The following is a 288,358-nucleotide window of genomic DNA, read 5'->3' on the forward strand; positions in this document are numbered from 1 at the left end:
TCAGTTATCGCCCTAGCCATGAGCTGGCAGGACATGGGGCAGACCCAGTGCAGGTGTCCCTTGGCAGACAGCAACTCAACTCTCAGCTGTTGGCAGGTGGCCTTGACAGCTTCTCAAAGGCAACCACTCTACCCAGAACATGAAGAACAAGACTCATTTTTTTCTGGGGTGAAGCATGTTGGTTCATTTGTTCGGTTCATTGATTCTACCAGTTAATTTCTAAAGAAAACCTGGCTGTGGCCAGTTCTGCCCCTTCCCCTACATCCACCCGGGTGCCCAGTGTCCCCAAGGGCCCTGAGCCCTAACCCCCGTTAGGAGTTCAGGGGCCAGAATCTCTGTACCCCTGTTAGAGAGGACCGTGAAGGCTGAGCCACGCTCGCACTCCCCAAGAACCAGCAGTGAGAAAGTGCACTCACCTCCCAAGGCTTCGTGCTGAAACCTGAAAGGTGCCTGGTGGGAGAGTCTGTGCTGTCGGGTGACCTGGGCAAGGTGCCATGAGGGCCAGGGACTGAGCCCTGCCCCCTCCTTTGGCTTTGGTGACGTGATCCTGAGGAGTCTGCTTCTGCCTGGGGCTGGCTGTGCCTGCTTCGCATACCACCTTCACTCGGGACTTTCCTGCTGTGACTTCCTTCTTTCCGATTTCTTCGCCAACTTTAAAATTCTGTGTTGAGAGCAGTTAACTAAGTTACCTCAAATCCTATTCAGCCCAGGAGGCTTCCTGGAGGTCAGGAAAGCTCAGTTACAGACCACCCCACACCTGAGCTCGTTTCAAGGCAAGTAACTGGCACTGAGCCCTGCCCCTCTGCAGAGCTGGTTCTGCCCTGATGCTTTTAAAACTGAGGTATAACTCACACATAATAACATGCACAGGCTTTAAGTGTGTGCTCCGATGACTTAACGAAAAATGTCTACACGTGCAAAACCACCACCCCAAACAAGATAGGGACAGATTTCTATTTTAAAAGAATTTCCTTCTGTTTGTGAATTTCATGCTCAGTGTAGAACACTGGGACTGCGCGGAGAAGTCCAGGGCAGGGTGTGGTAGGGCCCTGCGTAGAACATCGACTGGCCAGCGACCCCTCTTCATGTGGCTTCTTGAGGCAGGGCCATAAATGCTCATGAACAAAGGGGCCGACTAACTTCTTTATCCACATACAAGCACTGGTAGCATTTTGGTGTATTTTTGTTCTGTTTTTTTTTTTTTTTTTTGAGACACAGTGTCACTTTGTTGCCCTGGCTAGAGTGAGTGCCATGGCGTCAGCCTAACTCACAGCAACCTCAAACTCCCGGGCTTAAGCGATCCTACTGCCTCAGCCTCCTGAGTAGCTGGGACTACAGGCATGCACCACCATGCCCGGCTAATTTTTTCCATATATATTTTAGTTGGCCAGATAATTTGTTTCTATTTTTAGTAGAGACAGGGTCTTGCTCTTGCTCAGGCTGGTCTCGAACTCCTGACCTCAAGCAATCCACCCGCCTCGGCCTTGCAGAGTGCTAGGATTACAGGCGTGAGCCACCGCGCCCGGCCTCTTCTGTTTTTTTCTATGTACATACATAAATTTTTTTCTACGTATATTTTTACATATATGAAATTAGATCATTTACAGTTTAGTATTTTTAAACTTACTGTAATATGAGCATTTCCCCATATTGTAAAACATTTCTGTAAGTATTATTTTTAGCAAGTATTTGGTGTTTGTTTTGTGATAGTTGACTCAACTAGTGTTGATAATATAGATATATAGATAATAAAAAGACTTAATGTTAGTAGCTGGACGTGGTGACGCGTGTCTGTAGTCCCAGCTACTCCAGAGGCTGAGGTAGGAGGATCACTTGAGCCCAGGAGTTATAGGCTGTAGTACACTATAATCATGCCTGTGAATGGCCACTGCACTCCAGACTGGGCAACACAGCAAGATCCTGTCTCAAAAAAACCCAAAAAAGATTCTCGTGTGCTCTCTTGCCTTGCCACTGTCCGCAATGGGGTGGCGCAGCAAGAAGGCCCTCATCAGGTGTGGGCCCCTCAACCTTGGACTTCCCAGCTTCCAGAACTGTAAGAAATAAATTTCTGGCTGAGCGCGGTGGCTCACGCCTGTAATCCTAGCACTCTGGGAGGCCAAGGTGGGAGGATTGTTTGAGCTCAGGAGTTTGAGACCAGCCTGAGCAAGAGCGAGACCCTGTCTCTACTAAAAAAAAAAAAATAATAGAAAGAAATTAGCTGGACAACTAAAAATATATATAGAAAAAATTAGCCGGGCATGGTGGCACATGCCTGTAGTCCCAGCTACTCGGGAGGCTGAGGCAGGAGGATTGCTTGAGCCCAGGAGTTTGAGGTTGCTGTGAGCTAGGCTGATGCCACGGCACTCTAGCCCGGGCAACAGAGTGAGACTCTGGCTCAAAAAAAAAAAAAAAAAAAAATATATATATATATATATAAAAAGAAAGAAAAGAAAAAGGTTAATATCAGAGACAACTGAATTTTTAAAATGTAAATTTTATTTTTGGAATAAATAATACATTTACATGGCTCAAAATTCAAAAGACACAAAAAGGCATAAACTACAGGTAACCACTGTGACCAGCTTCTTGTGACAAGTAGAGAACTTGTTTCTTTCTATCCCTCCTGGAATTACGAAAAATTTCAAACCTACCAAGAGTACGTGAATACCCTTCAACATTTGCATTATTTCCCTTTTCTCTTTTTTTATATATGTGATTTCCTACAAAACCATCTTACCATGACATGCCCAAGAAGCTCTGCAGCGACACAGTAAGATCCTGCACGGCACCGCGGCACCTGCTGTCCCAGCTTTGTGACAGCTGCGTACTGTTTCAACATCACTGCTCCAAATGCCAGGTTGACTTCAGTGTTTCCTGAAGATAAACAGGGCTGTGCTGTATGCTCTCCCCTGACGCAGGATGTGTTCTTGAGGACAGCTTTGCAGGAGTGGGGCTTGTGGACGGACTGGTGCTCTCAGCAGCGCTGTGCCGACTGGCTCCCCACCTGTCCCTCTGCCCCCGGGCCGGGCCCGTGGTCTTTCTGCCGTTAGGAAGTGTGCTTGCGTCTCTGTTGCCCATATTCGACTCTCAAGTGTTCTCTTACTGGTTTGTACAAGTTTTTAAGGTAAACATTCAACATCAATTCACATTAGCTGCAATTTTGCTTTTTGATTTTATGTGGGGTTTTCCATTTACAGTATTTTTACATTTTGAAGAAGTCAAATCTATACCCTATTTTCCTCTGTGGCTCTTCCCATCGCTGTTGAGTTTAGAAAACCTCTGCCATACAGAAATCAGGTACAGTTCCCCCGCTATTTTTAAGATTCCTTAATCCATTTAATGCTGTCTGGCCCACATTAGTTGTGAAATCACTCTCCCTCCCATGCGTGTGACACCTCCTTGTTACCATAACTCCCTGTAGACCCTGCTGGGCTGCCTGGTGCCCCTGGCCCTTCAATGGTCTTGGCCCACATCATACTCAATACACTGGCCCTGCTGGGGCTCCTAGGGGCCATCACTCTTAGCAGTTCTCACCTGTTTCTTTTCCCCAGACCGGCAGGGGACAATGAGGTGGCATCAAACAGCACAGGTTTCGGTTCCACAGAACTGGGTTCCAATCCCAGTGCTTCCTGTGTGACTTTGAGCAAGTTGCTTAACCCCTCTGGTCTCTTTGAGGCTAACAGTATTTACCTGGCAGGGCTCCTTCGAGCAGGAGGTGAAGCCATGAAGAAGGGTGCCTCTGGCACCGCCCAGGGCCATTCTTGGGCACTAATGTTATCTTGTGAATTATTCCCTGCCTCCCCCAACAAAAGAAATTCCAGTGGGGATTTTGACTGAAATTGAGTTAAACCTGCAAATTCCTTTGGAAAAGAATGTCTTTGTACAACATATTTAGTCTTCCATCCAGGAATGTGAAACGTTATCTTCCTTTATTCAAGTTTTCTTTATGTCTTCTGTAAAGCTTCACCATTTTTTTTTTTTTTGAGACAGAGTCTCACTCTGTCACCCAGGCTAGAGTGCAGTGGCATCATCACATCTCACTGCAACCTCCAATTCCTGGGCTCAAGCAATCCTCCTGCCTCAGCCTCCCGAGTAGCTGGGACTACAGGCATGCCCCACCATGCCCGGCTAATTTTTCTATTTTTAGTAGAGACGAGGTCTCGCTCTTGCTCAGGCTGGTCTCGAACTCCTGAGTTCCAGTTATCCTCTCACCTCGGCCTCCTGGAGTGCTGGGATTACAGCCGTGAGCCACTACGCCCAGCCGAGCCTCACCATTCTTGACATAGTCTGACATTTCTTGTTAAGGTCATTTCCTGGTGTGCTGTGTGTCCTGCTGCTGTTCTGGATGTGATCTTTTTTGCGTGCTAGTTTGCAGTAGGGCACTTCTTACGTTTGTTGGCTGGAGACACAGAATCAGGAGCCTGGACCCCTCCAAAGCCTGCGCACAGCTGTGAGGAGACAGCCCCAGCCTCAGCTCAGGTGTCCCCCACAGGGGTTACTGAGGGGTGTAGCCAGCTCTGCGGTGGCCGTTCCCCTGTAACAGCCACCTGAGCAAACTGGTGCAATCTCGGCAGTAACCCGCGAGGAGCTCAGGTGTGCCGATGCACTCTCTTGGCAGATTCTCCCCAGCACAGCCCTTGTGTCTGCTGAGGGCACCTTCTCATGGCTCAAGCATCAGACTTGAGGGGGTTTGACAAAAGTCTAGTTTATTGCACTGTTTCAAAGCACAACGAAAAATTAAAACCAGAAAGTCGTACAAAGCACTGAAGCTATAAGTAGTGTGAGAGTATCGACAAGCTGTGGGTATAATTGCACTGGGGTCCCACGGGTGTAGGAGAGCGTTGCCATTCGTGAGGAGCCGGGCAAGGCACGACAGACACAGGAGAGAGCAGCCCAGCCTGGGCAGCCTCTGCTGTCACCAAACTTTTAAAAAAGAGCTCTACAAAAGTGAAGTGTGAAGTAAGATCTGGGATTTCAGCATCTTGTCCTCATTTAGACTTGGAAAACCTCCATCTTCACGGCTGGCTGGGTCCTGTCAGAGAACATATTTTATTGCTCTCCACCTGTGGCCGGGGGGGGGGTCCCTGACATTCTCGCTTAGTAAAACACAGGCATCAAGTAACTGGGCCTGGGCCAGGGGCAGGCTAAGAAAAGCAGCCAGCCTGGAGCCCCGCCGGGAAGCTGAGTCAGGAGGGAAGAGCAGGGGCTTGGGCGGCCTTGTCCCCAAGCTCAGATGCTGGTGGGCAGAGCGGGTGCTGCCCGGGACCCCAAGGACTGAGGCTGATGGGCCACCGCCACCGTCCACAGCAGGCCCTGGGTTCACCCTGCTGGGAGTGTCACCCCAAACGTCCGCTGAAGGTCCAGGCTGCCCCCTGGAGCCAGCTGGCAGGTCCCGTGACCACCCTGCAAGGGACAGGCTGGGCACACCCACCTCTCTGAAGCTGCAGGCAAGGACGGTACAGGCTCGGGATAAACCACAGGAAGGGGGAAAAGGCCTTCCACTGTTTTCAGAAAATACATTTCTCTTCTAAATTTGTAAGATTTGATTTCAAATGAGGTATCTTATGCAGGTTTGTAATACAACAAACAAAAAAGGCAATAATTAGTAGATTCATCCTCTGAGGATGTGTCTGGTTTTCTGATATCTGCCAGCAGCGTTAAATGTCATTCCTAAGACATTTCTACGGTAGCTACCGTGGGTAAGGTCCCCCACGTCTGCCCAGCACCCTGCTGTGCCGTCTCCGCCACAGACGTGCACTTCCGAGTTCCATTTGCATCCACTGGCCTTTATTGTTTTGGCTGAAGCGCGTTCTCCAGGAGGTGAGCAGCCTGCCCTATGCGTGAGTGGCGAGGGTGTGGCAAGTGTGTGCCTGCGTGTGTGTGTGTGTTCTCCATCCTGGCACAGCCAGTGCCCACCTCCCAAACCTGGCTCTGGTGTCCCATCTGCAGTGTCTGGTGTGGGTTGTGCCCTGGAACCTGCATCTTGGGGGGACCCCATGATGGAGACGAAGCCATCACTGAGCACACCCCGGGCTGGAGGGTGCTGACTTTCACTCCATTTACCCTGGGGCTATGAATGTGGAAACAGTCCCTGGACCAATCCCTTAGGTGTGTCCCCTGCTCCTGGCTCTGGCTCATTCTGCCCATGGGAGGCTTCCGGAGTCATCTCCTGCCAAGGGAACCTGGAGTTGTTGGCGAGAACAGGACTGTGGCACACGGTAACAGCAGTGCATGCAACCGGGCGGCGGCCACTGTCCCCCACCCCCCCGCAGACAACCTTGGCGAGAGTTCAAACGTGCTGCTGCTGCAGCAACAGCTCTAGTCGTTGGCGGAGGCTGTGCCTTTTGGAAGGAGACAGAAACAAACATGGATGAAAGCAAGTACTCGGTGTCCAACCTGGCCAGAGGTGTCTGGACAAGGGCCAGTGTGGCATGTCCACCAGGGAGTGACTCAGAAACTCACAGGTCCACTACTGGAGCCTGGCTCCCTCCTGCCCCCGGGGCTCCTTCAGATGACCTCCCATTCGTCCTCCAGGTCCTCGGGGTGGGGGGTGGTGGCCTGACTGCTCTTCTGGGCGACATGCGAGTGGCTAAACGTCTTTGTCAGCCGCTGGAGGAGGTAGCCGGGGGGGCCCACTGCCCACAGCTCATCTGATGCGGTCACTGCAGGGACAACAGCCAATCACACACCTGTCAGTCAGGTAGTCTGGGGGGAAGGGCACAGATGGGGTCAGGAGGCTAAGTCTGGGTCTGGGCTTGGCCACAGTCTCACTGTGGGGCCCTGGGCAAGCCACTCCCCCAGTCTGTGCTCCATTCCCTCAGCTTCAAACGCGGTGTCACAGTACCCTGTCCTTGTCCCAGGAGACTCCGGCAGAGCCCGGTGTCTGGGTCCCTTCCCTCAAGGGGAACCCGGGATGCGCTCCTGCAGGGAGGGCGCTGGCCTCCGTGCTCACTTTGGGAACAGCCTCTTCGAGAGGCCCTGAGGACCCCCGGGGAACACCACAGCCTCTAGCCCACCGAGCCCGGCACCTGCCTGTGAAACACGACACGTTTCCAGGAATTTTCTTCCAGTAGTCTCCAGCGGGGTTTTTGTCTGTGATGCCATACCGTCGGGCGAGATCACCGTTTGGACAGCGGGCCCACACGGTTCTGGTGCTCAGCGCCAGCTGGCAGGCCTGCAGCCCTGCGGGCAGACGGGGCACCCTCCTCAGCTCCCACCGCGGACAGGCTGGACCACCCCTTCCCAAGAGCCCACTCTCTCTGACACTGCACTCATCCACAGAGCGTCCCTGTGGTGACACAGTGCCCTGCCCTGGGCTGGGCTTAGAGCAGGCGCGTGGGAAAGGATGCCTGGTCGGCAGGTCCAGCAAAGCCGCCAAGACCAAAGGTCTGGGCAGTGTGAAAACCGTTGTCCCACAAAAGCACAAAGTTGGATGGCTGGCGTTCACCCAACCAGGTGAAAATCAGGTATTTCTCAATGTGTACAGACATTTCTAAGTCAGCCACCAAGTGCTAAGCCCACCAACGTCTGGATATTAGATGTCTGCCATCTGTCTCAGTAGAAACCAAACCCCCAGTCACAGAAGCTGTGGCTGCTGGGAGAAGCAGGTGCTGTGCAGCAGTGGGGTTGGGAAGTAGGGACAGAGCGCAGTGGCGCCCAGGGGTGGTGGCCACTGCTGGTGGACGTCTGTCTGCTGGTTCCTACCTGGCACGTGCTCCCAGTCGGTCCCCACAGGCATTTCCTCGGTGATCCCAGCCCGAACGTGCACGTTGCACCGGCTGTCGAGCGCCCACAGCATCTGGTCATTGGGGCTGGAATGGATGCTGACCAGGGTGACCCCAGCGGGCTGGAAGCAGGAAGGGACTTTGCTCAGGGAAGGAGGGGCTGGGTGATGTGACCAAGGACAGGAGGCTTGGGGAACCGAGGTGAGCCGTGGGCACGTGGGCCGGGAGGGGCGGCTGGGAAGGAGAAGTCGATGTGGCCCTGTCCTCGGCTGCACAGGGAAGAAAGAGCTCGTCGCATCGTCTTCAGAATGCCGCGGAAACCAGGCTGAGAGCGGCCCACCGGACAACCAGCCCAAACTCCAGCCAGAGACATGGAAAGGCCAAGCAGGGGCGGGAACCTGCAGCCCTCTGATCTCAAGATTGTTTTTCTTGAGGCACCAAAGGAGGCAAGAAAAGCTTCATCCTTCTCTGCTGCACCCCGTTATATAAAAGGATTTGTGCTATAAAATTCAGATTCAGTCAAAGGGCCAGATGTCCAGATGAAAGGAGAATGAAGACATGCAGGGCGGGGGGTGGGCACAGTGCCGGCCAGCCTAGCCTGGTCCTCGGCAGTCTGTCCACACTCAGCGTCTCCTGGTCTCCTGTCTGTTTGTCACAGGACGGGAGTAAGTCCCTTCTGTTTGCTGTCTACTGACCAGCTCCAGTGTCTCAGGGCTGTCCAGCCCTCACCAGAGGTGGCCTCCGTGCCAGAGAGGGCAAAGCTGTCTGGAGGGTCTGGGCCTCCGGTCACTGGCGGTGATGGTGAGTGACCTGAGCCCTGAGGGTCAGCCTGTCCCCCACTTCCTGATGCTGCCTGCTTTTCTGGACCTCACAGTTGTCCCTGATGCCTCTGTGGTCTGGGGTCCTGCCCTCCTGTCAGCCTTGCCTGGCCCAAGTGGGACACCCAGTGGACCCCGGTCAGCTCCCTCTTGGGGCCGCCATGAATACGGTCACCCTGTGCACCTTCTGCCACACCATCCACACAAGGCTCCGGTCACAATGCTGGTGTCACACACCTGCCGCTCTCAGGGCCCTGGGGCTGAGGGGGTCCCTGTCCCTGCTGGGCTGCCTGCACTCCTCGCCCAGCGACGCCCTGGGCAGGGGCTTCCTACCTGAGGCCAGATGAGCAAACATGAAGTGCCCTCTCGGGGGGCACCAAGTCCCTGCTCCTCAGTGCCAGGCCCAGTGAGTCCACTCAGTCAGGACACGGGGGATGAACAGAGACAGAGCAGCGAGGAGGGCGGCATGTCTCCGCCCGTTATTGGCCCTGGGAACCCCCAAGCTGGCTCTGCCGTGTCTGCCTCTCGGCCCTCTAAGGAACGTCCGGTCCTCCCAAGGCCACTGCTGGGCTCAGCGGGCCAAACTGACACACTTCCAGGGTCACGTCCAAACACCAACCCCTAGAAGCACCATCGAGTTCAAAGGGAGCAGCACCTACATCCATTCTACCTGGAGGATGGGGAGGCCGGGGCAGCCACCAGGGCCACAGGCGGCAGAGCAGCCCAGGAGGGCGGGGCAGGCCAGGTGAGGACCACCCAGAGAGCACCCGGCCTGCCCCCAACTCCTGGCTCTGGGGGGAGGGGGTGTTGCTGTACTAGAACCAGATGTGCTGGTGCATTTTCATTTGCTGCGTTCCCCTCTGAGCAGCAGATACCTGCTTAGCTTTGTTTAATTTACACTTGGTGGTCATGGAACCCCACTTCTACATACTACATCCATTTCCTTTCCATGGACTTGGGGTTCAGTGGCACAGATCCCGGGAAGGGCTGCCCTAGGCCAGGCCCCCCATTCTACGGAGGATGAAGGGCTGGTGGAGGGGCCCTGTGATTGCTGTACACAGCAGGGGCCAAGCAGAAAGGACAGGGATGCCAGCCCCCCAGCATGGTGGTGTGAGGGGCTGCCCTAGTCCCCCCACATCCCCTGAGCATTGACCATGTGCTCAGCACCATGCTGAACAAGAGGCACCATCTCTTATGTGAAAAGAGAACAAACCACTGAGTCCTCGGGCTGTGGTGTCCACCTGCGAGACACAGTCGGAACCTACAGCCTCTCTGAACGGAGACGCATCGAAAACCTTCAAGGAAGTAAACACTAAGAGCATCCTCTGCTTTCACACGACCGCTGTGGTAGATCATAGATGCTGTGGATTTTTGGGCCCCACTGAGGACGAGGCCCATGGCCTGTTTTCTGGAGTCTGAACTGTGACTTCTTAGGCCAACGGAGCACAGCAATGCAGTGGCAGGGCCTGCTGTCCCTCTCAGAGCCCAGGCAGGCTGAGGAACTCCCTCCGTCCCTCCCCACTTAGCGAGGCAGCGTGGAGGGAGCGGGAGGAGAGGCATGCCCAGGGTCTGTGCCGAATAAAAGCACAGAGGGACTCTGCCCGCTGTCCCGACCCTGGGTCATGAGGTAGAGCAGTAACAAACTGCTGTCTGACACCACTAGCTTTCGGAGTAGTGTGTTACAGACAGCAGGAACTGGAAAGACAGAGAAGGTGGATGTGATTGGGGGGGGACAGGCAAGATGGCAGTGGAGTCACCACAGGGCACAGCGTTGAGACAGAAGCTGGGAAGGTCGTGAGCAGGCGGAGGACGGCCACCCCATGGCCAGGCCCAGGCCCCTGTGTCCCTTCTCTCTTCTCTCAACATCACTTCGGAAATGTCTCTGAAAAGTGAAACTTCCCAGCCTCCCGTGGCCCTCCCTCCAGCCTCTGCCCATGCCGCGAGCCTCCACCCCTCATCAGCCTTAGCCAGGGCCTGTTGGACCCCACCCCTTGCTGCTAGAAGCCTCTAGAATAGAATACAGTGGGAATTCCTGGCCGGGCTCATCCTCACCTGAGGCCCCGCCTCCTGGGCCAGTCATTCGTGCTGGCACACGCCCTGCGTGCCGTGCTCACCTGGCAAGTTCTCACCTGCCTCATGAGCCCACTCAAGTGGCCTGCCCAGTCCTGGGGGGGAGCCTGTGTCGCAGGGGGCTTCCTGCAGGCGGAAGCCACGTCTCTGCTCGCTTGCGGGCTCAGGGTGCTGAGGAAGCACCTGGAGATGAGCCACGGCCACCTGCTTCCCTCTGAAGCATCCCCGAGTCCCCAGCTCCTCACTTGCTCTTGTCCAATAAAAAGAAAAACCTTTTAAGGAAAACATACATTGAAAAGGTACACACATCCTAAGTGTGCAGCCTGACAGGTCTCCAAATTCTAGCGCACCTGTGTAACCAGCACTCGGTCAAGCAGCAAAGGGGCCACAGCCCGAGACCCTGGCCGTGTCCCCGGCCCCTGGCCACACTCCTGACACCAGAGCCTGGCCTGTCCGGGTCTGACCTGTCCACGGACAGAGGCTTCACTCTGCAAGAACATGGGCACCCCCTCAGGGCCTCCTCGGGATGTCTGGCTGCAGACAGGCTGGGACGGCCTCAGGAAGAGGGAGGGGCCCAGGCCAGGTCTCAGAGGACAGGAGCGTGGGAATGGCCTGAAGAAAAGCACAGAGGGACTCCACTTAATGCTCACGATAAGAGGAAAAGCAAGGCATTCCTGTGGACACGTCTTACCAAGCATATCATCCTGTGGCATGCCTTACCCAGCATTTCTCGGACTGGGTTCCTGGGAACACCCAGCCATCCTCCCCACAGGTGGGGCTCACGCAGCCCAAACTCTCACATCAGCTGTCTCCTGGACACCTGTTTGGAGCCATGAAATCATCTGTTCAACAAGCGCTGAGCACCTTCAGTGGGCCCTGTGCTACGTGTCAGGGAAACCTCAGCTGCAAACGAAACACTTATCTCTGCCCTCGCAGGGCTGGGAGGGTGGCGCTTGGCCCAGACAAACCAATGTCATATCGTGTACCAGGGAGAGAAGGGCTGGAGGAACACCCTGACCCTGGCCTTGAGTAGAGGAGAGACTGGCCCTGCTGACACCACGGGAAGAACTTGCCAGGCAGGCCCAGCCCGTGCACAGGCCAAGCTGGCACAGGGGTGCAGCAAGGCGGGGTGAGGCCAGAGGGGCCTCGGGGCCTGAGGGTGGGCCGCAGGCTGAGGGAGGAAGTGTGATTCCACTCTGAGTGAGGTGGGAAGCCAGCAGAAGGCTTTGGAAAGAGGAGAGACATGAACTAGTGTGTGTGGTTACAGGACCCCCGTGGGGACAGTGAGGCCAGGCTGCGGGGAGGGTGGGTGCAAACTGCAGGGAGGGGTGGAGGTCCTAAGAGGGGCCCAGTGGACCCTGGCAGGGGGACGCTCCGAGTGAGTGGGACCCTTTCAGAGCAGGCACCAAGCCACCGTGGGGCGCGTAGCACTCTGGCTGCTAAAAGAACCAGAGAAAGTGAAGACTGGGATGTGCCTCGGCTGAAATACACTGATGTTCTCTTCAAGAGACATAGAACAAACGCTTGAAAAGTTGGCAAACTGGGGGCTGCCTTGCTGGCTGCCTCTGGGCTGGGTGGGTGGTCACAGAGAGGCCAGTCCTAGCCCGCCTGGCAGCCCTGCCCGCCCGGGCCGGGGGTGCACACGGAGCGTCCTTAGGTGATGCCTGTGAGGGCTTCGGGACCGGGCCTGGCCGGACCCCTGCGAGGGATGGTTTTCTATTAGGTCAGAAGCAATGAAAACCCCTGCACCTCAAAGCAAATGGCTTCTTCGTCTTCTTCAGGAGGACAGGCATTTCTTACAGGTCTCAGAGGAGTTCCCAGTGGGAAAGGGCCCAGGACCTTGGGAGCAGGGAATTCTGTCCCGTGTGTTTACTTAAAATAGCCCACAACAGGTTCTGCCTGTGGCCAACAGGTGGCCATGCCGTGCTGTTCCTGTCGCCATGACATGATTCATTAGCAGCCTCAACGTATCTCTGCTGTATTTAACACACTCAGATTTTTTTGGTAACTGTCACCTTTGGGTTTGCTTTTTTGTTCTGACTACTGTTTATTTTTCCAGATGCACCAATGTAAGTGCCTCCACCAAAACAGTCAGTGTACATTCTTGGGCCTTTCTCTGAAGGCACAGAGAACTTCCTCCTGGGCCTGGTGCCCTCTGGTTACCAGCTGTGTGCAAGAGCCGTTCCCCGTCTTCCAGTCTGGACCAGAAAGGCTGGGGCCAAAAAACCCTCATTTAACCAGACGAAACCCAGACACAGGCAGGGGCTTTCAGACAGAGCAGGCATCACTCAAGCCACATGCAGTATGATTCCATCTACACGAAATGTCCAGAAGAGGAAAATCCACCAGGAGAGAAAGCAGACGAGTGGTGGCCAGGGGCCGGGAGGGGAGAATGAGAAGTGGAGGGTTTCTTCTAGGGACAATGAAAATCCGGAAGTAGATGGTGAAGATGGTTGTACAACATTGTAAATGTGTAATATTAAGTGTCACTAAAAATCATCATCTTTGTTGTAGTTTCCTCTAGGTTTTTAGTGGGATTTTATCATTTTGTTTTACAAAATTGAAACCGCACCACAGACACCATTTCAGAGTACACTCTGAGCACAATGACAACAGACACCCCTCACTGGGGGCATCCGGGGACTCGGGCAGGGCTCTGGGTGCTGCACACACATCGCTTCATCCTGGCGGCAGCCGGGAGATCACCCCCCTCTTCCCACAAGGAGGCCAAGCACGGGAAGGTGCAGTACAGGGTTTGCTAAGTGGCAAAGGCCGACTCCAAAGCCACTAAATCCGCTCGAATAGCTCTCTTATCAATATTCTCCAAACAAGATTTTAAATGGCCTTTCAGAGTACATTCTCAATTATTTATAATATCTGTAATTGTAATAATTTGCAAAGTGGACTCTTCACCACGAGGGCGGGTGCCACCCCTGCTCTTCACCACATGCATTTTGCTGCATGACTATGACAGAATCACGTTTCCCTATTATAAATACTACTACACTGAATAGCTTTGGGGACATTTCTGATTATCTCCCAAGACTGATTCTTAGTAGGTTATTCAGAGTTACGAACTACTTATTCCACAATAAGTTCATTACAGGACAGTAAGAAAATGGAGGTCAACTAAAAGAAAAAAAAAAAAAAAACAGCCATAACAGCACCACCCAATATAACTCCTTTAACATTTGCTGTAAATATACAGACCTTTTCAGTATGCATATAGTATTTTTTACACCAAACTAGAATCATATCCAACATGCTGTTTGTAACTGAGGCTTCTACTTAACATACTGTGAACGTCTCTCCATGGGAATAAAACCCCCCCATGAAGTAATGCGTAAGAGTTGTGGAGTATTTCACTGAATCAAAGTGTCATAATTTAATCCACCCCCTTTACAGTAAACCCCTGGTAACAGACCCTTCAGGACAAGCAGACTTCCTAGACACTGATCATGTAGTTAGTAACATTTTTCTTTCTCTTATTTAAAAAGTGGGACTCTAGGTGGACCCCTTTTACGGCCTCCACCCATCTGCACCTAGATGCTCAAAATAAACAGCATTTTGCTACATAAAAAATTAAAATTTAATAAAAAAAGAAAAAGAAAATAGTGGGACTCTCAAATGGCACTTCCGTCTACTGCTCCAGCACACGAAGCTCTGTGCCCCTGGTCCCAGAAGACATGTAGTCCCACTGCGGCAAGGAGGACATGTTGTGTCGGGGAAACTCCTTTGAGAAATGTGTCCAGAAATGAGGCTGACTTGCTATTTGGTGGTTTTCATCCGGAAATGGAGACAGATTTAACCCATGGTGTCCCAAATGAGGGAAGAGAGATCTGATTTAAGCATCCCCATGGCCCAGCATGTTTATTTCAGGAGGGACTAGGAGGTGTCGAAACACCCCAAAACTCTTAGAAGCAGGTGCTCAATTGTACCCACAGAGTTTGGTTTTGCGCTGTGGGTGCCCCTCCCCCCGGCTGTGTCTTGTGGTGTGAGTGGGATCCCAGCTGGGTGGGAACACAGACATCTGAAGCAATCCCACCTTCACCAGAAGGGTGGATGGAGGAAGAGGAGCATCAAGCCCTGCTCAGCACTGTCTGTGATCAGGAGTAAAGAGAATCAAACTCCTTTACATGGTTTCTGTCTTGATGATTCAATGAAAGGCCTAGCTTAGGTGGTGGTGGGGTCTTCTCCAACACGAGTACTTCTCTAATAAAAGCTTCCTGTTTTCAGGTGTGAACTTTTCTAAGTATCTTGATGTGTAAAGTTCCATTATGCTACATCCCTGCCTGCAGCTCCATGAGGACTGTCGTATGGCACTCTCATGAGCAGTATCTACCATCCTTTTTGTTGTTGTTGAGAGAGAGTCTTGCTCTGTCACCCAGGCTGGAGTGCAGTTGCATCATCATAGCTCACTACAACCTCAAGCTCCTGGGCTCAAGTGATTCTCCTGTCTCAGCCTCCTGAGTAGCTGGGACTATAGGCATGTGCCACCACACCTGGCTAATTTATTTTTTATTTTGTAGAGACTATATTGCTTAGGCTGGTCTTGAATTCCTGTCCTGAAGCAATTCCCCTGCCTTGGCCTCCCAAAGTGCTGGATTACAGGGCATGAACCACTGTGCCTGGTCACATCTTCTTAATGTTTTCCTTTTTCTTCTTCATATAGCTAAAAATACCTAAAAAGCAGCTGAATTTAAAATAATTTTTAAAATGTTAGTTTGGCTATTTGCCAATTATATTAGTCTTGGTTTTCCAAGTTTCTTTTTCAGGCCAAGTCTATAATTCAGGCAGAGTCAGTGATCCCTGGAGAACCAAGGGTGCCAGTCCACATGGGACGAGATGGCTAGAAGCCGGGCCCTCCTACCACGTGAGGCAGGAGCACAGGGGTTAGGACAGCATGGGCTCTGTTCCCGAGAGTGTCTGCGGCGCCAGGCAGGATCGCCTGGAAGAAGAGGTAGGCCAGACTGGGGCGCGGGCAGCTGGGCTCTCACCTCCTTTATTTAAGTAAACAGGCCCATAGCACCTGAACCTCCACATCATCAACTGGGCTAGCTTCGGAGGTGCTTCTAAGATGGACAGAAACTCTCTAGCTGAAACAGCAAACGTTAAACTCTTAAGATGCTAAAGACAACTATAAATATTTTCAACAGATCCTTCCAAATGTTAATAAGTCTGAAGACTCAGTCATTTGTTTTAAATAAATTGTTAAAATGTCACCCCAAAACTACTACAGAAAGGAGGTTTTATCAAAGGAGAGCACAAGAAACAAAAATAAATGAGAAGCTTTTGCTAATTTTAGAAGATTTCTGTTGCTTCACTTCATGTGCCCTTAGCATTCATTCCCTGCTTCCATTTCTGTTTCAACTACAAATGCATCCAATATGCAGACAAGGAAGCTGAAGTTGAAGAATAAACGAAGTAGAAAGATGTCCATTGTAATCAAAATATATAAATCCCACTTACTTTCTAATACTTGGATTCAACTAAATCTTCCTGACTTTCCAAATTAATGAATTCTCATCTCTTTGCTCTTTTTTCTTGGACCCTCTGCAATTTAAAGATTTTCATAGGCCGGGCGTGGTGGCTCACGCCTGTAATCCTAGCACTCTGGGAGGCCGAGGCGGGTGGATCGCTCGAGGTCAGGAGTTCGAGACCAGCCTGACCAAGAGTGAGACCCCATCTCTACTAAAAAAAAATAGAAAGAAATTATCTGGCCAACTAAAATATATATGGAAAAAATTAGCCGGGCATGGTGGCGCATGCTTGTAGTCCCAGCTACTCGGGAGGCTGAGGCAGTAGCATCGCTTAACCCCAGGAGTTTGAGGTTGCTGTGAGCTAGGCTGACGCCGCGGCACTCACTCTAGCCCGGGCAACAGAGCGAGACTTTGTCTCAAAAAAAAGATTTTCATAGACTTCATCCTAAAATACCATGTGTAAGATCACCAACCCCTGACACGTCGCCACAGCACAGTGCTCCACTTGGCTCTGGCAGTTATTGTCCTGGCCCAGGCCTTGGGCCTGAGAGCCACAGAGGGGGCCAAGTTGGGATATCACACGCCTAGGTCTGTATCCCAGCTCCCTGACCTGCTAGCTGTGAGGCCTCAGGCAACTTTCTTATCCTCTGAGCTAGGGTTTTCTCATCTGTCAGATGGGGACAGGAATAGCCACTTTCTGGGTTATTATGAGGATTAGAGGGAAAGATGTGCTTAAGGCATTCAGCCTGGCACACAGTGAATGTCCCACAGCAGAGCCTGTCATCACTTTTTTTTTTTTTTTTTAATAAATAGAGACGAGGTCTTGCTCTTGCTCAGGCTGGTCTTGAACTCCTGGCCTCAAGCAATCCTCCTGCCTTGGCATCCCAGAGTGTCAGGATTACAGGTGTGAACCACTGTGTCTGGCCCTGTCATCACTTCTGATCTCAGCAAACTATATAGTCCCAAAAGCCTGGGGAGAAGCGTGTCCTCCTCAGACCACGGGGGGCCCAGAGGGGCAGTGCCTGGCAGTTGGCAGGCTTGGATCCCCGCCTGGGCTCGGTCCAACGCTAGCATGATGCTGGACAAGCTGCTCAACTGTTCTGAGTAAGGCAGGGAGAACTCTCCCTGACCTTTCCACTTCTCGAGGTAAAAGAAGGGTTAAGGAAAGGGCAGTGCTGGGAAAAGCACAGTGCAAAGGGCTGTGCACATGTAAAGCTTGATTTTTTTCCCCCACAGGAACCAATTTGAAAAGTATTTTGTATCTACAGAATCCATGGCAAAGTGAATTTCTTCTGTAGCATGCTAAAAGCTAACTGAATGAGGAAATGTGCCTCTATTCAGCAGAACTACCGGAAATAGTTAATGTTTAACAGCCCATTGAGCAATCACCACTTTATTCAGAGCACAGCTTTGAGGTCCTTTCATGTGAATTTGTTCTATTTTAGCCATTTTTCTGGGCAAAGCTGTTGATCACCACAGTCAACAGAGCACTCTTAGTAAAGCTTTCTTCCTCCATTCTAGCTTTGCTTCCTAGAGGTTATTCTAGAATCCATATGGAGATAGAGACAGGAATTGGGGTTTCACGCAGAGCTCACTGTAACCCCACTGCCAGGTGCCCGTGTGGCCCCGTGGTTGTAGGGGTGCAGCAGCAGAGGCACCGCCAGCCCTGGCCACTGGCTGCCAGCCCCACTCTCCCGCATCCTGGCCTATGGCTCGCTGGGGAAGGATGAGGCAAGGCACGTGCACTCAACCCCTCGACAACACTCTTCGCCACAGCGCTCCTGCAAACCGTGCTCTTCACTCAGCGTCCCCTTATTGACCCCGGCCCGGCCCGGCTCCCCGTGGGGACCCTACAAACTTTACAGCCCAGTATCACTGCAAGTCTTCTGTAGGCACATGATAATTGTGACAAACACTGCTTGGAGCTATCAGGGGCCTATCACTATCGAGCAAAGCACTGTTCAGGAGAATGTGTGGAAGAAATAATAGAGATTAGAGTGGAAATGAACCAGAGAAAAGAAAAACAATAGAGGAAAATCAACAAAACCAAAAGGAGGTGTTTTGAAAAGATCAATAAAATTAACAAACATTTAGTTACACTGGTTAAGTCAAAAGAGAGCTTTGGGAGGTCGAGGCAAGAGGATTGCTTGAGGCCAGGAGTTTGAGACCAGCCTGAGCAACATAGCAAGATCTGGTCTCTGTAGGAAAAAAAAAAAAGAGAGAGAGAAAATTCAAATTATTAAAATTAGAAATGAAAGAGGGGACATTACCACCAACCCTATGGGAATAAAAAGGACTATAAGAGAATACTATCAACAACTGGATGTCGGCCGGGCGCAGTGGCTCACGCCTGTAATCCTAGCACTCTGGGAAGCCGAGGCGGGTGGATCACTTGAGGTCAGGAGTTCAAGACCAGCCTGAGCAAGAGCGAGACCTCATCTCTACTAAAAATAGAAATAAATTATCTGACCAACTGAAAGTATATATAGAAAAAAATTAGCCGGGCATGGTGGCGCATGCCTGTAGTCCCAGCTACTCGGGAGGCTGAGGCAGTAAGATCACTCAAGCCCAGGAGTTTGAGGTTGCTGTGAGCTAGGCTGACGCCATGGCACTCATTCTAGCCTGGGCAACAAAGCGAGACACTGTCTCAAAAAAAAAAAAAAAAAAAAAACAATTGGATGTCAAGAAATTAGACGCTAAGATACATAAAATGAACAAATTCCTAGAAAGATATAAGCTACAAAAATTGAATCAAGAAGAAATAGAAAATTTTCAACAGACCTATAATAAGTAAGGAGATTGACCTGGTAGTCAAAAAACTTCCCACATCAGAAAAATGTGAGTTGTATGTAAAAAAAAGAAGAAACAGAAACTTTCCACAAAGAAAAGCCTAGGCCTACATGGCTACATGAGTTTACGGCTGATGAATTCTAACAAATGCTTAGAAAGTAATCAGTATCAATCCTTCACAGACTCTTCCCAGTGCATTCTATGAGGCAGCATTACCCTGACACCAAAACCAGACAAAGACAGGACAAGAAAAGAAAAGCAAAGACCAATGTGTCTCATGAGTACAGACATAAAAATCCTCAACAAAATACTAGCAACCAAATCCAGCAACATTTACAAAGGATTACACACCATGACCAAGTAGGATTTATCCCAGGAATAAAAATGTGGTTCAACATATAAGACTCCATAAATATACGAACTTAAACAAGATCTAAATAAATGGAAAGACACCCCATGTTCACAGACTGGAAGAGTTAATACCGGTAAGATGGCAATACTTCCCAAATTGATCTACTGATTTAACACAATTCGTACTAAAATTCCAGTTGGCATTTTTGCAGAAATTTGTCCTAAAAGTCACATGGGTATAGGAGGGAATCCAGACAGCCAAAACAATCTTGATAAAGAAAAAGTTGAGGACTTGTGCTTCCTGCTTTCAAAATTTATGACAAAGTTAAGTCATCAGGACAGTGTGGTATAAGGATAGATACACACCACTACACGACATGTACACGTAATGGAATCCAATTTGTAGCCCCTAAATCTATTAAAATAAAAAAAAGGAAAGAAAAAAAAGGAAACAAGTAAAAAGGATATACAGATCATTGGAATAGAACCAAGAGTCCAGTAATAAACTCTTATATTTATTATCAATTGATTTTGACAAGGGTGTGAAGATAATTTAATGCGGGAAAGAATAGTCTTTTCAATAAATGGTGCTTGTCAAACTGGATATCCACATGTAAACTGCATTTGGGCACCTACCTCATATCATCTACAAAAATTTACTCAAAATGGATGAAGCACTTAAACGTAAGAGTCAAAACTATAAAACCTCTCAAAGAAAATACAGGTATAAGGCTGGGTGCGGTGGCTCACGCCTGTAATCCTAGCACTCTGGGAGGCCGAGGCAAGAGGATCGTTCGTGGTCAGGAGTTTGAGACCAGCCTGAGCAAAAGCGAGACCCCGTCTCTACTAAAAATAGAAAGAAATTAGCTGGACAGCTAAAAATATGTATAGAAAAAAATTAGCCGGGCATGGTGGCACATGCCTGTAGTGCCAGCTACTCAGGAGGCTGAGGCAGGAGGATTGCTTGAGCCCAGGAGTCTGAGGTTGCTGTGAGCTTGATGCCACGGCACTCCAGCCCGAGCAACAGAGTGAGACTGTCTCAAAAAAACAAAAAAACCACAAGTGTAAATCTTCATGATCTAGGATTAGGCAACAGTTCTTAGGTATGACACCAAAAGCACAAGCAACCAAAGAAAAAATAGATAAGTTGGATTTCATCAAAATCAAAACTTTTTTTTTTTTTTTTTTTTCAGACAGTGTCTTGCTCTGTTGCCCAGGCTAGAGTGCCGTGGCGTCAGCCTAGCTCACAGCAACCTCAGACTCCTGGGCTCAAGAAATCCTTCTGCCTCAGCCTCCAAAGTAGCTGGGACTACAGGCATGTGCCACCATGCCCGACTAATTTTTTCTATATATTTTTAGTTGTCCAGTTAATTTCTTTCTATTTTTAGTAGACATGGGGTCTTACTCTTTTTTTTTTTTTTTTTTTTTTGAGACAGAGTCTCACTCTGTTGCCCAGGCTAGAGTGAATGCTGTGGCGTCAGCCTAGCTCACAGCAACCTCAAACTCCTGGGCTTAAGCGATCCTACTGCCTCAGCCTCCCGAGTAACTGGGACTACAGGCATGTGCCACCATGCCCAGCTAATTTTTTCTATATATATTTTTAGTTGGCCAGATAATTTCTTTCTATTTTTAGTAGAGACGGGGTCTCACTCTTGCTCAGGCTGGTCTTGAACTCCTGACCTTGAGAGATCCTCCTGCCTCAGCCTCCCAGAGTGCTAGGATTACAGGTGTGAGCTACCACGCCCAGCCAAAATCAAAACTTTTTGTGCATCAAAGGACATCCCAGGCCAGGCACAATGGCTCACACCTGTAATCCCAGCACTCTAGGAGGCCAAGGCGGGAGGATTGCTTGAGCTCAGGAGCTTGAGACCAGCCTGGGCAACATAGTAAGACCATACCTCTATAGAAAATTAAAAAATTAACCAGTGTGGTAGCGTATGCCTGTAGCCCTAGCTACTCAAAAGGCTGAGGCAGAAGAATTGCTTGACCCCAGGAGTTGGAAGTTACATTGTGCTATGATTGTGCCACTGCACTGCAGCCTGACATCACAGAGAAAGTGAAAAGGCAATGCACAGAATGGGAGAAAAATTAGCTGGGCGTGGTGGCCTACGCCTGCAGTCCCAGCTCAGCAGGAGAATCACTTGAAACCAGGAGTGTGATGTTGCAGTGAGCTATCATGAATACCACTGCACTCTATCCCAGGCAACAGAGCCAGACCTTGTTAAAAAAAAAGTTAAATATATAATCAACATATGACCCTGCAATTCCACTTAAAGGTATATATCCAATAGAACTGAAGCCATACATCCTCACAAAGACTTGTACACAAATACTCACAGCAGTATTATTGACAGTAGCCAACAAGCAGAAACAATTCAGATTTCCATCAACTGACACACGGATAAACAAAATGTGTTCTATCCATATAACAGCATGTTGTTCACTGTATGTTGTAAAAGGGTAAATTTTATGGTATGTGGATTATAACTCTTCAAACAAATAATATAAAGCTGTTAGAAGAAAAAAAGGAACATGTTAACAACCATGTACCAAAGGAGTCCACCTGGCTGCAGGCAACAAGAGAGTTTAAAGAACAATAATGAAACTAACTATAAGTCAACTTGCTTTTCATTATCGCTGGACACCAGGTGTGCTGAACAGTGTCAGTAATAAATATTCCCCCTGCAGGTGGACTGCTCCCACCATGCCACTGTTAGCGTGCCTCTGTGTGCAGAGGAAAAATGGGGCATGTGTCACAATTCATTATATATAACCGCATGTTTGCACAGTGCTTTATAGTTCACAAATGCTGTCACAGACATTACTGTCCCCATAGCCCTACGAAGGGAGAAAAGCTACCCCACAAGGACACGAAACCTCCCTGTGGCCCTGACACTAACACATGTCCACCACAGAACTCGGGACCAGACTCCTGATCTCAGCACACCGCCCGTGTCTAACAGGCAGCACTCGTGTCCTTGTAACCAGCCTTGCACCTTGTCCTTTACCCCAGCTACCTCATCTCTGTGGGCCCCCAATGCCCAGAATGCAGACGCTCACGAACAAAGGCATCTACCCAAACTCTTGATTTCTTTCCTGCCTCTACTTAAGGGCTCTCTGTTCAGGGACTAACCACTCCCCCTGCACCTGCCTCTGCATATGGTAACTTCATGTCTTTTCCAACAAAGTCACAAGATGGGGACCGGCAGGGGTCTGAGCAAGTAACACCCTAAATCATAGCCCCTAATTAGAAATTTTAACAGAAATATACTTAGCACAGGAACCAAGCCTACTAGATCTTTCAGGGTAACTAAATAGCCCACTAAACTCAGACTTCTGCTTGTGATTTAGGTGGTGGAACAGCCAAGAGAACAAAAACACCCCACGTTAGAATACACTGTCAACTGAAATACGGCAGGAGTTGGTAAGTGGACAGGAAACAGAATTTCTTCAACAAACCAGGAAAGGCACTCTGAAAATGCTGATGATAGAGTATCTCCATGACTAGATTGTAAGTGACTTTTACTTTCTTCTTTATCCTTTTGAATATTGACTTTTCAAAAAAAATATTAATTGTGGAAAAAGACAAAAGCCAAGTATTTTTATTTCGAAACGGAAAAAACTTAAGTGTTGGCTCAGATAATATTTAATAATCTGTTCAACTCTCAATTTCACAAGCATCAAATTCCAAGCTAAAGATGCCAGAGACGGAGAGTGTGTCGACCCTGGGGGCGCCCCTCCCCTCCATCTGCTGGGTGGTCTCTAGAGGCAGTTGTAATCCCCTTCCCCAGTAACAGCATCCCAACAGCTTCTGTCTCACTGAGGAGCAAGTTCCTGCCACTTAATGTATGCTTACCTGGACAGGTGGCTCAATCATTATCCAGGCAGGAAGCATCAGACTGGGATTTAGAGGCTGGGTTCCTACACGGAAGTAAACTCCACCCCTGGAATCACAGGCCCAGATGTGCTGATTTCCACATGCCAAGCTCGTCAGTCTTACGGCTCCTGTAGACAAATAAAGGAAAAGTACACATGCTGCGATTACCTTTGTATGATGACTCATCTTTCATTTAATCTATGAACTTTGATTTTATATTTCAAAGAAAGAGATGAGGCTGCACTATCCGTTGAACTCTGATGCCGAGTCATCTCTCTGTTCCAGTCCAGCCACGTCAGGTGTGTGGACCTGGCTGGGCTTGGGAACATCGTAACTCAGGAGAGTTATGAAGGCCTGTGGCTGCCCTGCTACCTGCCAGGCACCACATGGTGCCCCTTCTAGGCTATAAGCAAAGTAGTCCTGGTGCTGCCAGCACAGTGCCCTGAACCACCAAGCTCTGGGAGTAATATCTCAATGTGGGTCCCACCATCAGCTTCATCAGACATGTGAATATTGCCAGCAAATTCTCGATTTGGGAAGAGGGAACTCATATTTACAGATAATCTTGATCTGAATTAGAATTAAGATTATCTAAGTCCCCCAGAGAATCTTCATTTTTAATTTTTATATTTCTCTTTGTTAATTAAACTGATTGTAAGAGGAAAGGAAATGGGAAGTGCCTTTTAACAAAAGAAATTCCATTTGATAATAGTCTATTTGGCAAAAAGAGCAACAGCCAATAGTTACTGGACAGCTGCTGGAAGACAGGCTCTCAGCCAAGTCTTTTGTGTCCTCATTTCAAACCACAACAGTGACACGTGTTTATCACCATCCCAGTTCACACATGAGGCCACTGGGACTCGGCCATGAAGAGATTTGCTCAACATCAAATGGCTAGAAGGTGGCTAAGCCAGGACGCAAAGGGTGGATCAGCTACCTTCGACTTCTAAGACACTATACGCAGCACAAAGCACAGATCTGCAGTGCTCAAGTCCAGGTTTGAACGTCTTTATCACCCCAGAAAGTTCCCTCAAGTCCCTTCCAGTCAATGCCCTCTACCCTGAGGCAACCACCAGCCGGATTTCTGTCAGCACAGGTGACAGAATCACAAGTATGCTGTTGTGCCTGGCTTCCTTCACGCAGCACCGTGTGATGAGACTCACCTGTGGCGTCATTCCTTCCTTCTGCTGAGTGTATGCACTGCATGTGGACGCCACACTTAGTCTATCCGTTCACCTGCTCATGGACATTTGGGCCATTTCTACTTTTTGCTATTAGGAGTAAAGCTGCTACAACCATTCTTGTGGAAGGCTTTGTGAACTTGTGTTATTTTTCTTCAGTAAACACCTGGGAGTGGAACTGCTGGGCTATAGGGCAGACATCTGTCTTGCTTTTAAAGAAACTGCCCGTGTCTCCCACGGCTGTACTGTGCTCCACCCCACGGCAGCACCTGGCTGCCACACCTTCCCCAGCACTCAGCACGGGTACCTTCCCCACAACCAGGAGGTGTGATGCAGTATCGTGTCGTGGTTTTAACTGGCATTTCCTTGCTAAGGAATGATGCTGAAAATCTTTTCTTGTGCTTATGGGGCATTTGTACACATCTTTCGTGAAGTGCCAGTTCAAGTCTTTTGCCCATTTTAAAATGAATTGTCTTCTGACTGCTGAGCATCCTTCTGATTGCTGTTCTTTGCATCCTCTGGATAAAAGTCTTTTGTCAGATGCACGTATTCTGAATCCAGTCTGTGGCTTGCTTTTTCATTTATTGAACAGTGTTTTTTGATGAGAAGTTTCTAATTTGGATGGGTCATTTTGATTTTCAAAATGGTATGCAGTTACATTAGCCGATGGTGCTGCCTGAGGAAGGGGCATGGGCTAAGACACCCTCGCAAGGCTGGGTGGGTGCTCGTGCACATAATCCAGAGGTGCTGCCTTCACACCGGTGACACTGGCGTCAGATGACAGCCCATGTGAGGGCACCAGAGCATGCAGGCACGATTCTGCTGTGTGGAAATCTCACCATGTGCCTTCAGTGATGACACGAACTTAAAACTACCAATGTACCACTATATAAAAAACCATCATTATTCCTTTGCACATTTCCTAAACATGATGATTTCTTTTATACTAAAATTAATTGTACTCGAAAGGTGGCCTTACTAATAACCTATCTAACAGAAAGTAAGGAAAATAAACTCACAGCACAACTACCCTTTGTTTAACTAAAACACCTGTGGCCTAACTCATTATCTCTAAGAGTTCTTTCTCAGCCTTTAAGAGCCCTAAGAGGACAGACAGCAGGGTGTGAACTTCCCACTCTAGCTCTCTGCCTCAGTTCCTGCCAAAAAACCAGATTTCAAGGACTCAGATAACCCAGTCTCACAGAGAAAAGAAAAAAATAAAGAACTCCCTGACATGTTGCCACCACTTCTGTTACCAGTCTGCTGAAGCACAGGGAAAAAAACATTTTTACCCTTTAAAAACAGCAAGCAACTTTCCCTCTGCTGTCCGGCACTTTCATTCCTTCCTCTGTGTGCCGTAGCCACTCTTTCCTTCTCTCTCTCTCTGGGAAATAAACAAACTTTTACTTCTGTATATCCTAATCACTGTGTGAGACTTCTTTCTCCAACCCGCTGTCAGCACCTACTAAGTTTCCACCCTACCAATATTTTTTTCCTTCCTTGATCTTGTACAGAATGTCTTACCGGGGAGTTTAAACAGAACTCCCTAGAGGGAGTATATATATTCAGGGCAACTTGAAACATATGCTTCTAGAAAATAAATCTTAAAAAAAACAAAAGAACTCTCTGGAATTCTAATATTATGTATGAAAAGATCTTTACCAATCAAAATAAATTACCTTCAGCAGTAAACTCCAACAGTAGCTGAGAAAGAAATGCTAATTAAAAAATTACATTAGAGTCTTCAGTCTGCCCTAAGAGGAACTCCAGGCAGCGGTGATCATGCTAATAGAGTCACATGGTGACAAAAACACACTGGGCCAGCATCTCAGAGTTAGCAGTAAATAACAACACTGCCAACAGAACAGGCAGCTCATATTGCAAGGTGAACATCCTTTAGAAACACAAAAGGCTGCTAGGACATATACTTCACTTAGAAACCTGCTTATTCAGAATTGAAGAGGCAGGCCAAAGATGAAACAGTTTAATTGAGGGCAGTCTTTTACCCCACAGAGAGTCTCAATCAGGCTGCCAGAAAGCGTAAGGTCCCTGAGTCTGTAACACAGAGGAGACGGTCAGGACATGGTGTCAGAGATGGCTGCCCTTCCTGAACACTCCCTGGCTCCCTCACATTCCCTCGGAGTTTGACGGGGCCCCATGACCAGTTCTGGTGATGGGCTGTGAGCACAAGTGATCTGCTGCTTCCAAACTGAAGTATCAAAGAGCCAGCACAGGGCCTTCTCAGCTCTTTCCCTGTTGCAGGGAGCAAGACAGTGGAGCCAGAGAGCAAAGCAGGAAGATCAGGAAGTTGCTACCTGGAGGACCAGCACCCAGAGGACCCACACGGCAGAGTTGACTTCATGGGAGCAGGGAACCACTGCTTGCTGTGTAAAGTCGCTGGTGTCAGGGGCTTGTTACTAAAGCATAACCCAGCCTAACACAGACACACTGAAATTTTCCTGCCTGATCTTTTTCTTTTCTTCCCATTAAAAAGAGTTATTAGGCTGGGCACAGTGGCTTACACCTATAATCCTAGCACTCTGGGAGGCCGAGGCGGGAGGATTGCTTGAGCTAAGGAGTCTGAGACCAGCCTGAGCAAGAGCAAGACCCCATTTTTACTAAAAATAGAAAAAATTAGCCAGGCGCAGTGGCATACACCTGTAGTCCTAGCTACTTGGGAGGTTGAGAGGCTGAGGTAGGATTGCTTGAGCCTGGGAATTTGAGGTTGCAGTGAGCTATGATGAGGCCTCTGCACTCTAGCCAGAGTGACACAGAGAGACTCTGTCTCAAAAAAAGAAAAAAAAAATTTTTGAGGAAAAGCCCCCCCTCCAAAAGTTTTTAGTTTATTCAACAAAGCAGACATTTTTCCTTTATGATGACCTTTTTTTTTTTTTTTTTTTTTTTTTGCTTTAAGCTAGAGTGCTGTGGTTTGAAGTCTAGCTCACAGCCACCTCAAATTCCTGGGCTCAAGTGATCCTCCTGCATCAGTCTCCTGAGTAGCTGGGACTACAGGTATGTGCCACCACACCTCGCTAATTTTTCTATTTTTTTATAGAGACGGGGTCTCGCTCTTGCTCTGGCTGGTCTCAAACTCCTGAGCTCAAGCAGTCCTCCTGCCTTGGACTCCCAGAGTGCTAGGATTACAGGCATGAGCCACCATGCCTGGCACGGATTACTTTTTAAATGTATATTTTAGAACAAAAATGGTATTTATGTTTTACTATTTATAAAACACTTTTCTGCATAAATTACTGCATAATATAATCCTATTTGTTACCTAAAGGAATAAACTGACACTGTATGTTTCCTTATTAAATACTGTGACCTGATGAATTAAATTAAAAATTGCATTAGTTTGCTAAATATTCCAGTACCTGACATAATGCATATTTATGTGTACTAGGAAATGTTATGAGCATCTTAAATATCTGCTAAGTGATGAAAATTTTCCTCCAAAAAGTAGGATTGTATAATAATAAATCACTGTAAAATTTCATATTCAGTCTCTACAATTAGGTTCAATAACCAGCTATTTAATTTAAGAATTCTTTTAATGTAATCTTAAAAGAGCAACTGACTTGGTAATTTGTATAGGGGCAGAAAGAGGAGAGATGTTGCATCTTAAAAAAAATTAAAGGCAAAAATCATGTTCATCACTGGATACTTCACTAAAGACATCCTTTTTTGTTTTTTTCTGAGACAGAGTCTCACTCTCTTGCCCGGGTTAGAGTGCCGTGGCATCAGCCTAGCTCACAGCAACCTCAAACTCCTGGGCTCAAGTGATCCTCCTGCCTCAGCCTCCTGAGTAGCTGGGACTACAGGCATGCGTCACCACGCCCGGCTAGTTTTTTCTATATATATTTTTAGTTGTCCAGCTAATTTCTTTCTATTTTTGGTGGAGATGGGGTCTTGTTCTTCCTCAGTCTGGTCTTGAACTCCTGAGTTCAAACAATCTTCCCGCCTTGGCCTCCCACAGTGCTTGGATTATAGGAAGACATCCTTGAAATTAAAATTTCTGCTTGCAGTTTAGAGAAGATTGATGACATTCCAGATTTTTCAGTGACCTGGTGCTGCCCAAGGTCAGCACTGACCCCGAGGGAGCACGGATCACGCTGCCAGCAAGGGCTGCTCATTGCTAGTTACATCACCAGGAAGATGGGCTTTTTGGTTTTTATGTTTTCGATGTCAAAACACTTGTAAAGAAAAGACCAGGGCTGAAGAGAAGAACAGGTGTAAATGCACCTCCGAACAGCTTTTATAAACCCAATGTCTTCTGCCTAATGCCCTGGGCAGGCTGATGGCAACTGGGAGCAAGAGTCAAGACACCTCCTGAGGGGATGGGAGTCATGGCACCCACCAGGCGGTGTGCGATGGCAACTTGCACCTGCATGTTAGGCAGTTTTATCTTTGATTATAAGTAACGGGGCCAAATACAGGATTGAAACTCATATCCCAGGATTATTTACAAATGGAGTTGCAAATAATACTGACTTTCCCTGACACATAAAAATCCTATTGGGCACCAACTATGGCCAAGCATTTGGTCCCGGTCTTCAAAGCCCCTACACCCTCCCTGTGTAAACATCTAATGAAAATAACACGAGTCAAACTGAAATGACTGTTGTAGCAGGCAGAAGCAGAGTGTTCCAGGAACACAGTGGAAAAGTGTCATGATGGGGACACTGACTGAAGATCAGAGGAAAACCCAGGGAAGGAAGTTCTAGACCACAGGAGGAGAAGCAAACAGCAGGCACGACTGGGAAGAGCACTGGCTAGGGGGGGCTGCAGCCCCTTGCCGCATGAGGCCTGGGAACGGCAGGCTGGGCCAGGTTGCAAGGCCCTGGGCACCACGCCAAAGACTGGAGCTTTATTCCAGCGGCAATGTGGAGCCACTTAACACTGAGGACAATACCACGTGAGCTGTGATTGAGGAAGACAGCTCTGGCAACAGTGGTGGGAGGTGGACACACCTGGTGCCAGGAAGCAGCTACCACAGAAGAGCAGGTTCGTGAGGAGGGAACTCCACCCTGGCAGTGGTGGGAAGGAAGGAGAGGGCTAGATAGCAAGGAGACCCTGTCAGGTAGGGAAGACACACTGCTGACCGGACTGGCGAGCGGAGGCAGAAACTGCAGACTCTGCACTTTCCTGCAGAATTCAGAGGGAGCGGAGGGTGAAGTAAGGAAAAAGAGCACATCTGGGGAAGGATAAGTATGATACTGAACAAAATCCTCAAATGCAGAATCACAGTCTTGAACAGGCTGTGCTTCCATTCATTGCTATGAGTGCCCTCATTGCTGGTTTCTGAAACAGCAATGAGGCACCCCAAGTAATCCCAGTAAGCCATCCAGGCAGCATTAATGGTGGCCAGATGACTCCACTCAATGCCTACTCCATGCACGCCGCCTGATGACAGCCTGCCATGCACAGTCACACGCAGGGTCCTGGGCAGACAGCACACACTTGAACTCAAAATCTGTATTCCCTAATTTAAATATATAATTATATAAAAAAAAAAGTCTTCTGAACCACCTGCATGTCCCCCAGGCTACACAGACCACACCTGGATAATAGAACACTGGTGTCCCTGGCCTGCCGTCAGCCACCCAAGCGCTGACACAGTGCAGGCCAGCTCCCCTGCCCCGACACAAAGCCCACCCACTTTGGGCTTGCCGCGTTCTCTCAGGAGCCTCAGAAAATGGGGAGAGGAGTCTTAATCCATCATTTCAGTATCAACCAGATAACCCAGATAAATAAAGAAAATCCAAAGCTCAGACGAAGAAAAGCAGTGCTTTAACAAGTGATGACAGAGTCGGCCTCCCTGTGGCACAAACTGGGGCAACCCAAGCAAGTGGGTTTATGCAGCTAATGACGGCTTGAGAGTGCCCCCAACAGGCTGTGTCACAGCTTTCAGAATGCTGCACTGCCTGGAGATTGACACTCAGACAAGATGCTTACCTGCCTCATCTTGGGGGCATATGATTGGGGATTTCTGTTCCCATTGGAAAGGTGAGGTTAAAGGTAACAGGCAGCTTGCTCAAGGTCTCAGAGCCGTGTCTCCAGGCACAGCCGGCACTGCTCCGTCCTGCCTCTGCCACGAGTGCCTGTGCCTCTGCCTGCGACCATCGGGGTATGCACTGCCTGTGTGATCCATTTCAGGCTTGGCTGGATTTGATTTACTAACAATTTTGTAGGCAGGAGGGGTGGGGCTCAGTGAAAATCTGCTCATCCATGGCAACCAGGACTCCCGGGCCTCTCCTCTGCTCATGTACCCATGCCCTCAGTAAGCATCTACTGATCGCTGAGGGCCAAAGTGCACCTGGGACTTAGGATGGCTCTGTTCCTGCTTCCTCTCACTCCTAAACTAAGACTCAATTGCACTGAAGCCAGCTTCTCCCCTAGAAAGAATGGCTACCTCCCCGGTGAAGCCAAAATGCACACCTCAGAGACCTGTGCCACTCTAGCCAGCCAGCCCACGCTGGGAGAACGGGATTGAGGCAGCTGGGAGACATGAGCTGTGCTGGAGACAGGAGGCCCAGGCAGAACTGGCTCCAGCAGTGTGGAACGCGGCACGACGCCCATTGACTTTGTACCCCACTGCTGTGCAATGCTCTCCTCAGAGGGGCTGGGGCCAGGGAAATAGCTCTGCTTCTCACCCAAGTCATGCAAATGAGCACAGCCTCTCACAGTGCTCAAGATTCAGGAGTGGGGAGCCCATACCATGCCCTGGCCATTTCACTCCCAGAAGGAACTAGCTGCGTCTCCCAGCTGGTCTGAGGGGGCGCTGCTGAGAAAGGCTCAGGACCAGTAGGGGTCCCTGAACTCTTAATAAAGGAGGCTTCCCAGGGCAGGCAGCAGGGTAACCCAGCACCAGTATTCAGACCACTCCCAGCCTCAGCCCCATCTGGTCAGTCACTGTCAGTAACAGGGTGGGGAGGGCAAATGTTCTCAGAAAGGTAGAAGGTGACAAGTAGGCCCAAAGCATAATCAAAATTGCCCTAGAAAATCCCTAGCTTTGGAACAGAGCTTGCTTTTTTTGTTGTTGTTGAAGAGAAGTGGGTCTCACTGTTGCCCAGCTAGAGTGCAATGATATGATCGTAGCTCACTGTAGCCTCAAACTCCTGGGCTCAGCCTCCTGAGTAGCTGGGACTACAGCTCCACGCCACCATGCCTGGCTAGTTTTTAAAGTTTTTTGTAGAGATGGGGTCTTGCTATATTGCCCAGGCTGGTCTCAAACTCCTAGGCTCAAGCTATCCTCCTGCCTCAGCCTCCCAAAGTGCTGGGATTACAGGAGTGAACCATTGTGCTCAGAGTCTGCTACTTTACTTGGGAACCAACTTGCTTTTTCAGTTGAGCTAGATTAATTTCGGAGGCCTCGTCAGACCACAGATTGCGACGTCTACCCAGCACTGTGTGAGCCCTGGGGCTGAGGGTGCTGTGTGCTGCCGGCCTGGCTCAGGCTCATCCGGGGCAGTGCCCACTCTAGGGAGTGGAGAGAGGCCCCTGTCCGCAGGGAGCGCACAGACACTGTGATGCAGCCAGGGGCTGGGGAGGACAGAGACAACCGGCCCTCCTTCTCTTCTTGCTTGCTTTCTTCTCTTTTTTTTCTGATGAGTACACATGGTTGAGTTCTCAAACATTAAATGTTTGTACAATTCAAGTCCACCACATAACCAACAAAATGCTGGTTGTCAGTTTGAAAAATGGGAAATCTTGCAGCAGGAAAGCATTTCTGAGTCAGTACTAATGAAAGTTCAAGGCTCACCTGACCCCTGGGAATCATCTGCACAGCCTCCACCTCTAGACAAACCATACCTAAGCTGCTGGTTGATCAAGAATTTATTCAGAGAATAATCTAATGTTGTGGGCTTATTTTATTATTTCTTGGAATAGGAATAAATTATTTACAAATAGCAACATACTTCTTAGCCTACTTAACTCTTGAGGGGAGATTTGGAGAAAAGCAGCAGTTGGATGCATATTAGCTCCCCTGGGCGGAAGAGAGCTGCCACCCGCACTCACTCTGCTGAGGAGACAGACAAACGTGGCACTGATCCTGGCATAGGGCACATCCATTTTTTCAGATTTAAAGGTCACAAAGCTTTGTCCCACATTCAGACTGACGGAGGCAGCTGTGTCAACAGCATTATTTCAAGCAGTTCTTGGTGGCAACTTTATGTGGGTATATGCTCCCCCTCCTCAGGTTCTGAACACCCTGCAAACCGTAAGGGGATAAGGAAGGGAGGCTGCTGACCAAACCAAGGGGCCCACTGAACCTGGAAGAGTGGCCAAGTGATCTCCTGAAATCCAGCAACCTACACACATCATCCAAGAACTCACAAGCTGAACCCAGGCCTGGGCAGTTTTGTCAGACGCCTGGCCCTGATGTGGTCTGGGGCACTCAGGACACTGGCAGCATACTCACATGGCGGCCATACCTAGTTGGGAGAGGTCCAGCCGGGTCCAGTGCATGCCCGTGGGGCAGCTCTTGGAGAGCGTCCTGATGAACACCTGGCCGAGGCTGTCCAGGGCCCACAGTGCGTCCTGGCAGGCGGCGTAGGCCCTCATCTCCGTGTCGGGAGGCAGCTGCACCGTGGAGGGGCGGGACTGCGCGCTCTGGGCGCTGACGCTGCACAGGTCCTTGCTGCTCTGGCACAGCCACAAGGAGCTTCCTGTGGAAAAGTTCACGTCTGTCATCGATGTGCTCTGTCCATGCCGAGCCACCCGCCCTAAACGCGTAAGGCAGCCTTTGCCTCCTGAAGACACCCAACACCTGGCCACAGACACCAGCCCACTCACTCACCCAGACCCACACCGCAGGGGCATTCTATGCACTTCCAGTCAGAAGGCAGAGGGGAACACCATGACCAGCCGGTTAACAAGAAACACGCCTGAAATATTTTAAAGAAATGGAAAGAAAGCAGGGCTTATAAGATTTTATAAAGGGTACAATGTTGGCCTACTGGCTCTGACCTCCCATTTATAATGGACCAGGAAGTCTTTAACTTGAACAAAGGCACCAGAGCATTTTTAATAGAGAATGTTAAATTTCACTAAGAGGAAAGGACTATTGAATCAGTCCTGTGGAGGGAGCAAGTCCCCAGAAGGACGGCACCAAGGAGCTTTCCTTGTTCTGGTGACAGGCTGAGGGGGTGGATCGGCTGCCGAAGGCTTAGGAGACTGGAAACCCTTCTCTTCCCATCCTTGCCTCAAAATTACAGCCTTTCATTCCCTCTATTTTTATACAGTTCTTTAGTTTGAACAGATTCTAGTTAAGATACAAATAATCCTTGGGGAAATTAAAACCTTATCATATTGTCTAAAGTATTATCTACAACCTGTGGCCAGATATGTACTGGAATTCACACTTTTTTCTTGATTTTGAACACCTAAGGTAATGGGTATGCCACAGATTTATATAACAGCCACGGAGGAACCAGACAGCTCCACCCAATGAAGTGCAGTAATATTCCCGCAGCAGCATGTACACACAGTCACAATCAACAGGACAAAGAAAGACCGCAGGCCGCGCGCAGCGGCTCATGCCTATAATCCTAGCACTCTGGGAGGCCAAGGCGGGAGGATCGCTTGAGGTCAGGAGTTTGAGACCAGCCTGAGCAAGAGCAAGACCCCGTCTCTACTAAAAAGAGAAAAAATTAGCTGGGCATGGTGGCGCATGCCTGCAGTCCCAGCTACTCTGTGGGAGGCTGAGGCAGGAGGATCACTTAGCCCAGGAGTTTGAGGTTGCTGTGAGCTAGGCTGATGCCACAGTACTGTAGCCTGGGCGACAGAGTAAGACTGTCTCAAATAAAAAAAAAAAAGAAGGAAGAAAGAGAGACTGTAAGTAACCTCACATCAGATCAAGTCAAGTTTTGCTGCCAAATTAATTTATGTCAAACCCAGGAAATAACTTACTATTTTCAGAAATGGTTAGATTTCAGAATTGTGATCAGAACAATCTAGAGAGTAAGAATTTATTGTACTGACCAAGCCATCCACATCCTAGTGGGACTAATGGCTTGAACTCGCCAAACTGCTTTCTCTTAACCAGAGACTTCATGGTGTGTTCCCATTTAATCCTCAGTGCAATCCTGGGAGGAGGTGCAGCTACTTCCCAGAGAGGTCACCTGACTGCCTGGCTCCCAGCTAACTGGGTGGCAGCACTGCCTCTCCTGGCTCCAAACCCCATGCTCCGTGAGGGCTGTGAGTTCTGCCCAGAGTGCGAGTCTGTGGGAGTATCCCCTGCAGGGAAGGTCTGCCTAATGGGGGAACAAACGGGGGACTCACAGCCAGACAGCCAAAGACTGTGAATAAGATGGAAAGACAGAAGGAGGTGACAGACAAATTCACAAGGGGAATCGGAAGGTACCCAAAGAAGCTGTGGCCCCTGCAATGCACCACACAGCAGGAAGTCCCCTGCTACCAGCCCCAGTGGCCACGCTGTACAATCCCTCCTTCAGAAGGACACCCTCAGCTTCACCAGGCCAGATCCCTCTCCGGGGATCTCCTGGCCAGGCCTTTCCAGCTTTGGGGCCTTTGGCTCAGCCAGTAAGGGCTTCTGGCTGGTGACACCACCATGTCTTTAGTCTCAGAGATCCAAGCAGCTGCACCTCCATCGCCAGCTAGACCACGGTCAGACTGGGGTTTGAACTTTTTCAACCGCCAACCCATGCACTCGATTTCTCAACCACGCTAGGACCAACCAACCTTCCTTTGTGGGAGCAGCAGAAGCCAAGACGAAGGCCCATTTTGTAGCAGAAGCTGTCCCACGGGGAACGACATTATTCCAGTAAGTGCCTGAAAAGAAGAAATAGGAAGGGTGTGTTGAAGAAAGAAAAAGACAAAAACACTTCAGAGCTTTAGTTCCAGACTATAGCTGGCCTTCAAGCCCTCTTGCTCCTAATTCTAGAGAGTCCTTCGATTAAGCAGCATGAGCCCACACAGCCCGCCATTCCTTCCTCCTCTTGCCCTGGGTTAGGAGAGTTTGGAGAGAATTCACAAAGCAGGGGTTTACTCCCAGAAAGGAACCCCCAGAACATGTAGATTCACACCTACATTCAAAGACCTGGCCAAAGCCTTGTATTTTTAACACTGGCAATAATTTTCCCTCAGGGAAATGGACTATTCTCTCTCATTAGGCTCTTTATATTTGGATGAATTTTTCCATTTAAAATGTGAAATTATTAACACAAAAATGAGCTCCATTTGCTTTTCTTATATCATAATAGGTTTCCAGGGGAAACATACTACCTGGACAACGGGATCCAAGTTTTAGGAATGATAGATTAACAAAAAAGGGAAAAACTAATCACAGAGCATAAGAGCACTTCCATTATAGACACTTCACACCATGAACACTAAATTATCCTTTCAAGTTATCTTAAAGCTTGTCTTTAAATGTTGGGTTTAAAGTGAAGCTGCCTATTAAGACAGTGTGAAAATTAAAGCAATTCACCCACCTAGGAGACTTCCTTTAGCGACATGGAATTCATTCTTGCCCGAGGAGATCCAGACGCCGCTGTTATTGACTCCTAGAAGGCTCGGCTGGCACTGAAGCTGCTGAGACCAAAATGCCATGCGCAGTTTATCCGCTACCTTTTCTACAGGTGCTTGAGCCGCTGTGGCCACTGAGTGTGTGGCGTGGATTATTGTCTGGAATAAGCTGCACTGGTCGAACACCACATAGTCTGTGATGCTCACCTGGAGGGAGGAGATGCACAAAAACCCTGCTGTCAGTGCAGTCACAAGTGCCTACTCTCTGCCTTCGAGGGAGGGTTCTGGTTCACCTCCATACTTCTGAATTTCTAGTAACAAGATGACCAAATACCCAAACACAAATGTGCACAGGTGCGTTTACAAAAAGACCAAAAGAAGTGTAGTAGGATACCACCAAATTGCAAACTATAACTCCTTCTGAGGGCTGTATTTAAAGCAATGGAAGAAAACGTTAACATTTTACTTTATACACTTTTATATTTATACTTATATTGACCTGTTACAAAAGCATGTGTTATTTTATTTTATTTTTTTGAGACAGAGTCTCACTTTGTTGCCCGGGCTAGAGTGAGTGCCGTGGTATCAGCCTAGCTCACAGCAACCTCAAACTCCTGGGCTTAAGTGATCCTACTGCCTCAGCCTCCTGAGTAGCTGGGACTACAGGCATGCACCACCATGCCCGGCTAATTTTTTTTTTCTATATATATTTTTAGTTGTCCAGATAATTTATTTCTATTTTTAGTAGAGACCGGGTCTCACTCAGGCTGGTCTCGAACTCCTGACCTCAAGCGATCCACCCGCCTCAGCCTCCCAGAGGGCTAGGATTACAGGCGTGAGCCACGACGCCCGGCCAGCATGTGTTATTTTTGATTAAATATCACCCCCTTATGGCCCTTCAAAGAAGCCTTTTATTCTAATCAGAATACAAATAATTTTGCTTTTAAATTCAGGCATTTCCAATGGACAACAGTGTATAATACTTAGAATCATAATATGGGTTTAAAAAGGTATGGTAAGTAGGGTGATGAACTAATTTATGATCTGAACTGGGACTACTAATTATTATGCCAGACCAACAGCAAAAAACAGGACCATCCTGGGCATCTAGAATCTAACCCTAGCTCAGATGCATCAACTGCCTTTATAACATTACTGAAAAGCATCTGCACAAACACCTCCAGAGACATTACTCCAGACAACCACCTCCCCCTGAGGTAAACTTCTCCCTTGTTCGGCAGTTCTGATGGTAAGAAAGTTCTTATAAGATGAGTCAAAAATCTGATTCTGCATGACTTTCACTCACATTTCTGCACTATTGGATTTGATCGTAGAGAACATCACTAGCATAAATGCTGTATTCCCAGGTCACAAACGATGAAATGTTGAGTGAAAGTGACATCCCTTATCATAGGGAACCTAATTTATAATAAGTAAAAACAAACAAAAAGGAAAGTATTGTACAAGTCAGTACTTTATCACATGTACAAATGCTGCCCTGACCACTGCTGTCTGTGGAAGGATTCACAGTGACTGAGAGCCACTGCCCTAACTGAAGTTCATGCCAATGGCTTTAACCTCATCAGGCCCCCAGACCTCACTGCAGATCCTGGAGCCCTTTATGCACTCTCATGGGGGTCCCAGCCAGGCTGAGTGCTGGGGAAACGAACTCCGGGGACTCGGGCACACTGCAGGGCCTCTGGAGACTTGCAGCAGGCCACATGCGACAGCCAGCTCAGGAGCTCCGCACTTCCTGGGGCATGTGCCACCTACAGCATGCAGCTCACCGGGAGTGAGCTGTGACTCCACCAAGGCCAGTCACAAAGTCTGTGACAGACTCAGTCTGAGCATCCAAGATGTGCAGATAAGCAGGACAAAAATTAAGAGAAAGAAAGAAAAGAAAGGTTTTGCAGTCAAACATAACACTGGCTTTAGCACTACAAATAAATCAATCTTCCTGTATTTAAAATAAATCTGCTTCCAAGTATCTGAAAGATAGTTCTGTCAAATTTCTCCAAAGGTAATGTTCTGAATATTATGATAAAATGATACCTAGTTTTCTTCATGATACTTAAAAACAGAATTTAGTATACATATATACACATAGGTGTATGTGTCTAGGTGTATATATATACATATGGTTGTAAGTACACAAGGTATTTTAAAATCATTTATATAACTTTATCAAATGTTACCTAGTATATCGAATTAGAGACATATGTATATAATATACATATTCATAAAAAAGCAAATACAACTTATTTTTCCACATTCTTATCTGAAAGACCTAAGAATAGCCAATGCAAGACAAACTTTCAACAAGGCAAGTCCAAGGTGACAATAAAATCTGAACCAACAAAGAGATAATACTCGAGACATCGCATATTTCACAACTGTTGACTGTCAGTGCAACCTCACCTGCCACAGTGGGAGATCGTGGGGGCTACGCTAACACTAATGGAACCACAGAGGGGAAAGTAGAGACATCACGGAAAATCCACTCTAGGCCACTCTGGCAGGGATCAAATTACATGAAGTTAGCTTGATTATACCCTCCTCTTATTTCTCAAAGCATTTCCTTTTCTGGGAGCATGTGGGAAAATTCTCCTTTCTTTGCTGAAATAACATTTACTTAGAGGCCTTTCAAACACGCAGAGACAGCTGAATTTTAATTGTGGGTTGGGTTTTCAAACCTATTGTGTAGTTTCTTTTCTTAGCACATTTGTTCAGAATTAAACATCATTATTACCTACATCTTCAAATGGATGTCACTAGATTTATTTAGCTTATAATGATAAATTTCTAAACAAGAGCAAGATAAATAAATAAAGTCAGTATTACTTAAGCAAAGAGAGCTTTGCAAATTATTTCCTATGATAAAAAGTCTTTATGTTTCTATTGTACCCAAACACAGGAAAGTCTAATCCATCAAACGGTAAAAGTGAATATTATTGATTTAATTCAATCTGTTTAAGGAAAAGAGAAGGGTGTGAAAAGGGGGAGCTGACCCCCACCCCCAAGTCAGGGAGACCACTGGTATGTGGCCCCGGAGCTGAACACCTACTTGCCACCAATGGTCGTCATCTCCTTGAGGCTTCTTGGAAACAACGCCAGTTCTAAACCACAGGTTTCCGTGGATGTCCAGGGCCCAGAGAGTCTGCTGATCCCCAAGAGTTATGCAGACGGGCTCTAACGCTTGCCTTTCACTGAAAACAAGGAAGAGAACATGGGAGTCAGCACCCACACGCAGCGTGCCTGGCATGTCTAAGACTGGCGGCACTGAGCGTCTCTTGGGGGCTGTGGTGTGGGAGAAGAAATGTAACTTGATTCATAAGGAGCAGATCATCATCAAGTGCCCAGAAAGGAAGTTTGAGTGTGAGTTAAATTACTGTGCAATATAAATTGTCTAAATGTGTGGTAGCTTCCGAAAGACACAGTGATGACCCAGAATGGTAGGGAACTCTCTCACGAGAAAACAACCTAAGAAAAAAGTGAGAAGGCACAAAAGGAATCCAAGGCCTATGAGTGCCATCTCTCTACTTCCTCCTTCACCAAGAGAGCAACTGCAAACTCCCCCAACATGCCACGCTGGGTTGTGCAGACGCTGCCCTCTCAGCTGGGTATGTCCTTCCCCTCCTTCCATCTGGGCAAGTCCTCGTCAGCCTCGAGGCTCTGCCGAGGGTGCATTCTGCATGCTGCCCTCCCGACCTCTGCAGCGGAGTCCACATCTCCCTCGGTGCTGTGTGCTCCACACTCTCGTTTAGGACCATCTATACTACCTGGTGCCTCTCTGTGCATGTGGCTCCCTGTAGACTAGGGAATAATGAGGGCAGGACTGAGTCCCATCTTGGCACACCCAGCCCCCAGTATCATGCTAGCTCCAATAGGTATTCACTAAAAGTCTACTGGGTTGCTGAATTCAAACCAAGAATATCCTAATCTAGTTTTTCTAAGGATTACTAATACTTCCACATTAGTAAAATCATTTGATGGCAGTTCTGTAACTAAAATATTGAATGGTAAAAAGTAGCCTAATATATTACAGTTTAGAGATCAATTTCAATTGACTAGGATGAAAATAAAGAAAAATATTTGGACCTAAGCCACCACAGACTCTAAACAGAAACTATCTGACAGTGGGCAGTTCTGAATAGAGCCTGTCAGGAGAGACTCATGACTCTGTGATGCTCTGGGTCACGTGGAGGGCAACATTTTTTGAAACTGAGCTCTGACCCAAAACCCAGGCTGGCGGTGAGAGGCAGACAAAGCGTCTCCGAGATCAGGCTGCTGGAATCGGCTATGAATTCAAGAGAACACTAGTACCATGGAAACTTCAGGGGACTGGCTTTGCCCAGGACCGGGCTCACACTGTGCCTTACGGAGAGCCAAGCTGACAAGAGCAATGACAGGAACAAATAAGATACTGTGGAAGTCCCTGCCCCCTGGCGGGTACCTGACGATGTCACACTTCCACTGCTCCCCTTCTGGACAGAAGCTGCTCACGCCCTCCCGGTACAGCAGGGCCCTCTGCTCCGTGAGCGCCCACACCACGTTGTTTCGGGCTGTGATCTGGGACAGCGGGTAGGGACAGTCAACCTTTACGGCCCTGGCGCAGGGGCGATCCACGCTGAGACCTGCCAGGAAGGTGGGAAGAAGCCCCCCAAAGACACACAATCAGGACTTTGCACCTCATTTTGACTCTGTTGTTGTCTGTTGTTGGCTTGTTTTTCTTTTTTGGTATTTTATGTTCTTTCATAATAAGTGTTTTTTCTTCTTAAAGTTTAGTCAACATAACATGGTTAAATGTTGCCTAAATATAACATCCATCGGAAGTAGTTCTGTACGCTCTGAAAGCTGAAGGCATAGCAATTCAGAATTCTCTGCTATCCCAGAGTAGCTTAAGAAGTACTGAGAGAGGACGATGAAAGCCAAGAGCAGGAGAGCAGCTGCAGGCCAGAGCAGCGCAGCCCCCAGAGCCACCCTCTGCCCTTGGCGGTGCCCCTCATAACCTCAGAGAGCAGAGGGTCTCAGCCACTGCTGGACCTGAGGATCCGAGGCCTCCGGCCATCCCTGTAGAGAGAGCTCTCAGGGAGAGCAGCCCTCCCGTCTGCTCTGACCTGGGGCAGGCTTCCGCTGCTAAAATGATAACCCTGAACCTCCCAGATGATGTCTGAGGTCCATCACACTGCAAGACTGTGGCAGGGCCAGAGCTCAGGGTCCCCAACTCTCCGTCCAAGGTTCTTCCCCTTGCCTCTTTGCGGCCTGTCAGTAAAGTGTGTCTAAACGAGCTCGAAGACCACTCCTCAGGGAGCTGGCAGAGCAGTTGTCACCAAAAACCCCGTATTCCTTAGCCCGTAATTAGGTCTCAGTACTCAAATTTGCTCCCTGACTAATGACAAAAGCACCCTATGGTATCACAGCCTTTGGGTTCTATTTCATCGCACTAAACTAGGTGGGGCTCACCTGCAGGATTTAAATATAAATTCCTGGGCCAAGCCCCAGAGACTCTAATCCAGTAGGTCTGGGTGGGGCTGGGCTCATCTGAAACCGCTGCCCTGGTGATTCCTCTGACACCACTGGTTAAGAGGTCACCCACTCCTCACCCTGAGGCCAGAAGCACCCTTTCCCCACCATGACCAAAACCCAAATGTCCTGGAGGCTAGATGTGCACGTGCCTCACCACAGCCATTTTCACTTAAAGGAAGACACAGGAGCTAGCATGGAGAGGCCTGGGCTAGCACATGGCCCCTTAGGGCTCAAGGTTCTCACATATTTGGGAGAGAGCCAGATGTACAAGGGCTTTCAATCTCATCAACAGAATCATTCTCAGCTGACAGTTCATAACAGAGATGAAAACATTCTCTCAGAATCAGCAACATGAAATGGTTAGAAGATTGATCTTTGCATAAATCCAACATGGCCTCTTGACAATCAAAAAGAACTCTTGCCCCACAATCCTGTCCCTGCACTAACAAATTACTTTGCTTGTGGAAAACCACTTTCCATTTTGCTGACAGTACATAAACACTGATTGTAAAAGTAAACTCATCACAGTTTACTTTTAATAAACAAGTCCCACTGTGCCACTTTCAGCAGCTAAAGGCTTCCCTAAGGGCAGTTTCCTAGGATAAGCTGAACTGCTATTTAGAGAAAATTATTTCTTCTTGTTTTTTCCTGACCCACATGTAAATAAGTGTGTAAGAACTAGGCTTTGACCTGGTTGAAAAAAATGTGGCCACTTAAGCTTAAAGAAGGAAATAATTCTAATGTCACTTCTCTGTATTCTTTCCTCTTAAGATTGATGTTACAGGGTAAGTGATATGCCATGGTTAGCCATAGGAGAATAAAATCCTGTTTCTGTAGCCCACTGAATAATCCAATTAATTCTTGCCCCACATTTGTCCCAGGTTAAATTTGTGTCAGTAGCAGGAAACTGCTAACACATTCCAAACGGCAAATACTCTCTTTCCAGAAGTGTTTTAATTTAAATTGATTGTTTGCCTCTTAGTTGTTGTGACTGCTGTAAGTATGTTACTGTGAAAGCAGGGTGCAGCAGAGGCAGGGATACCAGGGCTGGCGGCCGCGAGCGCAGCCTCTCACCTGTCTGCAGGTACAGGTCCCCGCTCGTCCTGATGATCCAGGCCGTGTCGTCACTCAGGGCCACAAACACCGCCTGGGGCAGGGCCTCATACCAGTGCCGCTTCCCCTTGATGGTGACCTTTCCACATGCAAAAGCTCGGTTAGATTTCTGTTCGATCTTCCAGAGAAGGGCTCCTGTGGAAATAAAAATTCTCTTCACTGTCCAATAAATATTAGAATCATCTACAGGAAAAGCTTCACTCTGTGCACTGTGGGAACAGAGATTTCTAAGACACAACCTGTTGCTGAAACCCCAACTGATCTGACGCCTAGGCCACCACCTTTGGGTATCACATCACTGAATGTCTCCAAGCCTCACTTTCCCCATCTGTGAAGTGGGGCCCATCTCTACCTTACAGGCTGTTCCACAGACTGGAGCTGAGAACACACCAGCGACACAGCACGCGGAGCTGGCACTACGGGCACTCTCACTCGGGAAGAAGAGCAATGATGATGTCATCAGGTGTGGTGGGATAAGCACCCAAATGAACGTTCTGAGGTACAACTAGTGCCCTAAGGGAGGCTGGAAAAGTCCTCTGGGGACTCAAAGGGAGGGAGCATTTCTGGACAGCTAAATGGAAAAGATGCATGAAAAGGACACATTTGAGCTGGGTGGGCCTGTTTCCACTCAGAAAGGAGCATGGGGAAGGAGTAAAGGAAGACAGGAAGGCACTGTAGACAGACGCTGTGGCCAGGCTGCCAAGGGCAAGGGCGAGGAACCACCAGGGAAGCCCCAGAGTGCAGCTGGGCTGGACTAGAGTGTCTGCCGGCATCTATGCATGCGGCACCCAGGCACGAGGGCTCTGACACCCAACAAAGACATGGGCCCTGGGCCCTGAAGGACGTCTCAGCTGAGCACATTAACCTCATGGAGATGGAGAGTTCCAAGTAGCCCAACAAGGGACAGATTGGTTTGGAAATACAAAGTAATTAATACAATCAGGAAAGAACCAACGTTTCTAAATGGCTAGGGAGAGGAACCCGAAGGCACATGACAGAAACGGGAAAAGAATTAAAACACAAAATTGTATAACATCAGCTAAATGAGATTGTTATTTTAGCCAATCTCTAAGGAAAAATATTTTTCAAACAAGCACTGAGAAAAAGCAAGTTAAAACAATTCTGAACAAACTAATATTTTCAATAATGACAAAGACCAGGGAGAGTTAGGGGAAATTCATCCCGAAACACAGTAAAGTTATAGAGGACAGGTCCAAGGCACAGACTTGGCTTTGTGTGACTTCTACTCCAAGCTCCTTATAATAAGCCAGGTTACCTCAAGGCAAAAAACAAAGAAAAACAACAAAAAACAAAAACTCCACCAGAATGGGTACAAAAGTGGCCAACATTAAGAAAAAATAAATGAGCAAATGATTCCATGCAGATAAGGGAGGACTTTCAGCCTAGTAGAATCTCATTCAGGAAATGTCGGCTCCAATTGACTAAAAATGGCATGAAAGAATGAGTGGACTTTCTTTTTACAGTCAGGGAGTAGATTATTCACTCAAAGCAGATAGCTCATTAAAAACGAATTTCTAGAAAGGAAACCAGATAATTGGAATATATCCAACATATCCATGGGCACATCTTCATTAGTTTATTACTATAAAGCAACCCTGAGAAACAGAAACACTTTTTATTTTTATAAGGAGTTAGTATACTAATAGCCCTAAAAAAATCCCTCAAAATTCAAACTTTTTGTATAGCTTAGAAAAGTATGTGCATGGGTTACCACTGCAATTAACAAAGAAAACAAAAACTCAAACTGAATACTCATTTACACCATGAATTGATGTCAAATGAAGCAATTCATGTTCTTTGGAGAAAATCCCCTCAAACCTCCGGCAAGAGCCAAGTCTTCTGAATGCACAGCATGGAAACCTAACCAGGGTGCAGGGAAGTCACGTGCTAAGATGTCTGCACCTAGAGCTGGGAATCAAGGAGCCGGGAGGCCAACCTGAAGGTGAGACTGCCACCTGCTGGACGGCATCTTCAAACTTCTGCCAGCGCAGCCCAGCGCATGGCAGTGCACTGCAGAACAGGCCGCCTTTGTAGTCCAGGCACCAAATATACTTCTCGGAGATTGCCAAGCTGAGTATGCCATAGCCGGGACCCGAGTAGCCCATCCAGCTTTCTGCAAACTAACAAGGACAGAGCCTGGTGAGTTCTATGGCAGTGGACAAGCCAGATTCATTGTCAACAAGAGAAGTGACCAGAGTATCATGAAATGATACAGCTGAAAGAATCTTTTTGGAAGCCATGCTGAACCCGCCTCTGCTATCTTTGGACACCCCTCTTGTAGAAACATTCTGAAATGGGAGCTGCTGTCCCCTTGGTAAAGACCCCACGCCATCCCTGGATAACACTGTCCTATTACAACATCCTTCCTAAAGTATTACTTGGAGCACTGTATCACATTACACAGGATCTGGTTTTATTCTATGGGTATACCTTACACAAAGAGGTGTGCTCTTCAATATCTGCATGCAAATCAATTCTCTGTAGTCTGATCATTATCGACTCACTGGGGAAGCAGCACTACCACAATCTTTTTTCACCATATTTTTCGAGCACTGTTACAGTCAGCTGCATGGCACGGAGTGTGGGAAAGGCTGCTGGAGGTTTGGCTGAGACACTGTCTGAATTTTGTAGACTAAGGTTTTGTTGCTAGGATTCTTTTAAAAATCAAAGCTAAATAAAGTCTTTGTACTTTAAAAATTTTCTAAAAATGCAAAGGAAATCAATGTATTTGCACAAATACCCATATAGAAGTTAACCGCTTCAAAGAGAAGGGTGTCCAACCCTTCTCAATCCAGCCCTGCTCACCATGGCAAGCCTTATTCCCTCACCCTCAAAAAAAATCCCACAAAATTTCTTGGCTTTCTAGCTCTCTGGAGGGGGTGAGGAGAGGAAGAAGTATTTTTTTTCCTTGGTGGGGGGAACTCCTCAAAGGGCCAGGATTCCTTCCCCCTTAAGTAAGGGCTTCTCTGAATTTCTGGCCTAGAATCCCAATACCCCACCTCACAGTCTGCCCAACTGACGCCTGTCATCAGCTTAACTTTGCTCAGCACCCTCGCCTGAGTCCCACTTAGCTGCGAGATCTGAACGTGTATCTGGCCCTCCTGAGAGACTCCACGGCTCACAGAGACAGGACCTACAACTGGCTGCCATGTGCAGGGTGGTATCCCCAGCACAAACACAGAGCCTGACAGTTGAGTGCACTCAAGAACCACTGGGTTGAAAAGATGCATGCAGGATGACTGAATAAAAAGCCCAACCTCCTGGCATTTTGTCTCAAAACAAGCAAGCAGTATGCTTCACTACTGAGGCACAACAGCACAGAGTACGAGAGGGGGTCTGGGGCCCGCTCTGCCCCTCACTTGCTAAGTGACCTTGCACAAGCCATTGAAATGTTCTGAGCCTCAATTTCCTCTCTGTAAAATGGGGACAACATTCGATTTGTTTCATAGTTTTGTTGTTGTTTTTAGAGAAGTAAATGAGTTGAACTTTTAAAGTGCTTAGCGAGGCACCTGCACATGGTGAGAGCTGACCGAGTTTCATACACCGTCAGTACTGAGAGAACCCAGCGGGACACTGGGGAGAGAGATCTGGTAGTGAGTGCAGTCATAATCCACATCTCATGTCGACGACTAGTAGGAAATGTCAAAATACATAGTTTTGAAGCCAAATACATCTAATAATAACTACTTGCTAAGGAAAGTAAGCACTTTAAAAAATATTTGTCTTTAATATAAAATGCCCAGGAACAGTCAATAATTATCTCCTAGTGATATGGACTGGGGGGACCCAGCGAAGACTAGATACCCCAAATGTGGCTCCTGCATAGCTTTCAGAGGAGCTGCGAGGCTGTAGTTCGGGGGTGGAAGAGACAGCAGTTCTGGAAACAGCCCCGTTCTTGCTGACAGTTCCTTGGAGGTGTCCATCTGAGGAGAAAGCTAGGCGTCTCTGCCTTCAAACTGCTCAGTGATTTCTCCACTCCACCAGTGGACAGTCCCCTGCCACTGATTTTCTGACATGGCCCCAGGCCAATTCAGCCCTTGCCTAAGATGACTAGTACTAAGTACCTACACTGGCCGGAACTTGTGGGGTCAGCACAAACAGTAAGATGCTCCTTTTGTTGGTAAAGTGGGTAGTGGACTCCGTCTCCACAAAAAATTTTTTAAAAAATTAGCTGGGTGTGGTGGTGCACACCTATAGTCCTAGCTACTTGGGAGGCTGAAGTGGAGGATTGCTCAAGCCCAGGAATTCAAGGCTGCAGTGAGCTATGATTGCACCATTGCACTCCAGCCTGGGCAACAGAATGAGACCCTGACTCTAAAAATAAAAACCAAACACACAAAAAATTATATTTGGCCTATAGCTTTTGCAGTGAGAATATAATTTCTTTCCATGAAAAGGAAAATAATCAGTCTTGCCTATGATTCCCTTAATTAAGAAAGAAGCCTTAGACATATTTCCCACTGCCTGAGCCCACATACCTGATCTGACTTGAGCAGCCCCGTGTCATCTGCACCTGGCTGGCTCAGGTCCTGTGCGGAGCGACTAGCTCCGAGCTCTGACACACTCGTCTCTGAGGCTGAAGAAGGAAGCCCGTGAGCGTAGATGTCCTCCTCGTCACTGGATGTCAACATCTGATCCCGTGGGGGGTGGTCAAGCCAAGGCTCATGGGTGCTGGCCGCCAACGCAGAGATCGGAGTCAACTGTCCTCCCACCCTCCCCAAGTCACATTCAGAAGTGGATGTTTCTTTCTGACCTGTGTCATTGTCAGTGACAGTATGACAGGGGTTTGAGCTGAGGTGGCCAGGGGCCCCCACATCGGTTAGGACATCCTGCTCTTGGATGGGCTCCTCGGCACTGCCTTTGTCAGTGCTGGTCCCAGGCAACCACTGCTCAGCACTCGGGACCCAGCTAAGGCTGGAAGGCACCACGAGTGAGTTCAGGAGGGGGGCTTCTGAAAAAATGCTTTGGGGGTCATTGGGCTCCATGTCTTCCCCCTCATGTTCTTGGGTAGAGTGGTCCTGTTCTTGGAAGGGTAACTGTTTGCTATTTGGTCCGTCATCCACAGGACAAGGCTCCTCTACCAGTCCTGTAACATCACTATCTTCCACACCTCCCCTAGGGAGCAAGGGTAAACTCAACATTCCATCGAGTGGCTCTAGCTCATGTATGTGGTTACAGCGTGGAATTTCAATCCTAACGTGATCTTCTTCATCCAGTAAGTCAGGAGCAGAGTCAGGTACCGCCAGGACACTGAATGTTTCAGGGTCAATATTTTCCTGAAAGATACCATTCACCTCACCACTGAGGTTGCCTTCCTGGTCGGGAGACTCCGTGCTCAACTGGTCCACACTACTGCCCAGAACGCTTGAGGTCATGGAGAGCAGGTCTGTGTTCAGGAACTGGGGACTGTCACCAGGAAACTCGGAGCAGGGAGTTGATTCAAGGGAACTGTGACAGGCACTCCTGCTTCCACCTTCTAATTTAAAATAAGAACATTCAAAATAAGGTATGACTCTACATAAACAGTAAGAAATTAATTTTAAAACAAATTAAAAATATATATATTTTAAATGAAGGATATTTTGTGAGTGAAGAATAAACCTCTCAAGTACAAATTATTCCAAAACAGAGATAGTTTATATGTCTGCAAACATCGTACACACCAACGGGCTCTGACGCCTCACTCGAGCAATGCTAAGAAAAACAAGGGAACAAAGTGAGATGCTCAACTGGATTACAGACCAATTCTCTAAAATTATTAAAATGCTTAGGGATCTGATAAAACCTTCCTTCAATATTGCAGTGATCTTTAGCTAGAGAGGCTTAATAGGCACCAACAAGTAAAAAGTTAAAAAAATTTCAATATTAAATCCCATATTTGGTAACATATCCAACACTAAATGTAAAAGATCTCACCTATATACCAGCTCTAATTGTCTTCCTATTTCCATGACTTTACACCCATGTTCACAGACTCTCTGGTTTAATAAATGGTATGCATAGATAAACCAACATTTTAATTTAAATATGGAAAAATAAAAAACCCAGTCCCTTTAAGTGGTGTGCTGAGTACACAGGAGGATGCACTTGGAGGTGTAGTGAGTACACAGGAGGATGGTCTGTCATCGCTTAAACCTTGCAGAGGTGTGTGTGTGTGTATGTATTTTCTGTCAGTGTGTGAACTATTTCTCAGCATTCCCAACTCCTTTGGGAAAGGAATGCATTTGTTTTCTGAAGACCTTCTCTGCTTTCTAACCAATGGGCCAGCACTAATTCAGTGAGAAGCAGCAGCAGATATGCACCACTCCCAAAGAACTTGGTAAGACTGCCCCCGAGTGAGCCGCACCAGTCAGCATGTGCTTAGCTACAGAGCGTACCTGTCTTCTTTTTCTTCTTCTTTTTCACTTTGATAGGTTTCACAATAAGCTCCTGATCAAAGTCTTCAGAGCTAATGACACTGAATCTCTGCGAGGAGGGCTGGCTGCCCTTGCCTGACTCAGGGGCTGCCTGGAGCCCGGAGCTGCTGTCGGTGGAGTTGAGAGAGCTGCTCCTGCTCCTTGGCTCGCTGGGCACGGAGCTGGTCACAGAAGAGCCTCTGAGCCTTGTCTCAGAAACTGTGGCCCCTGGCGGCTTCTCTACACTCTGCATGTGGACTTGATCTGAACATCCTGACACTTCCAGGCCATCTCTCACTGAGAAAGAAGAGTTCAGTGTCACCACTGGTCATCCAAGAGAAAGTCACAGGTTTACTAGCCCTGAACACCAGCTGTCACAGAGGGAACTGAGGCTCCAGCCTGCTAAAGAGCTCAGTGATTCTAATTCATAGAAATCTGCAAAACTAAAAGAACTGCACGAAAGATTCAAATAAATAGTTTTTGTTCTCCAGGAAGCTCATATATAAAAATCAGTAAAATAATTTGCCATATCTGTCTTATGTAAATAACTCAATAGTAAGGGAATACCACTAAGAATACATCATTTCTCACTTTAATTTATGAAGTCTTTATAAAAGAGAGATGCCTATGTATAAAAAACAGGCTTAGTTATACTGCATACTTAAGACTGTGACTTGAATATACTTCAATATTACTCAAAAGGTATGTGAAAAATAGATGTGTTTCTGTAACTAAATTTCTTGAAATTTAAGGAGGGAAAGGTAATTTTCCACTAGAACAAACTCAAGACAGAGAAGTGCATTAACAAAGTCAGCACCGATGCGAGCAGAGTGGAGCAAGGAGCAGGCTGTGGAACATGAGTTCCCGCACTCTGTCCCCAAGACACAGAGCCGGTGAGTTTCCCACTGCAATGGACTCACCCTTCTCTCAACACAACACCACGAGGGCACTGCAGCCAGCACAGGTCCAGCTACAGTACCCTCAGCACAAGACTGTAGCCCCCTTTGCTCCACTCAGCCGTCCTTTCATTACTGAATACCCACTGTATGCCAGACACAGTTCCAGGTGCTGGGATACGGCAGTCAGTAAGACACAGGAATTCCTGCCCTTGTGTGCCCACATTCTAGGGGGGTTGTTCATGAGGGACAGACTGCGGGCTGCCAGAGTGTGCACCAGGGACTGCGGGGGGCAGGACTGCTCTGAAGTGACTTGTTGAAGATTACACAAGTTAGCGGCCATCTACAGCTATGTTGTCCAATTTGGCAGCCACTAACCACACATGGCTGTTTAAATCCACATTAATTGAAATTAAAGACAATTTAAAATTCAGTTCCTCAGTAGCACTTGCCACACTGCAAGTACTGCAGGCCACGTGTGGACGGTGACCACCTATGAGACAGTGCAGCTGCAGGGCACTTTCAGGACTGCGGAGGCTCTACTGAACAGCAGTGGCCGAGGGCTTGCGTCAGGGCTCCAAGCCACTCCTCTTTCTGCAAGTCACACTGCCTCTTGATCACATTGCCTTGGGGGTCCCCACTCATAAATTCAAAAGTCAGAGCCTATTCTTTTGTTATAAAAATTATGATTTTGGAATATTCATCCCAACTTGCCCTCTATAAGTTGAGATTAATGGCAGCAATAAGGAGAAGGATGAAGGGCCTGTGCAGCTGCCGTCACCACCATCAGGAGCAAGTACCATGGATGTGTACACAGAATACCTATGAAGATTCTCTGCTCATTAAAGTTTGAGCTTCTATAAATTACAAAAAAAAGTCAAAAGCATAGAGAATCTCATAGGGTACAGTGGCATGCACCTGATACTCAGAAGGCTGAGGTGGGGGGATGGAGTGAGCCCAGGAGTTCAAGACCAGCCTGGGCAACACAGCCAGACCTCATTTCTCTCTCTCTTTTTTAAAGATGGGGTCTCACTCTGTCACCCAGGCTGGAGTGCAGTGGCACAATCATATCCCACTGCAGCCTTGAACTCCTGGGCTCAAGCAATCTTTTTGCCTCAGCCTGCCGAGTAGCTGGGACTACAGGCATGCTCCACCATGCCCAGATAATTTTTTTTTTAAAGACAGGGTCTGGTTGTGTTGCCCAGCTAGATCCCATCTCTTAAAAAAAAAAAAAAAAAAAAAGCAAGCACAGAGAAAAAAATCCTACAAGAACTGTGTTAAGGGTAAAAAGTGCATCCTAGATGACAGATTAAAATCTTATGCAAATTTATCTCTTTTGGAGTATTAGTCCTATTTACTCAGACACAGCATTAGGAATCGGTAAAGCAGTTTCTGATTTCTCCTTTCTGATTCCCAACCTCCCTATCTTCCATACCTATGAAAGAGACTCCACCAAATATGAGACTCTGTCTGATGAAAGCCTTAAAGTCAGTAATTTTCAAGAAATGTATTGTAAACGTTATTGTAAGACTCATAAGAAACTCTCCGAATCCTCCCTGTTTAAATAAAGTTGCAATAGTTTAGCAAAATAATGGCAAGTTTTACAAATTAAAACCTGCACTTACATACATACAATGGAGTACAATAGTCCCATCGCACACATAATGAATACAAACCTATTGATGTTAATCCTTCAGGCCTGCTCGAAATTCTTATAATGTTCCTATCTCCCTTTAAGAAAAATATTTCATTTTCTGTGCAAGAAACAGACACAATATCACCTGCACCTTCCAAACCAGCAATTGTGGCCTGTCAAAAAATAAAATCACAGAATCAGACGATAGTAACAGTTCAAAGCATAAAAAAGATGCGTTAAGAATCCAAATAAGTCAAATGATAATTGTACTTTGTTACAACAACTTTTGGAAAATTCTTGGAGTAAATCAGTCCAACGTTAGATAATACCTGATAGGCGAGTAGGGGGTCTGAGAGTCCCCCTTGGCAGGGTGGGACTTCTGCTGTCTGCAGTCCCCCTGTCACCCTTGCCCTTGTCCCTACTTCAGGTACACACGCCAAACCCAGTCCTGTCCTCCATGCTCATGTGTCTGGCATGTGCTTTTCTCTCTGCTTGAATTCCTTTCCTGTACCTGTTCACTGGGGAGTTCCCGTTAGGCCCAGGCGCCAACTCTTCGAGAAGCAGTCCCTGACAAGCTCGCCCTCGTGGCAATGCCCAGGGCTCCCCAGTAGCTCACAGCACTTTATCCAAACTTCCATTTGGCACGTCACTCCCAGGCAAGAATAACGTGCGGACATGTCTAGATTCCCCTGCTATATGTGCTCCTGTGGGAGAGGCTGGTGTGCACTGCCTCTTGTTGTTTTTGAATGAATAAAGGGAGAGAGGATCCCCCAGCATCATATGACAGCAAACGGCAACAAAACACAGGACACCCTGAGCCCACATTGACTTAAAGACAGTTCTTGCTTTTCAGTCAACAGTGCAAATAAGAGACTAGTTCAGTGCAGACGATAAAGAGTAGCGGCCGGGCGCGGTGGCTCACGCCTGTAATCCTAGCACTCTGGGAGGCCGAGGCGGGTGGATCGCTCCAGGTCAGGAGTTTGAGACCAGTCTGAGCAAGAGCGAGACCCCGTCTCTACTAAAAATAGAAAGAAATTATCTGGCCAACTAAAAAATATATATAGAAAAAATAGCCGGGCATGGTGGTGCATGCCTGTAGTCCCAGCTACTCGGGAGGCTGAGGCAGGAGGATTGTTTAAGCCCAGGAGTTTGAGGTTGCTGTCAGCGAGGCTGACGCCAGCCACGGCACTCACTGTAGCCCAGGCAACAGAGCAAGACTGTCTCAAAAAAAAAAAAAAAGAGTATCTAAGTTTGTTGCTAATTTTTAAAAAACCCTGACGAACAGTTGGAAACATGAGATTAGTTTCTGAAAGCTGCCAATCACGCTGCTGAGGGCAGTCCAGACTCTCATGGTGGTTGGCAATGTCTGGTCTTGGACAGTCCCTCTGTCTCCACTTCTCTGCCTATAAAATGAAGTTAATTACACCTACTGGGTGAAGCATCCAGTAAACGTTCAGATGAAAGAACTGATACACAATTACAAAGTACCTTGATACCACTAATTAATAAGCACACATAAGTTCAAAAAGTATCCAGGGAAAGAAGAAAAGTTCTCTGTACTGGGGAAAGAGTACAAAATGTCTTTCAAAATATTCCTTATAAAAGAAACAAACTCAAGGCCAAAAGGCACTTGGTGATACCCTAATCTAATACTTTCCCCTACCCTTACCCTACTTTACAGATAAGGAAACCAAGTTCAGGCAGATCAGAGAGTCCTAGCTAAAGGCAGAACTAGGCTAGAAGAGTCTAGTCTGGTTCTGCTCTATCAGGTCATTTTTCTTTCTACCAAACCAGTATTACTAGGCATGGCCAATAATAATAATTAAGAAGGCTTCAATGAAATGCATATAAATTTCTTTTCTGCTGACACACACCAAATAAGAAAACCCTTTACTTTCTATAGTCAGGTTCTCTTATGAAAGAAGAGAGTGTCTGTCAGAGGCCTGCTGAGTTTGAGAGAGGAATATGAGCAGGACAGGGCTGGTCCAGAGTCTGGCAGTGAGGAGTGGGGAGGGTGAGGCAGGGAGATTATTTTAAAAAGAGCAAAAGCTCTGCTCTTAAGACAAGGAGAAACTAGAACTGAACAGCTTTGTATAAAGTCCCTAAATCTGAGCTAGGTGCAGTGGTGGGCACCTGTAGTCCCAGCTGCTTGGGAGGCTGAGGTGGGAGGATCACCTGAGTCCACGAGTTGAAGTCCAGCCTGGGCAACATAACAAGACCCTGTCTCCTAAAAATAAACAAATAAAGTTCCTAAAGCTTTCTCTAATGGTAGTCTGCTATCATCCTGGTTTAAGCAGAAATTGTTGCTTACTTAATGACGCTGGAAACTTGCCCAAGATATGTCATCAAGTAAAATTGAAACAAAAAAAAGCAAAATGATATGGCTCCATAAAGGGAGGAATAGTCAGAGAAAACATGACCCAAGCAGATTCTAAAGAACACATAATTTCTTGGCAGGGGATAGGACTGTGAACAAAACCAAATTATTTTTTCAAATCTACAAAAATTACCAAATCTTCCTTTGATTCTGTTAACTGGCCCAAAGGAAAAAGTAAAGCATTAGAATCAAAACTGCTCCTTTCATCATTCTGAGAGCCCTGAGGCAGGACAGTCTGTAGATGAACACTCTCTCGCCTACAGACACCAAGGGTGTGGTGTGATCCCTTCACTTACCTGGTTGACGGTGTCTAGGAGGTAGATACTATATTCATTCCAACTCAATACCCAGCCTTCTTGAAAGAAACAGGAAACCAGCCCCAGGTGCTTCTCAGGCAAACTGCAACCTCCTCTATCTGAGGGTTCCAAACGCGGGTACAGTTCAAAAGGTTTGATTCCTCCGGCAAAAACATCTTTTAAGATAAATGTGGCTTGAACAGTTCCACGGACATCAGCCTTCCAGAGACGGAGACCAGGCCGTGACGCGTACAAGGTTAGATCACTTTGCTTACAGAGTCCTGGTATAAAACAAGCACCAAATTTCCCAGTACTAAAATTAGAAGAGAGAAAGAAAGAAAAAACCAGACAGGGACTGATTTAAAGTGATATAGTTGCCAACTCTGGTATTAACTACAATAAGAATTTTTTGGCTAAACCTAAGGAACTGATTTTTCATCCTTTCCAGTGTTTGATTTTTTGGTAATTAAACCTCACTGTCATCGCTGTACCCACAGAGGTCCTCCCACACCCTCACAAGTGTGCACCCCACTGAGCACACACTTTGGTTCCATGGGGACCATTCACTGAGTACCCGCAGTGAAGTGCTGCATGTGGCACTTTATCTCCACTCTCCCAGTGAACCCTCAAGACAAGCACATGGGGCAAGTACAGTCATGTGACACGTATGATGTTTCGGTTAAGGACAGACTGCATATATGATGGCAGTCCCATAACCTTATAATATCATATTTTCACTGTACCTTTTCTATGTTTAGATATATTAATACAAATACTATTGTGCTACCACTGCCTACAGCATTCAGTATAGTAACATGTGGTGCAGGTTAGCCTGGGAGCAATGGGTGTGTCGTAGGCTCTGCCATCTAGGTTTGCGTAAATGCACAAATGCACGGCTGCGGTCTCCAACCTCAGGGCTGCGGACCAGTACTGGTGCGCGGCCTGTTAGGGACCAGGCCACAGAGCTCCATCGCCCCCGCCTCCCGGAAAAATTATCTTCCATGTAACTTACCGGATGGGGGTGCACAGGAGGTGAGTGGCGGGCAGGTGGGTGAAGCTTCATCTGTATTTACAGCCGCTCCCCATCACTGGCATCATCGCATCACTGCCTGAGCTCCACCTCTCCCCCAGCCCTGTCTGTGCAAACACTGTCTTCCATGAAACTGGTCCCTGGGTACCAAAAAGGTTGGGGACCACTGCTCTATGGTGTGCACACAGTGATGAAATCACACAGTGATGCATTTCTCAGAACACATCCCAGTCGGGAAGCTGCATGACTATATTACAACTCCCATTTTAGAGAAGAGGAAACTGGGGAGAAGGTGATAAATCCAGGTCTGTCCATCCTCTCCCTGCTCTGAAGTTCTCTTCCTTCTGACATCTGACTGCTGTGCTCACTCCAGTGTCCTGAAAGAATGAGCTTCATGTCCAGAGTCACAACAACCCATCTATATTGTTGCCCATTCAGAATTTCTCTAAAACCATCAAAGGATCCATTTTCCTTTCCAGTTCCCAAGCTTGATTTTTTTTTAAATTATGAAATATCTGACATGAGCAAAAGAATGTTATATAAAGAGCCAGGCTCACTTAACAGTGAGGATATGTGCTGAGAAATGCATCATTAGGCAATTTCATCTTTTGTGAAATCAGAGAGTGCACTTAAACAAACCTAGCTGCTAGAGCCTCCTACACACCCAACCTGTATGGTGTGGCCTGTTGCTCCCAGGCTACAAACCTGTGCAGCATATTACTGTACTGAATACTGCAGGCAACTGTAACACAATAGGAGGCATTTGTGTATTTACACATATTTAAACACAGAAAAGGTAATGCATGGTGCTGGGACATTATAACAGCTATGATGTCAATAGGCAAAAGGAATTTTTCAGCTCCACTATAACCATTATAATCTCATGGGAATGTCGTATATGTGGCCCACTGTTGATTGGTATATGGTTACACAGCGCATGACTGTGTGTATATATATGTACATGTAGTTATGAAGCCTAATAATGAGACACCCAGGAACCATCCCCCAACTCAGGAAATAAATCACTAGCCACCCTACTGATGCTCTCTCCTGTTCCTAGTATTTCTTGCCCCCACCTGCCCCACATGTAACTACTGGATTGAACTTTGCACAGTTAAATTACACTATGTATCCCTAAACACTATATAACTTAGTATTGTTTATCTTTTGTTTTTATTTAAAAAAAAGATGCTAATTGTATATACTTTTGCAACTTGATTTTGGCCCTTAACATTATGTTTTTAAGGTTTTTTCCTCATTTTTCTTTCTCTTTTCTTTGAGACAGAGTCTCACTCTGTTGTCCAGGCTACAGTGCCGTGGCGTCAGCCTAGCTCACAGCAATCTCAAACTCCTGGGCTCAGGCAATCCTCCTGCCTCAGCCTCCCAAGTAGCTGGGACTACAGGCATGTACCACCATGCCCAGCAAATTTTTTTTTCTATAAATTTTTAGTTGTCCAGCTAATTTCTTTCTATTTTTAGTAGAGACAGGGTCTTGCTCTTGCTCAGGCTGGTCTCAAACTCCTGAGCTCAAACGATCCACCCGCCTCGGCCTCCCAGAGTGCTAGGATTACAGGCGTGAGCCATTGCGCCCAGCCAGATTTTTCCTTGTTGATAAAAAGAAACTACAGTGCTTGTTCATTTTCACTGCTCTATAGTACAGTAAGTCATCCTCACTTAACATCATACATAGGTTCTTGGATGCTGTGACTGTAAGTAAAATGACCTAAAGCAGGTCCTGGGATAACATCGTTTTCTTCAACATTGTTTCAATTTAACACTGATGGGGACAAAAATCGGTTTCATTATACGTCACTTCACTTAAAGCCGCAGTTTCCAAGAACCTATTGATCACATTAAGTAAAGACTTACTATACTCCACAATTTATTTATTCATTTTCTTGTGCGTGGGGTTTGAATTATTACTTTTTTTTTTTTTTTTTACTATTTTAAACAATAGTGTTATGAGAATTGTTGCACATACCTCCCAGCACACAGATGTAAATTTGCAAAGGATATTTCAGGAGTAGAATTTTTGGGTTGTTAGTAACATATTTAAGTTTAGAAGACAGATTCAAACTTTTTTCTAATGTGATTATACCAAGCTACACTCCCATCAGCAACCTGAGTTCTCTTTATTACATATCTTTGCCAACTCTCAGACTTCTACCAGAGTTCAAATTTAACAGTTTCAGTTCAATCCTAAGCTTTGCTGATTTTTTTCTTCCAAATATTTCTCAGACTGTGAACAGTAGAAAGAGTATTGGCTTTAGAGGGAGGCCTGGCTCGATGTCCAGTCTTGACATTTAAGAGGTATGTGGTCAGGGCCAGGTGGCTCATGCCTATAATCCTAGCACTTTGGGAAGCTGAGGTGGAGGATTGCTTGAGGTCAGGAGTTCGGGAGCAGCCTCAGCAAGCATGAGATCTGTTCTCTACTAAAAGTAGAAAGAAATTAGCTGGGCAACTAAAAATAGAAAAATTAGCCAGGCATGGTGGTGCACACCTGTAGTCTCAGCTACTTGGGAGGCTGAGGCAGGAGGATCGCTTGAGTCCAGGAGGGTGAGGTTGCTGTGAGCTAGGCTAATGCCATGGCACTCTAGCCCAGGCAAACAAACCTTATCTCAACAAAAAGAAGAGGTATATGGTGTATGCAGTTACTTAACCTTGCTAGATGTCAGTTTCCTAATCTGCAAACCCAGCATAATAACTCCCATTTCAAAGGCTGAACTGAAGCACAAAAAGCAATGCCTATGACACTGTAAGCCCCCACAAATGCTCAACTGCCCTGAACAAGGCTACAGGCAGCTTCACCTACGTCACCACCGCATGCTTGACACAACATGTACTGTGCCTCTCTCTCAACTCCCTGCACACAGCAGCACACCTAACCCTCCCGAGGGCCACCCCTAGGGCTCACCCAACACGGTCATGCAGATAATTATTTGGAGAGTTTCTCTGCATGTCAGCATCTCACTAGGTCCCTCTGGCACCTCAGTAACTAAATCCCTCTGGAGAGGGTCCAAGGAGGGTATCATATATCAAATTCAGCTTTGAAACAAAGATCGTTAGGTCTAACCAAGAATGTTTTGACATTGTAGATCTTCATGAACAACTCTAGAATCAGCATCATATTTGATTGCTGCCTTTGGTGGGTTTGTTCTGGAGAAGTCCAACTTAAAGGATTCTAGCAAGGGAGCCCACAACCTCTTCCTCCTGCCTTTCCTGTCAAATCAATTTCTTTTGGTGATCCAATTTTTAAATCTATTCTCCTTCTATTAATAAGATTTCTTAAAAATCTCCTATTGCTTCCACTTGATTTGTTCACCTTATGTAACTAAAGCATTCGTTTTAACCAACATCTAAGTCTGAGTTCCTACACATGTTTGGTGCTGTGGGTAATATAAAATATAAACAGGATGAGGTCCTCGCCTTATCTTATAGCACAGCAAAGCAGACGTGCACATGAACAATTGTAACATCATCTGGGAAGTGCCACATCTGAGGCACAAAGAGCTGCTCAAGGAGTTCAGGCCAAGGTAATATATCAGTCTGGGCATGAGAAGAAGGTGAGTCCTTGAACATGACTGGACTGTTGCCAGAAGGAGCAGGGTCCTGGGAGTGTCTGGTGAGCGGGTTGGGAGAAGGCAGTTGAGCTGGGAAGAACCTGCAAGAGCCAGGGACAAACTGTCCTAGACTCCAACTCAGCCACAGTCTACTTGCAGTGTGATTTTGTAGCACTTCCTAATATCATTTGAATTTGACACTAAAACTCTAACTTTTAAGGTCTAAGCTTTTCAGGATTCTTAAATCATAAAAAAAATTAATATAGCTTCTTAATTTTGATGGAGAAGACTTCTGGAAAAATCATTCGTGATTTAAGAAAGTACTTTAAAGCCAGGTACAGTGATGCACATCTATGGTCCCAGCTCCTAGGAGGCTAAGGTGGGAGGATCGCATGAGGCCAGGAGTTCCAGACCAGCATGGGCAACATAGTGAGATCCTATCTCAAAGAACAAAAACAAAAAATTTTAATTCCTTTTATAGGCCACATTATTATGAAATGAGTGTTTTCTGGCTGACAAATTCTAACCATAAAATAGTGTTTTCTAATTTTATGCATAATGTATGGTACATACAGACCCCAAAATGGGAGCATGACAGTCTAAGACTGGTGAGAGGAAGGATTCAAAGAAGCCCTGACAGTGATCTCAATAGTCAAGTGTCCACAGGCCAGCAAAATGGACATGGTGGGGACATTGTTCCGGAACTTGGTCCAGCTCTGACACAGATGCAGGCTCCACACCTATTACACTGGCTGCAGTGTGCAATGTGCTACTGTCACAGAGGACCTCCCTGAGGACAGGACTGCAGGAGACCCAGTAATGGGTGTGGAGAGGGATCTGACACATGGAATAACGCCCCACAAACACAGAGGAGAGCACAGGGAGCAGCCTTACAATGCACAGGTGGGGATGGCCCGGGCCTTGAGATTTTCTGGAAGTAACATATATGCTGTCTAGTCTAAGGAGGCTCACACACTTGATAAGATGACCCTCTCATCTTCTACCTCCAAGTCTCCCCGCCTGCCCACACCTGTCCTGCCACGCTCTGCTGCCTCGCCCTTCCTCTGGAAGAACATCCTGGCCAGAGGCTGACTCCTCCCTGAGAGGGCTCCGCTGAGGCCATCACCTGCAGTCTGCACCACCTCTGTGCAGCAGACAACCTGGCCTGCCCGCAACACACAACCTGCCGCCACACAGTCCTCTTCCCAAACTCCCACAGGGCTACACGTTCCCCTCTTCCTGTGTTCCCTTGTACAAAAAACATCCCTCCAAGAAGATGTCTATATTCACTGTTCACTCCTCTTTCAGCACCTCCGATTCCTCGGCCCTGCTCTTCACAAGGGAGATCATGAACGGCCTCCATGCTGTCCAGTCCAAAAGCCTGTCTCAGCCTGTCCCTCAGGCCCAACAGCCACTCTGTCCCTCCACGTGGCCTCTGACGCCTCACTCCGCTAACCTCCCGACTCCCGCCCCCCTGCCCTGGCAGTGCCCTCCGTCCACACCCTGACGGCCCAGGGCACAGCTCCCCCAGCCAGCAGCGAGCTCCATGCCGGCCGTCCACCGGCCCACGCCAGCTCTCCACTGGGAGGAAGAGGATTCTACGGGTCCACAGAAGACTGTTTCATCTCCTTCTCCCTCTCACGCCCCAACACATAACAAATAATTTCCCCCTGCCCAGGCTTCTCCGTGTCAATAAACAGCATCTCCACTTACCCAGCCGTGCAGGTCACCAACCTAGTATCACCTCAGACTCACGTCTCTCACAGCCCAGAGCCAATGTGGCAGCAAACGTGTCCGCTCTGTTTTGGACACAATCCCACCACCTACCCCCCTGCCTCAGCACGGACCCCACCGTCTCTCACCTTGATCACCCAGAGCCCATCACTGGCCCCCTGAGCCACCACTCTTGCCCCCTCTGGCATGTTTCCAGACAGCAGCCAGAGTGACCTTCCCCGGTCAAAACCCTCTTGCGACTGGCCACAGCACCAGAATAAAGCAGCCCCCTGAGCAGGGCCACACAGCCTGTGGGAGGGGGGCCCCCCAACCCATCCTCTGCACCACACACCTGGTCCTGCTGCTCAGACTAGCAGGCACTCGGTGTTTGGGTCCCTCCCCATCAAGGGCTTCTCTCCAAGCTCTTCTTCAGGATCAGCTCAGGCCACCCCTCAGGAGCCTTCCCTGCCTTCCTATTGAAAGAGGCCTCTGTGTCCCCTGCTTCCTCCTCTCTGGCCCCTGGCTTGTCACTAGGGAATGCGCTGTGCCTGTTTCATGCGCCCCGCAGAGCAGAGGGTGCCGGCTGCGCAGCTGTCTCCCAGGTGAAGGGCAGAGACCCGCTGCGGAGACTCCAGTGCTGGATGAACACGCACTGCCTAGGTGGACTCAGCCACATGCGGGGGTGTCAGCGTCACCTGTGTCTGATGACCTAACTTTCTTCTCTGGCCAAGACCTGGACGTGTAACTCCTTGCTGCCATCCTCATGTGGCTGCCGACCGGGCATCTCAGACTCAGCACATCCAAACCAGAACTGACGTCCACCTTGGTCTCCCCGACCCAGCCTGTCTCTCCCGTCTCAGTCAACGGCTGCCCCATCTCCCGAGCTGCTTTAGCAAGAGCACGGCAATCATATTTTATTCTTTCCTTCATGCTGTCCACTACATCCAATCCATTATCCAGCCCTGTCCTTTCAATCTCCGAACTGCTTCTCCCTCCAGCTACCCCTCTGCTCTTGGTGATGATGCCCTAGTGCGGCCTCCAACCCTGCTCCCCTGGGCCCCCACAATGGCCCCCTCCTGCTCACCTCTTGCCCGTCTAAAATTAATTTTCTACACAGAACTAGGGTAGGCTACAGAACACAGTTCAGATTGTTATTCTCCAGCCTAAAGCCCTACAGTAGCATTCCATGGCACCTAAAATAAATCAAGTCACAGCACCCTCTCCCAAGCTGGCCTACACCTTCCTCTCCAACCTCACTTTATACCAGTGCCCCAGCCCACTTCTGGCTCCTTGAATAGTGCTGCCCCAACCTGGGGCCTTGGCATGTGCAGCTCCCTGAGCCTGGAATGCCCTTCCACCAGCTCCCCCAGGCTGTAGGCTCCAGCTTAACTACCACTGCCCCGTGGAGGCCTTTCCTCACCTTCCATCCCAAAAAAACGCCCTGCCCCCACGCCTAGCAACTTTCCAATGCCCCACCCTGTCTCCTTTTAGCATTTATTGTGGTCTGTCCATTTATCTTGCTGATGGACTTTCTCTCCTGTCATGTCTGAGGGCAGGGCCTTGTCCCAGGTGGTCTTTTCACTGGCTACTGTGCCCCTGCGTGTGCCTGCCTAGCAGCCGCTCACGAAACACTCGCTGAGGGGAGCCCTGCTTCTGGGGCCAGACGTGTAACTACCATCTAACATAGTAACAGCAGAAAGGCAAGCCTTTAATGGAAAGTTTAAAAGGTTTCCATTTATTCGATGTTAACCTCCATTTCTCTAAGGCTCAATAAAATAACCCTCCTTCTGAGAAAGGGGTCATATTTATTTGTTTCTGTATCTGGGACAGTTCCTAGCACAGAGTGTGCTTTTAATCAATGTTGCCAAAAAACCTGACCACACAAACATACCAGGAGAGGGTCACAGAAGTTGCTCAGGTCTCCACACAAAAATTATTAACAGAAGCCAGTTAAGAGACTGTTGGGTACGTGACCCACATGAAAGGTAAATCTCTCTGTTTACACTCTGCCTTCCTTCCAAAAAGACAATGGAGTAAGACATTGACAGATGAACCAGGACAAAATGCCAGACAGGAGAGTAGGATATCGCAGAGGGAAAGTCAGAACTAAGTTCTGCAGAACCATCATGCCCAAGCGACAAACCCCACTGAGTTTCCCAGGGGCCAATGGGGAGATTACTGTCATAAAAAGGCCAGATTGTTGATGGAATTAAGAAAGTATTCAGCATGGAAAACAGAAGCCGAAAGGGAAGTATGAGAGTGTCTTTTAACAGCTGAAGGGCTGCCATGCAGACAAGAGAATAAACTTCTACTGTGTTGCTGCAAAGCACGGGACAGAGTAGTGCGTGGTGAGTACTACCACAGCAGCTGTCTCCACCCATCTGGCCTCCCCCGACCCTCCCCAATGGCCTGTCACCGATGGCACCACCAGCCTCGGGCTCTCGTCCACGCCTGCCAATCTCACCACGTTTCCAAGTCGCCTGCTCTCACTCTCCCCAGAGCCAGCCTCAAACCCTCTGCATGTGCCTTGACCATCTGCTGCCCTGCACGGATTCTCTGCAGGCAACAGTGCCCTTTACCGGGAGACATGAGATGGGAACTCCTCCCCTTCCCCCCGCCAATCTATAAGCAATGCTTGCGGGTTGATCAACCAATGATCTGTGCCGATGCTGCCCTCACTCCCTCCCACCACCCCCATCTTCACTTCTTGTCCCCTCTTCTCAGGATAAGGACAGGTTAGCTCTACTGCTCTACCTACCCCCTTCCTCACCCCATCCCCACAAAAACAAGCTGCAGAGTTCCCAGGCATGTCTTATGGGCTGGGGTGGGGACCATGTATTACAGTCATCCAGGTGTTCCATCCGCCATTTTCCACCCAGCTGCTTGGTGGTCAAAGGAGGGAGAATCTCAGGTGGAACCCTCCCCTTCCTTGGCTAATCCCACTCACCCTGCAGGCCCCATGCCTTCGGGCCGTCTCGCTCGGCTGGATAGAAGCCTGTTTAAACTCATACAGCACCTTGTGTGCTGCTCCAAGCAGCCAACGCAACTGTTAACAAGTGGTCTGTCTGCACTTCAGTTTCCACAACGAAGGGCTCAGATCTGCATTTACCACATCATCCCCGAGCCCACCACAGTCCACAGAGACACTCGGTAAACACTCGCTGAATAGGGAGTGGGCATACACCCTGACTCCTCACCAGGGCCACGTGGGGGGAGGCCTGCACAGGGGCAGGACAAAGACCAGCTCCCCCAGGCTTCTCCACAGACCATGGGCTCTGGGGCAGAGTGGCTGCACCCCCAGCTTAGAGCTGCCGTGGGCCTGCAGCTGGAAACTGGGAAATCCAGGAAAACTCAAGGCACATTTTGCAACAAGGTCCAACTTCAGGCCAAACTGGAAGACTTGCGAAGCTTACCTTTTCCTTGGTTGTGTTCCAATTTGCTTGACAGATTTTTCTTCCGTGTAAAAAAGCAGACTTCTCTGCAGAGTAGAGACAAGCAGCACTTTCTGGCTATAATCCAGCTGCACAATGGAAGAAGGTTCCTCTAACACCAAGTGGGAGTTACAGACGCCCTGTCAGAGAGAGTCCAGTCACGCCCGACATCAGTGCTCAGTTAAAGCAACACGACTGCCCAGACAGCTAGTGAGCACCCTTTCCACTAGTTGTATCTAGGTCAACTTACACCTTAAAATGTATGCTTTAATTCTCCTCAGATTCAGTGTCAACTTACTGCAATAAGATTATTTGAGAAAGTCCTTACTAATGAGAAAATAGTCGATGTTAATCTATCTCATGCTGTATCAGTTTGACAAACATTTAAAAATCTGTAAAATTGGCTAAGCACGGTGGCTCAACGCCTGTAATCCTAGCACTCTGGAAGGCCAAGGCAGGCGGATTGTTTGAGGTCAGGAGTTCGAGACCAGCCTGAGCAAGAGCGAGATCCCATCTCTACTGAAAAAATATAAAGAAATTAGCTGAACAACTAAAAACACATATACATAAAAAATTAGCTGGGCATGGTGGCGCACGCCTGTAGCCCCAGCTACTCGGGAGGCTGAGGCAGGAGGATCACTTGACCCCAGGAGTTTGAGGTTGCTGTGAGCTAAGCTGACGCCATGGCACTCTAGCCCAGGCAACAGAGTGAGACTGTGTCTCAAAAAAAAAATCTATAAAATTTCTTTTAAAATGTTCTCAGTAGATAGTTCAAAGAATCCATAAAGATCTAAACAGAAATGTCATACTGTGTGCATTATTTATTCTATTATAAAACACAACGGAATGGGATTTTCTATAAACTTATTGTGACAATGATTAGCTCTCTAGGTTCATATTATACTATCCCCTCACAAAGAGTTCAAAGCAGTTTTGAGGACATTACATCTTTGCCAACTGAAAGGGTCAAAGAAATTCAAATGGTATTAATATAAAATGGTGTTTTATACATATAAACACAAAATAAAATTATGGAAGGTATTTTACTGCTAACACAAACTATGTTTCATAGTGTCAAAAATCTGATTTGAGTCACTCTTCCCCTGAAGCAGTTTCATCAATTGGTTTTAAGATTTGGGGCCGGGCGCAGTGGCTCACGCCTGTAATCCTAGCACTCTGGGAGGCCGAGGCGGGTGGATTGTTTGAGCTCAGGAGTTCGAGACCAGCCTGAGCAACAGCGAGACCCCGTCTCTACTAAAAATAGAAAGAAATTATCTGGCCAACTAAAAAATATATATAGAAAAAATAGCCGAGCATGGTGACGCATGCCTGTAGTCCCAGCTACTCGGGAGGCTGAGGCAGAAGGATCGCTTGAGCCCAGCAGTTTGAGGTTGCTGTGAGCGAGGCTGACGCCACGGCACTCACTCTAGCCCGGGCAACAGAGCGAGACTCTGTCTCAAAAAAAAAAAAAAAAAAAATTACGAACAATGTTTTCGGATTCTGATTTTTCCTGCGTTTCCTGAGGGTGGTGCGTGAGCAGCTTTCTCCCTGTCTCCTCTCCAGCCTGCCCACAGGGTCGGGCGGGGGTGGGGCGAGGGGAAGACACGTAGCAATAACTATGGCGGTGGCAGCAGGAAAGTACAAGGGCATTTGGACCTTTAATAACCTTAACAAAACATTTTCCTACAGAGCAGCAGTTCTCAAAGTCCACAAGCCGGGAGGGTCCCTAAGACCCTTTCAAGTCATCTTCCAGGTCAAAACCATTTTCATGATACTTCAAAGATGTTATCTGCCTTTCTCACTGGGCTGACACTGCAGTGATGGTGCAAGAGCCAAGGTGGGTACAGTTACTTGGAACCTCGCCCAAATTGAGGCAGCAGCACCAAACTCTACTAGTTGTCATTGTACCCTTCACCACCACGCATTCACAGCAAAAACATGCATATATTTCAGACAGGTTTTAGTGCAGAAAAATTATAATTTCACCAAATCTTGACCCTTAAGGACAGGTAGTTTTGTATTCTAAGTTCACAAAAGGGCACACAGCCCTTCTGCTGCACACTGAAGTGCACTGTGTCTCTCAAGGAAAAACACTTATGCAATTGTTAGAACTATGAGCTGAGCCAGCTGCTTGTTTCACAGAACACAATTTTTACTTGAAATACTATAATTATTCAAACTTGGGTATTTGGCAGGCATTTTCTCAAAAAAACAAAAAACCAAAAAGCGAGCTTGTCACTTCAAGGAAAACAAGTGGTAGTATTTGCTGATTTGAAGTGAAGATTAGAATTTTGAAAACTTGTATCTGTCCCTGTGAACTTGACAAGATCCTCAATAGCAGGCCAGGCACAGTGGCTCACGCCTGTAATCCTAGCACTCTGGAAGCTGAGGTGTGAGGATCACTTGAGCTCAAGAGTTCAAGACCAGCCTGAGCAAGAGCAAGACCTGGTCTCTACTAAAAATAGAAAAATTAGCCAGGTGGCATGGTACACGCCTGTAGTCCCAGCTACTCAGGAGGCTGAGGCAGGAGAATCATTTTGAGCCCAGAAGTTTGAGGCTGCAGTGAGTTCTGATGACGCCACTGCCCTCTAGCCTGGATGACAGAGTGAGATTCTATCTTGGGGGAAGAAAAAAAAAAAAGATTCTCAATAGTTAAAGACTTTTGTGATCAGAATGCTGATGATATTAACAAAGGTGGTTTTTTGATATTATATAATAAAATGTATGAATACTTGGAAGCACTGCATCACTGTGAACCAGTATTTTCCAAATGACCAATAAGAAATGCTGCAAAATCATGCATGGGTAAAATTAATTTTAATGTAACAAAGTGAGAAAAATACATTCCTATGGTTTCAGATTCCACACTGTAACCTTTAAAGAAACTACCATTTGTCAATTTGAGGATATTAATAAAGAAGAATAGTCACAATTATCTGAAAAGCCTATCAAAATACTCCTCCCATTTCCAACTACATGTCTGTGTGAAGACAGATTTTCTTCATGTACTTCAACCAATGTATTTCAAGGGATTGAAGGCAGAATCCAGTTGTCTTCTATTAAGCCAGATAGTAAAGAGATTTGTAAAAATATAAAGCCATGCCACTCATCTCACTTGTTTTGAAAACATTTTCACAAAAATGTTATTTATGTTAACATATAATGGGTATGTTATTATTTCAAAATAAAATTAATATTTTAAAATTTCTCAGTTTTAATTTCTTTAAATGCCTCCAGCCTCTAGAAGTCTAATGCACTATCCATTATGCCACAAAGCCACCTCACAGTTTTAATTTTTTTCGTTTTTTTTTTTGAGACAGAGTCTCGCTTTGTTGCCCTGGCTAGAATGAGTGCTGTGGCGTCAGCCTAGCTCACAGCAACCTCAAACTCCTGGGCTTAAGCAATCCTACTGCCTCAGCCTCCCGAGTAGCTGGGACTACAGGCATGCGCCACCATGCCCGGCTAATTTTTTCTATATATATTTTAGTTGGCCAGATAATTTCTTTCTATTTTTAGTAGAGACGGGAGTCTCGCTCTTGCTCAGGCTGGTCTCGAACTCCTGACCTTGAGCGATCCACCCTCCTCGGCCTCCCAGAGTGCTAGGATTACAGGCGTGAGCCACCGCGCCCGGCCACAGTTTTAATTTCTAACATGTTAGATATAACCCACACAAACAAAAGCTCTGTGGGGTCCTCTTTCTAACTGTGTAAAGGGGTCCGGAGACTAGAAAGTTTGAGAACTACTGCTAGAGAATATTTGAATAGGTCAGTCTTGGATTGGAAGCACTGAAATTCACTAAGCTAATAATTGCTGAATTCCTACAATGCACAAAGAATGAAGGCTAAAAATGAGAAAAAGAAAGGATCATGCCACCGAGGAGTTCAGTCCAGCTGGCAGAAACATGAAAAAACAAAGAAAACACAGGCAATCGTAAAGCCACACATGCAGCGCAAAAGGCATGGGCTTCGGAGCAGAACCTTGGTTTGAAAGTGAGCTCTGCCAGGTGTGAGCTTGCACTGCTGGCTCGTTACCGGAGCTCTTGGAGCTCCAGTTTCTTTGTCATCTGCTTGGGAATAAGAACACATAGCTCCAAGCGCTGTTGTAAGGATTAAGTGAAATCCTTACAAGGTGGGGGCTGAGCATCGTGCTGCTGCTAACCTTTTCCTCTGTCACTGTCACATGGGATCACCTCACACAGGCCTGGTGTGGCTAGTGGTGAGTTCCATCCCCTGAAATCACGGACCTTTGTCCACAGTTATGATTGGCAAATGCCTGGCATCACTCCTACTAACCTTTCAAGGAATTAGGAACGATAACAGCTTCTTTTTAAAGTAGTAGTAATATACAACAGAATGAAAAAAGTAAATGTTCCAGTAGGCCAACTTTTTAGTCACAAAAGTAGGAGCTTACAAAACATTAGAAAAGTCCTTGAAAGAAAATGTTAGCTGGGCACAGTGGCGTGTGCCTATAGTTCTCACTACTGGGGAGGATGGCTTGAGCCCAGGAGTTTGAGACTGTCATGAGCTATGACCGTGCCACTGCACTCCAGCCTGGGCGATAGAGCGAGATCTCGTCTCTAAAAATAACTTTAAAAAGATTAAAAAAGAAAGAAAATGTTACAAATAACAATTGAGATTATAAAGGGACTATGATTGAGAATATAAGCTAACTAAAAATACAATTATGAATATGATTTTTCCAAATGTAAGAAGGCAAGATCCAACAATATTTCTGAAAATAATTTTACCTGGTCGAGATCCAGAGAAGAATAAACAATTTTCCCTTTGTCATCTCCAGAGAACAATTTCATTCCATTGGGGCTCCAAGCCAGAGCTGTAATGCTATTTTTGTGAATACCAGTGACATCAAACCTCCGAAGCTATGAATAAACGATAAAAATACACACACGGAAAAGAAAAGGATAAATGCTGTGAGCTGGGGCTTGTGGCAAGGTAATACACAATCGCTCCTATTTAAGGAAGAACCGGTTTTCCCAATCTTGTCTTCCATGCAGAAGTCTGCATGAGGTTCCATCTGTTTATTCACCCTCAAAACCCACAGAGAACACACCAAGAGAGTATTAAGCAAAATTGAAATTACCCATATGTGTTTTATGCCAAGTGTCCAACCAGGAACAAAAACGTTATCTGATTATAAACAGCACAATGTTAAGCTTTTCTGAGCACACATTGTCAAGGCAGATGAGGATTTCTCATTTTAAAATCCATGAGGAATTTGCCAAGAAGTCAAAAAGTGCTAAAATGATGAGTTCTTACCTGCTTATTTCTCCCTGGCAAGGAGGACACAAGTTGAAACACCGCGACCCTGCCCGAGGCTGTACCTGCTGCCACAAGGTCATCGAAGCAGCTCAGCAGCTTCACCACAGTGATGGGCTCCGTTCTCCCCTGCAGGAGGAAACATTCAAACATATGAATCTGTAACCAGGTAGGCTTTGTTTTTTTTTTAGAACATTACACACCAGCGAATAGGTGGGCTTTGAAATGTAAAACAAAAAAGACATTACCAAAGGAGTGATAAACTTCATCAAGCTACAGCCCACACATATATTCCTGATTAGAAATGTATACAAGTCAGAAAGATAAATCTGTTTAAAAAAACAACACAAAACTCCTTTTCCTTTCTAGAGTCTCCATCCCCCAATTTTTTATTATTGTAAAATACACACAACATAAAATTACCATTTTTTAGGTATCCACTTCAGTGGTATTCAATACATTTATGATGTTGTACAACCTTCACCACCACCCATCTCTAGGACTCATTTAATCTTGTAAAACTGAAACTCTATACCCATTCGACAGTAATTCCCTATTCATCCCTCCCCCTAACCCCTGCCAACCACCGTTCTACTTTCTGTCTCTGTGATTTTGACTACTCTAACTACCTCATACAAGTGGAACCATACAGTATCTGTCTTTTTTCTGACTTAGTTCACTTAACACAATGTCCTCAAGGTTCATCCATGTTGTAGCGTATGTTAGAATTTCCTTCCTATTTAAGACTGAGTAATATTCCCTTGTATGTATTTACCACATTTTGTTTTTCCATTCATCTGTCTATGGACACTTGGGTTACTTCCCCATTTTAGCTATTGTGAATAATTCTATACAAATATTTCTTTGAGATCCTGCTTTCAATTTTTTTTTTTAAATAATCCCCTAAATGTTCTCCAGGACTGCTTTCAATTCTTTTGGGTATATACCCAAAAGTAGAATTGTGGGATCATATGGTAAGTCTATTTTTAATTTTTTGAGGAACCACCATACTGTTTTCCATAGTGGCTACATTGTCTTACATTCCCACCAACAGTGCACAGGAGTTCCAATTTCTCACATCCTCACTAACACTTGTTATTTCCTGTCACTTTGATAATAGCCACCCTAATGGATGAGAGATACAGTTTTAATTTGCATTTCCTTAATAATCAGTGATGTTGAGCATCTTTTCATGTGTTTGTTGGCCATTTGTTTATCTTTTCTGGAGAAATGTCTGTTCAAGTCTTTTGCCCACTTTTGAACTGGGTTTTCTAGTTATTGTTGAGTTTTAGGAGTTCTCTTTATAGTCTAGATATTAATTCCTTATCAGATATATGATTTCCAAATATCTTCTCCCATTCTGTGGGCTGCTTTTTTACTAGGTGTAGCGGGGTACACCTGTAGTCACAGCTACTATGGAGGCTGAGGCAGGAAGATCACTTGAGCCCAGGAGTTTGGGACCAGCCTGGGCAACACAATAAGATCCCATCTCTAAAAATAAAAAAATAAAATAAATCATTTGATTGTATATAGTGGGTTTATTTCTGGCTATTTATTTCATTGGTCTATATGTCTATCATTATATCAGTACCACACTGTTTTGATTACTATAGCTTTGCAGTAAATCTTGAATTCAGGAAGTATGAGATCTCCAGCTTTATTCTTTCTCAAGATTGGTTTGGCTTTTCAGGGTCTCTTGAAATTACACATGAATTTTAGAACGGGTTTTTATATTTCTTCAAAAAACAAAAACAAAAACGGCCTTGGGAGTTTGATAGAGACTGCATTGAATCTGTAGATTGCTTTGGATAGTATGGGCATCCTAACAACACTAACTAAGTCTTCCAAACCATGAACATGTTTCTATTTTTATCTTCTTTAATTTATCTTCTTTAATTTCTTTCAGCAATGTTTTATAGTTTTCATTGTATAAGTCTTTCACTTCCTTGGTTAATTCCTAAGTATTTTATTCTTTTTCATGCTGAACTCCTGGCCTCAAGTGATCCTCCCACCTCAGCCTCCCAAAGTGCTAGGATTATAGGCGTGAACCACAACGCCCAGCCTCTCATTTTTTCTTAGTCCATCTGGCTAAAGGTTTGTCAATTTTGCTGATCTTCTCAAAGATCCAACTTTTGGTTTCATTGTTTTTCTCTATTGTTTTCCAGTCTCTATTTCATTTACCTCTGTTCTAATCCTTATTATTTCCTTCCTTCTGGAAGCTCTGGGTTTCATTTTTTTCCTTTTCTAGTGCCTTATGTTGTAAAGTTAGGTTGCTAATTTGAGGCTTTTCTTAATTTTTTTAATGTATGCATTTAAAGCTATAAATTTCCCCCTCAGCACTGAATTGGCTGCATCCCATAAATTTTGGCATGTTACATTTTCATTCTCATTCATCTCTAAGTATTTTCTAATTTACCTTCTGATTTCTTCATTGACTAAAGAGGGTGTTGTTTAATTTACACAAATTTGTGAATTTTCCAGTTTCCCTTCTGTTACTGTTTCTAACTTTATCCTGTTATGGTTGTGAAAAGAAGATATTTTGTGTGATATCTATCTTTTTAAATCTGTTGAGACTTAATTTGTGGCCTAATATGGTCTCTCCTGAAAAATGTTCCATGTGCATTTGAGAAAAACGTGTATGCTACTATTGTTGGGTAGAGTGTTCTGTATATGTCTGTTAGAGCTAGTTGGTTATTGTGTTAAGTTTCATTATTTATCTTCTGTCTGGATTTTCTACCTATTATTCGGGGGGGGGATATGAAAAGTTTCTTTTATTGTAGAAATATTTATTTCTGCCTGTAATTCTGTAAATTCTTCCTTTATATGTTTCGATGGTCTCATTATTAGATATTTAAATGTTTGTAATTGTTATGTCTTCTTGCTGTATTGAGTCTTTTATTCATATTTGATGTCCTTCTTTGCCTCTTGTAATCTTTTTGATTTAAAGTCTCAGTTGTGTGATATTAGTATAGCCACCCCAATCTATTTTGGTTACTATTTGCATGGAATATCTTTTTCCATCTTTTCACCTGCAACCTATTTGTGTCTTTGGATCTAAAGTGAGTCTTATGTACCCAGTATAAAGTTAGATTATTTTTTTATTCATTTTGACAATCTTGGTCTTTTGATTAGAGTTTAATCCATTCACATTTAAAGTACTCATAAGGGGAGTATGTATTTCTATCATTTTACTATTTGTTTTTTTTTTTTTTTTTTTTTTTTTTTGAGACAGAGTCTCACTTTGTTGCCCGGGCTAGAGTGAGTGCCGTGGCATCAGCCTAGCTCACAGCAACCTCAGACTCCTGGGCTTAAGCGATCCTACTGCCTCACCCTCCCGAGTAGCTGGGACTACAGGCATGAGCCACCATGCCCGGCTAATTTTTTTTGTATATATATTTTTAGTTGGCCAGATAATTTCTTTCTATTTTTAGTAGAGACAGGGTCTCACTCTTGCTCAGGCTGGTCTCGAACTCCTGACCTCAAGCGATCCACCCGCCTCGGCCTCCCAGAGCTAGGATTACAGGCGTGAGCCACCGCGCCCGGCCAATTACTATTTGTTTTGTATAGGCCTTATAGCTTTTTTGTCCCTTTCTAGCATTACTGTCTTCTTCTGTGTTTCGTTTTTTGTCCTGAAACATTTAAATTTCTTTTGTGTGTATTTTACAGGGATTTTCTTTTTCATTACCATGGGGATTACATTTAACATCCTAAAGTTATAACACTAATTTGAATTTATACCAGCTTCCCTTCAATAACATACAAAAACTCTGCTCCTTTACACCTTAGTATTCAACTTTTTTTGTTGTTTATGTCACAAAATTATATCTTTACAAATTGTATGCCCCAAAATATAAAGTAAATAATTCTTTTTAAATGCTTTGGAAATTCTTTTAAATTATGTAGAAAACAAAGCTGGGCTTTATAGGACAGGCTTTATCAAAACTGTAATCCCAGTGCTTTGGGAGGCCGAGGCAGGAGGACTAAATGAGCCCAGGAGTTCGAGACCAGCCTGGGAAATATAGCAAGACCCCCATCTCTTTTTTTTTTTTTTAGCCACACACACTTGAGATTGGTAAAAACCTCATCTCTTTTTTTTTTTTGAGACAGAGTCTCACTTTGTTGCCCGGGCTAGAGTGAGTGCCGTGGCGTCAGCCTAGCTCACAGCAACCTCAAACTCCTGGGCTTAAGCGATCCTACTGCCTCAGCCTCCCGAGTAGCTGGGACTACAGGCATGCGCCACCATGCCCGGCTAAGTTTTTCTATATATATTTTTAGTTGTCTAGATAATTTTTTTTATTTCTACTTTTAGTAGAGACAAGGTCTCGCTCAGGCTGGTCTCGAACTCCTGACCTCGAGCGATCCTCCTGCCTCGGCCTCCCAGAGGGCTAGGATTACAGGTGTGAGCCACCGTGCCCGGCCTAAAAACCTCATCTCTTAAGAAAAGGAAAAAAAGAAAGAAAAAAAAATTAGTCAAGTGTGGTGGCCCACAACTGTAGTCCTAGCTACTCAGGCAGCTTAGGCAGGAGTTGGAGGTTACAGTGAGCTATGATCACGACACTGCACTTCAGCCTGGGCAACAGAGTGAGACCCTGTCTCAGGTGGGGGGAAGGAGGGGGTGAGGGAGGACTTATAAATCAAAGTTACAATAACACTAGTTTTTAGCTAACTAAAAAAAATATTTTAGTCTCTTAAATCATGTAGAAAACAAGATGCACAGTTACAAACCATTCTTACAATAATATTAGCTGTTATAATTGTCCACATACTTTTATTGAGATCTTCATTTCTTCATATGGCTTTGAGTTACTGTCTAATGTCCTCTCATTTCCCCTGCAGGACTCTCTTGAGTATTTCTTTCAGGGCAGTTCTGTCTATCTATCTATTTATTTTTTTGAGACAGAGTCTTACTCTGTTGGCCAGGCTAGAGTGCCGTGGTGTCAGCCTAGCTCACAGCAACCTCAAATTCCTGGGCTCAAGTGATCCTCCTGCCACAGCCTCCCGAGTAGCTGGAACTACAGGTGTGTACCACCACGCCTGGCTAATTTTTCTATTTTTAGTACAGACCAGGTCTAAGTATAGAGAGAAATTACTGGTACTTCCAATTCCACCTGGTACTTCCAATTCCACCATCTTCCCAGAATCCTCTCCTTCCTTTCTAGGTTTTTAATCTTTGAAATGACAAAAACAATTGGAAAAACCCTCATTACTAATGAGGGAAATGCTGATCAATCAAGTACGAATACACCGAATTCTTATTAAGGTGCTTTGACAAGAGAGGTATTTTCTCCCCTCCCCACAAAATCAGCAGGAATCTGGAGTCAGAAGAGCTATCCTGGACGCAAGTTCTACGTTACTCTACCTGTCTCAACGTGGACACGTCATTCAACCATTATGAAGTGATACTTGTTCAGAATCTACCTGCCTCATAGGTCTGCTGAAAGGATTAATGAAATGATACACCTAAAATTGACTTATAAACTGATTCCTGGTGTGTTTTGGTTCTCAGATCAATAATAGTAAATAGCATTGACTGAAGCTTAATATGTCAGTTCATTAAAAAGCACATTTATAAGCATTGCTCACATTCAGGCTTCTCGCCTGAGTTACTTTTTTTATTTCAAAAGTATTCATTCACAAAAAGTACACAACTCTTTGACAGTTATGGCAATATCTCCAGTAAACCATTTAAATCTTTGACGTAGTAATTTATATAGTAATCAACCTGCCAAATACGTACAAATACCCTCCTCATTCTGTTACCCAGTGAGTTGCTGTAGCAATACAAGCTAAAGTAGGTCACAGTCCCAGCCCTCTTACAGTTTAGCTGTAGCAAAGAGACAGGCACATGAAGAGCCGCCCACAGCGAGTGGGGAGTGGGGGTGGTAGCGATGGAGCTCACTTTCATCTGGTACTTTATAGCTTTCAGGGTATTTTCAGGGGCTATAAATATATCTAGTGCCAGATCATGGTATAAGGTAAGAGATTTGGACCTTAAGCTACAGGAAGGAAAAGGGGATCCCTTGAAGATTCCTGATTTTGCCAGTGTATTAGTCAGAGGCGTCTGATAACCATGATTAGGAGTAGGAGGGAGAATGGAGGCAGTGGGGCCAGGCAGGAAAACCAGCTGGGAACCTTTTGCACTAGTTCAGGCTGGAGTTAAGTACGAGGCTAGTCTAGAAAAATAGTAAATAGAATGTGCATGAAGGCAGGAAAACCATGATGAAGAAGGGTTCGTCAACACCTTGTTAGAACAGTAACAATGAAAATAGCACAGCAGCTCTTCTTTATTGTTCTCCTGTGGCAGGCACCATGTTAAGTGCTTTACATGCTTTACTGAATCCTCAGACAATCTACGGGGGTGCTATGGTTACCCTCATTTTACAAATAAGGGGCTGAGCTCCAGAGAGGTTAAGTAATTTGTCTAAGGTTGCACAGCCAGTGAGAATCAAGAGTCAGGATTCACACACAAGTATGGCTCTCTCCCGAAGCCCTGCTCTCTGTGCTCTAGGCTTTTCTGTGAGTGAATCCAAGGGGCTTGCTGACGGATAGTTTGGTAGGCTTATGAAGAGGAAGGAGAAGAAAAAGGACTTTTATGATTTGGAGTTGGCTAACATGAGATCGATGGTACCATCAGCAGCATTCACTGGCATTGCTTTGAAAGGACAAGGTGACATAATATGTTTTAGATATACAGAGTCTTGACATGGTAGCAGGATGTTGGAAAGAAAGTATTTTCCCTAGGAATCTGTAATTATACAAACCATCAAATCAGGAATTAAAATGACTTACTAGAGATCTTGCTATGTCGCAGCATAAGTTCAAAACAGTTGTATAATTTTTCTGAACGAATAATTCCAAAACAAAAATAATCACTTAGGTGGGCCGCAAACCTCTATATCTATATGCAGTGCTTGTACATGTGCTTTTTAATAAACCAGTATGCTAGGCTTGAGTTAATGTCATTTAATATGATTATTAATAAATGTCATGGTCCTTAATCTAAGAACCAAAACATCCCAAGAATCAGATTATCAACACTTAACTATAGTTCAGATAGAAACAGAATATGAGGCTTCAACTTTGCATAATATAATAGTCTATTCCAAAAACAACCCTCTGCAAACACCTAGAAATGCTGAGTAAAATACATAACACAACCTTTTAAATGCATAGCTGAGTTTTCAGGGAAGTAAGGAAAATTCACAGGAGCCAAAAACAAAAGAATGCTGCCAAATCAGAAAAGTCAGCCCTGAAGCTACGCCCTACCCTGCTACTATCTGGCAAACACCTGGAGTCCTGGTTTTCCAAGCTGAGTGGATGAGGTCGGGAGCTGGAACTAGCATTCTCCACAAAAGCCAGAACCCCAGAGGCCCTAGCCATAAGTGAAAGAGTAAGCCAGGGAAAAATCAATTTGCTGGCAAATGGAGCTGACAAGTAAATATGTCTTATCTCAGGCATCGACTAACCGAACAAAAAAGAATCTTTGCGGAGAATCTGTAATCACAGGCCTGCCCTATTCAGCATCACTTGGAATTTTTTATTCTCCCTTTCCACTCAAAGGAAGCTCCACCTAGACAGTTAATCTGAAGTTCTTCTACGTTGGTGGCACTCCAAGGTACCTGGCACTGGCAAACATTCACTCCATACATGGAACACAGTCTCCACCTAGGTCCCTCAGGATTCTCACATGTTAGGATCAGCTAAATAGCTCACAACTAGAAATCACCACAGGGAAATAGGCCCCATGAAGAACAGTCAACTAAAACAAGCAATAATAGCATTGACAACCCCTAAGTATTTCATTTAGATTGAACAGATGCAGACCATAAAAGAAATATGCTTAAAATGCTTAAGAAAATAAAAAAGGAAATGGACATGTAAGCAACGAACAAGCTACTGTCAGAAATAGAAATGAAAAGAACCAAGAGAATTTAAAATCTCACTGGATGGAATGAATAGTAAATTAGTCACAGGCTGAAAAAAAAAGTATTGAACTAAATGACAGACATGAGGAAATCATCTACTATGCAACAAAGAGAGATGAAAAGAAAAAATAGGAAGAAGTTAAGAGATGTAGAGACCTCATGGGACATCTGGCAATGTCTGGAGGTTGTTACAACTTGGGAGATGATACTGACATCTACTAGGTAAAAGCCAAGGCTGCAGCTAAACAGCTTACAATATATAGGCAGCACACTCAGACCAAAATGTCATGGTGCTGAGGTCAATAAACTGTGATTTAAACCCAAACATATGAATAATTACATTAAATATAAATGGTCTAAAGACTCCAATTAGGAGGCAATGATTGTCAAATTGGATAAAAAAGTTAAGACCCAACTTGATACTATATATAAGAAATGTACTTTAGATATAAAAGGACAGATAAGGTAAAAATAAGAGAATGGAAAAAGACCAAAGCAACCAAGCATGGTGGTGCATGCCTGTAATCTCAACACTTTGTGGGCTGGGGTGGGAGGATCGCTTGAGGCCAGAAGTTCAAGACCAGCCTGGGCAACATAGAGAGATCCTGTAACAAAAACAAAAACAAAAAAAAGCAGGAATGGTTATATTAATACCAGACAAAGATAAAGTAGACAAGGAATATTACCAGAGATAAAAAGAGAAATTTGCTAGTGATAAAAGGATCAATTCAACAAGAAGACATAAGACTCCTAAATGTGTAGGTACCTAATAACAGAGCTTTAAAATACATGATGCAATACAACAATATTGAATGTACTTAATGTCATTGAAATGTACGCTTAAAAATGGTGAAAATGGGAAATTTTATGTTATGTATATTTTATCAAAATTTTAAAAATACATAAAGCATGTGGGCCTGGTGGCTCATGCCTGTAATCCTAGCACAGTGGGAGGCCGATGCAGGAAGATGGCTTAAGGTCAGGAGTTCAACACCAGCCTGAGAAAAAGTGAGACCCCCATCTCTACTAAAAAAAGAAAAAAATTAGCCCGTGTGGTGGTGCATGCCTATAGTCCCAGCTACTTTGGAGGCTGAAGCAAGAGGATTGCTCGGGCCCAGGAGTTTGAGGTTGCAGTGAGCTAGGATGACTCCACTGCACTCTAGCCTGGGAAACAGAGCAAGACTGTCTCAAAAAACAAACAAAAAACATAAAGCAAAAACTGACAGAACTAAAAAAAAAAAAACACAAAATTTCAGTTGGAGATTTCAACACTCCTGTCATAGTAATTGACAGAACAAGCAGACAAAAATATCAGTAAAACTACAGAAGACCTGAAAAACTTGAATGATACTATTACATTAGTTTGTCTCCATGGAAAAGCAGGCCCTAAAGATGGAATTAGACAAGGAAAATATCTAGTTGGAAAACACCTGCCTCCTCCAACCACTCTCCTTTTCCCCTCACAGGTGTTTTCCCTGTGTTGAAATCTCCAACTGAAATTTTGCATTGTTTTTTTTTTTAGTTCTGTCAGTTTTTGCTCTATGTTTTTTGTTTGTTTGTTTTTTGAGACAGTCTTGCTCTGTTGCCCAGGCTGGAGTACAATGGTGTGATCATAGCTCACTGTAGCCTCAAACTCCTAGGCTCAAGTGATCCTCCCTCCTGCCTCAGCCTCCTCATTAACTCAGACCACAGGCACATACCGTCACACCCTGTTAATTTTTTAAACATTTTTTGTAGAGATGGGGGTCTCGCTATGTTGGCCAGGCTGGCCTCAAACACTTGGCCCCAAGTAATTCTGCCTCAGCCTCCCAAAGAGCTGAGATTACAGGCATGAGCCACCATGCCTAATGGTTATTTATTATAAATGAATCAGGATACACAAAACCTCTTAGGATACTCAAGCACTCAAGGCTCAAATTCACCATTAATATCTTTTTTTAATTTTTATATTTGAGAGTCTCGCTATGTAGCCCAGGCTAGAGTGCCATGGCATCAGCCTAGCTCATGGCAACCCCAAACTCCTGGGCTCAAGTGATCCTCCTGCATCAACCTCCTGAGTAGCTGGGACTACAGGTGTGTACCACGCCCAGCTACTTTTTTTTTTTTCCTGTTTTTAGTAGAGACGAGGTCTGACTCTTGCTCAGGCTGGTCTCAAACTCCTGACCTCAAGTGATCCTCCTGTCTTGGCCTCTCAGAGTGCTAGGATTATAGGGGTGAGCCACCGCACCCAGCCACCATTAATATCTTTTTTAGCAGTACTTCTATTTCATAAAACTAATCCTTCATTTAACATACTTAAAAATGGGTTTTTACTGCACTGTCATTAAAATATCTAATATTGTTTTCCATAGAAGTCCACACACAGAGATAAACTTTAATAACATCAAATAGCCTATTAAAAGAATTGTCAAAGTTTAAAATGAGATGTGCACTCAAGTAGGGTTGAACAGTTAAGTGCTTACGGATGGCTTCACTATGCTTTTTGTGGGGGACACAAACAAGGCTGCTGCTTGCAGTCTGGGAAAAGGAGCAAGATTCACCAGCAAATATAAGAACAAAGCATTTCTGACACTGACATCCGTGTATGCCCGGCTAGCTCAGTCAGTAAAAAAAAAAAAAAAAAACAGAAAAAGACATCCATGTACTGGCGGGTCACAGGGAGGACACAGTCAGCTCTGCCAGGTGCAGAAAGGGTCAGGGGCAAGCAAGGTTACTGCCTTTAGGATGCCCACTGGCTAAATACAAAGTGCCTCATTTTACGGTATTCTCTTTGTTTTCATTTTTTAAAATAATGAAATATGATCATACATACATGACTACACAAAACATGTACAGCTTAAAGAATTATAAAATGAGCACCCATGGAATCCCCATCTAGCATGGGAAAGGGGCTGTTAACAGCACGTTTGAAGTTCTTTGTGTCTCTCCCTGACTTGTATACCCCACCCAACCACTCTCCTGAAAGTAGAATTACTCCCTTGCTTTTATTCATAGCTTTACCACATGTGCGTGTGTCCTTAAACTCGATCGTGTACAGTTTTACCGAGCACACAGATTCACACCGGTGAATTAGCACAGGAAGGGTCTGGTCCTCACCCTTCCTGACGCAGATCCTGAATCTTTTTAGTGGTCCTGTTGTTGATCAGCCCAGGGAGGTTGTCTCATGATCATTTAATGCACAAGAGATCGTAGTTTAAGCCAAAAAGCCAAATTATTATTTTGCAATGAATGCTAGATAGGTACAACCTATATATTCTTCCCCCACTGGTCAATCTATGTGTTTTAGTCCAAAAGCTGCTTGGCAAACATGGCACAATTTCTGATCAAACCACTCTAAGTGTTAGATGGCAGGAAGCGTCCCACTGCATGAGTCACCTGAAACATAGATCTCTGCCCAGAGCCAGCCACCAGGGAGGACCACAGCACTCAAAGCGACCTCTCCCACTGCACAAGCAATTCAGCCTGATCTTGTTTTCCCAAGTCACACAGCAGACTATACGCTCTCTTCCTTCTGTCACATTCTCTTCTTTTTTGATATGGGGAGAGTTCAGTCTTATTCTGTCTGAGTAGCGATTCTTCTGTCTCTTTAAGATGACTGCTCATCTCTGATGTCAACTATTGTGTGTTTAACTCTCTGATTTCCCTCTTTTAACTTCCGAGGGGGCATTTATTGTTGCCCTTATTACAGCAACATAAGTTCCTTGAACAGACACCCAATAATCAAAAAATTTAAGGAAAAAAAGCCTTTTGATTTGAAAGGTCCCAGGAATGGTTTTCTGGCAAATACCTCACCATTAGGATAACATTCAGCTAATCTTCTTAGGTCCTTGGCAGGCAATTTTCCCTTTATACGCAGGACAAAACCACATCAGGAAAAAGTGTTCTTTGTAAGCAGGTTCATGGGAACTGTGAAGTCTGACAAGGCTCTCTTTATGAGCTTCTTTTAGTAGGTCAAAGTTTAACCTTCAGTAGAAACTGCTAGAATACCAAATAGCTAACAGATCTGAAATGTTGTGAAATATTTAAGAAGATCAAATAAGATATGAATTAATTCAATTCTTAAGAATTATTTCACTATTTTCCGTCTTTTGCTAACAAAGAACAAATGTTTAATGTTTCAATATTCATATAACTTTTTAATGATCTGAAAGCTAAACAAAGGCATCTGCTTTTCTGGAATAATTTTCTTAACTCTGTAGATGAAAATGGAGTAGGGAATGTCCACTGGAGCTAAAGAGAGGAGCTGAGAGCCTAGGCCTAGAAAAGACCTTAAAAAGAAAGAGATTGGGCAAATTACCCACGATGGAAACAAGTCAGACTGCCAGCAGAAGTCAAAAGACAGTGGTATGATACTTAAAGTGTTGAGACAAAATAACCATATAAAGTGACTTTAAGGGATCCAGTTTCATTTTTCCTCCTATACTCATATCCAACTGTCCCACATCATTTATTAGAAAAAACTCTGTAGTGCTGCATTTGCAATCACTCAAGTATCCACATACTTGTGGGTCTTCTAGACTTGTCTAATCTGTTCCAATGGCCTATTTATCTTTTCTCGTGCTAATAATATCACACTCCCTGGATTACTGAGGTTTTGTAAATGCTGTTCTCCAACAGCACAACTTCTCCCAGCTGGTGCTGCTTTATGCCTAGTATCTTGACCATTCTACCCATTACAGTTTCATAAACATTTTAAAACCAGCTTTATCATTTGCCATTAAAAAAAAACTGTTGGAATTAAATTGAACTTAGGTAAATTCAGGGACAATGGACATCTAATAAAATGGTTTTTATTTTTTTGGTTTTTTTTTTTTTTTACTGTGAGTTGCTGTTTAAAAATATTCAAAAGCTAAATGCACAGCAACCAACGAATGGAATAATCCACACTAAGGACACCAGTGAAGCCCTATGTTGTAATGCTACCAACAAACCAGAATGTAGGCATCGCAGGCTCCTAACCACCAAATCTAAGGGTTTTCCATAGGGAAAGACAAGGGAAGGCACTGGGCAAATGCACCTTGGCTGCTGAGACAAAAACTCTCATTTCTGTATCACTTTAAAACATATCCCAGACGTGTTTCAGGCTCAAGGCCTTTCCTTGCTTCCTCCTGGAATATTCTGCCCCAGACATTATCACCATGGCATGCTGGTCACTCTCTTTAGGTCTTTAACTGTCAGCTTCTTGGTCAGACCTTCCCTGGAGTTCTGTTTAAGACTGCAGCCACCGCTCTTGGTACTCCTCATTCTCTTCTCTGGTTTTTCCCTTAGCATTTCCCATCACCGCGGTGGTTTATTTGTTTATCTATCTGGTTGACTTCTCTTTTGTATTTCTCCAATTCCCCCTGTTAGACCCAAAGCTCCGCAAGTGCAGAGACTGCCTACTGTGCTCTCTACTCCATCTCCAGGAACTAAAATGGGCCGAGCACATACTATGCACTTGATAAATACTTGCTGAATGAATTCACTGGCAGAGCAGGCGTGGAAAAGCTGCAGAAATGCGAACTAGCATTCCACCATCAAGTATCATGCTGTGGTTAGTGCAAATTTCAACAATTTGCTGAATGCTAAGAGGAGGGATACACATTTAACTTCAAAATAGAAAATTAGAAACTCAGGTCGAGCTATCTTTCTGGCCTATGCTTACATATGTCACACCCATATATTTAACAAGTTTATAACATTTTTGTACTTGTTATTAGCTCCTTGCAACATTTTCTTAGTGCTTTTGGCACTAGGTAGGAAGAATTTCTTGTGTTTCCATCTGCCCCCTCCCACTAACTTCTGTGGAAAAAATGTTTCCAAAAGCTCTATTCTTGAAAACACATGCAAGGCTATATTTACCACATAAAAGGTCTGCTTTCTTCTTTAGGAACATAACTTCATTTAAAAACATGATCCTTCAACTATGCCATACATGAATTTATGAGGGTAAACTAACTTATATTTTTATTTACCTTCCCATAAAATCTTAGATTTTCCCTAAACTAGTCGACTCATCTTTAACTTTTCATTTGGACATTCCATAGAGACCATGAATCTGGTTTTTATTTTCCTCTAAATCCACAGATTTCCGTGGGAGACCTGCCTCCTCTTGTTGGAAGTCAGTGTACTGATTAGGCCACCAGATCTGTGGCTTGTTGGAGGAACTTTACTGTTTCTTCACCTGTAAAACGTGGGGATTGTACCAATGATTCTAAGACACAGTCCAGTCTGATGACAAAAATGACAACATAAATATTTAACTGAAGCCAAAGTTCAAAACACATCTTTGTGGTGTTGTGTTGAGACATGTAATATATGAATATAGTCTTATTACCAAAAATTCTAGTAATTCCACAGTATTTAGAGTTTTAAAACAAAAGATACTTTCCTTCCATACTTCCTCTTACCCAATCCCATTCTCAATCTCCATCTAAAGTAATCATAATGAAAGTTCCTCCAATCTTTTCCGATGTGTCCTGCAAAGATATTTAGCTTTGTCTTCAAACTTTAATATGCTAACTCTAAATTCTGTGTTCTTTCCAAAACAGAAATTTTATACTTCCTTTGATTCTCCACAATCATAAGTTTCGGATTCTATACACAATGGGCTAGCTCAAAAAATGCTTTTGATACTCAAGGCTACCAAGTGTGGATTTTTGTGCCAGTAAAATATATTTTTTAAGGTCCTCCAGTAAAGAAAAACTAGCTAAAAATCTTTATATGGGGTTTTTCCAGAGTCTCTTCTAGTCTGCTGGGTCCAGTAATTTGCACTGGCTTCCCCCAAACTCTGGTTGACCCTATGGAGGTTGTCCTATCACACCACATTTCTTCAAAGCTCATGGGGCTCATCACACATGCTCTGGTTTGGATGTGGTTTGCTCCCACCAAAACTCAGGTTGCAATTTGGAGGTGGGACCTAGTGAGAGGTATTTGGGTCTAGGGGGCAGATTCCTCATGAATAAATTAACTCCCTCCCTTGGGGGTAAGTGAGTTCTCACTCTCACAGGACTGGATTAGTTCCCAAGAGCGAGTTGTTAAAGAGAGTCTAGCTTCCTCAGTTTCCCTCTCTTGAGTCCTCTCTCACCATGTGACCTCTTTGCATATGCCCACTCTCCTTCCAATTTCCACCAGGAGTGGAAACAGCATGGGACCCTCACCAGATGCTGCTGCCCAATCTTGAACTTTCCAAATAATTGTGAGCCAAATAAACCTCTTTAGAAATTACCAGCCTCAGGTATTCTGTTATAGGAACAAAAGATGGACTAAGACACATTCAATAAATATAAAAAACTAATTCTAGTTAAAACTGTAAAATTAGCAGTCAGGTGTAACTTGTAGTTTCATTCTGGGAAGCATGAAACTCTTGTTTCTTTAATTTTAGGTTTTTTTAGTTTGGTGGCTGAAATCTTTAAAATAGTTATATAGTTCTTTAATAAAGACAGTATGTCAGGTACAGTGGTGCCTACCTACAATCTCAGCTACTCGGGAGGCTGAGGCAGGGGGATCACTTGAGCCCAGGAGATTGAGGCCAGCCTGGGATACATAGCAAGACCCCATCTCTAAAAAATTAAATAAATAAATGACATCCGAAAAAAGACAATAAAATGGTGATCAATGAGACACATGTGCTTATAAAAGAGAATTGGGTTGTAATTGCTACCTGAGTAAGGAGTCCAAACTCCACTAATGCACACTAAACTTTAATGTCAGAGGTTACCTAATAATGAATTAAAACCAAAGAAGCTAGCTAAACTACTCTATAACGTTAGAAGTCAGAAGAGTAGTTACCTTGGGGAGGGGTACTGATTGGGAGGTGGCACAAGAGAATCTTCTGGGGTGCTGGAAATGTTCTATATCTTGACCTGGGTGATTACACAGGCGTATACATACAAATTCATCATGTTGCAAATTTAAGATTTGTACATTTTATGTAAACTATATTTCAATTAAAAAGTCAAAAAACAAAACAAAGTAAAACACAGGGGCCTGGAAAGCCTGGTCTAATTTAAATTTGTTGAGGTATGTTTCATAACTCAGGATATAATCTACACTGGTGAATGTTCTATGTGTGCTTATAAAGAACATGTATTCATCTATGTTGGGTGGAATGTTCTATAAATGTCAATTAGATCAAGTTGGTTGATAGTGTTGTTCAGTTCTTCTATATTTTTATTGATTCATGTCTACTACTACTATTACTGAGAGAGGAATATTGAAATCTCCAACTATAATTGTGGATTTGTCTATTACTTCTCTCAGTTATGTCAGTTTTTGCTTAGTGTTTTGTGAAGCTCTGTTGTTAAGGGGCACACACATTTAGGACTGCTATGTCTTCTTGGTGAACTGAGCCTGTTATTATTATGTAATGTCTCTCTTTATCCCTAGTTATTTTTTTGCTCAAAAGACAACCTTGATATTAATATAGCCACTTCAACTTTCTATTGATTAGCGTTTCTACAGTGTACGTTTTTCCATCTTTTTAATTTCAACCTACATGTATCATTATATTTGAATTGAATTTCTCATAGACAACATACAGTTAATTCATGTTTTTTTATCCACCTTGATAATTTCTTTTAATCAATATATTTAGATCATTTGCATTTAATATAACTATTAGTATGTTTGGATTTAGGCCTATCATTTTATTTTTTTTCTGTTTGTTCCTTTTGTTTTTCCTTCCTTTGTTTTTCCTTTGCTGCTTTCCTGAGAGTTGTGTGAAAATTTTTCAGAATTTTATTTTGACTTATCATACATCATTTTAGATTGGTTGCTCTAGGGAATACAGTATATGTGTACTTAATTTCTCAAAATCTACTTTGAATCTTACTTGCTTCAAGTAGAATGTACAAACTTATAGGTTGATTTACTCTCCTTGCCTTATATTATACTCACTTTATATATTACTACATCTATACACATTGAACACTCAATCAGTTATAATTTTTGCTCTCAACTGTCAAATATATTTTAAAGAACTCAGCAGGAGGAAAATAATCTATTGTATTTACCCAGGTATTTACTATTGTTCCTCCTTCATTCCTGAGGTACCAACTTCCCTTTTGTCTGAAGAATTTCCTCAAGCAATGACCTTAGAGCAGGTCTGCTGGCAATGAATCCTCTTAATTTTCCTTCACCCCAAAATACCTTTATTTCACATTTCTTGATAGACACTTTCACTGAGTAAAGAATTCTGAGTTGACGATTCTTTCAGCACTTTAAAAATATTGTGCTACTGTCTTCTAGCCTCCATGGTTTCTGATGAGAAATGTGTAGTCATCGAAATCATTGTTCCCCTACGGGTAATATGTCATTTTTCTCTGGCTATTTTTAAGATTTTTATTTGTCTTTAGCAGTTTAAGATTTCTCTGAGCATGGATTTTTTTGGTTTACCCTGTTGGGGATTCACAAATCTCTGTTGTTAAGTGGTGTTTAAAGTATTTCAGAGATTTCATATATATTAAATTTATAAGTACAGTTTTAAAGATTAACTATGTAATGGCTTTAAATGTTTGGGGTATTTAAAAAAATTTTTTTCCCACTCCCTCCCCCATGTCTTCCTCCTGTTTGGAGAATTTGATCAGTCAAATCCATGAGCTATTACTCAAAGAAAGGGAATAGCAGTAATTCTAATTTTTATACAAGAAATATTAATTCAACTCTAACTCTAGAGACAGCCCACCCAAACTGAGATGATGGAGCTGCTGTTTACTGTCCACCTTAGACAAGTCATTTATCCTTTCTGTGCCTCAGCTGTCTCCCTGGTAAATGGGGATGATATCTTCTTTCCCTCCCAGACACACCCCCAAACTTGTAAAAAAAAAAATGTGGATGATAATAACATCTATCTCATATAGTTTTTGTGAGGACAGAATGAGCTAATATATGTAAAAGTTTAGAACAATGCCTCACATATAGTAAGGGCTGCATGTGTGCTAACCATTTTTGTCATTTTAAAATGAGCACCGAAGCTCATTCATGTTAGTTAAGAAAAACTTTTTAAATTAAAATGTTAAAACATTAAATATTGACTTAAATTAAAAAGTTCAGACATTGAATAGTGATTAAAACATAAGTATTTGTAAACGTATCTCTTAAATACAAAAGCCCTGTCTTTGTCCATAAAAGCCCACTAACCACAGGCAGAAGGTAGAAGCAACAACTCAGTCACCTTTGAGTCTCTCACAAAAGCCATGTACTCAATAAACTACAGAACTTGACTAAATGGCTGAATCAGATTGCAATTCATCAATATTTGGTGTCAGCCATACCATGGTCAAACAATGCCTCCACCAATACCTGCAATACACAGAGATGTTCAAGTCAACAACAGTGCAGAACACAGACTGGTGAGGGTCCCAATGCTACAGAAGTGATCTCATTTAAGACATACATATCCTGGCTCTTTGGTCTCGGCTGCAGAAGCAAGATGACGAAGGGAATGTCATCATTTGGAAAATGCCACAATAAGACGCATATACTGTACTACCGATGTGGATCTGAGGCCTACCACCTTCAGAAGTCCACCTGTGGCAAATGTGGCTAATCTGCCAAGAGCAAGAGAAAGTATAAGTGGAGTGCCAGGCTCAAAGACGAACTACCACCAGGACTGGTCAGATGAAGTACCTAAAAATTGTACATCAGGCATGGATTCTGTGAAAGAACAACAGCTGAACCTAAGAGGACAGCTGCTGCAGCATCCATTTCATCTTGAGAATTTCAATAATTAGTCACACAATAAATGTTTTGGTTTAAAAAAAAGAGGTGCATATTCTGGCAATTAACCAATATTCACATAAATACCCTTTTCATAATAATTTCAAGAGAATAACTAGAGATTATTCAAGTCAGTCAGTCAAGATACTCTGAGAAACAAAACATTTAGGAAAAAAAAACCTACTTCCAGAGTTTTCTATCAATAGTAAGTGTTAAACACAAAATGTTCTCTTTTAAAGCACTCTACCCTGGGCAATAGAGCAAGATCCTGTCTCTAAGAAAAAAAAAAAAGAAAAGAAAAAAGAAAAAGAATAAAGTGATGCTAGATTTCTAGAGGCAGGAAAAAAAGTTAAAAGCACCAATGTTTTTAGTTATATTCCACCTCAGTTAAAGACGGTTTTAAAGTGTTATTTGGGTGAGGTATTAAGGACATATTCTAGCAATTCAGAAGTAAATTATCACATCCTTGAACACAAGCATGTTAAACATCAGCCATGGTGCACGTATACCAAAGTATAAAGAAAAGCAAGGCTCACCTCAAAGTTGTACTTCCTCATGCGGTTGAAGTGCCGGCAGTACAGATAAAGCATGCCGATGCTGCTGCCCACCGCGATGTAGTCCCCGTTGGTGTCGAGGGCTGTGAGGTAGACCACCATAGAGCGGAAACCCTTCTGGATCTTTGTGGGAATGGCATTGAGGAGATAGTACAATGGGCAGAACTCTCTGAATGTAACAGGCTCTGATATGGATGCCATGGCCACGCTTTCCAGAGATGATTTCAGGCAGGAAAAGGAATGTTTCTGTCATCTAGGGAAATGTGGGGGCTACAGAACAAAACGTTACAATTCTTTCAATGCCTAGTCATGTCAAAGAGAAGTAATGTTTCATAATGGGAACATGGAACTTTTAGGGAGGTAAAAATTTTAGCTAGAGCTTAAGTAATCAAAGTAAACAAGGTATCATTAAGATCACTTCTGAGCATTTAAATTCAAAATGCTCTTCAATGTGTACTGGCCCCTATAATTCACATTGTAGTAAATACTATGCCATGGAGGAGTGGAAAGAATACAAAAACAGTTCTTACTCTCAAGTAGCTTATGATCTAGACAGGGAGGCAGATGAAACAGTGAGAAGACAAACCCACCAGTACTTAGTTGCTAACTTGTGGGTCTCCTTGAGAAGAGGGAGAGGAGAGATCAGTGTGGATTACAGTGAGTGTAGAGAAGGCATCACTGAAAACACCCTGAACCATGAAGCCCATCAGGCTGGACATAATACGGAAGAGAGAAACAGGACAGACACTAGGAAAACAGTGAACCAATCCCAGAGGCAGTTAACGAGCCAATGAAGAACAGGCCCCACTGGATGCCTGCAGCCTCCTCAGTACCTCACAGCTGCTCCGCATGGAGAGCCGCACCTCTCTGCACTGTGGATGCAAAGCTGCCTTTGATGAAGATACTCAATCCCTACTCAGCATGTCATATTTAACAAAGTGCCCACTCACTCAGTGAATCCTCACCCTACCCTATAAGGTAGGTGGCATCATCCCCAACTTTTAGAAAGTACTGAGGGCCAGAGGGTCACGAGACTCACTCAAGACCACACAGCTGAGACTTGAACCTAGGTCTTTCCCTCCAAGTTCTAGACACTCGCCAGCACCACAGTCATAGCTGTGACAGTCAACAAGTGCAGGCAGATGCCCTCTGGACCTGATTAGACCTGAAGGGATATTTTAGCTTTTCAGGTTCTACTGAGATTTTCAAGCTCCTCTAGTAAAAGCCTCTTGCCTGGTGGCTGTATGGTCTCTTCGAACTGGGGGTTTTCTAGTTCTATGTAGCCAGCTGGCTAACTGACTTACCAGTCCCCTTCTGACCAAATTCATCCAGCTCGTTCTCACCCAGCGGCCCTTGTTTGGCTGTTCCCTCCACCTAGAATATTCTTCCTCTAGGTGTCACTCAGCTTTTGCTCCTCTTCACCATCAGGTCCTTGCCACACATGTGTACGTGTGCACGTGCGCGCGTGCGCGTACACACACACACACACACACACACACACACACACACACACGATGTGCCATAATTCATTTAAATAAAATTTTCTTTTTACAACAGTTATAAATGTTCACTATCAAAAATTTGTTAATAGAGAAAGGTACAAAGAAGTAAACAGAAGTCACTCACAATCCCATCATAGAGATATACTATATATAGATAGATAGCTATAGATATATGTGTATATACACGTACACAGTTTTTCACTTAATAAATCTCATTTTCCATGTTACTAAATATTCTCCTAGGATGTGATTTTTAGTGACCACACAGAAAAACTGCAGAGAACCCACAATATATAAACCAAAATTTTCTCAACCAAAATGTTTTAATTTTACCATCATAAAGAACAGACACACATCCAAACGTATTTTTGCAGTATATTTCAAGAGGTGAAAAGATTGCATTAAAAAAATATATTGCCAAATTGCCCTCCAGAATGGTCATGTCGATTTATGCCTCAAACATGTTTTTCCAAAGGCTGTCCAGAGGCCAGTAAGGCACAGCACCCAGACGAGTCAGGAAAGCCAAGTTGGGGGCCAGGCACAGGAGCCCACAGCAGGCACACGTGATGCGTGCTCCTCCTTATTCAGGGGCCCTGTGTTGTCAGCTCCGCACCATGCTTGCTGCCCCTCACTCATATCCAGCTGGAAGGAGCAGGCTGATGCCAACTCCCAGCGAAACTCTACTACAGGGAGAGGGAGTGTCTAGGGACGGACGGGTTGAAGAAGTCTAGAGCCACTGCCTTACTGTCCGCCTATGCTAGGTTTAGGAAAACCAGTTTAGACTCAACAAACATTCCTGCTAAGACTTTTTCGCTCCCTCTCCTGACCCAGTTTTCACATGAGCCCACATGCTCCACCTCAGCCTACCCCAGGTCTCAGACCCACTGCCATAAAAGTCACCTCTTTTTCACTGAGGAGAAGCAGCACAGTGGAGTGGTTAATGACAGAGTCAAAAAGACCTGGGTTCAAATCCCAATGCTATCCTAAAACTACCTGTGGGGGACACTGGGAAATGATGTAACCTCTCTAGATCTCCATTCACCCATCTGAAATGGGTTTAGTGAAACCTACACCATGGATGTATTACACAGAGTAAATGAACAATGTCTAAAAACACTTAGCTTTCTATCTTTGTATCTTCTACCCACCTGCTTGGGCCATGCTGTCCCAGCCAGAGGAGGGGCATTGCCCCAATTCCTCCTTCTCTCCTTTCCATGTCCCCAGCTCTCCATTCAGTTATCAAGCCCGCCCATTTTCCTCCCTGATTCACTTTGCACACATCCCGCTGCCCATCCCCTAGCTCAGGCCACCACGGCCTCTCACCTGGAGCTCTTCCTGGTGTCAGCTCACCTGCCTGCCTCCCACTCCCCTCTCGCCCACTTGGCAAACAGGGATTTTCCTGGTGTGCAAAGCTGACCTTGTCACACTCTTGCTTAACACCCTCCAGTGGTCCCCATCCTGCTCGGGCTAAAGCCCAAGTGTCCCTGGCTTACAAGAACCTTGCTGATCTGTGGCCCCAGGACCTCTAACCAGACCTCCAGCCACACTGAACTTCTAATCACAGCATGCCTCGGCCCCTCACCTCCCGGGCTTCACACTACTCCCCGTCTCTGGAAGGCGCCTTCTTATCTGCTTAAGCTGATGATCTTCTTGGAAGCAAGTGGAAGTACTAAGCACTTCACAAATAAATGTCAGCCAATGTTACTTCCGCCTTTAAAAATCTTTTTCCTCAAAGTAGCTCTGTCAAATTATGAGATTTATCTTTCCAAAATTCATCCACTTGATTTGCTACCATTCACTGACAGCTCCATCACCTCTGTACAGGAAAGGCTTTGACACTGCAGTCTGGCTAGAAGGGAGTCGGGGGACTTGCCTCAAAAGTGCATTTGCAAAGCAGGCACACTCTTCTGGCTTACCTTATGTGTTTATTTGTGGTGGCTTAGGAGGTTTTAATGGATATTATGGAAGGTCAGAATCCCTGGAACTATCTCCTTGGCACAACCAGTGATAATCCTACCAAAAGCAACTTCAAAATGTGTAAGGAGGGAGCACAGGGCTCACCGTGCCAGGCTATTAATAATGCCAGCAGGTATTAAAAACTGTCACAATTCTGCAGAAGGTAACAGCATAATGAAATCTTGAATCGAAAGTGTTCAAGCTGAAATCCTAGTATTCGTCCTGGATTCCTCTGTTTCCCTTACCCCTACAACAATCCCTATCTCCAAACCGACCTCACCCCTGGCCCCTTCTCACCAACTGTATGGCCGTGCCGTAGTGGAAGCCATCACATCTCTCACCTGCACTGCTATGGTCTTCCGGTGACTGTCCGCTGCTTCTACACCTGCCTCTAGAATCCACACTCATCCAAAGCCATCAGAATGAGCTCTCTGACCTCACTGAAATTAAAAACTTCTGTGCTCCAAAGGACACCATCAAGAAAGTGAAAGACAACCCACAGAATGGAAAAAAATACTTGCTAATCATATATCTGATGAGAGATTTTATCTAAAATATATAAAGAACTCTTAAAATTAAATAATAAAAAGACAATTCTAAAAGCCAGGTGCAGTGGCATGCGCCTATAGTCCCAGATACTTGGGAGGATCTGTTGAGCCCAAGAATTTGAGGCCAGACTGGGCAACACAGTGAGACCCTATCTCTTTAAAAAAAAAAAAAAAGACAATTTTAAAATGGACAAGGATCTAAGAGATATTTCTCCAAGGAAGATACACAATGGCCAATAAGTACATGAAGAAATACTCAATATCATTAAGCATTAGGGAAATGCAAATCAAAACCACAATGAAGGCCGGGCGCGGTGGCTCACGCCTGTAATCCTAGCTCTGGGAGGCCGAGGCGGGTGGATCGCTCGAGGTCAGGAGTTCGAGACCAGCCTGAGCAAGAGTGAGACCCCCGTCTCTACTAAAAATAGAAAGAAATTATCTGGCCAACTAAAAATATATATACAAAAAAATTAGCCGGGCATGGTGGCTCATGCCTGTAGTCCCAGCTACTCGGGAGGCTGAGGCAGTAGGATCGCTTAAGCCCAGGAGTCTGAGGTTGCTGTGAGCTAGGCTGATGCCACGGCACTCACTCTAGCCCGGGCAACAAAGTGAGACTCTGTCTCAAAAAACAAACAAACAAACAAACAAACAAACAAAAAAACCACAATGAAATACCACTTAACACCTAGTAGGATGGCTATATTAAAAAAAAACCACAGATAACAAGTGTTAGCAAGGGTGTGGAGAAAACTGGATGCATCACTGGTGAAAAATAAAGAGGTGCAGCCACTGTGGAAAACGCGCTGGCAGTTCCTCAAAAGGTTAAACAGAGTTACCACATGACCCAGCAATTCCACCCCTAGGTATATACCCAACAGAAATGACTACATACAGCTACACAAAAACTTATACACAAATGTTCATAATATCTCTATTCATAATAGTCAAAAAGTAAAAACCACCCAACTGTCTGTCAAGTGATGAATGGACAAATAAAACGTGGTCTACCACACAATGGGATATTGTTAAGCAATAAAAAGGAGCGAAGTGCTAATTCATGCTATGACACAGATGAACCTTGAACACACTACCAAGTGAAAGCAACCAGACACCAAAGACCACATATTACGTGATTCCATTTATAGGAAATGTCCGGAATAGACACAAACCTATAGACTGAAAGTAGATTAGCGGTTGCCTAGAGCCAGGAAATGAAGTGGGTAGGGGTTGATTGCTAAAGGATATAGGGTTTCCTTTTAGAGTGATGAAAAAGTTCTAAAATTGACTGTAGTGATGGTTGCATAACCGTGAGTATACTCAAAACCACTGAACTGTATATTTTAGATAGGTGAATTGTATGGTATGTGAATTATATCTCAATAAAGCTGTTACCAAAAATAAAAAGAATCAGCTCTTTCTAAGAGAAATCAGACCATACCACCCACTATGCTCAAAATTCCTCACTGTTCCCCTGTGCTCCAAGAATAAAAACCAAATGCCTTCTGTGTGTGGCCCACAAGGCCCCATGTGGTCTAAACCCTTCCCAACTCCCTTTTGAATTTCTACCCCTCTGTACTTGTCCTCCAAGCTCGAGCTCCACTGGTCCACTCTTTCCCCCTCAGGTTTCAATGGACTGACTGTTCCCTCTACTCAGAAGGATCTTCTCATATCTGGCTTCTTCTCAACGCTGGGGACTCAGCTTAAATGTTACCACCACAGAAAGGCCTTCCCTGACCAGATCACATAAGTCCTCTTCCCTCTAGCACATGTCCTTCATAATCCTCATCACAACCTCTAATTACTCTATTTGCTAAACAATTTAACAATCATCTCTCCCATGAGAATGTAAGCAACAAAAATTCTCTCTTGCTTACCAAAGTAACTCCTAGTACCTAATAATATGTTTGGCACAGAGTAGATGCTCAATAAAGATTTGTTAACTTCAGGTCTTAGCACAAAAGAATATTCTCAAGCCAATCCTTAAAATCGATAATGCTTCCTTCGTCATGAAATTTCAGTTAAAAATATAAAACACTACTCTATGACATTCTTCTTCAAGTCCTTATGCTTCCTTCTCCCAGTAGTTCCACCAATCCCATAAACCTGGAAGGTGGCAGCTAGCCTTAATAGGTGAATCGTTGACTGATAACACCCAACTGCCATCTTGATGGACAGTTTCTGGAAACTGGAGCTAGGACTAATACAGTTTAAATCACCCACTTAGTGGTACAACGATCATATGTTACCAGAGTGCTCTAAAAACACTAATGGTTTAAGGATTCTCTCCAAAATCTCTAGGAAGCAATAATCAGTATCCCTAATGTACAATCTATTTTTGAAGTCTGGCTACAAGATCTATTAATTCTTAATTTTAAGTGTTAAATTCTTGCAGCAGAACATAATGAGGTTGAGGCAGTCATTTATCCTCCACATGAAATTCTGTCACTTCCCTGTTCCCATCCCCACTGGCTAGCCAGTGCTCACAAGCTAAAGCCTAACACAAGCATGGAAACTGGACATTGCCACAAAGTGGTCTGTGTCTAACTTCATCTCGAGCCACTCTTCTGTCCACGCTCTGCTCCAGTGCAGTGAGCTTTCTGCCACAGTCCCTGAACACACTATGACCTGTATGTCTTTGCAGAGCAATGTCCCCTTCCACTCTTCCACATCCCCCAGACATACCCTGTAAGAACTAGTTCTCCACCAGGAAGCCTTCAGATTCCCTCAGACACTTGGCTGGCCCTTCTCTGCTTGCATAGAACTCCATGAGGGCAGTTATCACACAGCACCGCCATTATTGTTTTCTATCTCCTTCAGTGGACTCTTTCTAGTCTTTGCCTATGTCCTTCTAGTCTATAAACTTTGTGGTGCTTCAGAAGACCAATCAATAAAGAGTACAATCAATGCTCAACAAATGTTTGTTGAATTAATCTCTCTCAAAACACTGTGCAAGATTTCCCTAAGTATGACAGCCCTAAACATAAGATAGTGGCAAAAATCCACTGGAAATCTTATGTCCAGGTCCAAAGAATACATTCATTTTAAATTTAGCATGCCATTTGAACAATAGCTCACTTCTACCTTAGCAATTCACAAAGCTATCACCTACTCCCTCCTGATTCTACCAAGCTCTCCATGCTTGATGTCAAAACTTTTCGTTATGTGTATAACTGTTTCCTGATCTATTCTTCATCTTTCCAAGTTCAATAAACTGCTCTGCTTGATGCCTGCTTCCTTCCTTTTCCCCCACTAAGTTCCAGTAGCCATTTTGTTCAAATTATTTAAGAGGCTAATATGAAATGAGATCCTCTTTAAACTTGAAGTGTAACTTTTCTAAGGGAAAAAAACCAGTAGGAGCTAGCCTTCTATTGAAAAAGACAATATATCCAAACCTTTCCTGCTTTGAAAAAAAAAAGAAAAAGACAATATGGCTACAAAACAACTTAAACCTAACAAAAGCTACTTACTAGTCACTCCAGAAGAGGACTATCCTTACTCCATCTTCCCCACCACTAGTTTCCAAGTCAGTCCTGAAAACTCGAGTATCCTCTACACGTGCACTTGGTTCACAGTTTGAAAGCTCAAAGGCCAGATTATTAGCTCCCTGAGGGCAGCAGCTGGGTCTGTCTGGCCCACCACAGCATCCCTAGAGCCTGGTACAGTGGCTGGCACGCAATGGACCCCAAATAACTACCTGCTGAATGAACAAACATGGGATGTAAGTCAGGTTACCAAAAACAGCAACGTCAGAGGCTTATTAAGGCAAATTAGAGCGTGAGAAAGTACAAAAGTCTTGCAGCTTAAAAGACCAGGAGTCACCAGTGACCATAAGATGCTACAGTGGCTTCAATCCCAGATTCTGCTCGTGCCTGAGATCTGGGTTTGGGGATTTCCCTGAATTTCCTTTCTTAAAGTTTACAAGACCTTGGCTGCCAGGAGGCAGTCAACCCCAGCTGCAAATGATCACTCCCGTACATGGGAAAAGGGTGCACCCAGGCTGGTACCCCCACATTCTGTCAACAAATGGAACAGAAGCAACAGAACAGAATAAAATTCTTGAATCCCATTGAGAGAGGAAGAACACACAGCAGGGAAGAGAAATGGAAGTAAAGAAGGAAAACTAATGAGAAGTCAGAGATGTGTAAGAAGGGACTAGAGGAATGAGAAAGAAGACAGGCTAGCACAGATGTAGGTGATCATCGGAGGGGCTATCATGTATTGAAATGTACCGCGTGCCCGGCACTGTGCTTAACTTTACATGCACTGACCCATTTAATCCTCCCACGAAGCCAGAGGTAGAAACTATTATCATCTCCATTTTACTGGTGAGGAAACAAAGCCTAGCGAGGTGGTGGCACTTGCCTCGAACACAGCTGTGAGGGGGCAGCGCTGGGACCTCACGCGGGGTCTGACTCCAAGGCATCGCGTTCCTTAACCCTCACTGCCTGCTCTGCCTCCCAGGCATTACGATAGCGTTGAGAGAGGAGTCACTCGCTGATTCATTTAACAAGTTCTTACTGAACACCTACTGGGCAAATCAAGGCCTGCTGCCAGGAGCTGGTGGGCAGATGTAGGGACAGGGGCTGAGAGGCTCGGGGACAGAACGTCGACCTTAAAACGAAGGGGCCCGAAGCCACGGGGCCAGCGGCAGAGGGATGCCAGGGCGGGGCAGGCGGGGAGGAGCGAGGGCAGCCGGGGCGCGCAAGGCGCGCAGGGTGGTGAGGGAAGACCCGGCGAAGCCAGGAGGGGTGGGCGACACTGCTCGGCTCCGCGGACCGCCGGCTTCTGCCGGGCGGCGAGCCAGGCTTTTCCCGGTTAGGGCATTTGGTCTCGCGCGGGCGAGACGGCAGGCCGGAGGGAAGGCGGCGAAACGGGCAGTGCAGACCCTGAGGGGCTGAGGCGCGGGAAGGGTGGCCAGAGGGAGGAGTGAGCGGCGGCTGGGAGGCCGAGGAAGGGGCGCGGGGCCGGGCATCGGGGCCGCCCGCGGCGTCGCTGGACTCACCTCCCGCGACAGCCCCTCCGGACTCGTCGGCCCCGCGGGGCCGGAGGAGGCGGGGATGGACTCTGGGCCGCGGGGGCTGCCGGGAGCCCGTTCCCTGGGCAACGGGGCCGGCACCGGAGAGCCTCAGCTGGCTCCGCCGGGGGCTAGAGCGGCAGAGCCACAAGTGGCAGCGGGCGGGGAGGGCGGAAGTTACGTCATCGCGCTGCCGGTGTGAGTAGGCGGGGCTTCGGGTCTCCTTCCAGGGATCTCTGCGGACCGTATGGAAGGTGAGAGGGGTGGGTTCCCCGGGTAGGGGAGGCTGTGACTCGGGTAGGGGAGGCTGTGAGCTTTACGGCTTGGGCTGCAGGCTGAGTGAGAAGCCCAGGAGCCCTCCGGAGTAAATGGGGGTCTGTGCCTTGCGCCAGCCCAGGGCGCTGGCCCCGCACAGGCTTTGCTGCAGTCAGCTCCGGGGAAAGTTTTGCCAAGCCTGTTTTTTCACGTGGAGTGACAACTGAACTAATAATGTATGCAGAAGAGTGTCAGCAGATCTGACACAAAAATTGTAATTGTCACTGTAAATTAGCATTAACGGAACTCACTGGGTGCCAAGCCTTGCATGTCCAGTTCCTCCACCCTTCCCTGAACCCCGCTCAATCAGAATTACTTGGCCACAGACCATTCTGCTTGTAATGAAAGCTAGTATTCAAGAAGTGCTCACTGTGTGCTGAATAGTGTTCTGAGTACGTGGATCAGCCCATTTAAGCCTCACAGCGATCCCATGAAGTAATATATGTCAACCCTATTGTGCAGATGGGGAGCCAAGGTTTGGAGGGGATGAGTAACTTAGCCACTGTGCTATACCTCACTGTGCCCTGTCTGTGACTCCCTTTATTGGTCTCTCTTTCTCTACTAGCCTGTAAGTTTCTCAGTGTCAGAGCTATGTTTTTGTTTCCTACATATGTGCCAAATATGAGGCAGACTGACCATGAATCAGATGAGATCCTGCCCTTAGGAACCCCTATTGGGGGAGAGAAACCCTGAGACAATTATAGAACAGGTAGTAAGAGCTATTCCTCCATTTAACACATTTTACTGAGCACCTAGTATGTGCTGAAGGTCTGAAAAGGAATAAGAAATAGTCCCTACCCTGGTGGAACTTACAGTCTAGCAGGGAATGTAGATATTAAAGCAAATACAGTATTGGTGAGTGTCCTGATAGCAGAATTATAGGATGTTCCACACCAGATATCTAGTCTATTGAGTGCTAACCCAACCTGGGGGATCCAGGAAGACTTCCATGTGGAAATGACTTTTTAAAAACCTAAATCAAAGCATGTCACTGCCCTACTCAAAGCCTATTGCGTGCTCTCCTTTGTACTTACAATAAAGTCCAAACTTCTCATCTTGGCCTGTAAGGTTCTAGGTTTGTGATCATCTACTCCCCCATTACTCCTCCCCTGCCCCCCATCCATTTCATTCTAGCCACACTAGGTTTTTTTTTCTAGTTTTTGAACTCACCAAGCTCAGTCTCATGTTAAAGGCCATGTCGCTGACTCTCCTTTCCTTTTTCTGGCTTCTCATCATTCAGTTCTCAACCTCAATAACGCCTTCTCAGGGGGTCACGCTAACACAGGCCCCATTTCATTTTTCTTATATATTATATGAGCTAATTGTGGTCATTTAATTATTAATTATCTGCTTTCCCTTTGGAAAGAAAGTTCCATGAAAATGGTTCTGGTCTGTCGCATTCAGTCACTTCATTCCCCTATGCCTGGCATATTGTAGGCAGCAAGCAAATAGTTGTTTAAGTACAGAATGAATGAAAAATCAATATGACATGTTAAAGTGGAGCCCTCAAGAATACTAAGAGTTAACCAGGTGAGTGGGACCACACACTTATAGGAAAAACATTCCAAGTCAGAGTCAGAACTTGTACAGAGCTAGTGCTGAGGCTTAGAAAACAAGTGGGAGAGGAGGAAGCTGTAGAAGTGGTGGGCAGAGCTTATAACAGGTAAAATATTGGATGCCTGCCATGTGCCAGGCCCTGACGGCTTCACATGCATTATCCAATTTCAACAACCTATGAAGTAGATACTACTAACATTTTTATCCCCATTTTACAGATGAGAATGTTGAGGCTCCAAGGAGTTCACTAACTTGCCCAAGATCTCACAGCTAGCAGAGCTGGTATTCAGACCCAGGCAATGTGGCCTTCACAGTCTAGACTCCAAACCATACAGCTGTTACGTGTCCTGGATTCCTCAAAGGGACTTTATCCTGTGAGCCATGAGAAGCCTATGTAGAGTGCTAAGTAGAGAAGGAAAAAGTACACAAGAAGGCTGGGGGAGAACAAACAACCTGAGTTGACGCTTGGTGGTCTGGGGGTTGCTTCCCGTGGGCAGTGGGATCTGGGTGAATCTTTGAGGATGGGCGACATCAGCCTGAGGAAGGAAGGAGAGAGAACTGAATGCACAAAGACCTTCAGGCAACTCAGCTTTTGAAGAGCTGCCAGTAGTTCACTTTAACTGGAGATTGAGGATGGGCTCATGGTGTGGGTTGAGAATGGACAACCAGGAGTCTGGACTTCCTCCTGAGTTCCAAGCAGGGCGGTGGCAGTATCGTGATCGTGTCTGCATCTCTGGTGCCTTGGAATGACAACCACTCGTGAGCCACAGAGCTCTGAACAAATTTAACGTATCAAAGTGCCCGAGACTGATAGTGGGATTACTGAGGAGTCAGGGCTAAATTATGCTGTAGGAAAGGGAATAGAAGCCATTGAAGAGTTTTAGCAGAAAGTCACAACTTTACCTGATTTCTAAGCTTTGAAAGGAGTCAGACTGCTTAAGGTAAAAACCTTGTGGCCCCATTAAGCTGAAAAAGGATGCAACTATATCTAGAGAATCTTAAAATGTAAAAAAAATTGTTTTTTGTCTTATTCCGGGAACTTCCACATTCATTAAGACTTCTGAGCCTCTATAGCATTTATTTGTCCAGTTGACATAGCATTTCAGATAACTTTACTATTGAAAGTTATAACGTTTGCCCTCCAACGATGATTATGTATTCCATAATAATTATGTTTCTTTTACTCCCTATCAGCAAAGACTCTTGGAATTGCAACGCCCAGAAAACCTGTCTTATCTGTCAGTGCAAGAAAAATTAAGGACAATGCAGCCGATTGGCATAATTTAATCTTGAAATGGGAAACCCTCAATGATGCAGGTTTTACCACTGCAAATAATATTGCCAACCTGAAAATCAGTTTATTGTAAGTACCTATAGGTTCTTCATGCTCTGAGTTTTCACTGTTAATGATTGGGCAGAAATTTCAGGGAAGTTTTTTAGTGTGAGAATTTATTGACATGAATAAATTAAAAAATAAAATATTAAGCAAAAAAAGCAAATGGTAAAATGACACATGCAAGTATGAACTGTATATGTACATTTTAAATACAAAATTATATTACATATTGGTCATGGTTATATCTGTATATAAAATTATAAAAATGGTTTGGAAGGATACAGGCTCAATCCATGATACTGGTGTCTTTTAGGAAGAATGGGTACTGGAGTGCCAGGCAAATGGGACTTCATCTTCATGCTGCTGCATTTTATTTCTTAAAAAAAGACAAAGGAATCATGAAAGAGCCTTTAGAATTAAATTCAGCCATGCAGCATCTTTGGTATAGAGCACAGTGCTGGGTATACAAAGATAAATAAGCATGGATCTCTTCCTCAGAGAGCTCACAATCTAGGGATATGTTTTTTAAACTAAAGGCTGTGACCCATGGGGCATGAAATTAATCTAGTGGGGCCACAATCAACACAGAAGGGAAAAAATGAAACATGGAAATAGAATAGAAAATACTGAAGAGCATCTTATGTAGTGAGGGTAAGAATTGTTTCATGGAACTTCCTGAGCAGGATCCCACCAGGAAAAGGCAGCAGAAGCTGAAAATACATGATGTGTTTGAGGGAATTTCACAGGAGAGCAAGTTGAAGAGAGTCAGGAGACAGGGCCAGGGAGTGAAGACTCAGGCCTGCAGACAAAGGAAAGCTGGATGATGTATACTTTTTTAATTATAACTTTGAGAAATTAAAAATATAAATGGGGGGAGTACAAAGACTAATAAAGCCAATCCACCAATCAGAATTGGGAGAAATGTATGTGTCCTCCAGCTTGCCTTTGATTTTTCACAACGTGAACACACCCAAGTAACAGCTCTGTGGATCAGGAAATGGAACGTTGCCCCCACAGCCCCACTCGTCTTCCCTGCTAGTCACTTCTCCCCTCAAGAAATGCAGCATTGCCTCAGAAGCTCCAGTCTCGCCCCCTCGTCCATACCTGCCTTCTGCTGGTAGACGGCCACTATTCTGATTTTTATTTTTTTATTATTTTGGAGGGTTTTGTTTTTCTTTTTTGAGATAGGGTCTCACTATGTTGCTCGGGCTAGAGTGCCGTGGTGTCATCGTAGCTCACTACAACCTCAAACTCCTAGGCTCAAGCAATCCTCCTGCCTCAGCCTCCTAAGCAGCTGGGACTACAGGCGCTTGTCACCACGCCTGGCTAATTTTTCTACTTTTTATAGAGACAGGGTCTCTCTGGGTTGCCCAGGCTGGTCTCAAACTCCTGGCCTCAAGCAGTCCTCCCACCTCAACCTCCCAAGGTTCTGGGATTACAGGTGTGAGCTACCACACTCAGTCTTACATGTCTGAATTAATGGACTTATTCTAGTACAAAATTGAGTGACTAGTGGACATAGTCGTTGTGCACATAAATAATAATTAAATTTGTATGACAATGACATAAAACAACATGCTTATGTGAAATATCTGGCATACTTATGTGGATGTTGAGTTTTCTGGAATGTATTATAACAAAATGAGGCAAGCTTAAACAGTATATTTAGTACTCATTATTTTCTATTTTGTCCAGGAGTAAGGACAAGGCACAATTAGAGAGCAGCAGCCCAACTGATGATGAAAATGAAGAAAAGATGTATCCGGAATACAGTGAAGAACTGGAGATGCTGTGTGAGGAGTTGCAGGCCACCTTGGCTGGTCTGGTGAGAGCTAAAGACCACCTGTGGTCCACAGTGCTGACTCTGATGGAGATTATCTGGGGTTTGCTTGACCGTCAGCCCCATCTGACACTGTTGGCTGTTCTTTCCTTCTCCTCAGCCTCCTCTGGTGGTCTTGTCCTCTGCTTACCCCACAGATCTTGACTTTGCGCCGGATGCAGTCCTAGACACTCCCTCTTCTTGTCCTGCGCCTTGCCCAGGGCAATTTCACCCACGTCCAGGGCTCCACACAGTAAATACTGTAGGCTTTGTGGGCCAGGCAGTCTCTGTTGTGACTGCTCGGCCCTGCCGTCAGGGCTAAAGCAGCCATAGGTCAGACAGAAGCGAATGCATGTGCTGTGTTCCAGTAAAACCTTAGTTATGGACACTGAAATTTGAGTTTTATGTAATTTTCATGTGTCCCAAAATATTATTATACTTTTGATTTTCTTCAATCATTTAAAAATGTAAAAACTATTCTTAGCTCAAAGGCCATAAAAATATAGGCCATGGGCCAGATTTGGGCTGTGGGCTGTAGTTTGCCTACCCCTGATACAGCACGTAAGAGACTGAAATGTTTGGGGTTTTTTGGTTTTTTTTTTTTTTTTTTTGAGACTGGGTCTTGCTCTGTTACCCTGGGTAGAGTGCAGTGGTGTGAGCATAGCTCACAGCAGCCTCCAACTCTTAGGCTCAAGTGATCCTCCCACCTCAGCCTCCCAAGTAGCTGGGACTACAGGTGTGCACCTCCACGTCCAGCTGATTTTTTAATTTTTTGTAGAGACAGGGTCTAGCTTGTGCTTAGGCTGCTCTCACATTCCTGGCCTCAAGTATCCCCCCACCTTGGCCTCACAGAGTGCTAGAATTATAGGCATGAACCACTGCACCTGGCCATGAATATTTATTTTATACCTCAGGTTGTAATTCAATAGTACTTTATTTTGTTGTTCAAATTGTTCCCACTTGGCCATTGAGAGTTCTGTTGGCTCCTGTGTCCTTTGGACATAGTCTCTTCATTGTGTGGTTTTGGTTTTTTTGTTTTGAACACTTTTTTACTTCATGGCTTTAAAAGATGCTTCATGCTCATCTTGTGTGTTTCCTGCCTAAGATACTTCTTAAAGTCCGAGGATCAGCCATTTCTCCAAGGAGCCCTGGTTCCTTTTATTGGAGAATCCCATTAGACACCAGGATCTGTATGCTAGCTATCAGCTTAGACGTTCTCTGCTCCAGTGAATGTATTCTATTTTAAAGTGGTTTGGAAATAAGTTCTCATTCTATGTTCAATCCAAAAGTTGATGTTATAAGGATACCATTTTTCCTATTTTCCTTCAGCCTTTAGAGAGAATGGTTTCCAGACTTGGCTTTAAGTATCTTTCATAAATTTGATCTTACTGGGGGGGTCTGATGCACCCCTTTCCCTAAACTGGACTAACATTTCACAGTTAGTGAAATGGGCCGTGTTAGCTGTGGGAGGAGACTACTGATGCTGAAATGGCAGGGTGGGCTGCTGTTCATACACGTGCAGTTCAGGGCTGCACACGTGTATGTCACTCTGCCTCCTTATGGATGGCTGAGCTACAGAATTGAGCATGGCACCTCTAGCCTAGGGTCCAGCTTCCAGAATTTTCCTTGCTCTCCTGATCTTTATAAGCTTTTCTTAAAATTAGGTGGCAATAGAGAGCTGCTGCGGGATTCAGAGGAGAGAGCAGAAGGCATGGTATCAAGTTCTGGCCTCATCCTTCCCTAGCTTAACCTTGAGCAGTTTTCCCAGCTGGAAAGCAGAAATGATGAGTCCTCCCTCTGGGGTTGGGCCAAGTGAAATATCAAACCTAAAAAGATTTGAGAAAGGAGTAAAGTCCTTTAAAAATTAACGTTAACTAAATTTAGTGCCACTTCAGCTGTAATCAGAGGGTGGTTGGAAAGACCCACGTAAGGAATGAAGAGCTCGAAGATCTACAGATCTTTTCTTACTGCCTCCCGTGTACACAGAATCATCTGTACTTATGAGTTAGAAATCTGGTCTTAGGAGACCTATGCTACTTAAATCTGAAACCCTAGTTACTTCACCCATTTATTTAACACGTCCTTATATAACTCCAATGATGCACTTTGTAAATACTAACTCACTGTATCTGTCACCATCCTGTGAAAGCAAGCACTTTATTCACCCATTCCGTGCTGCCTCATGTGTACACAGGGGAGGGTGTTAGCATCTCCTGCAAGGGATGGTTTGAGGGCTGAGGATGGAGGCTGGCACGTGCTGAGGCACCCTCAACGTCAGGCTCTCATTGTTCCCTTCCTGCGTAGAGTGTCTTAGGCTGCTCTTCATTATTTTTAATACCATTTTATAAATAAGGAAACTGAGGCTCAAGGAGGTTTCAGTAAACTTAAAGATAGTTATAAAAAGAGAGAAACGAGCTCATTTAATGCCTTTTCTACTATCTTTCACTCAGTAAAAGCAGCAAGAGCTGGCCCTGGGATTCTTCCAGGTCTTTGGGGCTAAAACATGAGTGCCACTTACAAATCTCAGTGACGTGGGACTCGGCAGGACTGGAAATCTGGCATTTATTACCGAAGTAACCCAGATTAATGAAATCATGACAACTATCCGCTCCATCTCCCTAGGAATTTGCTGTGCGTGGAGTTAACAGTGTTTAGTTACTGGAATTTTAATCCCAACAGACTTACATTTCTTAGCTTTGAAATCTTATAGTTATTGAATCTGAGGCTGGAGATTTCCAATAATATTTTAATATTCCAAATTAATATCTTTTCAGACCAAAATACAGGTGAAAATGGAAAAGCTGTCTTCAACTACCAAGGGAATTTGTGAACTAGAAAATTACCATCATGGGGAGGAGAGTAAACGGCCCCCTCTGTTTCACACGTGGCCCACAACTCATTTCTGTAAGTAGTTCTTTCTCAGGGTAGACGTTACAAGAGCGTTTAATATCATCTAGATCTGGTACTTTAAGAAGCTGACAAGGCTTGAAATTCAATGCAGAAGTATCCATTGGGAGGAAGGGAGGCAGGGACATCTTAAAATAAGCATTTCTTCTTGGCTTTAATTACCTAATCATCAGCATAGAATATTAAACATAATTAGAGACCCAGGAAGCAAGTTACCATTATTGGCCACCTAATACCTATGGGTAGAATGAATTTCACTACTTGGTGGAGGCAGAAATCTATAATATTTTTTTTTTTTTTTTTTAGGAAGAAAGGTTTTCTTTGTTGTTGCTTTTTTTTTTTTTGCTTTGTTTTAATTAAAAAATAAATTGAGGTCACTGAAGCCAACCTCATGGAACAAGACTCCTGGGAAAAGTGAAAGTCATTACTTAAATAAGCTCTATGAGATACTTCTCAAAGGGTTACTTGTAGCTTTACTGGTTCAAAGAAAGGCTAAGCTGTTTGATGTTGATTTGATACTGCACTTTTTAAATAAGGGAGAAAAGGGAAAAATCTAGTGGAATGTTTTTATGAAGTATTGTCAGTCTGAAGCGAATTTCCTACTTATAATCACCACAAGTCACTTAAAAGTATAAAAGGTTACATCTACTTTTTAATTTCATCCTACTTACCATGTTATCTAACTATACTCATCTGCACCAGCTAGAGTGATAAACACCCATCTCATCCTTCTTCATTTTGGTCCTGTAGCTGATTCTGGTTTTTAATGAGGAACTTTTAAAAATGTGGTTCATCCGAGTACTTTCTTGAATTCGTATGAAGGGCAAATTAATGTCTATTCCAGATGAGGTTTCCCGCAAGCTCTCTGACATGTACAGGAAGGAGCTGCTCCTGAAGCGCACCGTAGCTGAAGAGCTTGCACACTGCTCGGACCACGACCTCACCCTGAGCTACTTGTCCATGTGGCTGCACCAGCCCTACGTGGAGAGTGACAGCAAGCTGCACCTGGAGAGCATGCTGCTCGAAACGGGGCACCGAGCACTGTGACCTCCCAGAGCAGCTTCACTTGGGAGCTTGGCCTCCATGCTCGGGCCTCTGGCTTCTTCCCCATCTCCGCAGATGGACAGTTTCCTGTGTGGGGCCCAGGGCTGCACCCCAGGATCACACAACCACCGGCCGCTTCAGGGCCTTCCAGGCTAGAGCATGTCCCTGGCTCCCATGGCTTCTCCAGGCATGTTCACGACATGGCGGCCTCCACCTGCTGCCGCCTGCCAGTCAGCCTTGTCTGCACCTGCTGTGAATCTGTCCTTCGTGAGTGCTTCTGAGTGAAATAAATGAGTTCCTGGACAGAATGATTTAGTGATCTGGTTTCTGTAAATTAGGTGTACTTTACATGTTTGTGTAGAAAATCCCTGGTTTGATATTTTCATTTTACACTTGTCTACATTGTTGAAATGTTTATGAGACTATATTAGTTTTTGGTAATTACAACTAATGTTTATAATCCCATAGAATTAACTAAGTAAAATTTGATATCATGGAAATGGAAAATACCTAAAAAAAAACAGCCACTGCTTGCCTACTGAGGATACAACCGGCCAGGTAAATACCTTCTGCATCACTCTGACACAATTCCTCTAGTCTGGCAAGGTTTGCAGCCATTTCCATGGTGATGTATTCGGTTAGAATAAGGAAAAGGTGGCAGTGTGAAACAGACTGAGGGGGCTGGCCAAAAACTAGTGGGGTCCCCAAAGCTTACTTTAAACTATTATTGTTTTCTGTTATTACTTGTTGTATGTTTTCTTCATCTGTGTTTGCCTTTTTATAAATTCCCTGGGCACAAATTATATTTCATGGGACTATGTACAGTGATACTTAGTTCTTTCTTTTTTTTTTTTTTGAGACAGAGTCTTGCTCTGTTGCCCCGGATAGAGTGCGGTGGGGTCATAGCTCACAGCAACTTCCAACTCCTGGGCTCAAGTGATCCTCCCGTTTCAGTCTCCCGAGTAGCTGGGACTCTACAGGCGGGTGCCACCACGCCCAGCTGATTTTTTTTTTTTTTGGAGAGACGAGGTCTCACCATGTTACCCAGGCTGGTCTCAAACTCCTAGGCTCAAGCAAGTCTCCCACCTCACCTTCCCAAAGTGCTGGGATTACAGGCATGAGCCACCATGCCCAGCCTCATTTTAGATTTTCTTATATTTAACTATTAAAATACTACTTACCTAAGTTTATCAAGACTATTTTAACTTTTATAGCCAGAAGGACCTCAGATACCTACTACCTCCAACTCCTGCTGTGTTCTTTTACAGATGAGAAAACAGAGGTCCCTTTTCTTCCTTAGAGAGTAGAACAAAAACAATTAAAATTAAAAAAAAAACAGAGGCCCCTAGTCAGGCATGGAGTTGTCTGAGTTATGTGCTACTAAATGACAGTCTCCAGATTTTCTTTCTCTTAGTACACCCTGATTTACCGAGAACACAGGTATAGCCCCCAGCCTCTATTTTCCTTACTTTTCTGCCAAGCATTTACCTACTATATGTTTAGCCCTGTGCTGAGAACTAGGGACTCAAAAACAAATGAGACATAAAATCCACTAGAGACTTTTGGACCAGGAAGGCAGAGTTGTAGTACAACACATGCAATAGTGTTTAATTCTACCATTTCTCCCCAGGAAAAGAAATCTAAGAAATTTCATGCTATGTGATAATAGGGTGTAGCTGTATTAAGTTGAAGTTCTAGGGTCCTAGGAACAAGTGCTTCTGAGGGAAGGAAAGAAAACAAAAGGCTGTATGGCAGAGGTGTGTTTTGAGTGAAAGTTAGGATTTCTCACTGTGCAACTGAGGTATCGAAAACATTTAAAGGCAACATATCTTAGGATTTCTCTGCCTTTGCTGTGTTTATTAAAATCTCACTATCACAAGCGTAGACACTTAGATATCTAGTAGTCTCATACCACATGGTCATCCTTGGCAAGAATGGTCTTGTCCTGCTAGGGGCTCCCTGCTTGCTGAGGAAGTGACTACTGCCAACAGCTGCAGAGACAGTTGGATGGGACAGAGCCCCCAGTGCCTCTGCTCACCAGCTGCCCACCTGGAAGATGTCTTGGCATGGGGTCCATCTGCGGTTGGTTTTATGTTTGGGAGGTGCTTAAAGAATAAACACTCTTCTTCAGAGGAGACACTGGAGGACTTAGTACCACAAACAGGCCTCCCAGGACATTTCATGTGTTCTTGACAATGCACTCCCCGGACACCCATCAGCAAGCTGCTCAGAACTAATGGGAAGGACAAACAAGTAAAAGAGCTAAGTGCTGAACAAAAATAATGAATCTGCTCAGTAATTTCTACCTGAAAGAAACAATGAAGTAGTCAGACCCCTAGCTGAATATAGTGGGTGGATCACACACACTTACATACTTCACCTCCAGAAATCCTGCCAAATTCTTGGTAAAGGAATATTAAAAGCTAGAAATCCACAAAATCAGGGGCCAGGAGCAGTGGCTCATGCCTATAATCCTAGCACTTTAGGAGGCCAAGGTAGGAAGATCGTTTGAGGCCAGGAGTTAGAGGTTGCAGTGAACTATGATGACGCCACTGCACTCCAGCCTGGGCAACAGAGTGAGACCCTGTCTCTAAATAACTAACTAACTAAATAAATGAATGAATGAAAAAAAACCAAGGCAATTATTTCCAGTGGAGAGAAAAAACTCAAAGAAAATGCCATCATAGTATCACCAATAAGGCTTAGCAAAGAAGGGCATTTGTATGTCAATGCAAGCATTAGATACAGACTTATAACAATTTGTGACATGTCTACACTACATGCGAGGGCCATGAGGCGTGTGAGCCGCATGCTCACATCTCACAACAGTCTGCCAATAACATCTGATATGACTAAAGAAAAGAGCCATATAGACGTAATTCAGAACCACGGAGGTAAACGGCTAAAAGGGCAGAAAGTGGTCGCTTCAGCGGAGGGGAGTGAGGGCAGCGGTGACTGAGGTCTGGCCTGCTGTTGCTCACCACAGGCCTTTGCTGTCATCTGATGTTTTATACGATGTGTTACTCCCCAGGTGAAAATAAAAATTTATTTTTTAAAATGTGCCTAAGAGGACATTAAATATCCTCTCTGCCGTGGCCCCCTTCTCTCCTGCTGGTTCAGCTCTCCCCACTCCTGTGCCACCTGGGAGGTTCTGGGGCTGCCGTGCCAGAGATGCCCAACCAGGGCTGCCTGACCAGGGCTGCCCCACTGCCATGTTTTCCAGGGAACACAGAAGAAGGGACTTTTCTTTCTTCCCATTCAGTAATAATTAACGATGGCTGAACATACACTAGGTGCCAGGTCTCGTGACAAATGCTGAAAATGTGTCAGTGAAGTCCCTCACCAGCCACCTGACGGGAATCCCTCGGGGCGGGGGGGGGGGGGAGGTGCTCCTTGTCCCCAGGTCTGTGCTCTAATGCCTCTTCCCTCCTGCTCCTAGTCTGAGTATTTGAAATTATAAGTACTATGTATACAAAACAAAGTTCTTCATGAGAAAAGGAAATTTCTGTTTATTCTATCCTAACAAGGCCATGTCTAGTAATAGAGGGTTGCAGCGTGGAAGCTGTGCTGTGTATCTCGTACGTACTTGGGAACTCTGCAACGGCCAGCCTAGAAGACGAGGCTCAGGGCACCCCAAGAGCAGAGTCCGGAGTCCTGCTCACTGCCACGGATCCCGTGCCTGGCACACAGCAGCACTTACCGGGCACATGGCCGGTCGGTGAGGACACCACTTCAGAGCCTCCAGTGTTTTCAACTCTGTGCAGTGGAATGAGGGTATTTTTTTTTTTTACTACAGTTAAATTTACTATCCATTCATAGTAGCACATACGCAATGGCGAAATTAAGATGTCGGATATTCAATAGAGTAGTGTCCTATAGGTACAAAATAAATCTATGTTTAACAGGGCCTGTCCAGACCACGGCTTGTTGTGCTAGTTGCCTGATGGGGGTTATGAATGATCCGCAAGGAGAAGGCTCTGTTCATCTCCAGGATCCCAGGAGGGAACACACGGTGTTTTCATGGAACTCTGGGCTCCTGGGAAGTGGCCCTGCGTCTACGGGACACCACAGCCTGACCTGGTAGCGCGACTCTCCTAGGCAGCTGCAGCCGTTCATCTGCCGGCTGTGGCTGTCCTGCTGAGAACACGCCCTTCTGTTCCTACTGAACCCGCCTGGAGATCAAGTGAGAGATACAGCTGCCTCCCAGTCGCTGAAGGGCTGTAGGAAACGCTGCCCCCGAGAACACAGCCCATCCCTCCACAGCAGGGGCCGGAAGGAGCACAGAACCAGGGCTCTGTGCAGCCGAGACCCCAGCTCTGTCCCTGAACGCAGCCCTCTTGGCTTGGGGCCTCTCCTGACAGTCTCTGCCAGCTGCGAGGAGAGAACAGCTGCTCCCTTTGAGTGCTCCTGTCTACGTGTGGACAAATGACCCTCCCACACTATAGCCCAGGAAAACATTCAAAAGAAAAGAGACCCCAGTAAGTGACTTTAAAAGTCGAAGAACTAGGATTCTAACCTGAGCTCCGTCTCGCTGTGGACCTCCAATAAGTCATCCTATCATTTGCACCTCACTTTCCTCATCCATGAAATGCAAGTAGAAATGAAATTTTTTCCTACTTCTCAATAAAATGCTGCCCAAGATGCTTAGGCTTATTTTTGTAATTGAACCCAGACACAGCTTCATGGGCCAAGTCAGGCAAAAAAGCAGCGAATCACCCAGGAGAGAAGAGAAGGTTGTTTTTGGGGCACAGGGGGCAGGACATGTGCTCGAGGACCAGTGCAGTGGTGTTCCCTGCAACAGGCATCGAGAGCGCGTGACAGTGGAGGTGTCAGAGGGATGTGTCATTGGGTAACATATCTGCCCTTATGATGAGCTCCATACAGAGATGTAGACAGTAGGGTAGGAAGACGTTATTCTTTATAAATTAAGGTTCATTTGTATCAGTATTCACATTAGAAAAACATACATTGCTTGAAATAGACCTTATCTGGACTCCTTTTCACTGTGAGGGCTGTGCCTCCACGGTGAGGAATGACTCCACAGTTTCCAGAGGGACTCCTTCTGGTGGGCCCACCTGCAAGGCAGGCCCCTCTGCACTGGTTACTATGACAATGTCCTCCTCCCCAGACACTATCGTACCAAGATGGGATAAGATAAGCCCATCGGAAGTCTGAATAAAAATCTGCTCCTGTCCCTGAGACAATAACTCGTGGCACCCATTGGTAATTTCAAAAGCCATGGCCTCACCTATAGCAACCACACCTTCCAGTTCTCTCTGGCCAGAATGTACCTCCACCCCACAGGGGAACTGGTTCAGGTCCCCCAGGTGGCTCCTGAGACTCCCCTCAGTGGGCAGTGATCCATCTGGGCCAGGCCGAGGCCCAGGCTCGGACACAGTCCTGTAGGTGCAGTCCACTGGGGCACTGTTCAGGGGCAAGATCTTCTCGAGTGGAGGGGCTGCAGCCTCTGTGAGCAGGACGTTGCTGGGGCTGGACTGCGGGCAGTTCAGACGGGAGTCACACATCTTGTGGAGATTTCCTGCTTCTGCACTTCCAGACCCGCCAGGCAGCACGGACTCCACCCCTTCACCTGATGACAAGGTGCTGCAGACACCTGGGCTCCTTAGGCTGTCCCCAGCATCCTGGTCTGAAGAATGTTCTGGAGCACTGTCTTCAGGGAATGCTGCCACCTGTGCCTGGGTCAGACTCCCAGGCTCTCCTAACTGAGTATAAAGAACCAGTCCACCAACATCCCGACACAGGAGGGCAGGGCCTGCAGACCCACTCCTGGCTTCTAAGTCAGCGAATGCCTTAAGCTGCTGGCCTGCGTGTAGTATGCTTCTATTACTATCAGAAGCCGTCATCGTATGGCTTTCTTCAGAACGGCGAGAGATGTTCCCATTTACTAGAGGGGCAAAACCTACAGCAGTTCAGAAAAACAGGTAAGCACACATGGACTGTGTTATGGCCCATTCACTATCCAATTGAACAAGCTAGTCCAAATTAGCTTTCTTGCAAAAAAGTTAAAACATAAATTCTCCTTGCTACTTGGGATTGGTAGCAATTTTTGTTGTATTAGTCCCTATCATCTATTCCCAAAGACAGTTTATATTAAAAATGTGTGCTAAGTGCCACTCAGCAGTGTGATTTTATACCGACGCTGAATGAATGATCAGTGGTCCTTCATCAGAGGCGAGCCAGGGAATCACCCAAGGGGCTTTTCAAAGTACTTCTGTCCACACTCATCCCAACATCCCTACCCACAGACCGGGAATTCCTGGGGCCCAGGCCCAGGCCCCTGTATTTCAGAATAACCTCCTCAGGCGATTCTGACACACATGCTCCAATTGAGAAACACTGTCCTGGACCCTGTCAGGAAACTGCCTTATTCATCACTGAGTCTTCCACATCTGTGACAACACGGCATACAACAGGTACTTAAGAACTATTTGTTGGACAAGAGTGGTGGCTCATCCCTGTGATCCTAGCACTTTGGGAGGCCAAGACAGGAGGATTGCTTAAGGCAAGAAGTTCAAGACCAGCCTGAGCAATAGCGAGGCTCCATCTCTACAAAAAACACAAAAATTAGCTGGGCGTGGTGGCACATGCTTGTAGTTCCAGCTACTCTGGAGGCTGAGGCAGGAGGATCGCTTGAGCCCAGGAGTTTGAGGCTGCAGTGAGCTATGATGATGCCACTGTACTCCAGCCTGGGCAAAAGAGTAAGACCATGTCTCAAAAAACAAAAAAAAAAAGAAAGAAAGAAAAAGAAAAAGAAAAAAAGAACTGTTTGTTAAACTGAATTGAATTGTAGGAGCGATCACTTAGCTTCCAAATATGGATGAAGCTAAAAAAGGAAACACAGACCAGCTACAAGAGGGGGATTGTGCTCCAAAGTTCCCACCAAACAGATCTGCTTTCCCCTATGGTGGAAGGAAGTGACATATCACAGAAGGGAGACTGCCTCTTCCAGTTTGAGACCTTAGGATCAGCAAGGTATCAGGCGGCCCTGATATGATTTTAGAAGGGCATGTAATTATTCTTAGTATGCCATATGTTTAAAGTGTCTAGTTGATAGGGTCTAGCTAGAGCCAGAATAAAAGCCAATACATCTTGTTTCCAAATGTTAAATCTCAGCTGGCAATGTAGAGCCAAGTCTTATGAAAGCCAAGCCACAGACACATCAGTCTTTGGGACTCATCTCTGCCCAACCTCTTGGGATCCTCCTAGGTGCAGCCCTCAGAGGCCGTCTCTGGTTTAATAAGACACTTTAGAAAACCTCAAAGATCTCAAGACTCATGGGGAATGAATATGAAATGATGAAACACTGGGAGGTTGGGATAAAATTTGAGAAACCAAAGGGTTCTCTTAAATCCAGCCACAGGGGCACCCAACCCTGAAAAGCAGCAATCCTGAGCACATCTGTCCGTGCCAGCAGGGCTGCTGAGCCGCAGGGCACACCCCGCAGTGTTTTACCGTCACGGGCAGTTGCAGCACACGAGGGCTGGTGTTTCTCCCAGCCTCCACTGTCGGCAGCAAGAGGCTCTGTGGTGGACCTGGGCAGGGCTTCTCTTCTGGGCCTTTTTACTAAGGCCAGCCCCTCCTCTGTGGCCTGGGAAGAGAAGACCCTGTCAGCTAAGACTAGGAAGAAATGGGCAATCGGCACTGTCCTCTTCTTCCTGGAGAACAGTGTTGTGAATTGAGGAAGACAGACCACACTAATGTGATGTGAGCAGACACCTGGCACCCCTGAGACCACGCCCACCTCATTTTCCCTCTTCCGTCTGCCAGCCTCCTCCGGCTGCTCCCCGCCCGTCTCTCTGCCGGGACGCTTGGGTGGAACACAGTCTGGGTGGATTTCTTTGTCCCTCAGGAATTCTTCTGTAATTCCTAATGACTCAGCAACCTGGCAAGAAAGGGGTCAACAGAAATCAGCTTAACCTAAATCAGACCCAAATTTCCAGAAGCTTGTTCACACATGGGAATTGCATGACTGGGTTTAAACCTATGAAATTCCTTTGTACAGTAAAATGCCATCTCAACAATGAGAAAGATGAAGATGAAGTTAGATGGAACAGCTGATGATAAAACGGATTGTTACCAGAATTAGAAGGTTCTGTGTGAGCACAGTTTGGAAGAGGAGACTAAAAGGGTCTTTTAAAAATATTTATTTATTTATTTTTTGAGACAGAGTCTTACTCTGTCACCCTGGGTAGAGTGCAGTGGCATCATCGCAGCTCACTGCAACCTCAAACTCCTGGGCTCAAGTGGTCCTCCTACCTTGGCCTCCCAGAGTGCTAGGATTATAGGTGTGAGCCACCAAGCCCAACGACCTCTTTTTTAAAAATTTAAAACACCTTATTGCTGTCACAAACTTATGATGTTAGCTGATACCCAGGTAACTTTCTTGCCAGTTATCCCTCCTCTAGTGAATTCTCACTGGTCTCCAGAACACCGTCCTGCCGGTTCCATAACCAGGTCTTCCCTCCCAGCCGGGAGAAAGGCTCAGGTTTGGGGCCTGAGAGGCCCGAGCTGGATCCCAGCATCTCTGCTCTTGGCCCATCTCCCTGAGTTTCCTTGTCCATGTGGAGAGATTGCAGCTGCCTGAGAGAGATTCTGTGAAGACTGCATTCACAAAAAGCTATTAAGTGATGTAGCTTTGTTAAGGTATTAAGTGATAGCTGTTACCATTTCTACATGGCGGTTATTGGGAGCAGGCCACAATGTCCAGATGGGCGTGGGCGAAGAGGAAGGACAGCAGAACAAGACAAAAGTAGGAAACAGAGGCCGTGTGGGTTTAGCACCTACCAAGCTGGATGGTCTCCTCCTACAAACCAAGCCACTGTCGGTGCTCCAAAGAGGCGACGGCACTGTCTGAACTGCCTATAAAGGATGGGTTCCGACGGGCGTGCACAGCAGTTGTTTCACGACAGGACAATACCCACACTTGTTTAACTTACAGTTTAAAAAACATAGAGGTGACTATTGTGCAGGGCATCTACATGGGGCTCCGCAAAAAAATCATTGCATTTTTACAATACAGAATTTAGGAAAATAAAATACTCAAGCTTATTAGGGAATACATTAAATAATGAATTTGTATAAAACTAACAACAACCAATGACTCCCCCCCCCACCAAAAAAAAAACCCAAAAAAGCATGTATTATATTATGGTGTGGACCAAGACTCCTTGCAACAGAAGAGTCAGCAACATATGTTATAGAACGCTAACCCTTCCAGTCACGGATGGGCAGATCCATCAGTTTAATAAAATGGGAAGAGTGGTTATAGGCAACATGGCCTAAGAATTCTTCATTATATGTGTAATCGTTGACTTTTTAAATAAACAAATGACTATTTTAAACCATGGCAGCATTGTGAGAGCCAGAGAGGACCATTTAATTCAGTGCTCCCCTTTCACAGAGGGGAAACTGAGACCAGGGGGTACAGGGACCCCAACAGAGGCAATGAATACTTGCCGGTACAGATGGTGGGGCTAGAACCTGAGTCCCGCATGTCACCGGTGACTGTGAAAGGCCATAGGGTAATCAGATCCCATGATGCATGCTGTACCCAACATAGAGTTTTATTCAAAACAAGCAAAACTGCTTCAGTTCAGAACTTATTTTTGTAAACACTCCAATGTAGCTAGAGGCCATTTGATAATGACAACGACACTGAAATGAGAATTATGTCAAAATGACCACAAATGATAACTACTGGCCCCTGGATAACCCATCCCCAAAAATCTACATAAAGAAGAAAACAAAGGTATTAACTGTGGTCAGCACTGAGCAAGAGGATTGTGAGTTTCAATTTTCTTTTGGCGCATCTGTATTGCTGAGTTTTCTAAAAAGCGTTTATTGCTTTAAGAAAAAAAATTTCTGAAGAGGAAAGGCTAAAAAAAAATTAAAAAAAAACAAAACAAAAAACTTCACTTGATGGGAAAAAGCTAAAAAGAGGTTGACTGTGAAGATGTCATTATAAAAGCACTTGTTCGTTCACGGGCCTCCTTCTTTTGGCTAACTCTAAGAGCAAAACTCGTTTTGCCGTGTGAGATTGTTACCTTATTATTGTTTATTTCCAGGGGCTCCTGAGAACATAGACCAGAAGTACTGAGATAGTCTTGACACATTTTCTTAACCATTTTATGCAACTCTTCAAATTCCTTATACACAGCTGGGAAAAAAGGCTTTGCTAGATGACCTTTTTCAACCTTCATGAAAATAAAGATTAAAAAAAAAAAGTTTAAACTTGAGGCAATAATATGAAAAATACAGAAAGGAATTTAAATAAACAAAGGATGCATATTCCGCAACCCCCCGGCTGCCCCGTCAGTGGTGGGTGTGTTCTTCACTCCCCAGTGAGTACCTATCGTGTGCCTGGCACAGCACGGGTGGCCAGAATGGGCCCGGGGAGCAGCCCAGGAAACAAACAACCCCTGGGTGACGGCCACAGAGGGCGGCCAAGGGAGCCGGAAGGGAAGGCAGACAGGCCCTGAGGGCGGCTCTGCTATCCACGGGCAGTGTGGGGCTGGTGGCCTGGGTGTCGGGTGGGCACAGAGGGAGCGGGGCCTGGGTAGAGGTGGCCAGCCAGGGTGGATGGGTGCCAGGCAGGGCCAAGGCTGGCCGCTCCTCCCACACCTATGGAAACAGTCAAGGGAGCGGATGAGCCCCTGCCCGAGAGCCCCAGCCACACAGGCACCTCACTTCAGCTCTGTCCTGGAGAAGGGAAATGATTCCAAACGGCTTGGCTCTTTCTAAAATAAATACAAGAGATGCCTTTCTAAATAACTTCAAGTCACCCCCTCTATCACTTGGAAACACTGAGAAGACTCACCTTCATCAGAAGAAATTCATACACGGTCACAGCCTGAGCCAGCCGAGGCAGGGCCAACTCCACCAGGTCCTCCCGGTCACACTGCTGCAGGAACTACCAGAAGAAAGCATTCTTAAAAAATCATCATATCAAATCTTCAGTTTATTGGAAGCAATTCAGTTCAAAAACTTTAAGTTACAGGCCGGGCGCGGTGGCTCACGCCTGTAATCCTAGCACTCTGGGAGGCCAAGGCGGGTGGATCACTCGAGGTCAGGAGTTCGAGACCAGCCTCAGCAAGAGCAAGACCCCATCTCTACTAAAAATAGAAAGAAATTATCTGGCCAACTAAAAAATATATATAGAAAAAATTAGCCAAGCATGGTGGCGCATGCCTGTAGTCCCAGCTACTGGGGAGGCTGAGGCAGGAGGATCGCTTAAGCCCAGGAGTTTGAGGTTGCTGTGAGCTAGGCTGAGGCCATGGCACTCACTCTAGCCTGGGCAACACAGCGGGACTCTGTCTCAAAAAAAAAAAAACAAAAAAACTTTAAGTTACAGCAGTCACAGAAAAAACAAGGAGCAGTCAGAAACAATAAAAGAATAATTAAGAGTACTACATTTTTTTGTTTGTTTTTAACACTGTCATGGCTTTTTTCAAAACACAGTTCCACGAAAGTATTAACTTCAAAGTTTGTAGGGACAGATTCTTAAGGAACTTAACACATTATATACATACTGCCATGCAAAGAGCATTAAAAAAGGACCAAAACCTTCTATGAATATAAGAGCCACCCTTACTTATTTGCATGAAAATAGCAGCCCCAAAGCTATTATAAATAAGTCTTCAAAGTTATCAGGAGGCTCTAAGTGTTGTTTTCAGACCAAAGAACTCTAATTTTGATTGCACAGTAAGATGATTGATAAGAAAGTCAATATATAGATTTTGTTTTAAAAATAAGTATTTTATAGTCTGGCATAGTATGTATGCAATGAGAATTCTTAGGGACTATTAATAGACCAGGGCATTTCAATTTTTAAAACCAAAAGACAAATGCTAGTCTCTTGGAGATTCCAATCCCCCTACTACTAAACTTACCCTAAGTGTGTTATTTTAGTCAGTTGTGCAACTTTTTTAGTTTCTCCACAAATATCTTCATAATTTTTACTTTAAAATGCCAAGTCATACATTTTAAACTAAAAAAGCAGCAGCAACAGTACTATACTCACTAATTTAAATGTGTCCCAGCATAGAAGTATAATTTCAATTATTAATAATTTGCTGATACTACATTTTAAAAAATTTATAAATATTCAAAACAAAGTGAAAAAAATTTAGATAGCAAAGACTTAAAAAGCATTCGCTTTGAACATGGAGCCTCCATGACAAAAAGGAAGATACATCTGTCTACTCATTACATTTTATTTAGTAGCCATATAAGGAAACACACACACGTACACTTATCCCAAATATATTTTTAATGGACATCCACTTGAAAACAAATTTTAACTTTAATACCAATTTAGTTTCAAATATTTTTCCTACTGCCTAACATTTCAATTAAATGCTATAGCTAAAAAAAAAATGCTATAGCTGATAATGCTTTAAAACTATAGGAATAATTAAAGGTTCTACACAGGAAAATTAGAAATACTTTGCACAGTGGTATCCAAATCATCTGAGAATCCAACTTAAAAATCTGACTTGAATGACTTATTAATTATCAACAGGCAATTGTTCTGACTTTTGAGGAACACTAATGCTGCTTCCAAAACCTCCCCTGCTTTGCTTTTTTCATCCTACCTATATAGTCTTAGATGTCAACCAAGAGAGATTTACAGGAAGCAGAGCTTGTTGAATAAAACTGTACTGTTAACATTTGTAGCTCAGAAAATACTCAATTTCTTTCATTTCACTTATTTAAAACTCAGATCTGAAAAGGTGGTTGAGGTGTAAGACTAAAGGTTTTCCTAGGTATCCACAAGTTTCCCAAGTTTCTTTTGAGATAGAGGGAAGGGAGTGAAACAAGAAGGGAAGGTGACCATAAAGGAATTGCTGAGAAGGAAAAGAATGCACACCCAACAACAAAACAAAACAAACCGTTGGCTTGTCATGATCTGCAACCCGAAGAAAGGGCTCACCTTCATGTGTCTAGACTTAGTATAAGCAATTTTTCCTTGAAAAAGAAAATCTTAGTCACCATAAAATCCATGAACTATATTACTGAATTGAACCTTTACTATTCTGCTACTACTTTCCAAGTTACTCATGTGACAAAAGCAGCACCCAAATACTCTTACTAAAAAAAAGTCATTGCCTTCAAACTAAAGATCTCTGGATCACCTCTAAAAAATTAACTAACTTAACATTCAAGAGACTATTGTCATTTCATATTATAGCTAACTGTAATTTCAGTTAATTTGTAAATAACTTTAAAACCTTATGAACGAGGCCAGGCACAGTGGCTCACGCCTGTAATCCTTGCACTCTGGCAGGCCGAGGCGGGGGGATCACTTGAGCTCAGGAGTTTGAGACCAGCCTCAGCAAGAGTGAGACCCTGTCTCTACTAAAAATAGAAAAATTAGCTGGGCCTGGTGGCGCATGCCTGTAGTCCCAGCTACTTGGGAGGCAGAGGCAGGAGGATGGCTTGAGCCCAGGAGTTTGAGGCTGCAGTGAGCTATGATGATGCCACCGTACTCTAGTGGGGTGACAGAGTGAGACTCTGTCTCCAAAAACAAACAAACAAAAAACCTTATGAAGGAAATGCACCATGACAACTGTGTAAAAGTGATCATGTTTTAATTATGGCTAAAAATGACTAATGCAGTGAGCTTGAATTAGAAAAATTAAGATTCTATAATAAATAAATTGCTAGGGAATTGCTAGGGCATCAATGAAAATTTTTCCTACATATGATATGATCATTAACAGACTAGTAAAGCTTATTTGAAATGATAAGGCAAAAATAGTATAATAAAACCACACTTTTCCTATAAAAAGTTACACATTATCTTCTGTGGGGACAGCTATCGGACGTGAAGAAATAAAGCAGATGTGATCACTCTACTGCACACCCAGGACCGTTTCCAGAATTTGGTCATCTTCTTCCTCTCCATCATTTCAGCATCTCATTTCCTCTTCTCCCCTCAAAGACATTCTTCTTCCTCTTCTTCCCCTTCTTCAACATAGTCATCATCTTCTTCTTCATCCTGAATTTCTTCTTTCATTAAATATGAGAGGCCTACTTCTTCTGCCTCTCTTAATTCTGAGCCTGCTTCATCTTCCTCCTCCTCTTCCTCATATCCTTCAGGTGGACCAGCTTTATCTTCCTCTTCATCTTCATCATCTTCATCTCCATCCTCCTCCTCCTCCTCAGAGTCTGGTGCTTCCTTATCCTCTGATAAAATCCATCTAAGTATGTGATTCACTGCAGCAGTTCAAAAGTACTTGCTCTACAAATCTTCCAGGTTTGTGATCTCACAGTTAAACAGGGCAAAACTTTTCAAGTTTTTAAGATTTTGCAGAGCTTCTACTATACTGAGATCTTTGATTTTGTTTCCACTCAGATTTAGGAAGGTAAGATTTGGACATTTCTCTGCCAGGACTTCCAAGCCTCCCAAATTACATTGTCACTAAGCCCTGATTTTCGAAGTTTATTTAAGCTGGGAAGCCAGGCAAGGGAACTTAGTTCCATGGTAGCCATACTCAGAAACTCTAGTTTTTTAAAAGTATCATTCAGGCCTTCAATTTCCCCACTGAAGGCAATTATCAAGAACTCACTCTGTCACCTCCTCCAGAGCTCTGTTCCTTGACTCCAGGTTAATCCTCTTCTCCACCTCCATGCTCCCCTCCTGCCTTCTGCTACTGGTCTCCTCCCTTTGCCTTTCCTGCCTTTCCCACTACTCCCTACCCTAAAATTTTATGAGATTTGGAAAGGAATGAAAAGAAACACAAATATAAACTCCCACTACCACCATAAACGTGTGGTGGAGAAAGAAGAGAACAGCAAATGGAGTCCCAGGAGTTGGGACTCTAACTCAGCTGCCCCCACCCCCTTGCCCACACACCAGCACGTGCGCGCGCACGCACACACACACACACACACACACACACACACACACACACACACACACACACAGTTCCTTCCCCTTCAGTGGCTGCTCAAGAATTCTGGAAGAAAGCATTTGACACCTTTGAAAGCCCTGAGAGACTTTCCAATAGCCAACAAGCTGGTGCAACATGAAACATAAAGGACAAACAGTTCCCCCAAACTCAGCAACCAGGCAACTCTAACCTACAAACATTCTGCTTTATTGAATATCTCACTTCTCTGCCCACTAACAAAGTCCTGTGAGCCATGCTGGTTTCAAAGTTTGAGTCCCCACAGACAAGCTCTGAGCGCTGTCCTGGGCACTGGCCCTGGGACAAGGACAGAGTGATGAGGAAACTTGTGCCCTGTCCTCCTGGGCTCACTGACTACTACGGCACAGAGAAATGCAACAAGTCAGGACGCTACACCACCAGAGGCTGTGCCACATGACCTAGGCACCCAGCAAAGGAAGCAACTGTGTGTGCCAGGGGCTCACAGGCAGGGAGGACAGCAGCACCCAGGGCTGGCAGGCCAGGAGGTCAGAAAGGCAGCATGGTCCCAGCTTGGGAGGGGCTGAGGGTTTGGATTTCTTTCTACAGGTAGGGGTGGAGGGAGGTTTCAGGCGGGCCCCTGGGATGGGGCAGAGAACAGGACAGAGGCAGGCAGGAGACTACTGGCAAAGTATAGGCAGGAGAAGACGAGGACTCAGGTGAGAACAGGAGTGTGGACAGGAGGGAGATGCAAGGAGGGTACAATCCTTAGGGCTTAGTGACCACAGGACACAGGGAGGGGAGAGTGAAGGAGAAAGAGTCAAGAATGGCCCTGGGTTCCCAGCTGGAGTCTCCAGCAGACAAAGTGGCCCTTGTCAAGGCAGGAGTAGGTGGACAGGAAGCCGGCTTGTGGCTTTGCTCAGACACGAGACATGGAAGTTGGAGGGATTCACAGGACCCCCGGGTGAGGATGTTTCAAATAAGAGATCTGAGGCTCCAGAGAGGTCTAAACAGGAAGTACAGACGGGGGTCTGCAGAAGGTTTGAGAAACCAGAAGGAAGAGGGAAAGCCCCAGGGAAGTAGTAGAGTGAGGAGGAAGCCAAGGAAGTTCTGGAACAAAGTCTCCTGAGTTTCAGCCAGGTCACAAGATTGGGGCTTAGGAAGACAGATTAATTAGGAGCTGCAAAGGACTGGAAGGGGTTCAGAGGAGGGCTACAGATGTTCATCAAACAGGCAGAAAAACTAAAGGAAAATCTTTTCATTTGTAGACAAAAATGTTTAATTACAGCCGGGCGCAGTGGTGCATGCCCGTAGTCCCAGCACTTTGGGAGGCTGTGGCAGGAGGATCGCTTGAGTCAGGAGGTTAAGGCTGCAGTGAGCTATGATCATGCCACTGCACTCCAGCCTGGGCAACAAAGCAAGGCCTTGTCTCCAAAAAACAAACAAACAAAAAAAGTTTGACTTTCAAAAACCTTTAGAAAGAAATGGCCAGCTGATTTCAACTCTAGAGGAAGTGCAGGAAAGTCAGAATATAGGGTATTACCTCGTCATGACCTGGCCTAAATTCTGGATGAGCTTAATAACAGCAGACAGGGCAGCTCCTCAATCTTCTGCTTAATCCTCATAGCCCCTGTACACTTCTGCCAATTGACTGGCCTGACTGTCATCTTTCTCCCCGAAGAGCAGGGGCTGTGTCTGGCTTGTGCACACTGTCTCCTCCATACCCAGAACAGGGCCTGATACTTATACCCAGTAAATGTATAAATTAATGTCCATTTCTGGGGAAATTCTCATCCACAAGAATTGAGAATGGCCCTGGAAACCATTTCCAGTTAGAAAAACATAGAAAACAATTTCTATGGTTTTCGAAACTGCTTCCATATAAACACAGGTTATAATTATTCCAAAACTTATAAAGGTAAACAGCTTTTGGAGCTACAGCAAAGGCCCTATAATCATTTTAAACAGGCAAAACCTGTGAATTATCTCAGATAACGGTCCTCCAATTCTCTGTGGGACCACTGGGACATTGTAAATCAAGTTGATAGTGTCATAGCAGAGTCACTGATGTACAGACCAGCCACTCAGACACCCTGTCTCAGACACCCTCTCACACACTACATGGCCTAGACTCAAACTCTGGATCTGCCACCTACCTTCAGGACAACCTTGTACAAGTTATTTAGCCTCTCTGAATTTCAGGTTACGCATCTACTATGATGGGAAAGTAATTTTTATGTAATAAATGAAATGAGGCCTACCGGAAGCTTGTAGCATGTTGGCATCAGGATTTGGTGGAGTTGAGCTGCTAAGCAGAAAATGCTCAATAAATGGTGGCTATTTTGAATGTTAATGAATGAATCAAGTCGAAGACTACCTTACCTCCTACTTCTAAAAATTAGTCATACAGGATTATAACAATACAAGCCCAAATGGGAGTAAAGCTAACTCGCCAGGGTTTCAATTTGCTACTGGAACAAGTAATATTACATTTGCTCCAGGAGACTTTCTAGGAAACCTGCTTCCTCTCTGAAAACCACCACTTCTTCCCTTTCTATATAGGAGTTGAGGCCCTGGGCCCCCCAACAGCCACTCTTTCTGGGAGCCAGTGGTCTCACTGACTTATCTCATGTTCTCTCTTGCTTTATTTTCCGCTTCTTTTTTTTAAGATACTCACTTGGCCATTACAAGGCAAATAAATATATTCTAGTCAAAGACAATTTGGATAAGTTTAGGGTTCTACTTCTCCAAGTCAACCCAATTAAATTCAACCATTTCCATTGGTTTGTAAACTGCTTCAACGTAAACACAGGTTATAACTCTTCCAAAACTATACTATAAAGTCAAGCAGCTCTTTGAGCTACACTGAAGAGCCTATCATCAGGTAAACCTGTGAATTATTTCAGATAATACTATCTTTGAATTGATTACATACTTTACCCAATTATATTTCAAGTGAACTGTTCAGTTGATCTGGGTATTTTACTTTTACATTCAGAAGGCCAATAGTGAATTGCCACATACTATGCCAGAGAAATAGTTTTTAAGCACAGGGTTGGAAGAGTGACGCACCTCCCTGAGCCTGGCTTTGCCCTTGGATGTGCTCTGTCCCTCTGCCACAGCAGGGTTCCCATGTGGCTGAGCCACTCCTCTCTGCTGGAGGCCGGTTGTGCTGGACTCTGCAGAAGTCTCGAAGTATCCACTTCCAGGTCCTAGGTGAATCTCTGATCCCCAAAGAGCAGAAGGACTTCCATTTTCTGGTTCAGACACCAACGCCTCTTCAACTTCTACAGACTGGCCATTCTAGATAGTGTTACGTGCCCAAAAATAAATAAAATAAAATAAAATAGTAAAATAAAATAAACTCATGCTTTATATATTGCCATGAAAACCTTAAAGCAGAAAAAAGTCAAGTTGAAAACAAGGAACTTGCTAAATTATTTCTTCTTTACATAATCAAGACACATTAACTACAATCAATGTATCTCAAACTTTCCCAACAAAACATCCCCTTATGACACTGGATGAATTTAGACACAGTAATAGCCAGTCTGGGCTTCCAAACTGTAACCCTGGGGTGTTGACCAAAATGAAACAAGAAACTCCTGTGATGTGACCGTCATCTTAAAAATTGACCTGAATTTTGTTTATAATTCATAACTTATACATGACTTTTAAAATTTTTTAATTATTTTTATTGGATATATTTTAAACACCATAAAATCCATCCTTTGAAAGCATACAATTCGGTGGATTCAATATATTCACAGGTTGTGTAACCATCACCACTATCTACTTCCAAACGTTTTCATCACCTCAGAAAGAAACCACACCCATTAGCAGTCACTCCTCATTCCTCCCTCCTCAGAGGCCCTGGCGGCCTCTAATCTACTCCTGTGTCTGTGGTTGTGCTTGGCTTTTTGAAGAGAATCCTGGATCTGACACTGCCCAGTGATGTCTTCATTCTGTGCCATTTCCTCTTCTGAAAATAGGAACAATAATACACCTACACATCCCAGGACAGATGGAGGGTCAGGTGAACAAACAGAAAGAAAGCACTCAGCTAGCACAAAGTATGTCCCCTTAACTCTTAAAAAGAGCTTTCCCTCTAAATCTTTATTACCACGAAGCTTTTGGAGGAATGGCAGGTTATCTGTGACTTTAAGTGCCATGTGGCCCTCTGGAAGGGAGGGAAAGACACAGATCTGCCTGTCCCTCCCCCCTCAGCAGGTGGAAGCAGAGAGCTCTGGGCGGCCACCATTCCCAAGGCCAGGTGCCTGTATTCAGGAAGTCAAACATCTAGAAGTTGCTTTTGCTGTGATATAGGATTTCATGACTGAAGGAAGTAGAAAGTGCCTGTCAGCCTGGTCATCCGATTTGTCTAAGACAGTCCTGGGTGCTCTTGTTGTCCTTTGTGATCATTAATAGTACCCCTATTAGTGTCCAGGATGATAAGCTACGTGGCCGCTGTAGGGGAAAAATAATAACTCCTTTAGGTTCTTAGACAGAATAACAAGAGAAAAACAAACAGAACTTTATTAACATGTATATTTCATATATACAGGAGAGACATCTGAAGAATGAATAGTTCTTAAAGAGGAGGTTTTGAATTGCAGCTTATACAGCATTTACAGCAAAGGACAGTAAATTTTTAGAGAAGTGACAAGACAAATGAAAAGGACTTTCAGTATCTACTGGAGGGCAACTTGAGAAACCAAATAACTGGCAGATAAGGTTGGTTAATAAAGTTAATGTATGTTTGAGCTCAGGAGTTTGAGACCAGCCTCAGCAAAAGCGAGACCTCGTCTCTACTAAAAATAGAAAGAAATTATATGGACAACTAAAAATATACATATAAAAAATTAGCCGGGCATGGTGGCACATGCCTGTAGTCCCAGCTACTAGGGAGGCTGAGGCAGGAGGATCGCTTAAGCCCAGGAGTTTGAGGTTGCCGTGAGCTAGGCTGACGCCCCGGCACTCTAGTCTGGGCAACAGAGTGAGACTCTGTCTCAAAAAAAAAAAAAAAAGAAAGAGATAAATGAATTCAGCAAAACAGCAGCATATGAAGTAAATACACAAAAATCATTTGCATTTTTAAACACTAACAATGAACAATCTGAAAAGGAAATTAAGAAAATAATTCCACTTAAAATAGCATCAAAAAGAATAAACTACTTAGGAATTAACCAAGAAGGTGAAAGACTTATAAAATGAAAACCACAAAACATTGCTAAATGAAATTAAAGAAGACATAAATAAATGGAAATACATCCTATGTTCAAAGATTGTAAGATTTAATATTAAGATGTACATACTATCCAAAGTGATCTGCAGATTCAATGCAATTGCTATCAAAATCCCAATAAAGTTTTCTGCAGAAATAGAAAAACCCATCCTAAAATTCATATGGTATCTCAAGGGATCACAAATAGCCAAAACAATCTTGAAAAAGAATAAAGCTGTAGATCTCACACTTCCTGATTTCAAAACTTACTACAGAGCTACAGTAATCAAAAGAATAAGATACTGGCCGGGCGCGGTGGCTCACGCCTGTAATCCTAGCACTCTGGGAGGCCGAGGCGGGTGGATCACTCGAGGTCAGGAGTTCAAGACCAGCCTGACCAAGAGTGAGACCCCGTCTCTACTAAAAATAGAAAGAAATTATATGGACAACTAAAAACATACATATATAGAAACAATTAGCCGGGCATGGTGGCACATGCCTGTAGTCCCAGCTACTCGGGAGGCTGAGGCAGAAGGATCGCTTAAGCCCAGGAGTTTGAGGTTGCTGTGAGCTAGGCTGACGCCACGGCACTCACTCTAGCCCAGGCAACAGAACGAGACTGTGTCTCAAAAAAAAAAAAAAAAAAGAATAAGATACTGACATAAAAATACACAGATAGACCAACAAAACGGAATAAGGAACTCAGAAATAAACCCTTAACATATATGGTCAAATGATTTTTGATAAGAAAGCCAAGACCATTGAATGGGGAAGGGACAGTGTTTTTAACATATGGTAATGGGAGAACTGGATATTCACATCCAAAAGAATAAAGTTGGACCCTTAACACAATATTCAAAACTGAACTCAAAATGTATCAAAGACCTAAATGTAAGACCAAAAACTATAAAAGTCTGAGAAGGAAACCTAGGGCAAAAGATTCACAAGATTGGATTTGGCAATGATTTCTTGATATGACACCAAAGGCACACGCAACAAAAGAAAAAAAAATAGACAAACTGGACTTCATGAAAATTTTAAAAATTTTTTGCTTCAAAAGCCACTATCAATAGAATCAAAAGACAACTCACCGAATAGGGAGAAAATATTTGCAAACCATCTGTCTGCTAGGACAGTGGTCCCCAACCTTTTTGGCACCAGGGACTGGTTTTATGGAAGACAGTTTTTCCCTGAGGTGGGCGGGGAGCAGTAGGGACTGGTTTGGGGATGATTCAAGTGCATCACATTTATTGTGCAGTCAGTCCTCTCTGCTAATGACAATCTGTATTTGCAGCTGCTCCCCAGCACTGGCATCACCGCTGCAGATCATCAGGCATTAGATTCTCATAAGGAGCACAACCTATTAATAGATCCCTCGCACGTGCAGTTTATAGTAGGGTTTGTGCTCCTGTGCACAGTGCTAAGGGATTAATATCCCCAACATACAGAGAACTCCTAAAACTCAATAACAATAAAAAGCAACTGAATTCAAAGGCAAGGGACTTGAATAGACATTTCTTCAGAAAAAATAAACAAATGGCTACTAAGCACATAAAAAGATGCTAATCACTAACCACTAGGAAAATGCAAATCAAAACTATACTGAGATACTACCTCATACCCATTAGGATGGCTACTATCAAAATAACAGGAAATTGACAAGTGTTGGTGAGGATGTGGAGAAATTAGAACGCCTGTGCTCTGTTTGTGGAAATATAAAGTTGGTAAATCACTGTGGAAAGCAGTATGGTGGTTCCTCAAAAAACTAAAAATAGAATTACCATATGATCCAGCAATTCTACTTCTGGGTATATACCCAAAAGAATTAAAAGCAGGATCTCAAAGAGGTATTTGTACACCACGTTCAAAGCTGCATTATTCACGATAGCCAAAAGGTAGAAGCAACCCAAGTGTCCATTGACAGATGATGAATAAATGAAACATGGTATATACATACAATAGCATATTATTGAGCCTTAAAAAGGAAGGAAATTCTCACACATGCTATGACACGGATGAACCTTGAGTACCTTGTGTTAAGTGAAATAAGCCAGTCACAAAAAGACAATATTCTATGACCCCACTTGTTTGAGGAATTAAAGTAGTCAAAGTCATAGAGACAAAAAGTAGAATAATGGTTGCCAGGGGTTGGGGGAAAAGAAGAATGGGGCACGTTAGTATTTATGGGGACAGAGTTTTAGCTTTACAAGATAAAAAGAGTTCTGGAGATGTATGGTAGTGATAGTGGCACATTGTGAATGCATTTGATACCAGCGAACTGTGCACTTAAATATGGTTAAGATGATAAATTTTATGCTGTGTATTTTACCACAATAAAAAAGTTTGATGTGGTAATAATGCAAACTCATGCTGACTCATATCTGCTTTGTTTTATTAGGAGTTTCGCCAGTTATCCCAGCTACTCAGGATGCTGAGGCCAGAGGATTACTTGAGGGCAGGAGTTTGAGGCCAGCCTGAACAACACAGCAAGACCCTGTCTCTACAAAACTTTTTTTAAAAAATTAGCCAGGTGTGGTGGCAAGTGCTTGTAGTCCCAGCTACTCAGGAGGCTGAGGTGGGAGGATCATGTGAGCCTGGGATTTCAAGGTTGCAGTAAGCTATGATCACACCACTGTAATCTAGCTCAGGCACAGAGAAAGACCATGTCTTAAAAAAAAAAAAAAAAGTTTCAGAAGGGGCAAAAACAGGAGAGGACATGCTAAGCAGCTTCATACTGTTGATGCTCCAGGAAGCAACCCCATGGACGGCCATCCCCAATTCCGGCCTTTCCCAACACCCTCTGTAATGTCAGTGTCAGCTACAGGTGCACTGTGATGAGTTTTACTGACCTGATGGCCGTGTTCCCATCAAATCATGCCGATAGAGGGAGGATGAGCATCTCCTCCTGTTTGGCAGCAGCGCCAACAACGCAGGGGTCTAGGACCCCCCATTATGATGACTCTGGTACTGCTTGAGCCTTTGCCTGAGCCCCCATAAGATACCATACAGGTTAACTTAAGGATGACGGGCAGGCAGGGGCAGGAACAAAGACACCGTACCCAGACAGACACGACAGACACGTTACCTGCAGGTTACCCTGTGCTGACTCTGTCCCTGTGCCCCGGACAGCAGCTGGTGTGGACAGCTCTGGCGCAGTCAGGCTAACGGCTCCTTCCTCCAGGCACCCCGGGATCATGCTCCCATTGGCCTTCTCAGACAGCACCATCTCAGGTTCCAGCTGGCCGTGGCCTGGATTAAGTTTGAAATGCCGGGCAAGTCCCCTCTTTCCTATGTAGGACTTTTCACAAGTCTGACACTTAAAAGTTTTGGGCCTCAGAGAGCAGCTTGACAAGTCAAAGAGAGCCCGCTTGTCCCTCTGGTCTTCATCTTCTTCCACACTCAGTTCCGAATAATCGTCAGAATCTGACGGATGACCGTCTGCCAAATCCTCTGTTTTTATGAATTTATAATCTTTAGCTTTATATTTGGGAGGTCGAGATATCCGTCCAGAACGTGTTTTCACTTTTAAAGATTTTTTTAGTGTCTCAGTATGTTCTGTATGCAAGTTGGAAATAAATAAATGAGCTGAACTGGATGAAACAGATGTTACTGCCGGCGGGTCGGAAGCTGACAAAGGGGCCAACATGAAGCCCTGTCCATTTGGGGGCTTGGGGGCTGTGACTGTCTTTGCAGGGACTGGCTGGAGGGCAGGCAGTGGTCTCTGTACAAACACCTGAGCAGGAGGCCGAGGCAAGTCACTCGGGAAGCGTGGCTGGGGACCGGTTCTCATGAGGGGCTGCACCCTGAGCAGCTGAGGACCGGTGACACAAAGCCCCATCAGGTTGGAATTCCTGCCGGGAGGCTGGCTCTGTCTTGCTGTTTTGGGCTGGATGGTGGCCAGTAGGGGCACTGGCCTTTCCTGACCTTTGGCTTCTCCAGATATTACCTTGACACAAATGGCTTCTAGTTGCTTAAATATAGAAAGAGGAAAACAAGAAAGAGAAAAGAAACATTATGCTTATCAACATTTCCATAATTTTGCTCTCATCATAAATCCACTATCAAATTTTTTTCTAAGTTATGTCTTACATGTAAGAGTCTATGTAACATGTTTGTACTGTTTACAGTGGTGTTTTTCAAACCTTTCTGACTACAGACCAGTGATACATTTTACATCATGCCCCAGTACACATGTGTAGAACACATCTGCATATATAAATGAAGCAAAAAGTTGATGCAACCACTTGCCATTCCTAAATAAACACCCTCTAATGGTATCTGTTCTACATGACCTTTTTAAAAATACTAGTCATATTCCAATAAATTGATTTCATGAACCATTCAGAGATAATATCCTTCTTTATAGTTTTACCCATGTGTTTTACTTGGAGTTCTTAGTACTCCAAATTGGACTCAATTTAATAGGTGGGCTCATTTTAAAAAAAAAAGTTTTAGGCCAGGAGTGGTGGCTCACGCCTGTAATCACAGCACTCTGGGAGGCCGAGGCGGGTGGATCGCTCAAGGTCAGGAGTTCGAGACTAGCCTGAGCAAGAGCGAGACCCTGTCTCTACTGAAAAAAAATAGAAATTAGCTGACCAACTAAAAATATATATATATAAAATTAGCCGGGCATGGTGGCGCATGCCTGTAGTCCCAGCTACTCGGGAGGCTGAGGCAGTAGAATTGCTTGAGCCCAGGAGTTCGAGGTTGCTGTGAGCTAAGCTGATGCCACGGCACTCTAGCCCAGGCAATAGAGTGAGATTCTGTCTCAAAAAAAATAAAAAATAAAAAATAAATAAAAATTAAAAAGTTTTAAATGAAAATCTGTAAACCAAAAAAGCCATAAGGAACAATGTAACCCGGGCTTCTACCACCTACCTTATGACATGCAACATGACTGGTAAAGCCCTCTGCTATTCTTCCAACTTATATGCCCTTTTCTTGACCCTATCCCAAATTTGCTGTTTATCATTTTTATATTTCAAAATTTGTACTGCCTATGTAGATATCCCTAAAAATGCATAGTTCAGTTTTGACATGTTTTTAAACTTTATATAAATGATAAAATCTCCTGTAACTTGATTGGGCTTTCTCAGGTTTTTCCTCAGTTTTGCTTTGTGAAATTTATCCACATTGCTGTGTGTAGCTCTCAGTGGTTCATTTTTTCTGCAGCATGAGTACATCTCCTATTCATGGACAGGTAGTTTCCAACCTTCTGCTCTTACAGTCTGCTCTGAACCTTCATGGATGCGTGTGTGCGTGTGTGTGTGTGTGTGTGTGTGTGTGTATGTGTATACATGTGTGAGTTGCTCCAGGGGCACATACCTGGGAATGGGGCCGCATATTCTCAACAACTTTTTACAAAAATATCTAACAAGGTTTTAAGTACATGTGCTTTTTGACCCAGCAATTCCACTTCTTGAATTTCACACAAAACACTCACATGGGCACAAAGATGTATGTTCCAGGAGGTTCAAGGCAGCACTGTCTGCAACAGAAAAACACCTACCAAAGGGAAGGGCTGCCTTCAAGGACATTCCACAAACATTTATTGAGCACTGACCCTGTGCCAGAGATTCTGTTATAGGTGTCAGGGACACAGCTGTCACAGGCTCAGGGAGAAGACGGAGGCAGCAAAACAGACAAGGCTCCTGCCCTCACAGAGCAGAAATAATGAGCACTTTTCTCCAGGGAGAAAAGAGACAAACCTCATTGTCCAGAGCAGGGTTTCTCAACCTCGGCACAACTGACACTTCAGACCAATTCTTTCAGTAATTCTTTGTTGTGGGCTGTCCTGTGCATGAAAGATGTTGAGCAGCATCCCTGCCTCTACCCACTAGGTGCCAGTAGAATTCCCAAGTCAAGACCATCAAAAATGTCTCCAGACATTGCCAAATGTGCCCCATGGGGCAAACTGCCCTCAGTTAAGAATCACTTATTTGGGACCACCAACAAGCCCTCTTTAGACTCAACCCTCTACTAGTGGAGGGTCAATAAAAATGTCACATGGGGCAGAATAAAAACCCTCACTGAAATCAAGCTGGAGTACAGCTCTTGTCTGTATGCATGTTATACACTACTACGAATAGCAGATATGATTCAACATCTTGATTTATGAAGAAGGGTACAGAGTTGGTGCCAATGCCCCACGAGTCCCCAGTTCCCAGGCTACCTGTGAATCAAATGACAATTAGATTGATTTTGTATATCCTTCAAGAACTTTGTTTCATTTCACTACTACTTGGAATTTCTCTAAACTCCTGGGATAGTACCAGATAATGCCGTTAGATGAATATACACATGCACACACACACACATAATTCCCCAAATCCTATTGTTTTAGGATTACCACAGAGGCAAAGCTGGTCTAATAATTTATTTATCTGCTATCTAAACTGGTTTACTATGTATTATACTTGTTATATTTCATTCAGCAAACTTTTACTAAGTATCTCTGGACGGGATACATGAACATTAGCCAAGCCCTAGTCTCACCCTTGAGACAATGGGTGGTTTCCCCTGCCAGGCCTCAGTCCCTGCAGACCTGTTGAATCCAATATCCTGGGGTGGAGCCCTGAGATCTGTCCTTTCAAAAGCTCCCCTGGTGGTTCTGAAGACAGACAAGATTCCCTAAAGAATGCACGCAGACAGGGGAGGCAGACAGGAAAACAATGACATCATGGTACAGCAGGTGCAATTAAGAGGCAGGAACACCCCAGAGGTGGTAGGCTTTCCAGAAGAGGCAATCTGAAGGATGCCTTGAAGGCTGAGAATTTTTGCCAGGAGAAAAGGGGCATTTTAAGAAATAGCATGTGCAAATGCATGGATGCACGAAAAAGGGCACGGCATGTTGGATGGCACCGGAAATATTTGTGAAGTGGGAATGGAGGATGGGGAGAGGCTAGAGCCTCAGTCTGACCCACAGGAGTATCCACTTGGTCTGTGCTTCTGATTCACACTATCCCCCTCAGGGAGCCTTCTGCCTTGTCTAAATGCACTCCACCCCCAGCCTTGGAACACTGCCTCTCCTCTTCTGTATTTTCCATTCAGATCCACTCTTCCAAATCTAGTTCAGATATTATTAATACTGCGAACAAAGCGAACAAAGTCGCTTCTGACTCCCTCAGACAGAAATAATCTCCCTTTCTCTGAATGCATTGTTCTTTATCTATATCTCTAGCTTTTTGACCTTGATTGGAACTTATCTGGGCCATGTTTTACCTCCTGTTATTTCATAAACTGCTTAGGGGCAAAGTGCACATCTGGTTTGCCTTTGGGGTCTCCATGACACAGCTGGGGCTAAAATAGTATTAGCAGAATGGGCCACAAAATGTACATTATCTCAAGTGCGTGTAGAATTTATATCATCTCCATTATATTAGCTACAGAATACAATTCTATCATGCTGCCTAACCTTTAAGTTTGCTTTCATTTTATGGAAAATGTATAATTTTCGGACTACTTCCTAAGTTGCCACTCCAAATCCAAAAAGCTGTGGCCACAATCAGCAAGGAGTGGAGTACATGGGCTCCGAAGTGTAGCCGTACACGTAAGGGACTTTGGGCAAAGTCACTGAACCCCTCTGAACTTATTTCCCACCTGCAAAATGCTGATAGAAAAACACTATGGTGTGGCTGCTGAGAACTAAGCAGCCCAACTCAGTGCCTGGCCCAGAGCAGGGGGCTCTGCAAATGGCGGCCATGGAATGGTGGCTGCACTGGGTGGTGGTGTGCAGTCTTCTGACTCAGACTTGCTGTGCACAGCCTATGTGGGAGGCATTTGGTTCTTCCGCAGAGAACATGAGTCAGAAAGCTATCCTTCCTGCAAACAAGGACCAAAACCTAAAAATGTTACCCAAGGTCGCACCTCTAGGAAGCATGGTGTTTGGGCAGAATCATACTTATCTCCCCAAACTTCAGCAGACAACTCTCTAGTCCTGATGACCAACTGGATACAACTCTCAGCTGCAAAAATCACTGTCAAAAAAACCTCAAACAAAACAAGAGTGTTGGTTCTATTCTCTACACTATTTCTTCTAGTGGAAGAAACTCTCTTCTTTGAGCAATTTTGGAGTGAGAAGAACTTTGCTGTTTATAGCCCCATCACTGGAAGGGGCTGTGATTTTATGGATGATGTGTAGGACCTCCAGCCTCAGGTGCTATGCAGGACCCTCTGGGAGACCGCTGTAGTTCCAACTCCCTTAGCAGCCAAGAGTTCTGTTACCTGGGAAATAAAGTCACTGAGAAATGGCGTTTTGTGGTATACAGAGTGCTTTCACGTATTGCATTCATTAAGTTTGTATCAGGAACTGTACTTGCGCACTGGGGTGACAAATGTCTGGGCCATGGCACCTGCTGTGCCTTCCACCTAAAACCTAAGTTGGTTCCTTTCAATTCATTCAGGTCTCAGCTCCAGTGTCAGGCCTACAGGACCACCCACTCTAAAGCTGCCTTATGCTCATCGAGTGTGTTCAAGGCTGCACCTCCTGCACTTAACGGCAGAACCCGGGACACGGAGAATGCTCAATAAAGGCTGACTGAGCCGGCAGAGGCCTGTAGGAAGAGCTAAGCAGCACGGAGGAGCCCGCGCAGGGCTGGGAAAGCAGAGAAGGCACGAGGGCGGCCCAGGCAGAGGGCCCCGCGTGAGCAAAGGCTCCTAGAGCGAGGCGCCTTGGAGGTGATGATACGCTGCGACGGTGACCGGTGGGGGCGGACTACCGTCCCTAAGGAACTCAGCCCGGGGACGCCCTGAGTTTTAACGCGGGCGGACGCTGCCCTCTCTGGCCGAGCAGCTCCAAGGCCGACGAACTTGCCCCGCCGCGAGGTCTCAGCCCCTTCCGGGCCTCCGTTTCCCCCACGTCCCTCCCGGCGCCTCACCTGGGGCGGCAGCAGGCGCGGCGGGCGCGGGGGCTCGGCGTCCGGGCCCCGCTGCAGGGCAGCCTGCTGGGCCGCGTCCCGCAGCCGCCGCGCCGCGTCCTGCAGCACGAAAGGCAGCGGCTCGGCGGGCGCCTGCGCCTTCGTCACCTGCTCCAGGACCCGCCGCAGCTGCTCGGGGCCCAGCGGGGCCACGCGGGCGGCGCTACGGCTCTGGCCGGGAGGAGCCCGGCCGCCGCCGCCGTCGCCATCCTCGCTGCCGCCCTCAGCCTCCGGCTCCGCGTCCGCCATGGCGGCCGAGACGGGGACTCGAACCGGGCTCACCGCGCGACGGCGGCTGGATTGTGCGTCACCTGGGAAAGGGGCGGGCTACGAGTGCCCCGCAGGCCAAGACACCTCCGCAGGCGATCGTACCTAGCTGGCTGGGTCGGCGGCGGAGTCTGAGCGAGCCGCGCGCTTCGCCAAGTCCTGAATCGGCCCAGCAGACCGGCCTTGCTTTCTTATTGCCTGTCGTGGATGTATTTAACTCCCAGCTGTCACCTCCTCCGGGAGCTATCCTGGATCTTCCCAGCGGAGGTCTCTGGGGTCCAGAACCCCTGGCCTAACACTTATCACGCTATCCAAATGTTCTCAAAGTCACTGTGCATCAGAATCCCCTGAGGATCCTTTCTGGATCTACAGTTTCCTGGGCCCCACCCCCAGGCATTCTGATTTATAGATCCAAGAGGGGACCCAAAGTTTGCGTTTTTAACAAGGGTGCTCCCCAACCCCCCAATTTTTCCCACGTCGACCCACCCCATCTCTACCCACCGACCCAGACTGGGTGCGCTTTGAGGGCAGAGATTATATTAATATATTGCTCATTCGGTGCCCAGAACAGGCCCTGCCCCAGAATGCATGCTCAGGGAACAAATGATGGATGGATGAATATGAATGAATGAATGAACCCACCCTCTTCACATTTTAGTTCTATACATCCAGCTTCAATGCCTCTTCTTCCTCAACCTAATCTCCTCTCTTTGCTGTGGTGGTTCTGGGTGTCCTTCCTACCCTGTCTTGTAGCTGTAGGTATGGACACATGTCTCAGCTTCTCTCCCTGGGAAGGGCAATAGGGCCATTGGTCAACAAACACTTAGTAAGCACCTGTTGGGTGAGACGCCATCCCTGCCCTGTGGGGTATACAGTCTAGGTGGCAAGAAGTAGGAAACTGGCATTTGCAGCACAGCATGATGAGTGCCATGATGCCAACAAGGGGGAGGCGGGGGAAGGGGCCACACTGGTGTCAGAGAAGGTTCTGGAAGACTTTCTGATCATTTTTTCCTCCAAAGGATCATCATTATCATAATCATCAGTACTTACAGTGCATTCGCCATGCTTCCTGGTTTTTGTTTGTTTGTTTGTTTGAGACAGTCTCACTCGGTTGCCTGTGCTAGAGTGCAGTGGCGTCAACCTAGCTCACAGCAACCTCAAACTCCTGGGCTCAAGTGATCCTTCTGCCTCAGTCTCCCCTTCAGAGTAGCTGGGACTGCAGGCATGTGTCACCATGCCCAGCTAATTGTTTCCATATATATATATTTTTTAGTTGTCCAGCTAATTTCTTTCTATTTTTTTTTTAGTAGAGACAGAGTGTCTTGCTCTTGCTTAGGCTGGTCTTGAACACCTGAGCTCAAATGATTCACCTGCCTTGGCCTCTCAGAGTGCTAGGATTACAGACATGAGCCACAGCCCCCGGCCTCCCGTTGTGTTTTAATTCATTAGTAGACTCACTAAGGGTTGGCTGACAGGATGATCAGATTTGTGATATTTGTTTCAATTCTTTAATCATTTCCTTTTTGTTTTTTAACTTTTGAAAGAAAGCCCTTCTTATCCTCCCATCCTCAGATGTCAGAAAGGTCCTCTCTTTGAAACTTGGATGATTTTCTGAAGAAAAAAAAGAAAAGAAAAGAAAAAAGAAAGATCCCCTCAGACTCCTAGGCCAAGAACTGCCCCTATCATCTAGAACAGGGCACCCCCTTGTATCATCTTTTTGAGCCTGTTCGGAAGGAAACACTTTTCCTCTAACCTCTTAGGTTACATGTTTGGGGGACTTTGAATTAAATTTACAAAAGACAGATTAAAAAGAAAAAAGACAAAATTAAACCATGTATTTTTGTTAATGTACCTAAGAAAACTTACAGAAAAATGTGACTCCAGGAGGTGGATAGAATTTGGGATTTATGTACCATATTAATAGGGAAAGGGGAGGGGCAGAAGGACACTTTTGGGGGAAAAAAGACTTTTAGGAGAGATGTATAGATGGGAGATGGGATGGTTTTGTGACAATGTCTGTCTAGGTGTGGTGCCAACTTCTCTCCAGTGTTAAGAACCAATCTTTCCTAGTTGCTCCCCAGGAGGGGATTTAGGACAATTGAGTTCTTTTGAGTTCTTTTGGGAGGCTCTGCTTTTTAGCAGATAAGAGATTTTAGGAACCCAAATGCCTTCTGCTAAAAATAATTTTCATGCCACAGTGGCCTTATTCTGAACCTCTTCAAGTTCAGGTAAGTATGTGCTAGGGCAACAATCTCCACCAACTCTTCCATGCTGTGTTCCTACATCTCACAAGGTGCCTGGTGCACACATATTGCAAGGTGTGACATTCAGTGTGTGTGCAAGTGTCTATTTTAGGTGTCAGCAGTTCCAGGTTCTCCTTCTAACTTTGTTTATAACAACAGTCCCATCAGCCGGCATTCATTGGGAACTTTTACCACACCCTGAGCACTTATCAAGGGCTTAAGCCTGTGGTCTGCAGACTTTGAGCTGCTAGTAATACTTATTTAGGTCAGAGCTTAACACATACTTGAGGAAAGAACGAATAATAATATAGTAGAGGTTTCCTCTGCAGATTTTTCCGTAACAGCTGGAGCTCCTGCTGGATCCCGATATAAAATGGCATTGACCCTAGAAAAGTGGCTTTTGTTAAACTGAACCCGCCAGGCCGCGGCAGGACGTGAACCACGGGTGAGAAATTCACCCACTGCCCTCTGGCTGCAAAATGCAGCACCAAGAGGAAGAAATGTGAAGGCTAAGATCTCTCTGAAAAGAAAAAAAAACAAGAAAAAATTCCAGATGCCTCCACACCCAGAGCGCCTCACTAACGCATGGCAGTCATTCGCTGGCCGGTCACGGGCTCCGCGTGGGTTGGGACTTGCGTCTCCCGTTTCTCGTCTGCGGCTTCGCTCCCGCCGGGAACGGCGCGCGTACCGGGCTCTCCGCACGCGTTTGCGGAACGAATTGGTTCCAGACCTGGACTTGCAATCCTAAGAACTCCGAGAGCACTGGGGTCCCCGCGGGCGCCTCGGAACGCTAGTTGGTGACGTCTGTCTTCATTGGGCAGCACCTCCGGGCAAGCCCGAGCCTCGAGAAACGTCGTGGGTTGGGAGTGTGTTATTTGCATCGGTTTGCATGGACGGAGTTCCCTTTAAAAAGATAGATCTTGAAGGCCTAACTAGTGACCTCCTAGAACGGACCCTATCGCGGACGCTCGTGGTGACTGATGGCCGCCCCCATGCGCGCGGCTGTTCCCAGAGGGCTCCTGGGACAACTTCCCAGCCGAGTGTAGCAAGATTCCGCGCCGCTTAGAGTCCTCGAAAGGCATATGTTTTTAGAAACTACTCGAAAAATGAATTTTTAAAAGCACGGTTTGTGGCCCGTACGGGGATCGAACCCGCGACCTTGGCGTTATTAGCACCACGCTCTAACCAACTGAGCTAACCGGCCACCCGGTACTTAGCTTCCACCAAGCCACCTACAAGGTTTCTAAGGCCACAATGGCCCGCGAGTGGAGAAGCGCCTCTTTGCTGGGTCCACAACGCTGCCTGCCTCCTGTTCGGCTCCTCCTGTGCCTGTCGTCTTCCTCATGGTCATCCCCATTGGCCGGACGAAGAAACTGAGGCCCAGGGGGCTTCAAGAAGAGGGGGGGGGGGCAGTGTCCTGCAGCGAATTGAAGGCTTTCACAGGGAAAATGCAAATTGCACAAAGGAGGCTGAACCTGGGAGTAAAAAGGTTTCAAACATTCCAACTCAATGCTATTTTTATTATCTGGGAATCCTTGCAGCATGGACACTTCGTGTATCAGGAGCCTTTAGTATGGTTAAATAAAGCTCAGAAAATACAGAAAACCGGACAAAGGAAAAAAGAACCACCGAATTCCCTACTGCTCAACAAACAACCGCCGCTGGGGTCTTGGCTTCCTTCCTACCATTTTTTTCTCACTGTACAGGTGTATTTAAAAATGTATGTTTGGAACCCAGAGCCTTGTTTAGAAGAATATAATTTTTTTAACTTGCTTTTTGTGCTTAATATTCTATCATAAGCATATCCCTAAGTAATTGCTAATGTTTCATTATTTTTTTCTTTTTTGTAAGCACTTTATCGTGTGAACAGAACATGTCATTTTAAATGGTTCTTCCATGTTTCATTGAGTGGATAAATCATAGCTTTCTCTCCTTTCTCTTTTTTTTAAACATCTGGGAAAATGTTTTCATTTTGCTGTCTCTCGTTAACTGAACACATGAATAAATCACATGGTACAAGGCAGAAGGGTTGAAATAGCCACTGATTGGGCAACAGACAGTACACACCCCAAAGTGACAGGGTCTGTAGGCCAAAAAAAAAAAAAAGGAGAAAAAAAATGCTAGGAAGACAAAACTCTACCATGTTCACGCCCCAGCCTGTAGGTTCCTGGGGCCTGTTGTTCTCTGAGAGGGCCTGACCGTGGTGTGCTGCCGTGGTCTTTGCAGCTCCAGGAGCACCGGAAGGGAGCACCAGCTTTTTCACACTGTCTGCTCCTCTGCTCTCACTACTCTAATAAACTGCTTCAGGTGATGCATCATCAGGGTTCCCTGTGGCAGCAGCAGACACCAAATGTAGCTGATCTTAACAGATTTTACTGAAAGAATGTCAGGCTGCTCACCCTACTGGAGGAATCCTAGAGGACCAGGTTTAGAAAAACTATCAAGACCCAACTCTCATTAAGCCTGGCAGTGCCCTGGCCCTGGGGAATCAGCTGTGAGTAAAAGAGATCTAATTCCTATGCTCACAAAGCTCACAGTTTAGCAAAGAAGACAGGTGTTAAAGTGAACAGGGAAGCTTAGGTGTTGTGCTGAGTGCACATCAACCGTGCTAGGAGGTGCGGCAAGTTTCCTGAAGTCTGGGACACTTAACTGTGTCCAAAGAACAAGGATGAATGAGTGCAGCCCAAAGGGTGTAAAGCCTACCCATGATGCAAGCATCCTGTCCATTTTTCTTACAGCTGAATGCCCAGAGCACACTGTCTGGCCTACACATGTTCAATAAACAGGAGTCAACTGGATGAATGAGTTAATTCAAAAATCATCTTACATTTTAAAACAGTCAGATCAAGTCATTTCTCTGTTCAAACTCTCTCCTTCTGGTCCAGCCCTAATAGTCCTGCCAGATTTAGCAAATAAAGCTTCAGAGCCTGGGGAGGTGGCTCACATCTGTAATCCTACCACTTTGGGAGGCCGAGGCAGGAGTATCACTTGAGGCCAGGAGTTCAGACCAGCCTGGGCAACACAGGGAGATTCTGTCTCTACAAGGAGTTAAAACAAATTAGCCAGACATGGTGCCATGTGCCTGTAGTCCTAGCTACTCTGGAGGCTGAGGCAGGAGGATCCCTCGAACCCAGGAGTTCCAGGTTGCAGTGAGCTGTGATCGTGCCACTGCTCTCCAGCCTGGGCTGAGGGAGGTGGGTTGGGCCGGCGCGGGGCAGTAAAGGTGAAGGCGAGGGTGAGGCCTGCAGGGCAGTGCAGTGCCACCCACAAGGGTGCCAAGGTGGGCTCTGGGAGTAGCAGAGCAGTTTTCTCCTCCAGACTTCCTCCACTTCTCACTCCATCTTACAGCTCTTCCTAGACAAGCAAATCCTAACTGTCATCCTTCAAGTTAGGAAAACACTAATTTATACATTAACTGAATTAAGTTACTGTGTGTGTGGAGAGGCTTCATGTGAGGCAACTACCTTGGATTTTAAACAGTCCATTTTCCTTAAACTCAACTTATGAAAGATGTCATCCTGTTTATAAATTGGAACCTTTGGTGTGACAATAAAGGCACACTATCAGTTTCCTAAGGTTGCCATAACAAAGCATCCTAAAGTAGGTGACTGATACAACAGAAATTTATTGTCTTACAGTTGTGGAGGCTGGAAGTCTGAGATCAATGTGTCAACAGGGCTGGTTCCTTCTGAGATTGTGAGCAGAATCTGTTCCAGGCTTCTGTCCTGGCTTCTGGTAATTTGCCAGCAATCCTGGAACTCCTGGGTTCAAGGGATCCTCCCACCTCTGGCCTTCCTTGGCTTGTAGAAGCATCACCCCGTCTCTGCCTCCATTTTCACACAGCGTACTCTCTGTGTGTCTGTATCTAAATTTCCTCTTTTTATAAGGATACCAGTCATATTGGACTAAGGCCCACCTTAATGACCTCATTTTAACTTATCTCTGTAAAGATCCAATTTCCAATTAAGGTCACATTTTGAGGTACTGGGGGTTAGGACTTCAAATCATTCGGGGGGGGGACACAATTGAACACATAATGCATACGCTTTTATTTATTCTCTGATTAAAGCTTTAACTTGTAAAACAGATCATAACAGATTAAATTCTAAGCAACTAGCCCATTTATAAGTTAAATTTAAATAAGCCTCATTAAATATTTATACATTTAATATATCTGATTTTCTTAAGTTCATCAAACATCCAATGAAGCTCTCTGAAAGTTAAAATATTGTATTTAGGAAAGTAAAAGAAATGCGTAGTTTAAAAGTCATATCACACTGAAAATTAGCATTCCTCTATCCCTCACCAAATCCAACTCCTCAGAAACAACCACGATGAACTTTCAAAGCAGCTTTTTCTGTTTTTTTACTCTCATAAATGTATTAATATGATTATACTGCTATTTCTTAATTTTTTTCAATTTTAGACATTATCTATTGACTCCCTTCTATGCCAAATGAGGAAATAGTTTTTTTTTTCCTTTTTTTTGGTTGTTTTTGAGACAGAGTCTTGCTTAGTTGCCCAGGCTTGAGTGCTGTGGCATCAACCTAGCTCGCAGCAACCTCCCCCTCAGACCCCCAAGCTCAAGCGATCCTCCTCCCTCAGCCTTCCAAGTAGCTGGGACTACAGGTGTGCACCACACCGACTAATTTTTTCTGTTTTTAGTTGCCCAGCAAATTTCTTTCTATTTTTAGTAGAAATGCGGGGGGTGGGGGGTGTCTTGCTCTTGCTGAAGCTGGTCTCGAACTCCTGACCTCAAGTGATCCTCCCGCCTCGGCCTCCCAGAGTGCTAGGATTACAGGTGTGAGCCACCACACCCAGCATAAATGATGACATAGTTCTTTTGCTAACATTTCCTCAACACACACTTCCTGTCTCCCATCATCCCCAAATAATAATGCTATCAATTTTTAGTTAAATCAATATTCAGTATTTATATTGTTATGACTATGTAAACATGGTTTTGAGCTGAGCCACATAGTATACCATAATTACATCCTTCTGTCTTTTCTTTTTCTTCCTTCCTTCCTTCCTTCCTTCCTTCCTTCCTTCCTTCCTTCCTTCCTTCCTTCCTTTCTTTCTTTCTTTCTTTCTTTCTTTCTTTCTTTCTTTTTCTTTCTTTCTTTCTTTTTTTTTTTTTTTGAAATAGGGTCTCACTCTGTCGCCCAGGCTAGAATGCAGTGCTGCAATCATAGCTCACTGCAGCTTCCAACTCCTGGGCTCAGGCAATCCTCCCACCTCAGCCTCCCAAGTAGCTGGAATTACAGGTGCACACCACCATTCCCAGCTAATTTTTTAAAAAATGCTTTGTAGAGACAGAGTCTCCCTATGTTGCCCAGGGTGGTCTGAACTACTACCCTTAAGCAATCCTCCCACCTCAGCCTCCCAAAGTGCTAGGATTACAGACATGAGTCACTGTGCCCCGCCTGCAATGTTTCTTGATTAGCCAACAAATATTAATTGAGCACCTGCCCTGTACCAGGCCCTAGGTTAGACTTTAGGCAAAAATCAACAAGCATTTGTATAGTGCATCACAGATATCTCATTTTATCTTGACTATGATCCTTTGTGTGGGTATTTTCATCTCCACTTTTCAGAAACGAGAAAACAATGGTACTGTAACTTGGCTGGGGTCACCTGGTGTGAGTCTCTCCCCTACTACTGTAAGAGCTGAATTTTAATTTTTTCTACTCTTTTTAAGGAAATCTTTTCTTACACTTAAAAAAATCTAAATATATTGCTATGAGTGCCTTTTTCTCAGAGACCTGCACAGATTCCTTCCTGGACTGAATTTTACCTATTTTTGCATCCACACTAGACCATGATCTCATTTTTAGTGCTTGGTTAACTACCATCCTTCATGTTAATTTCAATGACTAATGTTCCTGCTCCTCCTTAGTTCATATCCATGTTCAAATTTAGTTTGCTCTGAGATATCCTTATTATTTTCTAAAATGAATCTAATTTCTATTATCTTTAGGTAGATTTGCATTTTACCCACCTTACCAGTGTTAACATGTTTGAAATGTCTATACCCTAATTTTTCTAACTTCTGCCTGTTGCCTGGTTTGAATATTAATTAAGACGCTCAGCAGAAGGAAACAGGTTGTCTGCTAAATATAGCCTCATGGCTAAAATAATCCCTTGACATTGGAAAACAAGGAAAAACTAATGCTAAGATATGGGATGAACTGTCTGAGGAACAGTTTTAGAATGAGTCAAAAAGCTCAAGTGGCTATAATTAGGTAGTGTTCATGCAGAGTTTTAAAAGTGGAGCTCCAATATGCAGCCTGGTTCCATTTCACAAGCATCTCTTGAGCATGTAATACATGCTAAGCTGCTGCCCCTATGCATGCTGGGCAGGCCAGGGGCTCTGGGTGAAGGTCCTTCCTGGAGGAGCTCACAGCCTGTTGTTTCTTACTTGTCTGTCCATTTAGGGCTTGAGTGGTCCAGCTAAGCTTGTGACAAGACCACACAGCTGAAATCTAAGAGGGTTGACTGCTCTGCTGATGTTTGAGTGTATTTATCACCGGGAGAGAAGTTCCCTAGCAATCATTCTTTCTTTGTGAAACAGCATTTCCTATTTCATTTATAATTAAAGGAAGAATATGGAATTATCTAGGCCAGTGTTTCTCAAAATGTGGTGACTGGTACAATGGCAGCAGCACCTGGAATCTTGCTAGAGATGCAAATTCTTGACCTCCATCCCAGACTTACTGATTCAGAAACATGGGGAGTGGAGATCCTTGATCTTCCATCCTGGAGGCCATCCTCTCTACCCCACCTCCAGGTATGCTTGGAACCAGAGGGGCAGGTGGGGCTCAAGTTCAGCAGCCCCTGCTCACCTGCTAAATGCATTCACCTGTTCACCTATTTCATACACTCTGCCCTGCAGGGGAGATAAAAGACAAGTGAGGGGTCAAAGAGCTTAGAACCTACCCAGGTAGAAAAAAACTAATGTGCAAAAGACAGGGACAGAAAGATAAATGTGACAGAAGGGCAAGTCCCCAAATAAGGGGAAAGACCATAACAAGAGAAGAAGAGATAGATCGAATCCCAGTGGTCTGGAGAGATTTGATGTGGCTTCTCTGAGCCAGGAAAGATAGTACCACCAAAAATAATATACCAGCAATAATCACCCCTTATTTTTTAAATATTTTTATTGAGATAAAATTCACATAACATAAAATTTACTATTCTAACTATTTAACAGGTACAATCCAGTGGTTTTTAGTACACTCACAAAGCTGTGTGACCACCACCTCTATATAATTCCAGAACATTGTCATCATCCCCAAAAGAAACCCCAGACCTGTTTGCAGTCACTTCCCATTCCCCCATTGTCTCAACCCCTGGAAATCACTAATCTACTTTCTCTATATATAGATTTGCCTATTCTGGACATTTCCTATAAATGCATTCACAATAATATGTGGCCTTTTGTGTCTGGCCTCTTTCACTTAGCATAAGGTTTTTGGGACTCCTTAATGAAGTTTCATTTTGGGATGATGAAAATATTTTGGAACTAGACAGAAATGATGGTTGAACAACATTGTGAATGTACTAAATGCCACTCTTTTAAAGGGTTAATTTTATGTTTTGTGAGAGTTGCCTCAATTTTTTTTTTTAAGAGACACATTGCTTTGTGGGTTGCCCAGGCTGAAGTGCAGTGACTATTCACAGCTGCAATTGTTTGCACACTGCAGCCTCGAACTCCTGGGCTCAAGCAAGCCTCCTGTCTCAGCCTCTCAAGTGGCTGAGACTATAGTCACATGCCACTATGCCTGGCAATTTTTTTTAAAAGAAGTGAAAAATTTCCCTGTAATCCTAGCGCTCTGGGAGGCCAAGGCGGGAGGATCGCTCAAGGTCCAGAGTTTGAGACCAGCCTGAGCAAGAGCAAGACCCTGTCTCTACTGAAAACAGAAAGAAATTATATGGACAACTAAAAGTATATATAGAAAAAATTAGCCAGGCATGGTGGCGCATGCCTGTCTGTAGTCCCAGCTACTCAGGAGGCTGAGGCAGGAGGATTGCTTGAGCCCAGGAGTTTGAAGTTGCTGTGAGCTAGGCTAACACCACAGCACTCTAGCCCGGGCAACAGAGAGAAACTCTGTCTCAAAAAATAAAAAAAATAAAGAAGTGAAAAATTTCAAAGTATACCTCCTTTGACTCAGCAGTTCCACTTTAGGAATTCTGCCTAAGGGTCCATGTAAGCATATATGAAATGGTGTATTTACAGCACTGGTCACTGCAGCAATGTTTGAAAGATCAATTACAGACATCCTAGATGTCTGTCAGTAGGGGACAAGTTAGAAAAGGGAGCTACAGCTGGGCACGGTGGCTCACACCTGTAATCCTAGCACTTTGGGAGGTCAAGGATGGGAGGATTGCTTGAGCCAAGGAGTTCAAGGCTACATTAAGTTATGGTCGTGCCACTGCACTCCAGCCTGGGTGACAGAGGGACCTGTCTCTAAAAAAAACAAGGCGGGGGAGCTACAAGAATAAGTTATCTCTTATAACATAGGTTGACTACAGGGAGGGGATTTTTAGTGCTTTCTGTTTTTATTATTTTTGAATCTTGAATCATGTGAATGTATTATATATTTTAAAATTATATGAAAAACATTATTTGAGGAAGAGGAAATAACCTTCTAAAGAAAAACCATTGTGGGCACAAAGGTATGAGAAGAAGGGAAGGCAGGAGGATGGTGTAGGCAAACACTTAAGGCCTATCTGGATTCATCTTGTAAATGACAGGTACTTGAGGGGCTTGGCTTTACAAACCTTGGCTGAGATAGGGACCCAGAGACAGTAGGTCTGGGACTGGGTGAAAGAGTGGGAGGTTAGCTTTGGAAGCATTAAGTGTTCATTTGCTGGGGAGAGGGCTTTGCAGGGCTTAGAGAAGAGAAAGCTTCCAGCCAGAGAAGGAAAGGTAAGTTTTCCATATACAGTTCCTTGAATTGTATCTCTTTTGCAGTTTCTCTTTGAATTAGAAGAGGTCTTTTATATATTAAGGAATTTTGCCCTTAGTCACATATATTACAATTTTCCACTTTTTATTTGTTCTTTGACATTTTTCTAGTGTCAAAAAGACAAAATCACAACAAATTTAGTTATGGAGTAAATTGGCTTTTATTAGTGATATGTCACAAATGGGTGCAGCCTCCATTATACAAAATAGAATGAGAGCTCCCATTGGGCAGTGGCAGAACAGTGGGGTTTGTAAGGTGGGAACAATAGAAAAAAAGTTAATTGGTTAATGTAAGGTTACGTCAGGTTACTTTTCTTAGTAAGGGTAAAAGCAGAAGGGACCTTTTTATTACAATGACTCAGGTATACAGGAACCTCTTGTTTTCAGGAAAAACTGTTCTGTTTTGGGATCTATCCACATCCTTAAAGTTTCATTTTGATTACATGGCATTTAGCATGAGTGATTCCATTTTGGTTTGGTCTGGTCTGGGACTTAGCACAGGAGCTCAGACCAAAACAATGACCTGCCATAATTTTTGTTTAATACTAGTATTTTTTTTAACCAGAATGAAATTTAAAATTTCATGTTGTTATGTTTCAATTTATTCCTGAATGGCTTCTTTATCTTACCACATAATATCCAGTGTCCATGCAAGTGTGAAAAGGGAATTTATATATAGACCTCTATGTGTATTGGTACAGTGTTGTTGGAGAGTGATTTAATAGTAACCCACATTTAAATTGTAGATGCCTTTTAACCTATTGACTCCTAGAGAAACAGTCACAGTCGTGCTTAAAGATATGCACAAGGACAGTTTCTGAAGTATTGTTTGTAATAGTAAAAAAATAGGAAGCATCTATAGCGAAATGGTTACAAAATGAGGATACTCTGCAGCAATCGGCCTTGCTCAATAAATAAATAAATAAAGAGGATATACCATACCATGTAATATTCTGCAGCACTTAAAAAGCATAGAGTAGCTCCCCAGGTGTGGTGGAGAAGATAGGGAGGATCACTTGTGCCCAGGAGTTCCAGTCCAGCCTGGGCAACACAGCAAGACCCTGTCTTTCTTTTCTTTTTTTAAAGCATAGAGTAGCTCTATATGTGCTAATACTAAAAGATGACTATGGTATAGTAAGTGAAAAAACACAAATTATTGAAGAGTATCTGTAATTTTCAATTATGGGAAAATCTGAAATTCTGAAAAGATGCCACCCAACTATTGCCAGTCTCTTTTTCTGGGGAGGAAAGGGAGTGAGATGGAGGGAAGAATTTTGAAGGGATTATTTCAAATTTTACACTATATTTTCCTTTTCTTTTTCTTTCTTCCTTTTTTTTTTTTAAATAAACACATTTTACTTATTTAATTTCAAAAAATAAAAGAATACTCTGGTTTCTCTTCAGATTTTATAAATCCACTAGAATGTAAGTTTCAAGAAGTCAGGGACCTTGTCTACACTGTTTTCCTTTATATCCCCAATGCCTGCAACAATGCCTGGTGCAAAATACTTGCTTGTTAAATTAAAAACAAAAACTTACAAATTTACTGGGCAATCGCTATGAAGCAGATGTTAAACTGTAGGATGAGATTGCAAAGAACAGGCATCAGTTGACAATTCAGTGCTAAAGCTCACATGCCCAGTTAAAGCTCGAGACTACCTTCTGCACTTTGGGTTGCAAACCGCTAAGTTCTCAGGACAGCCAGCCAGGCGAACGTCGCCTATTAGCGAAGGCGGGGAATTGAGGTACAGTATTTAAATTTTAAGCGGCGAGGGAGGTTGCTTAGCAACCCGGTTGAAGAGACCGGCTGCACTGCGCGTGCGTACATAGGCGGGGCTTTCTGCGCACGCGCAGGAGACGGCCTCCGGGCGTTCAGGGCCTGACGGTTGCTAGGGTGACAGAGACACAACATGGCGGCCGGATCCTAACGCTCTCCATCCAGGGACCCTCGCGGAGGTCCTAGTGCCGGACCCCGCCTCAAGGAAGTGGAAGACAGGGGGTCATCCTTCCTGACTCTTTCTTTTCCTTCCAGTGTCGGCAAGGGGTTGTCGCCGGCTTCCGCATCTAGGATGAAGAGTGAGTGGGCCAGGGAGGGGCGGGGACGAGAGCGAGAGTGGCGGGGGCTGGAGGGGTTCGGGGACCCTGAGGGGGCTTTGGGGCCCGAGGGGCGGGGCCGGTCGGCAGCCGCTCGGCAGGCCGGGGAGAGGCGCCGCGTGTGGCCCCCAATCCTCTTCGGCTGTGAGAAGCCGGCGCCCCCAGTGGGGAGCTCGAGGGGTTCGGGGCCGGTCTGGGAACTTTGGGGTCTCAGAGCGCCGACCCGAGTTCCCGAGTCCCGCTTAGCCCTGTTTTGGGTTTGGTACGTGGTTGTTATGTTGGAGTTTGAAAGTTGGTTATGATTTTTTTTTCTTTAAATGGTGGATTGAACCTGACATTCTTTTCTTGAACATTGCAGTAGTGTAATGAGCGCTTATAGTGTGGGTCCTTGCCTTTTAATGACATCGGTTTAGTGTACAATTGAGAGCAAAGCTGGGCTGTGTATTTTATTTTTTGGATCAAGCAGTAGTGTTTTTGTAGGAACTATGTTTATAGAAACTTTGAAGCAACGTTTTAGTGAAATTAAAAGCTGTTAATTAGAAGTTGGGAAATGTAGTCCTGGAAAATGTAACGGGTAAAAAAATTTACCTGTGGTTGGATTTGTGGATTATTAACAATCATAGTGCAGCCAACTAGATTTTTTTTTTTACATTACTGAGCAAATATAATTATCGATTGTGGTTGTGAGCCCGAGGTGCAGAAAAATTCTGATTTCCTTTGCTGTGAAAAGATTAAATTATGTTAGGAGCAGTTATAATGTTAAATTTGCATTGTGTCCTAATTGTCATTTGGTAATTAGCATATGCTGTAACTTGCATAACAGATATTTAAAATAATTCATCTCATTCACCCTTTACAAGGCATTTTTATTTTCTTTTGTTGGATATTGTTTACATGTTTATCTTTTTCATTAATGCACTGCAAAGCGTAGTTAGAATACATGGTCTACAAAAGGCTTACAGTTTTACTTGCAGTGTAGACTTAGTACAGTATAGTAAAACTTAGTACAATACTGTACATATTTTGTACTAATTCATTTTTTCCTCCCATCTGGTTTATTTTGAAAATTTTCAAATGTACAGGAAAGTTATAAGAATAGTACATTGAATATTTATAAATCCTTCACCTATATACACCATTTTGCCTTACTGTTTTTTTTTTTTTCTTTTTGAGACAGAGTCTCACTCTGTTGCCCAGGCTAGAGTGCCATGGCGTCAGCCTAGCTCACAGCAACCTCAAACTCCTGAGCTCAAGCAATCCTCCTGCCTCAGCCTCCCAAGTAGCTGGGACTACAGGCATGCGCCACCATGCCCGGCTAATTTTTCTATATATATTTTTAGCTGTCCATATAATTTCTTTCTACTTTTCAGTAGAGACGGGGTCTCGCTCTTGCTCAGGCTGGTCTCGAACTCCTGAGCTGAAACAATCCACCTGTCTCGGCCTCCCAGAGTGCGAGGATTACAGGCGTGAGCCACCGCGCCCAGCCCATTTTGCTTTACTTTTTGTGCTCACTTTTGCTTTGGTGTTTTTACTCTCTCTAATTTATACATTTATTTTCATGGAACCTTTTGAGAGTTAGTTGTAGACATCATGACACTTCATCACTAGTAATTCAGCAAGTATCTGCTAGGAACAAGGACATTCTCCTATATAATCACAATACAAATAACATATTTAGGAAATTTAATGTTGATACAATAGTTATCTGATATACAGTTTATATTTCAGTCTTTCCATTTATCCTGATAATGTCTGTTACAGGTGTTTTTATTTTTTCCAGGATCCCATCAAGAATCACAAATTGCATTTTTTTGTCATATCTCTTTGGTTATTTTTAATCTGGTACAATGCCCCTGCCTTTTGTGTCTTTCATAACAACTACATTTAAAAAGAATAGAGCCCAGGTGTTTTCCATAATGTCTCTCAGTTTGGATTTGTTAATTGTTTCATCATGATTAGCTTTAGCTTAAATATTTTTGTCAGGAATATGTTAGAGGTGACGTTGTGTCTTCGTCAGTGTGTCCTTTCCATAGTGCACAATGTCAGCTCATTGTGATTTTGGTGATGTCAGATTTATTTGATCATTCCGTTTATCTACCTTTTCTTCTTAAACCCTTCGTATGCCCATACCTGGAGGCAACCTTTTTTTTTTTTTTTTTCCTGACGTGGTCTTGCTCTGTCACCCAGGCTAGAGTGCAGTGGCACAGTATAGCTCACTGCAGCCTCAAACTCTTGCACTCAAGAGATCCTCCTGCCTCAGCCTCCAGAGTATCTGGGACTACAGGTGCATCTCACCATATCCAGCTAATTTTTTTCATTTTTTAGAGACAGGGTCTTACTATGTGAGGCAGCCATTCTTACCAATGTCCTATGTCTGTCTGTCTGTCTGTCTGTCTGTCTCTCTCTCTCTCTCTATATATATATATAAATGTGTTCCTGTCCCTCCCTGTTTAAAAGACTAAAGTTATATGCACATATATAGAAGCATGTATATATGTATGTATAAAATTTGCATTTATGATTTATATCTTTTAAACTTGTGTGTTTTTAAAATATATTAGGTATTATTTAATATATTCTTTTAGATGGTCATTTTGGTAGCTTTTTGGAGACAGAGTCTTGTTCTGTCATTCTGGCTAGAGTACGTGGTGTCATCATAGCCCAGTGTAACCTCAAACTCCTGGGCTCAAGCGATCCTCCTGCCTCAGCCTCCCAAGTAGCTGGAACTACAGGCATGCACCACCACGCCTGGCTAATTTTTCTATTTTTTGTAGAGACAGGGTCTCATTCTTGCTCAGAGCTGGTCTCAAACTCCTGTGCTAACCAATCCTCCTGCCTCGGCCTCCCAGAGTTCTAGGATTACAGATGTGAGGCACCGTGCCCAGCCAGTAATGACATCTTTATTCTCCCTTTCTTCCTTCTACCTTAAGATCCATCCTAAAAATTAGTGTAACCTTTTATCCCCATTTTAAGTCCTGATCATTAATTAAATGCTTTACAAATAGTTAACAGTAGAGAGAATATTCCTGAATAGGAAATCACAGAGGTAGAGTCAAGGAAGTAGAATGAACAGGAAAAGTGAGTAATGGTGAAATTGGATCCATAGCTTGGGGTCAGAGTGGGGCCGGGAATGCTAGCTAGATTATCATGGGGGTCTTTATTTTAGGATTTTCTAGATATATTTTCTTATTTGTTTTCTAGGCAATGCCTACATGTTTAGGGATGTATTATCATTCTGTAGAGTATCCCTGTCCTCCTCTTTATTTTGCATCATTTGCAATAGTAGGGAGCAAGGAGTAACACAGTGTAGTTGTTAAGAGCGTGGGCCTGGGAGCCAGGCAGACATGATGGCAGCTTCAGGCAAGTTACTGACCTTTTTTCCTTATGCTAGTTTTCTTTGTTGTTCCAGTTATCTATTATTGCTACGTAACAAATAACTGGAATTTAATAACTTAAAATAATAACAATCAATCTCTTTCATGGTTCTTTGGGTTGCCCAGACTCAACTAGGCTGGTCCTACTTGGAGTTTCTCATGAATTTGCAGTCAAATGGTAACTAGAGCTACAGTCATCCTAAAAGTTTCCTCATTCACATGTCTGGCAGTTGATGCAGTCTGTCCAGTGGTAACTCAGCTTGGGCTGTCAGCTGGAACACTACATGAGGTCTCTCAGTGTGGTTTGGGCTTCCTCACAACATGGCAGTTGGGTTCTGAAAGTGAGCATCCTAAGAGTATGAGCTAGAAGCTATTAATATGTTACCTTTTCTGACTTAGTCTCAGAAGTGGCATAGTGTCACTTCTATAGTCTTCCGAATTCAAAGGAAGGGAAATAGATCCCACATTTTTTGTTGTTCAGAGATTGGGTCTCGCTCTATCACCCAGGCATGAGTGCAGTGGCACAATCGTAGCTCACTGCAGCCTCAAACTCCTGGGCTCAAGCAATCCTCCTGCCTCAGCCTCCCGAGTAAATGGGACTACAGGCACACAGATCTCACCTCTTACTGGAGCAGTGTCAAAGACTCATTGTAAAATGAGCCTGCGGGATGGGATATCCAGAGGTTGCTATCTTTGGAAAACAAAATCTTCCACACTCATCTTTAAAAAGGGATAATAATACCTATCTTACAGGATTATTTCAAAGGTTAAATGAGATAATCTATGTAAAGCTCATAGCATAGCGTCTGTTACATGGTAAATTGTGAATTTATTATTATTTGCTTTCCCGGTGGATAGAAGACAGAGATATAAAAAGGGAAAGAATGAAAACCTTGGTCAGATCCCTACTTTGAAAAGTTTTGCCTTTAATCTAATTGGAGAACCAATTTTTTTCCTATCTGAACTTTTTAATGGATTATTCAAAGTATACCTATAAAAAGAGAAAAAAATTACATATTCTGAAGGTGGTAACAGTTTGCTGTTATATCGAGAGAATTAAAAAAAATTATCTGTTGCAGTTGGAGTGAGGTTTAAGCTTTGTCTTTCTTAAATGTCAGTGTTTTCATAGAATCAAGGTTGCACAGTACCTCAAATCCGTTTTCATCTTCTCCTTCTTAGTGTGCCTGTCACCTTCTGTTTTTATAAATAGATGCATCAATTAGCAACTTTTTCTCTAGAAATTAAAACAAAATGAAGTAAAAGTAATACTGGCTTTGTGATAAATTCAAACAGTAGAAGGTTTTAAGTTAGTCTGAGGACCCTCCCCTACTTGGCACAGTCAATCCTGGTTAACATTTTCTTAGATGTACATCCATAAATTTTCTATGCATATTTTCTGCATGTGTGTATATGTGTGTGTGTGTGTGTGTGTGTATATATAGTGAGAGAGACAGAGAGATTAAGTATGAAATGTCCAGTTTCCTTAAGTACTAAGTTTGACAGTTGATATCTCTGACATTTCACTGACACTTCTTGTTTTATGTTTATTGTGAAGATACATCCTCAGTCTTCCAAATACATATTTTGGCTTATGATTATCTTTCAAATTTTTTAGAGCGATTTTTGTGAAACCATGGATAAGTAAAAAATTCGTGTTATTTTCAAATATGAGTCTGTCATGGAACCAATGCAGCGCAGACAGCTCAAACGAAATATCAACTAAGTGTTTGGGAAGGATGTGGCTGATGAACGCACAGTACGTTGATGGTTTCAGAAGTTCTGTTCTGGTGATTTTAATCTCAAAAATGAGCCACATGGGCAACCTGATACCAAGGTGAATAAAGATGAGCCGAAAGCTGTAGTGGAAGTGAATCCATCTCAACCTACACGTGAATTAGCAGCAAGGTTTGACATTACTATTCCAACAAAATTGGACCATTTGAAACAAATTGGCAAGGTAGAGAAGCTGGATAGATGGGTACCATATGAATTAAACGAGTGTCAGCAGAGAAATTTTCTTGAAGCTTGCCTTTCTCTGCTGTCACGACATAAAGGGAACCATTTCTACACCGTATTGTAATGTGTGATGAAAAATGGATTCTTTTTGACAATCACAAGCGTTCACAATGGTTGGATAAAGATGAAGTATTAAAACACACAGTCCAACACCGACTATTCATCAAAAAAAGCTAATGGTGTCTGTTTGGTAGTCCAGTGCTGGTATTATCCACTACAGCTTCATGAAGCCTGGTCAATCAATTACAGTGGATGTGTACTGCAGCCAATTAGATGAAATGATGAGGATGCTTGCGATTAAACAACCGAGATTGGTCAATAGAGACAGGCCAATCCTCTTGCAAGACAATGCTCGACTACATGTCACACAAATAACGATGCTCAAACTATAGCAACTGGACTTGGACACACTCTGTCATTCACTGTATTCACCAGACGTTGCACCAACTGACTACCACTTCTTCCAGACTTTGGACCACTTCTTGCAAGGAAAAATATTCAATTCTCAACAAGCTGTGGAAAACACCTTTCATGATTTCACCGCCACTCGCTCTCCAGGCTGCTTCACTGCTGGCATAAACAAACTAACGTTAAAATAGCAAAACTGTCGAAAGTTTAGGTGCATACTTTGATTAATTGTACTACTTCTTGTTTGAGGTAAAATAAACTAAACTTTTGATTCAGAATTGGACATTTCATATTTAATGACTGTGTGTGTGTGCGTGTGTGCGTGTGTGTGTGTATGTGTTACACACACATCTATTTTATATATTTTCTCTGTGCATGTATATGTATATGAATATGTGGTTGTTTCTTAAATACCCCAAACTAAATGGAATTATATTAAATGTATTGTATTATCACTTGCTTGTACATTGTATTATAACCCTTGCTAGGATGAGGCTTCAGTGAGGATGTTTGGATGTAGATCTTTGAATAATTCTTAAGGTTTATCAGTGGCATACATTCCCAGAAGTGGACTTACTAGGTTAATGAGTGTAATTTAAATTAATAAATTTTATGCATTTTAAAATAATTTTATGTCCTTTTGTGTTTTCATGATGCTTAGAAACTCAGGGCATGATTTTTCTCACTATACCAAGTACTTAATTGGGTACAACTCTCTTCATTGAAGATTCCTAACCTTGTTTTATTAGTTTGGCTTGAACCACTTAATCTCTCCAAGAGAATGGAAATTAGAAAGAAGCAGAATTCTTTTTCCTTGCAAACTCTAGTTGTATTTAGCAATTAACCTCCCCCAATTCTTTTCATCCCTCTACTGGTGAAGCCACATAGCTCTGATGCATATCACTATCCTTGGTTAAGAACTTTACAAGCAACACATGAATAAAAATGTTTGGACTTGAACGTGACAAGTTTTGCATTTCACAAAAAGTGAATTTGACCTCCACTTGCACATGTTAAATGAGGCTTGAATTCCACTTAAACAAACAAGGCTTGGTTTTTTTTTGTTGTTGTCTTTTTTTTTTTTGAGACAAAGTCTTTCTCTGTTCCCTGGGCTAGAGTGCTGTGGTGTCAGCCTAGCTCAAACTCAGCAACCTCAAACTCCTGGGCTCAAGCGATCCTTCTACCTCAGACTCCTGAGTAGCTGGGACTACAGGTGTGTGCCACCATGCCCGGCTAATTTTTTTCTATATATTTTTAGTTGTCCAGATAATTTCTTTCTATTTTTTTAGTAGAGATGGGGGTCTCACTCTTGCTCAGACTGGTTTCGAACTCCCGAGCTCAAACAATCCGCCAGCCTCGGCCTCCCAGAGTGCTGGGATTACTGATGTGAGCCACCGCACCTGGCCTTGGAATAGTCTTAATACTAAAATAATATTATTCCATTGTCCTAAGGTTTTTAAAAAAAATTTTTGTTTTGAGACAGAGTTGTACTCTGTTGCCCAGACTGAAGTACAGTGGCACGATCGTAAATCACTGCAACCTCGAACTCCAGAGCTCTATCGATCTTCCTATCTCAGCCTCCTCAGCTGGCACTGCAGGTGCATGCCACTGTGCCCAGCTAATCTTTAAATTTTTGTAGAGATGGGGTCTTGCTATGTTGCCTTGGCTAGTCTTAAACTCCTGGCCTCCTGTCTTGGCCTTCCACAGTGCTGGGATTGTAGTTGTGAGCCACCGTATGTGGTCCTTTTGTTGTTTTTGTTGTTATTTTTTATGTTTTTTCCCCCTCTGTTTTGGTGTAATGCATTTTATCTCCAACTTTTATAAGTTGCCAGGACTAAGTAATATTAGTGTTACTGTCAGCCCTTCCCAGAGGTGTTTCATTCTGGACAAGGAAGCCAACTGGGAAATAGGATGGAGACCTGTTTTGGAAAACCAATAGAGGCTCTCTCTTGGAGAACAGGCATCTGTCTTCCTGTTAGGGGAACTGTTGAGGAGGTGACCTCTATCCTTTGGTTTTCATTTAAGAGAATTGTTTTAGTCTGTTTCAGTTGTAAGGACCAGGGAGTCTCATTATACCTCACAGTATCGAGGTACTATAACAGTTGATTAAGGGGGGGCTTGAGAATTGGAAAACTCAAGTACAGGAAGGAATTGGTCATCTTAGGAACTAGAGCAGTATTGAAAGCAGTTCATTTGGACCTCAGCAATAGAGCTTTGTAAACACAAGTGTTCTGCTGTTAATAGGATTTCTCAGTCTGTTTTTCTTTGTGCCTTTCCCTGAATATATTGTTTACTGTGTATCTTTTCTGTTCCTCACACTTTTTGCTTATTTCTAACTCTGGCTTTTTTATCTAATTTTTTATTGGAGTATAACATAATACATAAAACTGCATAACTTATATTTACGTGTACAGCTTGGTGAATTTTCACAAAGTAAGCATGTCCATGTAACCTACTTCCAGATCAAGAAACAGAATATGACCAGTAGAATGTGCCCTTGGGCCCGTTCCAGTCACTTCGCTCCCCAAGGGTAACCGTATTCTGATTTGTCTGTTTTGACAGCTTTATTGAGATATAATATACATACTATAATATAAAGTTAACCAATTTATGTATTTATTTTGTTTGGTTTTTAAATTTTTATTTGAATAGATTTAGGAAATACAAGTAGTTTTTTGATACATGGTTGAAGTGTATAATGGTGAAGTCAGGGCTTTGAGTATACTTATCATCCAAATAGTGTATATTGTATACCATAGTAATTTTTGATCCCTTGCTCCCCTTCACCCTCCCTCCTTATGAGTCTCCAGAGTCCATTATTCACTCTGTATGACCATGTATACCCATTGTTTAGCTCCCACTTATAAGTCAGTACATGCAGTATTTGTTTTTCCATTTCTGAGATACTTCATTTAGGATAATGGCTTCCGGTTCCATCCAAGTGGTTGCAAAAGACATTATTTCATTCTTTTTTATGGCTGAGTAGTATTCCATGGTATGTATATACCATATTTTCTTTATCCACTCATCAGTTGATGTGCACTTAGGTTGATAACATATCTTTGCAATTGTGAATTATGCTGAGATAAACATATGAGGGCATGTACCTTTTTGAAATAACTTCTTTTCCTTTGGGTAGATACCTAGTAGTGGAATTGCTGGATTGAATGGTACGTCTGCTTTTAATTCTTTGAGGAATCTCCATACTGTTTTCCCTAGAGGTTGTACTAATTTATATTTCTACCAACAGTGTATAAGCATTCCCTTTTCACTGCATCCACACCAACATCTATTGTTTTTTGACTTTTTAGTAATAGCCATTCTGACTGGGGTAAGGTAACTCATTGTGATTTTAATTTGCATTTCCCTGATAATTAGCAATGTTGAGCATTTTTTCATATGCTTATTGGCCATTTGTATATCTTATTTTGAAAAATGTCTGTTCATGTCTTTTGCCTACTTTTTAAAGGGGTTATCTGTTTTTTTCTTGCTGATTTGTTTGAGCTCCTTATAGATTCTGGATATTCGTCTTTTGTTAGATGCATAGTTTGTGAATATTTTCTCCCATTCTGTAGGTTGCCTATTTACTATGTTGATTATTTCTTTTGCTGTGCAGAAACTTTTTAGTTTGATTAAGTCCCATTTATTTATTTTTGTTGTTGTTGTATATGCTTTTGGGGTCTTGGTCATAAATTCTTTGCCTAGACCAATGTCCAAAAGAGTTTTTCGTAAGTTTTCTTCTAGAATTTTTATGGTGTCCGGTGCTACATTTAAGTCTTTAATCCATCTGGAGTTAACTTTTGTATATGGTGAGAGGTAGCAATCTAGTTTAATACTTCTGTCATGTGGCTGTCCAATTTTCCCAGTACCATTTATTGAATAGGGCATCTTTTCCCCAGTGTACATGTTTGTCTGCTTTGCTGAAGATAGTTGGTTGTAGGCGTGTGAGGGTTTTTGTTTATTTCTTTGAGACAGGATGTTGCTCTGTTGCCCAGGCTAGAGTGCAGTGGCATCATCATGGCTTATTGCAACCTCAAATTACCAGGCTCAAGCAATCTTCCTGCCTAAGCCTCCCAAGTAGCTGGGTGTGCCACCATGCCCTGCTAATTTTTGTATTTTTTTTTGTAGAGATGAGTTTCTCACTATGTTACCCATGCTGGTCTCACATTCCTGGCTTGAGGTAGTACTCTTGCCTTGACCTCCCAAAGTACTGGGATTACAGATGTGAGCCATCGTGCCCAGCTGGTATGTGATTTTGTTTCTCAGTTCTCTATTCTGTTCCATTGATCTATGTGTCTACTTTTATACCAGTACCATGCTGTTTTGGTTTGTATATCCTTGTAGTATAATCTGAAGTTAGGTACTGTGATGCCTCCAGATTTGTTCTTTTTGCTTAGGACTGCTTTGGCTGTTGAGACTCTTTTTTGAGTCTGTATGAAATTTAAGATTGTTTTTTCTAATTCTGTGAAAAATGACATTGGTATTTTGATGGGAATTACATTGAATCTGTAAATCACCTATGGACATTTTAACAATATTGGTTCTTCCAATACATGAGCATGGGATGTTTTTCCATTTGTTTGTGTCATTCATCAGTGATTTCTTTCATTAGTGCTTTGTAGCTCTCCTTGTAGAGATCTTTTACCTCCTTGGTTAAGTGTAATATATTCCTAGGGTTTTTTTTTCTTTCTTTCTTTTGTTTTGTTGTGTTGCAGCTATTGTAAATGGTATTGAGTTCTTTCTTGATTTGATTCTTAGCTTGACTGTTTTTAATGTATAGAAATGCTACTGATTTGTGTACATTAATTTTATTACCTGAGACTTTACCAAGTTTATTTATCAATTCTAGGAGTCTTTTGGAGGAGTCTTTAGGGTTTTCTAGATCTAAGATCATATGAATCGGGCGCGGTGGCTCACGCCTGTAATCCTAGCACTCTGGGAGGCTGAGGCGGGTGGATTGCTCGAGGTCAGGAGTTCGAGACCAGCCTCAGCAAGAGCGAGACCCCGTCTCTACTAAAAATAGAAAGAAATTATATGGCCAACTAAAAATCTATATAGAAAAAATTAGCCGGGCATAGTGGTGCATGCCTGTAGTCCCTGCAACTTGGGAGGCTGAGGCAGTAGGATCGCTTAAGCCGAGGAGTCTGAGGTTGCTGTGAGCTAGGCTGACGCCACGGCACTCATTCTAGCCTGGGCAACAAAGCGAGACTCTGTCTCAAAAAAAAAAAAAAAGATCATATGATAGGCAAACAGGGATAGTTTGACCTCCTCTTTCCTGATTTGGATTCCCCATTATTTCTTTCTCTTGCCTGATTGCTCTGGCTAGGACTTCCAGTACTATGTTGAATAGAAGTGGTGAAAGTAGACATCTTTGTCTTTTCCCAGTTCTTAGAGAAAATGCTTTCAATTTTACCCCATTCAGTATGATGTTGGCTGTGGGTTTGTCATATATGGCTTTTATTTTTTTTCAGGTATGTTCCTTCTGTGCCTAATTTGTTGAGTTTTTATCATGAAAGGGTGCTAGATTGTATTGAATGCTTTTTTTGCATCTATTTTGTTTTTAATTCTGTTTATGTAGTGAATCACATTTATTGATTTACATATGTTTAACCATCCTTGCCTCCCTGGGATGAAACCCACTTCATTGTGGTAAATTATTTTTTTTGATGTGCTCTTGGGATCAGTTTGCTAGTATTTTGTTGAAGACTTTTACATCCATGTTCATGAAAGATATTGATCTGTGATTTTCTTTTTTTTTCTTTTCTTTTCTTTTCTTTTCTTTTGTTTTTTTGGTGTGTCCTTTTCTGGCTTTGGTATCAGAGTGATACTCACCTCTTAGAATGAGTCAGGGAGGATTCCCTTCTCTTCAATGTTATGGAACAGTTACAATAGCATAGGTACCAGTTCTTTGTAGGTCTGGTAGAATTTAGCTGTGAATCCATCTAGTCCTGGGCTTTGGGGGGGATGAGCTTTTTTGCTACTGATTCAATCTCACTACTCGTTATTAGTCTGTTTGGGATTTCTGTTTCTTCCTGATTCAAGCTTAGAAGGTTGTGAAGTTCATCCATTTCAGTGTTTTTGGTTTTCAGTGTATATCATTCAGTGGTTTTTAAGGCTATTTATTAAGTCTTATAACTATCACCACAATCTAATGTTTAAACATTTTCATCATCCCAGAAAGAAACCTGTTAACCATTAGCAATTATTCCCCATTTATCCCACACTCCACCATGTGGAGCCAATCCTAGGCAAGCACTAATCTGTTTTCTGTCTCTATGAATTTGCCTGTTTTGGACATTCCATATAAGTGGAATCATACAATATGTGGCATTTTGTGCCTGACTTATTTCACTTAGCATAATGTTTACAAGCTTCATCCAGGTTGCAGCATGTTGTCAGTACTTCATTCCTTTTCATGGCTGAATAATATTCAATTGTATTGATAGACCACATTTTGTTTATCCATTCATCCATTGATGGACATTTGTGTTGTCTCCACCTTTTGGGTATTATGAACAATGCTACTGTGAACATTCATGTACAGGTTTTTGTTGGACATATGTTTTCATTTCTTTTGGGTATATATGTAGGAGTAGAATTGCTGGGTGACATGGGAACTCTGTTTAACATCTTGAAGAACTGCCAAACTGTTTTCCACACTGGCTGCACCATTTTATATTCCCACTGGCAATGTATGAGGATTCAATTTCTCTACATCCTCACCAACACTTGTTATTATCTCTCTTTTATTCTAGTCTTTCCAGGGAGTGTGTAGTGGTATCTCATCATTGTTTTGATTTGCATTTCCCTAATGACTAATGATCTTGAGCATCTTTTCATGGCTATTGGCCATTTTCATGTCTTCTTTGGAGAAATTGCTATCAAATCCTTTGCCCACCTTTTAACTGGGTTATTTGTCTTTGTATTATTGAAGACTTGCCCAATTATGGCCCCTTTAATCTCTCCCTATCTCATAACTTTTAGCTTTTGTTCCCATTGTTCACAGCTTAACTCTCTGCAAACTTATGACTTCATGTTCCTGTAAGAACTTGGGATCCACTTTTCTGCCCATTTGGGTGGAGCCTCCTCAGCTTGACCACCATATTGGTTGCTGCTTGCTCTTCTTGCCCAGTCAATTGTGGCTACAGAAGGGTGGGAACAGAACATGGCTGCTCAGGCGCATGATTGACATGCCTAGTACTAGAATAAAAGTGGAAAGAAGTAAAATATGTTAAAGTAAAACATAGCACAATAAAGTGAAGGCAAGCTAAATAGTTTAAAATTGTGCTACAATAAAAAAATGAGTCGGGATTCAGCAGGGATTTGGATTGTAAACCATAACAGCCAGTAGATAACAGATCTTCTGCCCAGTCAAGGGGAAATTCCTAGGGAACACCATCCATCCCTGCTGGCCCTGGCCTCAGAAAAACACCTGATGTTCCTGTGCAGGAGGAGCAAGTTGCATATCTGTTTAGGTAAGATCCTCTTTTGGTTGAAACCCAAACAAAAGCTCAAGTAAAGGCCTGATGTGTAAAAGTTATTGGCTTGCTGCTTTGTTTACACAGGGTCCTTAGGTCTGTGCAAGTCCTTGTCCGTTTATTCCCCTCCCCTTGCCACAGGTGCTAGTGCATCCATGAAACAGTAACAGGCTAATTTAGTAACTTGCCAGTAGGATGAAATATAAACATGTTCAGAGAAATTGTGTGTAGATTGAATTTTTGTAGATAAGGTCACTGAATGTTTATTGAATAGCTGATTTTTAAATGTGAAATCTTGCAAGTATGAATTATTCTTCTCAAAAGTCTGTCAATCTATTTTTGTTTTATAAATTATGATTTTATATACTTAGGGATATTATTAAATAGTTAAGGTAATGCTCAGTAGATGTTATAATGAGTAAACCCCCCAAATATCAGGGCTTTTTTTTTTTTTAAAGAGACAGGGTCTTACTCTGTCACCCAGGCTGGAGTACACACTGCATAGCTCACTGCAGCCTTGAAAAGCAATCCTGCTGCCTTAGCCTCTTGAATAGCTGGCACTACAGGTGTGCACTACCATGCCTGGCTAATTTTTCTTATTTTTTTATAGAGATGAGCATCTCACTGTGTTGCCCAAGCTGGCCTTGAAGTCCTGGCCTCAATTAATACTCCCACCTCAGCCTTCCAAAGTGCTAGGATTACAGGTATGAGCCACCATGCCCAGCCTATCAGGGACTTTACACGAGAAGAGTATTTTTCTTGTTCATGTAAAGTGCTATGTGGGCATTCCTGGTTGGAAATCTTTCCTGGGTTGCTTTTCCTGGCTCCCAGGTCTCCTAGGAGTCTTCCAGCTAGTTGAAAGAGGGTATGAACATAGAGGATCATGTATAAGAGGTTTTGTTTTTCTTTTTTTTGTTTTTATTATGGAAAATTTCAGGCATGGCAGAAGTATAGAAAACAGTATAGTGAACCCTCATGTGAATCCATCCCCTAGTTTCAACAATTATTAACATTTTGCTATTTTCACCACCATTTTTTCTAGAGTATTTAGTTTTTATTGTTGTTTTTAAATCAAATAATGCTCTCATAAAAAAATAACATTAGGGGTTGGGCGTGGTGTCTCACACCTCTAATCCAAGCACTTTGGGAGGGCAGGAGGATTACTTGAGCCCCAGGAGTTTGAGGCTGCAGTGAGATGTGATCACACCACTGTACTCCAGCCTGGTTGACAGAGTGAGACCCTGTCTCAAAAAAAAAAATTATGGAAAATATCTAACTTAGAAAATGGAACACCTGTAACCTTACCCCTCAGAGAGAGCCAGTATTAATTGTGTGCCTGTGTGCATGTGTGTGTGTTTGTATGGTTTTTATGGACATTATTTTTTAACGATTTGTGTCTTTTCGAAAATATTTACAGTATATTCTATTATATGGATACACCATACTTAATTAACCCAGTTCCCTTCTGAGGGGTATTTGGGTTATCAGTTTTACCCTATTAAATAATGGCATACTAACATCCTCCTATCATATATACTTGAGCAAATTTATTTTATATGATAAGTCCTAGAATTGGAATTGCTGGGTAAAAGAGTATGCACATCTCAAAGATTTAATAAGTATTGTCAAATCGCCCTCTAAAACGGCTATATCAATTTATACTTTCAGCAATAGTGAATGGGAATGTGCAGGGGTGTTTTAAAATAAATCCCAAACATCATATCATTTCACCTGGAAATACTTCAGTATTTCTTGCTAACAGATAAGGATGTTTTTCATTTTTTGACATAACCATTATCACTTCTAAAAAATTAATACCTTTTTACTGATGATGTGTTCAAATCAGAATTCAGATAGGGTGTTCAAAATGTGCATATGGAAAGGAGTGCTGAAGAGAATGCCTTCCTTCAGCATTGCACACTTTTTAAAGCCTGTGAGCTGGGCGTGGTGACACATGCCTGTAGTCCCACCTACTCCGGAGGCTGAGATGGGAGGATCACTTGAGCCCAGGAGTTCAAGGCCAGTTTAGGCAACATAGTGAGACCCCCCCCCCCAATCTCTTAAATTAAAAAAAAAAAGAAAAAAAAGCCTGCTTTGTGCTGATGCAAATTTGGGGCCTGAAGGTGAAGGGGTTTTTTAGTCCAGGCTTGTTTTTGCAGCAGTATAAGTGATGTTTAAAGATTTCTGATTTGTTTGCTTCTGGGCAGTTCCACAATCAAGGTTCTCTTTTAGACATAGCTCTCAAGTCTGCTTTATTATTTTGTGGTCTTGCTCTTATGCTTCTGGTTCTCGATTTATAGGTGTTTCCTTGAAGCCCTCTGAAACAAATACCTGGAGGGAGTAGGGGTAGTAACTTCCCGCGATCTTTGCTGCAAGGCTGACCATTTGTTCAACTGAGAAGTCTTACAGACTGCTCTCTGCCAAGGATTTTTGTAGACTTAATCTCCTGTTATTTGGGTTGTAGAAACTTCCAACCCATTGAGACTTTTGCTGTCTGGACTTTACTTCTTCCATTTCTGTTTGAAAAGTAGCAATTCTTGCCTGTGCTTTTCTCTGTCTTGAAGTATCTTTGCTAAGGCAGTCATTAGTGTTCAACATAGTCCATCACTCTGTTCCCACCACTTTCCCTAGGACAGCAGGCTCAGTGGACACTTTGTCCATGAGAGGCTACAGTTACTGCAGGCAGTCACTCATCAGGGGCAATATTTTGTCCTGATGTACCAGGCTGTCTGGCATTCCAGCTGGTTCTCTGCCACGTAATGGCTAAGCCAAAGCCACATATTGTAGGTTTTTGTTCATACTTCAGTATATTCATTTGGTGTCAGCTGGGTTTTGGTCAGGAAAATAGAAACTACACTAGGTATTTCAAGCAGGAAGTCATTTAACACAGTGAATTAGAGGCTTACAAAATGAATATCAGGGCGGGGGGTGATGGTGGTGGCAGCATAGCCAGGGAAAGCTGCTGTTAGCTTTCAGAAAGTTAAGAAATACAAGAATTACAGGAACTGCTGCAGATCAGCTGGGTCTCTGGAGGACCAGGGAGGGTGAATTTCAGGAGAATTCTCAGAAACTGGTGGTATAATGTGACATCTTGCAATGCAAAGCCCACGCTCCTGCCCTCTCCTGCTAGAATAATGCTGGTCTCCGCTGCTCTTCTGCTTTCTGAATCTTGTGGAGTAACTGAGCCTCTCATTGTTGCCCAAGATTTGGGTAATGTGGTTCCCACTGTACCAAGGAGAGCATAGACCAGGAGGAAATGGTGCTTTGTTGCCAACATACAACCCAGCTTCTCCTAAAGTGAGGGGAACACTAAACCTTACAAAAAATAGGAGAAACAATTCTCAAAATATTGCTGTTCAACTATCTTACAAATAAAAAGTTTGCTGTCTAGAAGTGAATACAAAATATATGTATAAATAAAATTTTGTTTTCATAATTTTTGAATTTATAGACTACAAAATAATTGGCAAAATAGGAGAGGGAACGTTTTCTGAAGTTATGAAGATGCAGAGCCTGAGAGATGGAAACTACTATGCATGTAAACAAATGAAACAGCGCTTTGAAAGGTAGGCAGAGACGTATTTAAGACTTAATATAGATACAGGTTTAAATCAATAAGGGCAACTTAATATTAATGAGAAAATTTTATTCATTTAATAATATGTAAAATATAATCAAATTTCTTTGGGTAGTGAGGATTATGCACTAATGTTTATCATACTGGAGTTTACTCACATCCAGGTTTACTGTGATATCAATGATAGATGGCCACAGAAAATTTAAGTTACAAAGTATGCCTCACGGGCCGGGCGCGGTGGCTCACGCCTGTAATCCTAGCTCTGGGAGGCCGAGGCGGGTGGATCGCTCGAGGTCAGGAGTTCGAGACCAGCCTGAGCAAGAGTGAGACCCCGTCTCTACTAAAAATAGAAAGAAATTATCTGGCCAACTAAAAATATATATACAAAAAAATTAGCCGGGCATGGTGGCTCATGCCTGTAGTCCCAGCTACTAGGGAGGCTGAGGCAGTAGGATCGCTTAAGCCCAGGAGTCTGAGGTTGCTGTGAGCTAGGCTGACGCCACGGCACTCACTCTAGCCCAGGCAACAAAGTGACACTCTGTCTCAAAAAAAAAAAAAAAAAAAAAAAAAAAAAAGTATGCCTCACTTTAAAGTCTTTGTATTCCTAATAGGTGTGTGTGTCCATGTGTTGGACTTCTATAAATGAAATCTTAGAATGTATTAGAGGTCCTTACAATTTAATTAATTGTGAGTTAATTAGTATATTGATATGTTGAAAAATCATTTCCAGGTGGAGATGGAGAAATGTATTCCACGGGCGTGATCAGGAGTGCTGTTTACGGAGAGCGGAACTGTAGTTCTTGATCACTCCCTTGGAGGACTGCTGTGGCTTTTTCCTCAGAGCAGCCTCTTAAAGTCTTGGAGTTTGTCAGCTTCTTAGCATATATCCCACTAGTGAGTCAAAAACCAGATGTGATTAGGAAACTCTGTCAGAATAATGAAGTAAATACTGTCTTCATTGTAACTGTTAAACTTTAAAATGAAGAGGATTGAAGCCCAGCTTTCTCTTTTGTTTTCTTTTTTTAATATCAAAGGAATTGAAGCCTCTATATAGCCAAAGTAATGTTTTAAAAAACATAGTATTATAATTTTCCCTATTGATACAGAGCCTTCAGAAGTGTTTTGGGGTATAAACCTTGATTTCAAACTTTTAATATAAAAAATTGTTTCTCAGATCAAAGAAAAGAAATATAAGACAATTAATCATATCAAAGGGTATTGAGAACAGTGATTTCATCGTCATGATATCCAGAGTCGTTATCATCCCTGTTTTTCAATGAGGAGAGGTGCTTAGAGATGTGAAGTAATTTGACAATTGTTTCTGGAGATCACTGGGTGGGCAGAGCCAAATTTGGATCCAGATTCTACTACAGCAAAATCCTCATTTTTCACTGCCCAAAGCATGTGGCGGTTTCCACTACCAAGACTCTGAAGCAACTGGGCCTTCTGTGCTTCTTCATCTAGAACTGCTTCCTCTACATATTCTACATTCTCTGTGTCTCTTTATCTTCCTCCCCTCCATGCCATCTTTATCTTTAAACTACCCATGAGAGAGAATTTGATGCACCATGTACTGATTATCCTGTATCTAAAGAGCAGACTTCCCTAAATAGCTATCTTTGAGAAATCCACTACAAACCCAAAGTTGCCAGTATAGGACTTTGAGCAGCAGGATGCAATGCATTTGCACTTTAGGAGATGATCACAGTCCTTGTCAGATGATCACTGTCAGGTTCAGAGGTAGATATAAGTACATACATCAGTAGGACATGCCAGCTATTATTTTGGTGAAGGACTAAATATAAATAGTAGACTGGACAAATAGCCCACAGACTTCAGGCACTTTGGAGATTGTTGCTTTGTCAGAATAATGCATGGTCACATTCACTCTGTTGAATTGGCTGTCAAGGAGAGGTTGCATCACACATGAGTCACTTGGTCAGAGATGTGTCTTCAGGGAGGTAGAGATATCTGTAACATTTTGGAGAGGTCTTTGTCAAAGAAAATTAGGATCTTCTAAGGAGCAGTTGTTTGGAGGATGGAGAACACTCGATTTATCTAGAGAAGTTCGTTCTCATACCTTCTTAGTTCCTTGGACTAAGGGATGGGATTTCCTGGTGGTGAAGCACATCCTGGATCTGCCATCTGCCCGATCCCCAACACACCAAAAGTGCCTTGTCTGCCTGAGTCCTCCTTGTCACGAGGTGCCTGAAGACTAAACGAGGGAATAAACAGAAAGCTAGCATGATAGTAGCCTCCGTCACTGTGTGTGTAATCACTTGTATTTTAGAAAAAATGTTCTTTGCCTTTAACTTTAAAATCATTTAATTAGAATACATATTTTTCTTTTAAAAACCCATAATAAGTAAAAATCTTTAATAAATACCACTGAATTGGTATTACCTTATTTTTTTTAAAAGTTTGTATATGTGGAGGGAATTAGTTACAGAGTTTTCTTTGTTATGTCAATCACAGTTTCATGTATTGGCTTTACTCAAAAGGAAGTACACTTGCTCTAGGTTAGTGGTATTTTGTGGGTGTTTGATGTGTAGAACCAGTGATAGAGTCTAGTGCATAGTCTTGACAGGCTTCTCTTACGTGCCCTAGGAAAGCATGACCTGCTAACCTATGTAGTCCAAATTCAAAGAGAACTGGACTTCGAGTTTTATCTTGTGAGTTCTCATTTGCTTCCAATATATATACGTTAAAAAGCATAGGAGATTATAATCCAATACTATAATTACTTTTTACTCAAATTGTTCCATCTTTGGCCATGGGGAGCCTTTTCAGGTTGGCTCTCATGTTCTTTTGATAAGCCCTATCCTTTTTCTTTTCTTTTTTAAAACTTTTTGGCACTATAAGATTTTCTAGGCTCATCTTGTATTTTCCCTGCCCCAGGCCTACTTCTTCCGTTTCTTTAAGGATCCCTGGTTCCTTTTATTGGAGAAAGGTATTTAGAGAACACGATCTTGGCACTGCGTTGCTCACTGCTACTGGGCATCCTGAGCTAGTGCGTATATATACCAACCCCTCTCATCTATCTCACTCACTTTATTTATCTTCCTATCTTTCTATTCAATAACCATGAAAACATATTGATATAAATAAATGACTAAGTGAATATATAAATTGAGATGAAGGGACAATTTTTCCTTATAGAAGAATTTCAAATAATAAATATAGGAGGAATGAGGGAAATAGACAGTCATCATTAGAACACAGTAATAATTTATGTGAGCAGGATCCACTCATGAATGCTAAAATAAGTGAGTGAAACCTTAAAGAGAAACTATTTCTGCATAGCTTATAAAATATTAATTATTAGAGCCAGGCACGGTGGCTCATGCCTGTAATCCCAGTGACTTGGGAGGCTGAGGCAGGAGGATCTCTTGAGGCCAGGAATTCAAGACCAGCCTGGGTAACGTAATGAGACCCTGTCTCAAAAAAAAAAAAAAAAGAAAGAAAGAACGAGAAAAAGAAAAGAAAAGATTAGCTGGATGTGGTAGTATGCGCCTGTAGTCCCAGCTACTTGGGAGGCTGAGGCAGGAAGATTGCTTAAGCCCAGGAGTTCGAGGCTGCAATGAACTATGATCATACTACTGCACTACAGCCTGGGTGACAGAACAAGACCCTGTCTATAAAAATTTTTTTTTAATTTTTAAAATATTAATTATCTCCCCCAAATATTTTTAATTACTATTTATTGCTATTAATAATAAATACTAGTAGTATGAAGATTTTAACATGTGTTCACAAATTATTTGATATTCCTTTCTCCAGTAGGTAGGGCTTAATTTCTTTCCCCTCGTGTGTGGTCTGGACGTAGTGACTTGCTTCTAAATAGTAGAAAATAGAAAGGGAAAAATAGTAACTTTACAGTGAGAAACTGGCAGGTGCCACATTAACTAAATAATCAAGATTTCATCACACAAGCCCAAATTGAGGAACAGTCTACAAAATACCTGTCCAGTATCCCTAAAACTATCAAAGTAATAAAAAACAAAGAAAGGCTGAGGCACTGTCACAGATTAGAAGTGTCTAAGGGGACATGACAACTTAATTGTAATGTGGTATTCTGGATCCTGGAAGACAAAAAGACGTTAGTAGAAAAACTGGGGAAATCTGAAAAAAGTCCTTAGTTTAGTTAATAGTGTTGTACCAATGTTAATTTCTTACCTTTTAACATTTTATTTTACTTTATATATATTTTTAGAGACAGGGTCTAACTGTGTTGCCCAGGCTGGAGTACAGTGGTACAATCACAGCTCACTGTGACCTTGAACTCCTGGGCTCAAGCAGTCCTCCCTCCTCATCCTCCCAAAGTGCTGGGATTACAGGTGTGAGCCACTGTACTAGGCCTAAAATTTTTTATTTTTTATTATTAGAGATGAAATCTCACTATGTTGCCCAGGCTGAGTGAGTTTGCTATTTACAGATGTGATCATAGTGCACTATAGCCCCAAACTCCTGGGCTCGAGCAATCCTCCCTGCCTCAGCCTCATGAGTAGCTGGGACTGTGGGTGTGAACCACTGCACCCAGCTTAATTTCATAAATGTTATGTAAAATGTTAACAATAGGAGAAGTTGGGTGAAAGGGACTCTGCACTGTCATTGCAACTCTTCCATAAGTCTAAAATAAGTCCAAATAAAGTAAAAAACAAATCAGAACAAGCAATCGAAAAGCAACCATAGATCTGGAATGATTCATATTGCTCATAAGCTTCTATTGGTAAAGGTATTGCTGTTATTTCTTGATTTCTGAGAAGAAATTACTGTTAGTTTCTTCTAGAAAGACAATTGCTTTTTGTGTCATCTCTACGGATGAGATTGCTAATATGGTAAGTCCTCACTTAATGTCATCAATAGGTTCTTGGTAACTGTGTCTTTAAGCCAAATCAAATAAAACAAAACCAATTTTTTTATCTCATCAACATTATAACAAAACAGTCTTGAAGGAGACGATGTTATTGAAGGACTTGCTGTACGTTTCACATAATGTTTGCGTTTTCCAAGAACCTATTCATGACATTAAGGGAGGACTTACTATAATTTACTGGATGTTCCAATGTCACTGATATTTGATCCACAAATTTAATGCTGTTCTTTATTTTTGTTTTTTAACTATGAAAATCATATTTCTAGCTTTTAGAGTTCTGAGTATCTATCATCATTATTAAACAGTTTAATCTTATTCATTTAAAGAATAATTTCAAAGTTAATTTTAGGTACCTTTAAAAATTCCTTTCTGCTCGCTTCTCATTGTCTAAATGAATACTGAGTTACCTTGAACAGCTGTGTGGGTGGTATGGGGACGATGAAGCATTAACAGAGGAAGATCACACCGAATCACTTGGGTAGAATGAGGTTGGTATTTGGAGTCATTGACCCCTACTCCCTCCAAGTTTTACTTCCACTCCTTGCATTTTGCTTTATTGAAAATAGAAATTAATGGACCTGAATTGTAAAGTAGTTCTTTATTTGTGCTTACACGGTAGTATTGAGCAAGTGAACAATCTACGAGAGATACAAGCACTGAGGCGCCTGCACCCACACCCAAACATTCTTACGCTGCACGAAGTGGTTTTGTAAGTATATCTGGAGCTTGAAAAGTTATCTAAATTTGCTGAAAATGCTAAATCTCTTTTTAGGAAAGAAAACCATGGTAGGCATTTTAAATATTTGCTTTGTAGCTCAGAGAGTAACAATTTTGACTTCATCTTAAATCACATTTTTATTTGGACAAATGTGTATCTGATTCCTAATATGGAAATGTTTCGGTGACTCCATATCGTAAAAGCATACAAACCGTGCAGAGTTTGTCTCTTGTAGCTCAGTTAGGCTTCTGCACCCTTGAGTGTGAATGATGACTTACTGGGAAAGCACTGTTGTGTTATTTCAGGGATTGTGTGTTTTCACTTTGTCTCCACCAGTTACCATTTCTACACAGTCCCCTGTAGCCTTTCTCAGTATAATTGATATCATTTCTGGGTATTTAAAAATTTCTCTTCTAATTATAGAATAGTTTCCATAAGGTTTACCTACCAATCAAAAAGGCAGAGCACAGCTTGTCCCTAGGTGCCTGCCCAGGCCTGGGAAACCTTCTCCCTGGCAGCTCCGTGCTGTGCTTCTGGGGCTCAGTGAACCAGGGAGTCAGGCTGCAGGGTTTCGGGAGCTGGAGTGGCACTGCCACTCTGAGAAGGTGTATTTCAGTGTAGAAGTGTTACTGGAGCTCTGGAGGGAGCCTGACCTATAAGGTCAGCCAAGCAACTCGTCTCTGCCAGTTAAAGTCCAGTAGATTTTAATCAGAGGATGGAACAGTTTTAAACTCAAAATGAAATGTCTTGTCATAGCTGTGTGGCTTCCTGGCCTACAGTGTTCTTAGAAGTCAGTTTGGGCCAGGTCCAGAGATTGCAGTTTGCATGTAGTAGTCACAACACTGCGTGTATGTCATGTGCTTCTCATGTACTTTACAAAGCACTTCTGTCCAGAATCTCACGAGGCCTCGTAACAGTCAAGAGGTAGTAGGACCCCTTCCAGCCAGACTGGAGGAACCCAGAGCAGGCTCCCCTGCTCAGGGCTCAGAACATTCTTTTAGGGCCTGCTTGAACTCAGGAGAAGCTGGTGGCTCAGCCAGAAGCCTCTGTTCCCACCCAGTGTCAGGCTTAGACATCACACGGGTGTGGTGTGATGCCTCTTTCTCTCTCTTTTTCTCCTGACTAGTTTTGGGTTTTGTTCTCCCATTGTAATTTATTCCAATTACATGGAAATAATTCAGGTAAATTAAAGCCAAATTTGCAGTCATAGAACATGAATTAACTTCTTTTTTCTTTTATTGTTTTGCTTAGCCGACTCCCCAAACTTTTTTCTTCTTCTTGCTGATAGTGAATTTTGTATTTTCAAGACATATCTCTTTTTTAAAAAAAGGACGTTTAGAATTTTGCTCAAAGTAGGGTTTTACTAGTATTTTAAATTAATTTTACTGGAAATATTGATTTAAAAGCAAAGCCTCTACTGTTTCAGTAATTATACTGCAGTCTTTGATGTAGAAGTGCCTTATGTTTACCAGAAATGTTTACAAATGAATTAAATATTTGATTATATTTTCTGATTAAGATAAGACAAATCATTTTAAAAACTTGCTTTCTTCTTCAGTGACAGAAAATCTGGTTCTCTTGCACTAATATGTGAACTTATGGACATGAATATTTATGAGCTAATACGAGGTATGTAGAATAATTCGAAAGCTAATCTGAGATCCTCTTTATGGCTTATAGTTCATATATGTTTGTTATAGTTCTCAAAGTCATTAGTCACCATAGTGCAATAGTTATATATAAACATACAGGACTGCTTCACTCACAGGGAGGCACTTTTCTGGCAATGTCATCTACTCAGAACATGGCTGCAAACAAGAAGCAAAGCCACAAGGCCCACTGGGTGACCGTTGGATTTGGGCAAAGACGGTGCTGAAGGCAGCAGGGGCAGCTGCATGGCAGAGCACCCGCAGCCTGGGCCTCCCTCACCATGGATCATGTGCCCTCGGGCCTGTCTGACTCTGAGGGTCACTCTTCTTCCCAGTCTCTGCTATTGCTGGACACTGTGTTCTGTGCCTCAAAATAAGGCAGAGCTTCCCTCCAAATAATCCCTCACTAGAGGCAATCGCCTTCTATTTGGATCTTTACAAAGCCTCCTAAATTCCAGGATGCTCATTCATCTCTCTTTTTTTTTTTTTTTTTTTGAACAGTAAAGCACTGTTTAGGATACAAATTCACCTGAGACAGCCCTGGGCAGGGTGCTTATGGAGGTCTCCTGAGGGGACCAGGAGAAGAGGAGGCAGGCAGCTGGCCCACACTGAGCAAATGTTCCTGAGCATCTACTCTCATGGTGGTGTTAGCTGTCAGGACAAAGGATTCTTGTAGATATCACTAAGACAGCAGCACAGCAAATATTAAATTTTATAGATCACATTATACCTAGAGGACAAATAAAAAAAAATCAACTGCCCTACTGTCATGGGAGTGACTACTTATGACTTGGAATCAAATTTTAGTGACAGCATCATAGATGATTTTAAAACTGAATTATCATAGGTTAGGCCAAACTGAAGATGATGTGCTATGGAAAACTCAGTAAGCTATTTTTGTGATGAAGAAGATACTGATGTTGCAAATACATATGAAGAGTTCAAATAAAATTATTTTTATTAAGTGGGAGAGTGGAAAAAAAGCATTGTATCAAAATTAATGTATTTTATTAAATGATTTAAAGTGTATGTGATAGTAAATTACTAATAAAATAAATAGTATAAGCAGGCAAGTTTTTCTATATCCGTAAAAGTTCACATATATATGTTGGTCAATAAACTTTTGGATCTTTTTGGGAAAACAGGAGATTGCTTTATATCTGAGAATATGTGGTATTTCTTATAAGTTATAGGCTTTGTGCATGTTATTCATAGATGAGCCCCTCAGTACTCTATTTAAACTCATTTTAAGTACAATTCTAACAAACTTAGTTATCTAGTTTCTTGGTCTAAAACCATTAAAAATAGAGTTGTTAGATAGAAGAAGCTTCTAGAACTTGGCACACCAGCAGTAGCAGAAAGTGACAGGTGATAGTCCATTAATGGGGTAGGAGACTGAAGACATAAAACATGTACATGAGGAGGGCAGTCTGGGCAAACAGCTGTCAGCTTCTAGATTTCCCAAGATTGGTTAGAGACAGCACAGGCATGTTAATGACTGTGCAAACCACACCACCTCAGTAAACACTGATTACTGAAGTGGGAAGTGAATAAATGTTTTTAAGATTCCTGTTTAAAATGGTTATAGGCTGGGCACAGTGACTGATGCCCGTAATCCCAGCACTCTGAGAAGCTGAGACAGGAGGATCACTTGAGGCCAGGAGTTCAAGACCAGCCTGAGAAACATAGCGAGACACTGGCTCTACAAAAAATTAAAAAATTAGCTGAGCATCGTGGTGCACTCTTACAGTTCCAGGTACTTGGGAGGCTGAGGTGGAAGGCTCACTTGAGCCCACGAGTTCAAGGCTGTAGTAAGCTCTAATAGTGCTACTGCACTTGCCTGGGCAACAGAGCAAGAGCCCATCTCAAAAAAAATAATAAAATAAAATAAAATGTTATGATAGAAAACAGTTTTATGTTCAAGGAATAAATCTCATTTATCTGAAATTTACTTATTCAGCTTCTTATTCCAAATAGCCTGGATAAATGAGGTATTCCTCTGTAGATTTTTCACTTTGTGCGTGTGTGTATGTGTGTGTGTGTGCTTGTGTGTGTGTGTGTGTGTGTGTGTATGTGTATCTAACAGAGTATCAGGATATGTTATCAAATACAACTGAGCACCATGAAATTTTATTAGGTTATTTATAATACTCTTTTTTACCAATAAGCCAACAATTCGCTTTTTAAAGAACCTACATAATCATAGCTGGGCACGATGGTGCCTGCCAGTGGTTCCAACTACTCGGGCGGCTGAGGCGGGAGAATCACTTGAGCCCAGAATTTCAAGGCTGCAGTGACCTTGGATCATACTAGTGCACCCCAGCCTGGGCGACGAAGTGAAATCTTTTCTCTTAAAACAAAACAAACCTACATTAATTGCTTTCTTCGTTTAGTAATAATTATCTTGGTATAAGAGATATATCTTGTATTAGAATTCCTCTTTTGTTGTCACTGTTGAGACAGGGTCTCACTCTAGTGCAGTGGTGTGGTCATAGTCACTGCAACCTCAAACTGCTGGACACAAGCAATCCTCCTGCCGCAGCCTCCCAAGCAGCTGGGACTACAGGCGTGCACTACCCTGTACAGCCGAGTTTTCTATTTTTTGTAGAGATGAGATCTTGCTCTTGCTCAAGCTGGTCTCGAACTCCTGGCCCCAAGCGATTCTCCCACGTTAGCTTCCGAAAATGCTAGGATTGTAGGTGTGAGCCACTGTGCCTGGCTCTTGTGTTAGAAGTCTTATTGTTCCTAGAGTGAGATATTTTAAAACTCAAGGGGAGGGTAGAATTTCCAGCAAGTTGCTATGTATTTAGACATTGGAGAGAGCTTTGTTTAGAATATCTTTAATTTTCAGTAGTAGGGGAATTATATAATTGGAGAAACTGAATTCATTTCTTTTGATATGTATGTACAGAGATTGTAGAAAACAGACTAGTATAGATCAACAGACATTCATTCATTATGTGAGTGTTGAGTGTCTTTCATAGGCCAGGTAATGTGTTCAATGTACTGAACCTAAGATGCTGTTAGCGATATGGAGCATCTCAGGTTCAAGATATTATAACGGGGGGAAAAACAGCTAACAGGGATTGTCAGGTACTAAATATTAAAATATGCATCCTGATTTCATAGTAAAATGTGAAAAAAAAAGTGTCTTAGAATTGGTCAGGGCCGGGCATGGTGGCTCACGCCTGTAATCCTAGCACTCTGGGAGGCCGAGGCGGGTGGATCTCTCAAGGTCAGGAGTTCGAGACCAGCCTGAGCGAGAGCGAAACCACGTCTCTACTAAAAATATAAAGAAATTATCTGGCCAACTAAAAATATATAGAAAATATTAGCCGGGCATGGTGGCACATGCCTGTAGTCCCAGCTACTCGGGAGGCTGAGGCAGGAGGATCGCTTGAGCCCAGGAGTTTGAGGTTGCTGTGAGCTAGGCTGATGCCACGGCACTGACTCTAGCCTGGGCAACAGAGTGAGACTCTGTCTCAAAAAAAAAAAAATAATAATAAGAAGAAGAATTGATGAAATATAATGATAATAATAATAATAGTTAACAGTTCATGAATGTCAGACACTGTTCTTAACACTTAATGCAATTAAGTCATTTTATCCTCACAACAACCCTATAAGCAGTTATCATTACTCTCCTCATTTTAAAAATGAAGAATAGAGGCACAGAGAGATAAATAACTTGTTCAAGGTTATGTGCCTGGTAAATGGTAGAGCTGAAGTTTGGACTTAGCCTGATTCCAGATTGCACATTCTTTTTTCAAAATTTTTTTTAGCAATAGGGTCTCGCTCTACTCCCCAGGCTGGAGTGCAGTGGTGGGATCATAGGTCACTGCAGCCTCAAACTCCTGGGCTCAAGCGATCCTTCTGACTCTACAGGTGCACTCTATCACACCTGGCTGATTATTCTTATTTTTTTTGTAGAGACAGGATCTCCCTATGTTACCCAGGCTGGTGTTGAACTCCTGGCCTCAAGTGATCCTCCCACTTTGGCCTCCTAAAATGTGGGGATTATAGGTGTGTGCCACCACACCCAACTTAGAGTGCATGTTCTGCCTCTTGACAACCCTATGTGATTGGCACTATTATTATCATCTCCATTTTACAGATGAGGAAATCAAGGCTTGAAGAATTAAGTAATAATCCAAAATTAAGCTATTAATAAATGTCAAGCCAGGACTTAAACTCAAGTCTAAATTTGAAACCTTAACCAGTAAGCTCTATTGCTGTCCTGGGTCTCTGTCCCTAGCCTTGTGCCGGTGCCTCAAGTGAATAGGCACTTACTCATATTTGCTCTTGTTCATGAGGATGCTCATTTATTACAAACAAAATCAATCACTAAAGCTTTTGCTACCAGAATGGAAATTCTTGTGACTTAAGTTACTACTCTCTGGGACTGATTGATGTCTGACCTTCAAAAAAAAAAAGTTACTATTCTCTTAGGTTGTTAGACTATTGAGTAGCACTATATTTACTATAGCATTTACTAAAGAATGAGATAATAATGAAGTAAGGGAATGAACACACATTCTTTATTGAGTTGTCTACTTACATGCAAGGTCTAGCAAGACCCAAGAAGATAGAGAAGAAGCATATAAGATGTGTTTTTTTGTATTTAAATGTTATATAGTCTATTGTGCACATAAACTACATGAAAGTGAATCATTAGAGAAATCAATCACTGGGGCAATTTTCTCTTTGTCTCACAGGAAGCAGAGGTGACTGTGGGCTAGGGAAGTACAGGCTACCTGGAGGAGTGGTAGAATTAGACAAGTGCAGGAGAGGGTCTCTCATTCATGGTGACATGTCATGGGCTATTCTAGAGGCAGGGACACAGTAGGAAATGTAACAGCACAGTTCCCACCTGTGTGGAGCTCACACTCTGATGATGAGAGACAGACAATAAACAAGTGAAGAAATGATCAGGAATTCCAGACAGGAGTAAGTGTTGTGAGTGAATAAGACAGGCCAGTGTCAGAGAGTGATGTGGACAGAGTATTCCAGGAGGAGGGACAGCCAGTGCAAAGGCCATAAGGCTGCTGTGAGGGACGAGGCCCATGTGGCTGGAGGACGTGGAGAGTCGTAGCAAATGAGATAGGCAGGCACAGGGGGCTGGGGGTGGGGCTGGTAGGGCCAGGGTACAAATTTGTGTTATTCTTAGTTCAATGGGAAGTCACTAATGGGTTTTAAAGAAGGCGAGAGGTGGCTTTCAGTTGGTGTTTATAGTCCAGTGTTTCTAACACTATAGCAGAAGACCAGTTGTTTTACTTCTGATCTATTGTGGGCCATACTTTTTATAAAATACAATACAAATGAATTACCAGAAAAATGATCATGTACTTAGGTGTCATAGCAATGTCAAATTGCTATAAACACTTCTAAACAGTTATTCTTAATTTTTGTCATCTCCTCTTAGACCAGTAACAAATAGTCCCTGGACTGGGATCAGTTGTGGACTGTGCTTTGAGTAAAACCTCTTTAAAAGAACTTCTCCAGTTGCTATTTAAAGAATAAATGGGGCCATTGGGCAAGATGGCGGTCGAGAAAAACCACCAGCCAGAGTCTCTCTGCAAGAAAGATAGATTTTAGAAGAAAGTGAAAAAATAAACAGGCAGACCAACATAGATCAGATGAGGGTAGGAAAGAAGGGTGCCCGAAACTACAGGAGACTCCACGGGAAGAAGTTATAGAGGAGAACTGCAGGGAGAAAGGCCCCTGAGAGGCTTGGAGACCAGTGACAAGGGTTGTTGACCTATTCAATAATGGTGCTGGAAAAATTGAATAGCCACATGCAGAAGAATGAAACAGGACCCCTACCTCTCACCACTTACAAAAATTAATTCAAAATGGATAAAAGAATTAAATGTAATTAATGCATGAAGCTATAAGAATTCTAGAGGAAAATGTAGAAAAAACTCTTCTAGATATCGGCCTAGGCAAAGAATTTATAACTAAGACCCAATGGCAATCGCAGCAACAATAAAAATAAATAAATGAGATTTCATTAAACTAAAAAGCTTCTACACAGTTAAGGAAACAATCAAGAGGGCAAATAGACAACCTACAGAGTGGGAGAAAATATTTACAAGCTGTACATCTGATAAGGGCTATTAACCAGAATCTACAAAGAACTCAAGCAAATCAGCAAGAAACAAACAAATAACCTCATAAACAAGTGAACAATAGACATGAAGATATTCAAAAGAAGATAGACAAATGGCAAACAAACATATGAAAAAATGCTCAACATCAGTAATGATCAGGGAAGTGCAAATTAAAACTACAATGAGATATCACCTTACCCCAGTTAGAATGGCTTTTATTAAAAAGCCAAAAAACAACAGATACTGGTGTGGATGCAGAGAGAAAGGAATGCTTATACACTGTTGGTGAGACTGCTCATTAGTACAACCTCTTGGAAAACAATATGGAGATTCCTCAAAGAACTAAAAGTAGAACTACCATTTGATCCAACAGTCCCACTACTGGGTATGGAAAAGAAGTTTTTCTATCAAAAAGACACCTGCACTCAAATATTTATTGCAGCACTATTCACATTTGCAAAGATGTGTTATCAACCCAAGTGCCCATCAATTCATGGGTGGTCTAAGAAAACATGGAGTACTATTTAGCCATAAAAAATGATGAATTAATGCCTTGAGGGAAAATTTGGGTGGAACTGGAGACCATTCTTCTACGTTAAGTATCTCAAGATTGGAAAAACAAATACTGCATGTACTTATTATTAAACTGGAACTAACCAATGAGTACACATATGTACAGAGGGAAGTAAAACTCAGTGGAAATCAAGCCAGGGGGATGGGAGGGGCAAAATCCCACCTAATTGGTACAATGAACACTACTTGAGTGAAGGGGACACCAATACCCATGACTCAAGCATTACAAAAGCAATCCATGTAACCACAAATATTTGTAACCCCTTAATATTTTGAGATAATAAACAAAGAATGTGCTTTTTTAAAATTACTTAACACATATACAAATATTTTCATGGAAAGTCATTGGAATGGTTATTTCCTCTAACAGACAACATCAGTGTGAAACTAGAGTACTACTAAGAGAAAGACAAGCCTTGAAATTATACTTTCTTGATATACCAAAAATAATTTGTTGAACACATTTCATTGTGAACTCATTTAGGCATTGACTTATGTTATTGTTTTCAGGGAGAGGGAGATTTCCTATCTAGAGCACAATGTCTGATTTCCAATATATCATTCCTGTAAACGATCAGGTTTACTATTGTAACATTTACAAACCTTATATATATATATATGTATATATATATACATATATATATATATTTTTTTTTTTTTTTTTGAGACAGAGTCTTGCTCTGTTGCCCAGGGTAGAGTGCCGTGGCATCAGCCTAGCTCACAGCAACCTCAAACTCCTGGGCTCAAGCGATCCTACTGCCTCAGCCTCCCAAGTAGCTGGGACTACAAGCTTGCGCCACCAAGCCCGGCTAATTTTTTCTATATATTTTTAGTTGTCCAGCTAATTTCTTTCTATTTTTTTTTAGCAGAGACAGGGTCTCACTCTTGCTTAGGCTGATCTCGAACTCCTGAGCTCAAACGATCCGCCTGCCTCAGCCTCCCAGAGTGCTAGGATTACAGGCGTGAGCCACCACGCCCGGCTACAAATCTTATATTTTTGACCTTATAAGCTAACTTACATTTTTGTCTAGGGGCCTATAGAATAAATGTTAATTATAGATTTATGCAAATATACACATTAGTTGGCAAGTTAAATGTTAAAATGATGCTTTGAGGCTAAGAAAAAGACAAAATTAAGGAAAATATATTAAAAATTGATCAAGCATATAAAGTTGAACATATTTACTTTTGTTATTATTGCAGTGTTAACTTGAGAATTATGTGTGTAAATACAGATAAGCAATTATCAGCAAATGTTAATATTTCAGAATACTTGATTTTATTAAATTTATCCTCAGCTATTAAATGAAGAAAGTGTGTTCTTCAGTACTCATATTAACTTCTGTGTAATCTCAAAAGAAATAAAGCAATAAGATTATATTTCAGAAAAAAAAAAAAATGGGCTGGGCCAGGTGCAGTAGCTCATGCCTGTGATCCTAGCACTTTAGGAAGCTGAGGTATGAGGATCACTTGAGGCCAGGAGTTCAAGACAAGCCTGAGCAACATAGCAAGACTCTGTCTCTGAAAAAGAAAAAAAAATAGAAAAATTAGCTGAGCATCATGTCAAACCTGAGGTCCCAGCTACTTGGAGGCTGAGAAAGGACGATCACTTGAGCCCAAGAGTTTAAGGTTGCAGTGAGCTATCATAATTGCACTCTAGCCAGGCTGACAGAGCAAGACCCTGTCTCAAAATAAATAAATAAATAAATAAATAAATAAATAAATAAATAAATAAATAAATAAATAAATAAGGTAGGTGGATGTATTGGTTGTCCGTTTTAGTGCAGATAACAGCGTCTGTCCTCACTAGTTTAACTCACAGGGATTATTCTGTTTAAATAGCTTCACAGAATCACTGGGAGAACTAAAGAAACAGACTCTAGGCTTACCTTCTAGGAAGTAGCTTCCAAAAGCTACTGTGTAGGATTGTACTGCTCAGGACACTGCTGCCTCTGCCACAGACAAGACTGTGCAAAATAAAGCTGCTGCAGCTCCCTGCTCTAGTGTCACACCACCTGTGCCAGAGTCAGGAAGCTGCCATGATCTGTGCCCTCTGAATGGATGCTTTCCCCTCCTCTCTTCTGCCCCCATACCTGGGCCGAAACTACCTTTCATGAGTGGTTCCATTTAGGCAGAACCCAAGTCACATCTGGAACCCCCAGCTGTAAGGCACTCTGAAGAACGTGGTTTTGGGCTTTGAAGCCAGCGTGCTAGGTGGGGGTTGGGATGAGTCCTGAGCCAGCCAGTCTGCAGTGTGTGCCATGGAGGCAGGAATGGTGGTGGGGAGCCTGGGGAAAGATGGTAAAGGCCCGTGTCCGTTCACTTTGGAAGAACTTCCCTGGATTCTTCATTGGAGTAAGTTAGTAATTGGGGTGAATAGAGAACTAGCTACATCACCAGCAATCCTAGTTTGTGTGCGTTTGTTGTGCATATGGCTTTGGGCTCATGCCATCTGCAGTAGGAAAGACTGTCTTGAAATTTATAAAGAAAAAATTGTGTGTAAAGGAGGTTAAGTATCCTTCATAACCTGATTACAGAGGCAGCTACTATTATACAAGGTTGTATCTGATTCTATTCCCTTTTTTAACTGTTCCAAGTTCAATTCATTTGCTTTTGTGAATGGCTAATTCAGTGTTCTCTTCACCCTCACTGGTGCCCACTTCAGAACCTGGGGTGGCTACCCCTTCACCTCATGTCTCCCGTCTTGTTTCTTTATCTCATGCACTCTGCCTGACACGTAGCTGTTTCTTTATGGTTTGTCCTACTCTCTCCACTGGAGTGGAAGCTCTCTGATAGTGAGGCCACGCTGGCTTCATCATTGGTGTCCGCTTAGAGCCCAGCACTGTCCTGTGTGTTGCAGGTGTCAGTTGTCTACCTGGATGATGTGGATAGATACTGAGCATCATAGTTAGACTGTTTTCATTGCAAGGAGCACATACCATTCAACCAGTTCACAAAGGAAGGAGTGAGTTTATTGTAAAATCATAGATCTCTTGTAGAAAGTCCAGTTAGGCCTCCCAGGAAGTGGAAGCAGGAAAGCTCTGATTGCCAAGGCCACACCACTGACTGCTTCAGGGCTACGCCATCTCCTGCCATGGCTCCTCTGCCTGTCCTCCTCCCTCTCTTGGTAGACTTGGCCACCAGACCCTGAGATCCTCCATTGGAGGCAGTCTCTGCATTCAAATTATTGAGAGAGAAAATGAAATCCCAGTGGCTGCCTTTCAGAGCACTGGCAGCCCCTGGTCCAGTAGGCTGGCCTTATTACCTCAGGGTTACACCTTTTAGAGGCTATGACTTGAAATTAAAATCAAGTAAAATGTGACATCTTCTGAAAGAAGGATAAACTGTGATGTTGGAAGCGTAGTATTAAGAGTTTTTGAATCTAATAAAAAGCTACCGGAAGGAAGGCAAGGCTAGCCACAGGAGTGTGAGTCCGGGTGCTGCTGTAGAGCACTGCGCCTGTGGCAATCGTGGGAAATGCTCCTCTTCTGTGAAAGAAGACAGTGTGGATCGTGAGTTCTAAAGCAATCAGTGGTCTTCTGGGATTGAAAAAAAAGTACTTCTGTTGAACTGTAATCTACCTCCCTTTAAAATGGAAATCTCAGCCAGGCACACGCCTGTAATCCTAGCACTCTGGGAGGCCAAGGCGGGAGGATTGCTTGAGCTCAGGAGTTCAAGACAGCCTGAGCAAGAGCGAGACCCCATCTCTACTAAAAATAGAAAAATTAGCCGGGCGTGGTGGCACACACCTGTAGTCCCAGATACTTGGGAGGCTGAGGCAGGAGGATCGCTTGAGCCCAGGAGTTTGAGGTTGCTGTGAGCTAGGCTGACGCCATGGCACTCTAGCCCGGTGGGTGGGGGAGCTGTCTACATAAATAAATGGATGAATGAATGAATGGAAATCTCCATATAGACAGGAAGCCTAGGAAAACACTGGGCTAAACACTAAAAAACATTAAGTGACTCCTACTGTTTTTCATAAGCAACATAGTTTGAAGAAAAGTGTCCTCGAAGGCCCACCCTGAGACTCAGGTTAAGATAATCAGACTATGCTACTCTTATGATTATCACTCACACTGTTCTCACTGTAACCAAAATGTACACACTTTGAACTCTCACAGCACAAAGAAATGACAAATGTTTGAGACGATAGATATGCTAATTACCTTGATTTGATCATTACACATTGTATATAGGTATCAAAATAACACTCTGTATCCCATAAATATGTACAATTATTACATGTCCACTAAAATAAAAGGGAAAAAATGATCAACAGTTCTCTGTCATTCTTCAGTAATGTTTATTGATTGCCTATTAAATATCTGGCAATTTCCCAAGCCTTCTTTACCTGTTTCAAAATTCAGAAAAACCAAACAAACAAGTGCAGAGGCAAAATTACTGTGAAGTTGATAAAGCTTACTTGCATGGGTACCTTCCAGAAAAGAGGCCCTTGCAATATCTTTACATGTTTTTTTATATATATATATACTTATATATATATATTTTTGAGACAGGGTCTCATACTGTCACCCATGCCAGAGTGCAATGGCATCATCATAGCTCACAGCAACCTCAAACTTCTGGACTTCAGTGATCCTCCTGCCTCAGCATCCCCAGTAGCTGGGACAATAGGCACACGTCCCCATGCCCAGCTAATTTTTCTATTTTTTGTAGAGACAGGGTCTCACTCTTTCTCAGGCAGGTCTTGAACTCCAGGCCTCAAGCAGTCCTCCCACCTCAGCTCCCCAAAGTGCTAGGATTATAGGCATGAGCTACCGTGCCTGGCCACATCTTTATGTATTTTGTTAAGTTTATAAAAATAAGATGTTTCAGCCATCATCAGTTAAGAATGCCATCTCTTTCCATTTCAGCTATCCCTAGGTCATATATTCCTCTCCTGTTGTAACCATGTGGAAGGGTCGACTAGGGTACATTTATGTGCTTTGCAGTCTCTCATGTGTATAATTGCATTATTGCTGGCCGTCTCTAGGTGTCTTCTAGGAATATTCTGAATATAGTCAATTCAAAGAATACTGAAAAGAAGTCACTCCATAGAAAACTTGAAATACCTGGAAATCTTACAGCTCAGACATGAAAAAAACCACAATAGAGCTTTTCCTAAATCGAGAACAACTCTAAAATTTACATGGTATTACTAACGAGTACTTGAGAATGTAAAAGAAGCCTCTGTAAACTGTCAAAAAAAAATAAAAAGCAATTTTCCATTGAAAATGTATGTGCTGTGTGATTTTAAATGAAATCATGCCAGTATATAGAATTTTAAATTTAGATTATCACATCATCAAATAAAACTGGATTATATATTTTATATCAATAAAAGGGGATCTGGGAGGGAGGAGGGGATGGGTATATTCACACCTAGTGGGTGTGGTGCACCATCTGGGGGACGGACACGCTTGAAGCTCTGACTCAGGTGGGGCAAAGGCAAGATATGTAACCGAAACATTTGTCCCCCGTAATACGCTGAAATTAAAAAAGGGGGATATGTACCATTGGTAACCGTATTTGCCTATTTCCTTGATTGTACAGGGAGAAGACACCCATTATCAGAAAAAAAAATTATGTACTATATGTACCAGTTATGTAAATCCCTTGATCATATGCACAGGTATGCTCTTGGGGCTTTGGCAGCTCTGAAATTAATAAAATGTATTAACATTTGTTTAAAATACAATTCAAATTCAAGAATTTGAATCAAAGTGCAAGTGATTCTGTTCTTCCTTTTATACTGCATGTAGAAATGGAATATTTCACAGAGATGTAAAACCAGAAAATATACTAATAAAGGTAAGAACTTTTTATATGAAAACTTGCTATCAGAATAAAGGTACAATATAAAAACTTTTTCACTGGACATGCTTCCGCTTCCAGACAGCTGGGTAACATGTTTATTATAGTATTGTTTTCCTTCCCAGATGGTTTATTTAATAAATGCCATCAACATAACTGGCTACACACCTAGAAGGCACCCTTCTCACACTGTAGACAGAAATGAACTCCTTTCTGATTGTCATTCTACTTTTTTTTTTTTGAGACAGAGTCTCAATCTGTCACCCAGGCTGGAGCTGGAGTGCAGTGACCTCATCATAGCTCACTGCAATCTTGAACTCCTAGGCTCAAGTGATCCTCCTGCCTCAGCCTCCCCAGTAGCTAGGGCTACAGGTGGGCATCACCATGCTGGGCTAATTTTTCTATTTTTGGTAGAGATGGGGTCTCATTCTTGCTCAGGCTGGTCTCCAACTCCTGGCCTCAAGCAATCCTCCCACCTCAGCCTCCCAAAGTGCCGGGATTACAGGCGTGAGCCACTTCGCCAGGCCCCAACTGTCATTCTAAACACTCTAAAGGTAAACTTGGTAGAGGCAGGATTTGCACTCAGGTCTGTCTCACTCCAAAGCCACCAAAGCTACCGGTGTTTAAATTGGACAATGTGCTGTTTCCCTGGTGCACGTCTGACTTACCATCAGCAAAGTCCTCTGAAGCCATGTGGCTAAAAGAGCCCCAGCAGAGGAGCTGGGAGCTCAGCTGCCCTCAGAGCTGGGTGGCACAGCAAGAATTTGGCTAGTGAGTGTCATTCATTGTAGAAGCATATCATTTTCAGAACCCGTAGCCATTTGGAAATACATGTAAAATATAGCTTGAATATTTATAAACATGTTCCACTGACTATAAACACCACTTCCTCATCTGTTAGAGGCACTTTCAGGTGCTCATAAAGCCAGTAATTTGTATTTTACAAACTAGTTTAGATGCGGTTGTTTTTCGTTAGTGCATAAATATTTGAAATGGTCTGTATTACAATGGCTGCACGGTGAGACGTGACTTGCCCTTGCTTTTCTCCCCTTGCAGCAGGATGTCCTGAAATTAGGGGACTTTGGGTCCTGCCGGAGTGTCTATTCCAAGCAGCCGTACACAGAGTACATCTCTACGCGCTGGTACCGGGCCCCAGAGTGTCTCCTCACCGACGGGTTCTACACGTACAAGATGGACCTATGGAGTGCTGGCTGCGTGTTCTATGAGATTGCCAGGTAGCACGGGGCGCGAAAGGGTTGGGACAGCAGCTCCATGCCGGCTCCTTCCTTTACAATCCATTTTACAGTCATTTGCAGTTTTTTGTTTGTTTAACTGTTTTTTAATTTAACAGGAAATTTACTCGACTTTCATTTTACTTTTTGTCAAACACTTTTCCTTGCTTGCTCTTCACGGAGAACAAGCACCATCAGTTACTGCTTTCCTCCCAGCACCCCTAGCCCTTCGTCGGGGGCACCTTCATCTGGCTTGACGATAGAGTGACTGATAAAGGAGTGTTCTAGAACAGAGGAGCCAGCTTATGGCTGCCTACTGGGGCCTGCCATGGGGAGGGGTGAGCAGGTGGTCCCCCGGGGCCTACTCTGAGAGGTAGTCATGTCAGGTAGGATGCTCTGGCCACAAGTGCAAGGATGAGGCACCTCTGGCACAGCTGGGCTCTAGAAAGCCCGATCCCAACCAGTCCCTCCCCCAGCCTCCAAACCCCTTGCTCCGCCTGGCTTTTGGGAAGGAGCAGTGGCCCAGGCAAGAGGAATGAGCATTCTTCCCACTCAGAGGGGAGTAGGGTGGGAGTTAAAGGAGTCCACAGAGGGGGTGAGGTAGCACCTTCTTGCTCATGGTGGACCTTCAAGGCAGATGTCTCTGTGTTTAACGGCTGGTGGCCCACATCTGAAGGGGAGAACCCAGCAGAGGCAGGGACCCTGATGTCATCCAGTCCCACCTACTCAACTGACTGCTGCAAAAATACAGACAGATGTGCACTTCAGGACACACTGTCCTTTGATTCTAGATCATTCACATTAATAATTTGTTATTTTGGAAAACTGAGTTGGTGATTTCACTGAAGCCACAAGTGCCAACAGACAATCCTTTTCCATGTGTTAAAATCTCTTGAAGTAATTTGGAGGGTGTTAAAGGACCCAAAAGCTGAAAACACGCAGCTCATGGCACCTAACCAGATTGTGAGGCAGCCCCAGGTAAATCAGTTATCAGACTGTTTCCTGCTCACCCACGCTTTCCTCTTCGCTCTTTCAGTCATGAGATTCTGCTGTTTTCCTGAGTAGAAGCTAGTCCTACTACCAGAGTTAGATTTTTAAACTCTTGTTTGTGGCATGTAATATGAATTGAATTTATTTATCCAGGTCTAAAATATTTTATCCACAATTCCAATATCTATAAAATCTCTGAAAACCAAAAGGTTTCTTGGAACTCAGTTGTCGGCGAAACTTGACCCGTCCCACCCTGAATCTGTTAACACAACTCACCTGGGCTGGCGGGAGGCTTGTTGCGGTGGTTATTGGTCACAGGCAGTGCGAATAGTCACGTTGCAGGGCAGACGCTGCAGTGTGCAGGTGCAGGAATGTGGATCTGTCTCTTGCCTCTTAGAAAACACATTTAGGACTTATTGGTCAAGTAGCAACAGAAAGGTCCAAGCAAAGGGAAGGACGGAAGTCTCCCAGCCACGAGGATTGCTCTCTGGGCGAGGGGCATTCCCTCGCATTTCCGTGTAAATGAGCCCCCTGGCAGGGCGGGGAGGCCACGGCCCGAGCTGACCACAGTGCCCCTTGCTGTGTCCTTCCAGCCTGCAGCCCCTCTTCCCTGGAGCAAATGAACTGGACCAGATCTCAAAAATCCATGATGTCATCGGCACGCCTGCTCAGAAGACCCTCACCAAGTTCAAACAGTAAGTGTGGTGTGCTGAGAGTGGACAGGGACTGGCTCCGCGCCCAAGCCCTGCAGCAGGGCGAGCCTGTCTCTGGGACAGCTCCCTCCTCTCCCCACCTGGCTTGGGCTGCCGCCACTGAAGAGGCTGAAAGGCTGTTTGTGGGCCAGTGCAGTGGCTGCTCAGACAGCCCGTCAGTCACTTTCGGATGTTCACAAAGGTGCGCGCTTAAGGATCACAGAAAGGCTTCTCACGGCCTTCCCGAGGGGCTGGGAGTCAGGTTTGGCCCCCTGGATATTTACACAGGACTTAGAAACGGAAAATGTTTCCCAAGCACAGACTACTTGGTGGGGACTTTGTGCAGCTGCCCGGCCCTCACAGACTCATCAGGGTTTGGCTTTGATCACAGATGAAGTGGCAGCTGGGGAGCTGGGGCGCCCGAGGAGGGCCCTGGGGGCTGGGGGCTGAGCACTCCTAGATGACAACTATTTTTGATTCTTTCTTTTTTAACTTTTTAATCTCACATGGGAAGGTGATATTAATCTTTTATAGGAAAGGTAGTTTTCTTCCATTTATAGCATAACTGATTTCACACACCCATTTTAATAGACTTTATTTTTTAGAGCAGTCTTAGGTGTGCAGCAAAATCGAGTGGCGAGTACAGATATTCCTTAGACCCCCTTCCCCAGTGTCAACGTCACTCCTAGAGTGGCACGTTTGTTACAGTTGATGACCCTACATTGACAAGTCATGACCACGAGAGTCCATGGTTTACGTGAGGGGTCACTCCTGGAGTTGCACATCCTGCGTCTTGAACAATGTATGATCTGTAGGTCATAAACTGTCACCTTCAGTGCAGGGCCTTAGATGGACTGGCCAAGTGCTCTACATAGTGGCATGATCGTTTATTATCATTGGGCTTTTAATACAGGTCGAGAGCTATGAGTTTTGATTTTCCTTTTAAAAAGGGATCAGGAATACCTCTACTGACAACCAATTTGTCCCCGCAATGCCTCTCCCTCCTGCACTCAATGGTGGCCTATGATCCTGATGAGAGAATCACCGCCCGCCAGGCTCTGCAGCATCCCTACTTCCAGGAACAGAGGTAGGCCCTCTGCCGGACTTCCCCGTGACACACAGAGGACCTGGCTAACGAGACCCGTGGGGCACACGGCGGGGCAAGGGACCGGCTGGCCTCTGGAGGGTCCCCTTGTTCCTGGGAGCAGCTCTCTCTATCCTGAACAGTGGTTAGTGCTCCCTGGAACCCCCACTGTGCTGTTTTCTAGTGTATCCTCCCCAAAACGAGGCTGTTAGCAGCTCCATGGCAAGGGTAGGGGGGGTCTGTCTGCTTTGCAGTTGATGCCAAGGCTCCAGTTAGTAAGATTCTAGAAGAGCCTGGCACACACCCTGTGTAAATGGCATAAACTCTTACGTTTATAGCATGAACTCATAAGGTTTTAGAGCAAATTGGATATTACCGGGCACTGGAAGTACCTGCTGAATGGGAACCTAAGAGGTGTCTGCCCTGAGGTCGTCTAATTCCACACCTCTGGACACTCCTGAATGTGTAACTATGGAGGTGACAGTTTGATCCCAAACCACAAGTCCCAGTGTAGGCAGTGCAGGCCGGGAGGGCAGTGCCCATGGGTCATGGCGCCTTCCCTGCTTCCGGCCCAGAGACTGTCGGGCTGAGACAGAAAAGGAAAAAGCTTCCTCATCGTAGCTCATGTGGAAAAGAAGAGCTGGTGACAATTCACACAAGAGACAAATTTGGGACAAAGAAAGCAGACAAACAGTTGTGCTCTGTGGGTTCTCAATAGAGGTGTTTCTCTCTCCTCCCCGTAGGGCAACCGAGAAGCAGGCTCTGGCCAGCCACAGAAGGGCCTGCTTCCCGGAGCACCCGGTGGCCGCGGAACCCCTCAGAGCTGGCTGGCAAATGTCAAAGGAGGGCAGAAAGCAGGTACTGAGTGAAACCCGGGCTGGAAACAGCCCGGCTGAGCGGGCACTGGACGCCCTTGGGTGGCCTGTCTCTCTGAGGACGCCACCTGTGGACCACACTGCCGCATCTGTCCTGAAAGTGCACCTTGTCACCCGAGGCCTGGATGCTACGGCAGTTAATGTCTCCACACGTTAGAATGTTAGGGGCCCTGGTTCTGATTGCTCAAGCCCTTTCTGCCCCACTAGCTAAGGATCGGTGACTAACATCCCGCGTAAGCAGGTCCGGGGCGAGGGGACCCTCTCATGAGTTTTGGGGTCTGTTCTGATGACCATGTGCCAGGTTCTGTGCCAAAGCACATTGCAGACATCACCTCCTGTGCCCTCAGAACGACCCTGGCAAGAGGCACAGAGAAGCCACAGCACTGGCCCAAGGCACCTACCTAGCCAGTGACAAGTCCCAAGCTCCCGGCAGGCCACACTCCCTCTACTTGATCCCCAAGCCCTCATGGAGCACAGTGGGCCCCAGACGAGTACTTCTGTCAGCAGAGGTGGTTTTACATGCTTGTTTGGTTTAGAAATGATAGCTTCGTTTTGCAGTATCTTCACCTTTCTGCCCACCGCCCATGTTCAGTCCTAACACGATGTCACCCACATGGCACCCACTTGCTCAGTCCCGCCAGTGTTACAGTGTGGGGCAAGTACTCAAGCTCTGTGTGACAACGTGCCTCCCCAGCATGCATGTTTCCCGTCATCCATGCACAGCACTCGTTCATCAGCGTCTGCTGAGTGCCCGCTGCGTGCTAGGAGCCATGGTCACAGATCCACCTGCGGCCGGGTTGCTTCCCAGAAATTAGACTCCTGTGTCCCGCCTCCTACTCGATAGCTCCACTTGAATGTCTGAGAGGCAGACTTGTTCAGACCCCGTCTCTCGATCCTTGCCCACAGGTGCCTTCCCCGTGGCTTCCCAGGGCCTTCCCTCCCTTCAGCCGGAGCTGTCACTCCTCCTGGCGCTGTCCCTCCAGCACCACCCTCAGAGAGCCCGTGGTTGCCGCCTCACCTCCCTCATCCTCCCCTGGCCGGGACACACAGATGACCTCCCAACCCTGTCCCTGCTCTGCCGCCCCTACCTCCTGGACAGAGGGTCCCTTTCAAACGTTTGTCTGGTGTCATTCCCTGCCAGGACCTATGAAAGTCCCCACTGTCGGCCACATCAGAGGTCAGCAAACTTTTCTGTAAGGGCCAGAGAGGAAATATTTTAGGCTTTGTGGACTACGAGGTGTCTGTTCCAACCCCCCACCTCTCTTCGCGGTAACGTGAAAGCAGGTGCAGGCAGTAGGGGAGCCAGTGGTGAGGCCTCGTCCCAGCAAAGCTCCGGACACTGAAATGTGGATGTCATATCATTTTCACATGCCAGGAAGTTTGTTTTAACCATTAAAACATGTAAAAACCGTTCTTAGCTCACAAGCCATACTGGCACAGGCAGTGGGCGGATTCGGGCACAAAGCCTCGGAGTGAGGGTGGGAGGCAGGAGGCGTCGGGCCATTCCTCAGCCCCCAGGGACTGCTGGGCCGCGGCACCAAGGGTGGGCCCAGCACACGGACAGTCACCGATCGGAGAGGACAGGTCCCCAGCAGGGAGGCTGCGGTACGAGGTTTCACTTCTCTTTGTGGGACTCCAGCGAGCAGCCACCTCACTCTTGGGTGTCTGGGACATGCTGGATGTTTTCTAGTCACTGTAAGCTCACACTCTTGATCAAGAAATTTTATTAGGCAAAAGTAGTACAAAATAACCTCTTTTGTTTTTTCTAATTTTAATAAAAAGGAAGGCTTTTATGTCCAACTGACCTTTGTTCTGTTTCAAGAAACAGTCCCTAAAGCCAGAGGAGGACCATCCCAAGGGACAAGGACCGGCCTACATAATGGAACTGCCCAGACTAAAGCTTTCAGGCGTTACCAAGCTGTCGTCTTACTCCAGCCCCACGCTGCAGTCAGTGTTAGGATCTGGAGCAGGCGGGAAAGCCCCGGTGCTGAGGCCCCTGAAGTGTGTTGGTGCAAACAAGAAGGTAGCCCACGTCCCCGGCTCCTCTGAGGGCGCCGCTCCCGGGCCCCTTCCCAGGCCACGACTGAATGTCATTTTTCTTTAACAGACAGATCCACAGAAGGACATGAAAGCCGCCCTGAAACAGTGTCGCTTGCCCACCATAGAGAGGAAAGGTGGAGGGTACTGAGCAGCTTGCGTCACCTCAGCTCCATGGAGGGTAAAGCCGGGCATGACCAGGGCTGCCCGAGCGACACAGGGCTCCGGAGACGCCTGGCGGCCGGGCAAGCGCTGCTCTGCAGCCGCCCGCACCACCGGCTGGAGCTGGGCCCGGAGCCACCGGCCTCGCGAGTGGGCAGCCCCGGCAGCAGCTGCACTGTGTGTTCCGTCCAGTACGTTTGTAAAACCACATCCTTCTAGAGTTTGCCTTTTCATAACCTAAGAAGTCTGGGCAGGGACTGATCTGCAACTTTTTGCACGAATCAGAGGGGACACGCTGGGAGTTGTGCGTCAGGCTGGCCGAAGGCGGCTACAGGTGTCCCCGTTCCTGGCCTGTGACCGTGAGTGCGGCACATGCAGCAGCCTTACAGATCGTGCCCTTGGAGCCCCCGATTTTTATTAAAGGATAAGCTGTCATTACAGTATTTCATTTTAATATTTTCTGAGTTAAACATGTGTCCTTACTGTCCATTCCTTTATTTTAGCTTTTGTGGGCATATTAGGGCAGTCGATTCTGTGGGAATAAATACTTTGGCATGGCTCAATTTTACTCCATATGAAAAACCATTACGGAAACGCACAAGCTTATTCTCAGAGCGTCGTGGTGACATTAGTCGAACAAGGTGGGGCCGCAGCACGAAGACAGGCCTGCGGGGTCTCTTCTGAGCACAGGCTTCAAGGTGCCACATGTTTTACCTCTGGGAGTTCAGAACACCGCTCCCCGCCTGCCAGCGCTGCCGTGAGCTTTGGTTCTGGGTGCCAGCAACAGTTGGGCACCTAGTGTCCTGCAGAAAGAAACCTGTTTCCCTTGGGGAGGGACGGGAACACTGCAGAGACGCAGAGGCACTGGCCAGGAGCCTGGGCAGAGAAGAATCCTGTTAAGCCCCTTTTTGTCTTAGAATGTGACCTAGTAGTTGAATGTTACTTCTTTCTCATCTTCTCAAATTTACAATATTTAAAAAAAAAAAAAAGCTAAATTTCTCAGGTTAGTGTTGAGTCTCCTCATTCCTGTGTTGAGACAGATCTGTGACGCCTCTCCTTCCAGGTGCTCGCCAGGGGCCCCACCCCCAGGCCACCTGACGGGTGGTGAAGCAGAGCCAGGAGCAACAGGACATCTAGGCTGCAGGTGGTGGACACGGGGCCACGTGGAGGGGCCGGCTGAGGGGCAGAGAAAAGGAGCAGCCAGCCCAGGGTGTGGGTGTCTGGTCTGGGCCCCGTGGGGCAAAGGAGCCAAAGAAGGTCAGATTTAAGACCGGAAGTGAGGCCTGGATCAAGCTTCCTTTTAAGCCATTTGAGAGCCTGCCAGGGCTGCCCCCATCATGGGGAGGTGTCTGAGCAGGGAGGGTGGGTGACGTTCTGCCGCTGCAGAGGGCCTGGGGGTCAGGAGTCGCGGTGGAAGCTGAGACAGGTTCACAGACCAGAGACAGGGCGGGGTCAGAGTCCCACCCAGTCCAGCGGCAGGAAGGGCCAGTGAGACAGAAGACCAGGGGAGGTGGGAGTGGTGGGGCCCGGGCCAGAGGGGGACCCACAGGCAGGTGAGCCACATTCTGAGCCCGGGCAGGGGGAGGCCACCAGAGAACCAAGTCCAGAGAGAGGCAGCGGCTGCTGTCTTCAGGACTGGGTTTAAGTTAGGGTGCGTTCAAGGCCCGTTAAGTGTGTTACTCCCTTTAAGTATATAAAATATGAAGGGACTTGGAGGCCGAGGCAGGAGGATCACTTGAACTTAGGAGTCCGAGACCAGCCTGAGCAAAGGCAAGACGCCATCTCTACAAAAAAATAGAAAAATCAGCCAGGTGTGGTGGTGTGCACCCTGTGGTCCCAGCTACTCGGGAGGCTGAGGCAGGAGGATTGCTTGAGCCCAGGAGTTTGAGGTTGCTGTGAGCTAGGCTGACGCCACGGCACTCTAGCCAGGGCGACAGAGCAAAACTCCATCTCAAAAAAAAAAAAAAAAAGCGTGGTTGGGGGAATCTCGAAGGCCCTCCTCGTGCCTCTCTGAGAAAGTAAACGTGATGTGCAGACGCTGGTGCCCAAGAAGCCGCCCTTACTCTCCTGCCCATCGTCCTTCCCCGGGGCAGGGACAGTGGTGCTGGGGGCTCTCTGGAGGCGGGCCCAGCTCGCAGGGGACATGCCCTTTCCACCAAATGCGACCTTCCCGGTTTCGTGTTGGTCTCCGGCGTAAATGCTCAGCCGCAGTGTTGAGCCCGGCACACCCGGGCAGGGGGCGAGGCCCTGCCGCCATGGCAGAGCAGTGTGGCGCTCTGGCACGCTCGGGCGTCAGCTTCCCAAGGGCAAATCCAACTTCCTGCAGATTTGGAGAGAAGGAGAATCCTGTTGGCCGCCCTGGACGTCCTGCATTTCACCTGGAGCTTGCGCCTGCCTGTTCTTGCCAGCAGCAAGGCGGCTGCAAGCGCTGCTGTGCTCCACATCCGCCTTTGGGCCCAGCCCCCAGCCCCGCGACAGGCAGGTGCTGGCCAGAGCGGAGGGTACGGGGCCAAGCCGGCTCATCCCACGGGAGGCCACCTCTCCCTGGTGTCAGAGCCCTGCTGGGGGCTCCGCCCACTCCCAAGTTGGAAAGGTGGTGAGGCCTGGCCGGCCAGGTCATTTATGTTTTTCTGGACAATGCTCTTAAATGGCTCCTGAAGCACTTGAATTATCACCACAGAACTCCAAGCAGAAGCAAGGATGACGTCTCACTACTCCTTCACCAGCCCTGGTAAAATACATTCCTCCACGACTGCTTGCTGGCCCCTGCTGAGTGCTGGGCCGTGTTCCGTCCTGCTCTTGCGTTGACCCGCCCTCTTCCGCCTACGGTGCCCTCCTTGTCTTGGAGAAAGAAATCAGATGGGGCAGAAGTGCAGGTGGAGCCTGACTGCTTCCCACACTGGAGTGGGGCCTGGTGGTGGTGGTCCGGGGCAGGTAGGTAGTAAGCAGCCATCTCTGTCCAAGGACTCCAACACTGATGGTGTCTTCATGTCACAGACCTGCCTTTGGAACTGGCAAGGCGGCAGCAACAGGCTCTGTGATCTCCTGCCGTCTCCTCCTCTGCTGCCCCCCAGGCCACACCGTGACACAGCACGGGTGGCCAGAGCGGAGCTCCTCCTGGCTTCCTCGAGACCCAGGCCCCACGAGCGGAGCATGCATTCACCGACTCCAAAGGTCTGTGAAAGCTCATGGCAAGAGGTGAGAAAAGCAGACACAAATCGTACCAGGGAAACCGAGCAGACTCCCGTATCTCCTTCCGTGGCTCCTGAGGGTGGGGGCCGGCGCTGAGGCTGCCGCGGTGCTGTCTGTCCCGGGCCTGCTGAATACTGTGTGCTGCTGGTGACAGGGGTGGAAATGGTTACAGTTAGATTTTGGAAGCCATCTTGGACCCCTGGCCAGGGACCAATATTAGGGATAGTGCCATGAAAAATAAAGATTTGTTCCTGGCATAGGTGGATCTATGGTAATCTGGGATGCACCTGACAGCAATGGCCAAACTGCATTCCAGAACCCAACAAAAGGTGACAGAGACTGGGCTGAGGCAGAGCTGGGACTAACCACCTCAAATGATGCTGGTCTCTGGGCTGGTGAAAGCTATGGACGTGGCTGGGTCATACTATGCTTTAACACACACAATAGTTGTTCTGGTGTCAATCAGATTTCCACCTGTTACTTCCTACAAACAGAAAAGAAAGAGCTAGAATAAGGAGACAACTCAGGAGGACCACTAGATTAACAATTCTAGACTTGATTTTCAAAGGCAGTTCCTTCCACATTCCAAATATGCCTATGGTTTGCTTAGGTGTTCCGGACCCTCCTGGCACTAGTTTTCTGTATAACTGACAGCGCTTAGAAACCAGTGCTTTGACTAAGATGACAAAAATACTAAACAACCCAAAATGTGCTAGTATGTGATTTTAAATGGAGGTCATTCTGCACGTGTCTGACTTGTAAATTGATTCTGTCATTTAAGACATAGCAAGTCTTAGTATCTTGTATTGTTTACCCTTCCGGAAGGCTCCCCCCACGGTGCGTGGCCCTGAGACGCGGAGGCACTTCAGGCAGCAGCTCCAAGCCGGGAGCCTAACCGACCGCACCGGCCTGTCCTCAGAAGATGAACTGAACCACGACCTGGGCTGACGTGAATTTTTCTGTTGCTACATTCACATGAATGGTAAAAATGTAGCACACCCCTCAAAAGCCTGAAATAACTTAGACATTGCCCAAATTTAATGCGATCACTTAGAGAAATGGGTTTCAGATACTTCATAGTTTAGAGTCTCACCAAACAAAGCCTTCAAAGGATCAGCTGTAGGTGACCGGCAGCTGCACATACGGTTATGATGCTGGTAACCGTGGAGTCTACAAGTGCGTGTGGGTGACCCAAACCCACAGTTGCTCATGAACTGCTTTCAGCCAAATAAAAGTCCCAGGTAATGCTTCCTTAGCCATTTCGTGTCACGATGCAGTTAACAAAGCACTGTCATACTCACCTCAGAAACCATGTTATGTGTGGTCACAGGCTTTCAGTGACGGACCCTGAGCTGTAGGAACAAACGATTCTCTGCAGCTGCCGTCTCCGCGTGCACACGGCGGCTCCCATGGCCACGGACAGGTGAGGCACCGAAGGGGCCAAAGAACCAACAACTCCCCGAATGAGCCACGTTCTTGAACAGTCCCATTGGCTTCAATCTGACTGACAGGGCTTCAAGGAACATGGTGTAAAAAAGGGACAAAATAATTCCATACCAACTAATTCAACAAAAAATTACATTAAGAATTGAGCCAGTTTAACAGAAGACAGATGGTATATTCAATATAGTTTTAATATTAATGTTTTTCTGTGAATTAGAAATACCACTCTTAAATGATGAAAATTACTAGTGAAGTACTATTTCCCCCATTGTGGAACATTGTTTGTACATATAATACAGAGTTGATTGCATTGGAAACAACAGTATTAAAATAAATGTTAACAGATGAAAGGGGTATCTTCAGGCCTTGGAAGGCCATGAATCCATCACACCCAAATTCAAAGTAATTTTCTATCAGCATTAAACTATTTTAAGTGCAAACAATTTCCAAAAAATCTATGACTGCAGCATCTGTCTTCCTGAATCACATATTTAAGTCAGAAAGTAACTGTGTGAGTGCATTCTAGGTTGTCTTCTGACCACCTAAGGTATAAAAAAAATCAGTGCAAAAACAAAGTGAAGTGCTATTTATAACAGCTGAATTTAAGGGGATTTTTTGTCCAAGAAATATTTTATTTTACACTATGTATATATGTATATATTTCATATTTATGAGACATTTAATTACATTGAATTTTAAAGTAAAAAGCAAGAAAACTCCATTTCTTATTTTTTACTGCAGCCCCAACAGACTGATTTAAAAATGGAAACAACTTCTTTGGGTGAACAGCGGAGAGCACAGCGCCGCCGGGGCGAGCCGGGCACGCGTCCACGCAGCCCCGCCGAGGTCCGCCGCCTGAGGTCCTGCCGTGGCTCCCGCGCAGCCTGTGGCTCCTCGTGGTCACTCCCGCAAGTCCGAGTCCGGGGAGAGTGTGCGAGCAGCGGTGGGGTCGCTACACTACAGTCCCACCTGGAGAACTGGCCTGGTTTGGGGACGACAAGACGCCCTGCAAACAAAGCAGTTTACATTAATCCAGCACAACACCGGCAGCGAGGAAGCCAGAGCTCGCCCTCCGCCAGTGTCTCGCGAGATCAGAACTAGTTTCTGCTGGTTTGGAAGCCAGTGTTCAACAAACCCTGCACTTCATCCATTCAGTTCCTATCCAGATTACTGCATCACATTCCTAACGCTCGGAACCCTGCGTAGCTGTGATATTTGGGCCTCAACACGGCCCAGGAGTAGGGCGGACGGGGTGGCCTTGGTCTCTGGGGGAGCAAGTGGTCTCTTAGGGACGGAGGAGCCTGGGCTCTTTGGAGCTTCACTGGCCCAAAGGTACGAGGCGCCTGCTGGGGGCTGTCCAGCGCCTTCGGCCAGGGCGGCAACTCGGCCACACAGAGGGTCCCCACAGCTCCGACGGGAGCTCTGGAGCAGCCCAAGGCACTGCAATTCTGGACCACACACCCTCCCCAGGGCTTGCCGGGGATTCTAGCTTTCTCAGGGGGTGGTGGGAAGGTGGCACCCCTCTGCCTTTGGGTGACCTCAAATGTGTAGGGCCCCGCAGGTGGGAAAAGGAGGACCCAGGCCAAGGAGGTGGACAGCCCAGAGCAAAGCCCAGTCCGGCCCTCAGGCTGCAGCTGGATGCGCAGAAGGGATGTGCTAATCCACACAGGACACCGGTAAGAACAGGGACTGTCTGTCCCTCCAGGGTGGCTCCCACGGTGCAGGTGGGCCAGAGAGGCAGGAGGCTCTCACCTGCATCTCGTAACGCAGGCCTGGGCTTAGGTAACCTAAGAGTTAAACTCTTACACAGCAAAGAGTTCTCTCACATTTCTTTACACTTACTATTGGGATGCACACAGTTACATCAAGTTTGGCATTCATTTATTAAGAATAACTTTAAGATTACAATAGTGCAACACTGAAGCTACAATTCTCAGCTCCATGAACACAAACTTCTGCTTAGGCTGTCCCAATGCTTCAGTTGATTAGCATCGTTTACCAATGACAACCCTTCACCTCTAAGCATTAGCCGGAGCGAACACTGCCACCTTCTCACACGCTGGACTTGCCTGGACACAAGTGAGGGTGACAATCTGAAGTTGACCTTTGGCTTCTCCCACACCTTGATGAAGGGGAGCTGGGAGACAAGCTGCCCCACTCTGGGTCATTTTACCTACAGTTTCTTACCTTAACCCTGAGCTCTGTTCATCTAGACAAGATCAGGAAGCAAATGGAAGGCAGCAATGGCGCCACTCAGAATCTATAGGAGCTCTTTTCCTCTCAGATCCCCGAGAAGGGACAGACCCTGTCCTGGCTTCTGTGGCAAAGAGCCCACACACACACCCCAACTTCTCCTTCAGACCCATCAAGGCAACGGAGGAAATCTACACAGCAGGTGCCAGGTGCCGACGGCTGGGACCCACCCAGCCCAGGGTGAGGGCAGCCCACGGGGGGGAGACAGCGCTGTTACCAGCGCGGTGAGGCTCGACTGCACTCCGTGCGGACAGTGCAGAGTAAGGAAACTAACGCGAGAACACTCTGCCGCAGCAATCACACGCACCTTAGAAGGGTTACGGTGATTAAGATGAAAAGACAGTGGTTCCAGGAACTATGTGATGTACAGGGACAGGATCAAATCCACAGAATGAAGAGTCCACCTTGTCTCAACAGGAGAGAAGTTCTCCACTTCTCCTTGCAGAGCCGGAGAGTGCCAGCCCCTCCCCCGGCAGCCCCTTCTTGAGGCCTCCTCCTCAACCCACAGGGTCTGCGTCCCCCTTCGCACCTCTCCAGGGGGAGGTGACCGCAGTCACACAGGTGCCAAGGAGACAGGCCCGCCAGTTACAGAAGGTGGTGTCTCTACCAGCCGCAGCCAACAGAAGGATAACACAAGCCACGTGTGACACTTACAATTTCCCAGTAGCACAGTTCACAATTTAAAAACAGGTAAAATTAATCTTATTTTATTTAACCAAATATATTCCATATTATCATTTCAACATGTAATCAATATAATTATTAATGACTTTTTTTCATATGAAGGCTTTACAGTGTGCTGTGTAGTTGACACGTATGGTGCGTTTCCATTGAGACAGGGCCAGTTTTGGGATTCAGTGGCCACAGGTGGCTTGTGACTGGCACGGTGGACAGCAAAGGTCTGGCCGTCCCCCTCAGGCCCTTCTTTGCCTTAGACTTTCTCCCCGTCGGAGCGTGTGTGGCGGCCCTGCAGTCCCAAGGGCGAGCAGGGTGCTGAGACACAGGGTGCACGGGCACCAGGCCTCCCGAGGTTGGTGGGGACACGTGCTTCTACTGTCTGGACAATCTCCTGACCCCCCAAGAGCCACCCAATCTTTGGGCTGCAGGAAGACCCCCACTCTCCTGTTGGCACAAAATAAGTGCACCCTCATTCTCCAGTTTCTGTTGGCTAAAGCCCTAATCCTGGTTGTGGTGGCAGCCGAGAGCCAACTGGAACTACCCGCACCCCCTCAGCTGTCCGCTAGGCCCAGGTCCCAGAGAAATCTCGAAGGTCGTCTAATCCATCAAAAACCCTCAGACTTGTCCTCCCACCTCCTTAGTCTACACTTGCACAACAGGGAACCGGGGGTTTCAGTTGGCAGGGCTTAGCTTAGCCCTTTTGATGACAACCCTGGTCAGCAATTACTTTAGAATGGATCACTGTGCAGCACATATGTCCTGTGATCAAAACCCAAGGGTGCCCACCCTCAGGCACCAGGCTGGGCAGCAGCCTGGCCGTGGGGGACACACCTGAGAGGACGGCGGGGCGCCCAGCGGGGGCTCACTGCAGCCTCCACCAGGGCAGCACAGCAGGTCGCCTAAGAGAAGTTACAGGAAGGTGAAACAAAGGCCATGTGGGCTTGGCTTCCAGTTCTCTGGCACTGAGCCGAGGATGTCCCGAGGAGAGGGTCCCCTAGACACAAACTCCAGAGCTCACTGGGCCTGCTGTGGCCTTGGGCTGGTGTCAGTGCCAAGCAGCTTGCGCAGGTTTGTCACATTCTTGGGAGGGTGTGAGGCCAGCACAGGCCAGAAGCTGCTGCAGGCGGGGGGAGGAGAGTGTGACGCAGGACTAGCACTCCCTGGACAGGCAGGAAAGAGGCCTGGGCCCAAGGATTGGGTGGGCTTGGCGCCCGCCCGGCACCCAACATGCAGGTGAGGACCAGGAGGCCTTGTATGGGTCAGTGGAACATTGATCTCGACGCCTGTTCACTGCCTGGATAGAGAATCACTTTGCAATGATGAACAGTGACGGTATTGGGGGAAAACTGCCATTCAAAAGAAAATTAAATTTAAAAAGTCACATTATTTCTCTAAGCCTGTGGTTTAGTCTAAAGATTATCAAGTGATAAAAGAGGAAGACAAGAAACAAACACTGAGACCTCCACTACTGACCCCAGACACTCTCAAGGGAAGCCCAGGCCATACAGCTTAACTGCACAGAGTTTGGGGCCCATTTTCAAGGGTGGAGAATCTACCCCCCAAACTGGCATCCGTGCCAATCACAGCGATCCCGCTACCCTAACCTGCCTGCTCTTTGGGGAGGGGATGCTATTTTATTGCATCCTTCTGATGACTTTTCATGGGGAGAAATGAGCAAAGAATGGCCTGGTCGAGGGAGAACGTCGGATGGGATGAACTTGCTCACGCGCCCGGTCATCCTCCGCAACTTGTGCTAACTGTGGTCTGTGCACCAGAAACAGGACAGTTGGCAAATAAGAGCTTTACAAATATCAATCAGGCAAAAGATTTTCCCAGAAGAGAATGTGCACAATGTCCTGTTAGCCCCAAGGAGGGAGCCTATCACAGGAATGTGACAACTCGAATCCAGTGGTTAACAAGCTGCTCTGTGCTCAGCAGAGTTGCCGTTTCATTCCTGCTAGAGACTTCATCTCAAAATTAAGGGATAAAAAATATTCCAGCTTTAAGTTTGGGCTTGATCATAATTTATAATACTAATCTAATAGAATTAAGCCTTGTTTCACCAGAATATACAGGAAAAATAACATTTGGTTTAAACACAATTTACAGCAAAGGCGCGTGTCCGTGTTCCTGCCCTGGCGGCCGCTGCTGTAATCGGGGACTGACAGCAAGACCGACGTGGGCACAGAGGCCCGAGCATGTCCTGACGTCCTACTGGCCGCACCAGCCTCCTGCCTCTGGGTTCTGGGAGGGCTTCACCATCTGACCCTGGCCGGCCTGTAAATGTCAGAGGACAGAACCTCAAGGGGACAGTTGTGGACTGAGGTGTGCAGGTTCGGTCTGAATACCAATTCCTCACCTCCTGCACCTGGATTGTTCAAAGCCCTCTCTGGTCATACGACCGTCGAAGTCGCCCTTCCCAACCCATCAAACAGTAACATGCAAACCAGCCCTGCGACTGGTCTTCCTGGAGGCAGACAGACTAAAGGTCTCTCGTGAGACGGTGTGGAAAGCGTCACGAGAGCCTGGTTCAGTGCTGGCTGGGGCACTGCGGACGCCTCCGTCTGCCCCGCGAGGGAGCAGGCCGGCCGCGGACTCCCTGCCCCTCTCGTTCTGGGCTCTGTGCCAGGGTTCCCAGCAAGCTCTCATGTGGGGGCGAAACATCATTTGTAAAGTGACGCCTTTTTAGCGATGGTACAGAAACGGTAAGTAGTATCGCCAGGCTAACCTCTGAGACCGCTTCTAGCTCTGAACACATCCTCCCTAACTGCTCACCCACAAACCACGGCACCAAGGAACCAAAGGCAACCTGGAGGAGGCAGCCACTGTCTCACTGTAAGGCACGTGAGGTCCAAGTCTCCAGAGTAAATGAGCCAGGAGCAGGAAGTAGGTAGCACGTGGCTCGAGAGGACGGGGGCCCCCTGGCCCAGCCCACGGGCGTCCGCACCCATCCCTGCCCCAGACTGCTGTTCATTTGGCTCCTGCGGGGCAGCTGGCTGTGTACCTTTGCCAGCCCCCACCTGGCCACTGACAGATCACACTGAAGGTGGCACACTTCCCCACAGAGGCCACTCAACCTGGTCGCTAATGAGAAAAGCCACCCAGGGAAAAAGATCGAGCTCTTTTCACACATCTGGGAAAAAGACTAAAGAAATTAAGGGCACAGCCATGAAGGGCCCCTCTGAGATCGGGCCTGGCAGGAAGAGCGCCTGCCATTGCCTGGGGGCCCTCGCTCCACAGCTCTGCAAAGCTCTATGTGGGGGCGGGGGCTGCTCACATCCTCCCACCGCCCTTCCAGCCTGAGGCGCTTGGCTCACTCACGCTGCCCCCCCTGAAACGGACACCAGAAGGGGCAGGGAGAACCGAGTGCCTCTAGATGTCCAGCCCTCTCCAGAGACCCACAGATTCAGAATCCACCATTTATTTTGACTAGGAAGCCACACATGGAGGAATGGCTATATTTGTTTCAAGATACAAACTAGTTTTGTTTTTAAAGAGACAGGTTGTTCTGTCACCCAGGCTAAAGTGCAGTGGCATGATCATAGCTCATTGTAACCTTGAACTTCTGGGCTCAAACGATCCCACCTTGGCCTCCCAAGTAGCTGGGACTACAGGTGTCTGCTACCACACCAGCCTTTTTTTTTTTTTTTATTTTTTGGTAGAGACAGGGTCTCACTGTGTTGCTCAGGCTGGTCTCAAACTCTTGGGCTCAAGTGATCCTCCCGCCTTGGCCTCCCAAAGTGCTGGGATTATAGGCATGAGCCATGGTGCCCAGCCAACTATTTTTAAGAGATCAAAATGTTACAGTGTTCTTAAAACAAAAAACAAAAAGCCCTTGCTGTCAACCTAGTAGTCTTTAAGGGCTCAAAATCTACTTGGTGCTAAGGAAAAAAAACCTTGTACTGCTCTTGTGACAGCAGGTCTGAGGAAGTCACTTTGAGAGCTGCAGATCTGAGAATCTCTTCTGCTTTGGGCAGCCTGGAGTCAAGACAAAAAATGCAGACACTTCAGCACTGGAGGCTCTGCCCACCCAACACTCCAGAGGACAGCACACAGTAGGGAAGCTTCTGGAGTCCGCCCCCTGGAAAACACTGGGAGGCAGAGCACAGGGCTCAGCAGGCTGCCCACCTGGAGGAGAGACAGCCAGAGTGGGACATGGATGTCTCACGAAACGGCAGGGAAGTGACAGTTCAGTGGGAGTACGCTGACAAAGGGCTCTGTCTCGGGCCACCTTACCCCCACCTCCCACCACCTTGGGCAGGGACCTGCGGGTCTGGGCCTGTCATTCTTGCCTTGAAGCATTGGAGGATGCAGGTGCCAGGGTGCTGCTCAGATCAGCTACACGTGTCGAGAGTGAAGGATGTTTCACAGCAGAATGATGTCAATCTCGGATTCTTCCCACCCCAAAGGGCGTGTCTCCCGCTGCCCTGTGTATGAAGTTCTCTGCACTGGAGCCTACAGGCCTGGTATCTAAGGCAGGACAACCTCAACAGCCAGCACAAAGCCTCCAGCAAACTCTATTCAAGATCAAGAGTAGGAAAACAACAAATCTACCCAGGAAAAGAGCTCCTATAGCAAGAAGCCTGCCAGCTGCCTTCTCTATCTCCCAGCTGCCAGCCGGGTGCTGGTGACTGCTGGGTGCCCAGCATCCTGGACAGAGTCCTTACCACCCAAAGCCAGCTCTCGGCCCAGGATGACTTCAGAATGTCAGCAGAAGCCTTTACACAGCTAGTCTGAAAAGTCAATCGAGTCCTCCCCCCAGACTGGATTCAGCATAGATGAGGATCACATAAGACAGCACCTCTGATACTCAGAACAAACGTTTCATTTAGTTAGCTTCTAATTATGAGAAACTCAGAATCAGTACTAAGAGGTAGAAATTCCTGTGGCTATTTGTTCTATAAACATTAACAAGCATTTAAAAGCTTTTCTTTTTGGTTCACTGAGATTTTTTAAAGCTTAGATGTGAAAACAACTATTGAAAACTATCTACATTTACAATGCATTCACACGTTTATTTAATGTCAATATACAAAGGACAACCCCAAAGTACTTCAGATTATCAAGTATGTTGTCTCTTTAGCTGTGACAGTGACAAGGGAACAGCTAAAAAACAAAGCATTGAAACAGAAACATGATTTTCTTGAAATTATGAAGTAACAATACTGATATTAAAGCTTCATTAATTATTGCAACATTTAATTTACCAATATTCATGTTAGGAAGGCTCTTTATCAAATTTATTCAAGTTGTCAAGAAATTGGATGAAAATGTAAAAAATGAAATACATGTGAATTTTACTTTTGATTTTCACTGAAGGTAAATACCCATACAGTTTTATACAGTGTCACCTAACGTAACAATCTTTAATAAACTTGGGTATACAGAAATCATGAAAATGCAGGAAATATTTCCTTTACACTTTTAACTGAGAGACAGCAATTTAACTGTGACACAAGTTCACGTAACAGATGCAGCAATGAATAAAAAACCATCGGTGGGAGAGTTTCCCTCTATTGGAGGGGCCCGTTCTTACAATTTTTAACTTGGCATCTGAGTTTCAAAGGTAACAGTTAATACAAGTGCTTTTAAATGGTGAGCCACAGACTTGACTTTGGCCATATGAATGTTTCCTCTCTTTGGGACATCACTGGAGCCAGCATGCTGAGTGCCTTGTCAACCTAAACCAACAGGTGACGGTCCCAATCAGCCCCAGGGCAGGCTCTGCACAAGGGAAGGCCCTCACCCTGGTCCCAGGACAGGAGGCATATCCACCTTCCCTTTTGTAACCCAGACCAGGCCAGGGGCGATGTCTCCAGGTCACCATGTGCACAGAGGTTCTCACTGCCGAGGAGCGAGCCCTCCACGATGGACACACCCACCGCAGTGGTGCAATCAGAAACTCAGAGGCCAACTGCGCCCCTCGGCCACCGGTGTTGGAGGCAGTGCAAGGGTCTCTGAGCCCCCCGACCAAGCCCTCACCCCCACACACTGCGCTCCGTTAGTCTTTCATCAGGAAATGCACAGTTGAACTCTGCTTCTAGCTCTTCCTCGGACAGCCAGATGCACCATCTGGTTTTCCAAAGGATTCCTTCTCCAGCCTCCTTGACCCTTTGGCTTTTTCCTCCTCACACTCTGAGCTTGCTCAATAACAAATAAAACATCTCCTTCTCAGGCAAGAGGTGACAAGGACCTTGTTCTCAGGTGCAGGCATGTGATAAGGCAATTTCACCAACTTCAGCACAAATGTAATACTTAAAAACTTCTTTAATATTTAAGATGCATCACAGGAAGCGGGGAACTGGGGAGAAGTGGCTGCCTGGCCATCTGCCACCTGGGACTGGGTGTGAAGCTAAACGGGGAGAAGAATATGAAACCCTACCTGGGTGCATGCCAGTAACAACTGGTCAGGTGTTTAGGGGGCACAGCACTTTGTTTCTCAGAATTTCTGAATGTCTTTGAGACAATAATCATTGTTATAGCTTCTTTTCTGTCTTTCTACCCCTCCATGTTTCCATCTTAAGGCATTTATCCTTAGTCTCAAGCTCAGGGCTCACAGGACACCAAACTGCTAGGAGGTTCAGTCAGCATGAAAGAGAAATTAAGATTCTTTACCACTATTAAGTAAGTTTAGAGCCCAAAGTTACTAGCTATTTTTAAAGTGTCTGCCTACTCCCTCTTACACATTTGCTTTTAGAAGAAGGCAAGGTTTTCCAAAGTGTCCCTTCTCCAGGCCTCTTTGGGGGGGGGTCTTAATTCCCCTGCCCCTGAACAAGAAGAAAGCCTCCGACAAGGGCTGGGGCTGCCAGTGGGGTGTAGAACCGCCTCATCAAAGTCACAGCACAGACCTGGATTCCGGAATTACTGGAAGGTTCAGGAGAGGCAAGTCAGAGCAGGGCATGTAGACAGGCTCCCCGCTGCCCCGGCCTGGCCCCTCTGAGTGTTCTGACGCTGCACAGGGGCCGAGTTCGCCCTCTTGCCAGGGGAGGGCAAGACCCCCTTGCCTTTGTCTCTGTGCCCAGGGCACGTCTGAACAGCAGCCTCCTCTTGCCAACTGCTGTATTTTATTCTAGAGGTTAGGTTAGAAAAGATAATCTTGCTCATGATAACATTTAAACTGAAAAACTTTGAAAAATTTCAATGAGGAAGCTCAAAGTTTGGTGAGAAAACTACAAAAATGCTCCCCGAATTTCTTAGTGGCCGCCGTGGAAGCAATGTGGCCCGGCACCTTACGCATCTGAGATCGGGCACCCCCGGGGCTGCCCCTCCCCAGGTCTGCAGGAGCCATTACTTAGAAGCACTTCTGGGGGGGGCCCGCCTGCCCCTCTCCAGTGCCCCCTTCTCCTCGCGTGGTCAGGCACCTTTAGTTCTGGTCTGGGGGAACGCCTTGCCTTCCGTCCTCCTGCCTGCAGAAGTGCTCTGCCGGCTGTCAGGGAAAGCGGGCAGCAGTCCGAGGGGCAGAGTGGACGTGGAGCAGCGCACGCTGCAGCGCCCCGCACCAGCCTGGGCAGAGCCGGCTGGGCCAGGCAGCCAGGCAGCCCGGCAGCCCCTCCCCAGGGCTCACACCCCGGCCCTGAACCCACGAGGGGAGTCTTGGGGAGAGGGCCTCAGATAGGGTACCAGACAGACATTAAGGACACGACACTCCTCAGCAGAAATTAGAAGAAAAAGATTGTGGCCAAGCCCCAAATCCAAAACTGTGGCATTATCATGGTTTTTAACACTGAGGTTAAGGGTGGAGAAAGACACACACACAGGCTTCTATTAGCACATTTCAGAGTTGCCTGTCCCACCCCCATTCCCATCAACAAACTGCCCCTAAGTCACCGTTAGTGTACCTCTGCTGTGCCTCCTTCCACCCGGCCGGTGCAGCTGACGGTGCTGGTTAAGGGCAGGGGGTGGGGGTGGCGGGTGGTCTGAGGGCGCCCAGTCGGTTGTGTTGGTTACGCGAGCGTACACACCCACGGCTCCCTGCCAGTGGGCAGTACCTTCCCAACTGAAAGGCCACCGTAGGTTTCACCATCAGTGCTACTTACCTGTGATCACCTACTCTCCATTTAGGCCAAAGACTAAGACCTGAATTTTGAAACTGCATACTCAATGCCTCAGAAGCATTTGAAACTGAGTTTCTAAAAACTATGTAGGTGCATAAAATTGCACATGGAGTGTTCATTACTAATCTTTCCACCTGACAGCCTAATTTAGCTTCCAAAGTTCAAACAGTCCACAAGGATGGCTGTCTTTGCTACCTCAGAGAGTTAACCTTTAGGAACAAAGAACCATACTTTAAAGGTAAACAGGACATGAATATTTCCCTGGAAGCACTGCTCAGGAGGTGAAATGTATAAACTGCGGTGAGATGCACCTGGGAGGCTGCCATGATCCCATTTAACAGAAACCACTGCGTTAAGGAGCACGACGGGCACCGGGTGGCCAGATCTGGCCGCGTGTTCAGAGGCAGGGAGCAGGCCTGGGGACTGGCCTGGCTTCCGGGGGTGGGGGTGGCATTAACAGCACAGGGAGCTCTGCTCCATCTACCAGAGTCTTTCCACTGCAGAGAAATAAAAGTTCACTTTGCTGAATCACATTCACTACTCACACCAGTATAAATTATCATTATCTCTGTATTTAATTACAAAGGTGTGCAAAACAAAAACAAACCTAAATGCCTCAAATAAGTTAACAAGATAATTACCATCTTGACATAAAATATATAGCTCAAAGAACCATCTCATCCATTGTGAAAGCTAGAATTTGAGGTGAAACTCCCTATGCAGCTGTAAGGATCACAGAGTTAGAATCAAATCCTGCAGTTTCCCGTGGAAGCGGCACGGCCTCCTGGCCGCAGGAGTCCACACAGCACCACTCCTGCGCGGCCACAGGCCACCAGGGCCCCCTGGGGAGGCGCTGGGGTGGGACTGAGGATGAAGCCTGAGCACAAGGCCAGCGTCAGCGTCCCAAGAGTAATCCTGGAATCACCACTGCCATCCAAGAACAAGAAAGGGGAGCCTGCACTTGTACCCGCTTCTAGGGAGGCACTCTGAAGCCTGGGGGACTCTAACAGTCTAAAGACAACAAAGTCTGCCCCGGTCTAAAGTCACACGCCTTTCTCACTCCAACCCCCCACCCCCAAAACCGAAAAAACTGCTTTTCCCTTGTTGGGAGAACACATAAGCAAAGCGCGTCTGACGTACAATATCTTGGCTTATGTGGCAAGAGGCACTTCTGACAACTGCTGTTGGCGTCCTCAGCCCGCAGTTCACGCGAACTGTCCAGGCTCTGAGTAAGGTGGATATTTTAGTGCACAGAATCTCAATCAAAGTGCTACAAACTGCTTCTTTGAAAAAAGATGTTTATTAAACAACTTTAATTGTCATAAAATGACTAAAATGGGTTTTAAAAATTAAGGCTCTTCTCTTTCTGTGGATTGCCAGAACAATGTAAAAATAATATCAATCAACTCTGCTAAACGCTTTGTTCCTAAAGTTAAATTTCATAGATTCCTAAACATTTTATGATTAAGGTAAAAAATTGGACTATAAATGACAATTAATGGCCATCTGTACTGAACACACACTCTGATCAGGTGTACAATATTCTAATTGAGTAGTTAAGCAAAAATATTCCAGTTAAAGCATAAATTTTAATTTTAGCATTTTAAAGTCATTGTTTTCCCACACTGTCATGATTTTCCTAAAATTGAAGTAGTCTAATACAGGAACGCTAACCTTGGGACTCTATATACTCCCAGGAGGATGACTGACTTGGCTGGCAATTAGTTTGATTATATTTTTTTAAATGCTCTAAGGTAAATTATCAAATGATTCAGAATTACATGGCATGCAGTATCCAAAATTATGGCTCTGATGCATTTAGATTTACATTAAGTATAAGAAGTGTCATTCACATTCATTGTACACCCCACCCCTCCCACAAGAAAAAAAAATTACTACCTATTCAAGTTCTAGATCTGGTGCAGCATTAAGGATTAAAACTTACCACTTTACCAGGCCTTCCCCATGTGCAAATAAATCCCTCCTGACAAGCAGTGACTATACAGTCTTCAAGAAAAATTAATACAGTCAGTCTTTCATGTGCTATCTTTTTACAGATCAGCGGCTCTAACAAGGGAACGTCTTCCATTCGAGGACACAGGGGCGTTCCCAAAGTTTTAGCTGGGTCCGTTTTGGTTTTAGTAACTAGATTCAGTTTGTCACTGCTCTTGCTAGAAATGTGTCCCATGCTATGGTTTCGCTTGTGATCTTTCTCGTGGTGCCTCTCCTTCCGGTCATGTAGTGAAAGTGTCGCAAATTTGCTGACCCCAGAAGCAATGGCCCCATCCATGACACTGCTTTTGCTGCCAGCATTTGAGACTGCTGAATGTGGAAGGCTGTTGGACCGTGGCAGAGGAGGGGGTACAGAGTTCCCAGGCGTTGTGACACTGTTCCCGTTGCTTCCAGCAGGAGGACTCGTGGCATTCATGACATTTGTGTGTGTCCTTGCTCGGGAGAGGGGTTGGTGAGGGAAAAGGATGTCTTCTGTAAGGTCCCATAAACAGAGCTGCGTATCCTGGCCCACCGAACCAAACCGATATGTAACGCTCACGGGGCGGCTGTCTGTAGAGTTCCGTTTGGATAGCCTGGACTGCGTACTATTTGCTCGATCTCTGCCAAAATGAAGAAGGTCTTGGAAGTCCTCGTCACTGCCACTAAACTCCATAGGGTCGCTTTCTTCTACACTAGTGGTATAGGGATCAAACGCCACAACACTGACCCAGGACTTGTGCCCATGGCCTCTGGCTATGACTCGGCAGTCTACAAAGGACCAGACTGTCACCAAGTCATCCTCGCCACCTGTCACGATGTACTTGCCATCCGGGCTCCAGCACACACACAGCAAGCCCCCAAAGTAGCTTTTCATCGTACCGTGCAGCTCCACCGAGTCAAAGTTGAACACCCGCAGAAACCCGTCCTGGCTCACGCACGCTAAGAACTTGCCATCTGGGGAGAAAGCAAACTCGTTGAGGGCCCCCTCGCCCACCGTCCACTTAAGGAGAGGGTTCCTCGTGGATTTGCTCTTGCAAGTGTGCACGGCAAAGCTCTCTCCCTGCTTCAGAAGCTGGTAGTGGGGGGCTGTGGTGCCACAAGTGTGCTCCACATTATACAAGTACATGTTCCCACTCGAATGGGCTACTAGGAAAAGGCTTTCCGAACCGGGAACCCATTTGACACAGGTTACTCGTGACTTGTCTATTAGTCTCTGTGAAGACAAAGGAGAACAAGTTATCACAATGGAGAAGTTTTAAAGGTCTACTTTTCCAGCAAGAAAACTTGTCTGCGTCTCGGTGAGAAGGGAAGAGTCCATCCGGGCACTCCGCACGTTATCCTGGGGTCAGCCAAGCCAGCGAAGAGCATCTTGGCCCCTTGTAGAATTACTTTCTAAAATTGCACTTGGGTGTGAGGCCACTGGCTTTCACTGAGGGAGTCAGTCATTCAACAATGATTTGTTGAGGGCCTACTATGTGCCAGACACTGTACCAGGCGCTTGGATATACTGGTGAGAGACAGCCTGCAGACACTCCTTCTTACGGGAGGAGCATCTGAATCTGTGATTCACTGCATCTACACGCAGCATCCTCGCTATGAGGGCCCACAGGTCAAATCTCTCGGTCCTCACAGCCAGGAAAGCTATGCCTTACCCTCACGGGTTTCTCTGCATTTACTGTCACTGTAAGTCACGTGCTGACTACATCTGCCCCTCTGCTTTGGCTGCTCGAAGGTGGGGAGTCCAATCTGCAGCCGACTGCCCGCAGCACACAGGACTGCAGAGCACACTCACTTCCCAGGCTCCAGGCCAGCCCTGGGTTCACTGGGGCCTCCTTGCGTGTACACGCTGTCCTGTGTGTCTCTATGAGCATCGCCTCAAGCAAATCCTCTTTGCAATGAGGTGGTGTTTAAAGAAATAAATTGGTGATTAATTCAGAAGTATGCACTTAATCACTATCACTCTACCTCAAGCAAACTCTGGTCCCTTGACCCAACTGTTTTTTTTAACAGGCATATATCAGTAGTCTTGCCTTTAAAACCAACGAACAAAAAGCAAAAGGCACCCCCAAGAAAGGCACTAAGCAAGTGCCCTTCCTTGCTTGCAAACCCTGCTGTGGGGAGCACCAGCACAACAGCTTCCACTACAGTGATCCCTCTCTGGGCTGTCCGATCTCAAAATCACATCACCAGAAAGCATCTAGAAGCTCCCAAGACTCCCAAGTTCTGCCCAGAAACGCCTACTGCCAAACCCTCTACGCTGTACCATTGCCCCAGTAACAGTGTCTCCATGGGAGCCCGGCAGCCCCCCAGCTGAGTTAAACGCTACCACTTCCCCTAGCAGGTGGGGCTTCCCTGGCTCGAGTGTCAGAGGAGCACTAGGGAACATCGGTGCAGATCCTGCCCGAAAACACACTGCCTTCTGCCTAATTGGCTTTGTGGCCATGTGTCTGATGGTGTTGGCCTAGCTCACAGCAACCTCAAACTCCTGGGCTCAGGCAATCCTCCTGCCTCAGCCTCCTGAGACGACAGGCATGTGCCACCATGCCCGGCTAATTTTTTCTATATATTTTAAGTTGTCCAGCTAATTTCTTTCTATTTTTTTAGTGGAGACGGGGTCTCACTCTTGCTCAGGCTGGTCTCGAACTCCTGAGCTCAAACAATCCACCCACCTTGGCCTCCCAGAGTGCTAGGATTACAGGCGTGAGCCACCGCGCCTGGCCAAAATAACTTGATTTTTAAAAGGGCTGGGAAAGAATTGATTAATGAGCCATGCAAGCTTACTGCATGAAAACTGGACTTTAGAAGGTGGGTCAGTAACAAATGACCTCAGGCAGGGAAGAATGGGGGGCAAGAACCCTGCACGGCACACAGGCCCGGGGCTCGGGGACCCCAGGTTGAGCTAAGGTTATTTAGCAGCAGGTGTCACTGCTTGCTGCCACAGAATGACATGGCTGGCCCTCTTAAATTAATAGGTACGTGGCAAGCCAGCCTTGAGGACACAGCCAACATTTCCTCCCCTGCCTTTTTTCCTTCCTGCCTAGTGACCTACCTATAAAAAACACCTGACCTACGTTAATGCCAACAACCTAAAAACCTAGCACTACTCTGGCAGTATTTCCATTAGATCTTCACAATTTCTTCAGCAAGAGGTTAGAGAAATATGCAAAAAAAAAAAAAAAAAAAAACGAGGTTAGAGATGATTTATAGGGCCAGACCAGCGCTTTTTACTAGGGCTGAGGTGGGGGTGCTGCAGGGACTGTGTTGATGGTGGGTTAAGAGGCCCCCCCATTCCCTTATCAGAGCTCTGCCAGGCTTGCTGTTTACAACTGTGCTGTGCCCACTGGGCCCAGTCTGCCCCAGCACTCCTGGTCCCACAAATGTGACTGTGCCTGATGGCCCAGCATTTAAGGGTGTCCAGGGCTCACCCCTATAAGTGGCCTTGTCAGGCAGGCCTACACAAGCTACGTCAAGGCTAGGGAGTCAGACTGCCCATTTTTTCCAAGATAACTTCACTTTTACTCTGTTTATCATGCTTGGAGAAATTTAAGGACATAAGAACGTTTAGTGGTATGGTTAGGAGTACATTTTATTTGGGGCCTTAAAAAAACACAACAAAAAAATTCCATTAGAACTTGAAAACTGGGGCTGGGCGCGGTGGCTCACACCTGTAATCCTAGCACTCTGGGAGGCCGAGGCGGGAAGATCACTTGAGGTCAGGAGTTTGAGACCAGCCTGAGCAAGAGTGAGATCCCATCTCTACTAAAAACAGAAAAATTTAGCTGGGTGTGGTGGCACTTGCCTGTAGTCCCAGCTACTCAGGAGGCTGAGGTAGGAGGATCGCTTGAGCCCAGGGAGTCTGAAGTTGCTGTGAGCTCGGCTGATGCCACGGCACTCTAGCCGGGGCAACAGAGCAAGACTCTGTCTCAAAAAAAAAAAAAAAGAAGAAGAAGAAAAAAAAAGAACTTGAAAACTGCAATACTATCAAGTAAAAATAGTCTTGTTTTGCAATGGTGAGGTATGAAGATAAATAGTTATAATACCATTATTATATGATAAAATAAATGTTACTGAGATGACAAAATATATTTAAAAACTTTATTCCCATATTAAAAACTTGCATTGAGACTACCTTAAGTAGACGTGTGGGTAAATTTATGGACAAAAACCTGTGCCCATCTACTTCAACCGCCCTCTCCCCCGGCGCACCTAATCAGATATTACTGTCACACTCTGGCACTGGAGGACTGGTCACAGCAGACCAAAAAAGAAAAACGGACCTTGGATCCAGCTCTAATGTGGTAAGGGTTTCTCACCTGCTCTCCCATCAGTTTTCCCTACCAGATCGTGTGCTCGAAGGTAGGGAAAACGTGTGCTTCATCCAGGGTACCCTGGATCTCAGCCACATCGAGGGCACATGGCAGGCAGGCTCCATGTCTGCAAGCCACACCGACAGCAGCAGTGCTGCTCCTGCTTCTAGTCTGAGCATCTACCGTAGGTGCCAGGCAGTGGTAAGAGGCTTTACACCCATGCTCGCTAATCCTCAGAATAGCCCTGCAAGGTATACACAGCAGAAAGCCTCACTCGCACTCTTCTCCTCCTTTCCAAATTCTCTGTCCTGAGAGTGTCTCTGTGCATGCGCAAGCCAAATATGAATACAAACTTGCACATCTTTCTTTTTTCCTATCAAAGGAAGCAAACTACACACCGTCTCACCTCTGCTTCCTCATTCGATACTATATCCTGTACATCTGTCTGCAGGAGCATTTATAATTCTTACAGATATTGCCAAACTGCCTCCCACAAGGGCGGCAATTTGGCAATATCTGTAAACATTCCTACTAGCAATGTCATAGTGTCTGTTTCCCTATAGGAAGGCAGGCACTTATTGGCATATTAGCCATGAGGAAACAGGCTCAGAGAGATCGAGAAACTTGCCTGAAGTCCCATCCGTTCATTCGTTCATTCAGTATTGAGTGCATATCGTACGCCAGGCTGACACTGCACTAACTGAAACCCCCTCCACATGGAGCCTGCGTGCCAGTGGGATGAAAGGTAAGGGAAACTTACACTATCTGATGACAGTAAGTGCTGTGGAGAAGAAACAAACAGAAAAGACAAACTGGTGGGGGAGAGGAGCTTGCAGTGATTTCAATTTCAACCAGGAGAGCAGGGAAAGGCCTTCCTCTGGTGGTGGGGACAGCTGCACAGAGACTGGAAGGATGGCAAAACTCAGGCTAAGCGGACGTCTGGGGAAGCGTACCCACACAGAGGCAACAACTACTGCAAGGGCCCTGAGCAGGGAGTGAAGGAAGCACATCAAAGACAGCCCGGGCCAGTGCTAGTGGGATAGCCGGGCCAGGGAGCAAGACCAAGACAGGCCTAAAAGCCCCCAGAGCGAGCGTGCTGTCTTCTGTCCCACTAACAAATGACAACTAGCTCTGAAGACCAGCCTGCCAGGGCCATTCACAGGGTTCTCAGGAACAAGGTCCCAGCCTCGCTCACAGCCCAGGCCCAGGTGGGAAGCATCACTCCAGGACAAAGTGATAGAGAGTCACTTACTTTAAGTTGCTCTGGGTTATTATTTGGATTGGGTTTAACAAAAGAGAACGAGAACAGAAAACATTTTACTCCTGTCTTTCACATTAAGAAACAGAAATAGTTAGAAGATTTAGTTCAATAAATATAAGAATACCAATTATGCAGCCAGATTCTGTACCATAAGGGTAAGGTATTTTTGTTCCAGAAAATGTCTAGGAAAAAAATCTTAGTCAGTGGTCAATGTTACTAATGGGATTTCCCTGCTGGCTTCAGTATGAACAGAGCCCTCATCTGGACGAGCATGTTGAAAAAAGCCCTAGCCCTGCTGAAAAGCGCTGGGACAGAGACGGGCAGGGAGGGACAGGCTGGGGAACAAAGGGGCAATGCTCAGCAGAACCAGCGATGCTCAGGGCAGGACAGTCTAGGCATGTGCAGGGCTCCTGCTTTGGCTGGAACACCTGGCAGGGACAGGGAATAAGCTCTGGAATCATGAGCTGGGACTTGGGGCTGTGAAGTCCTAGGCTAAAGAGCTCGGGCTGTGACCCTGAAGCCTACGCTCCCCAATTCCACAGCATTGGTCTGAAGTGACACGTGCTGTGAGTGTAAAACACACACAGGATTTTGAAGATTTGGCATGAAAACACAAATGTCAACTATCCCATTCATAATTTTTATATTGGTTGTATGCTGAAATAATATTTTAGACATATGGATATAATAAGATATATTCATAAAATTAATTTAATTTGCTTTTACTTTTTCAGTGTGGCTATTAGGAAGTTTTAAATCACATGTATCGCTGACACTGTATTTCTGCTGGCAGCACTGCTAGACAGCGGGGCACCAAAGGTTTCTGAAAAGGGAAGTGACAGAATAATGTGAAACCCCCTAGCAGCAGGTACAGAATGGAAGGTGGGGTGGGGGTGGGGAGGAACCAGTTAGAGACTATGACTATTGTCCAGGCCGTGGACAAAAAGGTCCTAAACTTGACCAGTGGCGGCGTGGCAGGATGTGGCAGGGGAGAGGGGGCGTGATGAAAGGTGTGTGTGTATGTAAAGACCCCTCGGTTTTGCCAAGTCAGCAGCTAGAAAGGTCAGCCTGTAGTCAATGAATATGACCAGGAATGTCACAGAAATCAGCCGTGAACACTAAGACCCAGATCTCTGACATCCTAAAAAGATCTCCAAGGGAAAAGGTACAGCAAGGATAAGGAGGAAAGTATAGAACTCTGGGAAAAAACTACTACAGGGAGCAGGACAAAGTCAGGAAAGCAGAAAGAAAACCTGAGCAAACGACGCCGAAGTGCCGTGAGGAGAGCAGCGGAGGGGGAAGGCGCTGCCCGAGGAAGGTCCACTGCCGGCCAGGGCTCTGCTCGCTGCCTCCGGCTCCATCTGAGCCCTGGGGGGATGGGGTGCTTCCCAGCAGGGAGGGGCACAGGGGCTTCCTTAAGAGAGAGCACAGCGAAGCAGGCTTGGGGGCAGAGGACAGGAGAGAGGATGGGGACAGACTGAGGTGGTGGCACAGGGCAGGTGCCTGGTGGAAGAAGTTGAGGGATGGCGGGTGAGGGGGGACCTGTTCCCCAGGGTGGAGAGGAGACTCAGAAGGATAGAGACAGGCAGAAGTGAGGAAGACTCTGGTGGGAAGCAGTTGAGGAGAGTGTCAATCCTACTCACAGGGCCCGTGTCCTGGCGGATCTGGAAGGACAGGGCAGGGCAGGTGCTCAGCGAGGAGGGGAGGGCAGGGCAGCAGCAGAGTCACTGTGAGGTCAGCTGCCTGGCCACAGAGCTCTCCATTAGAGTCAAAATGTTCCAAAGCCCATCTCAATGACCATTTTTGTAACAACAAAAAACCTTAAAATCAAATGGCATATCAGTGTGACACTTCCATGTGTGTCGGGACACCCACTCCTGGGCCGGCACTTGGGTGGAGAGACTCGGGCGCTAACATGTCTCCACCACATACGCAGCCAAGGCCCTGCGCCTCATTTCCAATGCTGAATGCCAGATAAACTGCCCCACTGCAGATACTAATAAAAAAAACTCTAAATGAAAGTACTACCATACCTAATGCCATTAACAGACAAGATTTTCTAAACATACCATCCTAGTTAAAAGGAAACAAGAATAAAAATAAATCTATAACCACATTAAGGTGCCATTACTAAATCAACTAATTTGAACTGAAGCTTTCCAAAGCATTTCATTTTGTCTTTTTCTCATTACTATCAACATGATTAGCAGGAAAAAAATATTTTGGAAGGAGTGGATATGCATCTTATAATGCAGATATTAATTTAGAACAATAATACTAAAACAAACAATTCAAAAACCACAGCAGCTGCTGGAAATGCCATAATATAACCACAAGCAAAAATGGCAACTCAAGGCTTTGATTATGTAGAGGCATTTGAGAAGGGATGATGCTTCCCTCAGGAAGTAGTAGGAAAGGGTATTTCAAAGCCACATTAAGAAAGGATCGGATGTCTTTTTTTTTTTTTTTTGAGACAAGAGTTTAACTCTATCACCCTGGGTAGACTGCAGTGGCGTCATCATAGCTCACTGCAACCTCAAATTCCTGGGCTTAAGAGATCCTCCTGCTTCAGCCTCCCAAGTAGCTGGGACTACAGGGACTACAGGCACATACTACTGTGCCTGGCTAATTTTTCTATTTTTAGTAAAGACGGGTCTCGCTCTTGCTCAGGCTGGTCTCAAACTCCTGACCTCAAGTGATCCTCCTGCCTTGGCCTCCCAGAGTTCTAGGATTACAGGCGTGAGCCAGCCCACCTGGCCAGATGTCATTTTTACCAATGTTAAAGCTTTAAGGAGTAGATCATTATGTGCTCCATTTCCTTCCTTAAGAATAAAAAAGCATCAAAACAAAACTAACAAAATGCACAGACCACCCCTTTGTATCAGAACTAGACAGAATACTGCAGAGGTCCCACTCCTAGGGGCCCTGGGTGCAGGAGGCACCTGCAGCTGGTGGGATTTGCTGCTCAGCCTGGGCTGGGAATACCATCACCTCTCCACTCCCCCAGGAGTCAGGGCCATCTCCTCTCCAACGTGCCCTCCAGTTAATTTGACCTAAATGCCACAAGGAGATGCAGGCCCTACCCAGTGTGTTCTCCTTGGCCTCATATCCTGTGAGAGAGGAGCAAGTCAAGAACAGAGGGTCTCATTACATGTCAGTAATAAAAGGAGATGACAGGTTCTTTTTACATTTTATATTTTAACCAACAATCGAAACATACTTGAAAACCCTCTGAAGTTACTATTCTGGGGATACAACCCCCAAATTAGAATTTTTACAAAAACAAGGTTGTCACTCCTCATTATATAGGAATTGTCCCTTTATAACTTTTCTTCCCCAAATATATAACCACTAGTTATAAAAAGTCAACTCCTCACCCTTTTGGGGTTGCTGCACACAAGGCTAAATGCTGGTCAGGGATGACTCTCCTTTCCAAGTAGCTCTTATTATGAAGGTAGGCTCTATGAACTGGGAGCTCATTGGCTGAACTGTGTGTCAAAATACTCTCAAACACAGGCCCACTGGACATTTTCAAGGGCATATGTACAGAATGCTACAAACAGAAACATAAAATCTACTCTAAAAGATTAGAGGAAGCAGAGACACAAGGGAGCTGGGGATAAGATTTCCCAAGGGAGGCTAGAAAGGACCAGACATTTCTTTCTTCCAGTGTGGAACAGGTGTGGCAGCAAAGACCTCCAGTGTGACTGGGACAGTCCAGGGAGAGGGAAGAGGGGAGGACCTGCCTCTGCTCGCTGAACTGACCTGATTAAGGGCCAGTTTTGCTGGAGGTGAAGTTTGCCAGCATCTAATGGAAAGTGTGAACCCTTACAGGCTTGCCTCATTGAAAAAAAAAATTATAGCCAGGTGTGATGGCACGTGGCTATAGTCCCAGTTACTCAGGAGGCTGAAGTGGGGCAGTCGGGACGGGGGTGGGGGGGATCACTTGAGCCCAGGAGTTTGAGCCTGCAGTGAGCTCTGATTATGCCACTGCACTCCAGCCTGCGTGACAGAGTGAGACCTTGTCTCTTAAAAAAAATAATAATAATAATTACTAAGACTATGAAGGTTAACAGTGTGCGATAGGATTTATCAGTGATGTTTTTCCATCTTCTTTGTACTTCTCTATTTTCCAATTTTTCTATAAACAAAAATTTTTATTTTTATTTATTTATTTATTTTGAGACAGAGTCTCACTTTGTTGCCCGGGCTAGAGTGAGTGCCGTGGCGTCAGCCTAGCTCACAGCAACCTCAAACTCCTGGGCTTAAGCGATCCTACTGCCTCAGCCTCCCGAGTAGCTGGGACTACAGGCATGCGCCACCATGCCCGGCCAATTTTCTCTATATATATTTTTAGTTGTCCTTTATCTCTATTTTTTAGTAGAGACGGGGTCTCGCTCAGGCTGGTCTTGAACTCCTGACCTCGAGCGATCCACCCGCCTTGGCCTCCCAGAGGGCTAGGATTACAGGCGTGAGCCACCGTGCCCAGCCAAGAATTTTTATTTTTTATTTTACTGTGGTGGGGAGGGATATCACCTTTTAAAATACACTTGTTCCCGGATAGAAATTTTTCATCTGTCTTTATCTCAGGTGGATTTCTGGAATTCATAGTCCCGTTCCATCCATCCATCCAATCATTTATTCTATTTTCATGTACCAGGCATGAGAAAGGAGGCAAAAGTCAGAGTGATTAATCCTGGGGGGGTGTGTGTGAGTGCGTATGGGTCAGAGAACTGTTCTGGTGAGGACATACCACACAGCTGTGACCAGTGGTCCCCGACCCTCTGCCTCACGTGTGCTGATTCTCTCCCTGGGTTGCCTTGCCCTTACCTTCTTGTCCTGGACAATTCATTATTTACCCTTCAAAACTGTTGGTACCTCACCTCCCAAGAAAGCCTTTCTTTCCAACATCGCCCATCCTGGGTAAAGGACGCCTCGGAGCTTCCCTCTACTCTGCGAGTTCCCGAGGACCTCCCAGGGCGCGCTCTTCGGCCCTTCACAAACGCTGCCCAAACCGACTCCTGTTATCTTCCCCACACCCCTCTCGGGTGGGTACCGTTCTTACCCATCTTCCAATGGAGGAGGAGAGCAGAGGTAAAGACCCACATCCTACAAGCAGAAAGTGGGAGGCTGGTGTCTGAACACCAGGCACCAGGGTAGGCGCCAATCTGTAAACATGGTAATTAACTGATGGCTTTAAGTGCTCCTGTGGACGCAACGGGATGAGATGGCTAGAATCTTGGGGTATAATCAATGCTCAGTCCTAGGCACTTTTCTTTGTTCTTACTATGCTCTCTCCAGAAGCCCTTTCCTCTCAGGATGTGATTACTCTTTATATGCTCACAACTTCCCAATGTTTCCCCTTATTTTGAGTTCCAGATCCATACATCCAACTACCTACAGGTCTCTTACACTTAGCAAGCACAGAATGGAATCCCTCCTCTTTCCCTCCACTACTCAACATCTGCTCCTGTCCCAGTCCCACCTAATGCAGTGAGTGACTGCCAGAAATCTAAGATTTATTAATACCTCTCTCCAATTCAGTCTCCAAGTAGCAGCAGGGGTAGTTTTCAAAAAAAACACCGATCTGACTGCCTTGTGCTCCTGCTCCCTTCTAAGGGATCCCATAACTCGGGCTAAGAAGTAAACCTGGACCAGTTCCTAAGTGGCCTGGCCCTCTGATCTCAAACCCTTAACTTCCCCCCCCGCCCCCCCCAACTGTCCTCTTCTCTGCTCCCTTGTTCCCCAGTTCTCTCCTACCCAGGGCCCTCACCCCTGTCCCTCCTGCGGGAACGCTCCAGCTCCCGCTCCTTACCTGGTTGGCCTCCTCCTCACGTGAGGCTCAGCTTAAAACACACCACTTCCTTCGAGAGATGTTCTTTGCCTCCCAGTTTAAAGCAGACCTCTGTGCTTCTGTCCCTCTCTCAGGCCTGCTCTCTCCTCTCACATCACAATGTGTCACCATTTTCGGTCACCAGTGTGTGTGGGTGGTGCTATTCTCTACACCTCTCTTCCCTCCTGGGAGGGTCACGGGAAAGCAGGTTTTATCTGCTGCTGCAGACCCAGTGCTGGGCACGTGGTGGGCAGTCCAGGTCTGTTGAATGAATGAAAGAATGGCCACACTCTAGTTCAAGCCCTCAGCTCTCACCTGGACAGTTACTAGAGCCTCCTCACTGGTCTTGCTACTTTCATTCTCTCTTTCTTCATTCCAATCCACCTTCCACAAGTGCTGACAAGAGTTCTAAAAAAACACATTTGATCCTGTCACTCCCTTGATTAAAAGCCCAAGGTTTCCCCCACAGCCTCCAGTGTCTGGTCCAAATTTTACCTTTCCAGCTTTGACTCCTGCCACTCCTCTGAGCCCCACACCTTGTGACTTAGCCACACTGTTACTTGATGTTCTTCCATATGCCAAGTTGTTCTCTCCAGCTGTAAAGGCTTTCCATACCCTCCTCCTATTCCTATATACCCTTTAAGATCCCAGATCAAATGTCACTTTCTGAAAGCATTTCTCGGAACTTCCCCACTAAACTTAACTTTTAAAAAAATTACGACATTTGATACTTACTACAAAATACATTTAGCAGGTTTCCTTTGGTACTTTGTTCATATCACTGTGACAACACATGTCCCAGTACTCTCTGTCCATCCTTATTGAGAGCTTCTCGGAAGGCAAGGGCCAATCTGGCAACCATACATGATAGGACTTACAGGCTACAACCAGTAAGAGTTCTTGGAATTAATTTCTGGTTCTAACTCTATCCACTTGCTAACTGATCTGGACAATTCACTTGCCTTCTCTTTGACTATTTCCTCATCTGTAAAGTGGGGACAACTGCCCACTCTCCCATGCAGAGGCTACAAGCACTTGGAAACCTCTAATTCTCACAACAGTGCAAAGCACAGCATGATGACTGCTGCAGCCATCATTCCTGGCACTCTCTGAGAAGCAAACCTCTGGTGACCCTTGCTCTTAGACATTCTGACCAAAATCTGATGAAAATGGATCCACACAGCCAAAGACTTTCCTTACTAATGTGAAGGGCAATCTCAGCCTCAAGTTGTAAATGACAAGCTGGCATTAAACCATACACAGTCCTAGCATTCTGAATAGCCATTTTTCAAATAAAATGTAAAGAGTGTAAGATAACTCATACTTAAATCCTGAACAGAGAGAAGGAGCTTTCTAGCCTGCAGCTCCCAGTCACCCAGGGCAGGGGTGGGTCTGGCTGATGTACCCTCAGTGCTCTCAGGGCCCTGAGACTCCAGGGTCATATGGTCTCCAAGTGCCCCCCTCCCCCAGCCATGACACACAAACCTTTCTTGTTCTCTAAGTGGCATTCTGTGCCATCCTCGGCCAGAGCTGCCTCCAGATCTTGTTTACCAACAGCCCTCTACATGGTTCCAATCCCTTCCCCCTCAGTCACACTCTCTCCTACTTAAACACAAACAAAAACTCACAATGACTCAAATTTACAATTTCTGTTAATAGTGCAGAGAAGGCAGATTTTGTGCTCTCCCCACCCCTACTAAAAAAAAATCATCCAGATACTTAGAAATCACTTCCTCAGATAGTATTAATAAAACATCTAGGTAAATAAAATATTTTCCACTTAGGATTTCTTTAATGGAAAATGGGATTAAAGACTTTGCCTCTACAGTCTGTCAATCCAGATGGCAAATTTTGTTTCTAGTCAACCCAGATGAAACTAGGAGAGGAGATGGCATGGTTCAAAAGATTTCACCAAATCCACTGGCAATGTCAAACAGGAGCACCTTGGATGGATACTGGATATGCATAGAGAGCATATACCATAATGACTGCAAAAGAATCAGAATTTTAACTGCAATTTGTCAAGCTGAATTTTCTTCCCCAAATAAACTTAATTCTTAAAAACCAGGATCTCTAATGTATTTCTGTTCCAAGTGAATGATGCGAAAACCACGCAACAGTGCAAGACCACGTATCCTTTCTGAGAGAAGCTCCCACACAACCTGACCCTTGCACATCAGGGCTGAGGTCACCAGAAGAGACTGGAACCAAGGGTTTCTACCTCAGGAAGCCTACTTTATCTTTTCCATTTGGTAAAAAAGTCATACTGAAACAGAGGAGCAAGAACATTAAATATATAATAGCAATACTTGGGGCTGAAAAGCCATTCCAATAGCTTTAAAAAATATAATCTATTTGGCAACTTCTATCTGCCACATTTGACAGTTTGGACATGTTCCTGAACAGACAGTTTAGATATCTCAGGCTCCTTCCAGAATGAAATGGAAGATATTATAAACCCCAGTACACACTACAACACTGGCAAAAGCTATGTCATGTGATTCAATTTTAAGTGTCAGGATTTCTAACTATGTCAAAGGTGATTTTACAGCAACTATTTCAACAGCAAGAGAACTACTCCTTAGGTCAATGCCTGTCAAACAAAAGCTTTAGCTACAATTTAAGCAGTCTAAGGAAATGTCATCGAGTTCTTTGATCTGCATGAAATTTTCTGGTGATGTGAACAAAGTTTGGAATTCTACATTTTCTTATTTAGTTTTAAAGTACCTGCTATAGATACCTGAAAATGCCCCCATAAAAATGCACAAAACAGTTCCCCCAAGGAAGAACAGGTAAAGGTCAACACATTAATCCACCACATTTAAACTTGGGTAATACTAGGTAGGAGGCCTGAGCAAATGAAAAATGGGCTTAGCTCGAAGTGTAAAATAAGGCCCACTACCTTTGGTAGGAACATATAAATTCTTAACGGGATTCTTAATGGCTAAGACAGGGTGCTACTTACTTCCTCATTAAAAAGTTTGCTAGTTTCTTTTTTGATTGGGTCTATAAGCTGGACTTGGCCTGCGGAAAAGCCCACTAGGAGAGAGACACTTTCTGCTGTGGCTGTTAGGTGGTTGAAGTCATGACAAGTAGGCTGTGTTCCTTTGTATATCCTTTTATCTATTGGTTTACTCAAGTCAGCAGCCTGGAGGAGAAAGAGAAAAATACATACGGTAAACAGCACATTGAGATGAGAAATCTAAGTTACACTATTTTATACTCCATTATGATGTTTAATCTTAAAAATGAAGTTATTTAAATTTTTTTTCAGTTGTGACTTAACATTCATCTAACATTTTATAAAAGCACTTTCACATACCTTAGCCAATTAGATACTGTTAAACTATTATGTTTATATTTTAATGATGTCACATTGTTTGTAACTCTTACTTTCACAACTTACTCTTCATCAAATAAATATATGTAACAAAGACTCCTGGACTTCAGGGAGAAAAATCCTTGCCATACTAAATTAAGTATTTTTAAAATGCATTCCAAGCATTTTCTAACAGAGTAACTCTAACCACATAAAAGCTCAGCTTTCAAATATCTCTATAGCACCTCAATGCCCACTGGCCGGTTACCTGTAGCCCAGTGGTTCTCAAAGTGTGGTCCCCAGACCAGAAGCAGCAGCAACAGCATTGCCTGGGAACTTAGAAATGCAAATCCTCAAGCTCCACCCCAGACCCAGTGAATCAGAAACTACAGGAATGGGCCCAGAGAGCTGAAGTTTAAAAAGCCTAGGTGATTCTGATGCCCACCCAAGTTTGAGAACCCCTGCTGGAGCCAACTACGTGCAGGTGGCTCCCTTTCTGGGTCACAATCTCCTCTTTATTAGTGTTCAGGAACTTTCACTTACTGAACCCATACTCAAAATGCTTTACATGCATCATCTTTAATCCTTACAATAATCCTTCAAAGTAGACAATATTTTACCCATTTTACAGATGAGAAAACAAGTTTAGGGAAGTTAAGTAACTTGGCCAAAGTCACCATACCTACCTAGTAAGTGGCAGGGCTGGATTTGGAACCCAGGTCTGTTTGACCGTAAAGGGGATGGGGAGAAAAAGTCAAAAGCACATGATTTCTGACTTGGATTAAAATGATTTTTCAACGTGCCCCTTCCTTCCTTTTTCCAAGAAGGATTCTTTTCTTCATGAGAACTGTCTGTGTAATCCCAATATAGTGGGCATTTATTGTTGAAAGGGAACCCACGCTCTCCCACTCTTGTTTGGAAATCACAGGTGGAGACAACTAATCCCCTTGAACATGTCCTTGAAAACACCCAGTTCACCTTGTGTGCCATTCTGGGGTTCACAGCCCTAGTTCTCTACTGACCACCCCTCCATTAGGTTCTAAAGATTTTTTTTTCCCCACGAGGCCTGTGACATGGTACTGAGTATTCTAATGTTTGATTTTCAAATAACAAATAGAAAAACTGAGTAGAAAAGAGAACCTCAGAATTACGGGCATCTTTGAGCAAACTCAAAACCTGAGCATTTGGAAGTCTGGACCTGAGCAGTATAAGTGGCTCTGGGAGCCCCAGGGCAAAGGAATGAGGGTACATGCCATGCGGACACTCTCCCAGCCTCACCTCAGTTAAAACGGAGATGAGAATCTCTGTTCTACCAACCTCATGGGATTGTCTGGAGAATGAAATAAGAGAATATATCCATCAAAGAGCCTTGAAAGTATAATATAAAGTACGATACAAAACAAAAGGGAGTCCTGGCTCTGGAGCAAGGAGAAAAGGGGCCGGGGAGGGCAGTAACCACTGTGCCACGAGGCAGGTTAAAGACAGCTCAGCAGACGGCTGGGAGTGGCCGAGAGTGAGCGGTGGAGGCACAGGACATGCGGACGGGCTGTCTGAGGGCAGCAGCCCCTGCGCCAAGCTCTAAAGGCGCAGAGAAAGAATTTTAGGCTAAGGAAACAACATAAGCAAGACATCTCAGAACACAGAAGACACCAGCAAAAGTAAAAATACAAGATACAACTGGCAGCTAGAGAGCAAAAATCCAATTTGAAATATGAGCAATTAAATTATACATGATCACTATGTCAGCATATACAATTCTCGAAACTTTTTTAAGTTTGCTTAGGGAATTTTTCCCTAAAATTATGCACTGAAATATATAAATCAACACATAGGCTAGCCAAGAATTAACAGAGAAAACCTTCTAATATGAATTAAATGAGCAAAAGAAACAAGAGGAAGTAAAAGCACCTATTTTTTCCAAGGATTGCTACCAGTAGAGAGTTAAACTTATGGATCCCTCATAATATTAATAAGTACATTAGCTTTGGTTCCTGGAACATTTATTTTATATCCCTGCATTCCAACATGGAACTTTACTGAAAAGACGTTAAGTATTTTAAATGCCAACTGAAAGATTTTTACTCTTAAATCAGGTAAATATTCCAAAAGCACCTGTTGATTTTTGCTAATTTACTTAACAAACTTTCTTCTTAGATCACTTGCTCTCAAAGTGTACCAGTCCGTGAATAGTTTATTAGTCTGCAGTCAAATGTGCTGTCTGCAATACAGAAATTGAGAATAAGAGTTTAGAAACTTTTGTGGCAACTGACAAGAGTAATTTTACATCTGCTGAATCTAGGGATAAAAAAAGAGTTTGTATTCTGCGTGTCTTTTTTCAGTTTGTCTAGTAATTCTTTATTTTACAAAAGTATCCATCCACACAGACTGAAAATTTTTCAAAGTTGGTCCTTCAACACCAGTGTGAGCAACACTGTCCTAGAAGACACAAAAGTGGACATGGTCCCAAGGAACACTCTGAATCTCTCTTACCTAAGGTCACACTTCCCCAGTGGCACTGACCATACTGCAACAGCAGATGTCTAGCCAGGCAACACATCACCTACACCAAGCAAGAATTACTGTGAAGTCTGAGAGATTGCTAGGCATATACCCATAAGAAAGTTATATTTCTGAAAAATCCATGGACTCCACTGTCAGCGCCTGAGCTTTTGAAGCCCAACCCCAAACAGAGGAAAGTCAGGCCAACCAACCTTCATTTCAAACAGCACAATCATCTCGCACTCATCCTGTCCTCTCTTCTCTACAGCCAATCACCAAGTTGTCTCTTTTTCCACTGAGATGTGATCATCCTATTTCTTCCTCCCTTTTTTTGTTTCTGTTTTTATTGGGGGGGGGGTGCTGCCAACGTGTACCCTGAACTCATACACTTTTTTTTTTTTTTTTTTAGAGACAGGGTCTATTGCCCAGGCTGGAATGCAGTAGCACGATCATAGCTCACTGTAACCTCTAACTCCTGGGCTCAAGCAATCCTCCTGTCTCATCCTCCCAAGTAGCTGGGACTACAGACATGCACCACCACGTGTCTGATTTTTTAATTTTTTGTAGAGACTGGGTCTCACTATGGTCTCTGAACTCCTGATTCAAGCAATCCTCCTGCCTTGGCCTCCGAAAGTACCGGGATTACAGGCATTAGCCACTGTGCCTGACCTCACACGCATTTTTAGCAGCAGTAGTAACTACCTGAGCCAGCTACTCCTCTTCCCCATGGTGTCACCAGCCTCTGGGAGATGGCTTCCCAGACAGAGGCACTCTGGTAAGAAGGAAAAAGAGCCCAGACTTTGGAACCAGGCAAGCGTAGGTTCAAAAACCCTGCCTTCCCTCTTGGTAGCTAGGTGGCTTTGGGCAAGGTGCAAGTGTCTCCTCACTGAGGCTCAGAGAACAAAGCCCCCCTCCCTCCCCTGAGGACAGTGGTGAGGGTTGCAGATAATGGATGGAAAGCACAGAGCATACAGTACAGCAGCTACCATTATTAATTCATTCCAGTCACACCCCACCTCCGATCAAAATGCTTCTGTAGCTTCCTAATTTCTACCATATCAAAGTACCAAGCATCCCTGCCCTCCAGGGTCCAGCTCATCCTCCCTGCAGCAATACCATCTTCTGTCCATTGAACACTTTCTATGTGCCAGGCCTGCTCGAGGAACTGTACACTCACCATCCCCTCCAATCTCACAGTCACCCTTCAAGGCTGGTACTAATGTCATCCACGTTTCACAGGTGAGGAAACTGGGAAGGGGCTCAGGGGTCATGGAACTGCGCCCTCATCCTCTCCACTCTTCACTCACCCTCCACACCACTTGTCCTCAGCGTAGGTCCAGGCAGCTGGCCCCTCTCTCCTGGCTTCATTAAGAGGCCCTTTGGTCAGGCTGGTCTCCTTTGCCCCCTTTCCCACGAATCCTGCCCATCAGTTAAACGGCACCCACTCCCAGCCCCCAGCAAGCATTTTCCAAGCTCCCATTCTTTGAGCTCACTCCTTTATCTCCATTCTCAGGTACTTAATTCATTCCACAACGTTTAGTATTTAATCACTTATATGATTTCAGAATTGGTTTATGTCTGTTATCATCAATTATAATAAAATTACAATAACTCCTTTAAGCAACAGAATTTCTTTATTAAACAGTTACCACTGTATTGTCGATTAGCATTTTTTGTTTTGTTTTTTGAAACAGAGTCTCGCTCTGTTGCCCAGGGTAGAGTGCCGTGGCATCAGCCTAGCTCACAGCAACCTCAAACTCCTGGACTCAAGCAATCCTCCTGCCTCAGCCTCCCGAGTAGCTAGGACTACAGGCATGCGCCATCATGCCCGGCTAATTTTTTCCTATATATATTTTTAGCTGTCCATATAATTTCTTTCTATTTTTAGTAGAGATGGGGTCTCACTCTTGCTCAGGCTGGTCTTGAACTCTTGAGCTCAAACAATCCACCCGCCTCGGCCTTCCAGAGTGTTAGGATTACAGACGTGAGCCACCGCGCCTAGCCCAACATTAGTTTTTGTTTTTCAGTTTTCTGGTGGATTCTACAAACTTTGGGATTTTTAAAAAATGCTTTTCATCCTAATTATTACCAATTGTCACCAATTATCTGAGTTCTCAGACATGAATTTATAGCAGAACCAATTTATTTAAACTTCTTACCAATTTGAGGAATTAGATCTTATTTGGTGTCTAGCCTCAGCAGAGTATCTATTAGGTTATTATGAAATGTCTGATTTCCTTAAGTACTAAGTGTGACAGTTGACAGTACTAAGTGTGACAGTGACTTAAGCACTAAGTCTGACATTTCACTGTGACAATTCTTGTTTAATGTTTATCGTGAAGGTACATCCTCAGTCTTTCAAATGCAGAGTTTGACCTGTGATTATCTTTCAAAGTTTTTTTAAGAGCAAATTTTGTGAAACTGTGGCTAAGTAAAAAAAATTCATGTTATTTTCAAATACGAGTTCCCTTGTGGAACCAGTGCAGTGCAGACAGCTTGAAATATCAATGAAGTGTTTGGGAAGGATATGGCTAATGAACACAAAGTATGTTGATGGTTTCAGAAGTTCTGTTCTGGTGATTTTAATCTTGAAAATGAGCCACATGGGCAACCTGATACCAAGGTGGATAAAGATGAACTGTAGTGGAAGCGAATCCATCTCAACTTACATGTGAATTAGCAGCAAGGTTTGATGGTACTATTCCAACAATATTGGACCATTTGAAACAAATCGGCAAGGTAGAGAAGCTGGATAAATGGGTTCCGCATGAATTAAACAAGCATCAAAAGAGAAATCATCTCAAAGCTTGCCTTTCTTTGCTGTCATGACATAAAGGCGAACCATTTCTACATCATATTGTTACGTGTGATGAAAAATGGATTTTTTTTGACAATCACAAGCGTTTGGCACAACAGTTGGGTAAAGAGGAAGTGCCAAAATACAGTTCAAAACTGAATGTTCATCAAAAAAGCTAATGGTGTCTGTTTTGTGGTCTAGCACTGGGATTATCCACCATAGCTTCATAAAACCTGGTCAATAAATTACAGCGGATGTGTACTGCAACCAATTGAGTGAAATGATAAGGAAGCTGACAATTAAGCAGCTGAGACTGGTCAACAGAGACAGGCCAATCCTTTTGCAAGACAATATTCAACCACATGTTCCACAAACAACGCTGCTCAAACTACAGAAGCTGGACTTGGAAACGCTCCTTCACCATATTCACCAGACCTTGCACCAACTGACCACCACTTTTTCCAGACTTTGGACCACTTCTTGTAAGCAAAAATATTCAATTCTCAACAAGCTGTGAAAAACCGCCTTTCATGATTTCATCACCACTTGCTCTCCAGGCTTCTTTGCTGCTGGCATAAACAAGCTACTGTTAAGATGGCAAAATTCTGTCAACAGTTTAGGTGCATACTTTGATTAACTGTACTGCTTCTTGTTTGAGATATAATAAACTAAACTTTTTATTTGAAATCGGACGTTTCATGTTTAATGACCTAATAGTATGTCACAAATGCTCAATATTCGTTGAATGAATTAAACCATGATTGTTTCTGAATTTTTTCAATGGAAAGATTAAATTTTATCATTATGCTCATGAGTTTCTGCATAAGGAGTTATTGATTACAAATAATTTATCAGTGTCTCATCATGATCAGATTCTCAATGTAACAGAAAAATTTTAAATGATGGTTTTAAAATTCCTACTGCAGAAACAGAGCTGGTTATAAAAGCTCCAATCAATAAGTAAATGCTTTCAAATATCATGCTTCTTTTTTCCTTGGACTTTTGATCCTTAAAATCTCTGGAATTGTTTTCCTGAGGAATACTGCTGTGATACGGAATCAGCTTGGTCTGTTTAGCACCAAGAACCTAAAGTATTAATACTTAAGGAATTTATCTTTTCAGCGCCACAAAGGGTCTGCAAAAGAAACCTTCCAGGTCCAGCTCACACCTTCACCCCAGCCCACCTGCCCACCTTTCCCTTGGGAATGTGGAAGAGGGGCTTGACCCTGTGGGGGCTCCCCCACCCAAGGAAAGAGCTTGCAGACCCACTCCCACGGGCCCACTGGGACTCGGCAGGGCTTCGGGAAGCCTGTGGTGCCATGAGCAACAGCCATGCCATGTCATACGGGCCTGTGCCGAGTTTTGTTCATGGGACCCAGCTACTGGATACTCCTCAGTACTCAAAAGCATTTGATGTGATATGAAAAATATCTCAGACCTCTTGTGAAAAATGCATGTAAATTATAATTTTAGATAAGATTTTAAATGTGCTGGGGAGAGTAGGTATAGGTATTACTTTCCCTAAATTTCACATCCTCCTCTCCCAGCCTCATTTGAGAATCACCTAAGAGAGAACCAGTTTTGCAGTCTTGGCCAGAAAAGACTAAAATGTCCTTTTGCTGGCATATCCAATAGCTGCGAAATGCCTAACGCAAGACAAGAAGCTCACCTTTCCTACACCTGATGTCACTCTCTTCCTCCCTAAGCCCTCCCTCCCCAGCTTTAAACTTACTATTCAGGTGAGTCCCCTGCATGGCACCCCTACCCAAAGGACAGCTTCACAGCCCTCATCCTGCCTGTCCCTCCGCAGTCTGAACCCAGCCTGGCTCTGCCCCAGTCTCCTTCCACCCGTTTCCAACCCCATCCAAGTCATCCCACATGCCTGCCAGACGTATCTTCAGGAAGTCTTAGGTCACATCCCCACTTAAAATCTCTGTGCTCTGCAAGGCCTACAGCTGCGCACTCATAGGCTACCTAGTGTGGCCCTAGCACCCCGCCCCTCACATATATCACCTCTGAAGGCCCATGGCTGCTGCCTGTGCTCGGATACCTTGCCTTTCCTTACATTCCTTCTTTCACCTGGAGACCCTTCCCTGCCCCCTACATCCACACAGACTCTGCTCACAACAGCACAGATGTCTACTTCCTCGTGACCTCACTCACCTATGTGTAACATCCTTTCATTGCCCTTCACTAAGTGCCTATCACTATGTGCCACATTTATTAGCTGTAATATGTTAAATATATTCCATTTATTGTGAAAGTCCAGTTCCTTTTAAAAGTAAGAAAAAAGCCAAGAGGCTACTAAGTCACTGGAAGCCTGAATGGTTTAATCAAAATAGCTGGAGTAGTGTGAGTGGCGGCAAAGGTCACCATATGCCATTTTGAAAATCAGAAGAGAACTGATATAGTGTCTTCTATTATCATTCCTATTGACCACATCTCAGACAAGCAAAAGAGGAACCAAAAGTGATCGAGGGATTACTTCCCAGGGCCACAAAGGATCAACTACTTGAAAAGAAACACTGGAGCCTATCCTAAAACCTGAGATCCAAAGTAAACTGCATTACAAAGATTGATCCAGTTTTTCTTGGGGGAACTTTTAACCTAGTCAGCCTTGGGACTTCTTGTGCCTGTTGGGGATTAGTCCCCCGCCCACCCTGGGCTTAGTCACCAGACCATACCTTCTGGTCATCCAGTTGGAAGTAGGGACACACCAAAGCCTTCCAAGCCATGGGCATGAATGAAGAGACGCCGGCCACTCAGAGCTGAGAGAGATATTTACTTTTTGAACAAACCTCAATGTACTTAAACCAAACTTTTCTTCAACATAGTGGGAAATAACTGGGTCTAATGACAAAAATAACACACAATGATTTTCAAACATCTTCACTGCCCACACTTCACATGCAGGTGAACAGTTTAACACTCAAGTAACAAGCCGTATGGCACCACACAGATGCCAATTCTACAGTCCAACTCATCTGCCCTGACGGAGAAACAAAACCAAGTTCACCGTATTAAACACCTACACAATCCATCTTTCTCATAGTCTCTTCAGTTCAATAGTTACATCCAAAATATATGCACAATTGGCATTAACAGTATGTAAAGAGTTCAACACCTGTTTAAAATATATATCTCTCTCTCACAAATATAAGAAGTCAGGCGGGCTTTGCATCACTTATCCTAGTAGGAAATACATTGATCAACCGCACAGTGTCAATGTTTCAAAAAGGACAGGAACTTAACTATGTTATCCACCACTCTATCCCCAACACCTACTAGAGGGCCTGGCACACAGAAGGCAATGCTGAGTATCTGTCACAGAAGGGAACCAATTCTGAAAATGGAGGGAAAGAAAAGTAAAGTGATAGAAACCAAGAGACCTACAGACAGACAGACATTAAGACAATATATGATCCTTTTGCTGACCAAAATCCTAACAAACAAATAAATGCCTTCTTGGGTGCCCATCTTGTGAAAGTAAACAGCTTCCACTGGCAAATACTAGTACATCACTTTATGGTTCAGACCACCTTCAGGCAGCAACTCTTCGAACCCTCACTAGAATCCTGTGCAGTAAGTACTATTGCCACTCCCACTTTATAAACAAAAAAACAGAATTAGCTGTGTAGAAGAACCAAGTAGAATCAGCTGCCTAGAGTTCCAGCCATCTAAATTCAGCCCCTGTATGACAAAAGCAGCAGAAGCCAAGTTTCAGCACATTTTCCTTCCAATATAATTTTCCAAAACAAGACAGTAGCTTCCTTTTCTTAGTTCCCATTCCTCCCTCATCCTCATACAGACTTGTACACAGCCCACACGTGCCTGGCATATGAGACCCATCCCGTTTAGTAAAAACAAACCACTGGTGTGTCACTTGCCAGCATGCTTCTCATGGGCTCTGACCCTGGAAGGAGCACCTACCACTCATGTTTCAGAGCATCTCTCACGCACAGCAGCAACAAGGCCATGAGAGATGGGCAGGGAACAAGGTAGAAGAGGAGGCATGCAGACAACGAGCCAGACATCAGCCTGTCAGAATGTGGGCAAGTAGTGAGCCCTAAGATGTGTGGAGTATCACCTTTATGTCATCCCCAAACGGAAGAGGTGCACGGTCACTAAATGTGTAAAATGTGTTATGTGAAAATTTCACAGCAACAATCTCTGGAACTGCTTGCTGTTCATAGAGTACAACAAAAGCTCCTTTGGAGACCTGCTTTTGGCAGGGTGGGGGTGGCCACAGGGGAGAAAGCAGAGGGCTGACATCATGCGCCAGCATCTTCTTCCCTGGCCCCACACTGTCAGTCAAGTATGTGCTGAAATAACAAGTTTCCGTAGTTATCACATGTCATTTTCCCCAAGGCTAAGGACAAAGAAATGGCAGGAGTTTGTAGGGCCTAGAAACTGTTAGATATATAAATTCTAAGCCTCTTTCCTCAGAGTAGTCTTTTAAAAATTAATTTAACACGTGGCTAAACTGCAACATCGTTGCCATCTCTTCATCTTCTTACGTTGCACTCCATGTTTAGGTTAAATCTCTCATCACATGGCGAATCACTACAAATGGCTGTCATGATGCTTAGGCTAATGAAATACTGATTTCTTCATTAAAGAAAAACTATGAATAAACATTAAGATAAATTCAATTTGCACACATTTTAACACCAGATCTCATCACATTAAAATGCTGACATATTCATATGACCTATTTTTATTAAACCCTTCTGTTAAATATGCATAAGAAATATGCATTCCTATTCCAAAGAGAACACCAATATCTCAAATTGAAGAAAATGCAAAACGCTTTTATTTCTGCAAAAAATACTGATTTCAAATTCTTCAAAAATTTTTTTAAAAGTTTCCCCTGAAAGGAGCAGAGGAAAGGAGAATTCTATGTTGTTTTGAAAGCGTGGAGACAATTGTGGTAAACTAAAGACAAATTACAAGACAGGGAGTAGTAGTTCTTCTGTGCTGCTTAACTAATATACTATTGTTTTTCTAACCTTCAGATGGTCCATGCATTTATTACATTTCACAGAGCATATAAACGATTTTTAAATTTTCCAATTCAAGTTGCTGAGTAACAAGCAGTGAGCTGCAGAGGAGCTCCCAATCTGAGTGAGAAATGCCCTGAGTTCCTAATCATGCAGAGGCCCTACAAACTCATGCCATTTCTTCATCCTATACCTACAGCAAAACCGAGGCCCAGGGAGGGGTGGTGATCTGCCCAAGGTTTCACAGTGCTTAGAATTGTAATTTTGGGGGGGAGGAGGGAGGGTGGGGAGAGGGTAGGGGGCAGGGTCTCACTATAACGCCTAGGCTGGACTCAAGCGATCCTCTTGCCTCAGCCTCCCTAGTAGCTGGGACTACACAGCACCCAGCTAGACTTCATTTTTAACCACATCAAGATGTCACTTTCTTTTCAATCACCCAACTTCAGCTAGAACAATGAACTACTGAATCTGTAACATAAAATTTCAAAAACTGACACTGATGTGCACCAGTAATTTTATATTAAGTGACAGCATTCTGGACCCAGTAGATTGCTGTGTTTTTCGAACAGGGAAGCAAGAGAGCTAGAAAGAGCAAGAGAACGTTAAATGTATCTTACACATTAATGGAGATCAGCCACTAAAACAAGTGGCCAAAATACTTGATTTGGCTTCTGTAATTCAAATAATCTCTGATTCAGCCACACCTCAGCTGAAGAAAGCAGCCTCAAATCAATGAGGGTAACAGAGAGCTTATCTGTTCTACATACTACTGCGAGGGAAAGCTTCGATTTCCCCTTCATCTGAAGTTCAACAGCATTGGTTCATCACTGCAACTATTCACTTGGCGCTGTTAGCTATTTGTCATATACGTCTTATCTCCCCAATGAATCTAAAATTTTTTAGGGCATAACTTTCTTCTAGGCCACTTCAGTAACAGCCACTCAGACATTTCTGATTTTTTTCTACCAGATTAAAAAAAGCCTTTTTAGGCATCTGAAATTTATCAGGCCTCATATAGCCCTCATAACTCAACAGCAGCCACTTTCAAAAATGTGGACTAGTAGGAGGGGCACACACAGGAATGTGGAGAGGCAGGCCTCACCTAACTACCATGGGAGTATACACTACAGCCTTTATGAGGAGCAATTTGGCAACATGTAGCAATAGCCTTCTTTCCTTTTAACACAAATTCTACTCCTAGGAATTTATCTTCAGAAAATTTTTTTCAAGGCCAGGCGCAGTGGCTCATGCCTGTAATCCTAGCACTCTGGGAGGCCGAGGCGGGTGGATCGCTCGAGGTCAAGAGTTCGAGACCAGCAAGAGCGAGACCCCCGTCTCTACTAAAAATGGAAAGAAATTATCTGGACAACTAAAAATATATATAGAAAAAATTAGCCGGGCATGGTGGCACATGCCTGTAGTCCCAGCTACTCGGGAGGCTGAGGCAGGAGGATCGCTTAAGCCCAGGAGTTTGAGGTTGCTGTGAGCTAGGCTGACGCCACGGCACTCACTCTAGCCCGGGCAACAAAGTGAGACTCTGTCTCAAAAAAAAAAAAAAAAAAAAGAAAATATTTTTCAAGTGCATAAACTATTTGTAGTAACCAAAACTGTCCCAACCCAAATATCCATCCATAGTAGACTAGGTAAAGAGTAGGCTATACACAGACTACCACTCATAGAATACATGTGACAAGAATGAACATGAACATTAGCAAATCTCAAAAATAATCTTGAGAGAAGGAAGTCAGATATAAAAGAAGTATATACTAAATAATTCTATTTAGATAAAATAGAAAGCTAAATTAAACTCAATTCAGAAAGAAGGAAAACTAATCTGCAATGTTGGAAATGAGGTCATGGTTACCCTTGGCTGGAAGGGGAATGGGCCACGGGGGAGGCTTTTCTGGGTGGCCGGGAATGTGCTCCTTAATCTGTGGTTGATTCTACTTGGTGAAAATTAACTGAGCTTTCCATTTATACACATTCCAGCTTGCATGCTATCCTAAGAGGTTTTTTTAAATTATGAGCAAATACATCAGCTTTATTTATAACAAAACATTATTAACATCCATTGTGCTTCTCCAAAAAGGCAATGGGTAAATACATTATGTAGCCATTTAAATATCTTAAAGATACTTACTTATTAGCAAAGAAGGATATTATATGGTATATTATTAAGGGAAAAATACAAAAATAAAAACATGATTCTAATGACAAAAGATGGCAAAGAAATCTTAAGTATTCTTATTTTAACCATATTGTTAGTAATGATAGTGTATTATTTTTAATATATCTTGTTAAATAAAGCAAAAAAGTTAATTCTATGAATGTCAATAGGAACCAAGATGTTCTACATAAAAGAGGTATAAATGTAAAACCATTCATCTTAAATTTTGACGAGGAAATACCAATATGAACTCATGATGTATTTTTTTTCCTTAAAAAAGAACATTTTCTAGCTCTGTCCAATAAAAAGCCACAGACCAATAGCAGTAGGAACTTGTAGTGCCCAGACTGTGTTGCAAACATTATTTGCCACTAAAAGTAATCTAGGCTCTTTGGATACCAGGCATGGGGCAGGAATGAACAATCTGATGCCTCTTCTTGTGCCTTTGAGCAAGAAAGTTATCAAAGATTACAAAATTGGCTGAAAAAGACTTAGGAGGCAAAATAAAGGGACTATCACTGGCACAAGGCACAATTTAAACAGAAAAACAATATTACAGAATTTTCATGGATAAGAATCTGAGTTTATACTAATATCAATAAATAGAAGAGAGGTCGGGCACGGTGGCTCACGCCTGTAATCCTAGCACTCTGGGAGGCCGAGGCGGGAGAACTGTTTGAGCTCAGGAGCTCGAGACCAGCCTAAGCAAGAGTGAGACCCCGTCTCTATTATAAATAGAAAGAAATTAGCCAAACAGCTAAAAATAGAAAAAATTAGCCGGGCATGGTGGCGCATGCCTGTAGTCTCAGCTACCCGGGAGGCTGAGGCAAGAGGATAGCTTGAGCCCAGGAGTTTGAGGTTGCTATGAGCTAGGCTGACGCCACAGCACTCTAGCCTGGGCAAGGAAGTGAGACTGTCTCAAAAGAGAAGAAAAAAAAAAATCAATAAATAAATAGAAGAGAAAGTTCTCCATTACAGTAAATACACAATAAGTGTAGAAAAAAAGGAATAATGGAATTTGAAAAAAATCAACATTTTACAACCATCACAGTAATGTATTCGTTAGTATTCGGCCAAAAATCATCAATCACATATCAATTACAAAGAGAAAAATGGAACTTTGTGACAGATTAATTTAGCAGACACAACCTTAATCAATGTTAACATTACCAATACCGACTGGGACAAATCAGCATCAAACACCTGCTGATACGCTGCCCTGAAAAGGACACGATACTGATTCTATGGTATTCCACCAAAAATGCAGACCCTGAATATTTCATCATGATTTCATCAAGATTTTCATAATTTTCACCATGATTTCATCGTGAAAAAATGTCAGACAAATCCAAATTGAGAGATATTCTACAAAATAACTAGTCTGAACTCAAAAAATGTCAAGATCATGAAAACAAAAAAAGGCTAAGGCAGATTCCATTATTCCTTTTCTTCTACATTTATTGGGTGTTAGTCTACTATAATGGAGAACTTTCTCTTCTCTTCTATTTATTCATATAAGCATAAACTCAGATTCTTATTTTATTCCATGAAAATTCTATAGTATTGTTTTGATGTTTAAATTGTCCCATCTGTGGCCAGTGATAGATTCAAGGAGACTAAAAAGACTACAACTAATTGTAGCGTATGAACCTGGATTGGATCCCAAACCAGGGAGAAAATGACTATTCAAAGACAGCACTGGGACAACTGGTAAAATTTTAATGTGAATGAAATAAGAGTAATGTATCACTGTTTTCTGATTTTGACAAATGGAGTGGTTAGGTAAGAACAAGTCCTTGGTCTTGGGAAATGGAAGCGAAATTTATATGGAAAAATGGGCATGATATTTACAAATTACTCTCAAATGATATACATTTTATATACACATGTATATATTGGGGCACAAATTAGAGCACAAATAAAACAAATGGGCAAATTTTAAGCAACTGGTCAATCTAGGTAATGGGCACGTGATAATTTTTTATACTATTCTTTTAAGTGTAAATTAAAATAATTTTTAAAAAGAGAAGCTTAAGAATACACATTGAATGCAATGTGTGGTCCTTGTTTGGAAACAGATTTGAATTACCAACTATAAAACGACAATTATTTTTGGTAATGGTTACATGAATCTGCACATGGGATAAAACTGCACAGAACTACACACACACACAGGCACACACACACACAGGAATGCATGTGAAACTGGTGAAATCTGAATGAGCTCTGTGGATGGCACCAACATCAATTTCCTTGTTGTGATATTGTACTGTCGTTCAAACCACTGGGGAAAGGGTATTCAGGAGCTCCATGCCCATTTTTTGCAAGGTCCTATGAATCTGCAATTATTTCAAATTAAAAAGTTAAAAATAATTAAATACAATAAAAAGATCAACAAACAAATTGTAAAGAATATTTATGTTGGTATCAATCTCTGGTGTTTAAAAAAAGAATATTTACAAATATGTCAACAAATAGCCTATGTTCAAATATAAATTTTTGTATGTGAAAATGTTTTACTTCCAAAAATAGTCCATGTATCATAGAAAAAATAAAGAAGACTAGCCGGGCACAGTGGTGTATACCTGTAGTCCCAGCTACTCAGGAAGATGAGGTGAGAGTATTGCTTGAGTCCAGGAGTTTGAGTTTGAGGCCAGCCTGGGCAATGTAGGGAGACCCTGACTCTTTAAAACCATGCACAGATGCACACATGCACACACACACACACATACACACACACATACATACACACACACACATGCACACACAAAAAAAAGAAAGAAAGAGAAGAAAAGATATGATGTGTGGGATTTAATTTAAAATAATTCAGTGGGGATAATATACCAGATGAAATGAAAATGCCTATTATATCAATAACTGTTGAAGCTAGGAGACAGGTATATGGAATTTCATTATACCATTCTCTCTACCTTTCTATAAGTTAGGAAATTTCCATAATTAAAAAAGTATAATTCTGCTTGGGCCATATATTTATAAGCACATATTTGCAAAGAAAATAGTTTGAAAAGACATTCACCAAAATATTATAAGTGGTTCTTATTAAAAGGGGGGGTATAGGTAATTTTTGTCTGAATTGCTAAACTTTTTGCCAATAATCATACATTACTTACATAATTTTTTAAGTAGGAAAAATAACATTGGCCAAAAAAGCTACTAAAACTATTTCACAATTATTCTAGTAGTTTAAAAGCACATTATGGTCTGGAACAGGGTCACAGAAAAAAATACGTGTCTTGTTAAACAGTAAAATTAACCATAAAAGGAAACCTACTGTTCCATCAAGCAAAAGCGTGAGTGGAGATGACAAATCACCAACAGGTGATGATATATTTTGACCAGACCAAATCATAAGTTTCACACCAATTAGAACCATTGGGAGTCTATTACTCATGTTTCTGTGGCATCGGTGACGTCACTCAATGAGAAAGGACAGGAAAAGTCTTTGAAGAAGCCAACCATTCAGCCAATAGATGAGGAGGCCAAGGCTGGTTCTTTTGTTTTACTCTTCAAAAAGCATTATAGTGTTAGCAAAGTTCACTGTGTGTGCCTAATTTGCTACAGTGGCAAATAAAGATAACTTTTCCCGGAGTCCTCTTTGGAAATCTAATTTGTCCCAAGCTTCCTCCTTATTTCTCCTCTACTGTAGATCTAAAATATGAATCCACATCTTTCTCACAAGAACTGACCTGAGAATTTATCATCAACTTTATGCTCTTCCAGAGATTCTAGGAAAATGAATCCTAAATTACCCTTTATCTGGAAAAAAAAAGAGCCAAAAGAGTTACACAGTGGAATTTGTTTATAAGTATTCAGTAATATTTTAGCATTTAAAAGTTAAAATCTTGAGGCCTGAAACAAAGATATTAGGCTGAACAAGTATATTGGTGGTCTCAAAGAGGGACAGTACTGTATTTAAAATGTAGGTTAGCAGGCCAACACACTTAGAACGGAAACGGAATTAAGAAGCTCCACACTGGCCGGGCGCGGTGGCTCACACCTGTAATCCTAGCACTCTGGGAGGCCGAAGCGGGTGGATCCTTTGAGCTCAGGAGTTTGAGACCAACCTGAGCAAGAGCGAGACCCTGTCTCTACTAAAAATAGAAAGAAATTAGCTGGACAACTAAAAATATATAGAATAAATTAGCCAGGCATGGTGGCGCATGCCTGTAGTCCCAGCTACTTGGGAGCCTGAGGCAGTAGGATTGCTTGAGCCCAGGAGTTTGAGGTTGCTGTGAGCTAGGCTGACGCCACAGCACTCTAGCCCAGGCAACAGAGGGAGACTCTGCCTCAAAAAAAAAAAAAAAAAAAAAGCTCCACACTGAAGGCTGAAATCAACCATAATCCAAAAGTTAACACCTGTCAACAGCTGTACATTTGCTACTGCCATGCTGTATGCTAAGTACTTACCATTCGTTACCTCATATAATGTAAAATATATCATTAAAATCTTCCAACTACTAGATTAAAAAGTTAAATTTAAAGCTACTCACAAAGAAGTAGATTAAAGCAGCAGTTTGTTTCCTATTATGAATAATTCTGTAATATACCTACATATACAAAAGTCTTATATGAATGTGGGTAAGTCTTATATCATGAAATCAGAGGACAGAGGTGGAGTGGTGTTTTTTAAAAAAACAAAGTCACATTTGCTCTCAAGACGTTGCAACTTTTAGACCAAAGAAGTGAATTGCCCAAAATCATACAACCAATTCACACCAAAGCTAAACTTGGATCTCTAGTCTTGTTCACTGTAAGTGCACTATACCCAGTAAACTCTAGGAAAAACACTAAAGTAACATTACCTAAGGCCCTCATTTCTCAGTCTCATCCTTTCACCTGTGGTCTTCTTGCTTCTACAGACAGTAACAATTAGCTGTCAGAACTTGAAACTATTATTTATAACATGGAGAAGGAAATACAGAAGACTTTGCAAAACACATTAAGTTTAGGATAAACCAAATGACGCTCATGTGGTTAGAGCAGTTCACAGGTAAGTTCCAAATGCTGCCGGCCTTCTTCAGGAGACAGCAATTGAGTAGGGAGATGTGAGTTGCTTGCTTTTTGATAATTCAAAGCTCTCAACCTGGCTGTGTCCTGATCACCCAAGGCCAACACCCACACCCACAACTTTTCCCAAAGATCCTGACAGCCTTCCAGAAAATCATCCCTCTGCCACCCAGCCAAACGCTCACCAATAAAATTCTGGTCAGCAGGGATGTATGCAAAATTTTGTACGCAAATACAAGAAAGATGGCAGAAGCAGGCAGCAGTTTTAAACTACTTTGCATAGATATGGAAAGCTAAGAAATGTAGGCCAGCCCCTCAGCTTGCTGGTACATATGGTTATGACAAAGACTAAAAGCTCCAAATACTAGCAGGTCCCAAGCAGCAGCTGCAAACCAAAAGGCAGTCTTTACAGGGGTATGGAAAGATCTTCTGATCTCTCTCCTGTGTAGACTACTGCAACTAGATTTGTCTTTAAATATAAAGAGACACACAATAACACAGCATCCGCAAGTTTTCCTGTTCCCCATAGCAAGTCCAAGTACTTGTGCTTGAGTATTATTGTACTGTTATCACAAAATTCTTAGACCCCAAGTGATGTGTATGAATGACAGGCAGTGAGAAACCATCGCACACTCCAAAACATGAAGGAGGAAGAGCATGGCAAAAGCACAGAGAGCGGGGCAGGGCTTGTCTGGTGTAAGATGAGGCTGAGAAAGACCCAGGAACTGTTCCACTCCAGAGGTAACCTGCCTTCACCACTGCACTGCCTGAGTCCCTAACTCACACGTCAATCCCATCCTCCACATAGGTCCTAAACTGGAAAACAAAAATAATAAATAGTACACCATTTCAGAATCATAAAGTGACACATTACAGCTCTGGCTGAAAACCCACAATACACCTTGAGAAGTGTGAAAGAGCACAGAGCTACAAAGCCAGGATGCCTGGGTATGATTCAGATTCTGTCCTGTGAGCTTGAACAAACTATTCCATATCACCATTTTCACAAAATAGGAAAACAGGGATAATAAAATAGTTCCCATTATAGGCAGTATTGGAGGATTAAAGAAGTTAAAATGAGTAAAGTGATTAGAATTGAGCATGGTACAAAGTGCTATCTAAGTCTTAGCTATTATCATTATTAAGTAAATAACATGAATTTACATTTGTTAAATGCATTCAAACCAAGAACCACAGTGAGTCAGCATGGAAGTAAGCATTGAATTCCTTATGAGACATTTAAAAATTTTTTCTATTTAGTTGCCTATCCAAAAATGTGTATATGTATAAATATGCTGGGGGGGCATTTGAAAGTGAGAAGGGGGAGGAAGGTCAAAGTTAGGCCAGCAAAATTACTTCTTCCAACCAATTAAGATTTTACTAAACTCAATGTAGCAGTTTTAAAAGTTATAACTTCAGAGGTCAGAGCTATGTAGTATATCAATTTATACCTCAATGAAAGTACAAGTTAATTTCTGAGACAAGCTCACCATGTGGGGTATGGACACGCTTGAAGCTCTGACTCGGGTGGGGCAAGGGCAATATACGTAACCTAAACATCTGTATCCCTGTACTATGCTGAAATAAAAAAAAAGAAAAAAAAATTCTGAGACAAAAATATTGAGTAACACATACAATGTGATGGCTACGTATGTGAAAATACAAAGGTTGGACTATGATCTCAAAGGCCTTTTTACCTCCTAATTCTCTGATATACTGTAAGTAAATGAATATTAAGAAAAGGAAAATGGTCTGTGTTTCTGTTTTTATAAAAAGATGAAAAGTTGCTGCTTAGTGGATGAGTTAAGTAAATGATGGGAGAAATCTAGAAATGTGAATATTATAAGCATTTATCATATGACCATATGATAGCCATGCAGTCACATGTATTCTTTGGGCCAAGGGTTTACATGAAAAGCACAGTGAAATACTAAAAAGAACATAGCCTTTGGAGTCTGACAGACCTTGCTGAAATCTTATGCTGCCACTTACCAGCTGTGCAGCCTTGGCAAGTTACTACATTCCTTAGAGACTCCTATTTCTCTTCTGTATATAAAGTGGGAACACCACTCCCTCTTCTGCAAATTATCTGTGAGGTCATAAGAGATCAATGCATGTGAAAGCACCTAGTTCAGTACCTAGCACAGAGTCGGTCGGTATTCAATAAATCAGAGCTGTGATGAGATACAAATTAATCAATGGTTATTAATATAATCTACAAATTAAATACCCAATAAGCTTTTAATAGGTGTTTACTATGAAGTAAACCCTGAATTAGATCCTATAAGGCAGTGGTTCTCAAACTAGCCCATCAGAATCACCTAGCCTGCTAGTTAAAACAGATTCCTGGGCCCTACCCCCACAGTTTATGATTCCGTTGGTCAAGAGCAGGGCCCCAGAATCTTCATTTCCAAAAGTTCTGAGGAGATGCTGCTGCTGATGGGGGACCACATGTGAGAACCACTGATATAAGGGAAGAAAGAAGGAAGAGGAGCATTCCTACAAGGAACTCATTGATGATCTGGAAAACAAATATACAAAAGAATTTAACCCCATAAATATAGGTCTCAAACCCCACCACACTTTAAAAGGTACAAATCATATCGTAAAAAATGAGGATGCCAGGGTCCAGGGTTCCTTCAGGGCTGGGACAAATACTGTATGTTTTTCAAAGTTTCTACAGCCTGCCGGTTTTTATAAATGTAAGAAGTAAAATACTTAGGCAATGGTATAGGCAAGCAGAAAGATGTGGGAAGGCACTTGAGAAAAGAACAAGACAAATAAACAAAATAAGTGTGTAAAGACTTAACAATGGTGTCAGCTCGGCCAGTTCAGTATCTGTGTGGGAGAATTTCATCATGAGAAATGATGGAGAGATCTTGAAGAGGCCATTGTAGGCTAATGACTTAATAGGTTCAGCTTGGATTTGATGTTATCGGTAAAGTAAGCCATTACAAATCTTGGGCAAGTTAGTCACATGCTAAAAATGACAACTGCCAACAGAGCTAGAACAATAGGTAAGACCAGGCATGGAAACACAAAAAGGCAAACACAGTGAAGGACCATCACTGATTCTGATGCAGGTGACACAGGAACACCCTCCTTGCACTATAACCAAGAACTTTGGAACTTCCATTCTGCAAGGTGATGGCCCATGAAGGAAGTCTACTAGATATGAGAAATACAGTTACATGAGAATCAACCCCCATTTGAACCCCAATGTTTATTAACTTGGTGTTACTGGGCATTGATCAAGGGAGCTAAGAGATCTCGAATATGATTCACTCAAATAAAGCAGGAAAACCCCTTATTTCTTTAGCTTTACATAGCATACTAAACACACTGCTTAAATGTAGTACATAATGTTAACTAGCTATCCTTGCACCTATTACTACTAGTCTTATCAGTCTTTATTTATCAATGGAAAATTCTACAAAATTTGTTTTAAAACAATGCTCCTGCTACTTTTAAGTTGACATTGGCAAGATAAAGACAACCATGTCGTATACTGGAAAGTGCACAGGACATGCCCCACTGGTCTATACCACACAGAGTTCAGTAGAAAACCGTTGACAAATTATTTTCCATACAAGACGTAAGAGATCAGGAAAGCCTAGGATTGTTCCAGAAAAAAAAAATGGAGTGAAACCCCACTTCACATCTTATACCAGAATAAATCTCAGCAGTATCAAAGAGATATCAAAAGTAAAAAAATGAAACCTCAGAAGTATAAAATGAAACCACAGGGATTTTTTAAAAGCTGGGAGGGTTAAGTATGACCCAAAACCTGTAGCTATAAAAGAAAAGACTAATAAGTTTGTCTATAAAAAAATAAAATTCCTATCTAAGAAAAACCATTATGAGCAAAATCAGAAGTGACAAATGGAATAAAATGTCTGCAACTCAGATCACAGATTAAGGGCTAATTTACTAAAAGAGAGCTCCTACTAAGTCAATTTTTAAAAAAGACCAAAATCCTAGTAGAAAAATGGGCACAGGACATGGACAACTCACAGAAAATACAATGGTTCTTAAATATGTGAAATGATGCTTCACTCATAGTACAAAAAACAAAAACTCTAGTGTTATACCATTTTTCATCTGTCAAATTGGCAAAGGTCAAATAATAGCACACTGTGCCAGAAGCAAAAATTGGTACTCCCTGTGGAAGGCAATTTGACTATGTCTATCAAAATTGCAAATGCACATGTCCTTTGACCCAGCAATTCCACTCACAGAAATTTATTCCTCAGATATACTAGCAACATGGCAAAATGATGTATGTACATAGTTATTTATTGCAACATGGTTTGTAATAGCTAAAGACAATAAACAACAACAATGTCCATCAAAAGGAATTATAATACATTCATACAATGGGGAACTGTGCAGCCATTAAATAAAGATGGTCCGCTGGGCGCAGTGGCTCACGCCTGTAATCCTAGCCCTCTGGGAGGCCGAGGCGGGTGAATCGCTCAAGGTCAGGAGTTCGAGACCAGCCTGAGCAAGACCCCCGTCTCTACTAAAAATAGAAATAAAAAAAAAAAATTATCTGGACAACTAAAAATATATATAGAAAAAATTAGCTGGGCATGGTGGCACATGCCTGTAGTCCCAGCTACTCAGGAGGCTGAGGCAGAAGGATTGCTTAAGCCCAGGAGTTTGAGGTTGCTGTGAGCTAGGCTGACGCCACGGCACTCACTCTAGCCTGGGCAACAAAGTGAGACTCTGTCTCAAAAAAAATAAAATAAAATAAAGATGGTCTTTATGCAAAAATGTCTTTCATGACAAAGAACAATCTCTGAAGTATGTTTTACAAAACAAAACAAAAACAAGGTACAAAACAGTATAGATGCTAAAATTCGCAATTTTTTTTAAAGGGGGAAGGAATAGATCTGTGATTTTGGATGTTGAACCATAGGCTGTCTCTGGAAATACACACAAGAACTTAACACATTACTTCTGAGAAGGGAACAGGGTGGGGCTGGGGGGGACAGGGTATAAGAAACTTTTCATTGCATGCCCTTTGAATTTGAAACGTGTGAATGTATTACTTATTTAAAAAATAAGCCTACGAAAGGTCATAATACCCATGTTCTAAATGTAGACTTCCTCACTAAGTTATTTGAAATGAATTCCTTTCACCATCCTCTCAACTAGTATTTATTGAATTCTGCTATACGCTTCATGCAACATTTTAGATACTGGGATCTCAGCAATGAAGACAGATAAATCCCTTCTCTTGTAAAGTTTAAGAGGAACGTAGCCAATAAACAATCAGATGAATACCAAAGAGTAATAAAGACTATGAAGACAAATTGGTCAGGAAAAGGGAGCAGAAGACTGAAGTGCAAGGGTGATGGCAGTGCCTTTCTGGGTAGGGGTAACAGAAAGATTGACAGAATCACATCTAGGCAGAGACTCAACCCTATGGCTACAGGCAAAAGGAGTTTAGTCAGAAGACTAGATCATGCACAATGGCTCTGAGGGTGCCATAGGGGAAGAGGGCAGCTCTATCCATGGAATAGAACAACGGGAGGAAGAAGGGGACGGCAGTAATTCACACTGGGGACTTTGTGACAGGGAGGGCACTGGATCATGATAAGGAATTTAGATCTTGTTCTAAGGGATTAGTAAAGCATTAGAAAATTTTAAGCAGTGTAGAAATACGATCTGACCTGTATTGTTTAAAAGAGTACCCTGAAGGCCATCACAGCGGTTCATGCCTGTAATCCCAGCACTTTGGCAGGCTTAGGCGGGAGGATCACTTGAGCCCAGGAGTACAGGGCTGCAGTGAGCTATGATCAAACCATGGCACTCCGGCCTGGGAGACACAGTAAGACCCTGTCTCCAAAAAAAAAAAAGAAAAATCACTCTGGCTGACATCAGGCGAACAAACTGTAAAGAGGCAAGAATAGAGGCAGGGAGCCAGTTGGAGACCAATGTAACAATCCAAGTGAGAAATGATGCTTCCTTACAATAGGCAGGTGGTGGAGGTGGAAAGCGATCAGATTCTGGATACACTTTCAGGCAGAGCCAATAGGCTTTACTGAAGGATTGGAAGTAGACTGTGAAAAAAAAAAGAAGTCACAGGTGATTCCAAAATATTTAGCCCAAGCAACTTTTTACAATGATCTAATAGGCTCATTTAAAAAAGTCACATCTTAACAGGGTGGGTCTGCCTGCAATCTGAGCCCTCTGAGAGGCCGAGGTGGGAGGATTGCTTGAGATCAGAAGTTTGAGACTAGCCCAAGCAAAAGCAAGACCCCATCTCTACTAAAAATAGAAAAATTAGCCAGGTGTGGTGGCATGTGCCTGTAATCCCAGCTACTTGGGAGGCTGAGGCAAGAGAATTGCTTGAGCTCAGGAGTTTGAGGTTGCTGTGAGGTAGGCTGATGCCACGGCACTCTAGCCCAGGTGACAGAGCGAGACTCTGTCTCAAAAAAAAAAAAAAAGGTCACACCTTCATATAAAGTTCAACTACTCTAAAACAGGTTATGAACACCATCAACAAAAAGCAATGCTTAGCTACATAACAAATTAGGAAGCTGCAGATATTTTGAAGTTGAAAAAAACATACACCTGGGTTCATTCTCTAACTACTGAGCACCTACACTGTCCTAGGCACAATACTAGGTAGTAGGGACCTAAATTATGCTTAAAATACATAACTGAGCACAAAAAAAGGACTGACAGGGAAAACATGAAGATACTAACAGCTGTGGGATATGGAGCTTTTCTCTTCCTTGGATTTTCAATTTTCTACAATAAACATACCCTATTTTTATCTTTAGGGGGAAAAAAAATCTTTCCTTTTTACTATTACCAATTAAGGAAAAATTCCCACAGGGCAAACTTATTTAGTAATTTGAATGAATAGCAGACTTTTCTTCTAACAAAAACTCAAACTGAATCGATTTCTCAGGTCTTTCTTTCATGCCTGTGTTTGTTGCCAGCGCTGAGGTAAGATACAGGGAGGCATGTATGAGGAAAAGAGGGAAGAGAGGAATAAGGTAGAGAGAAATGGAGGTACACAGAACAGCCTGCTGTTCTTTAAATACATCATCTCACCAAACACACTGAGAAAGATCAGAGGAGAAATTGATTCATTTAAAATATTTAACCAAATACTTACTATATAGAAGACAATATACTTATAGCAGTCTGCCCACAGTCAATAGGCAAATGACAAAGTCCCTTATATATTTATCCATTCATTCAAATATGTATAGAGTTCCTATGCCTATAATACATCAAAGGCACTGAGCTAGCAGACAGCAGTTCAGCAATGAATTAGATAAAATCAGTCCTCCAGAGTTTGCAATCTAGTTTGGTGGGTGGGAAGTAAAGAGACATTAAATTTCAAATTCTGATTATTTAAGTACTACTGTGGTGTGTACGAGAGAGATGACCTGGTAGAGGGTAAGACAGAGACCTGATCTACTCTGAGGATCAGGGATCAGGCTGGGGCAAAATGGCATATGAGCGAAGAGCTGAAGGAGCAGGAGTTAAATAGGTGAAGGGGCAGGAAGGCGGGACTGGAAGCACATTCCAGGCACAGGAAACAGCAGAGAAGGAATCTGTGTCAGGAAAGTTACAGCTTGTCAGAGGTATTAGAAGGAAGCCATCCAGTCAGAAAGATACAGCGAAGGAAAGAGAGGCTGACAAGGGGCAAGGGCTAGCTCACGCAGGGCCATGTAGGGCATGTTACTAATGTTGTTTGTCAAGCTAAAAGCAGGAGGAACCTCCGAAAGATTTCAAGCCTAGGAGTGGCAATAAGATTCATATTTTTAAAGATCACTCTGACTGTTCTTAATCTATAGACAATAGATTAGAGGGATGGGAGAGTGGGCCAGGAGACAGTCAGAAGGCTGCACAGTGCCCAGGTGAGATGAGTGAGACCAGTGAAAACAGAAATACACGTATTCAAGATATATTTTAGAGGGGGTGGCGAGGGTGGTGGAAAAAAAAAAAAGATACATTTTAGAGAGAAAAGCAACAGGAACCTGTGATAGATGAAAATAGGTGGAAAGGTAAAAGAGAAGAAAGTCTTACAGATGACAATGAGATAGAAAACATTTAAGAGGGACCAAGAAGACACATCAAAAACAAAACTACATAGGTAAGTTGAAAATAAGGGATGTAAAGACATTCCATGCAAACAGTAAGTAACCAAAAGAACCATCCAATACTCAAAATAGAATTTAGGGCAAAAACAAATACAGACAATGGAGGGTATAATATACCAACACAAAAAAAAAATCCAAAAAATAACAATTCTGAATTTAATATAAAACAAAAACTGACAGAGAAATTGTCATGGGCAGAAGCACGGTGAAATATTTTAACACAGCAGTCCCCAACCTTTTTGGCACCAGAGACCAGTTTCACGGAAGACAATTTTTCCATGGACAGAGTGGGCTGGGGTGTGTGAGGAGCTCCAGTGGTGATTCAAGTGATGGGGAGCAGCTGTACATACAGATGAAGCTCACCCTGCTGCTCACCTACTGCTGTGCACAGGTTTCTAAATTTCATGGAAGGCAGTGATGTGTAGTGTGTTTCCTAACAGGACACCAACCGGTGCCAGGCTGCAAGCTGCAGCCTCGGGGTTAGGGACCACAGTTTTAACATATCTTTCAGAAATTGATATTGGCTGAGTGCGATGGCTCACGCTTGTAATCCTAGCACTCTGGGAGGCTGAGGCGGGAGGACAGCTTGAGCTCAGAAGTTGAAGACCAGTCTCAGCAAGAGCAAGACCCCATCTCTACTAAAAAATAGAAAGAAATTAGCTGGGCAACTAAAAACAGAAAAAATTAGCTTGGCTCTCGCCTGTAGTCCCAGCTACTTGGGAAGCTGAGGCAGGATAGCTTGAGCCCAGGAGTTCGAAGTTGCTGTGAGCTAGGCTGATGTCACAGCACTCTAGCCTGGGCAACAGAGCAAGTCTCTGTCTTGAAAAAAAAAAAAAAAAGAAAGAAATTGATAAATAAGGCTGTCATAAAAACAGTAACACTACGTACAATGTGAACAGCATTACAAACACGTACACACAGATATGTCACCCTCAGCCTAACAAAGAATATAGGCTGGGCACAGTGGCTCACACCTGTAATCCTAATACTCTGGGAGGCCAAGGCAGGAGGACTGCTTAAGCTCAGGGAGTTAGACACCAGCCTCAACAAGAGCAAGACCTGGGCTCTACTAAAAGAAAAATTAGCCAGGTGTGCAGTCCCAGCTACTCGGGAGGCTGAGGCAGGAGGATCACTTGAGCCCAGGAGTTTGAGGTTGCTGTGAGCTACGATGATGCCACTGCACTCTAGCCGGGTCCACAGAGCAAGACTGTCTCAAGAAAAAAAAAAAGAAGATACATTCTTTTAAAAACACACGGAACATTTTAACTAGGTCACAAAGAAAAACTCATCACATTTCAAATAACTGATATAATAAAAACATTCTATGATCATAAAATCCAAATAAGTCAATCAATAAAAAAAGCTAAACACTGTAAATAGAAACTAAAAAAAAAAGCCTTCTTAGAAACAGAGTTAAAGAGGGAATAAAAATGGAAATAACACAATATATAGGTCTTAATGATTATTACCTCCTATCTTAACATACTGGAGGCTGCTAAAGAAATACTTAAAGGGAATTCTACAGCTTTGAGCACATCATTAAAAAGCAAGAAACGATTGAAAATTTATGTTTTCCATTCTTTCTTATAAGCTAGAAAAAGAACAGAATAAAACTAAAGAAAAAAGGAAATAAAGAGAATATTAACAAAACAAAGAAACAATAGCTGATTCTTTGGGAAAAAAACCTTAATTTACAAACTCTTATAAGTCTGTTCAAGAAAAAATTAAAAGATGAATGGGGGGTGAAGCTCAAGCTGGTGACTAGGAGAAGCTGCAGAAATACAACGATGCCACAGCACTCTGGAGCAGACCGCAACTCTGCAGAGCAGGCAGACGGCCATATCCAAGACTGGAGACAGGGGGTCCAGACAGCAAAAGGCAACAGCAGCGGGAAAAGAAATAGGCAAAAGTCACCACCATGGAGGAAGATGTACAGTGGACAGTGGCAGACATGGAACTTTGCGGGAGCATATGCATAAGTTTTTATTATCCTAACAAACCTATGTGAGCTTTCACGAGAATACTCACTGGATTAATTTACTGCAATAAATACTTTTTCCTTGGGTGGGTTTAGGGAGGGTGAGAGAAAAGGCATAAACAAACAATTTTAAGAACAAAAGGGAAATACAACTTCAGATACAGGAGAGACTTATAACAGAAGTGAGAAAAGAAAAGGGAACAGGACTGAGTCATTAAGGAAATCCAATAGTTAAAAACTAGGTAGAGTAAAAGGAACTAGGCAAAGGAGGTGAAGTAGCTAAGAGCCCGAGGGATGTGGGCCAGAAAGCTAGAAAGAAAGCTGGGATTAAAATGTCAAGACAGGGAGCGTTTCAACAAAGAGAAGACTATCAATTGTGTCAAATGCTGCTGAGAGGTCAAGGAAGTTGTGGGCCAAATGGTGTCCAATGGATTTGGTGACATGAAGTTGAGTAACCAGTACCCTGGAGAAATTAGAGCAGTCAGGGGCAAGGGCATATGGGAGTAGAAGGATAACTGTTTCTACCTGAATTAATGATTTTGGAACCCAAACCATTTCAGCTGATGACAAGACTCAGCGTGTCACTGTGGGAGGGAATACCAGAGGTGGACTAGAGGAGACTACTAGAGTGGACATGGAAGCCAAGAAACCAAGCAGCTAAGGTGCTTGGTGCGTCATGCAATGGAGATAAAACCACCCAAGATTATGGCAGGAATGGGGTAGAAAGGAAGGCTGTGAGTCAGGTCCTAGAGTTTTTCATCAGCAGAAGTGGCCAGGAAGTCAATATATTGCCATGAAAAAGAAAGAGAAAGGTAGCATAATCCTAAGGCTGGAGGTTCCAAAGGGATGCCAGAAGTGGCAAATGGACTGAAGCCTAGTCTAGTGCTGCACTTGCAGTGTGTCAGTCAGGACTCTGCAAAGCCTTTCCAGTTCAACCTGCACCCCATGCTCTGAGCTCTCTGGAAAACTCAAACTGCTGCTGCATCAAGGAAAGCCCTGAGCACAACATCCATCATTTTTTACTTAGCTGAGCTAATACTGCCCTCAGTCTTGCTAACTACATGTTCACTTATTCCAGAATCCAGAGGAAAAAAAAAAAGAGCAATATAAGGAGCTGTGCAATTCCTATAATTAATCGGAAAGAAATAAGAAGGGACAGCAGCAAAGCTACTTTCTTCTGGAAGGGAGAATGTAAGTATTTTTTTCCAGGACACCAGCAAGGAAGACATAGCTTCAGGCAATCAAGATACTAGATGGAGCTTCCCTCTGTGTTAGTCCAGAAGAATTCTGACAGCATAAGATTTGAGGCTGTGGCTGTCTCGGTCTGTTTGCTGCTGTTGTAACAGAATACCACAGACTGGGTAGTTTATCAACAATAGAAGTTTATGCGGCTCATGGTTATGGAGGCAGGGAAGACCAAGAGTATGGTGCCAGCATCTGGTGAGGTTCATCCCATGGTGGAAGTGCACTCCACACACAGGGGAAGTTGGCTGAACTTGCTTTTATAACAAATCCAGTCTTATGATAACTAACCCATTCCCTCAATAATAGCATTAATCCATTCATGAGGGCAGAGACCTCATGACCTAATCACCTCTTAAAGGCTCCACATCAATTAAATCTCAACAAGAGTTTCAGAGGAGACAAACATTCAAACTATAGCAGTGACTAATTTCTAAATGCCTCTCAATCAATGCAAAAGGGGCTGGCAGGCCTATCTCTGTGAGCTTCAGTAACTAACATGGGTCATTCTGGCTTGTGAAAAGGATTTTGAAAGATTATCTGATTTATTCAAGTGAGTCTTTGGAGGACTATAATTTCAACCAATTCATTCATTTAAAAATGAACACAATGTGCCTGCTATGTACAGGCACTGTGATGGATATGTATGAATAAGATATGGTTTCTGCCCTCAAGATTCACAGTCTAGTGGGGGAAATGGAGATTAAAACAAAAAAATTCCAACATTGGGTGAAAAAGTGGGAGGACATTCATAGTAGTCACACAGCAAGAGCAAAGGAAAAACAAGTTTTTTTCTAAGCCATGCAAGAGTAGAATGCAGCCAAAGCTGCACTCAATGTGCTGTTTCCAGTGTGTTCTGTTTCCTGCTGATACTAGTTCATCTCCTCACCACAGCTTTTCTCAAGGAAAGAACTGTGTTTATTATGTCTGGGTCCCTAACCCAGTCTAAGACCCTCAGTGTAGTTGCGTATCTTGGTTGCCTACCTAGTACCTATCTACAGATCTCATACCCCACCTCCAGAGTGGTCTCCAGAGCATTCAGGGTATTAGATAATCCAATCCCCTTGCTAAAGGTATGGGTTAACCAAGACTACATCAATGAGTGCATATTTCCTTGGCCACAGGAGTGGGCTGGTAATTCAATTTGGGGCAGTGAAGTCAAAGGAGGAGGCTTGCTAGAGACCTCTATAAAATAATATTCCTGAGCCTTGCCCCAGGTACCCCGCACCCCCCAACCCCACACCCTGCTGTTCGCCCTACCCCCAGGGCAGCCTGCTGCTTCTCCCTTCTCTTCCTGCCCTGTCCTGCTCCGAGCTGCATGGCAGCCAGGAAGGAATAGGAATGGGGAGTCATCAAAAAAAAAAAAAAAAAAAAAGACTATGGGGCCCTTCTCCCAGCCCCCTCCAACTCCACTTCCCTGGGTGCCCACCCTGTCCCCATTAAGTGCCAACATCCTCCTCCCTCCAGGCCCCAGCCCCCAAATGAGATTGCATATTACTACTGTAAGGAGAGGAGGGGTGTTGGTAAATGTAAACCATGAGAATATCAGTGATACTGATGAGGAGAATAAACTAAACGCCTTTGTAACAAATAATAATAATAATGTTTATTCTTATAGAATAATGCTTATTCTTCTGAAAGACTGATTAGAAGAGCTACTCATTCTCATCCTAGATACTGCCTCTCATTCTGGTCCACGTGGTATAGGAATGGGAAGCCTAACACACCTCTGTCACTGTTTTGCCACCCAAGCCAAACTGAAACATGGTAAAAAGCAGAACCAAGGGAATCTAAGCAAAACAGAACTGGCATCCCAATCAAACCATGCTTGAAGCCCACCTTACCTCTGGAATTTTCAGAGACATAAGCAATGGACTCCTTTAAAATTTAAACTAATTTAAATGGTTTCCTGTTACTTGCAAATTAAAACATTCCCAACATTAAAATATACTCTGGGTATGCTAAATCCTAAAACCCACTAGTGAATCATAGTCTACCAACTTCTTTTATTTTTTAATAAAAAAAATTTTTTATAATGGAAATGGGAGTCTTGCTATTTTGCCCAAGTTGAGCTCAAACTCTCAATCCTCCTATCTCAGCCTCCTGAGTAGCTGGAACTACAGGTGCACACCACTGCACCTGGCTCATCAACTCCTTCTATAGTACATTTCAATGTTCATTTCTTGCTTCCAAAAAAGTCTTTATTAAACTTAATTCCCAAATGTTAACATGTAAATCTTAGCCAGGTGTGGTGTCGCACACCTATGTAATCCCAGCACTTTGGGAGGCTCAAGCAGGAGGATCACACTTGAGCCCAAGAGTTCAAGACCAGCCTGGGCAACATAGTGAGACCCTATCTCTATAAAAAAAAAAAAAAACAAAGGCCGGGCATGGTGGTTCACACCTGTAATCCTAGCACTCTGGGAGGCTGAGATGAGAGGATCGCTTGACCCCAGGAGTTCAAGGCTGCAGTGAGCTATGACCCTGTCACTTCACTCCAGCCTGGGCAACAGCACAAGACCTTGTCTCAATCAATGAATAAAACACTCAGTAAAGGTACATCCACAGCATGGAGTATACAGCAATTATAAGAAAGCGTGACAAAGCTCTTGTACTAATATGGAAAGCTTTCCACTGTATATCAGTAAGCAAAAAAAACAAGATGCAAAATAACATACATAGCATGCTCCCTCAATTCCTTCAAATCTCTGCTCAAATGTCATCTTATTCTTGTAATAACAGAAGGATAAGTCCAAAACAAATACAATGATGTCAGGTAGAGGAAGGGAACCGGGAGCGGGGAGAACAGAAATGGAAGCTAAACCTCTCTGAATATAACCTTATTCTATAGTTCTGATTTTGAAAACACGTAAACTATTTGCATAATTAAAATACAAAATTCAATTTATTTATTTATTTTTTGTTTAGAGATGGGGTCTCACTCTGTCACCCAGGCTGGAGTGCAGTGGTACAATCATAGCTCACTGCAACCTTGAACATCTGAGTTCAAGTGATCCTCCCGCTTTGTCCTCCCAAAGCACTGAGATTATAGGCATAAGCCACCATGCCCAGCCCAAAATTAAATTTAAAAACGAATCCCTTATATTCTAAAACTGGATTATGGTGATAATTATACAGCTTGGTAAATTTACTAAAAGTCATTGAATTGTACACTTAAAACAGAAGGCAAGAAGGAACAATAATTTGACAGAATTAAGTTTTAAGAGCTAGTGAAAGAATTAGAGAAAGCTAGTAAAGACCAAAGCCACTCCTGCTTTAGTGTGCATACACATCACCTGGGGATCCTCTTAGACTGTAGATTTTTTTTTTTTTTGAGACAGAGTCTTGCTTTGTTGTCCGGGCTAGAATGAGCGCCGTGGCGTCAGCCTAGCTCACAATAACCTCAAACTCCTGGGTTCTACTGCAGCTGACAATAACCTCAAACTCCTGGGCTTAAGCGATTCTACTGCCTCAGCTTCCCGGGTAGCTGGGACTACAGGCATGCGCCACCATGCCCGGCTAATTTTTTCTATATATATTTTTAGTTGGCCAGATAATTTCTTTCTATTTTTAGTAGAGACGGGGTCTCGCTCTTGCTCAGGCTGGTCTCGAACTCCTGACCTCGAGCGATCCACCCGCCTCGGCCTCCCAGAGTGCTAGGATTACAGGTGTGAGCCACCGCGCCCGGCCGAGACTGTAGATTTTAATTCAGTAAGTCTGGAGTGGGGCCCATATTCTGTACTTCAAACAAGCACCTAGGTGAAGATGCTGATGATGCTGGTCTATGGATCACACTTGGAGGGTCAAGGCAACTTAAGACAACCAGAGGAGCTTTGCTCTAAGAAGTACCTGAAGGCCAGCGCAGTGGCTCACGCCTGTAATCCAGCACTCTGGGAGGCCGAAGCAGGAGGATCACTTGAGGCCAAGAGTTCAAGACCAGCCTGGACAACAGAGGTAGACACGCCCAACCCAAGCCCTGCCTCATCTCCACAAAAAATAAAAAACTTAGCTGGGCATGGTGGCGCACATCTGTAGTCCCAGCTACTTAGGAGGCTGAGGCAGGAGGATCCCTTGAGCCTGGGAGTTCAAGGCTGTATGAACTATGATCCTGCCACTGTACTCCAGCCTGGGTAAAAGAGTGAGACCCTGTCTCCAAAAAAGAAAGATGTAGCTGAGAAATGGGGCAGTAGCTACTACAGGCAAAAAACCTAGGGAAAGTGAGTGGGGGTCAGAAAGGGCCCCCCAACTTGTTTTAAGATGGGGGAGTAACAACGTTCAGAGGCACAGAAAAGGTGATGGTATAGGAGAAAGAGGGGAGAATACTGATTAGGCAAAATGAGATGGGACTTAGGAGGCCAGTGGAGGGACAGGACCTTTGACAGGGGCAGACAGTTCCTCCTTAACAACAGGAAGGAAGGCAGAGTCCACAGGTACAGCTGCTGGAAGCTGACATGACATGAGGGTAGGAAGCAGCAGAAGTTCTCTTCTTTTTTTTTTTTTTTTTTTTTTTTTGAGACAGAGTCTCACTCTGTTGCCCAGGCTAGAGTGCTGTGGCGTCAGCCTAGCTCACAGCAACCTCAAACTCCTGGGCTCAAGCGATCCTCCTGCCTCAGCCTCCCGAGTAGCTGGGACTACAGGCATGCGCCACCATGCCTGGCTAATTTATTCTATATATTTTTAGTTGTCCAGCTAATTTCTTTCTATTTTTAGTAGAGACAGGGTCTCGCTCTTGCTCAGGTTGGTCTCGAACTCCTGAGCTCAAACGATCCGCCCGCCTCGGCCTCCCAGAGTGCTAGGATTACAGGCGTGAGCCACCGCGCCCAACCAGAAGTTCTCTTCTGAGTGATTTAATGTTCTAAGTGAAATAAGAAGTAGGGTCATCAACTAAGAATAAGGACAGGGACAGAGGTTATTGAAGATTTGAGGACAAAGTTATAAAACAGTCATCTAGGAGGGTGGAGAGTCAGTGTGGTGGGACTGCCAGTCAGCACCATGCAGCCCCTTCAGTGTCATGGTTGTGAATCTAAAGGGCAGTCAACATAGCTGTGCTATTCTCCAACCACATTCAGTGGTACAAGTGTATATGTGCAATAGGTAGAGGACTCCACTTAGCCGAGGTTAGGACCGGGGGTACGTGCAAGCGGGGTTATAATGATTAGCCGTAGCATTAAAACGGAAGCAATGCTAGAGAGTGTGACAGTGAGGCCAGAGCTAAACCACTGAGAAATGAGAGGAAGTGGTGGGGTCCCATGGGGGACAGCGTTGATACAATGTGATGACTTGAATCCTAAAGAAGGATGATATACCCATGTAGTACATTACCTCAAAAATAATACCAGAAGAAAGAAATACACTTTAAAAAGATCTTTTTAAAAATCATACTAAGAGGCGGTGGCTCACATCTGTAATCCTAACACTCTGGGAAGCCGAGGCGGGAGGATTGCTTGAGCTCAGGAGTTAGAGACCAGCCTGAGCAAGATGGAAACCCCATCTCTACAAAAAACAGAAATGTTAGCCAGGCATGGTGGCATGCACCTGTAGTCCCAGCTATTTGGGAGGCTAAGGCAGGAGAATTGCTTGAGCCCAGGAGTTTGAAGTTGCAATGAGCTATGATGACGCTACTACACTCCAGCCCGGGCAACGGAGCAAGACTGTTTCATAAAAAAAAAAAAAAAAAAAAAAATACTAAGAATTCTAAAAGAAGCTAGGATATAGCCAACATTAAAACGGCCACCACCAAGGAAGATAATCCTACCCTCCCAAACCCTGCACAAGCTTCAACCCTCATAGTACAGCTCATGAATCCCAGAAGGAGCCATCAATTTCCAAATCCTTAGGCCTTGGGCTTCTAATTCCCTTGGTTTAGAATCCCCTCTGCTTTCAGCCTACTCAACATCCAAATTTAATTCAAATGTCACCTTGTTAAACCCTCTCTAAATTCCCACTGCAATTGAGACAAACTACATTGTAATCACCTATTATCTGAACCAAATGAAACACAGAGTCCACCTTGCAGATGGACCTGTAGTTCTTGTATTCCTCCCTCTTGTTAGGGCAGCAAGGGCAAAAAATGATCAGGAAAAAAAAGAAAAGAAGCAAAGGCATGGCCAACTTAGGCTTCTCGATAAAATCGAGAACTGCTGAGTGAAAATGCACAAGTATCATAGAGAGCTCTTCATGGAGCTAAAAGCTACACTCAACAGGACACCAGAAACCACTTACTCTCCTTATATTCGATCACACATGCAATACTAAAGAAGGCAAGCCATGGCTTATCTAAATCAAGGTGCTAAAACTTTCTATGCCACGGACTCCTTGTCACAATAGTTTTTAAATACATAAGATTATAAAAGAAATCTACAGTATAGTTGTACTATATTCAACAAATATAAATTTTCAAAAATTTCTTTATTATATGTTAGATAACAAGATCTAGTGGCAGACCCACTAACTACTGTAATGTCAAAGTAGTGATGAGTGTAAATGATGTCTGACATATCTGCAACCATAATGTGACATGACAACATCTGTGATTTTCACTGGTGATGGTCACAGGTTCTGTTACTATTGTCATTTGTAGCCTATATTAAAAATTAAAGGATATGGTAAATTTCAGTTAGAAGTCAGAGAAAATAAAGATGTAAAATATTTTTTCCCATCCAGGTTGACATACACCTTAAATTCTACTCAGGTTAAGGAGCCCTAATAAGTGAATGTTATCTGAAAGAGCAGACATCTGTAACTAGAAAATCCTAAGGACAAAAAAAAAAAAACCACACAGACATTGTCTGCACATTTCCCACAAAAGGTTGGATACAGCTGAGCTCCTGTGTCTGCTTTCCCTTCTCCCCAGAGACTCGTCTACCTTTTAAAACTACCACACGGCTCTGCCAGTGATCTCCCTGAAACCTCTCCCTGGTCTTTAAGGCTGCTCTACTTTCCCACATTCTTACCCAGCTCTTCCCCTTCTCCTTGCAGGGGAAAGAAAACAGCAGTCAACTAGCAAGTCATAAGTGAGAGACAGACTGAGTCAATCCCAGCCCTCTGGTATCTTCTACAACTTAGAGAAGTATTTTATATTTGACAGTACCTCGCCATTTCTTAAGGGCTTTTACATAATTATCTCTAATCCAAAAAACAGTGAAGTAGGCACGACAGATATCCTCATCATTATTTATCAAAAGAAATCCAATGCTCTGAGGGGGTAAGCAACTTGCAAAATATGCATTGTTGGAGCAATCTCAATCTCTAAAAGGACTCCAAATATGAGTTGGTTTATTTTAAATTCTTAGAACTACTGAGGTGGCAGACTCAGGTTAAAGCAAGGAGTAAACACTGGACATTTATCCTCTCACCAACTGTACACAGCACTTAGTAGGTGATGCTCAGTTGTGAATGCTTTTCAGAAGCTGCCCTATCATTGTTGGTTTACTTGTCCATCTCACCACTAGACTGTAGGCACTTAGCCCAGGGACTATGTCTCATTTGTCTTTGGGTCCACAAGTCCAATAAATGTTAGTTGAATGAACAAGTCTTTTTATTATTCCACTGGACTGTGAACTCCTTGATGGCAGCGATTCTTTCTCAACAGCAATGCAGAGCAGGCACTCAATAAATCTTTTTAGAATGAACATGTGTATATCATGTCTCCCAGGTTAGATAATAATCCTCTCAAGGTCAGGGTCCACATTTCATACTTCTTTGATCTCCCATAGTCTGATACACTGCTTTTCATATACTGCTTTTCACACAAAAACCACTCAAATATTTATTAAATGAAACATTAGGCCAAGACAAAGCCTCTAAAGCAGAGCTCAAAGTAAGTAAAGAGAATGAGCACCTATACAAGTTTTACTGTAGCGGGCAAAAAAAAAAAGCACAGTGGACGAGTAAGCTGTATGTGAGTCAACTAAAGGAAAAACAGCTTCAGGATGGAGGGATAATCTATGATGTGGTTAACTGAAAATGTTAAAACATTCCCTCCTACTGAATGATTCTTACTTTTTTAATATAAAAACCTTATAAATTCCTTCCTCATGAATGATTCTTCCTTCTTTCTTATAAAACTTACAGATTCAAGCACATTTTCCTACTGTTACAAAACAAGATAAAGTGTAACACAGACTGATTAGGCATGTTTTTAGTATAACATAACTACTTTTCAAAAATATATATTACAAAAAAGAATTAACATTACAAAATATTACTCAATTTACAAATTACCAATTGGCGAAGAAGCTGGGAAGTTGAGAAAATGCTGCAAGGTAAGAGCAACTGCCACCTAAAGCTCAATCAGAAATGAAGACGCAGCATTTCAGCACTCCGGGAGGCCGAGGCAGGAGGATTGCTTGAGCTCAGGAGTTTGAGACCAGCCTGAGCAAGAGCAAGACCCCATCTCTACTGGGGAAAAAAAAAAAAAAAACAACAGAAAAAATTAACCGTCTCTACTAAAAACAGAAAAAATTAGCCTAGGCGTGGTGGCATACGCCCATAGTCCCAGTTTACTCAGGAGGCTGAGGCAGGAGAATCGCTTGAGCCCAGGAGTTTGAGGTTGCTGTGAGCTAGGCTGATGCACTCTAGCCTGGACAACAGAGCAAGACTCTTGTCTCAAAAAAAAAAAAAAAGACACAGCATTTCTGAAACTAGAAGGCAACAATTTTAAGAGTTGACAAAAAATATGACCTGTATACAACATTTCGGGGAACCCAACCCAATATTATTCTCCTACTAAGCAGAGAAATACTCTTCTACTTCACCTTTACTCCTTAATTCACTTGATACTTATATTGCTATGCCACACGTAGAGCACACACCTTCTACTTTATATTACAACAATCAGTACAAAAATACAAACTCTTTTTTTTTTTTTTTTTTTTGAAACAGAGTCTCACTTTGTTGCCCAGGCTAGAGTGAGTGCCGTGGCGTCAGCCTAGCTCACAGCAACCTCACACTCCTGGGCTCAAGCGATCCTACTGCCTCAGCCTCCCGAGTAGCTGGGACTACAGGCATGTGCCACCATGCCCGGCTAATTTTTTTTTGCTATATATATTTTTAGTTGGCCAGATAATTTCTTTCTATTTTTAGTAGAGACGGGGGTCTCACTCAGGCTGGTCTCGAACTCCTGACCTCGAGCGATCCACCCGCCTCGGCCTCCCAGAGTGCTAGGATTACAGGCGTGAGCCACCGCGCCCGGCCAAAAATACAAACTCTTTAAAGACAGTAAGTGTCTTAATTCACTTCACGTACCCACAATAGACAGCAGTGCCTTGTATATAACAGGTCATCAATAAATGCTTGATGAATAAGGACTTTTTTTAAAGAAAGACATACCTTTTCGTCTATTATAAATAAAGATATCTAATGTTCAGAGGACAAAGTAACTTGTCTCTGATACTCTCAATTTAAAATATCCTGAAAATTATAACTGGGAATGCTTACCAATTAAAGTTATTTCTAGGCTGGGCAAGGTGGCTCACACCTGCAATCCCAGCACTCTGGGAGGCCAAGGTGGGAGGATTGCTTGAGCCCAGGAGTTTGAGGTAGTGAGCTAGGCTGACACCATCGCACTCTAGTCCGGGCAACAGAGTGAGACTCTGTCTCAAAAAAATAAATAAAAATTAAAAAAATAAAGTTATTTCTAGTTTCAATGCCTCCTCCTGAATAATCAAACAAGATCACATTTCAGATTTCTGCACAAACTTCAGTGAAAAATAAATAAATCATTTTTTAAGACATCAAATTCTAGACTACAAAAATCTTCATATTTTTTTTAAAACAAGGTTCTTTAGCCGTATAGCCAAACCAATCAGTGACAAAATCCACTACGTTTTCATCTTTGCTGAAGTTTTTTACCAAAGCACAATACCACTTAAGTTATTAAAGTAACTCAAAAGTAATAAATATTGTATAGGTGACAAGTTTATTGAGGGCAGAGATGTTGTCTACACCCAGCATCTAGAAGAGTACCTCACATCTGGTAGGCACATTCCATAAATATTTGCTGAAAGAATGACATTCATGACTATCTCATGGATTTCACTGGCATATTTTGGGTGCTTCTTACCATTGCTCACATCCACTTATGGAGTCTTTCAAAATCTTATCACTACCCTCCTCTTCAAGGTCCAGAGAACCAAGGTATAGTATGAAAGTATCTCCTGCTTTAAATGATAAATTAAGATGTTTTCCCCTCAGTATATAAGATTTAAACGTGAAATAACTAAATCTTATCAACATTTCAGAAGTCAGTGGCCGGGCGCGGTGGCTCATGCCTGTAATCCCAGCACTCTGGGAGGCCAAGGTGGGCGGATCGCTCGAGGTCAGGAGTTCGAGACCAGCCTGAGCAAGAATGAGACCCCGTCTCTACTAAAAATAGAAAGAAATTATCTGGACAACTAAAAATATATATAGAAAAAAATAGCCGGGCATGGTGGCGCATGCCTGTAGTCCCAGTTGCTCGGGAAGCTGAAGCAGAAGGATCGCTTGAGCCCAGGAGTTTGATGTTGCTGTGAGCTAGGCTGATGCCATGGCACTCTAGCCTGGGCAACAGAGTGAGACTTTGTCTCAAAAAATAAATAAATAAAAATAAAAGAAGTCAGTAAGTGCCCTTAATGGAAAAGAAACGCCAGTTTCTAGTCATTCAGCAATTCCACATGTGCCCCACTAAATAAAGTAAAAGATTTCTCAAAGTAAATCTGATATAAAAGTTTTATAGAGACTTCTAAGCCTATTTCTAAATTACAAATGGGAAGTGGGGAGGTATGAAAATTGCAAATGGGGAGAAGGATGTGAACGTGACCTTCTCTGAAGCAGTCCAGTATCTAAAGCCAGTCTGTGGGGGAAAAAAAGCCTTTAAAAGGCATCTAGTTCACCCTCCCACACAAAGCACGAATTCTTCCAACATCACCAACAGGTGGTCCTGCAGATTTTGACCAAGAGAGAGAACATTTCCCACATGAGCATTCCCTTATGAGAATATTCATTCTCTCCCAAGTCAACCTATTACTTTCTTCTGTAACTCAGGCTCTAAAAATATTTTAGTTTATCAACTGACTCTTCTTCTGGCCCCATCTTCATCTCAGCATTGTGAATATAGAACTTTCCTAGCACAGAGATCTAGAAATGGACATGGTGGCACGCCCCTGGGGAGGCTAAGGCAGGAGGATCACTCGAGCCCAGGAGTTCCAGACCAACGTGGGCAACATAGCAAAACCCTGTATCTATTTAAAAAAAAAAAATCTAGAAATTACATTTTTTTAAACATACTCTCCACTATACTAAGGAGGAATAATGTTTTTAAATTGCTTTCCCAAACACCCCACCCCTCCCAATTCAAATTCAGAAGTTGGCAATGAATCTAAGACATGAAGACATCTCCCAAATAGAAAGGTGAATTTATTTTCATTAAAAAAAATAATTGAGCAAAGAATCACACAATCTTCAGAGTTGAAAAGTCCTTAGAACCATCTAAATATATTTTCTACCCATTGTAGGAATTGCTTCAATAACTTCTCTGGGCAGTACATTTGTGGCCTGGAATCTTTTTTTTTTTTTGAGACAGAGTCTCACTCTGTTGCCTGGGCTAGAGTGCTGTGGCTGCCTCGCTCACAGCAACCTCAAACTCCTGGGCTCAAGTAATCCTCCTGCCTCAGCCTCCCAAGCAGCTGGGACTACAGGAATGCGCCACCATGCCCGGCTAAATTTTCTACGTATATTTTTAGTTGTCCAGATAATTTCTTTCTATTTTTAGTAGAGATGGGGTCTCATTCTTGCTCAGGCTGCTCTCGAACTCCTGAGCTCAAACGATTCGCCCACCTCGGCCTCCCAGAGTGCTAGGATTACAGGCGTGAGCCACCGCATCCAGCCTGTGGCCTGGAATCTTAAGGCGGGGGGAGGTGGCAGAGTAAGGTTCTTTGGCTTAAATGTTAAATAATTTTGAGTATAGTTTTAAAAAGCTGTTTGTTAGTACATGGGTCTCAAAGGTAACATAGCTTGAAAGAAGTATACCAAAGTAATCTGTGCCATTTGTTTACATTACTTCATTGTCTCTTGCTACACTACTTTCCAATTTTAAGAAAAGTAAATTTGTTACCTAGTAACAATTTTTAAATGTCCTTAAAAAGATGCGAGCTACAGGAGTTCGAGACCAGCCTGAGCAAGAGCGAGACCCCGTGTCTACTAAAAAAATAGAAAGTAATTAGCTGGACAACTAAAAATATATAGAAAAAATTAGCCGGGCATGGTGGCGCAAGCCTGTAGTTCCAGCTACTCGGGAGGCTGAGGCAGTAGGATCGCTTGAGCCCAGGAGTTTGAGGTTGCTTTGAGCTAGGCTGACGCCACGGCACTCTAGCCCGGGCAACAGAGTGAGACTTTGTCTCAAAAAAAAAAAAAGATGTGAGCTACTAAAAAATATTGAATAGGTTTTTCAGCTTCTAAAGATATTTTTGAAGTATGGCATATACAGACATGGCTTTATTCAGTCATTCACTCAACAAATACACAGTAAGGGCCTAACTCTATGCTGGACACTGCACCGGGAAGATATAAAGAGCAGGAAAAACACTGTTCCTAGTCTAAGGGAGCTTTGTTTATAGAAGACAGATTATTATACATAGAATTACAAACTGAGAAAAGTGCTAGGAAGCCAAAGTACAGGATGCTATCAGAACATGTAACAGGGGAAAATTGATCTAGCCCGGGAATTCAAAGGATATGCTGAGGAAGTGTTGGTTAAGGTGAGATATGAATGGCGATCATTCACATTCACGTAAAAACAGATCTCCGTGAAATGGGAGGATTGGTCCAATAAGCCAAGCCACCTTTTGCATCTTTATCCTAAAACAACGTCCTTTTTAAAAAAGAGAAATAAAGTATGCCATAAAGATGTTTGAAAGCTAGTAGATGAAAGCTCTTTAGGGGGAAGGACAAGGTCTTACTCATCTTTAAATACCCTACATCAGCTTGCCTAGTATTATTACCATCATAGTAGTCACTCAGATCTTTGTTGAAATACTTAGTGTCAGTATTAAGTCAATGTTCATACTGATTTTAGTTAAGCGAAACAAATTTATAAACCTACATCTTCTCACACAAACTTCATTCCGAACTTCTTCGACTGTGAAAAGATGTTTTCATCTACCTCACAGATTCCTATGAAGATTCAATAAAATAATAAATGGCAAAATGCTGGGGTAAATTCTGAAGTACTTGGAGTATTACTGTATCCCTGTGACCAAAAAGCTTGATCAGTCTCTTGTGACTAAGACTTCTTTAGATCCAGTTGTGCTTCATCTTCTTCACCATGAGAAAAAACCCTAACACAGGTGTGCATCCCCTCTCCGGCAGTGTTTCTCCCTGAGAACGGTGAGAGTACATGAACTCAAAGGTCCCTTCTAGCTCTAGACACTGACCTGCAAACGTTTTTAAAGGGTCAAAATTACAGTCCTTGGCATAGATGTTAGACTACTTCCCCATCTACTCCATTTCCCCAGGACCCCATGCTTCCTCTCAGGAATGGCAGCACATAATTCATAATTTAAGTTCTTTAAAACATCTATTTTCCATTCATTTTACAGGAAGACTAAAGTTGAATTTTCTCATCCAAGTTAGTCTTTCTGAATGATCTGAATAATTATTGCAAAATTTTACATGCTTTGGCCGGGTACAGTGGCTCACATCTATAATAGCATGTTCGGAGGCTGAAGTGGAAGGATTGCTTCAGGCCAGGATTACAAGACCAGTCTGGGCAATGTAGCAAGACCCCATCTCTACAAAAAGTTTTAAAAGTAGCCAGGCATGGTGGAGCACACTCAGGAGGCTGAGGTGGGAGGATCACTTGAGCCTAGGAGTTCAAGGTTGCACTGAGCTATGATCCTGCCACTGCATTCCAGCCTGGGTGATAGAGTGAGACATGACAGAGCAAGACTTTATCTCTAAAAAAAAAAAAAAAAGTATATACCTCAAAGAAAAATTAAAAATGGCCAACTGTCAAAAATATAGATTTACAACTATTAACTCAAAGAAATAAATTTTTTGTTTTCTGGCTAAAGAAAATCTATTTGCTCTATTTTAAGTCAGAAGATGGAGTCACAAAAACAGTCACTTATACTCCAAAATAATAAATAAGTGCAAACTCATTCATGGAAAACAAAAATTTTCAAGTCAAACAACACTTAGTCCACATATGGAAATTAAACTTACTGGAAATCAACCAGGCAGGAAGGGGAGAAGTGGATGAGTAAATTCACACCTAACGGGTACAATTCACACTATCTGGGTGATGGGCATTACAGTTTAACTCAAACTGTACAAAAGCAATTTATGTAACCAAAACGTTTGTAGCCTTGTAATACTCTGAAATAAAATTTTAAAAAAATAAAAATTGTAAAGTTACAATGGCTAGAAGAGAGTTGAAATGTCTGTGACATAATGCAAATAAGATACTATCACATAAAAATGAAGTTTTATCCAAAAAAAGTTAAAAGTGCTCAAATTATGTAGGTAAGGGCAATTTACATATTTTAGATTTGTCTTTTGTTTAAAATAATTTTTTGGTATAGTTTTGAAAAGTTCGCCTAGTTTTACTCTTCAGTGAATAGTGTCTCTCTAAAACAGAACACTATTGTAACAATATTTCCAGGCAAGAGACCTGTTTTTATGATGCAATCCAGGGCTACCAGATCCAGATAAGGTTTTCCACTAGAGCGCTTCAGAAAAAATAACCTTCAAAAAAACTCTTTTTTTAAAAAAAAGTAATGCCTGTACTAGTAATAGTGAATTTAGTTTTTATGCACATTGTATTTTTATGTAAATATAAATTTTTAAGACTTAAAATTCTGAATTTATTTCCAGAGAAAAAACTGATCCTTTCAGTGCTAGAGTCAATGTCAAGATGGCAGCTTCCTGTTTGACAGTTACTCTCAATGCTTACTTTAACTGTATTTACCATCTATTGAGTGTTTCAGGGCTTTATAGTTCATTATAGTTATTTATATTATTAATTACAACATGTGTACTGCACAATATTCCCTTTTTAAAGAAGTGCAAATAAAAGTTAAAGAACTTATCCAAGGTCACCCAAGTCAGTGACAAAGTTGGGAGTAAAAGTAAAACTTCAGCTACTGGGCTACTAACTACTTCACTCTTTCTCAATTCCAAAAGAGAGAAAAAGAAAAGTCAAGTGATTTACTTTCAATGACTTCAAACAGCATACCCCAAACACAGTAGTATGCTTATTATCATAAACATTAATAAAAAAGATTCACCTTGAGTGTAACAAAGAACTTGCTACATTTAGATATCATTGTCACTTCCCTAATTTTTGTAAACAAGCAAAAATACTGTACTGGATCTGTTATATATCAAACCTTGGGAATGTTCACTCTTAAAAATGTACAACTTATTTTCACACTAATTGAACATTTACAAATTAATCTTTTATCACTTTGTCCCATTCGAAGATGCTGTGGATACATTAATTTCCTCACTCTTCCAAGGAGTCATGTCAAAGACTACAATCTCGAAAATAAGCAGTTCTCTGTGAGAATACAGTTACACAGCAAATAAACTGTGTAACTATGAGAAAGACAGCGCTAATAAACTGCTGCTTTTAAAGAGATATTTTTAAAGGATGATTACATACTTTACAGAATTACTGTTAAGTCGCCCGCCAAGAAGGACGGTTCCTTTAAAGTAGCTTTTAAGGCACATCCCTCCCCGTTTGGGACATAGTCCGACTTGCTGGACAAGATAAATCTGGGCACGCTCACACAGAACCCCTCTGAACCAGCTTAGTTCATTGAAAAGATCATTTCAACCTCCAACTGTAGTACTCAGCCCTTCCCATAGTTGTAGGAACAGGATGACCCTCTTTAACAATCTTTCAGGAGAAGATTCCCTAGGCACAGCCAGTGACAGCCGTCCTCCCGCGGATGTTTTGGAAATAGAAAGCGTTAACATCAAAAGGAGAGGCTCCTAGAAGTGTCAGTGCGGCAGCAGGTGGAGTAGCCCTGCGTGCCGAGCAGGTTCTGTCTGACCTAGTCTCAGTCCTCCGCTTCGCAGCCCGGGTTCCGCCTTACAGACCTTTTAAAGCCGCCTTGTGCCCCTGTTCTCCAACCCAGGGCGAGACTGCCAACCCTCCAAGGAGGCGAGGCGATCTAAGCAGACAAGACGGCCACCCCACCTCTTCCGGGGACTCGCAGGCCCGCTCCCTTGCCCGTGTCAGAGCCTGACGGACCCTGCTGGAGGTGAGGCAGCCGGCTTCTTCTGGGGCTCCCAAACGGAACCCCGCACCCCATGGCCCCTTTCCACAGTCCCCACCCCTTCGAAACGGCACCGCCACCACCCTCCTCACTCTTGAACCCCCTTTCCTCAGGAGTACCCCGGTGGAGTTACCGGCCCACTCCAAAGTAAGAGCGACGGCCACCCCTATCGGTCACCCTGGCCCCGCTGTCACCGCCCTGCTCCCAGCCTCTGCCCACGCCGCTGGCGGACCCCGGTGACGCCCGGGTCGGTACCTTGCGGACCCCCTTGTAGATATAGAAGTAGAGCTCCCGGCCCACATTGAAGCAGAGGCGGTCGCCGTTGCCAGACTGATCGTTGAGGTTTACGAAGGAGACGCGGACAGGGTTGGATCCCTGCGAGTTGAAGGGCACCCGGTTGGGCCGGCTGTACTCCGAGTGTGGCAGCAGCTTGTACAGACCTTCCCGGGTTGTGAATTGGGTCTTAATCTCGTTCATCTCCTTCCCTCCTCCCTCCGTCGCCATCTTGGAAAGCAGCGTTCATCCTGCCCTAAGTGCCCGGATCACGCCCACCGCGCAGGCGCCGTTCCTGAAGCTCGCTCTCCCCCCGCCTCCTCCTTCTAGCCCCGCCCACTTGCGAGCCGGCCCCTTGAAGGCGGACCAAGGGGAAGGGGCGGGCTTGTTTACGGCCCGACTGCGCACGCGTGCTCACCTGGCGCGCTCCACGCGGCGAGGCGTCCGTCGGCTCCTACCCTAGGCGCGGCCTCAGGCATCCTGTGCTGTTCCCCAGGTGATGCCGGCTCGGGCACGTGGGCAACCTAACTGTTCTGCCGCCGCCAGAGCCAGGGGAGAGCCGGTGAGGGAGAGCCTTGGCGGGGCTGGCATCTGGAGTGCTGAGGTGAACTTGGGGTGGTCTCAACTGTCTCCGGCCCTGCCCTGAGCGGCCCCAGGAGGCTGAGGAGCAGAGGGCGAGCGTAGCCTCGACTGCCGCCGGCTTTGGTGTCAGCACGTGGGACACCCCGGGAGGTGGCGCGGATGCCGCAGGGGTCGGGCGGGGCCGTGCCACCTCGCCTGGGCGCTGCCTTCGGGACGGGGACTGTCCCGGTCGGAGAGCCGAGGGGGACCCGCGCGACCGTCTGGATGCCCAGGAAGGCCCTCTGCGCCTGGTGGGGTCAGTTCCTGGGAAGGTACCGAGGACTCAACTTTTAGCTTCACGCTCTGTTTTTTTTGTTGTCGTTTTGTTTTTTTAGGCGGGGTGAGGGTGGGAAGAGTGCAGTACAGGTATGGATGTGCAAATCAAATATCTTCATACCCATCTGTAGTGAGCACCGGCTAATTTTAAAGAAAGTAGATTTTCATGTCTAAAGTTTGTCTTCGTCAGGTGTTTAGAGAAAAGGGGTTGGGGGCAGGGAATAGCTTTGAGAAATAGAGACTGAATATATGCAGGATTTACTTGCTCAGTAGTTTATTAAGAGCTCTTAACAAAATTAGAGGTAACTGATTTTTTGTTTTTAAAAAGAGCTCAGGTGGAATCTGAGTTGTTTACAGGCTCCCGATATTTAAGGACAGGCATGCGTGTTAAAGTAAGATTAAACAATCACCATTTTATACCTGGGTTTCTTGGCATGTTGCACTAGAATAAGAAAGTTTCTAGTGTTCGCTTCAGCAGCACATATACTAAAATTGGAATGATACAGAAAAGATTAGCGTGGCCCTTACACAAGGATGACACAAAAATTTAAAAAAAAAGAAAAGAAAAACGTTTCTAAAGTGACAGAAACATTCTAGTAGAATTCCAAGGAGAAAAAAAGCTTACGTTTGTGACACCAAGAATGAAATATTCCAGAAAGTTCAAATCATATCTGGAGGGTAAACAGAGAAGTGGGGGAGGTAAATTCTAAAGTAGGAGAAGTCTAAATCATAAATATCTTCTGTATTACAAAGCAAGTAGATGCCAGTAGAAACTGTGCCAATGATGTAATAATGCATTTGACACTAATAGTTGTAGTCTTTGTACATATTGGCCAAAAAAAAATCACTAAAGTCCTACTTAATTAATAGATCCCTAAAATACTTAAAAATTTTTGTTACAATTGGTTTTGGGTTCTTTTGGGGGGGGAGGGGCGGTTATTGAGACAGAGTCTTGCTCTGTTGCCCAGGCTAGAGTGCAGTGGCATCATCATAGCTCACTGCAACCTCAAACTCTTGGTCTCAAGTGGTCCTCTCACCTCTGCGTCCCAAAAAGTTAAAAATGTTTTTTAGTCTTCAGTTAACCACAACATTGTATTTCTCATAATACCTATATAACTCAAGCATTTTAGTAAAATTTTATCCTATATAAGGTCAATGTTTTTTCTTGTAATCACAATAATAGACCACTTTGTATCATCCATAGCTTTTGAATAATCTCTACCTTGTAGTTTTTTACCCCCCACACTCAAAGATTTGATAAATAACACCTAAACCTATATGACTGGGCCTGACCTTATTTTTGATTTTCAGTTTTAAACCAGGCATTTCTAAATAAATTAATGCCTCAAATTCATCAGTCTCTAAACTTTATCAGTTCCCACTTCATTTCAAACTTGAGTCATTATAGTGGTTTCATGAATGATTTCCTTAATGTCAGTTTTTCTCTCAACTTTTCTCCTATAAACAACTACCAGATTAATTTTTTTAAAACAGTGCTTTAGACATTACATTCTCTTGCCCAAAAACTTTCCATGACTTGCAATATCCACATTGTTTAAGTCATACTCCAGCAACTCTCAGCCTGTTCGTTTCCTGTTGCATATATCTCCCATTCCAGTCAAACTGTTCTGCTCTCACCCTTAGCTTTGTCCCTTCCTTGAAAAGACCTTCCCCCTCTTTTCCCCTTCATAGCCTGTTCTTTGAGAGCTAGTTTAAGTCTCATCTTCACCAAGCCTTTCCTCAAAAATTTTTGTACATATTTATTGTATCATCAGAGTCTATGGCTTTCATCAGATTCTCGTATAACCACGTTCCCCCAAAAGCTAAAAATTACCTCTATAAAATTCTGAGCTTTCATTATCATTTATAACATTCTAAATTTCTCAGCATATGCTAATTATCTTGTACTGATAATTATCTTCTAATGCATATCTTTATGTTGCCTTTAACCAAATTGTATACACACTCAAGCACAGGAATGACCTTGTTAAAAGTCTTTGTATTCTCAATTTTTTTCCTTAATACTAAAGTTACAAGTGAATAAAATTTGTATTTGAGTGCCCACATGTGCTATACTGTTCACTGTTCTAGCTTATGGGATGCATCAGTAATCAAAAATTCCTCACACATGGAGTTTATATTCTTGCAGGGAGAAAACTGAGGATAAACAATAACAGAGATTAATAATAAACACAAATAAGTACATTGTATAGTGATTACTGCTAGGAAAAAGAAGTAGATCAGGTTTAAGGGGGATTGGGAGTGTGTTGGGTAGTTTGCAGTTTCCAATACAGTGGTCAAGATAAGCCTCTCTGAAAAGGTGACATTTCAGCAAAGACTTGAAAGAGATAAGGGGGTGGACCACGAGAAGAACTGGGGAAAGGATGAACCGAGCAACAGAAAAAACCATGGCAGAGGCCCCCAAGCCAGGTGTGTGCGTAATGTGTTCAAAGAACAGTAAGAAGGCCAACGTGGCTGAAGCAGAGTGAGCAGAGAAACCATTGCAGGGTGTGAGAATACACTAAGAAAGCAAGAGTAGAAAGAGAAGGCTGCTTAGGCTAACTGTAGTAATCCAGGCCAATGGTGCCAGAGACTTGGAATTTGGAGTGCTATCAATTGAGATTAAGAGTGGTTAGAGAATCCTAGGTGTACTCTGAAGGTAAAGCCAATAGGATTTCCCAGCAGATCAGATGGGGCTTGTGGGAGAAATGGAAGAGCCAAGAATGACTCCAAGGTAGGCGTAAGCAACTGGAGGGTGGAAATGGCATTCATTAACTGAGACGAGGAAGGCTGGGGAGGAGCAAGTTTTGAAAGGAAGATCAGGAGTTCAGTTTTGAACATACTGGGTGTGAGATATCTATTAGGCATTTAGAGGGAAAGTCCAGGAGGCAGTTGAATAATCAAGTCTGGAGAGAGTTCTAAGCTGCCGGCCTGTGCTTGGCAGTCATCAGCAGTTAGGTAGTGTTTAAAGCCTAGATGCCATCATCAAGGGAGTGAATGTGGATAAAGAAGAGGACCGAGGACGGAACACTGGGACAATCTAAAGGATTGGGGAAAAGAAGAGGAATATTTGTTGATAAAGCATACCACTCCTTTTTTTGCAACTTAATACATACAGAGTTTTAGGCCGGGTGCTGTGGCTCACGCCTGTAATCCTAGCACTCTGGGTGACCAAGGCAGGAGGATCACTTGAGAACAGGAGTTCAAGACCAGCCTGAGCAAGAGCGAGACTCCATCTCTACTTAAAAATAATAGTAATAATAATAAAAGTACATACAGAGTTTTCACTTTAGGCCAAATTTATTGTTTTTCAGATTCAGAGATTAATCCATTAAGATGCTTAAATGTGTATATATATATATATATATATATATATATATATATATACTTAAAAGTATATATATACATACCTATATATATACTTAAAAGTATATATGTATATATTTTTTTAAGGCAAGCACAAAAATGAGCTTTATTGATGAGCAAAAGATAAGATTATAGGGCAAGAGCAAGATATAGGTTTAAAGGGCGAGATACATATGCCACGGATGACAGCTGAACCCACTGTTGCAGCAAAGGGAGAGCCAAAGGAAGGGCACAAAAAAGACTAAAAATATTTTTTTTCAACTTTGAGGAAAAAGTTTTTGCTGCAGTGACCTTATATAGGGAAAAATAGGCATAGATAGGTGTCTTTAGGAACCACATTTGAAATCTTAACTGACTCAAGTAAGCAATCTCCCAAATTTATCTTATTGGACAGGCTTACTTTGTTATTACATATGACTCAGTACTTTTTTCTAAGACCATTACAGGACTTGAAAACAAATTTGGAAAACATTGCATAATATACTGTCTTTAATAGTGCACTTCTACTTTGTGTCTCAGATTTGCAGAATGTTAAAACAGACATACTATTGGGATTGCTAAATTAGATGTTTTTAAATACAAATTGATTTTAAACACAAAATCAATTTGTTTTTAAAAACACATCTTTTTCTGTAATTTTTTTAAATTAATTAATTAATTTTTTTTTTTGAGACAGAGTCTCGCTCTGTTGGCCGGGCTAGAGTGAGTGCCGTGGCGTCAGCCTAGCTCACAGCAACCTCAAACTCCTGGGCTTAAGCGATCCTCCTGCCTCAGCCTCCCGAGTAGCTGGGACTACAGGCATGCGCCACCATGCCCGGCTTATTTTTATATATATATTTTTAGTTGTCCATATAATTTCTTTCTATTTTTAGTAGAGACGGGGTCTCACTCTTGCTCAGGCTGGTCTCGAACTCCTGACCTGGAGCAATCCACCCGCCTCGGCCTCCCAGAGTGCTAGGATTACAGGCGTGAGCCACCGCGCCTGGCCTTTTTCTGTAATTATTATTAAGAGGATGCAATGCAGTATCTCACATGTATCTTGAAATATAAATGCTTTTTAAAAATACTAATATTTTAAAGGTCTTCAAATACAGCACATTTACTAAGCACCTACTATGTGGGCATTATGCTAAGTACTCATTTATATGTGCTTTCATTTTCATATCCAACTTTATAATGTACGGACCATTATCCCCATTTTACAAGTGAGAAAACTAAGGATTAGACTAATGAAATGACTTGTTCAAGTTACTAACCTAGAGCTAGGTATTAGAAGAAATAGTTTGAATTCAGGTCTGAAAAGAGGAACATCTTGTAGTAAATATGTACTCATTTTTAAATGTACTCATTTTAAACTAAAAGGGGAAGAACAGAAGTTTAAGTGAAGCAAATATGTATTTTTAAAATTCAAAGATTTTTTTTAAAACTCAAAACTAGAAAAGACAACCCACAGAATGGGAGAAAATATTTGCAAATCATATATCTGAAAAGGTACTTATATCCAGAATTATAGAACTCTTACAACTCAAAAGAAAAATAACCTAATTTTTAAATGGGCAAAGGATCTGAATAGACATTTCTGCAAAGAAGATACACAAATGGCCAATAAGCACATGAAAAAGTGTGCATTAGCATCAGGGAAATGCAGATAAAACCACAGTGATTTATCACTTTATATACACTAGGATGGCTATAATCAAAAAGACAGATAATAACAAAAATGTTGGTGAGGATATGGAGAAATTCAAATCCTCATATATACTGCTGATGAGAATGAAAAACTATACAGGCACTTGGGAAAATAGGCAGTTGCTCAAAAGTTTCAACAATTACCATAACACCCAGCAATTCCACTCCTAGGTATATACTCAAGTGAAATCAAAACATGTCCATACAAAAACTTGTACATGACTGGCCGGGTGCAGTGGCTCACACCTGGTCCCAGTACTTTGGGAGGCTAGGAGTTTAAGACCAGCCTGGGCAACATAGCAAGACCCCATTTCTACAAAAAATAAAAAAATTAGTAAGGTGTGGTTGCACATGCCTATAGTTCCAGCTACTTGGGAGGCTGAGGCCGGAGGATCACTTGAGCCCAGGAATTCAGGCTGCAGTGAACTATGATTGTGCCACTGTGCTTCATCCTGAGTGACAGAACTAGACGCTGTCTCAAAAAAAAGAAAACCTCTACCTTTTACCTATGGCCCACTCTCTCCAATCCTAGTCTTGAAAGACTCCCAGCTGTTTCCTACCCCCTCAAATGAATATAACTCCATGTATGCTATTTTAACTGTCTGAGACTATAGGGATAAGACTGAAATGAGGGTTCCAAACCATAGTAATGAAGGAAAAAATATAGGAATAAGAATTAGTTGTCACAAGGCTATGACATTCTTTCACAGACACAGAACCAATTGAATTATTACTTAGAGTATCTTAGAACTGAATGCAAATTATGACATCACTTTTTGTAGATAGAACTTGTGCTAGCTTTGTTTTTCATTGTTAAGCTCCTTCAGTAAGGTAAAATGACAGCTTATCCAAGCAGCCAAATAAGTATTGTGGGTTTTATCTTTGTAAAGATTAGAGCAAGGACGTTGAAGCTTAATACCCTCAATAATAATTTCTAACTTTCTATCTGAGAGCCTTAAACAGGAAAGAGAGAGAAGGAGATTTTAAAAAGAGCTGGTATGCTATATGTAAAGAAAAAATTAATGTGTTACTTATATATAATTAGAAATACTTTTCACTTTGTGGAGAGCGTCATCAACGTTATTGGGCTGTTGAGAAGCAGCCAACAAACCTGGGCAATTTCTAGCCATAGACTGCTGTAAAGTATTACTAGTAGTTGGGGGCCTGTGACAGGAAGTAAGATGCATTTATTAATTTAAAAATTCATTGTAGAAGTTAGTGTTTGGGGAAAAAAATACAGTATATGCTATTAAAAGGATCTAGTCTAGGATGGGGTAGGGAGTATTCTCTGAAAGATTACTTAAAAGATTGTTTCTGCTACCCAGTTAGACTCTGAGTTTATTGAGAGGAGGAACCATTCTTTTTACACTTGGAAATAAGAATTCCCTAGTATATTGCTAAGCATGTAGTAAATGCTCAACACATACTTAATTGAATATATTTTTGACTTTTTTTCCTCTTTTCCTGATTTTCCACTTCTACATGCCCCCTTACTAAGCTATGGTACTTGTACTTCCTCATACCTGTCACATCTGTGCCTTCATGCCTTTGCATAAGTGAGATTCCCTTTCCCCTCTGTTCATCAGAGGGAAGAGAATGCTGCTCATCCTTGAAGACTTAACTGCAAAAATCACTTGTGCCTGGAATGTTTTTTGCTCTGCTTATTCATCCCTCAGATTTCAGTGTAAAGGATGCTTTCTCAGAGAGGCTTTCCCTGCATTATGCCACCTTATTTTATCATAGCATTGTTATTTCCTTTATAGCACTTAACACAATTTCTAATAATATATACATTTTATTACACACACACACTTATATCTTTACTTAAATAACATCTACCTCCCCCAGTAAATTGTAAGCTCTTTGAGAACAGAGAATGTCTTTTTTGTTCAGTATTTTGTACGTAGATTGGGGCCTGACGTTCAGTAGGTGATCAATATATATGTGCCAAATAAGTGACCTCCTTTGAGAAGCATTCTCTTTTAGCACCTTATGTTAACACTTAACTTTATTATGACATTTATTACATTGCTGTCTCATCTCACTAGATTGTTAGCTACACATGATTGCAGTTTATATACTTGAAAACATGCTCATTCATGCTTTCTTTTCACATACCTTACCCCTGAGGTTAAACTATGCTTTAGGGTCACATTACATGTGCTTTCAGATAGCTTTGCTTCTAGCTTCTTGTGGGAGTTTCAGCCCCTTTTTTTATTTTATGTATTTGGCTTTCAGGTAAATTATCTAGTATGCCCATTGTTCACTCACTTCCTTATCCCCATTTCATTCCACTTCCCTCTTCCTAAAACAATAACAAAAACAAAACAAAACACTGTCTTGTCCTTGAAGAATAATTTCTATTTAAGGTCACATTTCAGTTTAGTAGGATAGAATACTAAATTTGCTGGAGAGGTTTTGACAGCACAAGAATTATCAAATGAGTACTTATTCTGGCTTGAGATCTGTTTGTTGGGATAAGAATAGGTTATAAATTTGGGCACTGAATGATTTATTATTCTTTTTACCATGTCTTTATCATCTGGAACAATGCTTTATAGATACATCGTGATCAATAACTAGTGGATTATCTGTATACCTAAAAAAGAGCACTGAACTTAAGGTCAAAAGACATGACATGAATTCATGATCCCATTATTTAATACTATGTTGGAAGTGCTAGACAGTGCAGTAGACAAAAGTTTAAAATGAAATTAACATTATTTATATATGGTTATATGTTGGAAAACCTAAGAGGATCAACTAAAAACAATATTAAGAAACAGGCCGGGCGTGGTGGCTTACGCCTGTAATCCTAGCACTCTGGGAGGCCAAGGCGGGAGGATCGCTCGAGGTCAGGAGTCTGAGACCAGCCTGAGCAAGAACAAGACCCCATCTCTACTAAAAATAGAAAGAAATGATCTGAACAGCTAAAAATATATAGAAAAAATTAGCCGGGCATGGTGGCACATGCCTGTAGTCCCAGCTACTTGGGAGGCTGAGGCAGAAAGATTGCTTGAGCCCAGGAGTTTGAGGTTGCTGTGAGCTAGGCTGACGCCACGGCACTCTAGCCCAAGCAATAGAGCGAGGCTGTGTCTCAAGAAAAAAAAAAAGAAAAACAAGAAGAGGCCGGGCATGGTGGTTCACGCCTGTAATCCTACCACTCTGGGAGGCTGAGGCGGGAGGATAGCTTGAGCTCAGGAGTTTGAGACCAGCCAGAGCAAGAGCAAGACCCCGTCTCTGCTAAAAAAAAGAAAAAATTAGCCAGTCAACTAAAAATAGAAACAAAAAATTAGCAGGGCGTGGAGGCTCACACCTGTAGTCCCAGCTATTCGGGAGGCTGAGGCAGGAGGATCACTTGAGCCCAGGAGTTTGAGGTTGCTGTGAGCTAGGCTGACGCCATGGCACTCACTCTAGCCCGGGTAACAAAGTCAGACTCTCTCAAAAAAAAAAAGAAAAAAAATAATAAGACAATGTGATAAGGTAGAGGTCATAAAACTAGTATTCAAATATAAATAATTTTCTCATGTCAAAATAGCAACTAAATATAATAGAAGAAAATATCACATTCACAATAAGAAAATAAGGTAAAGGGAAAAACTCACGATTGCTAGTACGTATCACACAGGGAAGTAAAAGGCCTTTAATCACATTGACTGTAATATGAATGGCGCCCTGTGGGATGAGCCACACAGTGTCTCTGAATGTAGTTAGAAAGTTTTCAGAAACTACTTGAAGAGTACTATAAAACTTTGAAGAAACAAAACAAAATAATTCAATGAAAACACTTCGTCCTTGGGTAAAAAGACTCAACATTGTAAAAGTGCCAGTTCTTTCTGGATCAATGTATAAATTGAATGCAGTCCAAATCCAAATCAACAGAATTTTCTATACAACTTGTCAGAATTATTCTGTTTCATTTGGAAGAATAAATATTTAAGAATCACTAGTAAGAAGAAGAGTAATGTCGAGGGGGGAGGAACTTGCCTCCTGGGTATTAAGATGTATTATGAAACCTTTTTAATTAAAACAGATCTTATTCCTAAAACAGAATAGGATAAGAATTAGACCTTAATAAAAATAGACATATGATAGAAATGGCAGGATTAATTTAATAAAAGGCATTGGAACAACCAGCCACCCATTTATAATAAATGTAGATTCCTAATTCCCTCCTCATTCCAAAATAAACTCAAAACGAATCAAAGGTTTAAATAGAAGGCCAGGCCTGGTGGCTCACACCTGTAGTCCCAGCTACTCAGGAGACTGAGGCAGGAGGATCCCTTGAGGTCAAGAATTTGAGTTTGCAGTGAGCTGTGATGATGCCACTGTACTCTAGCCTGAGCAACAGAGAGAGGCCCTATCTCAAAAAAAAAAAAAAAAAAAGATTACAAATATATGTATGAAAGTAGTTTCTTTTTGGATTCTTAAGGTTAATTTTTATATTGTCTTTTTTTTTTAGATAGGGCTTCTCTCTGTTGCTCAGGCTAGAGTACAGTGGCATCATCACAGCTCACTGCAAACTCAAATTCTTGACCTCAAGGGATCCTCCTGCCTCAGTCTCCTGAGTAGCTGGGACTACAGGTGTGAGCCACCAGGCCAGGCTAATTTTTCTATTATTTATAGAGACGAGGTCTTGCTCTTGCTCACGCTGGTCTCGAACTCCTGAGCTTAAGCAATCCTCCCACCTCAGCCTCCCAGAGTGCTAGGATTACAGGCGTGAGCCACTACACCTGGCCTAATAAATATATTCGTAATCTTGAAATGGGGAAGGCTTTTCTAAACATAGCCCAAAACTTAGAAGTGATAGGACATTTTTATAGCTTGCATGGCACAAAATACCATATAAAAAGACAAATGTGAAAAAAATGTTTGTAACACATATGGCAAGAGGATTAACATCCCTGATAATAAAAACTCTCCTTGCAACAGTTAGAAAGGAAAAATAACCCAGTTAAAAAAAAAAAATAGGCAAAGGACATAAGCAAATCACAAAAGTTACATTCATTAGGCTTTTTGTTTTATGACTTCTGAGTTTACTGTCATGCCTAGGAAGAACTTTCCCACTCCAAGATGCTCAATGTTTCTAATAATGAAAGAAATGCAGATTAAAGCAATTTTTTTTACTATCACATTGGAAAATAACTATCAATATAAAATTGATACTGGTGTTGGCACAGATTTTAGTGCTGGCAAAAGTATTAAGAAACAGGCTGGGCACAGTGGCTCACGCCTGTAATCCTAGCCCTCTGGGAGGCCGAGGTGGGTGGATCGCTCGAGGTCAGGAGTTTGAGACCAGCCTGAGCGAGACCCTGTCTCTACTAAAAATAGAAATAAAAATTATCTGGACAACTAAAAATATATATAGAAAAAATTAGCTGAGCATGGTGGTACATGCCTATAGTCCCAGCTACTCGGGAGGCTGAGGCAGTAGGATTGCTTAAACCCAGGAGTTTGAGGTTGCTGTGAGCTAGGCTGATGACACGGCACTCACTCTAGCCCGGGCAACAAACTGAGACTCTGTCTCAAAAAAAAAAAAAAGAAAGAAAGAAACATGCACTTCTGTTCCGCATTAGTGAGAATGTAAATTGCTATTATTTATTTGGAGGGTAATGTAACAATTGCTGTCGAAGGATTTATTATAGTTATGTGATTTGACTCAACAACTGAAATCTAGGACTTTACCCACAAATGTACAAAGATTATATACACAAGGATTTTCACTAAAGCATTGTGAGGTTTTTTTGCCTTTTTTTTTTTTGAGACAGAGTCTCGCTTTGTTGCCCGGGCTAGAGTGAGTGCCGTGGCATCAGCCTAGCTCACAGCAACCTCAAACTCTTGAGCTCAAGTGATCCTCCTGCCTCAGCCTCCTGAGTAGCTAGGACTACAGGCATGCGCCACCATGCCCGGCTAATTTTTTTATATATATTTTTAGTTGTCCAGCTAATTTCTTTCTATTTTTTTAGTAGAGACAGGGTCTCTTGTTCAGGCTGGTCTGGAACTCTTGAGCTCAAATGATCCGCCTGCCTCGGCCTCCCAAGTGCTAGGATTACAGGCGTGAGCCACTGAGCCTGGCCTGTGACTGGTCCTTTTAAGAGAAGAGACATGGAGACTCAAAAAGGGGAGGATGCCATGTGACAAAAGAGGCAGGGATTGAAATGCTGCAACTGCAAGCCAAGGAACACCAATGATTACCTGCAAGCCGCCAGAAGCTAGGAAAAGGCAAGGAAGACAGGGAGCATGGCCCTGCCTTTTCCTTGATGTTGAATTTCTAGCCTCTAGAACTGTGAGACAATAAAGGTCTGTTGTTTTAAGCTACCCAGTTTGTGGTACTTTGTTATAAGAGCCCTAAGAAACTAATAGAGATGCTATTAATATATAGATAATCAGGATATCTAAAAAGAAGTGAATTTTACTTATTTTTTATTTTATTTTATTTTTTTTAGAGACCTGTGTTGCCCAGGTTGGTTTCGAACTCCTGGCCTCTAGTGATTCTCCTGCACTGGCTTCCTGAAGTGCTGGGATTACAGGTGTGAGCCACCCGTACCTGCCCTCAAGTGAATTTTAGATATGAAAAACTTATATAAATTAGAAAAAAGGAGGTAAAATGATCATTATAGTAATAGCGTTGCAAATGATATTATTGTTCACCTGGGAGACCCAGGAGAATGAACAGAGAAACTATCATAAATAATAAGAGAATTCAGTAAGGTTAGCTAGGTACAAAATTACTGTATAGAAATCAATATATTTTATATATACAAACCACAACTAGTTAGCAGATATTATGAAAGTTTCCATTTACAATAGCTATGAATAAGATAAAATCTCTAAGAATATACTTAATAAGAACTGTGCAAGATCTTTATGGTAAAAACTTTAAAATGCTACAGAAGGATTCAGAAGAGGAACTAAGTAAATGGAAAGGCATACCATGTTCTTGGGTAGACTCAACATCATAAAGGTATTAGTTCTTCCTAAATTAGTCTGTAAATTTAATGTGATTCCATTAAATTCCAAACTAAGTTTGGAAACTAGATAAGATGATTTCAAAGTTCAAGTAGAGAAAGTAAAAAAACCAAGAGTCAGGAAAATTCTAAAAAGAAGACTATATGTGAATGAATATAGAGGAATCAGCTCTAGCAAATATTAAAAGATATGATAAAACTGTGATATAGTGTGACACAGGCACATGAATCCAGAAATGAACTCAAACTTACATAAGAATTTTGTATGTGATTTTTAAAATGTTATTTAAAATCTGTGGGCAAAAGATGACTATTCAATAAATATAATACCGGGGTATAGCCATCTGGGAAAGTAGATGAAAGATTAAAATATAAAAAACAGGGCTTGGCCGGGCGCAGTGGCTCACGCCTGTAATCTTAGCACTCTGGGAGGCCGAGGCGGGTGGATCGCTGGAAGCCAGGAGTTCAAGACCAGCCTGAGCGAGACCCCGTCTCTACTAAAAATAGAAATATAAATTATCTGGCCAACTAAAAATATATATAGAAAAAATTAGCCGGGCATGGTGGCGCATGCCTGTAGTCCCAGCTACTCGGGAGGCTGAGGCAGTAGGATCGCTTAAGCCCAGGAGTTTGAGGTTGCTGTGAGCTAGGCTGACGCCATGGCACTCACTCTAGCCTGGGCAACAAAGTGAGACTCTGTCTCAAAAAAAAAAAAAAAACAGGTCTGGGCTCGGTGGCTCACGCCTGTAATCCTAGCACTCTGGGAGGCCGAGGCGGGCGGATCATTTGAGCTCAGGAGTTCGAGACCAGCCTGAGCAAGAGCGAGACCCCGTCTCTACTAAAAATAGAAAGAAATTATCTGGCCAACTAAAAATATATATAGAAAAACTTAGCCAGGCATAGTGGCACATGCCTGTAGTCCCAGCTACTTGGGAGGCTGAGGCAGGAGGATTGCTTGAGCCCGGGAGTTTGAGGTTGCTGTGAGCTAGGCTGACGCCATGGCACTCTCTCTAGCCTGGGCAACAGAGCAAGACTCTGTCTCAAAAAAAAAAAAAAAAAAAACTGGGGAAAAAAATAAAGCACTCCTAGAAATCGATAAAACAAAGACTAAGAATCTAATGGACAAAAGTTATGAGCAAACAGGAGAAAAACAGAAACACAAATGTCTGTCAACCATGAAAAGATACTCAGTCTCAAACTTAAGAAAAATACAAATTAAAATAACATAAGCTGGGTGTGGTGATACACACCTGTTATCCTAGCTACTTAGGAGGCTGAGGTGGGAGGATTGCTTGAGCTAGGAGTTTTAGGTCAGCCTGGGCAACATAGCAAGACCCTGTCTCTAAAAAAATTTTTTTAATTTTAAATAACAGATAAAATATTTTCATAGTCAAAAAGTTTGATAACTCTGTTTACAAGATATAAGGAAACAGATACTTCATGTTGCTGGTGATGGTGTAAACTGGTATAAGCTCAATAGAAAACAACTGGGCAATAACTAATAATCAAAAATGTATGTACTCTTCCATCCGAAGAGTGGGCAGTCCCACTTCTTGGAGTTTATCCTACATATATCCTTGCAAATCTAGATTCCTTCTCCTATCCTAGCAGAAATCTAAGGTTTATTCTTTGGAAAAGGCAAAACAGAGAGTTTCTGTACAGGGTATACTAGGCCAAATTAAGGCATGAATAGTCTCTTGAAAATGGAGATTGAGTGAGCATATGATTACTGAATACTGGGATTTCTGTCCTTTTTTTTCCACTAGGCTTCCAGAACACTGGCATCCAAATCTTTACTCCCCATGCAAAGATTTTAGAAGAGTCGTCTCTGAAGAATCTGACAATTCCCAAGATACAGGCTTAAGAGGTTCTCCCAACAAATTGCCCATGCAGATATCTTGCAGTGAATCTCAAAGTCTTACAAACCATGTGCTCAAATCTTCCAAACAGCTTTTTAGTCCTCCACTCTTAATCATAAGCAGACAACCAAGGATTATCATACATATGAGAAAAACCCCTAACTGTGAGTTTTAGAGATCAAAACAAATGGACAGAAAAAACCAGTATTGAAGAAAACAGGATGTACAAGGAAATGAGAATTTTAAAACACGTGATAATATTAATATTCTCAGATTGAGTAGATACTGCATCCATGAAATAAGAACAGACTGGCACTCGTGTAAGAAACTTCAGAAAATAAAAAAAAAAATCTTGAATATTAAAAACATGATAGCAGAAATAAAAATGCTAGAAGGATTGGAAAAGAAAATTAAAGAAATCTCCCCAAAAGAGCAATAAGTAAAGAGGAACCATAAAAGAATAAAAGCTAAGAGAGTAGAGGACCTGAGAGTTCAACCTACAAACATTGCAGGAGGAAATTATCCACAAAATATTCAAGAAAAATTTCCAGAACTAAAGGACATGAGTTTACAGAGTGAATGAGCCCACCAAGTGCCCAGGAAAATGGGTAAAAATAGATCCATACCAAGGTACATCGTTGCAAAATTTTAGAACCACTGGAGTAGAGAAGATCCTACAAGCTTCCAGAGAGAAGAAATGTCATATGAAAAGGAACAGAAATCAGAATGGCTTCAGACTTGTAAGCAACACCACCAAAAGCAAGAACGCAAGCTAGGGTATAAACTCTTTGACTTTGTCTCTTTATGTACCTTTGTCACTGTTCTTCACTGCTGGGTCCCAAGTGCTTAGAGACAGTGTTAGGCATAGAGTAGGTTCTCAATAAAAATTTATTGAGAGAAAGAAAACAATAGAAATGGCTTCAAAATTCTGAGGAAAAATTTCTTCTAGCCTATAACTAAGCCAGTTAATCAGTCAAATACAAATTTAGAATAAAGACATTGTTTGCAAAATCTCAAACAATTTACCCTCCCTATACCTTTTCTCTGGAAACTATGAGAGGATATGCTTTACGGAAACAAGAGTTACCCCCCAAAAAAGGCAAGTAATATAGGAAATAGGAGATCTGATGCTTGGGGAGAGGCAGAGAACCCCTAGGAAGATGGTGAAAAGAGATCCCAGGATAATAATTGTACATCAGATGTGTTAATAAATGGCAACCAGTTCAGACTGGAGCAGTCACCAAGATGCCCACTGCTTTGCCCAAGAACAGAGTGCCCTGGTTATCTTGGCCCAGATTTTTACATGTACTTAGCCTGCCTGGACCATGCGCTAATGAAGTTTCTGCCCTCCCTTATACCCTGTCCCACCTATAAATTAACTGAGAATATGCATTTTACTCCATGAAAATATTCTGCTTTTATATGACTCCTGAGAGCCAGAGGTAGGGCAAGATTGAAAATACAGCGGGAAATACACAAACATCTTGACACCATTCCCAAAACATCCTGAACGAGAGACCTCTGCTACAGTCCAGCCAAATGCTTCAACTGTGGTGACCCCTATGTTTCTCAGCATGCTTGCTTAACCTTGCTTTGTGGAGAGTCCCCAAGACCACCCCCAGATTTGGTGATTAACTAGGAAGACTCACAGGACTCAGCATACGGTCAAGGCTATGGTTTATTACAGTGAAAGGACACAAAGCAAAATCAGCAAAGAAAAAAGGCAATGGGTTTTATTGGGGATTGGTCACGTAAGCATCCTCTGCCTAGCACATGCCAAAATTCCAGACTCCCTGAAAGAAACAGCATAAGCCATACTGTTTGCACAGTTTAGGCACAAAGGTCCACTCTTACCATTTAGGGAATGATGAGACACCCCCCCCCCCCCGCAAGATCCATGCTCCCAGACAACAGCCAAGGGCCAACCTTGTAAGCAGACCTTTCTAAGGAGAGCAGTCCCAGGCCTGCTGCGTTAACTCTTTTCTGCACAGTTGTCCACTGGTCTTACCCAGAAGAGGCTCATATAAACAATTAGGGAAGCTAAAGCCAGACTATGATCTAGAACCTCTGTTTAGTTTATATTCTTCTAGAAGCTGTCAATGAGATCATGGTAATAATACTGCCTTTTTCTTACACAGCTAGATATGTGCTTGCCAATTTGTTTTTTGTTTTGCTTACTGAAAGATACTGTTGAGAGGTACACACCAAGGTAGTAAGGGAATGTGTGGTGGATTTTGTCTAACAAAACCCATTCTCCTCTTCTGCCGTGGTAACAGAGTTGTAATTGGGCACATGGCACCTTTCCCTGAGACTAAGTATGTCCCTGTGACTAAGGTCTTGCTTATGGTGCCTAAGTAGAAGAGATGTGCTGCTTCTGGGTCTGGGTCTTAAACTTCACGGTGCCTCACCCATAATCTCTTTCCCATTCCTATTGACCGGCACCCAGAAGTGCCAAAGATACAAATTTAATCACACAGATGTGGAAATGCTGTAGTGACAGTGGAAAACAAAAGTGTAAGGAATCAGTTCCCTGGATGACCACATGGAGCAAGAGCTGCCCCACCAACATGGACTGTTCAGGCTGGATTGGCACGTGAGAGACAAGTAAACCCGTTTTTTTTGTGTGTGTTTTTTTGTGTTTTTTTTTTTTTTTTTTTTTTTGAGACAGTCTCGCTTTGTTGCCCAGGCTAGAGTGAGAGCCGTGGCGTCAGCCTAGCTCACAGCAACCTCAAACTCCTGGGCTTAAGTGATCCTACTGCCTCAGCCTCCCGAGTAGCTGGGATTACAGGCATGCGCCACCATGCCCGGCTAACTTTTTTTTCTATATATATTTTAGTTGGCCAGATAATTTCTTTCTATTTTTAGTAGAGACGGGGTCTCGCTCTTGCTGGTCTCGAACTCCTGACCTCGAATGATCCACCCACCTCGGCCTCCCAGAGTGCTAGGATTACAGGCGTGAGCCACCGCGCCCAGCCAAGTAAACCCATTTTTAATCAGTGTGGGATATCTTTGTTATAGCACTTTATCACCCACCCTAACTAATAAAAAACTAACACAGAAAACAGGGTGATAGCCACCTCAGGGAGAAGCATACAGAGAGCTTCTAAGAGCTGGTAATGTTCTGTTTTTTTAACCTGAGTGATAGGTATAGTGGCATTTATTTTATTATTATTATTCTTTTAATAATATGTATATATTTTACATACACTGCCTGTGTATATGTATGTTTGAATCATTTCACAGTTTAAAAAGGTAAAAATTCATAATAACACAATTTGACCCCTGTTATATTGGCAAGCATTTAAAAGTTTGATAATATTCAACATTGGAGAGTGTGTGGCAAAACTAGGATCTCCATAAATTTGATGGGAATGGCCAG

General features: G+C 43.9%; 5 protein-coding genes, 2 long non-coding RNA genes, 1 other non-coding gene and 3 pseudogenes across 29 annotated transcripts; 6 read left to right on the top strand and 5 right to left on the bottom strand.

Annotated features, from left to right (window-relative positions):
• Nucleotides 1-4,689: 4,689 nt before the first annotated feature.
• TECPR2 (tectonin beta-propeller repeat containing 2) lies at nucleotides 4,690-97,430 on the bottom strand. Of its 3 annotated transcripts, XM_045560214.1 has the most exons (21): nucleotides 97,237-97,391; nucleotides 88,211-88,498; nucleotides 69,052-69,180; nucleotides 68,523-68,654; nucleotides 63,758-63,915; nucleotides 54,042-54,354; nucleotides 51,409-51,541; nucleotides 48,819-49,133; nucleotides 46,920-47,917; nucleotides 44,378-44,561; nucleotides 42,382-42,555; nucleotides 40,235-40,415; nucleotides 38,846-38,987; nucleotides 35,748-35,988; nucleotides 34,996-35,085; nucleotides 32,727-32,960; nucleotides 23,090-23,238; nucleotides 7,705-7,846; nucleotides 7,033-7,182; nucleotides 6,463-6,662; nucleotides 4,690-5,032 (listed from the first exon to the last, which is right to left on the bottom strand). In XM_045560214.1, exons 2-20 carry the CDS (start codon nucleotides 88,427-88,429, stop codon nucleotides 6,508-6,510), a joined length of 4,239 nt encoding a protein of 1,412 aa, XP_045416170.1. In that variant the 5' UTR covers nucleotides 88,430-88,498; nucleotides 97,237-97,391; the 3' UTR covers nucleotides 4,690-5,032; nucleotides 6,463-6,507. The 3 variants fall into 3 exon arrangements, with proteins under 3 accessions (XP_045416170.1, XP_045416159.1, XP_045416179.1); XM_045560203.1 differs by having other exon boundaries at nucleotides 4,690-6,662; nucleotides 97,237-97,430; XM_045560223.1 differs by lacking the exons at nucleotides 4,690-5,032; nucleotides 6,463-6,662; nucleotides 7,033-7,182; ... (1 more) ...; nucleotides 23,090-23,238; nucleotides 32,727-32,960 and adding an exon at nucleotides 33,085-33,179.
• LOC123644324 lies at nucleotides 87,388-87,672 on the top strand (annotated as a pseudogene).
• On the top strand, nucleotides 97,401-106,537 carry LOC123644302 (cyclin dependent kinase 2 interacting protein). The gene is made up of 5 exons (XM_045560370.1): nucleotides 97,401-97,502; nucleotides 100,315-100,483; nucleotides 102,152-102,281; nucleotides 105,050-105,179; nucleotides 106,027-106,537. The coding sequence occupies exons 1-5, from the start codon at nucleotides 97,496-97,498 to the stop codon at nucleotides 106,227-106,229; spliced, it is 639 nt and encodes a 212-aa protein (XP_045416326.1). The 5' UTR covers nucleotides 97,401-97,495; the 3' UTR covers nucleotides 106,230-106,537.
• A 4,589-nt stretch (nucleotides 106,538-111,126) lies between these two features.
• On the bottom strand, nucleotides 111,127-135,534 carry ZNF839 (zinc finger protein 839). Its single transcript, XM_045560236.1, has 8 exons — nucleotides 135,218-135,534; nucleotides 129,427-130,311; nucleotides 124,190-124,420; nucleotides 117,064-117,156; nucleotides 116,291-116,440; nucleotides 113,989-114,129; nucleotides 113,700-113,835; nucleotides 111,127-112,146 (listed from the first exon to the last, which is right to left on the bottom strand). The coding sequence occupies exons 1-8, from the start codon at nucleotides 135,503-135,505 to the stop codon at nucleotides 111,227-111,229; spliced, it is 2,844 nt and encodes a 947-aa protein (XP_045416192.1). The 5' UTR covers nucleotides 135,506-135,534; the 3' UTR covers nucleotides 111,127-111,226.
• Nucleotides 119,918-120,949, bottom strand: LOC123644286 (annotated as a pseudogene).
• Nucleotides 135,535-138,896: 3,362 nt separating the features above from the next.
• Nucleotides 138,897-138,970, bottom strand: TRNAI-AAU. The gene has a single exon. It is a non-coding gene; the product is annotated as a tRNA-Ile (tRNA).
• A 9,608-nt stretch (nucleotides 138,971-148,578) lies between these two features.
• MOK (MOK protein kinase) lies at nucleotides 148,579-192,931 on the top strand. Of its 5 annotated transcripts, none has more exons than XM_045560305.1 (13): nucleotides 148,579-148,813; nucleotides 165,559-165,673; nucleotides 171,180-171,269; nucleotides 172,837-172,907; nucleotides 185,164-185,242; nucleotides 185,373-185,421; nucleotides 186,481-186,659; nucleotides 188,240-188,341; nucleotides 189,252-189,425; nucleotides 190,166-190,280; nucleotides 191,204-191,474; nucleotides 192,120-192,320; nucleotides 192,405-192,931. In XM_045560305.1, exons 1-13 carry the CDS (start codon nucleotides 148,807-148,809, stop codon nucleotides 192,713-192,715), a joined length of 1,764 nt encoding a protein of 587 aa, XP_045416261.1. In that variant the 5' UTR covers nucleotides 148,579-148,806; the 3' UTR covers nucleotides 192,716-192,931. The 5 variants fall into 5 exon arrangements, with proteins under 5 accessions (XP_045416261.1, XP_045416280.1, XP_045416290.1 ...); XM_045560300.1 differs by lacking the exon at nucleotides 148,579-148,813 and adding an exon at nucleotides 162,067-162,104; XM_045560324.1 differs by lacking the exon at nucleotides 191,204-191,474 and having other exon boundaries at nucleotides 192,405-192,571.
• A 3,795-nt stretch (nucleotides 192,932-196,726) lies between these two features.
• LOC123644452 lies at nucleotides 196,727-198,887 on the top strand. The gene is made up of 3 exons (XR_006737138.1): nucleotides 196,727-196,929; nucleotides 197,019-197,111; nucleotides 197,873-198,887. It is a non-coding gene; the product is annotated as an uncharacterized LOC123644452 (long non-coding RNA).
• On the bottom strand, nucleotides 197,304-270,528 carry WDR20 (WD repeat domain 20). 14 transcript variants are annotated; one of them, XM_045560465.1, is made up of 6 exons: nucleotides 270,183-270,458; nucleotides 226,107-226,158; nucleotides 224,475-224,657; nucleotides 221,825-221,917; nucleotides 210,062-211,321; nucleotides 197,304-198,137 (listed from the first exon to the last, which is right to left on the bottom strand). In XM_045560465.1, the coding sequence occupies exons 1-6, from the start codon at nucleotides 270,227-270,229 to the stop codon at nucleotides 198,084-198,086; spliced, it is 1,689 nt and encodes a 562-aa protein (XP_045416421.1). In that variant the 5' UTR covers nucleotides 270,230-270,458; the 3' UTR covers nucleotides 197,304-198,083. The 14 variants fall into 14 exon arrangements, 13 of the variants coding, with proteins under 13 accessions (XP_045416421.1, XP_045416406.1, XP_045416423.1 ...); XM_045560450.1 differs by lacking the exon at nucleotides 226,107-226,158 and having other exon boundaries at nucleotides 270,183-270,528; XM_045560467.1 differs by lacking the exon at nucleotides 221,825-221,917.
• Nucleotides 270,529-270,586: 58 nt separating this feature from the next.
• LOC123644441 lies at nucleotides 270,587-285,997 on the top strand. Of its 3 annotated transcripts, none has more exons than XR_006737134.1 (2): nucleotides 270,587-271,077; nucleotides 284,887-285,997. It is a non-coding gene; the product is annotated as an uncharacterized LOC123644441 (long non-coding RNA). The 3 variants fall into 3 exon arrangements; XR_006737137.1 differs by having other exon boundaries at nucleotides 270,587-270,696; XR_006737133.1 differs by having other exon boundaries at nucleotides 271,024-271,093.
• Nucleotides 271,560-271,673, top strand: LOC123631176 (annotated as a pseudogene).
• Nucleotides 285,998-288,358: the final 2,361 nt, after the last annotated feature.

The sequence above is a fragment of the Lemur catta genome, chromosome 1 (genome assembly GCF_020740605.2).
Source record: "Lemur catta isolate mLemCat1 chromosome 1, mLemCat1.pri, whole genome shotgun sequence".
In the NCBI taxonomy this organism is placed as follows: domain Eukaryota; kingdom Metazoa; phylum Chordata; class Mammalia; order Primates; family Lemuridae; genus Lemur; species Lemur catta.

Bases quoted from the DNA above. Each gene is read 5' to 3' on its own strand.
- MOK (XM_045560305.1), top strand. The intron at 165,674-171,179 runs GTAGGCAGAGAC...CTTACACGGTAG, and splicing joins ATGAAACAGCGCTTTGAAAG to TATTGAGCAAGTGAACAATC. The intron at 185,243-185,372 runs GTATGCTCTTGG...TACTGCATGTAG, and splicing joins TCCCTTGATCATATGCACAG to AAATGGAATATTTCACAGAG.
- LOC123644302 (XM_045560370.1), top strand. The intron at 100,484-102,151 runs GTAAGTACCTAT...TATTTTGTCCAG, and splicing joins AACCTGAAAATCAGTTTATT to GAGTAAGGACAAGGCACAAT. The intron at 105,180-106,026 runs GTAAGTAGTTCT...TGTCTATTCCAG, and splicing joins GTGGCCCACAACTCATTTCT to ATGAGGTTTCCCGCAAGCTC.
- TECPR2 (XM_045560203.1), bottom strand. From the start codon at position 88,429: ATGGCATCCATATCAGAGCCTGTTACATTCAGAGAGTTCTGCCCATTG. The intron at 44,562-46,919 runs GTATGTGGGCTC...TGTCCTTGTTAG, and splicing joins GGCTGCTCAAGTCAGATCAG to TTTGCAGAAAGCTGGATGGG. The intron at 40,416-42,381 runs GTGAGAGGCTGC...CCTTCCTGGCAG, and splicing joins GGACCTGTACCTGCAGACAG to GTCTCAGCGTGGATCGCCCC.
- ZNF839 (XM_045560236.1), bottom strand. From the start codon at position 135,505: ATGGCGGACGCGGAGCCGGAGGCTGAGGGCGGCAGCGAGGATGGCGAC. The intron at 124,421-129,426 runs GTAACGTGTCTG...AACACTATCTAG, and splicing joins CAGCACAGGGTAACCTGCAG to AATGGCCAGTCTGTAGAAGT. The intron at 116,441-117,063 runs GTGAGTCTTCTC...ATTTTCATGAAG, and splicing joins ATGAATTTCTTCTGATGAAG to GTTGAAAAAGGTCATCTAGC.
- WDR20 (XM_045560450.1), bottom strand. From the start codon at position 270,431: ATGGCGACGGAGGGAGGAGGGAAGGAGATGAACGAGATTAAGACCCAA. The intron at 211,322-221,824 runs GTGAGAGCTGAG...TTGTCTTCACAG, and splicing joins AGGCTCTAGTAACTGTCCAG to AGACTAATAGACAAGTCACG. The intron at 198,138-210,061 runs GTAAGTTTTAAT...CTTTGTTTGCAG, and splicing joins GGGGAAGGCCTGGTAAAGTG to GGCGTCTTGTCGTCCCCAAA.